Genomic DNA, 288,358 nt, shown 5'->3' with positions numbered 1-288,358 from the left:
TAAATTTCAGAGTTTAAAATGAGCCAATCATAGGAGGCACACACCTGTGATGGTAGCTACTCATGAGGTTCAAATATGAGAAGCACAGTTGAAAGCCAGTCCAGGTAGGAGAATTCATATACTCAACTCTAAATAGCTAGTTAAAACAAAACAGCATCAAAAGAATAGCCACAAGTTTTGCTATGGCTCATGACTTAGTGTGTTAATCATGATTAAACAACAGCAGAACAGCACCTGGGCTAATTTGTAGACCCAAGATCACCATACACAAGGAAATAAAAATACAAATAAAAGAGTATAAGAATTGCTAGGAATATGGCTTAGTGATAGAGTGCTTGCCTAGCATGTTTGAATCCCTGGGTTTGTTTCCTCAGTAGCTCATAAGTAGAAAAAGCTGAAAGTGGCACTGTGGCTCAAGTAGTAGAGTTCTTTCCTTGAGTAAAGTAAGTTCAGGACAGTACCCACGCCCTGAGGTCAAGCCCCAGGACTAGGAAAAAGAAGAAAAAATGTTGTGAGAAAATCCAATTAAAATTTCAAAATGAGCCCTGAATTTTTGGTGGTTGCTAGTGACTCAGAACGCTGAAATCTGAAGTTTGTTGTTCATAGCCAGCCTGGGCAGAGATGTACATAAGTCTCCAATTAACCAACAAAAAAAAGCCAGATATGAAGCTGTGGTTGTAGTTGTAAAACACCACCCTTGAGCGAAAAAAAACTATGAAAGAGTGCCCTTGCTCAGAGATCCAGCCTTAAGATCACAATAAAAAAATTAAATGGTTAGACGCAGAGAACCTGGCACTCTTGTCTCATGTCTGTAATTCTAGAAATACAGGAGGCTGAAATATAAGATCCAGTGTAAAGTCAAACCCAGTCAAGAAATTCCAGGAGACTGTTTTGCATGTGGTGGCCACAATGGGGATAGGTTTTGTTTATTGAATGGAGATAAGTGTTTCAGGGACTTTCCTGCTCAGGCTGCTTTCAAACTATGATGGACAGATTTCAGCCTCCTGAATCAGGCAAAGCCTTGCATGAGTTTAGTTCCAGGACCAATACACACACAAAGAATGAAATAAATGAAAAGAAGGATAGAAGAGAAGAAAGACACAATAACAGAGGTTTCAGTGAACCAAATATTGGTGGTTCATATCTGTAATTCTAGATACTCAGGCTGAAATTTGAGGATACTGTTTAACACTCAGCTCAGGTATGTGAGTTTATAAAATCTTGCTGACTCTGTCTCTGTCTCTGTCTTTCTCTGTCTGTCTCTGTCTCTCTCTGTCTCTGTCTCTCTCTCTGTGTGTAAATCCTGGAGCTTGACCTTGCACTATTTTGCTCAATGATATACTACTCTAAGATTTTTAGTGGATAATTGGATAAAAGATTGTTAAGAACTTTTCTCAATTTTCAGCCTCCTGAATCTAGCCTAGCTCTACATGATTTTCTTCTCTTCAATTAACCTCTCCCCAAAAGCCATATGTTATGGTTAGTCCAATGTGTGCCCTGAGATGAGCTTCAATTTCTACTCACAGGACAAGAAAAAATGAAAAAAAGAAAAGAATGTGGAAACAAGCACATATTAAATTTTTAAATGACCCAAATGTTGCTAGTCATGTGTGTAATCCTAATTATACAAGAGGATGACATCTGATGATTGCAGTGTCAAGTCAACCTGGGCAGGAACATGCTTGAGCCTCTTATCTCCAGCTACAAAGCACAAAACCTTGAGCTGTGGCTGAGGTGGTAATAGCACCAGCCTTAAGTGTGAAAGCTAAGATATAGGCCCCAGAGTCAGAGGTCAAGCCACAGGACAAATAAAATTTTCAAAGGAGAGAGGATGAATAAAGGCTGAAATCTGAGTATCATGGTTCAAAACTAGCCCATAAAAGAAAGTCCATGAGGCTTTCTTTGTGTGTGCATCTGTGTGCTGTTTTGTTCAGGATAGAGCTCCACCTCTTCCAGCTTTTCATTGATTAATTGGAGCTAGGATTCTCTTGGACTTTCCTGCCCTGGTTGGCTTTGAACCATGATCTTCAGATTTCAGCCAACTGTTTCATGCTCGGCTTGGCATACGAGTCTTATCTCCTATTAACTGCCAAGAATTAAAAAAAAAACTGGAGTTCAGCTGTGACTCAAGTGGCAAACTGGGCAATCACTTTCTAGGATATCACCCAGGGCCTTAGTTCAAGCACCAAGACAAAACAAGTATAGCCAAAAGCTATAATTTGGCTCATGTTGTAAGCCGCTAGTCTTGAAGAAAAAACTCTGGCATTGCATCCAGGCCTTGATTTGTAGCCCCAGGACTACACATATACAGAAATAAAAAACAAGGACATTTTTAAAAAGAAAAAGTGGAAAAAAGAAAATATTAACATTTTTAAATGAGCAATGGGTTTGTGGTTCATCTGTATAATCGGAGCACCTAAGGAAGTTGAAATCTGAGGATCATGGTTTGAAGCCACACTAACAAGAAAAGTACATTAGAATCTTAGGTCCAATAAGCCAGAAAAAACTAGAAGTGGAGCTGTGGTTGAAGATGTAAAACATCATCGTTGTGTTAAACGGCTCAGAAATAGATGGGCGCTGGTCGCTCTAGCCTGTAATCCTAGCTACTCAAGAGGCTGAGATATGAAGATCATGGTTTAAAGCCATCCTGGGAAGGAAAGTCCATGAGACTCTTATCTCCATTTAACCACCAGAGAACTAGAAGTGGCACAGTGGCTGAAATGGTACAGCATTGGCCTTAAGCTGAAGAATTCAAAGACAGTATTCAGGTCCAGAGTTCAACCCCTACCCTCCTTAAAAATAGGTAAGAAACAGCAATGAGGCTCAGAGATCGGGTCTACTGACCACAATAAAAAAGCATTGTGGTTGAAGACAATACCAGATTAAATATATTAAAATAAGTCAGAGGCTGGTTGATCAGGCCTGTAAACCTAGTTACCCAAGAGGCAAATTCTAAGGGCGGCAGTCAAAGCCAGTCATAGCTGTGTGTAATAACCAGTAATTGTGTAATTACCAGCACTAGGGCTTGAACTTGCCCAATTTTTCTCAAGGCTAGGGTTCTACCACCCCCAGCTTTTTGGTGATTAAATAGAGATAAGAATCCCAGACTCAGGCTCGGAAGTTGGCTTAGTCGTAGAGAGTTTGCCTTGATGCGTGAGGCCCTGGGTTTGTTTCCTCAGAACCACATAAGCAGAAAAAGCCAGAAATGGTTTTGCATCTCAAGCGATAGAGTGCTAAACTTAAGCTGGAATGCTGAGGGACAGCGCCAGAGTTCAGGTCCCACAACCAATAGAAAAAAAGTAAAGGAACCCCAGACTTTGCTGCTCAGACTGGCTTCAAACCAAGATCCTCAGATTTCAGCCTCCTTAGTTTGCTGGGATTTGCATGAGACTATTCAAAAAAGAAAGACGCTGTAATTTTAGCTGTGGCTCAATTGGCAGAACGGAGCAAAATCTCAAACATTGGCCAGTCCCTAGTTGGAGAAAAAAGAAACACAAATATTTTCAAAAATAATAAATTGTAATACAGAAAAAATGTTTAATATGATACAAAGGAAAACTATGTTTCTTTTACATGCAGCAAGCCAAAACAAACTACAAAGTTTCCAAATGACATAGTGAGAGTAAGGGGAAAAAGAAAATTTTATAAATTCATGTAAATATTAAATACAAACTGAAATGACTAAAATCTACTGTGATCTCTCACTCAGATCTCTCACTTGTAATTGTTCACAAACAATTGCCCTCCATTTTCAGCATATAGTATGGGGATTTAGAAATGACCTCTCTATGCAGCCTTGACTAAATAGGGATATTCCTACTTTAGCGTCTTGAGTTATAACTGCATGCATTGCCCTCATTTTAATACACAAATTATCCTTTAAAACTCAACATCAATATTGAAATGATGGATTATGTGTAAAAGCATGAAGAAACATCAGAGATCCACCAGAAATCCTCTGAGGAATACAATCATAACAATAGAAGAGCACCTAACACTCAAGGTAGGTAAAAGAAGGAAGACTTAGGGTTTTTATTTTTATTTTTTTTCGTATGCAGGGGGTTGAAAGCAGGGCCTTATGCTTGCTAGGCAGGTATAAAATTCAGTTACATTAATTATATCCATACTACTTTGTAACCATTACCTCGGTTTGTGAACTTTCTTTTCAATACTGATGGAATCCACACAATCATTGAGTAATAATCACCCCAAATGACATGCCCCAGAAAATTTTAACCTTCAATTTTCTCTTATGAAATAGTTTAGTCAATATATTTCATTTCAAATAGATTATTTTTGTGTCCATCCATGACAGACATATATTAAATGCAGCCTTTTTTGGATGAGTCATATTTTATGCATACCTTATATTTTATAAACCTATTCATCTGATAGACACTCCAGGTATTTCCAACTCCTATTGTGAACATTGCTGAAGTTATCATTGGCATATGAGCTATTAGTTTTTGTTTTCATTTCTTCTGGGTATGCAATGAGTAATGGAGTTGCTGGGTCATGTGGCAATGCTATCCTATGTAAGAATAATGTGTCAAATTCTACCATAATTGCTATATCACTTTTCATCAACACAAAAATGTACAAATGCTCAATAAAATGTACAAAAATATTTCAAATCTTCTACAGCTGTGCCCTAAAGGATCATTTTTTACTTAAACTTGGTTTTATTTAGGTCATGCAGGCCTAGAAGTATGTAGCATTGTCTAGAGCTGAAGTTATACCAAATGCCCCTGACTTAGCCTCCAAAAATATTTATTCTGGTAATCATTTTTTTCTAGAGATAAATTTTAGTTATTATATGCATGGTAACTCTTTTAAAATAACACTTTGAATTTTAAAATGACATAAAACTGTAACCATTCTTTGTACCATCTTTATAATAAGAAAAATTATATTTACAAAAAATATAAAAAGACAAACGGGTTTGAACTATCTAAGGTAGATGTTAGCTTCCCAGCAGAAAAATACATTACAATCACAGTCTGATAATGAACGAAGCAAAGTAATACAATAAGAGCTCATCTCAAGTAAAATGAAAAGTAAAGACTGTGGGCAGGGTTCAAGGGGTAATGCACTTGCTTGCCAAGCACCAGCTTCTGAATCAAAACCCCAGTACTGCCAAGGGATAAAATAAAGTGTTAAAACATATGGAAAGGTGCAGATAATAATATGATGTATGACATGGTGGTACACACCAGTAATCCAAACACTTGGGAGACTAAGCAGTAGAATTTTGAAATTAAGATCAGTCTTGGCTACATAATGAGACTGCATGTTAAAGAATAACATAGAATAAAATAAATCAAACTACATTTTAAAGAAAAAGGTTTAGTTCAATTGTAATTAAAGCAGTTTTGCATGTGCAAGGAACTGATACAATGCACAAAAATTACATGATTTATTAACTACAATGGCAGTTTATCAGTGCAGTACTTGGTGCCCCTTGGCTGGGATCCCTCTTGAGGCAACATAAGGCAGTTGTTGCACCTGTCTTCTGGGCTGGACTGAGGGCGTTCCTGGGCAAACAGTATTTTGATCCCCATTCATGGATACCACTTACAACTCTTTTATTTTTAGTAGACCCCCTAGAAATCTCTCCCAATAACAGCCTTCTGGTATTCAAGTTAGGTTGTCTTTGATATCTCTAGGGCTCTCCTCCCCTTTGTCTGGAACTGCTCTGTTCCTGGGCCCACAATCAGCAGTTTGTTCTGAAAAGAGTGGTAGCTATTTTGCTAGCCACCTCTATCCTCCTCTATCTCCTCCTCAAATTAGTCTTTGGTATCAGTATGAGTCTGTTCAGAGGGTAGTGCCAGCCTGGGCTGGCTTTGAACTCTGATCCTCAGATTTCAGTCTCCTGAATAGCTAGGATTACAGGCCTGAGACACCTGTAACCGGCCATCATTTCTTTCTTCCAGGAACATTTCAGGGGAATGGAATAGCACAGCTGCACATACATTCATTAACAACTGACCAGGGGTGAACCAGATGCTTACAACAAATCCACTGACCTTGATATTGCCTTTGGTGTCCAAGAGGATGTTGTTAGTCTTAAGGTCTCGGTGTGTGATTTTATTTTGGTGTGAACAGCACTTAAATTTTGTGTGACGAGCCTCCTGGCTTCATCCTCATATAGGTGGCAGGATTTTAAGATCCACTCCAGGAGGTATCACCTAGTGGCCAGTTCCATGATGAAATACACAAACCCTTCCTTCTTCATAACCTGGTACAACCTGATGATGTGTTTTTGCCATACCTTCTTAAAAATGTCCACCTCATTCTTTAGCAGATGATGAGGACTCTAACTTCCAGAGTATTTTAAATGCCACATCCTTGTCGGTGAGGTGGGGATGGGCCACTTTCTCTTGTCCATAGGGACCTTTGTCATGAGCTCTTTTATCTGGTATTGGTTGATGATCTCCTTCTTCAAGGAGCTTGAGGATGATACTTTGTGTTCTTCCATCATTCTGCTTTGATGAAAGGTAGCAAATCTTGCTAAAATAAACTAAATAAAATAATGTAAAAGCCAGAAAATGTAAAAAGAAATACCAAAATCCAAATGACAACCAGACCCTGTAACCAAAACATTCATTTAGCTTTGATTCAGTCAAGCGTGTCCACAAGCAAGAACTCCCAACTCTATTAACTGGCATAGTTTGGAACACAGTGGCTTCCTATATATCCTGCATGACATCACACAATGGAGAAATCAGAACCAGGCATAGTGATATCATGGAGGAAATGGACCAATCAGAGTCTGAGGTCAGAGAAAAAGTGGACCAATCATAGCCTGCCAGCCTTGACACTAACTCTTAAGCCTCAAAGGACTCCAGGTGCGCTTGAGGTTGCTCTGGTCATTAGCATGGCATTTCTGAAACCACTAGAACAGTGGTCAAAATCCTCTGATTTTCTAGAGAACTACTGCATCTTACTTCTTCTAAATTGCTTCTCTGGAGACACTAGCTAATAGCCTCCATTCTTGATGGCCACTTTATCCTATATCTTTTTCCAGCAATGGCACTGCACAAAGGCCTCCCTCCTTGTCAATGTCAGCTGTGTCCTACAACTTCCTTTAAAGGGACAAGTACCAGGCTGGCTTTGAGCCACCATCCTCACAATTCACCTTCCTGAGTAGTTAGGATTATAGGCCTGGGCCATTGGTAGGTACTTAGCTCATCTCTTACATTTGGAGGAAGTGTATTTGTTAGAAAGGTAGGTTTTAGATATGTCCTTTTAGCACTTTAAATTTGATACCCTTGCTGTCTACCAATTAATCTAGTTTCTGATGAGAAATTTGTCATAATATCATTGAAGATCACTTGTGTGTGATAAGTTGTGTCTCTGCGCTTTGGGAGGTTTTCTGTCTTTGTTTAATTAGAATGTGTCTTAGTGTGGAACTGTATAATTATGTTAATTGACTTTTTGATCGGGTAGATTCCTGCATAGAAGGGTTCATGCTTTCAATGAAAATTGGGAAGGTATTGGTTATTATTCCTTCAATTATTCTGTATTTCTTTTTTTCCTCTTTTTATATTAAAGATATAAACATTATAAATATAAATATAAATGTTTATATAATACATATAAACATTATACATTATACATACATTACATATTCACATTGTATATGGAATACACATATATGCCTACATATTTATATCATACATACATTTATAAATATATATTTATTTTCACATAGCTCCCAGTTTTGTGATTATTTATGGTAGGAAGTTTAGGCTGATCGTAGCTACTCCATCTGAGTTAGAGTAAGCAGATTTCCTGATTTCCTGCCTCTCTCAAGTTTCTGAGCACAGGGCCATTGCTTATGTTCTAGTGTATGCTGTTACCTTTTGCAATGTCATGTTCTGCTTCAATGGCCACCAGGCCTGGACCTGGAAGAGGGGCTGCTCCAAAATCAGCCTGCATGGGTGCACCTGCCTGCCTCTGTCTTGATGTCAGAGTCCCTGAACCTACAGGGGTCGCCTTAACGGATGCCACTGTGCCAGGTCTGATGAAAGATGACTGTGGGCGGCACAAGCACAGCCTCTTTTTTTTGCCCATTGGAGGTCTGCGGTGGAGCTTGGGGGTGTTCCCCTGTTGGTGGCTATGCTTGGAGCAAAGCTGACGGCTGCAGAAGCCTCACTGTAGCCTGGCTTCTGGGGCACAACAGATGCCACAGTTTTCTCTGGGCACTTTTCAGAATAAATGGGCAGGTCCAGTAGGAGAAGCTGAGCTTAGGAGGACCCTAAACACAGGGTGGGCAATGGAGTTGGGAGGGGCAGAATTTTCCAGGTTGGCAGGGGGCAGATGATGAGCCTATATTAGTAGTCTGCTGGCTTCCAAAAGAAAAGCTAGATTTACTTGCTACCCAGAAATATCCCTCTGAAACTGGTTGCACCAGAGAGTCCCATGCTATTGGGAGGAAACTGCTTAAGACTGCAGTAGATGGACCAGGATCATTTGGTGTTGTTTGTGAGCAATTAAATGCTTTCTCTGGCAGAGGGAATGTGAAGGTTCCCTAACACTGCAGATCCAGGGAAGCCAGAGCCCAAGCAGACACCAGGGTTGGTGAGCTGCACACTTTGCAGAGTCCCCAACCTACTGGCACAAGAACCTGCCTAGCATCTCCTCAACCATAGAACTTGGAGACAGCAGCTCTCCCAAATTGGACATGAGATGTCCAGCTGGCAAGAGGTTGTTGTGGTCAGTGTGGGTCTGGGAAGAGTGGCAGGCCTGCTTCTGGAGATAGCAGATGTCCCTTTCAAGGCATCTAGGGGAAGGGGAGCCCCTGGAAATGGGCTCATGGAAAGGCTGGTCTGTCCTGCTCAAAGAGAACACCTCCAGATTGTTTGACTGTTTGGTTTGGTGGGGCAGTTCACCCCTTGGAGGCAGTGATATTAGGAGACAGTGATGATGAAGTTGTCACAAAATTAAACCAATAGCTGAGGGAGCAAAAGAGTAAGTTTTGCTGAACTGCCCATGGCAGGTGGAGTTGAGGTCATGGCTGCTTCTGTCTTGAATGATCTAGAGGCTTTGTCACCATGAGACAAATGACTGGATGCTGGCACGAAGCCCAGTGGTTTTAGGAAATTTATCAGAGAGCCCTATTTGGCTTGTAGGTCAATAAATAAGGCTAATACTGTGTGTAGAGTTAGGGCTTTAGAGCTGGGCATCACAGCTTGATCATTTTGAAGGGCTGTAGACACCTCCTGGAAGCTGGTGGAGCTTTAGGAGGTCTGAGTACATTATGAGATTAAATGTGGTCCTCTGAGCTTCATGCTTGGTTTGCAACAGGGCTGAGCCCTCCCTCCCTGCTGTCCTGGTACCCGCAGGGTTTGGGCTGGTTTCTTGGCAGGTAGAAAAGTTTAGTGTTTCTTTTATTCCATGAGCCTCACTCTGAAGGGCTGTGTAGGCAGGGAGGATTGTTTCATTGGGAGGTCTTTCTTTGAATAAGGCAATCTACATAACTCAGAGCACATCTTGGTTTTCTCTCTGAATGTTTAGTTTCTGTGGAATACCGGTGCCTGAAAGGCCTAACAGTTCAATGTTCCAGAGGCTTTCTCGGTTTCTAGACATATCCATGGTTTGTTCTTTTTCATCATACAAAGACAGCTCTAACTTCCTCCTTTAGTCATGTTCTACTGAGCCCTTTGGCACTGGCATAAATTAGGAAAGACAGGCAGGGCTGTGATGTTGCTAAGGAAAGCAGATAGGGATGCCTTGTTGCTGAAAAAAAGTATGCAGGCCTGTCTTGTTACATAGTTTCATTTTATTCCACAATGTTGGTAAATAAAGCCTCCAGATTGGAACTCAGGAGATGCCCATGATCATTGCTCCATTCCTCTTCCCTGCTCTTACCATACTGCCTTTCTATTTAAATTCATTTTTAATTTTTGTCAGAAGCAAAGAGGCAATTTAAAATTCTCATGTAATTTTTATTCATGAATTACTAAAATACATGAAGAACATGTTAATTCAAGCAATATAAAATGGCAGATGGCATGAATTTGATCTTTTTCCCTCTACTATTTCACTTTTGCTCTACCCTGGGCTGATCACTGCTACTAGTTAGTTATGTATCCCTGTATCTAAAACAAATGTGCACAAAGGACAGGCTTGCCCATAGCTACCCATGGTCCCCCAAACTACTATCTTAATAGGAGGCCAAATTTTCATTCACACTATGGAGATTCAAACTTCTATACTCAGGTTCACAGACCTGAGCCAATTCTGTGCTGGAACCACATGACTGAAGGTGGTAGCTCATTGTTCACTAAGGAAGGAGTCTGTAGTAGCTGGAAATCTGCCCTCTGCCTTTCCGACTAAGTCACAGTATCAGGTATGAAGACTAAGGAGTTACACAGGCCTTCTAGAGTTTAATAGACTTTGGGTTTTAACTTTTGTATTTCCAAGTTTCGCTGCAGATCAAATATTGGGCTTGCACAGCAGCAGCCCAAGAGGAAGTGATGTCCAGAACTTGTGTAAGTGTTACAGATTATTTGAATGTTTTTACTGAAATTTCTTTTTTCCTACAATACACACCTGTGGCCAAATGTGGGCTTTCTTACAGCTAGATGACCGATGGCACAACACTGGATCTAGCTTATACCTAGTTCTGCAGCCTTGTTCTGGAATATGGGCTGTTTCAGTCTTAGATTTAGAACTCCACTTTTTCTCCCCTTCTCTTTCTCCTCCCTCTCTGTCCTTCAGCAAAAAATTCAAATAATCATTTGTTGAAAAAAATGCTTGGAAAATTGTCATAATATTAAACAGTAGTGTCCACCCTTCAAGCCTGACAATTGTGTTAAAATAGGTGAAGAACAAACATAATAAAAAGTAAGTGCACATACAGATGTGCACACCCAAACCCACAACTACCCCAGATAGACACTTACATACAAACACAGAAACACTCAAAAAGACCACAGGACATTTAAACCTTGTTTCTTAATAATTTAAAAACACCAAAACATTTGATGCAGTCAAAAAATCACTAGTGCACCCACACACGCACATCACACACACACACAGAGCCAATACTGGAGCTTCAACGCAGGATGTGGTTAATGTCCCTGAGATTTTGAAATGAAAGCTACCACTTTACTCATTTGCACCACAGCTCTACTTGTGTCTTTTTAGTGGCCAATTGGAGATGAAAAACACATGGACTTTTCTGCAAAAGTTGACTTCAAACCACAATACTCACATCTCAGTCTCCAGAATGATTGAACAATTTATATTCTCACCAGCAGTGATAGAGTTCCCTTTTGGCCACACCCATAACAGCATTATTTACTAATCACTTTTACATGTTTTTATTAGCCTTCCTTACTGCAGTGAAGTGGAATTACAGTGTTGAATGGTTTACATTTCCTTTATGTTCAGAGATGTTGAACATTTCTTTATGTGTCGATTGGCCAATCGTACTTACTCTGAGAAGTCTGTCTTTAGGTCACTACCTCATTTATTAATTGGGATGTTGAGGATTTATTGGGGGTAATCTTTTGTGCTCTATTTATATTTTTCCTATTAGGTCCTTGTCTGATGAATAGCTCACAAAATTCTTTACCCATTCTGTGGGTTTTGTATTTAGCTTATGTTCTTTGCCAGACAGAAACTTGTAAGTTTCATGCAATGCCATTTATCCAGTTTTTCTTTGATTTCTTGTGATTCTGGATCTTTAGTTAGAAACTTTGGAGCTGTGTTTTAGGAGCCATGGTGTTTCCTCTGCCACTTCTTGTAATATTTTCATGGTTTCTGACCTATATGGCTTGGCATATGTGGACACCATTTATTTGATCTGCTCACAATTCTTTGGTTCACAGAGACAGCAAAGTGGTACCCTTTCTAAGTAAGATGAGTTGGCTCATGGTTGTTTAGAAGGGGGATGGCTACTCAGAAGTGTGAATACGGAAATCATAGGTGGTAGGCTCAGGTATAATTATTTTAATTGCATTTTTAATTGTAAGTACAATGAATACTAATCAGTGACATTTTTCATCAACTTCCCCATCCCTGAAACTCAACTCCTTCCCCTCCATTTTCCTAGTTTCATTGGGTATGAGTTGAAAATTGTGATTTCATTCATCTCCTTCCGCTTTTCAAGTGTCAGTTTCCTCATATACATTTTATTGTACTGTTAGATTTTCTAAAGGATTACACCATTTAAATTCTTTCCAACATATATTGTATTTCATGAAATATATATATATATATATATATATATATATATATATATATATATGTGCATACAACACTATATATGTTTACATATAGACCGAGCTTCCACATATGAGAGAAAACATACATCCTGACTTCACAAAATTTTTTCCAGGTCCACCCATTTCTTTATAAATGATGCAATATTCTAATGGATGAGAAAAATTACTCTGTGTTCATTTCCCTAACATCACCTTATCTGACCTTTTCTGCTTGTCTCAGACATAAACTAGTTGTTGCAAATAAGGGAAACCATGGGACCTATGTTTCTTTGGGCCTGGCTACTTCACTTAATATAATTTTTTCCAAGCCTTTCTATTTCCTAACAAATGGGGCAATGTCATTCTTTCTGATGGAGGCATAGAATTCCATTGTGTATATATTCCGCATTTTCTTGATCCATTCATCTACTGAGGGGCATCTGGTTTGGTTCCATATCTTAGCTATAGTAAATAGTGCTGCAATAAACATAGTCGTGCTGTAGCTTTAGTGTGGCCTTATTTGTAAACATTTGGGTGCCCAAAAGTATGATTGCTGGGTCATAGGGGAGCTCTATGTGGAGTATTTTGAGGAACCTCCATAATACTTTCCAAAGTGGTTGAACAAGTTTACACTCCCACCAACACTAAGGTATGTGTTCAAATGTATTTTTCTTTCAATTGATTGTTTCTAACACATTTATAAGATTATTTCTTTGTTGCTTTGTCGGTCCCTCCCCCACAGTACAACACCTGCTTTCACTTTATTTGATGTCGGTATAATTTGTGGAGGGGGAAGGGAAAAACAAATCGTTTAAATAGGGATACAGTTGGACCCATTGCAACAATGAGATGTACAAGTCATTATGTCAAAAAATCAACTTTATAACTTGTGGTGGGGGGGCAGTAGCGGGGAGGATTGGGTGGGAGGGCGGGGAGAGGATGGGAAGGGATGGGAAGGGGAAACAAAGGAGGAGGCTACAATGCTTGATAACTAATGTACTCATTATTTGCCCATGGAATTGTAACCCCTCTGTACGGTATTATCACAATAAAAAAATAAAAATAAATTAAATTAAATTAAAAATAAATAAATAAATCCAAAAAATACCATATTTTCTTGATCCATTCATCTATTGAATGCATTTGTGCTATATCTATACCTTGACAATGAACATAGTTGTGTAGGTGGCCTTACTTTATCCTGATATTTAGTCTTTTGCATAAATGTTCAAGAAAGGTAGTACTGGACCACAAGGTAGATCTAGTTGTTTTGTGAGGTTTTTTTTTCAGTGTAGTTGAAAAAGTTTACATTCCCACCAACAATGGTTTTTGATCATTCTAAAGTGAGATGAAAAATGAGCAGCAAGTCAAGTGGCTGTGTATTGTTGTTGTTGTTGTTGTTTTGTTTGGTCTTGGGACCTGAACTCTAAGCCTAGGTACTGAAGTTCAACTCTTCAGCTCCTGGATAGAACATTACCACTTGAGCTACAGAACAACTTCCAGCTTTGTCTGCGTATGTGGTGCTGAGAATCACTCCAGGGCCTCATGATTGCAAGGCCAGCACTCTACCAGAGAGTCACCTTCCCAGCTCATCTCAAGTGTTTTTGTTTGCATTTACTTTATAGCCAGAGATGTTGAACATTTTAATGTGACTACTGGCCAATTGTATTTCCTTCGAGTAGTCTCTAAATAGCTTATTTGCCCATTTTTTAATTGGGTTGTTAATTCTTTGCTAGTATAATTCATTGAGCTCTTTGTATATTCTGAAGTAGACCTGGCAAAGATCTGTCCTTCCATAGGCTCTCTTTAGTTTGCTAATGATATCCTTTGACATGCAGAAACTTCTTAGTTTGGTACAATACCATTTATGAATTCTCTCTTTGAGTCCAGGCATTATTGATTGTGAACTCTATATTACTGTTCAGTGGGAGCCAAAGTTAGCAAGTCTTATACTTTCGGAACAATCCTTTCTATATTTCAATCCTAGTGATGGACAGGTATGGTTACGCCAGTTTTACAGGTAGAAAGGTCAAAATCTAACATTTTTTCAAATTCTTTAAGCCACACATCTAGTCAAAGCATAGTCTAGAACCTATATTATTCTTGTATAGTCTCAAGATAGGTTTTCTCAGTTGTTTAAGGATAGAGGTGGACCTGTTGCAACAATGAGAAGTACAAGTTGTCATGTCCAAAACGAGCTTTACAACGTCGGTGCGGGGGGGGGGAGGGGGGAAGGAGAAGGATTGGGATTGGGGGGGGAGGCTGGAAAGGGATGTGAAGGGTAAACAAAGGAGGAGGCTGCAATGCTTGGTAAGAAATGTACACATTATCCTGTCCATGTAATTGTAACTCCTCTGTACAGTATGTTCACAAATAAAATAAAATAAAATTTAAAAAAGATAGGTTTTCCTAGTGACTTTCTTTATATTTCTTCCTTAACTCTGAAAATCTGTGTACAATATGGTGGCTAATGACCACATGAGAATGCTGAGCACTGTAAATTGTGGTGTTGTATTGGTTTTGCTGTAAGGATAATGTGCACCATGGACTTGGAACACTACATAGAAAACAATGGGGAAACTACATCTTTGTTTGTTTTGCAAGTCCTGGGGCTTCAGCTCAGAGCTTGGACACTGTCCCTGAGGGTCTTTTGCTCAAAGCTAGTGATCACTCTACCACTTAAGCCATACCGCTAATTCCAGCTTTTTCTGTTTAATTGGCACTGAGGAATCAAACTCAGGCCTTCATGCATTCTAGGCAAGCACATTACCAATAAGCCACATTCCAGCTCTTCGGTTTTTTCACGAGTTTCCCACTTTCTTGAGCAGGCTGGCTTTGGACTGTGATCCTCAGATCTCAGCTTCCTGAATACCTTTGATTACAATCATGAGTTACTGGTGCCTGGCAAATGGTGATTTTTAACCTACTTTTAATTTTCCTCATTGATGGAACAGCTCAGTAGATAACATGAAAAAAGCAGAAAGGCAGACGGAAAAGCAACAGTAGTAGATACTAGAAAAGTAGTACAAAAATTGGCAAAATAAAGTAAAGGGTTGCAATTAAATTTATAGCAATAGACCAATGTTGCTTTTTTATTTTACAAACATATAGTACTTTTACATTCCATTAACAGGGAAATGAGGGGACATACAAACTGTTTACAACATTTAAACTTTTCTGTATACTATACGTATCCAACACAATTTATTGTTAAAAAATGCCAACAAGTTCAGGTGTGAAAATATATGCTTGTAATCTCAACTCTTAGGAGCTAAACTGCGAGGATTGAAAGTTGTTATATAGATTATAGAAAAACTATGTCTCTGAAATAAAAGAAATAAAAAATAAAAGGGGAAAAAACAAGTCTGACCAAATATTTCCTGGGAAATTTTGTCAAGGAAAATAATTTTTTTCCCTATTGTTAGGTGTCAAACCTGGAAAATTACCCATTGTATACAAGTCCTTTACTACTTGAGTAATGCCCCAAACCTTTTTGTTTAAATGGTGTTTTTCAGTTTGTTTGGTTAGCAGTCTTTCTTTCTTTCTTTCTTTCTTTCTTTCTTTCTTTCTTTCTTTCTTTCTTTCTTTCTTTCTTTCTTTCTTTCTTTCTTTCTATCTATCTTTCTTTCTTGTTCTTTCTCTCCTTCTTTCTCTCTTTTTCTTTCTTTCTTTCTTTCTTTCTTTCTTTCTTTCTTTCTTTCTTTCTTTCTTTCTTTCTTTCTTCCTTTTTTTCCTTCCTTCCTTCCATCCTTCCTTTCTTTCTTTGTGGGGATAGGCCACCTCACACAATGTATCTATTTGACTGCTCCAGAAATTTTTAAAAAGCAAGAAACACTTCCTAATTAACTTCATAAGCTGCATGACAAAATTAGTATGCATTTATAGTAATTTTACTTATGTAGAGAAAGGCAAAAAATCCTAAACAAAAGAGAATATGTTTGAGAAGTAAAATGGAGTTTACATTTAATTTTTTTCCATTTTTTCCTCTGTGTGTGTTTTCCTGAAGATTTAACACAGGCTTCACACATGGTAATCAAGTTATTCTACCACCAAGCTGCAACCCCACTTACATAGTTACGATTTAGAAAATCTAATGCAATTTATCACACTGAGTAAAGAAGAAATCTCATATCATCTCAATAGATGCTGACACAGAAGCATTAAATAATATTTTTAATATTACTGAAAACTCTGAAACAAGGAAAATAGCTTTAGCTTATGTAGAATATCTATGAAGCAACTACGATATTCTTTAAAAATAGCTGAGGTATTTCTGATGCAATTAAGAGAGAAATTTGTTATCAATGATGGAATTTGACAACACATTTGATATTTTAACTGAAAAGGAGAAAGGAGAAGCAGAAGTAGAAGCAGAAGCAGAAGCAGAAGAAGAAGAAGAAGCAGAAGAAGATGCAGAAGAAGAAGAAGAAGAAGAAGAAGAAGAAGAAGAAGAAGAAGAAGAAGAAGAAGAAGAAGAAGAAGAAGAAGAAGAAGAAGAAGAAGAAGAGAAGAAGAGGAAGGACGAGGAGGAGGAGGAGGAGGAGGGGGAGGAGGAGAAGGAGGAGAAAGAGATTGCAATGGAAGGAAAGTACTGTAATTTGTGAGCAAGATGGAATGGTAGTCTACATAAAAATACAAAAATGTTTACAGGTTTACATATTTCAGTATGTTAGTTTAATATGAAGTCAAACAATAAAGAAATAAAAAATCTTGTAAATCTCAAACAAACTTTACAATTTAGGTGGTGGTGGGGGAGTGTAGTTGTGGAGATGGGAGGGAAGGGATGGTAGGGATAAAACAAAGGAGGAGGCAAAAGAAATGTACTCATTACCTTGCTCATGGCACTGTAATCCCTCTCTACATTATTTTAACAATAAAAAAACTTATTTAAAAATAAAAAATAAAAAAGTCTATGCAGGAAATTTGTAACTTAGTGGTAGAGTATTTGCCTATTAGCTGTGAAGGGTCCTTGTTAATCAGCTGCAAAATGCATAACAGACCAGAAATTTTAAAAAAAATTATACATAAAGGACAATAAAGCACATGCTTTGGGACAAGTAAGTGGTTTTCTTCCAAAAAAGGAGTTGCAGCAGATGATTTTGGTGATATATACTTGGAATCCAAACATCCGTTCTTTGGCGTTTCAAGTGTTCAAGGCCAGTCAGCTAAAAAACAAGAGGAGGATGGACATGACAGAAGAAATAATAGAGATCTGAAACAAATTAAACTTCATCTGGATGGTGGGAAGAAGTCTGTCAGCTGTATTTTTTTCTTTTAGAAAGTTTCTAGCCTTTCCACCATGTGAGTACGCAACAAGAGAGCACATTAAAGCTCTGGTAAAGTTGACCTCTCTAGATCTTGTCCTTCGGAATTTCTGTTGAGTACAAATAACTTGCTCTAGGCTATTGGGACCTGGTCTTAAGGAATTTTGCTATAGAATCACAATGGAATTCAAATACACAGCTATACCTATTTCTCTAAAGGAAGACTGATGAATTTGGCACTAGGAGAGTCCAATTTTCTGGGCAGGGGTTCTACCACATATTTTCCCTACTGCAGCCCTTGTTCTTCACTTTGAACATATAAACACACTGTCTTAGATTTCAAGGATTCTGATATACACTCTTTGATAAGAAACTATCATGAGAAATGATGATTCTCTCTATTCTCTCACACCTATAGATGTTAATAACCCACTTCATGGAGATGTATGGCACAAGGCATTTTGCTACAGTATCAGATGATTCTGAAGTGATACCACTATTCTTTTTGACAACAGTCATTCTAGATTTAAAGAAAAAAATCATTGAATATCTTGAGTAAATTGAGAGGTCTTTAAAAGCCAAAAGTTAGAGCAACTTTTCAGATTATGGTTGCCATGAAGTATCCTACTGGATTTAAATTCCAAGTGATGAAACAGCCACTTTCATGACACACATAAGTATAAAACTTTGTTGGTCTTAATTTCTTCGCATTTTAATGGAAATGACAAAAGTGCCAACTTATTGACTTTATAAGGAGATAGCATTACATAATTAAATTGTCAAAATTCACTGAGTTGAATAGAGAACATGCTTAATTTGTATTAAAGTACTAATGTATTGCCATTAATACATGGATGTGTTTTATTAGTAAATATTGAAAAGGAAAACAAGTATTTCTACAGGGGATTCATCCTGGCAATAGTCACTATACAGTAGGCTGTTACTCCCTGCCTTCTTTCAACCACATGCAGTTGTTGAGTGTGATATTGTTTTATTTCTACTCAAGAGCTATGGGATTCATCTTGGATTCCATTTAGAAAACACCAAAGTGCATATGGATATTATAACTTTTTAAAGACCAGAAATGATCTATTGTATGGTGCCAACAATAAATAAACTCCATAACAAATAAAGACTTTAAGCATATGTTAAGCAGTTGTTCAAAGGAGTTATAATTCAACAAATAGGGACACCTGCTGTGCCTTAACTACTTCGTTGAGTTTTCTCGTTCTTGTCAAGTTAAAAAAATATGGATCCACTCTAGGGAAAATTTCCAATTAGACTCTTTGTCATGTGCCCCCTGCACCTAGAAATATATGAGAATCCACTTTGTTTTTAGATTGTTGGAGCAAATTCCAAGACATGCACAAATGGAGAATGGAATCCAATGGTTGGTGTATATTTGACTCTTGCACATGGCCAGGGTTCTAGCAGAAGCAGACATGAGGACATGGATAATACTCAAGGACAAAATCTTTGGTAGCAAACACTAGGACCCGGAAGCCACCAAGAACAGAACGCACTTTCTGATGGACTTGAAGTTCCTGCAACACTACCATGGTAGCAGCAGTGGCATCACTCTGTGTACCTCGCATCCATGTGGAAACCTTGTCAACAGTCCTCCAGTCGGTTCATGCCAAGCTGTGATTGGTCCATGCCAGCCATTCTGAGTGGTCTCTAAGGTCCATTACAGTGCTGGGTGTTCCTCTTAACCTACTAGATTCAGTCCTATGTTGACAATTTTGAGTGTTTTTTTTTTTGGAGGGGGGCTAAGTTTTGTTGGGGTTTGGGTATTTTCTTTTCGTTATTGCTCTGGTTTTTTTTATTTTCTGAGCTAAGTTTAGGTAGATTTACTCCTTGCCATCCTAGCAAAAAGATATGAGAACACAGTGAATTATCCTCCAGATCTTAAGAGAAGGAGATTTTCACTGAACAAGACAGTATGAAGGAGATCATTGGCTATGCACGAGGAGATTTTCCCTGAACAATACAGTGTGAAGGAGGAGATCATTGGCTATGGTAGCTATGGATATGTAAAGTTGGCCTAGCACCACCTCATAGACACTAAGATGGTAGTGAAAATAATCCTGAAGGGAGAGTTCAATAATTGTCAGATCAAAAATGAGATGGACAGGTTGCGAAGGTAGCTCAGTGTTAGATGTTGCCTTTCATGCATGAGGCCCTGAGTTCAATTCCTCAGCACCACATGAACAGAAAAAGCCAGAAGTGATGCTGTGTCTCAAGTGGTAGAGCGCTAGCCTTTAACTGAAGAGCTCAGTGACAGTGCCCAGGCCCAAATTTCAAGCCCCAGAACCGACAAAACGTTTGAAATGAGATGGACATTATTATGATTTTCACATCACCCACACATGATCAGGTCATTCCAGGTGAGGGAGAAGGAAGAGCACCAATACCTGGCAGTGGAACTTGCCATCCAGAGACCTCCTGCGAGAAATGTGAAAATCATACCACCTATTCAAGAATGAAGTTAGAAGATTGTTTAGACAGATTGTGAGGACTATGCATTACTTTAACGAATATAGAAATGAACATTGAGACATTAAACCCAATAACATCGTGTTGGATGATAAAGGCAATGTGAAGGTCAATGACTTTGGTATGAGCGTAAGGATTTCCCAAGGGTAAGTTGCTGAAGGACATACATGGTACCTTAATTTTGTCCCTATAAAATATTCCTGCATGAAAATTATAATGGCTGTGAAGTAGACATCTTGTTCTTGGGAGTCTCATTCATACTCTATGGGGATGGCAAATTTTCTATTTGAATATATGAATTTTATCCAGATACAGATAATTGTCTTGGAGGTCACATGCATTTCTACATTCATCTGTACCCAAAAGAACAAAATATCATCTTGAAACTGTAAACTGCCTACCCAAACAGAGGCCCAGTATAGAACAAAAAATGGACATTGGGGGCTGTGAAGGTAGCTCAGTTGTAGAGTGCTTGCCTTGCATGCATGAAACCCTGGGTTTGATTCCTCAGTGCCACATGAGCAAAATAAGCTGGAAGTGGTGCTGTGGCTCAAGAGGTAGAGCACTAGCCTTGAGCTGAATAGCTGAGGGACAGTGTCCAGGCCCAGATTTCAGGCCCCACAGCCAAAAATCAATGGACATTGGCTCAAATAATTTGAGGAATGTTTCCTATGTCCTAATGAGCCATTATGTAATGCACTAACCCTTATTATTCTTGCACTCATGTGTGACATGAGGTACAGCCTGCCTGATATAAACAAAATGATATTGGACAGGATATTAAATGAAATCATGGTCATCTATTTTTTTATTAAATAAGTGTCAAAATAAAATGACAACAGAATTAAATCAGTGCCTTCTTTTGTTTCAGTGTTCCCATCTCCTGCAGATATATAGTATGTACATATGTATATATCTCACAAAAATATTACATATTAAATATATTATATATAATTATATGTTAATAAATATACATAATTTTGGAGATGCAGTTTCATCCAATTCTCTGCTTTTGCTTCAAGCCAGCATTCTCCTCATCTGAGCCTCCTTCGGAGCTAAGATTATAGAACAGGACCATGCAAAATATTTCCTAATAAATGCAGCAGAGAGTCTGTCTTTAACTTCCAAGAAATACTAAAAACTTGAAGATAGTAGAATGATGAATGTAACATAAAACACTAAACTCAGTGTAAAATTTCCAAAATTTATTTTATACAAAAATTACGGGAGGTGTTCCTGGAAGATGGCTGAGGAGAAGCTGGAGGTTATACAAGTTCTCACATAGAAAGCAGTTTTAGTGTTCCAGTGAACAGTACTAAGCCAGAGAATCACACCAAGTGTGCCATCACAGGACAGAGAATTAGGCGAGAGAGGAAAAATCAAGGCAAAGAGACAGATCTGAGCACTTGCCTGCAGCCACAGTTGCAGCAGCAGCAGCAGCGGTGGCTGTTGCCGCCATACCGGCAACACAGAGAGTCCCGAACAAAGGCACCAGATGTGGCAGGTGAACAGATTCAACTCAACACCAGCAAGAACTGACAAGGTGTAGACACCTTCATCATGCAGTTCACAGACCAGAGATGACCCAGGCACCAAGACTCTAGCATGAGTAGAAGCCTGACATCCTCACTCCTCAGGGAGCAAAAGAAGGAAGGCCACCCCTCTCCCGCCACTACAGGAGATCTCCATTTTTGATACTGACAAAGGCCTGGCTGAGGAGCTAGCACAAACACAGGCCTTGTAAGAAAACAAGAGTCATTTAGCAGGTCAAAGGAATATAACCTGACCTGAGAGGCTCAGCTACATCAAGGGAAAAGTCACTCAGCCCAGGCCGCCAGCCCCAGGAGTAGCTTTCCTCACCAGGTAAACAGAGCTAGAGGATGCCCCTCCCTTAAGCAGCCTTGACAATCAATTGAAATTCAGTAAATAAAAACTCTGAGAATGGTTCCAAGCTGGGCTCTGTGAGTTTCTAAGAAGCTAGATACTCAGGGAAAAGCTGTTGTTTTCTGAAAGGCCTCCACTCTACCCAGAACCTAGCCTCATCACAGCATCTCCAAACTAGAGGAAATGGCCATCTCCCTCTTTTGTGATACTCAAAGCAGATCTCCCTCCCATTGAACTAGCCTGGGAGGAGGATCACAAAATCCTGGGTAAAGCAGATCATTTTTCTGCCTGCTCAAACAAACTGACTTGAGAAACCATCCAAGCCACAGGAAAATCAAACACCACAAGCAGACCAGAGACTCCAACAAGACACTGGTTATGGACACAAGTGAGATACAAGATCTTCCTATCCACGCAAAAAAATCAAAGAACTCTTTTTTTGTAACTTTTATAAAAAATTTTCCAATTTTTTTTTAATTTTTAACATTAAAAAATTTTTCTATTAACTTTTTTCTTCCTCTTATAATTTTTTTTCTTTTTTCAAATTGTATTTTGTTTAGCTCTACTGGCCTTTTGATCCTTTTTCTTTCTCATTCTTTTCACCTTTTCTTCTCTTTCGTTCTTTTTTGCTTGACTTAATTGCTGTTCTACTCATCCTCAGATATACCCGCAGTCGATTATTAGACCTTAACCCCATTGTGAACACAATTAATCCAGAAATTTATTACTCAATTTAAAACCTCTTAGACTTAAATTCCTTAGTATCAAGACTATCTTTTATACCTATATAATATTTTAAGCATTTTTATTTTTAAGTTATTCACATCTCCTTTCTCTACCTCCCCTTCACTTATTCTATTCATGTTGTTCTCTGAATATTACATTCTCATTTTGCATAATTTTAAAGTGTTGTACTTTTATTTATAACTTTTGTTTTTCTATTTTTTCTTCTCTTTTTTTCTTTTTCTTTATTCCTTTTTCTCTCTCTCTACTATCATTCTATCCAACCTATTTCCCGCTTTGAGATTAGGATTTAGTTAACTCTCCCTCTGCCTTTCCACCTCCCTCTATTCCTATTTTTACCCACATCTCTCGCTAAACCTAATAATTTCTGTTTGCCAAATTCTTCTTTGCGGTTTTTAGCCCATTAATACATAGTTGCTTGATGTTGAATAGATATATCTGTTGAACTAGATTGTATCTGCAGACTTTTGATTGTGCAACTACAGACTCTGGTTGATGCTTGCCTTAAAATATTTTTCTAGCACAAAATGTGTTACTTTTCTAGCACAAAATGTGTTACTTTCATCCTAAATGGGCAGAGCAACCTGGAAAAACACAAGAAAAATGGCAAGTTCAGGTATCTCAACTCCCACTCATGAAAATCAGGGGACAGAGCAGATAATGAATAATCCAGAGAAGAGTTCCCAAAAGCTCTACAAGCACTACTGGGAAACATGGTAAATGAAAATATTGAAAACCTGCAAAGGACTCCATATGCGCATGATAAGGAGAGAGAGAAGGCAAAAAAGGTCAATGCAGGAGTATCATGAGCGTGAGGAAGTTACTTAAAGACTGATACAGGAATTGCGTGAGCAACTTGAGAAGTAAAAGAGAAATAAAGGAATGGCATGAGCAGGTTGAGATCAGTCGAAGAGAAAGTCAGGAATGGTGTGAGCAGGCTGAAAACACTCAAAGAGAACTACAGGAATTGTGTGAATGTGAGGAAGCTAATCAGAGTAATAGAGGAATTGAGAGAGCAAGATGAGAATACAGAAGGATCACCAAATACATTCATGGAATCCATAAACAGAAAGCTGAAAGGAATCAGAGAGACCACAAAGGGAATGCTGAATGGAACACAACAGAAGAAATGGGAGTCCAAGAAAACCATAACCAATCAACTTAGTGATTTGAGAATCAACACTGAACATCAAATTAAGGAATGAAAGAAGTTCATACAAGATCTAAAACAAAGTTCAAACAAAGAATTTGAAGCCGTCAAGGATGACCAACTAGGAGGAAAAGAAATAAAAAAACAAAGTAGTGATACTTGACAGCAGGTTAGACCATGAAGAAGATTGAATCTCGGGGATTGAATACAGCCTAGATATTATAGAGAAAGACCAAGCAACCATACAAGGCAACTCCATGAAATATGATACATCTACTCAACACTTGAAAGACACCATCAGAAGGCCTAATCTGAGGATAATGGTTGTAGAGGAACACCTAGAGAGAGAAGTTAATGGTCTAGGAAATTTGTTTAACAGGATCCTAGCAGTGAACTTCGCAAACATGCAAAAAGATAGGCCTGTTCAGATACAAGAAGCTTTTAGAACTCCAAACAAACCAGACCAGAAAAGGACATGCACCGTCACATTACAATCCAAACTGGATCAATTCAGACCAAGGAAAAGATCCTTAAAGCTGTCAAGGAGAAAAGATCAATCACCTACAAAGGGAAACCAATTAGAAACACTTCAGATTAATCAGAGAAGACAATTAAAACAAGAAGAGCCTGGAATGATGTATGCCAAGCCCTAAAAACAAACAACTATTAACCAAGAATTCTGTGCCCAGCTAACCATTCCTGCATAACCACAGGTCAAATAAAATCTTCCATAGCAAACAAAAGTTGAAACAATATACCTCCACCAAACGAACCGTACAAAATATTCTTAAATATGTCCTACACATAGAAAACCAACAAGACCACAATAAAGGACAAGAAACCACAACCAAACTGAGAATCCAACAATCATAGGAAGAACCCAGTTGTTGCAGCCCCCAAGAAGGTGGATATAATGTCAGGAACTCCCAAATACCTCTAAGTACTATCTCTCAACATTAACGGACTTAACTCTCTAATTAAGCGACATAGACTGTCTAGTTGGATTAAAAAGCAAGATCCTTCTATCTGCTGCCTTCAGGAGTCACATCTTGCCCATAAAAACAAACACATTTTCAATGTTAAAGGCTGGAACAAAATCTACCAACCAAATGGCCCCCATAAACAGGCAGGAGTTGCAATCCTAATATCAAATAAAATGGACTTCAAATTAAAATTAGTGAGAAGAGATAAAGAAGGTCGCTCCATACTAATTAAGTGATCTCTCCTTCAGGAGGATATTACAATTCTAAATATCTATTCATCAAACAATGGAGCACCTAAATTTATGCAAGAAACACTACTTTCCCTCAAATCCCACATGGATCCAAAGACATTAATTGTTGGGGATTTTAACACACCACTTTCCCCACTAAATAGATCAACTTAGAAAAAACTCAACAGAGAAACCACAGAGCTAAACAACCGCATTAATCAATTAGATTTAACAGACATTTACCAAATATTTCACCCCACAGCGTCAGAATACACGTTTTTCTCAGCAGCACATGGAACATTTTCTAAAATAGACCATATTTTAGGACACAAAGCAAACTTGTCCAAATTCAGAAACATTGAAGCTATACCTTGCATTTTCTCAGACCACAATGGAATAAATTAGAATTCAACACTAAAAGCCACCAAAAAAATTCCTGTAACACGTGAAGGCTGAACAACACACTCTTGAAAGACCAGTGGGTCATGGAAGAGATTAGAAATGAAATTCAAATGTTCGTGCCATTCAACAAAAATGAACACATAATATACCATCTCCTCTGGGACACAGCAAAGGCAGTACTCTGAGGCCAGTTTTATAACTCTGAGTTCCTATATTGACAAATTGGAGAGATCTGCAACCAACAATTTAATGAGACATCTGAGCCTCCTTGATAAAGAACAGCAAGAGAAACCCCTATCCAGTAGATGTAAAGAAATAGTTAAAATTAAATGAATTAGAATAAAAAAAAACATAAAAAGAATCAACAAAATTAAGAGTTGGTTCTTCGAAAACATTAAAAAAAAATTGACAGACCCTTAGAAATCTTATCAGAAAAAGAAGAGAACACACCTAAATAAATAAACTCAGAGATGAGAATGCAAACATCACAACAGAAACAACTAAGATTCAAAACATTATAAGGGAATACTTCTCAAAACTTTATGCTAATGTTTGAAAACTTGGCAGAAATGGACGTTTCCTAGCAAATATTGACATTCCAAAACTAAACCAAGATGAGTTAAACCAGCTTAACAGGCCCATATCAAGCATTGAAATAGAAACAGCAATAAGAGACTTCCCATGTAAGAAAAGCCCAGGACCAGTTGCTTTTACAGCAGAATTCTACAAGGCCATCAAAGCAGAGCTCACACCAATACTCCTCCAACTCTTCAATGAAATTGGAAGAGAAAGTTCAGTACCAAACACATTCTATGAAGCTATCAAAACCAGGCAGGAGCTCATCAAAGAAACAGAAATGTAGACCCATTTCTTTGAGGAATATTGATGCAAAACTTCTCTACAAACTTTTGGCTAATCAACTTCAACAATTCTTCCAAAAAATTATACACCGTGATCAAACAGAATTGATTTCTGGGATGCAATGCTGGTTCAATATATGCAAATCAATTAATATAATTCATCACATCAACAGGAGCAAGGATAAGAACCACATAGTTACCTCAATAAATGCAGCAAAAGCATTTGACAACAACCAACACCCTTTATGATGAAGGTAATTGAAAAATTAGGAATCCATGGAACATTCCTCAATAAAATAAAGGCTGTCTATGACAAACCTACAGCCAGCATTATACTTAATGGTGAAAAACTTAAGCCATTTCCTCTTAACTCAGAAACGAGACAAGGATGTCCACTCTCTCCACTTCTTTTCAATCTAGTATTAGAATGCCTAACTACACCAATAAGTCAATATGCAAACATAAAGGGGATCCAAATAGGGAAAGAAAAGTAAAACTCTCCCTCTTTGTAGATGACATGATCTTCTATTTCAATAATCCCATAGACCTAACTCCCAAATTACTCAAGCTGATTCAAAACTTTGGCAATGTAGCAGGGTATAAAATTAACCCTCAAAAATCAATGCATTCCAACAATGAAAAAAGGGTAGCTGAAATTAGGAAAGCAGCTTCATTCCTAATAGACCCAGAAAAAAATAAAATACCCAGGAATTAAGTTATCCAAAGTAGTGAAGGACCTCGAAGATGGAAAATTTAAAAACTTGAAAAAGGAAATCAAAACAGAACTTAGAAAGTGTCAAAAACTCCCGTACTCCTGGATTAGAAAGATCAATATCGTGAAAATGGCAATACTTCCCAAGGCTATCTACAAATTCAATGCAAAACCTATCAATATTCCACAATCATTCTTCAAGATAATAGAATAGGCAATGCAATAATTCATATGGAACAATAAAAGACCTCGAATAGCAAAAAGGCTCCTCAACAGAAAGAACAGTGCTGGCAGAATATCAATACCAAATTTCAAACTCTACTATAAAGCCATAGTAATCAAAACAGCTTGGTACTGGCACAAGAACAGACCTCAGGACCAATGGAATAGAATTGAAAACCCAGAAATGAACCTACAGACCTATAGCCATCTAATCTTCGATCAAGGAACTAAAAAAAATATAATCGAAGAAAGACAGCGTCTTCAGTAAATGGTGCTGGCAAACTTGGTTAACTACTTGTAGAAAACTAAAGCAATATCCATATATATCACCCTGTACCAGAATCAACTCCAAACGGACCAAAGACCTCGGAGTCAAAACAGACACTTCAAACATTATAAGATGGAATCGGAGAAACTATGGGTCTCCTGGGGACAGGTCGAAATTTTCTTAATAGAAACCTAGAAACCCATCGAATCAAAGAAAGGTTGGACAAATGGGATTGCATGAAATTGCAGAGCTTCTACATGGCAAAGGATATAGCAATATCAATAGAAACCCCACAGATTTGGAGAAGATCTTCACTAGCCTGACAAGGGTCTCACATCTAAAATATACCTGGAACTCAAAAAATTAAATCTCCCAACAACAAATTTTCAAAAAAAAATTGCCCAATAAATAAGTGGGATAAGACTTATAGAGAAACTTCTCTGAAGGGGAAAGAAGGATGGCCAATAGACACATGAAGAAATGCTCAAGCTCTCTAGCCATAAAAGAAATGCAAATCAAAACAACATTGAGATACCACCTCACCCCAGTTAGAATGGCTATAATCAAGAACTGTAACAACAACAGATGCTGGAGGGGATGTGGACAGAAGGAAACTTTACTGCATTGTTGGTGGGAGGGTTAACTTGTTCAATCACTTTGGAAAGTAATATGGAGGTTCTACAAAAGACTCCACATAGAGCTACCCTATGACCCAGCATTCCCACTTTGGGGCATTTAACCAAATATGCAAACAAGACCATACCAAAGCTACCAGCACAACTATGATTATTGCAGCATTATTTACCACAGCTAAGAAATGGAACCAACCCAGATGCCCCTCAGTAGATGAATGCATCAAGAAAATGTAGTATATATACACAATGGAATTCTATGCCTCCATCAAAAAGAATGACATTGCCCCATTAGTTAGGAAATGGAAAGACATGTAAAAATTATATTAAGGGAATTAAGCCAGGCACAAAGATACATAGGTCCCATGGTTTCCCTTATTTGCAATAACTAGTACATGTCTGAGTCAAGCAGAAAACGTCAGATAAGTTGATGTTAGGGAAATGAACCATAAGATATGTATTCAAATGTTTTTTTTCTTTCATGCTATTGTCTCTAACACATTTATAAGACTATTTCTTCATTGCTTTTTATGTCCTTCTCCCACGGTATAACACCCGCTTTCACTGTATTTGATGTTGGTATAATTTGTGGAGGGAGAGGGGAAAAACATATCGTTTACATAGGTATACAGGTGAACCCATTACAACAATGAGACGTACAAGCAGTTATGTGGAAGATGAACTTTACAAATTTGTTAGGCTGTGGGGGAAGGAGGATTGGGGGGCCAGAGGATAGGATGGGAAGGGGAAACAAAGGACGAGGCTACAATGCTTGATAAGAAATGTACTCATTATCTTGCCCATGTAATTGTAACCCCTATGTACAGTATTTTCACAATAAAAAACATACTGCAAAAAAATTAGGGGCAGTGTTATTCGATTTTCCATGAAAAAAGATTAATAAAAAATTAAAGACAGATATAGATCCCACTTGGAAATGTGAAAGTAAGTGGACTGCCCATATGTTCACGTCCTAATACTGGCCCACAACCATACATTAAATTAGTTTTTGTAAGTCTTTTATTGTAAAAATACTGTACAGAGGTGTTACAGTTAAATGAGCAAGGTCATGAGTACATTTCCTGTCAAGCATTGTAGCCTCCTCCTTTGTTTTTCCCCTACCTTCCCTTCCCTTCCACCTACACAACAACTCAACTCACCTCCAAATATGCAGAGATCGTTTTTAATCTCGTGTCTTGTATATCACATTTTTACAATGGGTTAACCTGTATGCCTATTTAAACATTTTCTGTTTTCCCTTACCCTCCCCAAATTATAGAAATGTATATACAAGATGCAGGGCACCAGAATCAAATACAGTGAAAACAGGGATTGTACCTTCTGGGAGGATCATATAAAGTAACCAGAAATCACATGGTACCGTATAAATACATTAGAAACAACAACAAGAAAGGAAAAACCACTTGTGTCCCTATCTTGGTGTTCATTTCACTTAACTTCATCTTATCTGGTCACTTGTACATAGCTTTTGACCTTTTCTGCTTGTCCTAGGCATATACTAGCTATGGCAAATAAGGGAAACCATGGGACCTATGTTTCTTTGGGCATGCCTTACTTGACTTAATATAATTTTTCCAAGTATTTCCATTTCCTAACAAATTGGACGATATCATTCTTTCTGATAGAGACATAGAATTCCATTATAGATAGATAGATAGATAGATAGATAGATAGATAGATAGATAGATAGATAGATAGAGATAGATAGATAGATAGATAGATATAGATATAGATACATCTCTCTTTATATATATATATATATATATATATATATATATATATATATATATATATATATATATATATATTTATAATCACCTTTCTTGATCCATTCATCTACTTAGGGCCTTCTGGGTTGGTTCCATATTTTATCTATGGTAAATAATACTACAATAAACAGCGTTTTGTTGGTAGCTTTAGTATGGCCTTGTTAGTGATCATTTGTGTAAATGCCTGAAAGTCGGATTGCTGGGTCATAGGGGAACTCTATGTGGAGTCTTTTGAGGAACCTTCATACTGCTTTATAAAGTGGCTGAACAAGTTTTGTTAGTGATCATTTGTGTAAATGCCTGAAGGTCGGATTGCTGGGTCATAGGGGAACTCTATGTGGAGTCTTTTGAGGAACCTCCATACTGCTTAATAAAGTGGCTGAACAAGTTTTACACTCCCACCAACAATGCAGTAGAGTTCCCTTTTGGCCACATCGCCTACAGCATCTGTTGCTATTAAATTTCTTATTTATAGCCATTCTCACCGGGGAAAGTTGAATCTCAATGTGGTTTTGATTTGCATTACTTTTATGGCTAGAGAAGATGAGCATTTCTTCATGTCTGTATTGGCCATTGTTATTTCCTCTTCTGAGAAGTTTCTCTTTAAGTCTTTAGCCCACTTATTTTATCAGGCAGTTCTTTCTTTGATACTTTTTTGTTGGAGGATTTAGTTTTTTGAGTTCCAAGGGCATTTTAGATATGAGACCCTTGTCTGTTGTATGGCTAGTGAAGATCTTCTCCTAACCCATGGGCTTTTTTTTATTGATTTTGCTAGCTATGTCCTATGTCATGCAGAAGCTCTGCACTTTCATGCAATCCCATTTGTGCAACCGTTCTTTGATTTGTTGTGTTTCTAGTTCTCTATTAAGAAAATTTCTGCCTATGCCAAGGAGACCTAGGGTTTCTCCTATTCCATCCAGTAATGTTATTAGGGTATCTGCTTTGACTCTGAGGTTGATCATTAATTTTGTAGGCCAAACTTGGGTTTTTTCCATCTTTTGTGTTCATAGGAGTGTCTGTATTTTGTGAAAACAGGCTGCTCTACAAGGTATCATTCCGGGTTATGTAGTAGTTATTACATGGCTCCTTGTAAGTATTGTGTAATGACATTGAGCTTTCTAATGATTTACCTACATAAATCTATTAATGTTAATTGTCATGAAGAATGTCAAACCTCCATTTTTGTGCCCATCTCCATCGTTGCTCTCCCTATTGTCTAGCAGTTTATATCACAGTCAGTATAACTGAAGCTGGCACATGGAACAGACATGGACTCTATGGATCCTGGCTGTTAATGGTCCCAAGTACAGCAAATATCAGAATCAATGAGATCAAAGCAGTTGTCCCAGGTGCCTAATTGTATGAATGTCCTTGGCTTCCAATAGACTCACCTGCCTCTGTCAGAAGCGTGGTAATGGTTTATCACCATGAAAGCTTACACGGAAGCTTAATTTCTCAGTGTAGCCATGTCAGGAGGTGGAACTTTTAAGAGAGATTTCAGTCATAAATGGATTAATACAATCTCATCAACTCTGTAGGGACTAACATTATCACTGTTAACAGTTTTTGAAAGCAACCTATGCCCCTTACTCCCTGTCATTCTAGCACATGCTATGATGCCAAGATCTTCTGTGATATGATTCACCAAGGGGACCTTGTCCCAGGTGCTACCATGCAATTTAGACTTTCCAGCCACTACTATTGTGATTGAAATAGACCTTTTATTCCTTATGAAGTGTACAGCTTCAAAGGATTTTGTTAAACCATAACAATATGGACTAAGATGCTATTCTTTTTATCTTTTTCATGGAACTGATGATTAAACTGAGGGCCTTACACTTACTAGGCAAATATGGTACCAGTTGAGCCAGCATGCCCCCAATCAATTTTTTTTTCAGCTTGCTTTTCATATATGGTCTTGTGCTGACTTCACTCAAGCCACCCTAAGTACCCCATCCTCCTATAACTCTACCTCCCAATATCTGGGATTACAGGCCTGTGACACCACAGTTTGCCTGTTAGAATATGCTATTCTTTTGGGGAAAGAGATACAGACCCTTGAGATGCCTATGTGGGTTTTGTGTGTGTGTGTGTGTGTGTGTGTGTGTGTGTGTGTGTGTGTGTGTGTGTGTGTGTGTGTGTGTGTATTCAGGAGAATTGTTCTTGGTGATTTACTTAGTACTGAGGGAGAGTCTTCCTGAAGAATCTGTATTCTTCGTTCCTTTCACTGAAAAAGAAATGCTTCTCTGCGTGCAAGTGTCTCTCAACTGTAATCCTAGCTCTTCAGAATGCTGAGATTTGGGGATAACATTGTTAAACCAGGTGATCCAGGAAAAGTCCATGACACTCTTATCTCCATTTAATCACCAAAAAAGTTAAAAATGGAGCTGTGGCTTAAGTAATAGAGCAATATGCTTGAGGAAAAATATACGAATAGCACCTAGACTCTTATTAAGGCTCAGGACCAGCACCCGTACAAAATCTCCAGATCACACTTATGCCATTACAAGTCGCCATTATGTCTAATGGATTATTTCTACAGGACAGTTGCAATGTAAAAAAAATCTTTTATTTCTTTATAAGATATGTTCTTTCTGGACCAGCTTTATGCCCCATTTTTCTTGCTGGAATGATGTCTTGATTTTGAAGTAGAGGAAATATTCAGTGCGGAATCCCTCCCTTATCCATTATTAACATGTTCTCTCTTTTATTTTTTGGCAGTCTTTGGCAATGAACTCAGGTCCTGGGCACTGTCACTGAGCTTCTTCTTTGCACAAGGCTAGCACCATATGCACAGCGTAACTTCTGGCTTTTTCTGTTTATGTGGTACTGAGTAATTAAACTCAGGGCTTCATTCATTCTAGGCAAGCGCTCTACACTAAACCACATTCCCAGCCACATGTTCTCTTTCTAAAATGTGTGTAACATGTTTACCTCTGTCCCATCTCTGAAGCCACTACTCTTGAATATATCCTCAGTTTAACTACTAACTACTTTTCATTCCCTATAACTGCCTAATTATTTTCCATTGGACCCATGGAACTATCTTTCATTTTCTTAAATTTCACACTTCATTGTCTAAATTCAAACAATACCTCAATGTTACCAGTGTCTGAAATTGAGGACACTTAGAATAATAAAAATATTTTGCTACTTTTTTTGGCCGTGGGCTTGAACTCTGGACCTTGGGCACTGTCCTTCAGCTCTTCAGCTCAAGGCAAGTCCTCTACCACTTGAGCCACAATGCCACTTCCAGTTTTCTGAGTTTATTGCAGATAATAATCTCTCAGCCTTTCCTGCCCGGGCTGGCTTTGAACCGGGAGCATCAGATCTCATCCTCCTGAATAGCTAGGATTACAGGAATGAGCCCCCAGTGGCCAGCTAATAAATAGCTTTTCATATGTATCAGGTGATACACAACAACTCAGACCCTTGGGGAATCTTTTATCTTCCAGTCTGGGCAGGATATAACCCCACAATAGACTCTGGTAGGTAGCAAAATTAAAGAGATTCTACAAATATAATTAGTTCCCACAAGAGTTGGGTATGAGTTACTTCCAAGGAGTGAGTGCAAATTAAGGCTTTTCTAGAAGTCAGTGAAGCCAACAGAATGAATCCAACAGTAAGGAGAATATGTTTGTCAAGAAAGTATGGGGGTGTCTAGGAGCTGACAACAGTGGTTGTATGATAGGTGACCAGAGAGCAGAAACCACTGTCTCACAACCTCAGGACCTAAACCCAACCAGGCATCCCTTAAGCTTGGAAGAGATCCCCACATTCCATTAGAGACAATAGCCTGGTGACCCCCTGTTAGAAACTGAGCAGTTGCTATAGACAAACCACACCCAAACTACCATCCCAAATTTCTAACCTACAATATTTGGTATTCAATGGATTAACAAAGAAATTTCTAGTAATTTGCCACATAATATGACAGAATAAATGCATCTCTCAGAGCACTGGTGCCTCACACCTGTAATCCCAGTTACATAGGTGACTGAGATCTGAGTATCCAGATTCAGAGGGATTTCAAGCATCAATATCTGTGATATTCATATTGCCAATAAATAACAAAAACCTGGAAATGGTGGTATGGCTTATGTAGTAGGGCAACAGCCTTAAGGGAAAAGATAATTAAAAGCACAAGACACTAAGTTGAAACTCCAATACCAGCACATACACACACACACAAAAAAAAAAAACACAAAAATAGAATAGAAAAATGAAAACATTTGTTGAAGACCACCTGGTATTTTCTCTGCTCTGGGTAAAACTCTAATTTTTCTCAAACTTTTTCCTTATGCTTGAAGTAATTTATTAAAATTCTATAACACCACCATAAAGATATCTAATTACACAACTACACAAATGTGTAGGCCACAGCCATTTCTATATATCATATTGTAATTGTTACTGCAAACAAAGTACCTTTCCTACTAATTTAATCTAATTAATTGGAAAAACAGGATTTGTATCTTAGTTGAAATTAAACTTAAACTTTTTAACTCATCAAAAGGAGTATGTGGGTGCTGTCACTGAGAGAAGCATAGAGCTGTTTGACATCAGGGGAGTTCCTCTGATAAAGCAAGGTCTATCATAAAGTCATGTAGATAATTGTTTATCTTTGCTCTTTATCATTCTTGGTGTTACACCTTTTGAGTTCTTGATTATTTATTTGGCAACTCACCCTTTAGTATATGTCTTCCAGTAAAAAATACATTTTGCCATACAACAGATGTTTATCCTTTAGATGAGGAATGCATCTTGTTGTTTCTCATGGTTTATTTAGAAGCAATGAGGAAGTGCTTGCATGTTTCTAAATATCTTGTTTCTTTCTGATTTCCTGTCTGCCATTCCTCAAGGCTTATTTTTCCTAATTGATGGTGCCTCCAATCTATACAAATTGCTATTAAGACATCATACTATTGCATTCAATGTATAAATTGTTTTTGATGGAAATTAATACCTACTTGATGCTGTGTGTTGCTGTTCACAATTGAGCCATGGTTTTCCTTTTAGCTCTATTTATATTATTTTTGTAAGGGTTAATTTTCTTCATAATGTATGATGTATTTTGTGTTAGATAGTTCTTAGTGTGTTTTATTGGATTGTATTGGTATGAACAACACTGGGGATTGAACTCATACCTCGTTTATGGGAAGAAACACTCTACCACCTAAGTGACGATCAGCTATGGCAATTTTTTTGTTTTTTGTTTATTTGTTTTTCTTGGTCATGGGGCTTGAACTCTGGGCCTGCGTGATATCCCTCAGCTCTTCAACTCAAGGCTAGTGCTCTACCATTTTAGCTACAGTGCCACTTCCAGTATTCTGCGTGGTTATTTGGAGATAAGTGTTTCATGGGCTTTTCCTTCCCAGCCTGGAGTTGAACCACAGTCCTCAGATCTTAGCCTCCTGAGTAGGTTGGATTACATGTGTGAGCGACTGCCACCCGGCTATGGTAGTTTTTTCTTTTAACAATTGAAATGATTAATTTTTGTCCTAATTTAATTTAATATTTTTATCTGTTTTTTTTCATCCCATGGAATTGAGTATAGGACCCTTTATATGTATGTATGTGAGTGCTTCTATGTACATATGTGCCAATACTGAGGCTTGAATTTCCTTAACTTTTTCCAAGCAAGGTTGACCCTACACCACTTGAGCCAGACCTTCAGGTTTTTTGCTGCTTAATTGAAGGCAAGAATCACTGATTTGCTACTTTGAAGGATTAATTTTTGGATGGCAGTTCGGAGCCAGACTGTGCAGTCTCCTTATCTCTTCCCTCTAATAAATTACTCAGGAAACGCTTCAAGTGTCACTGTGGCTCAAGAGGTAGAGCACTGCCCTTAATGAAAAGCAACTCATATACTGTGCCTAGGCCTGAATTTAAACCCTGGGGACAGCGCGTTAAAAAAAAAAATAACATACTCTGAATTGTTTGACCAGTCTAGCTTTAAACCATGATCCTATAGATCTCAGGTCTGAAATAGCTGGGATTACAGGTTTGAGCCTTTAGTTATAATAATAGCTTTCTATTATTTTCAATCATTATTATTGACAGTTGCTTTAAAAAACACATATTGCTAAAAGTAGCTCATGTTAATAATCCTTGATATTATGGAGGGTGAGACATAAGAACCTCAGTTTGAAGTTGGGCCCAATGACAGAATGTCCGAGTCTTATCACCAACTAACAACCAAAAGGTTGGATGTAGAACTGTGGCCCAAGTTTTAGAGTCATAGCCTTTATCAGAAAAAGCTTAAGGACAGTGCTCATGCAATAAGTGCAAGTCTCAAGATCAGCACAAAAAAATAAAATAAACAGAACCCAAAATAATCCCAGGTATGGCTAGTGATAGTTTGCCTAATATCCTGAATTTTATAGCCACCACAAAGAAAAATAGACAAACCAACAAATTACGTATCCACAGCCAGATGAAACTTTTCCTGATATATCTGCACTAATTATATTTTTAAAAAGTCTTACACTCTTTCATTTAGAAAGTTAACCTAAAAATAACGCCAGTTGAATAGAAATTGTATGTGATGACTACTTCAGCAACAAAATATTTTTTAGTTTTTTTTAAAAAGGACGTCACCTATTTGTCACCATATATATATATATAAATTATTAAAATTTCAACTAAATATTAACTTCACTATCCTCTAAATTGAAGTGTTTACCTATATTTTATATCAGAGTGAGTTGTATAAACATTAGGGAGTTAACTGAGGCAATGAAAAGGGGTGCAGGAAGAAATGTTCCTTTCAGAGCAACTTGGTTTGAGGCTGGCCACCAAGGTACGTCTTCAAGAGGCCAAGGCTGTTTCTCTTTCCTAAGGTGCCTTTCCTTGATTGGTCCTCTTCCTCTTGAGTCTAATAAAAGGAAGTGCTTATATGTGGGAGAACAACAGCAGCTTGAGTTGAAGATTTTCCTTAAATCCTCTTTCTTGTGTTTAAATGCAGGAACTAGAAAATTCACCGGCTGCATGAACTCTAACTTTGAAAGAACTTCCAAGTATGAAGACTAACCTGAGCCAGCACATTGTGGAGGAGGACATGGTGGTGGCAAAGAACAGATAGAACTTTTTCACAGAACATGCACATTCTTCTCCTGTGTGTAAGTCAGTAAGTCTGCATATAGGAAACTTCAATGTCCCAAAATTCCAATGTAAGAAAGGAGCTTTAATTTTGTTAAAGTTCCTTTTCAGTGGGATCCATGCTTCTCCACTGTTCCTTTAGATTCTGCAGTTTTAGAAGGCAGTAGCATGCTTAACAGAAACAACCACTTGCTTCCACAGCACTGGATGCTGCAAGTCTGTACACATTTATGGAAAGTGTTAAAACATACTTCATCAGGGAGGAGAACAATGAGAGGGATGGTATTCTAATGGGGTTCAACTATTATTGTTTAGATGGTGACAAGTGTTGTCTGTATGTTGAGAAGCCTCTCTCCTTGCTTGAGCAACACCTCATCTGAGCCTAACAGCTGGGATCGTATTGGGCTCCTCTACATAAACATATAATCAGCTACTTTTTAGAAGTTCTGGGTTTTATAAACTATTAGAAGCTATCAGATTAACTGCTTGAACTCAAGAGGGTACGGGTACTTAGCTGTTCACTTCTACTCAGGATAGTCCGGGTTAGTGTATTAGACAGTTTATATAAGTGATAAAATCAAAGCAAATGGAAGGCTTCAAGTAGTCTTAAAGATCTTTAAGAACATAAAATTCAGTGGAAAGTGGCACTGTGGTTCAAAGTGGTAGATCACAGGCCTTGAACAAAATATTCTCAGGGACAGTGCCCAGGCCCTGAGTTCAAACCCTACCATCGCCAAAAAAAAAAAATTGCTTGTCTCATTTTGAAATGTCAATTTAAGCTTGTTATTTAAATTTTATACAAAAAGAAAGTTTTTGGTCTCCTAGGAAAGTTCTCCAAAAATTAATGTAGAGCAGAAGAGAAGAATGTAGAACCATTGTGAGATTAATTAGGAATTCAGAGCTATGAAAGACTAGAGTTTTAAAAGCTGAAATAAATACATGTCAGAGTGATGGAAACAAACTTAGCTTTCTAGGGATAGACTTTCAAGTCTTTTCAACACATTTGGATGGTTAGATGATGCTACATTTTTTAATTTTGCCTCACTCTGTCTTGGCGAGGTTTTTGTGGGTAAGAAGAAAATCCATTTTTCTTACCTATTTATGAACTGCACGATAAAACTTTAGCAAAGGACCTTCTGTGGCCACTTTTTAACTGGAAGTATTATAAGTTTTTTAAGACCTCAGAATCCTTTTGTACTGTTAGCCAGGCTGTTTTGAACTATTTACTTTCAAATTTATTAGCATAATACATTTATCATTGTAGGGAGGAGAATCCTATGCTGAATAAAGTCTACTTGCTGGGGTTGTTCGTAAGCAATGAGCCATTGGGTATTTCTGGCTTAGCCTGTGTAGAGTAGACTGGATTGAGGTGACATTTCCATGATTTATAAGTAAAATCACCCTGCTCTACTAGAAGTGTGGGATCAAAAGAGTGATGGGCATTGGTTTAAGATTTCTTTTATTTTGCTATGTATAAATCCTCCATCATATATTTGGCTTTAATCTTCCTAATATGTTGTATTTTAAATATTTGGTTTTAGTATGATGTGAATTATAGTTTTTAAATTAAATAAGCAGGACATGTGACCTGAATGAGATAAGAATTTAATTAATTTTTTGGTGGGGTCCAGTCTTGGGGCCAGAACTCTGGGCCTGGTCGCTGTCCCTCAGCTCTTCAGCTCAAGGCTTGCACTCTACCAGTTGAGCCACAGCGCCACTTCTGGCTTTTTTTCTTTTTTATGTGGTGCTGAGGAATCGAACCCAGGGCCTCATGCATGCAAGGAAAGCGCTCTACCACTGAGGCACTTTCCCAGCCGTAGAATTTGATTAATTTTAAAAGGGAAAATATTATCAGAATTAAATCGTCACTCAAAAATCAATATTGAAAGGACATAAAGCAGAAGAATTTATGTGGTGCTTTATATATTCAGCCTTTCTTGCTTATAAGGTTTGCTGTGACCTGTTAGTAACAGATTTGCAATGGGTAAAAGTCTAGTTGTTCAAAAAAAGTTGTTACTTCAGCAAAGTTATGACAATGTATGAGAATGTTGAACCCTAGGTTTTTAAGAGGAAGAAACACAGATGTAAGACCTCAAAGATGCAGACTAAAATGAATGAAATTCACAGTCCATTAAAAGGAGTGTTTGCTATCTTCAACAGCCAAATGCATTTTTCTTTGCATGTGACTATCAGCAAAGATAAGATTGTAGACAGACTCAGTTCGTGGTTCTTATTCAATGAAGAGAATAAGGAGCTGTGTGGATGGCTGGTGTAGATGGACAACAGTTCTACAGACAGCAGACAGCATCATTGAAGAAAGGCTTGAGAAGTTTCAGAAGGTGAGCCAACAGTGTCCAGGCAGGTGTAGTTTGAACACCCTTCTCACTGTTGAGAATCACATGTTACAGGCATGTTTCCTATAAGGGTTGAAGAGAACAGTTGCTTTGTTGGCATTGGCAAGTCAGATAGGAGGACTTGCGTGGGTCTCCTGAAGTATCTTGGTGTCTCAGACCAGTGAATGTTATTGCACAAGAACAGAGGTCATCTACAATGAAGTTGATGATTTCAGATAGTCATTAGGCCTCAGATGAAATGCAGCTCAGTAATACATGTAACAAGAGTGGTATTCATATAGTTAAATGAAACTGAGTTATATACACTTGTGAGTTCCCAAGGAAATTAGAATGGAAGATATCCATGAGAGAAATCAGTGGGGCTGTTACATCAAGAAAGTAAGAACAAACCATAATTTGAATATGTTTAGTGAGCCTTTCTTGACTTTCCAACCTTTCCCTGTGAAATTGCATTAACTATCACGTATGATGAGAATTTCTCATTCATAAAACTCTTTAGGAGTCACGCCATGTTTGTGGCTAAGGAATAAATGCTTTTGAAGGCTGGGCACTAATGGCTCAATCTGTAATCTTAGCAACTCAGAAGTCTGATTACTGAAGATTGAAGTTCAAATCTAGTCCAGAGAAAATCTCCCTTTAGTCCTCAAAACCATGGAAATGTAGCTTTAGCTCAAGTTATAGAGCACCTTCCTTAACAGATAAAGCTAAAACACCATGCCCAGGTCTTGAATTGAAGTTCTCAGAGTGGAACAAATAAAAGTAAAAAAGAGAGATGCAGTAATAATGGAGCTTTATGTTTTCATAACTTACCAGGACCATATGGAGGTCATACCCGTGTTAAGTTAAAAGAAGGCCCAGCTGAAGCAAATGGGTGAACAGTTGAAAAGGGCCAGCAGCAAGGCAAGAGTGTTCAAGATGGATGGCAAGCTTAGCAACATCAAGGACATTCATCTTCAAGAAAGCACATCTCTCTAATTACATATTCACCTTTCATTATTCTCCTCATCGCTATGAACATCCTCTAAGATTGGCTACACTTATCCACGAGAGTCAGCCGACCACAGCATACGATTTATGACATTTCCTGCATAAAGTTGCTTGTTCTCATTGTCATCAGCCTTTCAGCAGCTTCAGTGAAGAGCATGTTCTCCCACTTTGCCTGTAGTCAATAGTACCCTCTTCTATTTCCCTGCAAAGAAACTGTGGCTAGCAGGCTTGAGAATTGTTACATTCAGAGGTTCTTCAGTTTTGCATTTTTTCTTTCATTTCTTGGTAGGTGAGTTGGAATAAAAAAAACAAATAAGCAATTTGTTTTAGTTTAAAGGAAAAATATTTATTTGAAAACACAAGTTATCATTATTTGAAATTATTTTTAATTTAAATATAATAGGGATGGTTTTAGTGCTGCATGCCTTCAAACCTAACTATTTAGAAAGCTGAAAGCTGGGGCTGGGAAGGTGGCTCAGTGGTAGAGTGCTTGCCTTGCATGCATGAGGCCCTGGGTTCGATTCTTCAGCACCACATAAGCAAAAAGAAAAAAGCCAGAAGTGGTGTTTTGGCTCAGTGGTAGAGCGCTAGCCTTGAGCTGAAGAGCTGAGGGATAGCGCCCAGGCCCAGAGTTCAGGTCCCACGACCAGACCCCCCCCCCAAAAAAAAAGAAAGCTGAAAGCTGAGGATCATATTTTCAAGACAAAGTAAAATTTACCATGAGACTCTTATCTTCAGCTAAGAACCAAAAGCTACAGGGGGAGCTGTGGCTCAAATGGAAGAATGCCAACCTTGAGCAAAAAGCAAAACCAAAAGAAACTAAGCCCTGAATTTAATTCCTACTACTAGCACAAAAATATGTATGTGTGTATATATATGCATATATTCATATATGTGTGTCATATCTATATAAATTGTATATGCATATGCATGTATATATAATTATATAATAAATTTTTAGCAAGTGTCAAGAATATGCAAGCAAACATTTAGTCTTGCTCCTAAAAACAGATTCATATGTAAATATGAACCCCTTGAATTTATAGGAGCCAACAAATATAGAAACGTAAACCACCAGACTAGAAATTGATAGAATGGATTTTGTTATAGAATAGAGTGTATGCACAAGATTAGGCATATGATAGTAAGTCATTTCCCAAAACATTGAAAGCAAAAGCGTAATAGTACAAGAAATCATATTTAGAAATGGACTATGCCACTCAATGGACAGGTAGATCAGGAAAATAAAACTGTGCATTTTCCCTTCTACATTTGATTCATATCCCCTCACTAAATTATCTATGATTGGTTCAGTTGCTGCCATAATACCTCTCTGGTGGCTCCACTGTGATTCACTTTATTCTACTGAACCAGAAATGGAGGAGAGACGGACCACAGCACATTTGCTCGTTTCTCAATGAGCAGTGATTGGCAGGGGAGTTTTAAAATGCTACCCATGTTCTTGGTTGCCTAGTACCACCTTGGATTCCAGATTAAATCCTGGTAAACAGATACAGAAGTTACATGTAGTTTATTGTTCCAGATTCACAGCTAAAGAGGCAGATGGGAAATTGGAAGGGTTTGGTGTGAAAGCCACAGGTTTATGCAAAGCAGAAATCAAAGGATGTGGAGATGAAGCAAGCTATCTTGGAGGAAAAGGAGAGACATTTGAAGGTGATGAGCACCTCGACAGTGAAGACAGAGCAAGTGCTCTTGACCATTTCAAATGAGCTCCCAGAATGCCAGGGTAAGAAGTGAGAGCTTCCCAGAGCACTGCTGCTGAGCACTCCTCAGATCCTTTGCTATCATTATAATTGATTTTAGAGAGGAGCAGTGAGGTTTGTAAAAGTTGATTGCAGCTTACTATGTGGAGCCTGTTCTGCAGCATTGTGGAGTGTGGTCCCTCAGGATGCTTAGGGCAAAGATCCTATAGCTCATGTCAAAGAATGCAATCTACTTGGAGTAGACATTTATGGATGGCACATGCCTCATACCAACATGCTGACAATGAGCTGGTAGCAGTAGTTCTCTAAAGATCTAACAGCAAAAACCGGAGAGGGAATTCCTGAGCTCTACACCACAACAGTCTACCATGCCAATTGCTTCTATCCTAGTACTGGCTACCCAGTTTGCACACCCATGACCTTGTTACCCTGATTGTGCCACATCCTAATCCCTCACAATTTTTAGTCTTTCACTTTGTCTTTGTATTCCTGTCCCTGATAAACTGTCTGGATACCTATATTAGGTACCCCAATCCCTTCTAAACTCTTTCTGCAACCCAATATCCTGCCAATGCAACTCAGTGATTAGTCACAATTCCCCTTTCCTTGGTATCCTAATCTCTGCTACTCTGTTCTGCTACCCATAATTCATAACACCATGGTTCCAACCACCTGATCCCTGACACTCCTGTTGCTGATACCCCCTTCCCTAACCAAACAAGGGAAGAATGGGAACAGCCAGTTGAAAAGGGTACTGCTGTCCTCTTGCAGACACATTGGGACAAGTTATTCCTCATGTATTTAACATGAGGGACTAACTGGAGGTGGAAATGAAAGAGGTTACTCAGAGGTGACTAAAATCTAGGGACAATGACGTATCACTGGTTGATAGGAAAAGAAGGGCCCAAAGAGAAAGTTAATGAAAAAAGAAAATTTTACAAAAAATATTGGAAATTATACAATAGGTTTAGCTTATTCTTTTCTAGTAGTGATCTGAATTATTTTTTGACATAGATATAGCACTGTTTTGCAGTTTAAAAATTATATGAAAATGCACATTTATGTGGTGCTTGTTCATAGAATATTTGCATATAATCACGTTAATGATATTCAATATTTTATGTTCTATAATATTTTCATGAGTCTGCCTTTGTCAATATGAATTGAGCTTTCTATCAATAAATGGAATTTCATTGTCTAACATTAGAAGATTACTGATGCTAGTACCGAAATGAAAGCTAGAACAGGAAAATTGAATAAAGCTACATGTTTGAAGGGAGGGTCAGTGGTAAGTGCTATGATGAAAGAGAAATTCTTTACCATGTAATCTGCGAAGAATAGAATGTGTTTTGTTGAATTATACTGTATTTAATCTTCTTAGAAAGCAGAACATTATATTTATTCTTGCTTTATGGAAACTCTTGAATGAATGGTTTACAAAAATTATCAATATCAATTTGGAAATTCACTGATGTGAGTTATCAGATTATCATTATACTCAAAGCTGTCTTGAGATGCAGGCAGTCTGGATTCCTTTTCTATGAAATTAATGGAATAATCTTACTTTGGAAGGGATGAACAGTCCTTGACACTTGTTCCAAAACAAGAAAGATACTGAAGAAAAAAAAAGAGTAAGGAGACCCAAGGCTGCTGAAATGAGCACATATCCCATTTGGACTTAAAAGGGTTTTTGTGCAAACAATAAGAATTTCATCTTAATAAAATATTCCAAAATGTAGGTGCTATGTGATACCTTTTAAATGTAATATTTAATGCTGTTTGATTACTTGGAGACAAAATTTTACAGAAAACCTTAAATTCCAAAAAAACTGCAATGCTCCAATAAACACCTAGAATAAATATATTTTAAAAATTCAGACGGATTGTAGGAAGATGGCAGCACACTCACAGGTAGCCCCACTAAGTGTCTCTTACCAAAAGAGCCACACTTTACATCAAGAGATCCACTCCAATCAAACTTTAAATACCTAAAGGCTTTTTCTACTACAAAAGGTCTATCCAGCAGGCAAATAAATACAAGGCAAAAGAGAAGCAGTAAATGGGGCTCCTCCAGAGCAGCTGCACCACGTAACTCCACGCCATGCTGCCCTGGGACTTTCTGTATACTTTAAACGGAGGAACACCCAAAAGCTGAAGAAAGTGCTCAATACTAGACCCGCAGAAATTTAGGAGGGAATCTGGTGAAATGTTGGAAAATGCCCTCACAAACCCTCCCTCCCCCCAGAGTGGCTATAGGGAAGGAGTGAATTAAGCAAAATGACCACCATTACAATTGCCATAAATTGGCACCACCAGCTAAGCACCCAAATCAGCTTGTACCTGCAGCACTGGCAGGATCCCCGTGAGCCCCCCCCACACCAACTCCGCACAAGGTCCCCAGCAAACCACAGCTGCAGGCAATCAATTGCTATATGCTCTGCTGTCAATTGCCCTGCTGGCAACTGCCCTGCTGACTGTACACTTTTCTGGGACCGGCTCTCTCCCTGCTGCCACCCTGCGCAGACCCCAGGCTCTCATAGCTGCTGCACCACGAAGCTGTTGCAGGCATCTCTGCTGACACACCTAGTAGCCACAAGCCTAAACCTCCAAGGCTGCCCAACACCACGCACCATCTCCTACCACATCTGCTGCAGACCAGCATGGACTGCCTCAGTCCACACTAGCCTGCTGCACCAACCTCCACCCAGTCCTCCCAGTGCCAAGAATCCCCACGCTGCAACAGAGGAGACCCTTCAGAATCAGCAGAGCCACCCTCCCCCCACACACACACCTGGACCTGCTAATACCCAGACCCTCTGACTGAGAACTGGCCAACTCCATCTTACCCACCACAGCACAGGCTCTGTGGTCCAACACACTGCCAGCTACAGACCTTGTGTGTAACACAATGGGGTCCACTCCCTGGGGGTGGCAATTCCCTGTAGAATCCCAAAGCCCCCTGACACAAGCCCCCTTCCAAAAGGGAAGGATCACATCAAAACAGAACACAGAAAAAAGCTCTGTTCCTAAGGTTCTTGGGGCTATCTTGGAAAGCCTGGGAACCCAACTCCAGGTCTATGATAGCAGTCTACAAACCTGAAACCCAAAAAAAACCCTCCCTGCCAATGGGCCTGAAAGAGGGACTCTATATAGCAGGCACCCTCCTCCATCAAAAGACCATCTGCTTCCAACTGTAGAGAGTTGCGAGAGGCCGCACCTGGAAGATGGCTCCAGCTTCCGCCCTCCGCCTTCCCAATGGCGAGTGCTCTCGTGGTAAACAACTCCTTATATGGCTAAGGCAAAGAATCTGGCTTGCTTCCGCGCACCTGAACCTATTGGTGGTTCCCACGTGGCGTATCAGTGTTGGCTACCCAGCGGGTACTTAAGGCTGTGGGGAATTCTCCCCGGGGTTGGGGTCAAAAGATTACTCAAAGGTCCTGAATAAACTGCAGAGAGAAGAGTCCGGTGTCGCGACTTCCTTGCTGGTCGAGGCGGTAGCGACACGTGGTGGCCCGTACGGTGAACTCAGCCATAACCCCAATGAGGACTCAGAACTCTCTGCGGTCAGGGTGGTGCACCGGTAAGTTCCCAGGTAAAAGGGGAATCCGCGACAAAAGCGGGGGTAAGTCCCCAGGTAAAAGGGGAATCCGTGACAAGAGCAGGGAGTAAGTTCCCAGGTAAAAGGGGAATCTGCGACAAGAGTGGGGGGGATTTTTGCTCTTCTCCATAGATAAAGAGAGAGCAAGAACCCGGGGCTAGTCAATAGAGTAGCCAAAAGTGAAAGTAAAAGTTTGTTTACCAGCTTTAAATGTTTAAAACATGGGCACTTCTTCTTCGCACCCAATTTTTTTGGCTCTCAATGAGCTACTGCACTCAAAAAAGTTAAAAATAAAAAAGAGTACTTTAGAGAGATTTTTGAATGAATGTGACATCCTTGCCCCGTGGTTCGCTGTCTCCGGAAGCCTCACGGTGGCCTCTTGGGAGAAACTAGGGAGGGACCTAGATTTTGCCTCTGAACAAGGAACGCTTAAGAGCGGAGTGAGACCAATATGGAAACTGATAAGAGGCTGTCTCGAGGACCAGCGTTGCAGTGAGGCGGTAGAGAATGGTCAGGCCGCCTTAGAAATGCTGCAGGAAGAAAGATCGGAAAGGGCAGACAGCGAAAAGGAGGAGAGCAGGGGGGGGTTATACCCCGATTTTGCCGAACTAGAGACCTCTGAGTCTACAGACTCAGAGGAACTACAATCACTCATAGAACAAATAGAAAAAACAAAGATAAGAAAGAGGAGGAAAGGGAAGGAGAGAGAGGACCCAGATAAAGACGAATGCACGCCCTTCGTGCACCGCCCCACACCTTCGGCCCCTCCGCTCTATGCGGAGGACCCCGGAAGTGGCAGCCCCGGCTGTTCTTTCAGCCCAGGCATGTGGAAAGCAGTCAGAACCGAGTTACATCTAGCCTGTCCAATATTTCAGGATCCACAGGGACAGCGGTATCATGAACCCTTAGATTTTAAGGTTATAAAATTTTAGCTGAGTCTGTGCGGACATATGGAACCACAGCCTCCTTTACTGTAGCCCAGGTGGAGGCCCTAAAGAGACATTGCATGACACCCGGTGATTGGAGTGGGCTCGCACGAGCTTGTTTGAGCCCAGGTCAGTATTTAGATTGGAAGGCCTTTTTGATTGAATTTGCTAGTGAAGAGGCTGCAGCCATTCAGGCTGTGGGGAACCCAGCTTGGGACAGAGATATGATGCTTGGACAGGGGAGATTCGCCAATCAGCAGATAGGCTACTGGGTTCAAGTTTATGAACAAATCAATAAAATTGGCATAAAGGCATGGAAGGCCTTACCAAATAAAGGCGAGGTGAGTGGCAATCTCACCAAAATCCTGCAGGGCTCTATGGAGCCGTTTTCCGACTTTGTTGCCCGTATGGTTTAGGCTGCTGGCAGAATTTTTGGTGACCCAGATGCAGCCATGCCATTAATTAAGCAGCTTGTTTACGAGCAGTGCACTAAGGAATGCAGAGCCACCATAACCCCATATAAGAATAGGGGACTAGAAGCATGGATAAGAGTTTGCAGAGAGCTGGGTGGACCACTAACTAATGCTGGATTAGCTGCTGCTGTGGTGCAATTAACCCAGAAGAATGGGGCTGGGAAGGTGGCTCAGTGGTAGAGCGCTTACCTTGCATGCCTCAGCACCACATAAGCAAAAAGAAAAAAGCCAGAAGTGGCACTGTGGCTCAAGTGGTAGAGCACTAGCCTTGAGCTGAAGAGCTGAGGGACAGCACCCAGGCCCAGAGTTCAGGCCCAGGAAAAAACCTATTTAAAAAACGCTGCAAATTTGTCTAAACAGTTGTCTAGTTATCTTTTAGGTAATTGAACTGGGGAGTTCGACAGCCTGATGGAACAGCTCAGGGTTGCCATCGTCATGGTGAACTCGACCCGAGTGGATGCCGGATTGGCCGAGGGCTTATCTTCATGGATCTCCGCTGCTATGAATCATCTTAAGGAATGGGCGGGTTTAGGAGCCCTGACAGGCCTTCTGGTGTTAGCCTCCTTGGTATGCCTGTGGTGCATTTGCCAAATTAGAGGTTCTCAGCGTCGCAGTGCAGCCATGATTATAAAAAACCTTACAGCCATTGGAGCAGGTCAGTCCCCCCAAGCGTGGCTTTCCACCCTAAAACAATGAACACAGATTGCAAAGCCAAAGTACTGCAGTCGAGAGGCATGAGTTTTGCCCTCGAGGAGAGCATGTTTGATTGCACACGGGTTCGATTCGCCTTTTCCCGTCCTTGTGAAAAACGAATCAATGGACAGGCTGAGTCATCCCTAGAGAAGGTACCCTCTGGGAGAAGGCTTGTATGCAGTCCTTGCATTGGACAACAGGGATCAGACCTCTGTTCTCATCTGTGTTCTTTAAACAAAAAATGGGGAACTGTAGAGAGCTGCGAGAGGCCGCACCTGGAAGATGGCGCCGGCTTCCGCCCTCCGCCTTCCCAATGGCGAGTGCTCTCATGGTAAACAACTCCTTATATGGCTAAGGCAAAGAATCTGGCTTGCTTCTGCGCACCTGAACCTATTGGTGGTTCCCACGTGGCGTATCAGTGTTGGCTACCCAGCGGGTACTTAAGGCTGTGGGGAATTCTCCCCGGGGTTGGGGTCAGAAGATTACTCAAAGGTCCTGAATAAACTGCAGAGAGAAGAGTCCGGTGTCGCGTCTTCCTTGCTGGTCGAGGCGGTAGCGACATCCAACCAAGTCACAAGGAAAGTGGACTACAGCAAGGCATACAAGGTTCCACCTGGAAGCTGCTCTAAGGATTACAGGGAGAATAAAGCTCCCACAAATAACCCGAAAACCCCATTCTTTAGTATTTTATTCTTGGTCGGGATTTTTGCTTTGTTAATTTTTATGTCTGATCATTTGTTGTTCATTTGTTCTATGTATAACTTATTTGTATTGTAATTTAGGATTTGCTATTTCACTTAAAGCTTCTATTTTTCATTATTAGTTGGTTTCTTCTTCCACTTTCAAATTTTCTAATTTGTATTTTTTTCTTCTTTCTTTTCTTCTCACTCCCTCCTTCTCCTCTCTCTCCACGTTATACTATTACTCCATCAGAATTACCCTGTCTAGTTCTATATACAAAGTAAGGCCTCCATTTATGTATGTAAAAAATAATTACAGGAGTTAACTTAGATTAAGCAACTCTCCAATAATATCTAAATGATCTTTTTCTAATCTCAGCAAGTCTCCCAAATACACTTATACATAAGTTATTTTTCTTATCTTTATCTCGATCTCTAAGCTACTCCCTACATAACCTTTCTTTGATTTCTTTTCAACCTCTTACACTCAGTAACAAGATATTTATTCTCCTACTGCTACATATACCCCCAATCTGTTCTTTGCCCTCTACTATCATTATAATCAAGTTCTCTTCAGAACTTAAGTTCATATCTCTCCAATCACACCCTTCACATCCCTATCTGATCGAGCCCATTGATCCCTAATGACTTATACCTGACCCAACTACAGTTGGGTCTATGACTACAAAATTGATTCCATTTGACTACTTTCAGTACAAGGGGCCCCTCTTAACTCTAAGGAGAAGACTAATTAGCCAAACTTAGATTGTCTCAAAAGTTACAACTATATGTAATGTCGATGCCAAAGCCACAATATTCCCTCCAAGCAAAGAAAAAGAGAGCTAAATAGGAAAACGTCTACCCATAACTTTGAAACTCTAAGATCTACACATCTACATGACACCAGGTTGGCTTCTCTCATAAATGACTGTCCTACTGTGGTACCAGTGCGGTTCTTGTCTCCAAATGGGTAGAACTAACTGAAGAAACACAAGAAAATAGCCAATCAACAAACCCCAACACCATCTTCACATAAGCAAGCTAGAGAGCAGTCCCAGAATTACCTAGAGGATAAAGTTAAAGATATATTAAAAGTATGGCTGATAAACCTGCTGAATGAAAAATTGGACACCTTACACAGAGTTATCAGAACGAAATGAGGCCAACTAGAAGCTAATAGGTGATTTCATGGCCTCCACAAATAAAAAGATAGAGGAACTCCAGCAGAGGGAAAAAGAATCAAATGAAAAGTTAGAAACCCAGATTAAAGAGTGGAAAGAAAAGTAGGATAAACAAATCCAGGAGGTAAGGCAATCTATTCAAGACTTGAAAGCAAACTTTAATAAGGAACTGGCCACCATTAAGAAAGACCAGCAAGAAGAAACGGAGTTAAACACCAAAGTTAAAAGCCTTCAACATAGAATGGAGGAGGCCGAAGAAAGAATATTGGTGGCTGAAGACAGTTTAGACTCCATAGAGAAACAAAACTAAGAAGCATGACAGATCACTGCAGGAAATACAAGATACATTCAGAGTGCCTAATCTGAGAATAATAGAAATACAAGAGGGCCTGCAGAGTGAAGCCAATGGATGAGGAAATGAATTTAGCAGAATCCTAGCAGAGAATTTCCCAAATATACAATAGGACAGGCCCATCCAGATACCAGAAGCTTTTAGTAACCCAAATATACCAGAACAGAAAGTTCATCCCACCGACACATTATAAGCTGTACCAGCTCAATAGCCACAACAGAAAGAATTCTTAAAGTTGCCAGGGAGAAAAGATCAACCACATGTAATGGAGACCCAATGAGAATTACCTCAGAATTCTCAGCAGACACTATAAAAAGCAAGGATGGCCTGGAAAGAGGTATGTCATGCCCTAAAGACAAATAACTACCAACCAAGAATAATCTACCCAGCTAAGCTCTCATTCACAGGACAAAGCCAAATAAAAACCTTCAACAACAAGGAAATTCTGAAGCAATATATTGCTACCAAACCAGCTCTTCAAAAAGGCCTCAAAGACGTTCTACCTGTAGAAAACCAACAAGAACAGAATACAGGCAATGATGCAGTCCACAAACAGAAATATGTAATCACAACAAGAACAGCCAAGCCACAGATTCCCACCCCCCCCAAAATAAATAAAAACGTAGGGAAAGACAAGCACTTCTCAGTCCTAACCCTCAGTATTAATGGCCTTAACCCTACAATTAAGCGACATAGATTGTCCAATTGGATAACAAGACAAGTTCCTTCTATCTGCTGTCTTCAAGAGACACATCTTGCCCACAAAAAATAAGGAGGAGTCTACAATGCTTGATAAGAAATGTACTCGTTATCTTGCCCATGTAATTGTAACCCTTCTGTACAGAATTTTCACAAAAAAATTATAAAAGTTAAAAAAAACAAAAAATAAACATTCTGAAAGTGAAAGGCTGGAATTTAAAAAAAAAATATCAAACAAATGGACCCAATAAACAGGCAAGCCTTTAAATCGAATATTAAATAAATAGACTTCAGGTTAAAATAAATGAGAAGTGATAAAGGTTACTACATACTAATTAAGGGATCTCTCCTTCAGGAGGATATTATGATTCTAAATATCTACTCACCAAATAACGGAGCAACGAAATTTAACCAAGAAAACATACTTTCAATCAACTCTCACATCGATCCAAAGATATTAATTGTTGGGGTATTTAACACACCACAATCCCCACTTAAAATCTGCATAGATTAATGAAACTTAACAGACATGTACCAAATATTTCACACAGCAGCCTCAGATTACACCTTCTTCTCAGAAGCACATGGGACATTCTCCTAAATAGTTCACATTCTAGGCCACAAAGCAAATCTGTCCAAATTCAGAAAGATTGAAATTATGCCCTGCACTCTCTCAGACCACAAGGGAATAAAATTAGAATTCAACACCAAAATCCATCAAAGCAAATACTGAAACACATGGAGGCTGAACAACACACTGTTGAACGACTAGTGGGTCAAGGAAGAGATTAGAAAGGAAATGCAAATGTTCACGATATTAACATAAATAAACACAAATTACCAGCTCCTCTGGGACATAGAAAAGGCAGTAGTCAGAGGGAAGTTTATAGCTCTGAGTTCCTACATTAACAAATTGGAGTGATCTGAAACTAACAATTTAATGAGGCACCTAAAGCTCCTTGAAAAAGAACAACAAGCTAATCCTCAATCCAGTAGACACAAACATATAATTAAAATTAAATCCAAATTAACTGAATTAGAGTAAAAAAAACTATAGAAAGAACTGACAAAACAGAGTGAGTTATTAAAAAATTAATAAAATTAAAATTTACAGACCCTTTGCAAATATTATGAGCAAAAAGGAGTACACACCCAAATAAACTCAGAAATGAGAATGGAAACATCACTACAGAAACGGCCAAGATTCACAATATATTAAGGGGATACTTCTCAAACCTTTATGATAGTAAGTTTGAAAATAAGAAATGTATGAACAAATTTCTAGCAAATATTGACGTGCCCAAACTAACTCAAGATGATTTAAACAATCATAACAGACCCATATCAAGCATTGAAATAGAAGCAGCAATAAAAAACCTCCCACCAAAGAAAAGCCCCGGACTGAACGGATTTACAACTGGATTTGACAAGGCCTTCAAAGCAGAACTCACACCAATACTCCGCCATATTTTCAATGAAATTGAAAGCAAAACTTCTCTACCACACTATTTTAATGAATTCAGCACAAAACCTCATCCCCAAACCAGGCAGGGTCTCATCAAAAAGAGAACTACCGACCCATTTCTTTGATGAACATTGATGCAAAACTTGTCAAAAAACTTGGCCAATCGACTTCAACAACTCATTAAAATAATCATACACCACAATCAAACAGGATTATTTCAGGGATGTAAAGCTGGTTCAATATACACAAAACAATTAATAAAATCCACCACATCAACAAGAGCAAGGATAAGAACCACATATTATCCCAATAGATGCAGCAAAAGCTTTGACTAGATCCAATAATCTATGATGCTGGCTCTGGATAAATTAGGAATCCATGGAACATTCCTCCATATGATAAAGGATGTCTATAACACACCTACAGCCAGCATTATACTTAATGGTGAAAAGTTAAAACAATTTCCTCTAAATTCAGGAAAAAGACAAGGATGTCTATTCCCTCCTCTCTTCTTCAACCTAGTATTAGAATGCCTAGCTAGGGCAATAAGACAAGATGCTGACTTAAAGGGGATCCAAATAGGGAAAAATGAAGTAAAACTCTCCCTCTTTGCAGATGACATGATCTTGTATTTAAACCCCATAATGTCAACTCTCAATTACTTGATCGGAAACTTTGGCAAAGTAGCAGAGTATAAAATTAACACTCAGAAATCAATAGCTTTCCTGTATCCCAATAATGAGAGGAGCATGGCTGAAATTAGGAAAGCAACCCCTTTTTTAATATCCCCACAAAAGAAAACACTTAGGGGTTAACTTAACAAAAGAGGTAAGAGGACCTGTATGATGAAAACTTTAATAATCTGAAAAAGGAAAGTAAAGGAGAACTAAGAAAGTGGAAAAACCTTCCATTCTCCAGGATTGGGAGGATAAACATCTTGAAAATGGCTATACTACCATAGTTTATCTACAAATTCAATGTGATACCTATCAATATCTCAACTTCAGTCATCAATGAAATAGAAGAATTGATCCAAAAAATCATATGGAACAATAAAAGCCCCATAATAGCAAAAACAAGCCTTAGTTGAAAAAGCAGCACTGGAGGAATATCAATTTCAAATTTCAAACTCAACTACAAAGCCATAGTAATCAAAACAGCTTAGTACTGGCACAAGAACTAACCTAAGGATCAAGGGAGTAAAACTGAAGACCCAGAAATGAACCCACAGGCCTATAACCACTTAATCTTTCATGAGGGTGCTAAAGATATTGAATGGAAAGGAAAAAAACAGCGTTTTCAGTAAATGGTGTTGGCAAAATTGGGTAAATTCATGTAGAAAACTAAATCTGTATATATCACCCTGAACCAGAATCAACTCCAATTTGATCAAAGACCTCGAAATAAAGACAGATTCCATAAAAACATTACAGAAAGGAATAAGAGAAACTCTAGGGCTCCTAGGCACAGGCCGAAATTTTCTTAATAGAGATCCAGAAGCACAACAAATCAAAGAATGTTTGGGCAAATGGGATTGCATGAAAGTGCAGAGCTTCTGCAAGGCTAAGAACATAGCTAGCAAGATTAACAGAAAGCCCACGGACTGGGAGAAAATCTTCACTAGCCAAACAATGGACAAGGGTCTCATATCTAAAATATACTTAGAACTCAAAAAACTAAATCCCCAACAACAAATCCTCAAAGAAACAATTGCCTGATTAAAAAATGGGCTAAAGACTTAGAGACTTCTCTGAAGAGGAAATAAGAATGGCCAATAGATATATGACAAAATGCTCAGCTTCTCTAGCCATAAAAGAATGCAAATCAAGACAACACTGAGATTCCATTTCACCCCAGTTAGAATGGCTATAATCAAGAAATATAGTAACCACAGATGCTGGAGGTGATGTGCCAAAAGGGAACACTGCTGAATTGTTGGTGAGAGTGTAAACTGTTCAACCACTCTGGAAAGCAGTATGGAGATTCCTCAAAAGACTCCACAGATAGCTCCATTATGACCCAGCAATCCCACTTTTAGGCATTTACCCAAATGATCACAAATAATGTCATACCAAAGCTACCAGCACAATCATGTTTATTGCAGCATTATTTACCATAGCTAAGTTATGGAAAAAACCCAGATGCCCCTCAGTAGATGAATGGATCAAGAAAATGTGGTATATATACACAATGGATTGTTATGCCTCCATCAGAAAGAATGACATTGCCTCATTTGTTAGGAACGGGAGAGACTTGGAAAAAGTTATAGTTGAAGTAAGCCAGCCCAAGGAAACATAGGTCCCATGGTCTCCCTTTTTTGCAAAGACTAGTACATGTCTATGACAAACATAAGTCAAAGTCTATATACATATGACCACATGAGATAATGTTAAGCAAAATGTACCACGACAGGGACACTGTTTTTTTTTCTTTCTTGCTAGTGCTAGTGTTTTTAATGTACTTATAATGAACAATGTGAATGTTTGTTTCTCTTGTATGTACTTCCCCAACAGTATAAACCCTGTTTTACTGGATTTGATGCCAGTGTTCTGCAACTTGTATGTATATTTTTGTAATATGGAGACTGGAAGGAACACTTAAATGAAGATACAGGCTGACCCATTGTGAAGACAAGATGCACAGGACACTATGTTGAAAACGAACTTTACAATGTGAGTGGGGTCAGGAGGTATTGGGGAGGTCGGGAGGGAAGTGATGGTAGAGGGAAAACAAAGGAGGAGGTAACAAATCTTGCTATGAAATGTACTCACTACCCTATTCATGAAAGTGTAGCCCCGGTGTACAACATTTTTACTATATATACATATATATATATATATATATATATATATATATATACATACATACATATATATTTATTTAAAGAAAACAAACTTTACAACTTTGGCTACAGAGTGGGTGTATTTGGTGAGGTGGGAGGGAGGCGATTGTAAGGGGAAAACAGAGGAGGAGGCAACAATGCTCAATAGGAAATGTACTCATTACCTTGTTCATGTAACTGTAACTCCTGTGTACAGCAATTTTAAAATTAAAAACGTATGGTTCAAAGCAAGCCCTAGCAGGAAAGTCTGTCAAACTCTTATCTGCAACTAATCACCCGAAAACAGGAAGTGGAACTGTGGCTCAAGTGGTAGAGAGCTAGCCTCGAGCTGAGGAGCTCAGGATGTGTTAACCCCCATGCCCAGAGTTCAAGCGCAATGACCAATAAAAAGAAAAAAAAAAAAAACTAAAGCATCAAACAACCTGAAGATGTTGTCCAGAATAATGAGTGGAGCATTATGCAGTTACATGACTTAGTCACTTACTACCCAGTTTACAAGGAGAGATGATGGGTGATTTTTGTGTGTACCAAAACCTGCAAAATTATTTTGCTCTTTCCCAAGCAGAGAGGAAGGGGGGAATGGAGTTGGGTAGAAGGTGTTTGGTGGCCTAGCCTTTTGGTTCAGTGATTGTTTTCTGTAGTCAAATTCAGAGAAATTCGTTTTGTAATCTTACTTGCATGGAGAACAAAGTCTTGCCATGGAAGTGGTCTTTATAATGTCATTAGCCAGGTCCCGTCGCAACCACCATTGGGTAATCCAAGTCTCACTTCAGGACCAAGATGCCTTGACGACAACTGATCCACTGGGCAGGTGGACGTAACCACAGCCAGAAAAGTCAGAAAGTGCCATGCTGAGTGCAGCACTGGAGATCTAGACCGCGCAGAGATTTTTTTTTTTGTGATTCTCATTTTGTATTACCACTTTGAGTCTGTACAATAAACCATGGATTTTATCTTTCTTCCCTCTCTTTGGATAAAGCTAATAAACACTCTGCCTCTAGTGAGGCACTTAACTCTTAGGTCTGGCCAATCATTTCCAGGATAGGGAATTACTATGGAAGTAGTGTATTTCGATCTTACGAGAAAACAGCCTTTTTTCCCTCTTAAATTTATTTATTGATAGGAATTTTTAGGGGCAATCTGTTTGGATTTTTAGATGAAAGGCTTGTAGGAAACTATGTTCATAATCTAGATCCTCCTCACCTCAACACCTAAAATACAAATTTCACAACACTTTTACAAGAAACAATTCAAAAACCATACACTGGAATGCTCAAATACAGAACGTTTTACACAGCCCAGAATGTAACTCTGCTGTCTGAAGGTGGGGCTCTTTTTGTATAAAGTAACAAACCAATCCAAAAGAGCAGCCACGAATACCAGACATGAGTGTCAATGGCTGCTACTCCCCAGACAAGAAGCATGGAAGGACAGCCGGAGCCCATGAGAGCAGTACACAGAGGAAAGTTTCCATGCCAGCCTCGGCACAAAAGTTGGCATCACTCTGCCTAAGCCTGCCTTTCTTATCTTCTCCCCACAGCCAAGCAGTGTCATCTCCTGCTCTACGTAGGATAAATACTGTACAAGTGAATCAGGAGTGTGTCTTTTATTCACTCTGCACTCCGGGGCAGGTGGCCCCACCACAGTGTGTGTATGCACTCCCAGGGCTGAATAGTCAGGGCCCAGGCCCATGGGGCAGGTGGGCACTAGATGTGTCAGTGGCATCTGCCATTCATACAGTGGCCACTGGGTGCTGCCCTAGCCCAACAGCAGGTACAACTTGATCTCCAACAGTCCCCAGGCCTGGGGCTTTAGAATGCTGGAGGTGGGTGGGCTGCAACTAGGTTCCTTACTAGCTCAGCATGCCAGATAATGCAACTGCTGCCTGAATTACTAATTATTTTATGGAGCAGTTTTAATCAAAGTGATACACATTACTGTATGATATTTAATGTTATATCATTTAGTCTGTAGTATCCAAAAGACATTGAAGAAGATACTAGCAAGAATGGACTTTATTGTTTGTATTTATAAGACCATAATGGCAAATTGAAATAAAAGTAAAATAAAATTGTTTTCCAAAAACACATTATTAAGTCTAACAAGTTGAAAAATTGCAAATGAAGTAACTGCAAATGAAGTTTGATAAAATGCACAAACTATATTACTTTAGTTACATTCAAAAGTAAAAAAAAAAGAATGACAGAAAAAATACCTATTGGATATAAAATATTACAATTGTTTAACAGGTTGAAGTGATATAGGTTATGTATTTTGTTGAAATAAAATATAATATTTTTCTCTTAGTACTATTTATCTCAGTGAAGGAAAACATTATAAATTGTAAATTATATATGTCGTGTTGCTTCTGGTCCCATAAAAGGGAGTGACATTTCCAATGGGAGTCCTGGGAAGTCACTCTCACCCAGCCCATGTAGACCAATCAGAGGTCTTTGTGGTGACCCTGAGGAGGTGTTGGGCACCACATTTCTGCTGCAGCAAGTGCAGCACCCATTGTGGTGGGCTGCAGCCAACAAGACTCCATCCGTGACCAAACCAAACAACACAGCCTCAGGGGCCAAAGCCAGGAGGAGAGGCAGGGCAGACCCCAAGTGCTGCTTTCCATCTGGGTGGCCTACACTCCCAAGGTCAGAACCATTCCCCTGCTTTGGATCCCAGCGGGAGAAGGTGAGCCTATTGCCTACAGACAGTGTGTCCCTAGAATGGCACCCACAGCCAGGCTCACGTGGACCAGGAAGATGATGGAGGGAAAGTGGCAAAGAAAGGTGAGGGGCTTCAGGTCCCCAGTGCTGTGGTGAGTGTGCTGTAAGTCCAGGCTCCTCTGGTGATGATGGACATATGCTGGGATGGCCATGTAGCGGACCAGAAAATGGAGGTCTGTGGAGATGTTGAAGTGGCTCCAGGAATCTGAGCTGCTGCAGCTGTCACAAGCCCACTTGGAGAGGGACCAGCACAGGGCTCCAGTCCCCCGACTGGCATAAAGACTGGTGAGATAGACCCAGGCTGGGCTGCTCAGCCACCAGGGTGCTGTCTGTCTGCCCTGACTTTCTTCTCCCTTGGACTGTTCAGTATGCACCCAAGGGGGCAGGTGGTGACCTCAGAATGGAGTCTCCCTGGGATGACACTCACACCCAGGACCACTGCAGACCAGTACCAGCACAGCTGGAGGAGGAGAGGGTGGCAGTGGACTCGACTCCAACCCCATGGTTGCCGTCTCCTGGATGAAATCAGGGAAGCAAGGCTGGGAGGGGAGGCAGTCAGGGTGGGAAGTATGGGTAGGCTAAGACCCCCGCCAGCCTCTGCAGTTCCACTCAGGCTCATCTGGCAGTGCTGTGGAGCATGTGCACACAGCCTCTCAATGTGCATACACCCCAAGACAGGGGGCCCCACTTCCCAACAGGTGACCTGAAGACGGAACCCACTCCCACAGGAACTAGTAAAATGGAAGTTCACATGGTGACACAGAAGGGGATTCAGGGCACAGCCTTGGTGTAGCACTGAACAGCTGGCAAAAAAAGGAAAATCATCCCCTAAATATTTATATCAGTGCTAACTTATACTTTTAAAACAGTTTTAGGGCTCGGAAGGTGGCTCAGTGGTAGAGTGCTTGCCTTGCATTCATGAGGTCCTGGGTTCGATAACTCAGCACCACATAAGAAAAAAGAAAAAAGCCAGAAGTGGCACTGTGGCTCAAGTGGTAGAGCGCTCGTCTTGAGCTGAAGAGCTGAGGGACAGCACCCAGGCCCAAAGTTCAGGCCCCATGACCGGACCAAAAACAAAACAAAACAAAACAAATAAAAAACAGTTTTACTTTCCTCTTTTCCTATAAGTTTTCTTCAGACCCTCTGAATTAACCAGAAATCTCCAGGATTTCTTCATGCACAGTAACACAAATGAATGTAGCTTCTATTTTTTTTAATTAAGGAAGGTTTCATTTAGTTCTTTCCCATATATGATACATGAAAAAGAAATCCTGAGGTGAATCTGTAAAACAGCAAAGTCCAGATGTCTTCTGAACTCCTCAATGCAGAAATGTGGAGCAGTGCATGCCTTCAGAATAAAGTGATCTAGCATCAGGTACTTACCCACATTGTCATTGGGCTGGCTGTCTCTCTGATTAAAAAATAATCCTGCCACACACATGCATATAACTTATGAAGAATGTTTTCCAACATTCTTCTTGTTATATTGCACTTATCTTTCTCCTCCTGTCTCCTGTCCTCCTCTTTCCCCTGGTCAATTTTCCTATTCCTTCCCACATTGTCCCCTCTTCTTTCTCCCTTTTTCCTCCTCCTCCTCTTTCTCCAGTTCTTCCTTTCTCCTCTGTTTCCTTTTCCTTCTTCTCACCCCTTCATTGCCCTTTTTATTTTCTTTTTCTCCTTCCCTTTCACTTTCTTCTACTTCTTCTTTATGGTCCTGGGGCTTGGAATCAGGGCCTTGTACTCACAAAGCAGATGCTATGCTGCTTACGATAAGCCTCCAGTCTGGGTTTCATTTAAATGACACTTATTTGTGATTATTTTAAGTACCACACCCAGCATAGCTTTTAATTCAGGATAAAATTCATTTTACATATTCTATATAATAACTATATGCTACTCACATGTTGTGGCTAATGGGTTTTGATTATGCTCTGGGCTTCAGATAAATTCTTCAGAAACAATGTGTTTGAAGGCACTCTAATTGTGATTCTGTGTAACTCCCAATTAATGAACTGGTTACTTTCCATCTTGCAAAAGTGACTTCCATATTACTCCTAATTCAATGAACTGTCATTTTGTGGCAGCACTCACAGTAATAGTGGGGGATCAGAAAATTAAATCGACTGGAAAACCCCTGGCTATTTAGTAAGAAGCCAGAAAAAGACTTGTGGCTCAGTGGTTTAGCGACATCCTTGCACAGAATAATCAGTTGAAAGGACCTAGGCTTGAATTGAAGATCTATAGGGGGTGGATACACACAGACACACACACACACACACACACACACACACACACACACACACACAACACACACACACACACACACACAATTCTCAGCTAGAGCAAGTAGAGTATCTGTTTCTCAGTAACATGTCTGAGTTTCTTTCCTATGTGTTTGGATATTTTGAAAGCTACATCATCAACTTCCTTAATTTCAATAAATAACGGTGTATTCACTACTATTTCTTCCTGGTTGGAAAATATTTTAAGACACATTTTCGTGTTGAAAGTTGAGTTTGCTCCCAATATGCTGACTCTCTTGGATTGTAAGAAAATTAATAATTCTGCCTTTAATTCATTAGCTCATAAGTTAAGTTATATGCTTCACCTAGGAGTTAAATTGATGCTCAGTGGGAAGTGTTTGAAGTCACTTGTCTGAAGTTTTAAAGTGGAGTAAAAATTGCAAAGAAACCCGAGGTAGTGAAAGCGAGAGACAGATGAAAAGAAATCGAAAATGAACTTCAGACTCCTCTTCAGACCAATTATATTACAAAGGCCTGGCCTTGAACTGAGTTTGTAAAGCTTCTGCTCATTAGCAGGCACTCTTCACACTGAGCCACACATCTAAGCCCTAAAGACTTTCATTAGAGAGAGGCATTCCTGGATCTTGAACTCAGGGTCTGGCCTCTATCCTTGAGCTTCTATTGTTCAAGCATTTTAGCACTTGAGACACAACTGCACTTCTGTCATTTGGTAGGTAATTCAAGCTAAGAGTCTCAAAAACTTTCCTTCCAGGCTGGCTTCAAACTGGGACCCTCAGATCTCATCTTCTGAATTGCTAGATTTTTAGGTATGCACCACATCTACCAAAAGCCAGGAGTTTCAATGAGGCTCTTATTTCCAATAAAATTCTCTAACACACACACACACACACACACACACACACACACACACAAGAAAAAATTTGAGCTACTGCACAAGTGTTATAAAGAGTGAAAACCTGTAGCAAAAACACGCTGGGACAGTGGCCAGGCCCTAAGTTCAAGTGCTAGAAGCAACAGAAAAATGAATAAATTCATTAATTAAAATTTAACAATGTCAAACCAAAAAATAAAAGGCAAAAATTAGTTGGAAGAAAAGAGGCATTAAGGGGATAGAGAGGCCTGGCTAATTTAGTAGAACCATGGAGTGAAAGCATTAGTTGGCCTTTGGGAGTCCTGGTCTTGGACTTAAAAATATAGAAAAAAGAAAAGCAAGTAAGGCTTCTACAATGAGCCTGGCAGTAGTAGCTCACATCTGCAATCCTAGCTACTAAAAATCAGCAATCTGAGGATCACAGTCTGTCCAGGAGGGAATTCCTTCTTCCTTCTTGCAACCAGCAGACAGGCAGCATCAGCCCTGTGCCTGTACCACAACTGGACCCCTCTGCCTACATAGCTCCAGAAACCAGAAACACACCCAACTGGACCCAACAGCAAAATCCAATGCTTCTTCAACTGGATTCAGAGCCCAGAGGCACTTCCTGCGTTTAGTTACACCATGGTTTTGCTGCTCCAGAACAACTAATGATACAGACCCTTGCTTCATAACTCCACTCTACCTTACCTCGCTGGCTACCTTGGTTTAGGAGCCTGGCACACCCTTCTAGGAGCAGAGACTTCAGCCCCGCTATTTTCTGAAAACACATTCAGATAATTTTTATTTTCTAGTTACCCCAACTAAATGGAATTAAAATCTGTGTTCAGAATCTGCTTCTACTTCCTTTTTCTGGATAGCCACCATTTTCTACTGGTATATTTTGGTCAGTAAATAATCTTTACATAAATAATGCATTCTTAATTATGACTTCAACAATGAAGGCTCAATTTAACTGATCATATCCTCCCAAGATTCCCGTTATCCTACCATTTCCTTGACAGTCATGAAACAGAGAGAGTTGAATGAAAATACACGACTCCACAATTAACAAGACACTTCATCCCCAGTCTTACATATATTTTGCTGATAGAGACCCCTGAGAGAGGATGCAAAGCCTTTAAGAAGTGCAGAAAGGAGACAGAGGGAGAAGAAAAGCAAGAGGGAAAAGAGGGAGAGAGTACACCAAGCCAATAGGGATAGGTTTACCTCAGGCAGAGGTTTGGCAGGTTTTCAGTGGATTCCTTCCACGAATTCAAAATTTGGTAACAGTACGCTAGGGAAATCGACATCCCAGTAAGTCCTAATGAGCCATATTTAGGTTTGACCATGAGATCAAGGATTGGAAAGGGTCTTCCTGAATGGAGAAAAGAATATGATAGGAAGGATCATGAAAAACTTTGCCCTAAAATACAGCACATGTTTTAATGAAATAAGTTGAAATAATGTAGGTAAGACATTTAGATATTGTATTTTGATAAGGGATATTTGTTTATAATGACACATGTATTACTCTGTATATGAAATACATTTTCTCAATGCTATAAAAGTATCAAATAAAATATTAGAATCATATGGATGTCTAGAACCAATTATTAATATCACATACTCTAACAAAGCTTTCCTAGGAGGTTTCTCCAGTTTATCATGAATTTTGTTGATCCTTGATTTATTTTCCAGAAGAGTAAGTTTTTGAGAGTCTGAGTAAATTCCGAGTGGTGCTACTGCATTTGTTTCATATTAAGAATTGATAATATTACTCTCCACCTCTCAAGGAAGAGAAAGAGATAGAGAGAGACAGAGAGACAGAGAGAGAGAGAGAGAGAGAGAGAGAGAGAGAGAGAGAGAGAGAGAGAGAGAGAGAGAGAGAGAGATGCAGTCATTAATGCATTTTCTCTGGGTGATAGACAATATTTAATCATTGTAAAGGATCTTTCCTACAACTATATGTAAATGATTACTTTATAACTGAGAAAAGTGAGCTACAAAAGATGGAACATTTTTCTTTTTGAACATAGTTTTGGTGATAAATCACCAACTGTAAGAATAAATCTACATAGCTGTACTCATTAAGACATTAATGAGATTAATACTTTATTTTCTTGCTTTTTGTACATGTCCTGAGGTTGATATCAGGATCTGGGTAATGTTTTTGAGTGTTTTATAATCACTCAATTTTTAATGTTATTATGGAGGTGATGTAAGGAGGGGTTACAGTTGCACAATCAGGTAATGGGTGAATTTTTTTAGGTTAATGACAAACATTCTCTCCCTGATCTTTTTTTTTTGGTCAAAATTAGCACTCTACCACACTTGGGCCACAGCTCTACTTCTTCTCTTTTGTTGTTTCATTTGAGATAAAAGTCTCACAGACTTTTCTGGCTGAGCATGTTTGAACTATTAGCCTCCCATGTAGGAAGGATTACAAGTGTTAGCACTTGGTACCTGGAATATTATTCTTTAAAGTGACATAAAACTATACTAAAATACATAATTTTCTGGAAATGTAGTCTATGATTCAAGTAGCAGAGGTAGTCCTTCTAGAAATGTTTCTGAATGAGGATGGCCAGAGAGATTTAACTCCTTCTCTAATGTAAGCCTTTCTTTTCATTGATCTGTATTTCTTTCGAGTGTTTAGGATTGGTATTTACTTCAGCTGACCTTTAAAGAAACAGAAAATCTAGGATTAAATCATAATAATAAATTGCAGAGAATCTGCAAGGCAAAGAACATAGCTAGCAAGATCAATAGAAATCCCACGGATTGGGATAAGATCTTCACTAGCTTACAACGGACAAAGGTCTCATATCGAAAAAATACCGGGAACAAAAAAATTGAATCCCCCAACAACAAATCCTCAAAGAAACAACTGCCTAATGAATAAGTGGGCTAAAGACTTAAACAGAGACTTCTCTGAAGAGGAGGGAAGGATAGCCTTTAGACACATGAAGAAATGCTGAACCTTTCTAGCCATAAATCAGCAGTGAGATACCACCTCACCCCAGTTAGAATGGCTATGATCAAGAACTCTAATAACAACAGATGCTGGAGGGAATGTGGACAGGAGGGAACCTTACTTCATTGTTGGTGGGAGTGTAAACTTGTTCAACCATTTTGGAAAGTAGTATTGATGCTCCTCAAAAGACTCAACATAGAGCTCCCCTAAGACCCAGCAGTCCCATTTTTGGGCACTTACCCAAATGATCACAAACAAGACTATACTAAAGCTACCAGCATAACTATGTCTATTGCAGCATTACTTACCATAGCTAAGATATGGAACCAACCCAGATGCTCCTCAGTGGTGAATGGATCAAGAAAATGTGGTATATATACACAATGGAATTCTATGCCTCCATCAGAAAGAATGACATTGCCCCATTTGTTAGGAAATGGAAAGACTTGGAAAAATTATATTAAGTGAAATAAGCCAGGCACAAAAAACATAGGTCCCATGGTTTCCCTTATTTGCAACAACTAGTTTATGTCTGAGACAAGCAGAAAAGTTCAGATAATTTGATGTTAGGTGAAATGAACCCCAAGATAAGTATTCAACTGTTTATTTTTCTTTCATGCGATTATTTCTAACATTTTTATAAGATGATTTCTTTGTTGCTTTGTATTTCCCTCACCCACATATAATCTCTGCTTTCACTGTAGTTGATGTTGGTATAATTTGTGGAGGAGAAGGGAAAACACAAATCATTTAAATAGTGATACAGGTGGACCAATTGGAACAATGAGATGTACAAGTCATTATGTTTAAAAACAAACTTTACAACTTTGGCGGGGAGGAGGGAGGCGGGGGGGGAGTTATGAAGGAATGGGAAGGGGAAAGAAAGGAGGAGGCAACAATGCTTGATAAGAAATGTGCTCATTACCTTGCCCATGTAATTGTAACCCCCCCATACGATATTTTCACAATAAAAAATAATAATTTAAATGGCAGTTTATCTAGAACTTCACTATAAAACTGATTACATTTCTTCTCATTAAATGTTTGGAAGAACAGCTCATTGTTTCTCATATTCATTGCCAGGGAAGAAGCGGGGAGTGTACACAAAAGGAATTTTCAGTACTTCAGCCAGCAGTTCTCCAGAGGGAACCAGGGAGTCTGCTAGCAGGACATCAAATTTTCTTGTTTAAAACCATGTCTTTACAAAAGATTTCAAAAACAACAGAAAATTCTACAGAAATGCTTTGCGATATTGAATAAAATTTCCAGAATAAGTATTTTGGGAACTCATCTGTGCATTCATTGACCCATTGTTTGAAATTACTTTCAAGTCCTTCATATTCAAAGACATTTGGAAAATCTCAAATTTAAAAGGGGATGATTTTCTGGAATCCACATGAATGGCAGCAGAGAATGTCCAGACAGTGATCTCGTGGCCTCTCTGCATGAGCTCATGCAGGATCATCTTTGCATTGACCCAAAGGCTGTACCAATGTGACATTAACTAGAATTCTCTGTCCTATTAAGGCGAACATAAAGAGAAAATGAACATGATTCATTAGCTACCTTTTATGCTTAAGAACACCTTGGGAAGAACACCTTGAATTCTATTTTTATTTGAAATATGGCTAGGTAAACTGACTGAATTTTTAATTTTATATAATTTTGCTTAATTTAAGTATTGTCATTCACAGGTTTGTGTCGGGCTACTCAACTGAGTAGAACAACTATGGCCTCTGATGAATTCACTAGAATACCTCCAAAGTCATCTAGGAATACAAGCCATGGAAATCATTCAGCTTTTCACTAGTCACAGTAAGAAACAATAAAATAGGAAAATAAATAAAACTTACAATAAAAAACACCAAAGGAGCTTTAATCAAAATTCAGCATAATTTATCTAGTATTTAAACGTTAATCTTCAGATTTCATCATTCTGAGTAGCTAGGATTACAGATGTGAACTACTTTCAGGTGTTTGTTAGTTTTTTTTTTTAATACCAAGACAGCAGTGTATTTTATATTAGACTCATCTCCTGCCTGCACTCAGCTGTCACTTGGACCTAAGTACTATTATAATGTATGGGGTACCTTTAGACCTACTTTGTAGTTGCTAGGAACTACAAGGAGTAGAGAAATCAGCTAGAACTCACCATAACAAAATAAAAGAGGAAGCTGTGTGCAGATGGATCACACATGTAAACATTACTACTCATGAGTCTGTGATCTGAGGACTGCAGTTCAAAGCCAGCCCAGTTAGCAAAGCTTATGAGATTATTTTTTGTTTCTTTTTTTATTGTAAAAATAACATACAGAGGGGTTAAAATTACATGGCAAGGTAATGAGTACATTTCTTATCAAGCATTTTTCGGTCCTCCTTTATTTCCCTTTACCATCCCTTCCCAACCACTCTACCCCAGTACACCTCTCACCCACTGCCGAAATTGTAAAGTTTGTTTTTCGACATAAGGACCTGTACATCTCATTGTTGCAATGGGTCCACCTGGACCCCTATTTAAAAAAATGTTTTTTATCCCTTCCCCTCCACTAAGTACACCAGTATCAAATACAGTGAAAACAGTGGTTATACTGTGGGGGAGGGACATACAAAGCAACAAAGAAATCATCTTATAAATATGTTAGGAACAATCACAAGAAAGAAAAAAACATTTAAATTCTTATTTTGGGGTTCATTTCACCTAATATCAACTTAACTGACTGTTTCTGCTTGTCTCAGACATATACTAGTTATTGCAAATAAGGGAAGGGTTGGACCTAGTGTTTCTTTGGGTCTGGCTTATTTCACTTAATATAATTGTTTCCAAGTTTTTCCATTTCCTAACAAATGTGACAATGTCATTCTTTCTGATGGAGGCATAGAATTCGTTTATGTTTATATACCACATTTTCTTGATGAATTCATCTACTGAGGGGCATCTGGGTTGGTTCTATTTCTTAGCTATGGCAAATAATGCTGTAATAAACTTAGTTGTGCTGGTAGATGTAGTATGGTCTGGTTTGTTTTCACTGGGATTAATGCCCAAAAGTGGGATTGCTGGGTCATAGGGGAGCTCTATGTGAAGTCTTTTCATGAACCTCCATACTGCTTTCCAACGTGGTTGAACAAGTTTACACTCCCACCAACAATGAAGTAAGGTTCCCTTCCGTCCACATCCCCTCCAGCATCTATTGTTATTAGAGTTCTTGATTATAGCCATTCTAACTGGGGTGAGGTGGTATCTCAATGCTGTTTTGATTTGCATTTCTTTTATGGCTAGGTAGGTGAGCAATTCTTCATGTGTCTGTTGGCCATCCTTCTTACTTCTTCAGAGAATTTCTTTTTAAGATTTAACCCACTTATTAATTGGGCAGTTGTTTCTTTAAGGATTTATTGTTGGAGGATTTAATTTTTTGAGTTCCAATTATATTTTAGATATGAGACCCCTGTCCGTTGTATGGCTAGTGAAGATCTTCTCCCAATTCTTGGGCTTTCTTTTGATCTTGCTAGCTAAGTCCTTTGACAAACAGAAGCTCTGCAATTTCATGCAATCCCATTTGTCCAAACTTTCTTTGATTTGTTGTGTTTCTGGGTCTCTATTAGAATATTTCAGCCTGTGCGAAGGAGACCTTGGTCGTTTTCTATTCCATCCTGCAATGTTTCATTGTCTACTTTGACTCCTAGGTCTTTGACCATTTGGAGTTGATTCTTGTGCAGGGTGACATACAGGGATCTAGCTTTAGTTTTCTACAAGTGATTAACCAATTATGCTAGCACCGTTTACTGAAGAGGCTGTCTTGCATTCTATTTTTTTTAGCTCCCTTATTGAAGATTAGATGGCTATAGCTCTGTGGGTTTATTTCTGGGTTTTCACTTCTATTTCATTGGTCCTGAGGTTTGTTCTTGTGCCAGTACCAAGCTGTTTTGATTACTATGGCTTTGTAGTAGAGTTTGAAATTTGTTATTGATATTCCTTCAGCACTGTTCTATTAGGATCGTTTTTGCTATTCAGGGTCTTTTATTGTTCTATATGAATTTTTGGATTGCCTCTATTTCCTTGAAAAATGAGGTAGGAATTTTGATAGGTATCATATTGAATTTGTAGATAGCTTTAGGAAGTATTGCCATTTTCATGATGTTGACACTTCCAATCCAGGAGTATGGGAGATTTTTACACTTTCTAAGTTCTGTTTTAATTTCCTTTTACAGGTTTTTAAAGTTTCCATTATATAGGTCCTTCAATTCTTTGGTTAAATGAATTCCTAAGTATTTTATTTTTTGTGGAGCTACTACTAATGGAGTTGATTTCCTGATTTCAACCACGCTTTGCTCATTGTTGGCATACATACAGAATAGCCATTAATTTTTGACAGTTAATTTTATACACTGCTAGATTGCCAAAGTTTTGAATCAGCTCGACTAATTTGGGAATGGAGTCTGTGGGATTTAAGTATGGATCATGTCATCTGCAAAGAGGGAGAGTTTTACTTCATCGTTCACTATTTGGATCTCTTTTATTTTGCCATCTGGTTTTATTGCTGTAGCTCGGCATTCTAATACTAAATTGTAGAGAAGTGGAGAGAGTGGAATTCCTTGTCTCGTTCCTGAGTTAAGAGGAAATGGCTTTAGTTTTTCACCATTAAGAATAATGCTGGCTGCAGGTTTGTCATATACAGCACTTATTGTATTGAGGAATGTTCCCTCTATTCTTATTTTTTTCCAGAACCTTCATTATAAAGGGGTGTTGGATCTTGTCAAATGCTTTTTCTGCATCTGTTGAGATTACCATGTGGCTCTTATCCTTGCTCCTGTTGATGTGATGAATTATATTATTTGATTTGCATATATTGAACCAGGTTAGCATCCCTGAAATGAATCCTGTTTGATCGTGTTATATGATTTTTTGGATGAATTGTTGAAGTTGATTGGGCCAAATTTTGTTGAGAAGTTTTGCATCAATGTTCATCAAAGAAATGGGTCTATAGTTCTCTTTCTTTGATGAGTCCCTGCCTGGTTTTGGGATGAGGGTTATGATGGCTTCATAGAATGTGTTCGGTAGTGAACTTCCTCTTTCAATTTCATTGAGGAGTTTGAGGAGTATTGATGTGAGCTCTGCTTTGAAGGCCTTGTAGAATTCTGCTGTAAATCCATCTAGTCCTGGGCTTTTCTTGGATGGGAGGTGTCTTATTGCTGTTTATATTGCAATGCTTGGCATGGGCCTGTTAACATGGTTGACCTCATCTTGTTCAGTTTCGTCATGTCAATATTTGTTAGGAAATCGTCCATTTCTACCATGTTCTCAAACTTATTAGCATGAAGGTTTGAGAAGTATTCCCTTATAATGTTCTGAATCTTGGTTGATTCTGTGGTGATGTTTCCATTCTCTTCTCTGAGTTTATTTATTTGAGTGTACTCTTTTCTTTTTCCAGTAACATGTGCTAAAGCTCTCTCAATTTTGTTATTTTTTCAAAGAATCAACCTTTTTTATTCTTTCTATGGTTTATTGGGATTCTAATTTGTTTAATTCTAATTTAATTTAATTATTTATTTCTGTCTACTGGATTGGGGTTTATATTACTGGTCTTTTTCAAGGAGGTTCAGATGTTTCATTAAATTGTTGGTTTCAGATCTCTCCAATTTGTTGATGTAGGAACTCAGAGCAATAAACTTGCCTCAATATTGTCTTTGCTGTGTCCCAGAGGAGCTGGTAAATTGTGTGTTAATTTGTGTTGAATATCATGAACATTTGAATTTCCTTTCTAATCTCTTCCATGACCCACTGGTGATTCAACAGTGTGTTGTTCAGCCTCCAAGTGTTACAGGACTTTCTTTAGTGGCTTTTGATGTTGAGTTCTAATTTTATTCCTTGTGGTCTGAGAGAATGCAAGGTATATCTTCAATGTTTCTGAATTTTGACGTTTGTTTGTGACCTAAAATCTGATTTATTTTGAAAAATGTTCCATATGCTGCTGAGAAAAACGTGTATTCTGATGTTGCTGGGTGAAATATTCTGTAGATGTTTGTTAAATCTAGTGGATGTACGCAGTTGTTTAGATCTGTGTTTTCTCTTTTGAGTTTTTGCAGAGTTGATCTATCTAGTGGGGATAGTGGTGTTAATGTCGTTGGATGTTTGTGAGATTTGAGGGAAAATAGTGTTTCATGGATAAATTTTGGAGCTGTGATGTTTGGCAAACAGATATTTAGGATTGTAATACCCTCCTTAGAGATTCCTTAATTAGTATGGAGCTACCTTCCTTATCTGTTCGCACTAATTTGAATTTGAAGTCTATTTAATCTGATATTAGGATAGCAACTCCCGCCTGTTTATGGGGACTTGTTAGATTTTGTTCCATCATTTCACTTTCAAATTGTGTTTGTTTTTATGGGCATGGTGTGACACCTGAAGGCAGCAGATAGAAGGATCTTGCTTTTTAATCCAATTAGACAGTCTATATCACTTAAATGGAAATAAATCAGTTACTATTGAGAGTTAGGACTGAGAGGTGTTTAGGAATTCCTGCTATGTTATCCACCTTCTTGGTGCTTACAGGAACTGGATTCTTCCTATGGTTCTTGGATTCTGTTTGCATGCGGTTTCTTGGCCTTTATTGTGGTCTTGTTGGTTTTCTGTGTTTAGGCCATCTTTAATTAACTTTTGTAGAGCTGGGTTGGTGGAGATATATTGTTTCTGTTTTTCTTTGCTATGGAATATTTTTGTTTGACCTTCGGTTATGAAGGAGTTTAGCTGGGTACAGTATTCTTGGTTGATAGTTGTTTATCTTTGGGTAAGGGCATACATCATGCCATACTCTTCTTGCTTTACTTGTCGCTTCTGAGATATCTGAGGTGATTCTAATTGGTTTCCCTTTTTAGGTGATTGATCTTTTCTCCTTGACAGCTTTAAGGATCCTTTCTTTGGTCTCAATTGATTCTGTGGAGATTATGATTTGATGGTGGGATGTTCTGTTCTGGTCTGGTCTATTTGGGGTTCTAAAATCATCTTGTATCTGGATAGGCTTATCTTTTTGCATGTTCAGGAAGTTCTCTGCTAGGACCCTGTTAAACAAATTTCCTAGACCATTAACTTCTGTCTGTAGGTGCTCCTCTACAGCCATTATCCTCAAATTAGGCCTTCTGATTGTGCCTTCCAAAAGTTGAATAGATCTATCATATATCTTGTATTTGTCTTGGATAGGCAAGGTTTTTTCTCTATAATATCTAGGCTGTCTTCAATCCCTGAGATTCAATCTTCTGCATGGTCTAATCTACTGTCAAGTTTTTCAGTTGTTTTATTTCTTTTCCTTCTAATTGGTATTCTTTCATGGCTTCAAATTCTTTGTTGTGTCTTTGTATTAGATCTTTTATGAACTTCTTTACTTCCTTAATTTGGTATTCAGTATTTATTCTCAAATCACTTAGTTGATTGGTTTGGTTTCCTTGGGTTCCCCTTCCTTCTCTCAGGCTCCATTGAGCATTTCCTTTGTGGTCACCCTGACTTCTTTCAGCTGTTTATGGATTCCATGAATTCTTGTGTTGTTCTTTGTCTATTGTCATCCTGCCCTCACAATTCCTGTATTACTCTTTGATTAGCTTCCTCACATTCAATCAATTCCTGTGATTCTCTTTGACTGTTCTCAGCCTGCTCACACATACCTGTCTTTTTTTTTTTTACTGTTCTCAGCCTGATCACGCAATTTCTTTATTTCTCTTTATTTCTCTTCTCAACCTGTTCACACAAATACTGTTTCAATCTTTAAGTAGCCTCCTCACACTCTCGAGATTCTTGTATTAATCATGGGTTTGCCTTCTCTCTCTCCCTATCATGCTCAAACTGAGTCCTTTTCAGATTTTCAATCTTTTCATTCATGTTTTCCAGCATTGCTCATAAAACTTTTTGGGAACTCTCCTAGGGATTATTCATTGACTGTTCTGTGACCTGATTATCATGAGTGGGAGTTGAGCTACCCTGACTTGCCATTTTTCTTGTGTTTTTACAGCTTGTTCTGCCCATTTAGTATGAAAGTAACACCAATTTTGTGCTAGAACGATATTTTAAGGCAAGCATCAACCAAAGACCTGTAGTTGTTCAGTCAACATGGCGGCAGATACATTCTAGTTCAACAGATACAATCTATTCAACATTAAAAAACTATGAATTAATGGGCTAAGAACAGCAAAGAAGAATTTGACAAACCAGAAATTATTAGGTTAAGAGAGAATATGTGGAAAAATAAAAAGAGAATGAATTTAACCAAATCCTAATCTTAGAGATGGAAATGGATTGGACAGAATGATACGAGAGAGATTTTTTTAAAAAGGAAAAAATGGAGAAACAAAAATTTAAATTTAAAATGTGAAATACTTAATAATTATGTAAGTTAAAGAATATTATTGAGAGAAGAAAAGGATAACATGGGAGGAGATAGGGAAAACTAAAAAATAAAAGTTCTTAAAATTATTTACTTGAGAGTTCTGGGAAGATGGTGGAGAAGAAGCTGGAGGTTAAACAAGCTCTCACATAGAAAGCAGTTTTAGTGTTTCAGTGAACAGTCCTAAGCCAGAGAATCACATCAAGTGTGCCATCACAATACAGAGAGTTAGGCCAGAGAGGGAAAATACAGGCAAAGAGACAGATCTGAGCACTTGCAAGCAGCCTTGGCTGCGGAGGCAGCTGCCATACCTGCTACACAGGGTCCGGGACAAAGGCACCAGATGCGGCCGATGAGCAGATTCTACACAATACCAGCAAGAATCGACAAGGAGCGGACATCTTCATCCTGCAGTTCGCAGACCAGAGAAGACCCAAGAAACAAGATTCGACGTGAGTAGAAGCCAGACATCCTCACTCCTTTTCAGGGAGTAGAGGAGGGAAGGCCACCCCTCCCCACCTCACTACCTGAGATCTCCATCTTTGGAGGCCCAGCTGAGCTGCTAGCTCCAGCTCAGGCCTTTGAAGAAAACTAGAGTCATTTAGCAGGTCACAAGAACCTAACCTGACCTGCCAGACTCAGCTCCACCCAGGGAAAAGCCACCCAGCTCAGGGGGCCAGACACAGGAGTGGCTCTCTTCAATGGGATAACACTACAAGCAGATCAGAGAATCCCACAAAGGCTGGTTACGGACACAGGGAAATACAGGATCTTCCCACCCCTCCCAAAAAAATCAAAGAACTTTTTTTTTCTGTTTTTTTTGTACCTTTTATGAATTATTTTTTCTAATTTTTTAATTTTTACCTTTTCTTTAAAAAATTTGTTTTCTAGTACCTTTTTTTTCTTTCTTCCTCATATAATTTTTATTTTAGGGGTATATGTGTATGGACGTTTTTCTTTTTTTTTTCTTTTTAAAAGAATTTTTTTTTTGTTTAGCTCTACTGAACTTCTAATCTTTTTTTGCTATCTTTCTCATTCTTTTCACTTTTTTTCTCTTTCGTTCTTCTTCGTGTGACTTAATTCCTATTCTGCACATCCTCAGATATACCCAATGTCGAATATTAGAACTTATACCCTATTGTGTACACACTTAATCCAGAAATTTATTACTCAATTCAAAACCTCTTAGACTTAAATTCCTTAATAGTAGTACTACCTCTTGATACCTATATAATATTTTAACCATTTTTATTTTTTTAGTTTTCCACCTCATCTTTATATCCCTCCTCTTCACTCATTATATCCACGTTCTTCTCTGAATATTTTGAGTATATATCTACATAATTTTTAACCATTGCTATTTTCAATTTTTAATTTTTGTTTTTCTATTTTTTCGTGCCTCTTTTTTTCTCTTTCTTTTCTTCTTTTTTTTCCTCTTTCTATTTTCATCCTATCAAACCTATTTCCTGCTTTGAGATTAGGACTTAGTCAAGTTAACTCTCCCTGAGCCTTCCCACATCTCTCTATTCCTATTTTTACCAACATCTTTCCCTAAACCTAATAATTTCTGGTTTACCAAATACTTCTTTGCCATTCGTGGCCCACTAATATATAGTTGTTTGATGTTGAATAGATATATCTGTCGAACTAGATTGTATCTGCAGACTTTTATCTGTGCAAATACATACTTTGGTGATGCTTGCCTTAAGATAATGTTCTACCACAAAATTGGTGTTACTTTCATCCCAAATGGGCAGAGTAAGCAGGAGAAAAACAAGAAAAATGGCAAGTTCAGGTATCTCAACTCCCACTCATGATAATCAGGGGACAGAAGAAATAATGAATAATCCATAGGAGAGATCACAAATAGCTCTACAAACACTGCTGTTAAACATGATAAGTGAAAGATTGAAAACATACAAAGGACCCTGTATGACTGTGATAGGGAGAGAGAGGAGGCAAACCAATGTTATATAGGAACATGATAAGCGCAAGGAAGCAACTCAAAAACAGATACAGGAATTGCGTGGGCAGCTTGAGAACACTCAAAGAGAAAGGCAGGATTGGCATGAGCAGGCTGAGAACACTCAAAGAGAACTCAACGTGAAGAGGGTAAGCAAAGAGTAATACAGGAACTGAGAGATCAGGATGAGAATACACAAAGATCACTAAAGGCATTCATGGAATCCATTAACAAAGAGCTGAAGGAAGTCAGGGAGACCACAAAAGGAATGCTGAATGGCACCCAACAGAAGGAATGGGACTCCAAGGAAACCATAACCAATCAACTAAGTGATTTGAGAATAAACACTGAACACCAAAGAAAAGAAGTCCATACACGATCTAAAACAAAATTTCAACAAAGAATTTGAAACCATCAAAGCTGACCAATTAGAAGGAAAAGAAATAAAAAAAAAAAAAAAAAAAAAAAAACAAAGTAGAAAGTCGTGACAGCAGGTTAGACCACGCAGAAGATCGAATCTCGGGGATTGAAGACAGCCTAGATATTACAGAGAAAGAACATACAACCATCCAAGAAAAGTCCAAGAAATATGATAGATCGATTCAACACTAGGAAGACACCATCAGAAGGCCTAATCTGAGGATAATGGGTGTAGAGGAACACCTAGAAACAGAAGTTAGTAGTCTAGGATTTTTTTTTTTTTTAGACTTTGAATAGAATTTGATTTTCTTTTTCTTATTTTTTGTTGTACATTTTTTAATTTTAATTTTTTTGTGACCATACTGTACAGAGGGGTTACAATTACATGGGCAAGATAATGAGTACATTTCTTATGAAGCATTGCAGCCTCCTCCTTTGTTTACCCTTACCATCCCTTCCCAGCCTCCCCCCTCTCACCCACCCAAGCCTCCCAAACCCAGCACCAAAGTTGTAAAGTTCGTTTTCGACATGACAACTTGTACTTCTCATAGTAGCAACGGGTCCACCTGTACCCTTAAACGACTTGTTTTTCCCCATCTCCACAAATTATACCGACATTAAATATGCTGAAAGCAGGGGTATACTTTGGGGGAGGGATATAAAAAGTTACAAAGAAATAATCTAATATATGAGTTAGAAACAAATGCATGAAAGAAAAAAAAAAACATTTAAATACATATCTAAGGGTTCATTTTCCTAACATCATATTATCTGACCTTTCCTGCATGACTCATACACATACTAGATATTGCAAATAAGGGAACCCATGGGACCTATGTTTTTTGGGCTTGGCTTACTGCACTTCATATATTTTTTTCCAAACCTTTCCATTTCCTAACAAATGGGAATATCTCATTCTTTCTGGTGGAAGCATAGAATTCCATTGGGTATACATACCACATTTTCTTGATCCACTCATCTATTGAGGGGCATCAGGTTGGTTCGATATCTTAACTATAGTAAATAATGCTGCAATAAACATAGTCGAGTTGGTAGCTTTAGTGTGGTCTTGTTTGTAAACATTTAGATAAATGCCCAAAAGTGGGATTGCTGGTTCATAGGGGAACTGTATGTGAAGTCTTTCAGAACCTCCATACTACTTTCCGAAGTGGTTGAACAAGTTTACACTCCCACCACGAATGGAGTAAGGTTCCCTTCTGTCCACATGCCCTCCAGCATCTGTTGTTGCTAGAGTTCTTGATTTTTGCCATTCCAACATGGGTGAGGTGGTATCTCAACGTTGTTTTGATTTTGATTTCTTTTATGGCTAGGGAGGTTGAGCATTTCTTCATATGTCTGTTGGCCATCGTTCTTTCCTCTTCAGAGAAGTTTCTCTTCAAGTCTTTACCCACTTATTTATTGGGCAGTTGTTTCTTTGAGGATTTCTTGTTAGGGGATTTAATTTTTTGAGTTCCAAGTATATTTTAGATATGAGACCCTTGTCTGTTGTATGGCTAGTGAAGATTGTCTCCCAATCCGTGGGCTTTCTATTGATCTTGCTAGCTATGTCCTTTGCCATGCAGAAGATCTGCAACTTCATGCAATCCCATTTGTCCAACCTGTCTTTGATTTGTTGTGTTTCCAGGTCCATATTAAGAAAATTTTGGCCTGAGCCAAGGAGACCTAGGGTTTCTCCTCTTCCGTCCTCTAAGGTTTTCAGAGTGTCTGCTTTGACTCTGAGGGCTTTGATCCATTTGGAGTTGATTATGGTGCAGGGTGATATATAAGGATCTAGCTTTAGTTTTCTACAAGTAGTTAACCAATTTTGCCAATACCATTTACTGAAGAGGCTGTCTTTCTTCCATTCTATTATTTTAGCTCCCTTATCGAAGATTAGTTAGCTATAGGTCTGTAGGTTCATTTCAAGGTTTTCAATTCTATTCCATTGGTCCTGAGGTCTGTTCTTATGTCAATACCAAGCTGTTTTGATTACCATGGCTTTATAGTAGAGTTTGAAATTTGGTATTGATATTCCACCAGCAGTGTTCTTTCCATTGAGGAGCGTTTTTGCTATTCGGAGTCTTTTATTATTCCATATAGAATTTTGGATTGCCTCTTCTATTTCCTTGAAGAATGAGGTTGGGATTTTGATAGGTATCGCATTGAATTTTTAGATAGCCTTGGAAAGTATTGCCATTTTCACGATGTTAGTATTTCCAGGCAAGGAGAATGTGAGTTTTTTGCCATTTTCTAAGTTCTGTTTTGATTTCATTTTTCTAGATTTTAAAGTTTTCAGCATAGAGGTCCTTCACTTCTTTGGTTAAGTTAATTCCTTCGTATTTAATTTTTGAGGGGCTATTAAAAATGGAGTTACTTTCCTAATTTCAGCCACACTTTTCTCATTGTTGGCATACAGAAAAGCCATTGATTTTGGGGGTTAGTTTTATGCCCTGCTACTTTGCCAAAGTTTTATATCAGCTTGAGTAATATGGGAGTGGAGTCTATGGGATTCTTTAAATTCAAGGTCATGTCATCTGCAAAAAGGGAGTTTTATTTCTTCTTTCCCTAATTGGATCCCCTTTATATTTGCATCTTGTCATATTGCTGTATCTAGGCATTCTAATACTATATTGAAGAGAAGTGGAGAGAGTGGACATCCTTGTCTTGTTCCTGAGTTATGTGGAAATGGCTTTACTTTTTCACCATTAAGTATAACGCTGGCTGTAGGTTTGTAATATACATCCTTTATTGTATTGAGGAATGTTCCATGGATTCCTAATTTTTCCAAAACTTCATCATAAAAGGGTGTTGGATCTTGTTGATTGCTTTTTCTGCATCTATTGAGATAACCATGTGGTTCTTATCCTTGCTCCTGTTGATGTGATGAATTATATTAATTGATTTGCGTATATTGAACCAGCTTTGCATCCCTGAAATGAATCCTATTTGATCGTGGTGGATGATTTTTTGGATGAATTGTTGAAGTCGATTGGCCAAAATTTTTGTTGAGAAGTTTTGCATCAATGTTCATCAAAGTAATGTGTCTATAGTTCTCTTTCTTTGATGAGTTCCTGCCTGGTTTTGGGATGAGGGTTGTGATGGCTTCATAGAATGTGTTCGGTAATGAACTTTCTCTTTCTATTTCATTGAAGATTTGGAGGAGTATTGGTGTGAGCTCTTCTTTGACGGCCTTGTAGAATTCCGCTGTTAAACCATCTGGTCCTGGACTTTTCTTAGCTGGGATGTCTCTTATGGCTGTTTCTATTTCAATGGTTGATATGGGCCTGTTAATCTGGTTTTACTCATCTTGATTTAGTTTGGCATGACAATATTTGCTAGGAAAAGGTACATTTCTGCCAAATTCTAAAATTTATTAGCAAAAAGTTTTGAGAAGTATTCCCTTATAATGTTCTGAATCTTGGTTGTTTCCGTGGTGATGTTTCGATTCTCATCTCTGAGTTTATTTATTTGGTTGTCTTCTCTTCTTTTTCTGATAAGATTTGCTAAGGGTCTGTCAATTTTGATAATTTTTTCAAAGAACCAACTCTTTGTTTTGCTGATTCTTTCTATTTTTTTTTTATTTGGATTCTAAGTGATTTCATTCTGATTTAATTTTAATTATTTCTTTCTGTCTACTGGATTGTGGTTCATCTTGCTGCTCTTTTTCAAGGAGGTTCAGAAATCTCATTAAACTCTTGGTGTCAGATCTCTCCAATTTGTTGATGTAGGAGCTCAGAGCTATAAACTTGCCTCTGAGTACTGCCTTTGCTGTGTCCCAGTGGAGCTGGTAATTTGTGTGTTCATTTTTGTTGAATAGCATGAACATTTGAATTTCCTATCTAATCTCTTCCATGACCAACTCGTGATTCAGCAGTGTGTTGTTCACCCTCCATGTGTTACCGGACTTTCTTTGATGGCTTTTAGTGTTGAGTTCTAATTTTATTCCCTTGTGGTCAGAGAGAATGCAAGGTATAACTTCAATGTTTCTGAATTTAGACAAGTTTGCTTTGTGTCCTAAAATGTGGTCTATTTTAGAAAATGTTCCATGTGCTGCTGAGAATAACGTGTATTCTGATGCTGCTGGGAGAAATATTCGGTAGATGTATGTTAAATTTTGTTGATCTATGCAGCTGTTTAAATCTGTAGTTTCTCTGTTGAGTTTTTGCCGAGTTGATCTATCTAGTGGGGAGAGTGGTGTGTTAAAATCCCCAACAATTAATGTCTTTGAATCTTTGTGGCATTTGAGGGAGGCTAGTGTTTCTTGGATAAATTTGATTTCTCCATTATTTGGTGAATAGATATTTAGAATTGTGATATGCTCCTGAATGAGAGATCCCTTAATTAGTATGTACCGACCTTCTTTATCTCTTCTCACGAATTTTAATTTGAAGTTTATTTTATCTGATGTTAGGATTGCAACTCCCGCCTGTTTTTGGGAACCATTTGCTTGGTAGATTTTGTTCCAGCCTTTAACATTGAAAATGTGTTTGTTTTTACGGGCAATTTTTCACTCCTGAAGGCAGCAGATAGTAGGATCTTGTTTTTTAATCCAACTAGATAGTCTATGGTGCTTAATTGGAGAGTTAAGTCCATTAATCTTAGATAGAACAGTGAGGTATTTGGGAGTTCCTAGCATGTTATGCACCCTCTTTTTTGGGGTGCGATAGATAACTGGGTTCTTCCTATGATTCTTGGATTCTCAGTTTCGGTGCAGTTTCTTGGCCTTATTGTGGTCTTGTTGGTTTTCTATGTGTAGGACATCTTTAAGAATATTTTGTAGGGATGGTTTGGTGGAGATGTATTGTTTCAATTTTTCTTTGCTGTGGAAGGTTTTTATTTGACCTTCAATTATGAAGGAGGGTTTAGTTGGGTACAGTATTCTTGGTTGATATTTGTTTGTTTTTAGGGCTTGGCATACATCATTCCAGGCTCTTCTTGCTTTGATTGTCTCTGCTGAGAAATCTGAGGTGATTCTAATTGGTTTCCCTTTATAGGTGATTAATCTTTTCTCTTTGACAGTTTTAAGGATCTTTTCCTTGGTCTGAGTTGATCCTGTGTGGATTATAATGTGATGGTGGGATATCCTATTCTGATTTGGTCTATTTGGTGTTCTAAAAGCTTCTTGTATATGAATAGGACTAACTTTTTCCATTTTGGGGAAGTTATCTGCTAGGATCCTGTTAAACAAATTTCCTAGACCATTAACTTCTGTTTCTACGTGCTCCTCTACACCCATTATCCTTTGATTAGGCCTTCTGATGGTGCCTTCCAAGTGTTGGATAGATCTATCTTATTTCTTGGACTTGTCTTTGATGGTTGTATGTTCTTTCTCTATAATATCTAGGCTGTCTTCAATCCCTGAGATTCGATCTTCTGCATGTTCTTACCTGCTGTCAAGACTTTCTACTTTGTTTTTTTATGTCTTTTCCTTCTAATTGGTCAGCTTTGATAGCTTCAAATTCTTTGTTGAAGCTTTGTTTTAGATCTTGTATGAACTTCTTCACTTCTTTAACTTGGTGTTCAGTGTTTATTCTCAAATCACTTAGTTGATTTCTTATGGTTTCCTTGGACTCCTATTCCTTCTGTTGAGTTTCATTCAGCATTCCCTTTGTGGTCTCCCTGACTTCCTTCAGCTCCTTGTTAGTGGATCCCATGAATACCTTTAGTGATCTTTTTGTATTCTCATCCTGCTCTCTTCATTCCTGTATTACTCTTTGCTTAGCTTCCTCCCGTTCGTGCCATTCCTGTTGTTCTCATTGAGTATTCTCAGCCTGTTCACACCATTCCTGCTTTTCTCTTTGAGTATTCTCAAGCTACTCACTCAAATCCTATATCAGTTTTTGACTACTTCCTCACGCTCATGACATTCCTGTATAAACCTTTGGATTGCCTCCTCTCTCTCCCTCTCACGGTCATACAGAGTCCTTTGTAGGTTTTCAATCTTTTCCTGCAGTGACCTATTGTTTGCCTCCTCTCTCTCCTTCTCACGCTCATACAGAGTATTTTGTAAGTTTTCAATTTTTTCCTGCATTGACCCTTTGTTTGGCTCCTCTGTCTCCCTATCACGCTCATAAAAAGTCTTTTGTATGTTTTCAATCTTTTCATTTATCTTGTTTGTCAGAAGTTTTTGTAGAGCTATTTGGGAACTCTCCTCTGGATTATTCATTATATGTTCTGTCCACTGATTATCCTAAGTGGGAGTTAAGATACCTGTACTTGCCATTTTTCCTGTCTTTTTCCAGCTTACTCTGCCCATTTGGAATGAAAATAACACCAGTTTTTTGCTAGAACTCTATCTTAAGGCAATCATCAAACAAAGTTTGAATTTGCACAGTCAATAGTCTGCAGATAAAATCTAGTTCAACAGATACATCTATTCAATGTCAAACAACTATATATTAATGGGCTACGAGCCGCAAAGAAGAATTTGGAAAACCATAAATTATTAGGGTTAGGGAGAGATGTGGGTAATAAATAGGAATAGAGTAATGTAGGAAGGCACAGGGAGAGTTAACTTAACTAAGTCCTAATATCAAAGCAGGTTGGATAGGATGAAAGTAGAGAGAGAGAGAGAAAAACAGGAAAGAGAAAGGGAAGAGAAAAGAGACCAGAAAAAATAGAAAGGTAAAAATTAATAATATTATGCGTACAAGAACAAGCTATTCAGAGAAGAATGTGAATATAATGAGAGAAGGGGAGGGATATAAAGAGATGTGAAAATTTTAAAAATAAAAATACTTAAAATATTATATAGTTACAAAGAGGTAGTACTGCTATTAAGGAATTTAAGTCTCAGAGATTTTGAATTGAGTAATAAATTTGTGGATTAAGTGTGTACACAATGGGAGATAGGGTCTAATAGTCTACTACGGGTTTATCTGAGGATGTGCAGAACAAATATTAAGTCCCTTAAAGAAGAACAAAAGAGAGGAACAGGTGAGAAGGATACGGAAGAAAGAAAAAAAAAAGATTAGAAGTTCAGTCGAGCTAAGCAAAAAACAAAAAGAAAAAAATTTTAAAGAAAGAAAAACGCACACATGCATGTATCCCTAAAATGAAGATTATAAGGAGAAAAAAAGTTACTAGAAAACAATTTTTTTTCAAAAAAGGTAAAAATTAAAAATTATAAAAAGTTTTAGAAAAGAAAAAAATTTTTTTGTAAAAGGTATTTAAAAAAGAAGAAGAAGACAAATTTTTTTTGATTTTTTTTTGGGAGGGTTGGGAAAAATTCTGTATCTCCCTTGTGTCTGTAATCAGACTCTGGTTGGAATCTCTGGTCCTGTATCTTGGTTGGTTTCTTAAGTCAGTTTGTTTGGACTGGCAGAAAAATGCTCTGCTTTACCCAGGATTTTGCAATCCTCCTCCCATGTTCGTTCAATGGGAGGGGGTTCTGCTTTGAGTATCACAAAAGAGGGAGATGGTTTTTTCCTCAAGTTTGACGATGCTGTGATGAGGCTAGTATCTGGGTTGAGTTGAGGCCTTTCAACAAACAGTAGCTTTTCCCGGGGGCTAGTTTTTGAGGAACACACAGAGCCCAGCCTGGAGCCACTCTATTGGCTCTGATTACCCCGTGAAGAAAGCCACTCCTAGGGCTGGCGCCCGAACTGGGTGAATTTTCCCTGGATGGAGCTGAGTCTTGCAGGTCAAGCCATTAAGTTCTTGTGACCTGCCAAATGACTCTTATTATTCCAAGACCTGAGTTGGAGCTAGCAGCTCCGCTGAGCTTTGTCGGTATCCAAGATGGAGATCTCCGGTACTGGGGGGAGAGGGGTGGCCTTCCCTCCTCTGCTCCCTGAGAAGGAGTGAGGACGTCAGGCTTCTACTCACGTGGAGTCTTTGTTCCTGGGTCGTTTCTTGTCTGCGAATTGCAGGATGAGGATATCTGCTCCTTGTCAGTTCTTGCTGGTGTTGAGAAGACTCTTCACGTCTGCTGGCCCGCCCACCTGCCGCTGCATCTGGCTCTTTTGTCCCGGACTCTCTGTGTTTCAGGTATGGCGATATGACTGCCGCCACTGCCACTACCGCCGCAGCAGCAGCTGCTGGCGAGAGCTCAGATCTGTCACCTTGCCTGGGTTTTCCCTCTCTGGCCCAACTCTCTGTCATGTGATGGCACACTTGGTGTGATTCTCTGGCTTAGGACTGTTCACTGGAACTCTAAAACTGCTTGCTATGTGAGAGCTTGTTTAGCCTCCAGGTTCTCCTCTTCCATCTTCTTGGAACTCTCTGGTCTAGAAATTTTGTTTAACAGGATCCTATCAGAGAACTTGCCAAATATGCAAAAAGATAGGCCTATTCAGATACAAGAATCTTTTAGAATTCCAAATAGACCAGACCAGAACAGGACATCCCACAGTCAAATTATAATCCACACAGGATCAATTTAGAACAAGGAAAAAATCCTTAATCTGTCAAGGAGAAAAAGATTAAACACCTATAAAGGGAAACCAATTAGAAACACCTCAGATTTCTCAGCAGAGACAATTGAAGCAAGAAGAGCCTGGAATGATGTATGCCATGCCCTAAAGTCAAACAACTATCAGACAAGAATACTGTACCAGGCTAAACTCTCCTTCATAATTGAAGGTCAAATAAAAACCTTCCTTTGCAAAGAAAAGTTGAAACTATATATCTCCCCCAAACCAGCCCTTCTAAAGATTCTTAAAGATGTCCTACACATAGAAAACCAACAAGACCACAAGAAAGGCCAAGAAACTGCACCCAAACCGAGAATCCCAGAACCATAGAAAGAATCCATTGGTGGAGCCCCCAAGAACGTGGATTAAATGGCAGGAAATCCCAAATACCTTTCCCTCCTATATCTCAACATTAATAGATTTAAACCTCCAATTAAGTGACATAGACTGTCTAGTTGGACTAAAAATCAAAATCCTTTATTTGTTGCCTTGAGGAGTCACAACTTGCCCATAAAAAAAACACATTTTCAATGTTAAAGGCTGGAGCAAAATCCACCAAGCAAACAGCCCCCAAAGACAGGCTGGAATCGCAATCCTAATATCAGATAAAATTGAGTTCAAATTAAAATCAGTGAGAAGAGATAAAGAAGGTCACTACATACCAATTAAGGGATCGCTCCTTCAGGAGCATATCACAATTCTAAATGTCTATTCGCCAAACAATGGAGCACCCAAATTTATCCAAGAAACACTACTTTCCCTCAAATCCAACATAGATCCAAAGACATTAATTGTTGGGGATTTTAACACACCACTCTCCCCATTAGATAGATCAACTGGGCTAAAACTCAACAGAGAAACCGCAGATCTAAACAGCTGCATAGATCAACTAGATTTAACAGACATCTACCAAATATTTCACCCAGCAGCATCAGAATACACGATTTCTCAGCAGAACATGGAACATTTTGCAAAATAGGCCACATTTTAGGCCACAAAGCAAACCTGTCCATATTCAGAAACATTGAAGTAATACCTTGCATTCTCTCAGACCACAAGGGAATAAAATTAGAACTCAAGCAAAAGCCACCAAAGAAATTCCTGTAACACATGGAGGCTGAACAACACACTCCTGAATCATGAGTGGTCATGGAAGAGATTAGAAAGGAAACTCTAATGTTCATGATATTGAACAAAATTGAGTATACAAATTACCAGCTCCTCTGGGCCACAGCAAAGGCAGTACTCAGGGGCAAGTTTATACCTCTGAGCTCTTAAATCAACAAATTGGAGAGATCTGAAACCAACAGTTTAATGAGATTTCTGAACCTCCTTGAAAAAGTGCAGGAAGATAAACCCCAATCCATTAGACAGAAAGAAATCATAAAAATTAAATCAGAATTAACCAAATTAGAATCCAAAAAAACTATAGAATGAATCAACAAAAAAAAGAGTTGTTTCTATGAAAAAATTAACAAAATTGACAGACCCTTAGCAAATCTTATCAGAAAAAGAAGAGAACACACCTAAATAAATAAACTAAGAGATTAGGAGGGAAACATCACCACAGAAACAACCAAGATTCAAAACATTATAAGGGAATACTTCTCAAAACATTATACTAATAGGTTTGGGAACTTGGCAGAAATGGACCTTTTCTAGGCAAATATTGACATGATGTAAAACTCTTAACAAGCCCATACCAAGCATTGATATAGAAACATCAATAAGAGATCTCCCATCTAAGAAAAGTCCAGGACCAGATGGTTTTACAGCAGAATTCTACAAGGCCTTCTATGCAGAGCTCTCACCAATACTCTTCCAAATCCTCAATGAAATTGGAAAGGAAAGATCACTACCGAACACATTCTATGAAGCTATCATAACTCTCATCCCCAAACCAGGGAGGGACTCATCAAAGAAAGAGAACTCTAGACACATTTCTTTGATGAACATTGATGCAAAACTTCTCAACAAAAATTTTGGCCAATCGACTTCAACCATTCATCCAAAAAATCATACACACGATCAAACAGGATTCATTTCAGGGATGCAAAGCTGGTTCAATATACGCAAATCAATTAATATAATTCATCACATCAACAGGAGCAAGAATAAGAACCACGTGGTTATCTCAATGGATGCAGAAAAAGCATTTGACAAGATACAATACCCCTTTATGATGAAGGTTTTGGAAAAATTAGGAATCCATGGAACATTCCTCAATACAATAAAGGCGGAATATGACAAACCTACAGCCAGCATTATACTCAATGGTGAAAAACTAAAGCCATTCCTTCTTAACTCAGGAACAAGACAAGGATGTCCACTCTCTCCACTTCGCTTCAATCTAGTACTAGAATGCCTAGGTATAGCAATAAGACAAGATGCAAACATAAAGGGGATCCAAATAGGGAAAGAAGAAGTAAAACTCTCCCTGTTTGCAGATGACATGATCTTGTATTCAAAGAATCACACAGACTCCACTCCCAAATTACTCAAGCTGATTCAAAACTTTGACAAAGTAGCAGGGTATAAAATAACCCTCAAAAATCAATGGATTTTCTGTATGCCAACAATGAGAAACTGTGGTTGAAATTAGAAAAGCAAGTCCATTCTTAATAGCCCCCAAAAAAACATACCTAGGAATTAATTTAACCAGAGAAATGAAGGAACTCTATGATGAAAACTTCAAAAACTTGAATATGGAAATCAAAACAGAACTTAGAGAGTGGCAAAAACTCCCGTGCTCTTGGTTTGGAAAGATCAACATCATGAAAATGGCACTACTTCCCAAGGCTACCTACAAATTCAATGCGATACCTATCAAAATTCCAACCTCATTCTTCAAGGAAATAGAAGAGGCAATCCAAAAATTCATATGGAACAATAAAAGACCATAAATAGCAAAAGCGACCGTCAACAGAAAGAACACTGCTGGAGGAATATCAATACCAAATTTCAAACTCTATTATGAAGCCATAGTAATCAAAACAGCTTTGTACTGGCACAAGATCAGACATTAGGTCCAATGGAATAGAATTGAAAACCCAGAAATGAACCTGCAGACCTATAGCCATCCAATCTTCGATAAGGGAGCTAAAAAATATAATCGAAGAAAGACAGCGTCTTCAGTAAATGGTACTGGCAAAATTGGCTAACTACTTCTAGAAAACGAAAGCTAGATCCTTATGTATCACCATGCAACAGTATCAACTTCAAATGGGTCAAAGACCTAGGAGTCAATGAAGACACTCTGAAAACATTACAGGATGGAATTGGAGAAACCCTAGGTATCCTTGGCACAGGCTGAAATTTTCTTACTAGAGACCCAGAAACACAACAAATCAAAATAATTTGGACAAGTGGGATTGCATGAAGTTGCAGAGCTTCTGCATGGCAAAGGACATAGCTAGCAAGATCAATTGAAAGCCTTCGGATTGTAAGAAGATTTTCACTAGCCCTACAACAGAGAAGGGTCTCATATCGAAAATATTCTTGGAACTCAAAAAATTAAATCCCCCAACAAAAAATCTTCAAAGAAACAACTGCCCAATAAAGAAGTGGGCTAAAGACTTAAAGAGAAACTTCTCTGAAGAGGAAAGAAGGGTGGCCAATAGACACATGAAGAAATACTCAAACTCTCTACCCATAAAAGAAATGCAAATTAAAACAACATTAAGATACCCCCTCACCCCAGTAAGAATGGCAAAAATCAAGAACTCTAATAACAACAGATGCGGGAGGAGATGTGCACAGAAGAGTACCTTACTTCATTGTTGGTGGGAGTTTAAACTTGTTCAACTACTTTGGAAAGTAGTATGGAGTTTCCTCAAAAGACTTTTGGGCATTTACCCAAATGTTTACAAACAAGATCAAACTAAAGCTACCAACCAGCACGACTATGCTTATTGCAGCATTATTTACTATAGCTAAGATATGGAACCAATCCTGATGCCCCTCAGTAGATGAGTGGATCAAGAAAATGTGGTATATATACACAATGGAATTCTATGCTTCCACCAGAAAGAATGACATTGCCCCATTTGTTAGGAAATGGAAAGACTTGGAAAAAATTATATTAAGTGAAGTAAGCCAAGCCCAAAGAAACATAAGTCCCATGGTTTCCCTTATTTGCAATATCTAGTATATGTCTAGATCAAGCAGAAAAGGTCTGATAAGGTGATGTTAGTGAAATGGACCCTAAGATATGTATTCACATGTTTTCTTTCTTTCATGTGATAGTTTCTAACGCATTTATAAGATTATTCCTTGGATGCTTTATATTTCCCTGCCCCACAGTATAACCCCTGCTTTCACTGTATTTGATGTCTGTATAATTTGTGGAGGGGAAGGGGAAAAACAAGTCGTTTACATAAGGATACAGGTGGACCCGTTGCAACAATTCAAAATGATCTTTACAACATTGTTGGGGGAGAGCAGGGAGGATGGGAGGGTGGATAGCAAGGGATTGGAAGGGGAAACAAAGGAGGAGGCTACACTGCTTAATAAGAAATGTACTCATTATCTTGCCCATGTAATTGTAACCCCTCTGTACAGTATTTTCACAACAAAAATAAATAAAAGTTTAAAAATTATTATAATAAAAAAGTAAAATGTATTCCACAGACACCTGTATCTGTTTTGGGGAATATCTAGTGAATTCACTTGCCTATTTATTGATAAGATTATTCTTCTTAGGGTATTTCATTTTTTTTTAGTCTGTGCATTACAGATATTAGGATTTCTTCTGTTACTCAAAAGGCAGGAGTTCAGACATATTTTATTTAATCTTAACAAAAGATGACTTGTGAGCTTCAAATTATTTAATAAATGATTGATTAAAAAAAAGATCAGAAGGCTGTGGCTCACACAGGAGAGTGCCTGTCAACAAAGGTAAGTTCTGAACTCAGAGTTCAGTGTCTACAAAAAAGAGATATATTTTATTATTTTAAAACATAAAAGCTAATCAGGTATACTATCTCAAAATATGTAATGCTAAATGTTTCTTTATTGTGCATGATAAAACTATTGCAAATTTTAGCACACACTAACAATTTTTTTATTTTTTCCTTGGTAAGCATTCAAGGCAGCAAAACTGAAAAAAATGCAACTTTGGCCAAGTGCTGGTGGCTCACTTCTATTTCTAGCTACTCAGGAGGCTGAGATCTGAGGATTGCAGTTTGAAGTCTGCCTGGACAGGAAATTCTGTGCGGATTATCTCTAAATAGGCACCAGAAAAATAGAAGGAGTGCTGTGGCTCAAGTGGTAGAGTGTTTCCTTGACCTGAATAGCTGAGGGGTTGCCCCCAGGCCGAGTTCAAGCCCCATGACCAACAAAAATCAAAACAAAACAAAACAGGAAATCCAACTTTGTATAAAGAAGAAGAATCTCCAAGTTTTTATTTAAGGTTTTGCAGTTTGTGGCAAATGTTTTCATTGGGTAGAAAGCAGAGAGCTTATATCTGTCATTATGATAAACTTGCTACTATGTAGTTGCTTTTGTCCAATTTATAATTTCATTCATCTAACCTTGTTGAGGATGAAAAAGCCATCAAGGACAAGACATACTATTTGGCAAAACTGGTAAATTGAAATGACTATTAATTTCTAGTTTGGCTAAGAAGCTGTGATTTTCCTTCCCTCCCCAGGATTTGAACAATGAGAAAAATTGTCTTGATTTTTCCCAAATGTGAAGAAGACAGCTCATATTCAGATAATTAGAAGATAATGAAAAGAATGTTTAGGACACAAAATATATTTAATTTTGAAACTTCCGCTCAAAAAATCTTCCAAGAAACTTAGAAAACTTTGCTTATAAAGATTTATATCAAAGAGCTCACTGCAGGTGCCTTATACTTATAATTTCCTACTCAGAAGGATGAGATCTGGGATTGAGATTGAAGACAGAGTGGGAAAGCAATAATTGCATGGATGTTCCCTGCTTTTAGATCATATGTCTCTTCCTCCCATCCTCAATGTGAAGCTGTCTCCCCACATCACCATCCTTCTGATTCACTGACTTCATCATTGTTATTTCTGGTTTTCTCCTTCAGCATGAAATTTGCATGGAACAGGCCATTTGCAGCTGTATTCACATCTGTTTCTCCAGTTGCCTGCATCAGTGCCTGGTCCTTAGTGCTTGTGTGGAGATGAATCTGCTCTGCTCATGTAATCTCAGAATTCATTTAAGAAAGCTCATCAAGTTGTGGTCTTGTGGTTAGTAGTCATTTCTTCTAATTATTTTTTCCTCGTGTATCTAAGTCCACATAAGGGTGAGATAAGTGGTTGACACCTATCCGTTGTGATGGCAAAGTTGGTTATAATAACATCGAAGTTTATTGTGAAGCTGTAGGAAGACCCATCTACCAAAGCACCCAAAATGGCATGTTCCCATGTCCAGGAATACATTTAACAGCTCTGCAATCAAACCATCATTCACTCTCTGCTGGGTTCAGACTCAGCATTTCTCTTTCCTATTTAAAATAAAGAAAAATTTAAGACATGCCTTTTTTCATATGTCTTTGAATTATTGAATTGTATCTCCAAACAAAAATACAAGAATGCCACTAGTGGAATGTAAATATAAGGCAAGGGGAAAAAAGCATAAAAGTTCCTAAGGAAAACATCAAAAGTGGCAGCTGTACAAAATTTGGTTCTTAAATCCAGGATAGTCTTCACACACCAGTAATCCTAGTATAATACAAGCTAATGAAAGTTTTCTTTTTGTGCCAATCCAGGGGCTTGAACTTGCAGCCAGAGCTCTGAGTTCTTTTGCTCAAGGCAAGCAATTTACTACTTGAGTCATACCTCCACTTCTAGTATATTTGGTAGTGTAGTGGAAATAAGAATTTCCCAGACTTTTCTGCTAGTGCTGGCTTCAAACTGTGATCCTTGATGTCAGCCTCCTGAGTCGGATTACAGGTATGAGCCACCAGTACCAAGCTAAGTTATTTTTGTGAGATATAAAAATTTACTTATACAAGATATATAAAGGAACATAAACAAATGAAACATTAGAACAACAGAACTAAAACAACTTATATGAAAGACATAAAAGGATGAATACCAAGGTCCCAAGTTCAAGCCTCAGGACCAGCACAAAAGATATAAAGAAGTATAGAAGAAGAGAAGGAATAGCCAGTGACAGAGTTTTAAATTAATCAATCACTGATGGCTTACACATGTTGTATTAACTACATAGGAGGCTAAAGTCAGAAAATAGCATTTAAAGGCAAGCCCAAGCAGGAAAATCCATTGGCCATTTTTCTGTGTGTGCCAGTCATGGGGATTGAATTTGTTTTACTTTACTCAAGGCTGGAGTTCTATCAATCTCAGCTTATTGGGGAAATCACTACCAGATAATTGGATATAAAGAGTATCATGGAATTTCCTATGCAAGCTGGCTTCGAACTGTGATCCTCAGATTTCAGCTTCCTCAGACATTATGTGCTTTGCATGAGACTCTTACTTCCAATGAACCACCATAAAGAAGAAAAAAAACTGGAGTTTGAGCTGTGGCTCCAATGGCAGAAATGAGACAATGACTTCTGGGACAGCACACACACCTGGAGATCAAGCTGCAGAACCAGCACATACAAGAATAAAATAAATAAATGAAAAGAAAGGTGGAAGAAGGAAAGGGAGAGACAATTTCAGAGGTTAAAATGAGCAAAACTGAGGTAGCTTACACTTGTTATTGTACTTACTCAAGAGTCTCACATCTGAGGATCAGTGTTCAAGGCCAGCCAAAGCAGGGAAGTTCATGGACTCAACTCTAATTAGCCAACTACAGGGTTTTTTTTTAAAAAAACCCAAATTGTGCTGTGGCTCATGTATTAGAGGGCTAGTATTAATAATGTACTGGGACAGGGCTGGGAAGGTAACTCAGTGGGGGAGTGCTTGCCTTTCATGCATGAGGCCCTGGGTTCAATTCCTCAGCCCCTGAGTTCAATTCCCCAGCAACACATAAGCTGAAAAAGATGGAATTAACGCTGTAGCACAAGTAGTAGGGCTCTAGCCGTAAGCTGGAGAGCTGAGGGACAGCGTCCAGGCCCAGAGTTCAGACCCCACGACCGGCAAAAAGAAAATAAGGATACAGGTGGAACCATTGCAACAATGACATGTATAAGATATTATGTTGAAAAACAAATTTACCACTTTGGTGCACGGGTGTCAGGGGGACGGCTGGGGTGAGGGATGGAAGGGGATAGTAAGAAGAAACAAAGGAGGAGGCAACGATGCTTGATAAGAAATGTACTCATTACCTTGCTCATGAAATTAATTGTAAGCCCTCTGTACGGTATTTTCACAATGAAGAGAAAAAAAATTAAAAAAAAATTAGAGGAAAAAAAAATAACTGGGACAATACCTAGGCTCTGATTTATTGCCCCAAGCACAGCATACCTACGAAAATAAAAAATAGAAATTAAAAGATGTTTTGGAAAAATCCAATTAAATTTTCAAAATGAGCCATGAATTTTTGTTTACTGTCTGTAATCCTAGATACAAAGATAGATGAAATTTGAGGGTTATGGTGTCTCATCATCAAATCACCATCAAAACAAACAAACAATAAAACAGAAGTGAAGCACCAGCCTTGAGTGAGACAGCTATGAAACAGTGCCCTGGCTCAGAGATCCAGCCTCAGGATCACAAAAATGATAATAAGAAGAGAACCTGGGGCTGGTGATTCAGGCCTGTAATTCTAGAACCTCAGGAGGCAGAAATATGGGGATCCAGTGTAAAGGCCAACCCAAGCAGGAAATTCCAGAAGTCAGTTGTTTGTGGGACATCTTGGGGCTGGAACTCTATTAGTCCCAGGTTTTTAGCACTTAATTGGAGGTAAGGATCTTAGACTTTCCTGCTCAGGATGGCTTTGAACCATGATGGTCAGACTTCAGCCTCCTGAAACAGGCCAAGCCTTGCATGAGTTCTAACTCCAGGACCAGCACACACAAACAATGAAATGATTAAATGTAAAGAAGGGTAGAAGAAGAGAAGAACCAATAACTGAGGCTTCAATGAGCCAATCAGCCAATCATTGGTGGCTCATAACTGCAATTCTAGTTACTCAGGAAGCTAAAATCTGGGGATCATATTTAAAGACGTGACCAAGTAGGAAAGTTCACACACACACACACACACACACACACACACACACACACACACACACACACACACACGTGTGTGTGTGTGTGTGTGTGTGTGTGTGTGTGTGTCTGTGTGTGAGTCCTTTTGCTTGAACTTGTACTGTTTTTCTCAAGGTTCTACTAATCTCAGCTTTTTAGTGGCTATAATTGGAGATATCATGGACTTTCATCCCCAGACTGGCACAAACTTTGATCCTCAGTTTGCAACCTCATGAATCTGGTTTGGCTCTACATGATACTCATTTCTAATTAAACAACAAAACAGAAAAAAAAAACCTGGAATTTAGTTGTAGTTCAACTGGCAGAACTGGGAAAAAGCACCCAGACCCTGAGTTCTAGCCTCAGGAGAAACAGAGAAGAAGTAAAATAAAAGGAGGATAGAAATACAAAAGGAAGAGTCACTGACAGTGGTTGAAATGAATCTAAAATTTGTTTCTCACACATGTTATAAGAAGTACTGAGGAGGATGAAATCTAAGGATCACAGTTCATGACCAGTCCAGGCAGGAGAGTCCATGAGACTCATATATCTAATTTGCACCAAAAATAAGCTACAAGGCTGGACGAGGCACTATCGTTCAAGTAGTACAGCTCTCACCTGGAGTAACAGAAGTTCAGGGACAGTGCCCAAGGCCTGAGTACAAGCCCCAGGACTAGGAAAAAAAGAAAAACAGTGTGAGAAAATCCAATTAAAGTTTCAAAATGAGCCATGCATGCGTTTTTGCTCAATATGTGTAATCTTACTGACTCACAAACCTGAAATCTGAAGGTTGTTGTTCACAGCCAGCCTAGACAGGGAAATGCATAAGTCTCCAAATAAGCAGCAAAAAACGCCAGAAAATAAAGCTATGGTTGTAGTTATAAAGCACCATCCTTGAGAGAAAAACCCATGAAACAGTGTCCTGGCTTAGAGATCCAGCCTCAGGATCACAATAAGAAAATTAAATGGTTGGAGGTAGAGAAATTAGCACTGTTGCTCATGTCTGTAATTCTAGAAATGCAAGAGGCTGAAATATAAGATCCTGTGTAAAGGCAAACCTAATCAAGAAATTCCAGGAGACTGTTTTGTGTGTGGTGCCACACTGGGGATAGGTTTTTGTTGGTTGATTGGAGATGAGAGTTTCATGGACTTTCCTGCTCAGGCCACTTTCAAACCATGATGGCCAGATTTCAGCCTCGTGAATCAGGACAGGCCTTGCATGAGTTCGAGCTCCAAGACGAACACACACAAAAAGAATGAAATAAATGAAAAGAAGGGTGGAAGAAGAGAAAAAAGAGCAAGTAACAGAGGTTTCAATGAGCCAATCATTGGTGGCTCATATCTTTCATTCTACATACTCAGGGTGAAATTTGAGGATACCATTTAAAGCTCAGCTCAGGTATAGGTGTTCATAAGACGTGTGTGTGTGTGTGTGTGTGTGTGTGTGTGCACGTGTGTGTGTGTGTGTGCATGCATGTGTGTGTGTGTGTGTGTGTGTTTGTGCCAGTCCTGGTGCTTGAAATTGCAATATTTAGTTCAATGATCGACTACTCTCAGATTGTAGTGGTTAATTGGAGAAAAGAGTGTCATGGACTCTCCTCAGTTTTCAGCCTCCTGAATCTGGCCTACCTCTACATGATTCTCTTCTCTCCATTTAACCTCCCCCAAAAGCCTAATGTTATGGTTGGTCCCATGTATGTCCTGAGCATCTGAGCTTCAATTTCTACTCCCAGGAGAAGCAAAAATGAAAAAAGAAACGAAGGAGGAAGCAAGCACATATTAAAGTTTTAAAATGACCCAAGTGTTGCTGGTTATGTTTGTAATCTTCACTACACAAGAGGCTGATAACTGAGGACTGCAGTGTCAAGTCAGCCTGGGAAGGAACACGCTTGAGATTCTTATCTCCAGCTACACTGCACAAAGCCTTGATCTGTTGCTGAGGTGTACAGCCTTGAGTGTAAAACCTAAGATATAGGCCCCAGAGTCAGAGGTCAAGCCACAGGACCAATAAAATTTTCAGGAAGAGGATGAAGAGATATTGAAATCTGAGAATCATTGTTCAAAGCTAGCCCATGCAAGAAATTCCATGCAAGAAAGTCTCTGTGTTTGCATCTGTATGCCATCCTGAGGCTTGAACTTATGTTGTTTTGTTCGAGGATAGAGCTCTACTACTCCCAGCGTTTCAGTGATTGATTGGAGCTAGGAGTCTCATGGGCTTTTCTGCCCTAGTTCACTTTGAACCATGATCCTCAGATTTCAGCCAAATGATTCATGCTGGGCTTTGCATAAGACTCATCTCCTATTAACTATCAAGAATTGAAAAACAAAACCTGGAAGTGAGCTGTGACCCAAATACAAACTGGGCAATCACTTTCTAGAACAGCACCCAGAGCTTTAGTTGAAGCATTAAGACAAAACAAGTATAACCACAAGTTATACTTCGGCTCATGTGGTAAGCCACTAGTCTTGAAGAGAAAGCTCTGGCATTGTATCCAGGCCCTGATTTGTAGCCCCAGTACTAGTACATAAACAAAAATTTTTAAAAAAGAAAAATTTTTAAAGATGAAAGGGGAAAATATTAATATTTTCAAATGACCAATGGGTTTGTGGTTCATGTGTATAATCGGAGCACCTCAGAAGCTGAAATCTGAAGATCATGGTTTGAAGCCAGTCTATCCAGAAAAGTACATTACAAGTTTATGACCAATAAGCAAAAAAAAAGCTAGAAGTGGAGCTGTGGTTGAAGTTGTATAACATCATCTTTGTGTCAAAAAACTCAGAAACATAAGGGCACTGGTGGATCTAGCCTGTAATCCTAGCTACTCAGGAAGCTGAGATATGAAGATCATGGTTCAAAGCCAGCCTGGGTAGGAAAGTCCATGAGACTCTTATCTCCAATAAACCACCAGAAAACTGGGAAATGTTCTATGGCTTAAGCGGTAGAGTGCTTGCCTTGAGCTGAATAGCACAGAGACAGCACCCAAGCCCTGAGGTTAAGCCCCATAAACTACAAAAAGAAAAAAAATTAAAATAAGTCAGTGGTTGGTTGCTCATGCCTGTAAATCCTAACTACCCAGGAAACTAAAATCTAAGGGCTGCATTGCAAAGCCAGCCCAAGGAAGAAAGAGACTTGTTTGTGTAATTACCAGTACTAGGGCATGAACTTGCCCTGTTTTACTCAAGGCTAGAGTTCAACTACCACATTTTTTGGTCATTAATTGGAGATAAAAATCTCAGACTTTGCTGCTCAGACTGGCTTCAAACCAAGATCCTCAGTTTTCAGCCTCCTTATTTGTGCTGGGCATTGCATGAGAGTTTTCAAATGAATGAAGCTGGAACTTGAGCTGTGGCTCAATTGGCAGAACTGGGAAAAACCTCTGAGACAGTGGCCAGTCACTACATTATAGTAGTTGTAATATATAAAAAAAAACATGTTAATGTTATACAAAGGAATAATATGCTTCTTTTTAAATGTGGCAAATGAGAAGATAGTACAAAGTTTCAAAATGACATACTGAGTGTATAGGAAAAAGGAAAAAAGTTAAAATTCATGTAAATATTAAATACAAGCTGAAATGACCAAATTAAATGTGATCAGAAACATCTCTCACTTATCTCTCACTTGTAATTGCTTACAATAATTGTCCCGTCAGTTTCAGCATCTACCATGGGGATTTAGGCATGACCTCTCTATGCATCCTTGATTGTGTAAAGATCTTCCTGCTTTAGCCTCTTGAGATAGAACTGCAGGCATTGCCCTCATTTTAATATACGATGTTTCCTTTAGAACTCAAAATTAATGTTTAAATAATGGATTATCTGTAAAGCATGACTAAACATCAGAGATCCACCAGAGATCCTCTGAGGAATACAATCAAAACAGTACAAAAGCACCTACCACTCAAGGTAGGTAACAGAAGGAAGATTTAGCATTCTTTGGATATGCTAGGGGTTGAACACAGGGCCTCATGCTTGATAGGTAGGTATAAAATTCAGTGAGATTAATTATATCCACACTGCTTTGTAACAATTACCTCTATTTGTGAACTATCTTTTTGATACTGATGGAATCCACACAATCATAGAGTAATAATCACCCCAATGACCTGCCCCAGAAATTCTAATCTTCCATTTTCTCTTATGAAATGGATTAGTCAATATGTTTCACATAAATAGTAGATTATTTTTGTGTCCATACAAGACAGACATATATTAATTTCAGCCTTTTTGTCATAATCCATTTATGTATGCCTCATATTTTATAAACCTGTTCATCTGATAGACACGCCAGGTATTTCCAACTTCTGACTACTGTGAACTTTGTTGTTATCCTTAGCATATGAGCTATTGGTTTCTTTCGTTTCAGTTATTTTAGTTATGCAATGAGAAATGGAATTGCTGCCTAATGTGGTAATGCTATGTTAGGTTAGAAGAATGTGTAAAATTCTACCATAATTGATATATCACTTTTCATCAGCACAGAAATGTACAAATGGTCAATAACATGTACAAGAGTGTTTCAAATCTTTCAAAGCTGTGCCCTAACGGATCATTTTGTTTTTTTTTTACTTTGTACTTGTTTACATTTATGCCATGCAGGCCTGGAACTATGTAACATCGTCTAGAGCTGAAGTTAGAACAATACCAAATGCCATTGACCCAGTCTCCAAAAACATTTATTCTGGTAGTCATTTTTTTCTAGAGATAAATTTTAGTTATCATATGCATTTTTACTCTTTTAAAATAAGGTTTTCAATTTTAAAAAGACATATAAATGTAACATCTCTGTGTAGCTTCATTTTTAATAAGATAAAAAGTTAATTTTTATTTTATTTTAGTTTTTGTCAGTCGTGGGTCTTGAATTCTGGGCTTGTGCACTGTCCCTGTGCTCTTCATCTCAAGGCGAGTGTTCTACTGCTTGAACTACAGTGCCACTTCCGGTTCTAGTGGTTTATTGGAGATGAGTCTCATGGTTGTTTCTGCCCTGCTGTCTTTGAACTCTGATCCTCAGATCTCAGCCTCCTGAGTAGCTAGGACTACAGATGTGAGCCACCGGCGCTCGGTTGAAAAATTATACTTACAGAAAATATAAAAGGACAAAAAAGCTTCCCAGCAGGAAAAACCTTACAATCACAGTCTGATAATGACCCAAGCAAAATAATACAATAAGAACTCATCTAAAGTAAAATGAAGAGCAGGGATGGGGGCAGGGGTCAAGGGGTAGAGCACTTGCTTGCCCAACACCAGCCTCTGAATCAAAACCACAGTACTGCCAAGGGATAACATAAAGTATTAAAACTTAAGGAAAGGTGCAGATAATAGTATGATGGATGACATAGATGTACACACCGGTTATCCCAACACTTGGAGACTAGGGAGTAGAATTATGAAGTTAAGATCAGACTTGGCTACATAATGAGACTGCATCTTAAAGAATAACATAGAATAAAATTAAACAAACTATATTTTTAAAGACTAGGATGTAGTTCAAGTGTAATTCAAGTAGTTTTGTATGCGCAAGGAACTGATACAACACACAAAAATTACATGCTTTGATAACTACGATATTCGATTTACACTGCAGTAAAGGTACCCCTTTGCTGGAATCCCTCCTGAGGAAAATAAGGCAGTTGATGCACCTGTATTCTTGGCTGCATTAAGGGTGTTGCTGGGCAAACAGTGTTTGATCTCCATTCTTGGATCCCACTTACAACTCTTTTTTTAGTAGACCACCTACAAATCTCTCCTATCTCAATAGCAGGGTCTTCTGGGTTTCAAGTGAATTTATCTTTGATATCTCTGAGGGCTTTCCTCCCCTTTGTCTGAACTGCTCTGTTCCTGGGCCCACATTCAGCAGCTTGTTCTGAGAAGAGTGGTAGCTATTTTGCTAGCCACCTGTATCCACTGCCATCTCCTCCTCAAATTAGTCTTTGGTATCAGTATGAGTCTGCTCAGTTGGTAGACCAAGGCTGGGCGGGTTTTGAACTGTCATCCTCATATCTCAGCCTCCTGAATAGTTAGAATTACAGGAGTGAGCCACCAGCATCCAGCCATCATTTCTTTCATCCAGGAAAATTTAGGGGGTGGAATAAATAGCACAGCAGCATATACATTCAGTAGCAATTGCACCAGGGAGAACCAGATGCTCAGAACAAACGACTGACCTTGATATTGTCTTTGGTATCCAACAGTATGTTGTTGGACTTAAGGTCTTGGTGTGTGATTCTGTTCTGGTGTGGGCAGTGAACAGCACTTACAATTTATGTGAAGAGCCTCTTGGTTTCATCCTAATATACACTGCAGTATTTTCAGATCCATGCCAGGACGTATCTCCTACTGGCCAGTTCCATGATAAGATACAAATACTCTTCCTTCTCCATCACCTGGTACAATTTGATAATGTGTTTGTGCCATACCATTTTAAAATGTCCACCTCATTCTTTAACTGATGACTGGGGGAATTCTCCCTTCAGGAGTATTTTAACTGCCACTTCCATGTGTGTGAGTCGAGTATGGGCCAGCCTCACTTGTCCATTGGTACCATGGTCGATGAGCTCTTTCACCTGGTTTTGTTGGATGATCTCCTCCTTGAAGGATCTGGAGTATGATTCTTTGTATTCTTCCATCCTTATGCTATGATGGCAGGTAGCAAGTCTACCTAAAATTAACTAAATAAAATAATGGAAAACCCAGAAAAAAAAAAAAAAGAAATACCAAAATCCAAACGACAACTCACCTTCCCAACCAAAAAGTCACGAATTTAGGTTTGAATCAGTCCAGCGGGTCACCAATCAAGAGCTCCTGAGGTGGTATCTAATATAAGTTGGAGCACAGTGGTTTCCTATATATCCTGCATGATCTCTCAAAATGGAGCTATATCAGATCGGCATAGTGACATCATAGAGGAAATGGACCAATCAGAGTCTGGGCCAGTGAGGTCAGAGAAAAAGTGGACCAATCACACTTTGCCAGCATTGATACTTTAGCTCATAGGCTTCAAAGACTGTTGCTAAGGAATCCATGTGAGCTTGAGGTTGCTCTTGTCATTATTATGCCATTCCTGAAACCACTACGACAGTGGTCAAAGTTCTCTGACCTTCTAGAAAACTCCTGAGTCTCATAAATTGCTTCTGTGGAGACACTAGCCAATAGCCTCCATTCTTGATGGACACCTTATCCTACATCTTGTTCCAGCAATGACATGGCAAAAAGGCCTCCGTCATTTTCAAGGACAGCTGTCCTACAACTTGCTTCTGAGGTGACAAGGTCCAGGCTGGCTTTGAGCCACAATCTTCACAATTCACCTTCCTGAGTAGTTAGGATTATATGCCTGAGCCATCGTTAGGTACTTAGCTCATCTCTCACATTTGGAGAAAGTATATATATTTGTTAGAAAGGTTGATATTAGATATGTCCTCTTAGCACCTTAATTTTTTTGCCCTTGCTGTCTAACAGTTAATCTATTGATTAATGAGAAATTTGTCATAATATCAATTAAGATCACTTGTGTGTGTGATGAGTTGTGTGTGTGTCTGTGCTTTGGGAGGTTTTCTGTCTTTGTTTAATTAGAATGTGTCTTAGTGTGGACCTGTGCACTTATGTTAATTGACTTCTTTAAGCTGCTAGAACCCTGCATAGAAGGGTTCATGCTTTCAATCAAATTTGGGAAGGTTTTGGTCATTATTCTTTCAAATACTATGTATTTCTTTTTTCTCCCTGTACATTATACATATATACATTATACATTATACATACATTACATATTCACATTGTATATGTGAATATATATATATGTCTACATTTTTATATTATATATACATTTATATACATATATTTATTTTTCATATAACTTCCATTTCTTTGATTGTTTATGGTAGCAAGTGTAGTTTGATCTCAATTACTCCATCAGAGTTAGAGTTAGAAGTTTTCCTTTTTATTTCTTGCTGAAAATATGCATTTCTCAGCAAGGATATTGAAACCAGTACAGAATCAGAGCTAGCCTAGAGTTCTCTCTCTCTCTATCTGTCTCTCTCTGTCTCTGTCTCTGTCTCTCTCTCTCTCTCTGATTTCCTGCCTCTGACAAGTGTCTGAGCACAGGACCATTGCTTACCAAGTTCTTCTACTGTGCACTGTGATGAACTAGTGTGTGCACTGTCAAGCTCTGCTTCAAAGGCAACCACACCTGCACCTGAAAAAGATCTGCTCCAAATCAGCCTGCATGGGTGTGTCTGCCTCTGTCTTGATGTCAGAGCTCCCATAGCTACTGGGGTGGCCTTAGTAGATGCCATTGTGCCAGGACTGTGACTGCTGACTTTGGGAGACTTAAGCACAGCCTCGTTTTTTACCCAATTTAGAGGTATGCGTTGGATCCTGTGGGCACTACCCTATTTGTGACTGTGCTAGGAGCAAGGCTAGGGGCTGCAGAAACCTCACTGTGGCCTGACTTCTGGGGCACAACAAATGCCATAGGCTTCTCTGGGCTCTTTTCAGAATATGTGGGCAAGTTCAGTGAGCAGAAACTGAGCTCAGGGGCCCCTTAAACACAGGGTAGGCAATGGAGCTGGGAGGAGCAGGGATTTCCAGGTTAGCCCTGAGTTCAAACCTCAGTACCATAAAAAAGAAGAGAACCAGTTATAATTGGAAAACTTATTAAAAGTAGTATTTTAAAAAATGTGTATAGTTATTTGGGCTTGAACTCTGGGCATTAACATTTTCCCTTAGCGAAAAATTTCACATAAGACTAAACATTGTTTTTTGGAGGAATACAGGTTGACCCAGTGTAACAATAAGATATACAAAACACTAAGTTGAAAATGAACTTTAGAACTTTGGTGGGGTTTGGAGTTGGGGAGGGTAGTTGTGGAGGTGGGAGGGAAGAGATGTTAGGGGGAAACAAAGGAGAAGGCAACAATGCTCAATAGGAAATGTACTCAGTACCTTGCTCATGTAACTGTAACCCTTCTGACCTGCATTTTTACAACAAAAAAGGACAGAAAAGGGATTAAATTTATACTATTGAGCCTCATCTCCACTTCTAGCTTTTCTTGTGTGTGTGTGTGTGTGTGTGTGTGTGTGTGTGTGTGTGTGTGTGTGTGTGTGTGTGTGTGTGTGTGTGTCTGTCTGTCTGTCTGTCTGGGTCTGGGTCTGGGTCTGGGTCTGGGTCTGGGTCTCTGTGTGTTTGTGTGTGCATGCAAGTATTAGACTTGAACTCCAGGACTGGGCACTGTCCTTGAGCTCTTTTATTTAAGGGTAGCCCTGTACCGCTTGGCCCAAGACTCTCCTACTGGGTTTTTGTGGTGAATGAGATAAAAGTTTCATGGACTGTTCTTGCTTTGAACCAAGATCCTGTCCTCTCAGACTCCTGAATGGCTAAGGTTATGGGTGTGAATCATCAGTATATTGTAGGAGAATTGTTCTTAAGCAGCAATAATGTGGATTGCTAGCCTTCTGAAATTTGTTGGCATGCTTTTTATTCTTAGAAAGGAATTCCTTTACTGAGAGGCCATTGGTTACCCTGGAAGCTAGGAAGGCAGAGGAAATGGAATCCCCTATCTCCAAAGGCAGGACCTTTTGCGTGATGGTTGTAAGACCCTCATCTTCCTTTATTAGAGCAGATATTTATGCTAGCCTGAAGGTAACACTGTTTTCTTCATCAGCTTCGTCTTGGTTGCATTAAATAAGAAAATTACTTGATAACTCTCACCAAACTTCACCAGAGAAAGGGGGGAATGAAGCTATAAAGTGAGGCATTAGACCTGACAGGAATATACCAGAAGGGGCAAGGAGAAATGAAAGCTCATAAATATTGATTTTTATTTAAACAAATTAGGGAGAATACATGAATATATGTTAGTACTGGCCAACTGTTCTCAAAGCTTTCTAATAAACTCGCATTTAAAGGAAGTATTTTCCTGATGCAGGACTCCTCACATTACCTGTGTAGATTCTCTAATCCCTTCACTGATCTCCCAAGACAAGACACTTTCCCTTCAGCTCAGAGCAGTGCATCTAAGATAATATCCATCTACTACTGGGCAGTGGAAGACCAGTCTAACAGCTGGTGAAGTGTAGACAAGCTGCTCTGATCCTGTTTCCACCCAATTCTAGACTTTGCTGTATAGAGTTCATAGATCAGAGGAGATGCTTGAGAATATTTCTGGATCTACAAGTGTGGTGTGTGTGTGTGTGTGTGTGTGTGTGTGTGTGTGTGTGTGTGTGTGTGTATGTGTATGTATATATGATAGTATTCATATGCCACCATGGGGCTTCCTTCTTCTTTGGGCTTCACAGGTGGAGTTAACTCCTTCTTCCCCAAGTCTGTTCAAAAGATTTGACTTTGAGTGCCTGAGATTCAGCAGAGGAGGAAATGATTCCTGAATTCTCAACTGTTAGATCAGATGGGTCCTTCTACATACTCTGATTTATACTAATGCTAGTGTTAATACTAACCCATGAATGGTAGTAATATCAGCTGGCACTTTTTGTGTATTTTGGTACTAGTTAGTTTTTTTCATGTATGTTAAGCAAACAATTCTCATAAGAATATTATGACATAGTGTTAAGTATAACGTGCTGTACACACACACACACACACACACACACACACACACACACACACACACACACACACACACACACAAACACACCTATTTGGCAGCAGTCTTCATTATGTAAAGTGGACCATGAACTGTAGAGAAGTTCAATGGAAGCCTATCAGGGAACAGATCCTATAGCCAGCACCCTGGATGAGGGACTCATAGGGGTTTGGCCAACAAGTTGGAGACAAGATGATGTAGATCCCGTGCCAGGGTTGGCTACCTTCCTGATCTGGAGGGACCCAGTGTTTGCTATCCAACACTGTCCCTCACGACCTTGCCTGTCCCCACCCCAATCCCACCTAATCTTTGGCACAGGAAGAAAAGTTTTTCCTTTTGGCCACACGTTGTTCTGACACATAAGATAGGCTCAATAGAATTTCCAGAGGATAGCAGGAGGATATATAGAAGATACATTAACTGAGGCCAGAAAGTGCAAGGTATTACTGTAGGTCTTACAATTGGTTAATAGTGGGGATTATTGACTCCCTGATCTTTCCCCAAGGAAGTGGAGCCTCTGATCTAGGATTCTCACAATCCTCTCTTAGATAAATAATCTAGTAGCATCAGAAACAAAGAGGTAATTAAAAATCTATATTTAATATTAATTTTTATTCTTGAATTAGTAAAATACATGTGTAACCTGTCAATTCAAGAATCATAAAAAGGCAGATGGTGTGAGCTTGACCTCTGTCCCTCTACTGTGGCTCTCTTGCTCCACCCTGGGGTGACCACTGCTACTAGTTAGTTATGAATTCCTGCAGCTAAACTAAATGTGCACAAAGGACAGGCTATTAAAAGGAGACATTTTATCCACAGCTTACAGAGATCCCCCAAACTGCTAGCTTAGAACAAGGCCAAATTTCTATTTACACTATGAAAATTCAATCTTCTACACTCAGGTTCACAGCCCTGAGCCAAGTCTGTGCTGGTACCACATGACTGAAGGTGATAGCTCATAATTCACAAAGGAAGAAGTCTTCAATAGTTGGAAGTCTGCCCTCTGCCTTTCCCAATAGGTCCCAGTATCAGGTATGAGGACTAAAGTGTTACAAAGGCCTGTTAGAAATTACTAGTTATGCATATGTAAAGTTGACCTAACAACACCTCATTAACCTCAAGGTGATAGTGAAGAGAGAGTTCAACAATTGTCAGATCAAAATTGAGATGGATATTAAGACTTCCCATCACACACACACATGATCAGGTAGTACCAGGTGAGGGAGAAGGATGAGCACCAATACTTGGTAATTGAACTGGCCACCCAGAGACCTCTTTAAATTAATGTGAAAATCATTCCATCTATTCAAGAATGAAGTTAGGATATTGTTCAAACAGACTATGAATAATCTGCATTACTTTAATGAAAACAGAAGTGCACACTGAGACCTTAAACCCAATAACATCATGTTGGATGACAAATCCAATGTGAAGGTCAATGACTTTGGCGTGAGCATAAGCATTACCCAAGGGTGGTTGCTGAAGGCCATATTTGGTACCTTGATTTTGTCCATATAAAATATTCCTGCATGAAAATTACAATGACTACACGGTAGACATCCCATGCTTGGGAATCATCTTTTGTATTTTATACAGACGGCAAATTTCCCACTTGAATATATGAATTTTAGCCGGATACAGGTAATTGTCATGGAGGTCACCTACATTGCTCCATTCACCTGTCTCCAATAGCAAAAAATATCACCTTGAAACTGTAAACTGAAGACCCAGAGCAGAGGCACACTATAGAACAAACAATGGAGATTGGCTCAACCAAGTTGAGGAATATATCCTATTTCCTGATGAGCAACTATGTAATGAGTTGAACCCAATTTCCTGCCTGTCATCTGAATTTCAATTGTCCTATGTTGACAAACCATCAATACTGAAGAGAAGTGCTACTCTTCCTTCCATTCGCTGCTTCCTGCAGAAGAACCCCTGTTACAGCGTGATCACACACCATGAATCTATGGTTTCCTTTAGTTCTTCTTTCTTCATGAGGAGCAATGAGAGATGCTGGTAAGAGGAAAAAGTCCTTCCCTCTCGGTAGCTGAACAATAAGATCATAAATTCTATCTCAATTAAGAGACAGGATTGAAGGTAGCTACCAGTATTTGAAGAATACGATGCTGTGTGCAGACATAAAAATAACCTTCACAGATTACAAAGAAAGTTTTTCTGGAGAAAGGGTTCAGAGCCCTTCTATAACAAAACAGCAGTACCCAGGTTTTCAATTCATTTTCAAGCTGGGGAATTCCAGCTTGAATCCTTGTCTACAGACTTGGACACTTCACATAAAAATCATTCATTATTTTGGATGACATAGAAAATACCCCTTGTCCAGGTAGGTGTTTTAGTACTCTAAATTGTGGAGACAAAAGGTCTAGAATAGGTCAAAAAATTTAGGGTTTTCCTTTTTGGTTAAGGATTTACATTTTCAGACTACAACTTACTTAATATTTAAAGAAAGGATGGCTATAGGAGTAAATTGTGGTTTTCAAGTTTACTTATTGAATCTTTCAGTTATTGAATCTGGCTTAATTTGTGAGATACACACACACACATGCACACACACACACACACACACACACACACACACACACATATATAATATGTAGTATGTATATATATCACAATGATATTACATATTAAATACAATATATACCAATTATATTTGTAAAAATATACATAATTTTGGAGAAGATGTTTCATGAAATTCTCTGCCTTTGCTTTAAGACAGCATTCTCTTCATCTCAGCTTCCTTAGAAGCTAGGATTATAGACTGGGGCTAGTGAAAAGATTTCCTTTTAAATGCTACAGAAGACCTGTCTTTAACTTCCCACGAGCACTAGAAATTGAAGATAATAGAATGACCAAGGTAATTAAAACATTTCAGTCAGTGGAAAACTTTCAAAATTTATTTTAGACAAAAATTAGGGAACAATGTTATTAGATCTATCCTTGAAAAAAAAGATTAATAAAAAATTAAAGACAGATATAGATCCCAGTTTCAAATGTGGACGAAGAAGGCTTATAATTTCAAGGCCTAGAATTGGTCCATAACCATTCATTAAATAAAAATTAATTTTGTAGGCAGGAACTTGTTTGTTTATCTTTTGTGTTCAGAGGAATGTCTGCATTATGTGTAAACAGACCGCTCTACAAGGTATCTTTCTGGGTCATACAGTAGTTATTACATAGCTGTATGTAGACATACAGCTTTCTAATGACTTTCCTACATACACCAACTAATGTTAATTAAGTGTCATGTAGAATAACAAACCTCAATTTTGTGACCATATCCATTCTTATTCTCCCTATTGTCCAGTAGTTTGTATCACAGTCAGTATAACTGAAGCTGGCACATGGAACAGATATGGACTCGATGGATCCTGGCTGTGATATGGCCCCAAATATAGCAAATACCAGAATCAATGTCCAAGCTGCTGTCCAAGGTGCCTAGTTGTATGAATGTCCTCGGCTTCCAATGGTCTCACCTATCTCTGCCAGCGGCCTGTTAATGGCCTGACATCAAAACTTACACTGAAGTTTAACTTCTCAATGTAGCAGTGTCAGGAGGTAGTACCTTTAATAGAGGATTACATCATAAATGGATTAATGCCATCTTGTTAACTCTCAAGGAACTAACAGGATCACTGTTAACAGTTAGAAAAAACACCCTAGGTCCCTTACTCACTCTCTTTCTAGCACATGCCATGATTCCAAGATCCTACATGATGTGATGCACTTAGGGGCCTTGTCCCATGTACTACCATGCTATATAGGGTTTCCAGCCACCACTATTTTGAGTGAAATATTTTTATTCCTTATGAAGTATACAACTTCAAGGTTTTTGTTAAATCATGACAAAATGGACTGAGATGCTATACTTTTTGCTTTTTCCATAGTACTAAGGATTAAACTGAGGGCCTTTCACTTACTGGGCCGATATTTACTGCTTGAGCATTGCATGGCTCCAACCCTTTTTTTCTTTTACAGTTTGCTTTTCATATAGGGCCTTGTGCTAACATCACTGAAGCCAGCCTCACAACCTAATCCTCCTAAACCTTTGCTTCTCAGTAGCTGGGATTACAGGCCTGTGACACCACACTTTGCCACTTAGAAGGCACTACTCTTTTGGAGAAACATAATACAGACCACTGAGATGTATGTGTGTGTGTTCATAGAAATTGGTCATGGTGATTTATTCAGGACTGAGGGTGAATCTCCTGAATAATCCATATTCTTAAGTCCTTTCACTCAAAAAAATTGCTTCTCTGGGTGCTAGTGAGTCACAGCTGTAATCCTAGCTGTTCGGATTGCTGAGGTTTGAGAATCATATTTTGAAGCCAGGTGAGCCACGAAAAGTCCATGACAATCTTATCTTCATTTAACTACCAAAAAATCAGAAGTGGAACTTTGGCTTAACTAATAGAGTACTAGCCTTGAGGAAAAAAATAGGAATAGCAACTAGGCTCTGATCAAGTTTCAGGACCAGCACCAATACAAAATCTCCAGATAGCACTTGTGCTAATACAATGAAATCTTGTGCTATTGCAAGACACAATTATACTTAATGGATTATCTCTACAGGACAGTTGCACTAAAAATTTCTAGTATTACTTCATAAGCTATATTCTTTCTGAATCATCTTTTTGGCCCATTGTTTCTCTGAGAATGATGTCTTGATTTTGGAATAGAGGAGGAAAAATTCAGTGATGAATTTGGCTTCTGAATTCCTCCCTCGTCCATTATTGACCTGTTCTCTCTTTTTATTTTTTTGGCAGTCCTGGTGCATGAACTCAGGGCCTGGGCACTTCCACTGAGCTTCTTTTTTGCTCAAGGCTAGCACCCTCCTACTTGAGCCACAGCACCACTTTCTCATTATGTGGTACTGAATAATTGAACCCTGGGCTGTACGCATGCTGTGCAAGCACTCTACAATTAAGTCATAATCCCAGCCACATGTTTTCTTTTAAAAATACGTCTAACCGGTTTATTTCTGGCCATCTCTGAAGCCACTGCCAGTGCTATTGATTCATTTGTTTAACTTCTAACTGCCTTTCGTTCACTGTAACTGGCAAATTATTTTCTACTCCATTCAAAGATTTAGGCTGGGAAGGTGGCTCAGTGGTAGAGTGCTTGCCTTGCATGCCTGAGGCCCTGGGTTCGATTCCTCAGCACCACATAAGCAAAAAGAAAAAAAAAGATTTCTCTTTCGTTTTCTTAAACTGCACACTTCATCAGCTAAACTCAAACAATGCTACCAGTGACTGAAATTGAGGACACTTACAATAATAAATAGCTAAAAATAAATAGCTAATAATCTACCTTAGTCAATGCACAACAATCCAGATGCTGGGGAAGTCTTTTATTTTCTACTCTGAGTAGCATCTAACCCCACAATATGCTCTAATAGATAATAAAATTAAAGTTTACAGATGTAATTATTTCGCCCAAGAGTTGGTTATGCACTCACTTCTAAGGAGTGAGTGCAAATTAAGGCCTTTATAGGAGGCAGTAACACAAACTGAGTGAATGAAACATTAAGGAGGGTATGTTTGTCAAGGAACTATTGGGGTATCTAGGAGCTGACAACAGTGGATGTATGATAGGTGACCAGACAGAAGAAACCACAATCTTACAGCTAGAGGACCTAAACCCTACCAGGCATCCTTTAAGCTTGGAAGAGGTCCCCATATTTCATGAGAGACTATATCCTGGTGCCCCCCTGCTAGAAACTGAGCAACTAATATAGACAAGCAACACCCAAACTATTTGCCCAAACGTGAAGCCTACAATAGTTTGTATTCAGTGAACAAACATTAAATTTCTAGTAATTTACCACACAACATGACAAAAGCATCTCTCAATGCTGATGGCTCACACCTGTAATCCCAGCTACATAGGAGTCTGAGATCTGAGGATCTAGGTTCAAAGGGATCTCAAGCAGCAATGTCTGTGATACTCATATCGCCAATAAATAGAAAAAATGGAAATGGTGGTATGGCACACTAGCCTAAGTGGAAGCCCAAGTACCAGCACACACACACACACACACACACACACACACACACACACACACACACACACACACACACACACACACACACACACACACAAATTGAAAAATGAAAACATTGAAAATGACCTAGTATTTTCTTTGTTGTGTGTGAAACTCTAACATGTCTTAAACTTTTTCCTTGTGCTTGAAGAAATTTATTAAAATTCTATAACACTATCATAAAGATAGCTAAGTACACAACTACACAAATGTGTTGACCACACACTTTTTTTGGGGGGAGGGGGTCTGGTTGTGGGGCTTGAACTCTGGGCCTGAGCGCTGTCCCTCAGCTCTTCAGCTCAAGGCTAGCACGCTACCACTTGAGCCACAGTGCCACTTCCTGCTTTTTTCTTTTTGCTTATGTAGTGCTGAGGAATCGAACCCAGGGCCTTATGCATACAAGGCAAGTGCTCTACCACTGAGCTAACTTCCCAGACCCTGACCACACACTTTTTATAAATAATATTACAATTGTTACTGCAAACAGAGGACCTTTCCAATCAATTTAATCTAATTATTGGCAGAAACTGGATCTCATATCTTGGTATTTCTCACAATACTTACCTTAGTTGATATTAAACATAAAGTTCTTAATTAATCAAAAGGAAAAACTTATACTATATCTTCAGGTACAATCCTTTCTGTCATTTGTCCTACAAATGAAATTAATTTATTGCAGCACTTAAAATATTTTATGAAATTTAGTATAAGATTCTGATTAAAACTGAAAAATTTGAAGTGTTCTCAATTTCTGCTTCATTTAGACAAAGTACTTAAAGATGTCTCTGGTTTTCCATACGGATATCATATCCAAAAATCCATCTATACCATAGAAATTAGTTCACTATAGGCTATCTATAAATTCACATAGATGTTTCTCAATTCTCTGGAGCAAAAGAACCATAAATTTTGCCCTACATCTATACATATTCTATGAAAACTTCTAGAACATTCCATTTTTCTCAGAAAAATGAAGGCTGCCAACAAACTCACTAATAGTGAGAGAAGAAAAAAGAGCAAGCTTGTGATGCCTGACATTTCACAAAAGCCTTATTCGCCTGTGGGTACACTCTCAAAGTCATACAATGTTCAGGTTTACCTGGTAAGAAAAGGAATTCAGCCCACAGAGAGAGAAAGACACTTGGCAGGAGGAAGATAGACTGAAGAATTACCTGAATGCATATCTTCTCATGTTTCCATCCATTTGCTTTGTGGAGTTTTCCTGGAGTCCCATTGCTCACTAAATCAGACCTGTCATCCCAGCAGAATCACTGAACCCCCAGGACTCAGGTAACACCATTGAGCTGTCTCCCTGGGGAAAAGTCACCAACTGAATGAAAAAGAAAACAGTGGATTTCACGACCATAACACACACACACACACACACACACACACACACCGTGTGTGTGTGTGTGTGTGTGTGTGTGTGTGTGTGTGTGTTCGTAGTGGTACTTAAACCCAGTACTTGGGCACTATCCTTTAGGTACTACCCTTTAACTTATTTGCTCAAGGCCGGTCTCTACTACTTGAACCACACTCCACTTTTGGCTTTTTAGTCATGAATTGAAGACAAGAGTATCATCATGTTTCCTGCCCAGGCAGGATTTGAACCTTGATCCTTAGATCTCAGCGACCTGAGTAGCCAGAATTACAGGCATGATAGATTAATGCCTGGCATTTGTGACAGACCAAGGTATTGACTTCAAGCCCCAATACGAGCAAAAAAACCAAAAGTAAAACCAAATTTTATAGCATATAAATATACTGATATCATATTAAAACAATATAATGAATTGTGGAGACCTTGGTGAAGGATATCAGAGAATAATTATCATTATTAGTTTTTCTGCTTTAAAAAACCTAAAATTATTTTTGTAAAATGTAAAATAACTACAGAAAACCCTGGTACCAAGGTGTATGTTTCAAATGAGACAGCTGTTCAGAACAAAGTGAAAATGCAGAGGAAAACTAAGAATTTTAGGATTCAGTGTTTACTACATTAGAAAATATACTTGATAATGTCTACCTTCAAACTATTTCAAGTTGGCTACACTAATGACACAAAAACTATTCTCCTTCTAATTAGTACTACAGATTTTAAAAAACAGGTCTACGTTATTCTCCTTATCAAGGAATGCTCTGAATATTTGATTCACTTTTCCCAAAATGACACTAAAGAAATTCAGTCTTTCAATAATTCCAATTAAAAAAATAACTACAATTTTTTATCTTAGCACTTAAATAATTATATCATGTATCTTCTTTGGGTGAGGAGTATCAGAACAACTTTTAACTTGTTCTTTTACCTTTGCTGTTGGGAAGGTGTATTTTCACAAAAGAAGACAGGGAAACACTCAGTAGATCAACTGATTTAAATGTAAGTGGCTAAAGCTACCAGTACAACTACGTTTATTGCAGTATTGTATACCATAGCTAAGATATGGAACCAACCCAGTTGTCCCTCAGTAGATGAATCTATCAAGATAATGTGATATATAGATACAGATATATAGATACATCTATATATCTATGTCTATATATAGATGTATCTATATATCTATATCTATATATAATGGAATTTTATGAATCCATCATGATATTGCCCCATTCGTTAGGACATGGAAAGACATGGAAAATTATTATATTAAGTGAAGTAAACCTGGCACTAAGGAATATAATCCCATGTTATCCCTTATTTGCAATAGCTAATATTTGTCTAGGACAATTAGGAGAGGTCAAAAGCTATGTACATAAGACCAGATAAGATGATGTCAAGAAAATGAGTCCCAAGATAGGGGCACACATGGTTTTTACTGTCTTGCTTTTTATTTCCAATTTTTTTATTGTGATTAAGTGGTTACATAATTTCCCTAATTTCACAGTATTGTGGGATAGTGAAGCTTAGTTAAAGTCACAAACACATTCTAACTTTCATAGGACAAATTGTCTACCATGGTGTATAACATTTATGAGTTCTATGAGCTTTGCAATACAGTTATTTCTTCCACATTGGGGGATACGTATATTTCTTTTGTTTTGCATAACATCAGCTTTTCACTCTTTCCCACTTGCTCCCTCCCTCCCATCTCTGCCATTGAGTGGCTTAGTTCATTTTGGTCAATGTCCAGTGTCGTTGATGTGTCCTACTATTGTGTTTTTCCGTGATTCCCTCTAGTTCTGTCGTCCTCCTAGTTTCCCATCGTTGTGCACATATATACTATACATGTAATCAGCAGCATGGGGGTTATTTAGTAGTGATTCGACCAGATGAGTGAAAGTCCTTTGTTTCTGAAGCCCTGTTAATTTTGTCATATCACCTAACATTTTGGATTTAACATCCACTTACCAGAGACACCATGTGCCGTTTTTTTTCTTTGCACTTGGGTTACGTCGCTCCATATGATTAATTCTAACTCCATCCATTACCCTGCAAATGCCATTATTTTGTCATTTCTTATGGTTACATAATATTCCATTGTGTATATATACCACAATTTTTGGATCCATTCATTTGTGTTGGGACATCTGAGTTGTTTTCATATCCTGGCTACTGTGAACAGTGCTGCAATAAACATGGAGTTGTATGTGTCCTTGTATACTGGTTCCTGTTGTTCAGGATAGATGCCTAGAAGTGGTATGACTGAGTCATAAGGTAGGTCAATATTTAGCTTTCTGAGGACCCTCCAGACTGCTTTCCAAAGTGGTTGTATAAGTGTACATTCCCACAAGCAGTGCAATAGTGTTCCTCTTTCTCCACATCCCCTCCAGCATTTGTCATTTCGCTGACATGCAGATGGTGGCCATTCTGACTGGGTAAAGTGGTATCTCAGGGTTGTCTTTATTTGCATTTCCTTCACCACCAGGGATGATGAACATTTCCTCATGTGTTTCTTTGCCATTTTTATCTCTTCTTCTGAGAAGTCTGTCTTTAATTCCTTTGCCCATGTAGTAATTGGTTTGTTGGGTGGGGGAAGGATTTGTTTCTTGAGTTCCAGGTATATACTTGATATTAACCCCTTGTTTGATATACTGCTGTAAATATTTTCCCCAATTAGTTGGTTGTCTTTCTAGCTTGGTTACTATAGCTTTAGCTGTGCAAAAACTTTTTATTTTAAGGTAATCCCATTTGTCGAGTCTCTCTCCAAATTATTGTGACCCTAGGACTTTGTTCAGGAAGTTCCTTCCTGTGCCTATAAGTTCAAGTGTCTCTCCTACTCTGTCCTGCAATAGTTTCAGAGATTCAGGTTTGATGTTAAGGTCTTTAACCCATTTTGAGTTGATGTTGGTGCATGGTGATAGGTGGGGTCCAGTTTGAGTCTTCTGCATGTGGCCGCCCAGTTTTCACAGCACCAGTGGTTGAAGAGGCTGTGTTTCCTCCACTGTATGTCTATGGCTCCTTTGTCAAATATCACCTGACTGGAGGTATGTAGTTTTATTTCTGGATCTACTATTCTATTCCATTGGCCTTTTGGTCTGGTTTTGTCCCAGTACCATGCTGTCTTTGTTATTGGCTCCACAGTAGAGTTTGAAGTTTGGCATTGAGATCCCTCCCACGTTGTTTATTTTCCCTAGAATTGTTATGGATATTCTAGTCTTTTGTTGTTCCATATGAATTTTTGGACTGTTTTCCGTATTTCAGAAATGTACGTCATTGGGATTTTAATAGGAATTGCATTGGGTTTGTATATTAATTTTGGCAGTATTGCCATTTTCAGTAAATTAAGTCTGCCTATCCAAGAGCATGGAAGGCCTTTCTATTTTCTAGTGTCTTCTGTAATTTCTTTCTTTAACTTTTTATAGTTTTCATTAAATAGTTCTTTTACATCTTTGCTTAGGTTAATCCCAAAATATTTTATTTTGGGGGATGTTACAGTGAATGGGGTTGCTTCCTTTGTTTCCCTCTCTGCTTGTACTTTGTCAGTGCACAGGAAGGAGACTGATTTTAGTGGGTTGATTTTGTATCCTGCTACCTTGCCGAAGTGATTTATAATTTCTAAGAGTTTGGGGAAGGAGTTTTTGGAATTCTGAAGCTATAGTATCATGTCATCTGCAAAAAAGGATAGTTTAACTTCTTCTTTGCCTATACAGATCCCTTTAATGTCTTTTTCTTGCCTTATTGCCCTGGCTAAGGGGTTTGAGGAATATATTGAAGAGGAGTGGAGACAGTGGGCATCCTTGCCTTGTTCCTGATTTTAGGAGACTTGGTTGTAGTTTTTCCCCATTAAGTATAATATTGGATATTGGTCTGTCGTATAGTTTTTATTGTTTTAAGAAATGTTCCTTCTATTCCTATTTTCTCCAGAGCTTTTTACAGGAATGAATGTCATATTTTATCAAAAGCCTTTTCTGCATCTGTGGATATAATCAAGTGATTCTTAACCTTGGCTCTGTTGATGTGCTGGATAACACTTATTGATTTACGTATGTTAAAACTTCCCTGCATCTCTGGAATGAAACCTACCTGGTCGTAGTGTATGATTATTTTTATGTGTTTTTGGATTCTGTTAGCTAGAATTTTGTTCAGAATCTTTGTGTCTGTGTTCATCAAGGTAATTGGTCTGTAATTCTCTTTTTTGGTTGGGTCTTTTCCTGGTGTGGGGATGAGCGTGATATTGGCATCATCGAATGAGTTTGGGATAGCTCCCTCATTCTCTGTTTCTCTGAAGAGCTTGAGGAGTATGGGTATTAGTCCTTTTTTAAAGGTCTTATAGAATTCTGTTGTGAATCCACCTGGTCCTGGGCTTTTCCTTGTTGGAAGACATCTTATTGCTTCCTGTATCTCCTTGTAAGATATTGGCTTACTTATTTCCTTCTTTGCTCAGTTTGGGCAACTTGTATTTCCCTAGAAATGCATCCATTTCTGCCAGGTTTTCTTTCTTTTTTGAGTATAACTTTTGAAAATAGTTCTTTATAATTGTTTGGATATCTTGGGTTCTTGTTGTGATTTTTCCTGTGGCATTCCTAATCCTATTAATTTGGGTTTCCTTCCTTCTTTTCTTAATTAATCTTGCCAGTGGTCTGTCCATGTGATTTTTTTCAAAGAACCAGCTTTTTGTTTTATTAATTTTACCTATGATTTTCCTATTTTCTATTTCATTAACTTCCGCTCTTAGTTTGACTACCGGGCTCCATCTAGTAACTTTAGGTTCCATTTTTTCATGTTTTTCTAGCTGTTTTAATTGCAACACGAGATTATTTACTTTGTCTGTCTCTATTTTCTTGATGTGGACACTGAGGGCAATAAATTTACCCCCTCAGGACTACTTTTGTTGTGTTCCACAAGTTTCTTTGTGATGTGTCTTCATTTTCATTGAATTGTAGGAACTTTTTAAGTTATTCTTTTATTTCTTCTGTTATCCAGGTGTTGGTTAGAAGTGTGCTGTTCAATTTCCATGTATTTGAGTAATTTCTGTGGTTTGCTTTGTTAATGAGATCTAGCTTGATTCCACTGTGGTCAGATAGGATACAGGGGATTATGTCAATCCCTTCTATTTGTTTAAGTTCCTTGCATGAACTATGTTATGGTCTATCTTGGAGAAAGTTCCATGAGCTGCTGAGAAGAATGTTTACTGTATTGTTTTAGCGTGAAAAACTCGGTAGATGTCAGTTAGTTCCTCTAGAAGTATGGCCTCACTTAATTCGGTAGCTTCTTTGACAATCCTCTGGTTGGTAGACCTATCCTTTGCTGAGAGTGAGGTGCTGAAGTCTCCTAGTATTATCGTATTGGGATCTATTTTAGTCTGTAAGTTTGAGAGCATTTGCTTAACATATTTGGGTGCTCCAATGTTTGGGTAATATACTTTGGTAATGGTAATATCCTCCTCTTGGATTGTTCCCTGCATTAATATGTTGTCCGTCCTTGTCTTTTTGTATTGATTTTAATGAAAAGTTTATTTGTCCGACATCAGGATCGCTACCTCTGCTTTCTTACTGGGGGCATTTGATAAGTAGATCCTTTCCCAGCACTTCACTCTGAGTTTGTTTGTATGTTTGGCTGACAAGTGGGTCTCCTGAAGGCAACAGATGGATAGGGCATGTTTTCTGATCCAATCTGCAGTTCTTTATCTTTTGATTGGTGAATTAAGACCGTTAATATTAAGAGATAGTATAGAGACATCCATTGTGGTCCCTATCATTCCCTGTTTTCCTAAGTTTTTCTTCTTTCCTTTCCTCCTGTGCTTGCTCAGTTGGACTTCTATTAATGCCTGTCTTGTTCAGGTGCCCATTCCTGGTTGCTTTCTTCAGGTTGTGTTCCCCCTCTTAGCATTTCTGGTAATGCTGTCTTAATATTTATGTATTCATTTAGTTTTTCTTTAGTATTAAAAATTTCAGTTCTCCATCGAATGTGAATGCTAGCTTTGCTAAGTATATCAGTCTGAGTTGGCAGTTATTGGTTCTAAGGGCCCGTATGGTACTTTCCCAGGCTTTTCTTGCATTCAATGTCTGTGTGGAAATATTTTTTCCCGTTGTAGTATAACTCCATTTTTGCTGCATGCAAGATTGTTTCCTTATTATTCAGATGTATCATTTTTACCAAAATGTGCCTAGAAGTGTTTCTCCTGGAATCTTGCTTGTTAGGTGTTCTATATGCTGTTATGTAAGTAAGAGGATCTTTTTTAAGGTGGGGGAAAATTTCACTGATAACCTTGTTGAATATGTGCTGCATTCCCTTGCCTTGATATTCTTCACCTTCCTCCACTCCAATTATATGAAGGTTAAGTTTCTTGGCAGTATCCGATTTCTCTTGGATTTCCCTTTGGCATAATTTACATGATTTTTCCATATCTGTGATTTTTAGGTCCAGTTGTTGCATTCTGTATTTGACATTCTACATTCCATTTCGTTCACTGTGTTAACTATGGCTTCCATTGTGGTTTGCATGGAAGAAATGGACTCATTTATGGATTCGATGTTGGTTCTCAAAGTACTAATTTCATCTCTTAGTGAGGTGTGTGCTGCCTCTATTTTTGTACTAATTTCACCTATTAGTGAGGTGTGTACTGCCTTTATTTTTGCATGCACATCCTGTTTGATAGACGGCATCTCTTTTGATATTTCATCCCTGTGTTCTTTGAATTTCTGGTCTATTTCTCACTTTAATTCTTGAGTCATTGCCTCCAGCATCTCTTGGATGTAGCTTTTGTCTTCCATTCCTGCTTTGCTCCTACTCAGGCTCTTCCCTGGGTGGCTGCTAGCTTTTGGGTGTGGCTTGCTATCCTGGGTGTTGATAAACCTTGTAATTTTTCTCTGCAATTTTCGTATAGGGATTCAGGGATTATTGGAGACTAATCTGAAATTTTATTTTGGTCAATAGGTGTCTATCTTTGCTTGGCTTCTGTTTCTGTGCTGGTAGAGAGAGTCTGTACCTGGTCTTGATTCTGTTGGGAGCTGAGCTGGTGGTCTGACCCACATCGGGTTCTCGCCTCTCTGCTGTAGATCACTGTCAGTTCCCACCTTTAGACGGGTTGAGCAGCCTAGATTACTCCTGTTTACTCCTAGAGGTGCTCTTGGCGAGATCTAATGTGCTGGATGTACTATTTCAGTTGCTGGAGTCTGTTATGGGCTCCTGATGTTTGTTTGTTTGTTTGTTTGTTTTGACAATTGTGGGTCTGAACTCTGGTCCTGGGCACTGTTACTTAGCTATTCAGCTCACGGCTGGAGCCCTACCTTTGAGCCACAGCCCCACTTCTAGCTCTTTCGGCTTATGTTGTGCTGAGGAATCAGATCCAGGGCATCAAGCACACAAGAAAATCTCTCTATCGCTAAGCCACTTTACCAGCCTGAGCTCCTGCTGGCAACCTGAGTTGTCAAATTCCTGGCCCAGGATATATGGGTCAGGTTCTGACCGGGCATGGGCTTCTTGTTCTGTTGCCCTGGAAACCCAGATCTTTTGCTGTCACAAGCATGTTTCCTAGGGGGTGCAGTTCCCTGTTTTCCCCCCTCTGATGAGGCATATGCTCAGCTTCTGACTTCAGTTGGGAGGTGTTGGCTGTGTTTCTCAAGCACTAGGTCCCAAGGCCTGGTCCTGGTCCCCTGGTTGGGGCACGCCAGTTAGACCTCTGCTGCTGTGCATCCCACCTGGGTTACACAGTCTGGAGTATACAGTTCAAGTTTCTTCCACTGTTGGTTGTTGTGACCCAGCGGCACTGTTCTTAGCTTGGGTGTTTAAGCTCCCTTCCAGGGGCAATCTTGCTCCAGCCTGGAGGGCTGGGTGGACCCAACAGGCTGGTGGAGCTCTCGAACAGTTCCCAGTTGTAGTGGGTCCGGTAGTCCGGGTGTTGGGGTGGGGGTTTGGGTCAGGGTCTGGGAGTTTCCACCAGCTCTGACCTCTCTTGAGGGCTATACTGTCCCCTGCAGGATATTCACCATGGCACTAGTTGTTGTTTTTGTGTGATGTAGGTTGCGGGTTGCTGCTCTAATCAGAGTTCAGTTGAGGTGGTTGTAGGCTGGGCTGGGCGGTGGTGGCTCTGCATTTTTTCTCCTCTGTCTCTGCCTTTGTTGATGTTCAGGCCAGTGCTGCAGGATGAGCCTCCAATTTCCAGCTGAGGGGTGGCGGAGGGATCTCCATGCAGGTTCTGAGCACTTGGGTTTGTCTCTGTGCTCTCCCAATGAGCACCAGTACCTTGCAAGTCTTCTGCTCTAGTGTGGGCAACCCTTGTAGTGCTGGGCTTCCCACCGAGTGGCTTAGGTGGCATGGAGCCACTCTGCCAGGACAGTGAGAGGAGGGGGTGGGATCTTTGTGCAGGCTCCCAGCTCGGAGGTTTCTCTGTACATCATGATCAGCGTGTCCTACACTGGTACCTCAGGCTTCTTCTGAGTGGGAGATCTGAAGATGACCCCCTGTGTCTCAAGGGACTCCAGCAGCCCCCGCCGGGCTGGGGTGGCCGTGGCTTGGTGTATTGCCCTGTAGATAGTAAAGGTTGGGGTAGGGCTCTTCGTGCTTCTGTGTCCTGAAATTCTTCCTTTTCATTCTTTCTTTTTTGTTTTTTTTTCCCCCATCTCCTGTTTTTCTGTGGGTATTTGTCTTTTTGCTGTTGTTGGTCTCTTGGGGAATTAAGCATTGGAAATCAAACTCTCTTTTTGGTTGGAGAGAGCTGTGGCATTTTCCTACTGCTCTGTTGCCATCTGGGTCCCCCTTCTTGCTATGGTTTTAAAAGTATTTATAATGTATTATGTGATTTTGTGTTTCTTTGGTATGTTCTTCCTCCATGGTATAACCCCTATTTTCACTTCATTGATTCTGGTGCCCTGCACCTTGTATATAGATTTTTCTAATTTGGGGAGGGGAAGGGAAAAAAATGTTTAAATAAGGATACAGGTTGGCTCATTGTAACAATGAGATGTACAAGACAGTATGTTGACAAAGAACTTTACAACTTTGTGCATGGGGGAGGGGAGGCAAGAGTTAGATAGGTGGAGAGGGAAGGGTTGGTGGGGAAAAAATAAAAGAGGGGTTAACCATACTTGATAGGAAATGTAGTTATTGCCGTACTCATGTAACTGTAACCCCTCTATACAGTATCTTTACAATAAAAATATACTAATAAGAGGAAAACAATAAATGTAAGTGGCTAACTTATTCAGACGGCTGAGATCTGAGGATCATTGTTTAAAACCAGCTCAGGCAGGAAAGAGAGAGACTCTTATCTCCAACAGAAAACTAAAAATCTGGAAGATGTGACTCAAGTGGGAAGGTGCTAAACTTGAGTCAACCAAAAAAGGGGATGGGGACAGAGGAAAGCATTTAGGACCTAACTTCAAACCCAACGACCACCACACATATACACAAGCAAATTTAACTAACAATTCATGTATACATCATGTGAACTGCCTAATTGGAAATGTGCATAAGAATTTAAAAAACATTTCTATTTTGAAGACATATATAATTTGTGGAGGGAAAAACAAATTATTTAAAGAGGGATAGGAGCAGGGGAGGAAGATGAGGGAGATGGGAAGGGATGGTAAGGAGAAACAAAAGAGGAGGCAAAAATGCTTGATAAGAAATTTACTCATTAGCTTACCTATGTAATTTTAAACACGGTGTACGGCATTTTCACAATAAAAATTCATTTTAATAAGATTTTTATTGTAAAAATACTGTACAGAGGGGTTACAGTTACATGAGCAAGGTACTGAATACATTTATTATCAAGTATTGTTGCCTCCTCCCTTGTTTGTCCCCTACCATCACTTTCCACCCACCTCCAAACTATACTCCCACTCCCCCCCCACTTAAATTGTCAAGTTCATTTTTCAACATAATGTCTTGTACATCTCATTGTTACATGGGTCAAACTGTATCCCTACTTAAGGATTTTGTTTATTCCCTTCCTCTCCCCAAATTAGAGAAGTGTATATACAAGATGCAGGTCACTGACATCAAATAGTGAAAATAGGGGTTATACCATAGGGGAAGTACATACAAAGAAGCAAAACAAAAATCACATGGTACATTATAAATACATTAGAAACAATAGCAAACCCCCCCCCACACACACACCCGTGTCCCTATCTTGAGGTTCATTTCACTTAATACGTCTTATGTGGCTATAAGGAATACATTTTTAAAAAAGAAAGAAATTAACACTTTATTTTATATTTGCAGAATCCATTATTATTTGGGAACATGTCATAGTGTTTGAAAACTAAGCAAATAAAGGTTGATCACAATATACATATACCTCCTTCAACTGCACACTTGTCATTTTCCCTGGGATTTTAAGAACCAGATAATGTGGTTTTCATCCTAATGCAAACCAAATGACCTCACTAGTCACAAACACATCAAGATAACAAACAAGTAATGTGTAAGAACTGTTTATTTTTAAATCCTTGCAGAATGGTCTAATTTTCGATTTCAGTGTAATTTCCCTTTCAGTACAATATGTAATTGGGAATTACAGAATTCCAACCTGTAAATCTCTCTCTCTCTCTCTCTCTCTCTCTCTCTCTCTCTCTCTCTCTCTCTCTCTCTCTCTCTCTCTCTCCCTCTCTTTTTCTGTCTCTCTCATCTCTCTCTCATTCTCTCTCTCACTCTCTCTCTATCTGTATTTATGATTGTTCCCATTAATATTAAGGCATTAATTATTTATATAGTTTTGTTTTGTAAGGTAAACTTGGTTATATAAGAGATCCAAATGAATTTTGTTATTTTTTTGATTAACAAGGACTTCAATTTTGGAAAAATATTTGGTACATTACATATATTTATACCCAAGTAACTACTGCTGCTTACAAGTATTCTGTAGTTTTCCCCAACATTTTCAATCATGGTTAGAAATTGTACATAGTTGCCTAGCACCAGTGGGTCACGCCTATAATCATAGCTACTGATGAGGCTGAGATCTAAACATTCTGGTCCAAAACGAGCCCATGCAGGAAAGTCCATGAGACTCTTATCTGCAAATAACCACCTGAAATCCAGAAGTAGCACTGTGACTCAAGTGGTAGTGCACCAGGCTTCAGCTGAATTGCTGAGGACAGCACCTAGGCCCAGAGTTCAAGCCCAGACCAAAAAAACCAAGCACAAAAACAAAAACTTTTTTAACATGGTCAAAACACAGATAAAAATTCTGGGAATATATTGGCTGGCATATTTCATTCTTACTTAAGCAAAAGTTCTTTGTGGTTGGATTTAGAAACTCTATTAGAAGATCATTTTTGCCATAGCCTCATTCTGGTTCAAGTTAAAGTGTGTGGCCAAAAAAGGAGGTTTTGTGGTCAAGTTATGAAAATTTGTCTTAAATCATCACTGTAACTGAACACTGATCTCTGTTGTGAAGTTCTTCACATCACTCGATAAAGTAATCTAAGATGACACTGACATTCACTTACAGCCTTTCAACAAATCTAAGCAGTCAGACTGAGCATGGTGGATATTGCTAATATGGGATGTAGCATGCGAGATGCAAAAGGAGGAACATGAAGGGAGGCTTCAGACCACAGCAACTCAATTGCGTTGAACTCATGGCCCTGATGAATTCATGTTGAAGACCTAACCACTAAGTTTCCAAGGTTATGCTGTAAGACAATCCCTCTTATCATGTTCTACCAATATATTTGTTTCTAGACTATAACTGTATCTAACTAGAATAATCAAAACCTAAAAATCTGAAACATTCCAATATACTGGAATAAACATTTCTTTCCATCCTACACTCAGATATAGGGAGAATTCAAAAAGATGTTCTTGGGCTGGGTTATAGGTCAGTGAGTGTACTTGCCTAGCTAATGAAATATCCGGGGTTCAATCCTCATTAATACAAAAGAAGAATAAAAATCAGATAGGAGGAAAAGCCCAGAAAGTGGAAAGTAATTCAAGTAAAACTCCTGAAACAAGGACAGACTCCCCTGGTATCTGTCAGGAAAAAGTAGAAGAAGAAAGGCCACCCCCTCCACCTGCCATAGCTACCAAGTGTGTTAGAACTAGACCAATCAAACCTCAGGCAATCAAAACTGAAGAAACAAAACCATAAAGGCTGTGGTTTGCTGCAGGATATTGAGGGAGGGGAAGCGAGAATTGGGAAAAGGAAGATTGGTAATGCCACCAGCCACATAGGTAAAATGGTCAGTGACATGTTGTGTAGAACTTGGAGAGATGCATATGGGAAACAGGAGGAATTACATTGACATACAGTTGCTGTACCAGTTAAAACGATCCTTTGCAAGCTAACACCTCAGTTGATGGACATATATCGTCAGCCAGAATGTATATAGAAATATGCACATATTTCTCAAATGCACACAACTCTGATCCAAAAGTAGGAAGAAAGTAATACTACAGAAGATAAAAAGTTCAAACTGAACCATGTGTTGGTCCCAGCTAATACATAAGGTGGCTCAGTGGTAGAGTGCTTGCCTTGCATGCATGAGGCCCTGGGTTCGATTCCTCAGCACCACATAAGCAAAAAGAAAAAAAGCCAGAAGTGGCGCTGTAGCTGAAGTGGTAGAGTGCTAGCCCTGAGCTGAAGAGCTGAGGGACAGTGCCCAGGCCCAGAGTTCAGGTCCCACGACCGGACCCAAAAAAAAGAAAAGGATGCTAATACTTTACCTCCCTTCCTTTCATTCTTTTTTTATATATTTATGATGATTATGGCTTGGAAGTGACCTAAATATAACTGGTGCTGGGTAGAGGAGCCTTAATTTTTATTTTGGAAGCTTGATATTTTTATAACATGGTAATTGGATGGAACACAATCAAAAACCATAGTAACTGATCTCCCCTTCCTGGATGAATAAGCAAATGATTAAATATTAATGACAGCATCCTTGAACATATCCAAATGTACACTGCCTGGTCGCATTGGCATCTCCTTCTATGGAGCTCTCACCATTCAAACACAATAGATTTGGTAAAATATTGTTAGGTTGAGTCTTACTTGCCTTCATTCAGTCATCTTTGTATGTATCCAGTGGTTGTGGGATAAATTTTTTGCTTTGTTGTTTGTTTGTTTTTCCTTTCCTGCTCCTGCACTTCCATTTTCAGATGATTTATTGATGACGTTCAGTAAGAGACAGAGTATTAAAACTGTCCCACTGATGGAAGGAAATATTCGTGTGAATGCACATACACAAGCACAAAACCCTTAATCCTCCTTTTGGTTCTTTCAGGGGAGGAACCAAAGGTCCCCTTCCCTTTTGGTGGGCTCCCACTTGTCTTGAAAGGAGGCATCTGGCCATGATACCTGCACCTGGGCGGACAGGGACCAAGAAGATGTTCTAGGAGGTGAAGAACAATAGGCCCTTGGACAGGGAATGTTTGTAGCACTTAGAAGCTGTGTTCAAGCCCCAGTACTGAAAGAAGAAAGAAAAGGAAGGGGGAAAATGTGGAAAAAAGAAGGAACTATTGTTTGAGTGCATTTATATATTATCTATACCTCATGGATAACCGTGATATGAATCTGTTACCCTAGATGAGGCCCATTCTAACCACCCATCTTCACAATAAACCTCTTCTCCAGTGCCAGAGTGTTTTGCCACTGCCAGGTGAATAGTTAGATGGAGTTCCTTTCCTGTAGTCAGGTTGTGGGAAATGGTAACTCTAACCGACTGGGATTACCCATGACATAGCAGAGATGAGCATAGCACACAGCACATGGAGAGAGCCATACTGGACAGTCCTGTTTCCAGTTTAGGGGGCCCAACCCCTCTTCTTGCTCCTCTTTCCATTCTGCTAGGTTCCTGTCTCATACCTCTCCCCATCATCCCACCTCCCGCCTCCATCCACTGGCCCATGGTCACCCCATGTTTCCCCCAACCCACCACCATTCTATGAGCCCTACTCCCCCTTTGTGGACCAGACAACTTATTGAAGCCAGATATCCACTCAGGGCCGCATCCAGTCTCCTGATCCACCCTTCTCACTGCCACAACTTTTACCTCCACTCCCACCTTCCTGGCCCCACCCCTTCGAGCCACCACCCCTTCTGGCCTCACTGCTTTCCCCTAACTGCCTGGTCCAGCCCCTCCCTTGGGAACATATGCTTAGGATGGGGAATGTGCACATTCCCAGCACTCACTACCCAATGCTAGGTGCCACAATATTCTGAACATAAACTATGGCTGCCACAGAGAAGGAAGTCCCAGGTCATAATCTGCCCATCCTCCCTGCCTGGCTAAGGCCTGGACAGCCTCAGGGCTCTCTGGTTTACCTGAGTTTGCTGGCAGTTGCAGGACTGGATATGAAGATCTTGCCTCCATCTCCTCAACCGGTGTTGCATCTTCCTGAGGGATCTTCAGCTTCAACACCTAGATCTCCATCTTTCTACTCAGTGTGGGCCCAGCTACAGACAATATCCCATGATGACCCTGATTTGAGGTAAAGGAGCCCCCTCTCCTAAACCCCTCTCTCCTAAACCCCTCTCTTTCCAGTTTCTTCTATGCTTCCCTGTGGGAGCCTCCCATCTCAGGCCATTTTCAACTGAAGTGGGCCATCTCCTCTTCCTGGAACCCAATATCCCCTGCCAGGCTCCCCTTTCCCACCAACATCTGGCCCACCACAATCCCTTGCTCCTCATCACACGGGACACCCATACCCCATTCCCTGGCCCTGTAGTGACCCTCGAACTTTCATTGGGTTAGGGATGTGTGGACCCAGCTGCCAGAGACAACCCTAGAGGACCCAGTTCCAATGTAATGGTTCCCCACTCCCACCAGTCTCCTCCTCCCCACACCTGTTGGTCTAAACCTCACCCTAAACCCGGCTCCACCCCTCTCAGTGTAGGAAAATTCATGGGTGAGAGGATGTAGCTCCTCCATAGAAGGAAGATAGGAGCTTAGAGTTCAACCCCATCCCCTTCTGGTTAGCCCCCAGTAGTCACGGTTGCTATGAAGCAACTGCTGCGCCTCCAGCAGTTGGAGCTGAGGAAGATGCCACCTCTCCCAACTGGTGCTGCATCTGTTAGAGGGACGTGGTTCCCCAGGCCCTCTTTGGCTTCACCAGCCAGCTGATCTCCACTTTCAAGGTCACTGTGGAATCAACTGCTGGAGCAATCAGCAAAGACCCAGAGTCAATGTAAGTGAGTGCCACCTCTCACTCCCCTCCATTACCCTTTTCTCCATTCTCTCCTCTGTTCCTCAACAGGAGCCATCCCTGGGACATGGCTCTTAAATATTAAGTGGGCTGAACCTGTCTTCTTCTTCTCCTTTCTATTGCCAAGTTGTCCACCTGTGTCCTTCTTCCTCACTAAACCTCTGCTATCCCCACCCACACCCCATATTTCCCCTTCCCACAATCAATTGTTTCCTCTGCCCACCCCAAACCATGCTTCCTCACTCCAGTTGCTTCCTTAACCTTTGCTTTCCTCACTCCATCCTCCATCCCTTGCTTCCTCTGCCACCCATTCCCATCCTTCCCCCATTCCTTCCCCTGCTGAGTGAGAGGATGTGCATGGCATGCACATATGAAGATGATGCAATTGGACTGAACCAAGGCAAAATAATCATTGGAGAAAGAAAGCAGGGGTTCAGAGTCTTTCCTGTCTACCATTCCACTTTGTAACATGCTTGTTGTTCAGTTCCACTGCATCTGCTGGTACTGGAGCTAATATTGCTGACTCTTCAATGTCAACATGGGGGACCTCCACTTTCCTCGTGAGTGTGGGCCCATCTCCAGGAGCCATCCCTGGACAGCCATGAATTTAGGTAAGTGGGGCGTAACTCCTCCCAGCTGATCCCCTTTCCCTGACCACCTTCAACCCCATTCACCTTAGTCTCCAGTGTCCCACTCTCTCTTCTCCTCCCTGTTGACTTCCTGGTTCAACCCCTCCTGTGAGAACATGTTCAGGAGAGGGAATGTGTGTGTGTGTGTGTGTGTGTGTGTGTGTGTGTGTGTGTGTGTATGTGTGTGTGTGTGTGTGTGTGTGTGTGTGTTTGTGTCCACACACAACACACATAAGTGGTGCCAAACTGGTCTGAACCCAGTTGTGGTGGTTGCAGACTCAGAGATATATTCATATTAATATTACTGAGATTTGCATTACAATATAAGCAATATAGGTATTTTAAGGAATTGGTCATTCAATGCCCTAGATTCCTAATGAATGAAGAATGGGGTTTGCCCTGCCTCCCCTCCCAGCAAGGGTTGTAGAGCTTCAGGATTACTTGTTTTCTCTATGTTCACTGGCATTTATGGGGCTTGAGGTGCAGCCCTTGCCTCCTTCTTTCAACAGGTTTTATGCCTGCCACAGCAGCTGGGGAAGCCTGAGTGATCTTCAGCTATACCACATGACCTTCCTGCTAAGTGTGGGCCCAGCTGTTGGAGCCATCCTCAGAGGACATCACGAGGTAAGTGAGACCCCTGTTCTTCATTCCTTGCTTTTCCATTTTCAACTCTGACCCCTGAGGCAGCCATTCCAGGACAGCCCTATTTTGAGATAATTTGGTCCCACCACCTCTTCCCAGGTTCTATACCATCTGCCACTCCTCCCTTCCAACAAGTTGAGCTGAACATATGCTATAGCAGGTGCCAGAGAAAGAAGGTTGAGGATGAGAGCTGCCCCATCTCCTCTCTTGGCTATGGCCTCTTTAGCTGGGGATCCCGGGGGGGTTGTGTATTCAGAATATGTTCCTGGCTGCTTCAGGCGAATTCACAGTACCCTGAATACAGTATCCTCAAACTTGACATTCAAGTCAAACTCTATGAATTTATGATACTATTCCAAATTACTAAAATTTATTGGATCTAGAAACCAAAAAATCCAACTTGTTATTTTAGTAGCAATTGACATCATGAAAGTAGAATATTGATCAGGAATAGAGGTAAGAAAACAAGACAATGTGGGAAAATGTAGAATACTGGATGTGCGTTAGAGATACAAAAATCATATCCTAGCCAGGAGCTGGTGGCTCACGCCAGTAATCCTAGCTACTCAGGAGGCTGAGATGTGAGGATTGCGGTTCAAAGCCAGCCCGGGCAGGAGAGACCGTGAGACTCCTATCTCCAATAAACCACCAGAAAACCGGAAGTGGCGCTGTAGCTCAAGTGGTAGAGCGCTCGCCTTGAGCTGAAGAGCTGAGGGACTGCGCCCAAGCCCAGAGTTCAAGCCCCACGACTGACAAAAAAAAAAAAATCATATCCTATAGGCTCATTTATTGAAAACTTGTCATCCTATATTGAAAGCTCAATTTACATATATAGTTACAGTTACTTTTCTTACCTATCACTTCTGATCACAAATCCTTTTATGAATTTTTATAGTACTTTTGAATAAATCACATTTTATTGTTAAAATACCTTACAGAGGGGTTACTATTACATGGGCAGGATAATGTGTACATTTCTTATCAAGTATTGCAGCCTCTTCCTTTGTTTACCCTTCACATCCCTTCCCAGCCTCCCCTCCCACCCCCCCACCCATACCTCCCCCCTCTGCCCACCCACACCAACGTTGTAAAGCTCATTTTCTTTTTTTAAAATTTATTTTATTTTATTTGTGAACATTCTGTACAGAGGGGATACAATTACATGGGCAGGATAATGAGTACATTTCTTACCAAGCATTGCCGCCTCCTCTTTGTTTATCCTTCACATCCCTTCCCAGACTCCCCCCTCCCCCCCCCTCCAGTCCCAATCCTCCCAACCCTCACCTCACATCAACATGGTAAAGCTCGTTTTCGACATGACAACTTGTATTTCTCATTGTTGCAACAGGTCCACCTGTATCCTTAAACGAATTGTTTTCCCCATCTCCTCCACAAGTTATACTGACATCAAATATAGTGAAAGCAGGGGTTATATTGTGGGGGAGGGACATACAAAGCAACAAAGAAAAAATATTATAAATGCGTTAGAAACACATGCATGAAAGAAAAAAAACATTAAAATAAATATCTAAGGGTTTATTTTCCTAACATCACATTATCTGACCTTTTTCGCTTGACTCATACATATACTAGATATTGCAAATAAGGGAAACGATGGGGCCTGTGTTTCTTTGGGCCTGTCTTATTTCCCTTAATATAATTTTTTCCAAGTCTTTCCATTTCCTAACAAATGGGGCAATGTCATTCTTTCTTATGGAGGCATAGAATTCCATTGTGTATATATACCACATTTTCTTGATCCATTCATCTACTGAGGGGCATCTTGGTTGGTTCCAGATCTTAGCTATGGTAAATAATGCTGCAATAAACATAGTTGTGCTGGAAGCTTTAGTGTGGTCTTGTTGGTAAACATTTGGTTAAATGCCCAAAAGTGGGATTGCTGGGTCATAGGGGAGTTCTATGTGGAGTCTTTTGAGGAACCTCCATACTGCTTTCCAAAGTGGTTGAACAAGTTTACATTCCCACCAACAATGAAGTAAGGTTCCCTTCTGTCCAAATCCCCTCCAGCATCTGTGGTTGTTAGAGTTGTTGATTTTTGCCATTCGAACTGGAGTGAGGTGGTATCTCAATGTTGTTTTGATTTGCAATTCTTTTATGGCAAGGGAGGTTGAGCATTTCTTCATGTGTCTATTGGCCATCCTTCTTTCTTCTTCATAGAAGTTTCTCTTTAAGTCTTTCACCCACTTGTTTATTTGGCAGTTGTTTCTTTGAGGATTTGTTGTTGGGGGATTTAATATTTTGATTTCCAATTATATTTTAGATATGAGACCCTTGTCCATTGTATGGCTAGTAAAGATCTTCTCCCAATCCATGGGCTTTCTATTGATCATGCTATCTATGTCCTTTGCCAGGCAGAAGCTCTGCAACTTTATGCAATCCCATTTGTCCAACCTTTCTTTGATTTGTTGTGTTTCTGGGTCACTATTCAGAAATTTTCGGACTGAGCCAAGGAGACCTAGGTTTTCTCCTATTCCATCCTGTAATGTTTTCAGAGTGTCTGCTTTGCCTTGGAGGTCTTTGATCCATTTGGAGTTGATTCTGGTGCAGGGTGATATATAAGGATCTAGCTTTAGGTTTTTTTTTTTATTTAATTTTATTTTATTTGAGAACATACTGTACAGAGGGGCTACAATTACATGGGCAGGATAATGCATACATTTCTTACCAAGCATTGCAGCCTCCTCCTTTGTTTACCCTTCATCTCCCTTCCCAGCCTCCCCCCTCCCCCCACCCAATTATACCCCCCTCCCCCACCCCCACACCGACATTGTAAAGCTGCTTTTGACATGATATTTTGTTTGCTACAAGTAGTTAACCAATTTTGCCAGCACCATTTACTGAAGAGGCTGTCTTTGTTCCACTCTATTGTTTTAGCTCCCTTATCGAAGATTAGATGGCTATAGGTCTGTAGGTTCATTTCTGGGTTTTCAATTTTTTTCCATTGGTACTGAGGTGTGTGCTTATGCCAATACCAAGCGGTTTTGATTACCATGGCTTTATAGTAGAGTTTGAAATTTGGTATTGATATTTCTCCAGCAGTGTTCTTTCCATTGAGGAGCGTTTTTGCTATTCGGAGTCCTTTTTTGTTCCATATGAATTTTTGGATTGCCTCTTCTATTTCCTTGAATAATGAGGTTGGAATTTTGATAGTTATCACGTTGAATTTGTAGATAGCCTTGAGAAGTATTGCCATTTTCACGATGTTAATCTTTCCAATCCAGGAGCATGGGAGTTTTGCCATTTTTTAAGTTCTGTGTTGATTTCCTTTTTCAAGATTTTAGTTTTCATCATAGAGGTCCTTCACTCCTTTGGTTAAGTTAATTCCTAGGTATTTTATTTTTTGTGGGGCTATTACTAATGGAGTTGCTTTCCTAATTTCAGCCACACTTTTCTCATCGTTGGCATACAGAAAGGCCATTGATTTTGGGGGGTTAATTTTATACCCTGCTAGTTTGCCAAAGTTTTGAATCAGCTTCAGTAATTTGTGCGTGGAGTCTATGGGATTCTTTAGATACAAATCATGTCGTCTGCAAAGACGGAGAGTTTTATTTCTTCTTTCCCTATTTGGATCCCCTTTATGTCTGCATCTTGTCTTATTGCTGTAGCTAGGCATTCTAATACTAGATTGAAGAGAAGAGGAGAGAGTGGACATCCTTGTCTTGTTCCTGGGTTCAGAGGAAATGGCTTAAGTTTTTCACCATTAAGTATAATGCTGGCTGTAGGTTTGTCCTAGACAGCCTTTATTGTATTGAGGAATGTTCGATGGATTCCTAATTTTTCCAAAACCTTCATCATAAAGGAGTGTTGGATCTTGTCGAATGCTTTTTCTGCATCTATTGAGATAACCATGTGGTTCTTATTCTTGCTCCTGTTGATGTGATGAATAATATTAATTGATTTGGGTATATTGAACCAGGTTTGCATCCCTGAAATGAATCCTGTTTGATCATGGTGTATGATTTTCTGGATGAATTGTTGAAGTCGGTTGGCCAAAATTTTGTTGAGAAGTTTTGCATCAATGTTCATCAAAGAAATGGGTCTATAGTTCTCTTTCTTTGATGAGTCCCTGCCTGGTTTTGGGATGAGGGTTATGAAGGCTTCATAGAATGTGTTCGGTAGTGATCTTTCTATTTCAATTTCATTGAAGAGTTGGAGGAGTATTGGTGTGAGCTCTTCTTTGATGGCCTTGTAGAATTCCGCTGTAAAACCATCTGGTCCAGGACTTTTCTTAGCTGGGAGGACTCTTATGGCTGTTTCTATTTCAAAGCTTGATATGGGCCTGTTAACCTGGTTTAACTCATCTTGGTTTAGTTTTGGCATGTCAATATTTGCTAGGAAAAGGTCCATTTCTGTCAAGTTCTCAAACTTATTAGCATAAAATTTTGAGAAGTATTCCCTCATAATATTTTGAATCTTGGTTGTTTCCGTGGTAATGTTTCCCATTCTCATCTCTGAGTTTATTTATTTGGGTGTGTTCTCTTCTTTTTCTAATAAGGTTTGCTAAGGGTTTGTCAATTTTGTTAATTTTTTCGAAGAACCTACTCTTTGTTTTGTTGATTCTTTCTATAGCTTTTTTGGATTCTAATTAATTTAATTCTGATTTAATTTTAATTATTTCTTCCCGTCTACTGGATTGGGGTTTATCTTGCTGCTCTTTTTCAAGGAGGTTTAGATGTCTCATTAAATTGTTGGTTTCAGTTGTCTCTAATTTGTTGATGTAGGAACTCAGAGCTATAAACTTGCCTCTGAGTACTGCCTTTGCTGTGTCCCAGAGGAGCTGGTAATTTGTGTGCTCATTTTTTTGAATAGCATGAACATTTGAATTTCCTATCTAATCTCTTCCATGACCAACTCATGATTCAGCAGTGTGTTGTTCAGCCTCCATGTGATACCAGACTATCTTTGGTGGCTTTTGGTGTTGAGTTCTAATTTTATTCCCTTGTGGTCAGAGAGAATGCAAGATATAACTTCAATGTTTCTGAATTTGGACAAGTTTGCTCTGTGGCTTAAATATGGTCTATTTTAGACAATGTTCCATGTGCTGCTGAGAATAACGTGTATTCTGATGCTGCTGGGTGAAATGTTCGGTAGATATCTGTTAAATCTTGTTGATCTTTGCAGCTGTTTAGATCTGTAGTTTCTCTGTTGAGTTTTGCCAAGTTGATCTATCTAGTGGGGAGAGTGGTGTGTTAAAATCCCCAACAATTAATGTCTTTGTAGTAATATTAGATTTGAGGGAAAGTAGTGTTTCTTGGATAAATTTGGTTGCTCCATTGTTTGGCGAGTAGATATTTAGAATTGTAATATCCTCCTGAAAGAGAGATCCCTTAATTAATATGTAGCGACCTTCTTTATCTCTTCTCACGAGTTTTAATTTGAAGTCTATTTTATCTGATATTAGGATTGCAACTCCCGCCTGTTTATGGGGGCAGTTTGCTTCGTAGATTTTGTTCCAACCTTTAACATTGAAAATGTGTTTGTTTTTACGGGCAAGATGTGACTCCTGAAGGCAGCAGATAGAAGGATCTTGATTTCTAATCCAACTAGACAGTATATGTCGCTTACTTGGATAAAGTCAGTTAATATTGAGAGATAGGACTGAGAAGTTTTTGGGAGATCCTGCCATTTAATCCACCTTCATGGGGGCTAGAGGTACTGGGTTCTTGCTATAGTTCTTGGATTCTCAGTTTGGGTGCAGTTTCTTGGCCTTTATTGTGGTCTTGTTGGTTTCTATGTGTAGGACATCTTTACGAATATTTTGTAGGGATGGTTTGGTGGAGATATACTGTTTCAATTTTTCTTTGCTATGAAAGGATTTTATTTAGCCTTCAGTTATGAAGGAGAGTTTAGCTGGGTACAGTATTCTTGGTTGACAGTTTTTGTCTTTAGGACATGGCATACATCATTCCAGGCTCTCATTGCTTTGATAGTCGCTGCTGAGAAATCTGAGGTTATTCTGATGGATTTCCCTGTACAGATGATTGGTCTTTTCTCCTTGACAGTTTAAAGATCTTTTCCTTTGTCTGAATTGATCCTGTTTGGATTATAATGTGATGGTGGGATGTCCTATTCTGGTTTGGTCTATTTGGTGTTCTAAAAGCTTCTCATATCTGAATAGGCCTATTTTTTTTGCATGTTTGGGAAGTTCTCTACTAGGTCCCTGTTAAACAAATTTCCTAGATCATTAACTCCTATTTCTAGGTGCTCGTCTACACCCATTATCCTCAGATTAGGTCTTCTGTGGTGTCTTCCAAGTCTTGAATAGATCTATCATATTTCTTGGACTTGTCTTGGATTGTTGTATGTTCTTTCTCCACAATATCTAGGCTGTCTTCAATCCCCGAGGTTCTATCTTCTGCATGGTCTAACCTGCGGTAAAGACTTTCTAGTTGTTTTTTATCTCATTTCCCCAATTTTTCAGTTTTGATGCCTTCAAATTCTTTGTTGAAGCTTTGTTCTAGACTTGTATGAGCTTTTTTACTTCCTTAATTTGGTGTTCAGTGTTTATTCTCAAATAATTTAGTTGATTGGTTATGATTTCGTTGGACTCCCATTCCTTCTTTTGCTTGCCATTCAGCATTCCCTTTGTGGTCTCCATGACTTCCTTCAGCTCTTTGTTAATGGATTCCTGAATGCCTTTAGAGATCTTTGTGTATTCTTGTCCTGTTCTCTCAATTCCTGTATTATTCTTTGCTTAGCTTCCTCACATTCATGCCATTCTTGTATTTCTCTTTCAGTGTTCTCAGCGTGCTCATGCCATTCCTGCCTTTCTTTTGGAGTGGTCTCCAGCTTGTCATTCAATTTCTGTATCGGTTTTTGAGTAGCTTCCTCAGGCTCATGATATTCCCGCATTAACCTTTGGTTTGCCTCCTCTCTCTCCCTATCACGCTCATACAGAATCTTTTGTATGTTTTCAATCTTTTCATTTACCATTGTTGCCAGCAGTGTTTGTAGAGCTCTCTGGGAACTCTCCTCTGGATTATTCATTATCTGTTCTGTCCCCTGATTATCATGACTTGGAGTTGAGATATGCGGACTTTCCATTTTTTTGTGTGTTTTTCCAGCTCACTCTGCTCATTTAGGATGAAAGTAACACCAGTTTTGTGCTAGAACGCTATCTTAAGGCACGCATCAATCAAAGTCTGTACTTGCACAGTCCAAAGTCTGCAGATACAATCTAGTTCATCAGATATATGTATTCAACATCAAACAATTATATATTAATGGGCTACAAACCCCAAAGAAGTATTTGGCATATGAGAAATTATTATGTTGAGGAGAGATGTAGGTAAAAATAGGAATAAAAAGATGTAGGAAGGCACAGGGATAGTTTACTTAACTAAGTCCTAATCTCAAAGTGGGAAATAGTTTGGATAGGATGAAAGCAGAGAGAGAGAAAAAAAGAAGAAAGAGAAAGAGAAAAAAGAGGCAAGAAAAAATAGAAAAGCAAAAATTAAAAAATAAAAATTGTAGTGCTTAAAAATTATGCAGAATTAAAACAAAATACGCAGAGTAGAAGTGGATACAATGAGTGAAGGGGAGGGAAATAATGGAAACATGAAAAATTAAAAATAAAAATACTGAAATTATTATACAGGTATAAAGATTCATAGTGCTATTAAGGAATTTAAGTCTAAGAGGTTTTGAATTGAGTAATAAATTTCTGGATTAAGTGTGTACACAATGGGGGATAAGGTCTAATAATTGACTATGGGTATATCTGAGGATGTGCAGAACAGCAATTAAGTCACACAAAGAAGAATGAAGAGAAGAAAAGGTGAAAACATTGAGGAAGAAAGAAAAAAAGATCAAATATTCAGGAGAGCTAAACAAAAAACAAAAAAAAATAAACTTTTAAAAAGAAAGAAAAAAAACGCACACACACATATACTCCCCAAATAAAAATTATAAGAGGAAGAAAAAATGTTACTAGAAAACAATTTTTTTTGGTCCAGTTGTGGGGCCTGAACTGTGGGTCTGGGCGCTGTCCCTCAGCTCTTCAGCTCAAGGCTAGCGCTCTACCATTTGAGCCACAGCGCCACTTCTGGCTTTTTTTCTTTTTGCTTATGTGGTGCTGGGGAATCGAACCCAGGGCCTCATGCATGCAAGGCAAGCACTCTACCACTGAGCCACCTTCCCAGCCCTAGAAAACAATTTTTTAAAAAGGTAAAAATTAAGAATTAAATAAATTTTAGAAAAAATTTTTTTATTAAAAGGTACCCCAAAAAAAGAAAAAAAAAAGTTCTTTAATTTTATTGGAGGGTTGTGAAGATCCTGTATCTCCCTTGTGTCTATAACCAGCCACTTGTTGGAGTCTCTGGTCTGCTTGTGGTGTTTGATTTTCCTGTGGCTTGGTTGGTTTCTTAAGTCAGTTTGAGTAGGCAGAAAAATGCTCTGCTTTACCCAGATTTTGTGATCCTCCTCCCAGGCTAGTTCAATGGGAGGGAGATCTGCTTTGAGTATCACAAAAGAGGGAGATGGCTCTTTCCTCAAGTTTGGAGATGCTGTGATGATTCTAAATTCTGGGTGGTGTTGAGGCCTTTCAGCCATCAGTAGCTTTTCCCTGAGGGGTTAGTGAGAGACTCACAAAGCCCAGCCTGGAGCCATTCTCAGGGTTCCTGTTTACTGAACTTCAATTGATTGTCAAGGCTGCTAAAGGGAGGGGCAGCCTCTGGCTCTGTTTACCAAGTGAAGAAAGCCACTCCTGGAATTGGCATCCAGAGCTGGGTGACTTTTCCCTGGGTGGAGCTGAGTCTGGCCGGTCAGTTTAGGTTCTTGTGACCTGCTAAATGACGCTAGTTTTCTTCCAAGGCCTGAGTTAGAGCTAGCAGCTCAGCCTGGCCTGTGTCAGTATCAAAGATGGAGATGTCTGGTAGTGGGGGGGTGGCCTTTCCTCCTCTGCTCCCTGAGAAGGAGTGAGGATTTAAGGCTTCTACCCACGTGGAGTCTTGGTTCCTGGGTTGTCTCTGGTCTGTGAACTGAAGGATGAAATGTTTGCTCCTTGTCGCTTCTTGCTGATATTGCGTAGAATCTGCTCGCCTGCCGCATCTGACTCCTTTGTCCTGGACTCTCTGTGTTGCAGGTATGGCAGCTATGGCCATTTTCACCACCACTGCAGCCGCAGTAGCATCTGCTGGCAAGTGCTCAGATCTATCTCCTTGCCTGGATTTTCCCTCTCTGTCCTGTGATGGCACACTTGGTGTGATTCTCTGGCTTAGGACTGTTCACTGGAACACTAAAACTGCTTTGTATACGAGAGCTTGTTTAGCCTCCAGCTTCTCCTCTGCCATCTTCCCGGAACTCCCTTTCAAATTAAACTTTTTCAATCACTCTGTAATGCAGTATGGAGAGTACTCAAAAGACTAAACATAAATCTCCCCTATGACTCATTAATTCCCCTCGTGGGCAGTAATCCAATAAATAACAAACAAGCTCACATTAAAGCTACCACATAACCATGTTCAGGGCCCAGGGAAAGATTTCAAGGAATGGGAAAAATGTTAACCCTGTTGGTATTTGTTTCCGCAAATATGAACCTTTTGACATCAGATACCACATCATTCTATTGGCAGTAGTTAGTTTAGGACTTAAATGTAGCGGGTGATAAAAGGGCTTTTTTTTTGAATGTTAGGAAAATATGTAGGCAGTCCATGAGAAGGGGGATTTTTTGTTGTTGTTGTTGGTCTTTAACTATGGGAGTGGGACCTGTTCCTAAGCTCTTCAACTGAAGGTCAGTTCTCCACCTCTTGAGCCACAGTGCCACTTCTGGTTTTCTGGTGGTTCAATGGAGATAACAGTCTCAGGTGCCCCAGCTGTCTTTGAACAGCAGTCCTCAGATCTCAGCTTCCGGAGTAGCTAGGATTACAGCTGTGAGCGTCTGGCACCAGGCTAAGAAATGGGGGATTTTTATATAAAAAGTGAATCCACCTCTTCTCCTGTGTCTAAAGGTCAGATATCAGTATTAGAACACGTCACCCTCAATTCATTTCATCATACATTTGTAAATTTTCTCTTTTCCTTCATGTGGGAATACTTCAGTAAATATCAACTCAGATGTGGGACTGGATCAATTGTATGGGAATTGCTAGCAAATAAATCAAGAACTACTAAATAAAATCAAATGAGCCCCTCATTTGGAAAAATTTTTTTTTCTCTTTTTATTACAAGTCTGTGCTTGATTACTTCGTAACGTGATATTGAACCTCCTAACAGAGTGATGACATTTTATTTCTCTTCAGTAATTGGCCTTCTCCCACATGTGGTCAAATATTTAAGAATCCAAAGATTTCCATTGATAATTCATTAAGCTGTCCTCTAAGAAAATGTGCATTTCTGGAATTTGGTCTGCTGTCTTATTCTTACATGCACAGGCTTTCTATGATTTATTGTTCTACAAGGAATTCTATTTTCCAATCTTTGTGTGACAAATTTAATCTCTCTAATCAGTATTTCTGACCCTCTCTCTAGAGTCTCATTTCAGTCTGACTCATAAAAATATGTTTTTATCAGTTAAATGGCTCTCATCTTCTGTTATTTGCCTGACTTCATGTAGGCTGTGATAGCAGCTCTGACTGGCTGTGCTTACTGGAGTATATTTTTTAGAGGTCTAGGATTACTATTCAAGGTAGTAGCTTCACTGGGTCCCAATGATCCCCTGGCCTATACTCAATAGGTTTTTCTCCTAAAGAAACAAAAACAGCAGACTAAATTCCTGTTTTCATTGCTTCAAAATGAGCCAATCTGGCATCCTTGCAAAACCATGAATAATCCTCTCTAACAATGGTCTATCAAGATGGCTTTTCAAAGTTGACTGTGAAAAATGTTCATTTTCAAGTCACTACCATAAAACAGATCACATCTCTGGGAGCAGAAGTTTGGAAGGAAGGATTACCTTCCTTTTTTCTCTTAAGATAGATCAAATCATAATATTCTTCAGTTGTGGTCAGCGTGGAGCACATTTTCCCAAGAATATACTGTATTGTAAAAGAGGACCAACTATCAAAATAAAGGAGGAAATACTTGTCTAGAGTCTGATTTATCTTGCTTATATTTGTTGTTATTTTCATTATTTCAAACACATGGATAATTTGTACTTGGGATTAGACAGATTTATCTTGCTTATATCTGTTGTTTTTTTCATTACTTCAAACACATGGATAATTTATACTTGGGATTAGACAAGTGACAATGGATTAATGTAATAAACATTCATTACTTTCATATATCCAATATAATACACTTAACACCTTATGGAAAATTAAATCCAACTATTGAAACAATGTCAGAAATATAAAATAAGCCTCAATATGTATTATCTGGCACACTCAGAAATTCAGTCTCTCTACAAATATTTATTTGGCACAAAATAAAAATTTAATGAATATGTTCTATAAGCATCATATGAAATACTGTATATAATTTTATGGATGTCTCCTAGACAGGAATTTAACATGCATGTAGTAATCAAATTTCCACAATTTAAGCTAGACAAGAGGAGTCATACCCTCATACACTGCCTGGAGAATGTGTGGTGTGAATTTTACCACAGTGTTGAGCCTTTTCACCTAATACCAAGAGTCATATGCAATAATTTATTATTTGATGTTATGATGAGTGCTAAGTGTAGAATAAACTGAATTATTAAATTAATTCACAAAAATGAAATGATGATTTATTATTGAAATAATGATATGTTTGTTTAAATTCTAATGCTTCTCAATTTTACAATTCATGAAATATATTATTAAAATTAGTTTCACTTTCTTCTTTTCTATATCTACTAAAATTAAAATTATATGTTAAACATTCAATATTAAATCAGTAATAATAACATTATTAAAATAATATATTATTAAACTGTGATTTGAATTATAGTTCTAACAAATTGTGATGTAAAAAATACTACTATGGGTAATATTTTTTAAACTTACCAGCTTATTTGCTTCCTGTGTCATTTGTTATTCTTGGTCCAATTCATCTCTTCACCTTAATTGTTTATTTTTCTATTTTATCTCTATTGTTTTACTGAGTTTGCATTTTGTTTTCCCTGTTTAGTGACTGACATGAGGGTGAAAATGTGTATGCTAGTTTATCACTTCCTATGTTACAGTGAAACCACTGTACTCCACAGCTGTTCTACTTTTCTCTGTATAGTACAATATTTTCCCCACTCTCATCTCCTGTATTGCTGCTCTCATGTATTTTATTTTTATTTAAATTTTATTATCAAGTTAATGTACAGAGGGGTTAGATTTACATAAGTAAGTTAGTGAATTCATTTTTTTCTAACTTGTTACCACTTCCCCCATGTTACTCCCTCTTCCTTCCTAACATCCCCCAAGATTATTTCCAAAATATTGCGAGTATCTCGTTTGCATAGGTTCCCCCTTTGTCCTTTGTCTCACTATTTTGTTTATTCACCTTTCCCTTTCCTAGTTCAGATCAACATATTTACAATAACCAGGGTATCAAAATCAAATACAGTGACTACAGGGGATAAACATTGGTGGGGAAAACACAAAAGATAAAAAGAAATCACATACTACATTAAGAACAACAACAAAAACATGTCTTTGAGTTCATTTCACTTGGAATCACCTTATAAGATCATATGTAGGGCTGGGAAGGTGGCTCAGTGGTAAGAATGCTTGCCTTGCATGCATGAGGCCCTGGGTTCGATTCCTCAGCACCACATAAGCAGAAAAAAGCCGGAAGTGGCACTGTGTCTCAAGTGGTAGAACGCTAACCTTGAGCTGAAGAGCTCAGGGACGGTGCCCAGACCAAGAGTTCAGGCCCCACGACCGACCAAAAAAAAAAAAAAAAAAAAGATCATATGTAAGTAGATGAGCTATTCTGCTCATCTACTAAGATTATCCTTGATGTACACAATAATGCTTCCCTATTACCCACTAATACCACTTCTGGGCATTTACCCACGTGACAACAAACAAGGCCACACTAAAGCTACCAGCACAATTGTGTTTATCACAGTATTATTTACCATAGCTAAGATATGATATCAACCCAGATGCACCTCAGTAGATGAATGAAGAAAATGTCACTCTCTCATACACACACACTTACACATGCATGTGGAATACTATGCTTCCATCAGAAAGAATGATACCACCTCATTTGTAAGGAAATGGAAGATCTTGGAAAAATATTAAGTGAAGTAAGCCAGACTTAAAGAAACATAGGTCTCAGGTTTTCCCTTATTTGTAATAATTAGTTTATTTCAAGAATAATCTCATGTATTTTACTTTGACATTTTGTTCTATGTTGAGCATAGAACATTATTGCTATATTGTTTGATATTATTTCTGCAAACAGGCAGGTATATTTAAAGAATTACATTAATCTCATCCATTACTGAAGGAAGAACAACTTTAAAGAGCAAACCCTACTCAGAAGAACAACTCCTATTTATTTAGCTTCATTCGGAAGAACAACTCCTACTTACTTAGCTTCATTCCTTTGTAAGGCCACTGTAGTCCCCTGTAACCTCATCTTGTACATTACAACTCTGTACTTGGTTATCCTTCATATCTACTATCTTCTACATTGTGATCTAAATGCCCTAGTGATTCCAGTTTGCTTTACTTTAAAAAAAAAATTCTCTCTTAATGTTTGAGGTTGGTGTGTTTGCGTGTGTGTAGTATTACAAAGATCGGAAGACAAAATTTTTGTTCATTTAGATTACATCTTTCTGGTCATTGTAAATTGTGGCTAATGGGAGAAGTATCTTGCTATTTTAAGGATGAAACAGAACATGTATTTGTGCATGTACCAGAGTTGCTTTAATTGTGTGAATTTGAACACTTAACTTCGAAGTATATCTTGGCTGCTGTTGTGAATAATGTGAATAACAATGAACTACAAATATATTTACGAGTTACCCAGAGAGAAACAATCACATGATTGGTGAGTCAGATGATATTGCAACTTTGCATTTTTTTAGAAAATGCATACTAATTTCTACAACGAGAATACGAGCCTGTATTTTGACCAAGAGTGTATAGAATTTTCTTTTCTCCATACTCTCACCAACATTACCTTTTGAGTTTTATGAAAGTGCATGTTTCTAATAGGTGAAGTAACCCAGACTGGCTTTAGACTCAATTCCTCTTAGTCCAACCTCCTAAATGCTTGGAATTACAAACCTTTACCACCACACCTGGTTCTTTTGGGGTTTTTTTGTAAGAGTTATAATAGTTATGAAGTAGTATCATAGTAATTTTCAATTGCATTTCTCTAATGACTTCTGTTCACTAAGCCAGCATAGAAATGGTATTAAACACAACTTTGTAAACCCACTGTGATTTTCAGGGGTTTTTGGAAAACAGGCCTATTCAGAACTTTTGTCCATTTTTATTCATGTTACTTGTTAATCTCATGTTTAAGCTCTCTATACAAAATCAATAATTAATTCAAGGTAGTAGAAAGGAAAAAATTAAGCAACTCCTAACATTTTAAAATTTTCAATATCATGATATTGCTTAGATCACTTGAGACTATAAAACTCAATTTAGTTTGACCTTTTACAAGGCTATATTTATTTTATTTTATGTTTATTGCTCTTTCCAAAGCCTGCATGTCTGATTTCCATTGGTTTCCTTCAGTTTCAAGTAGTTCAGATTTCAAACTGAAGAATAAATGGAAGGAAGCAAACAAAAAAACACTGTTCCTCTCATCCGATGATGCCTCTTCAAGCATGAGGTAAGTTCATCCTTCTAAGTCCCTATGATAGGGTATCAAAAGGAGAATTCATTCTTCTAGGTCTCCCTATCTTTGCAATGTAACTTAAATGATGTAAAACACAATATACTGCTCAGATAAGTTTACGTTTTATCAGTTTTGCACATTTTCATATGCGCTTCAGCTCAGTGCACAACATTTCTTCATTATTCTGTCCCTGATATTTTTACAATAGCAAGACAAGATAACCAGTTTGAATTACAGCATGAGAAGTTATCCACCTGGCTTCCTTGAAAGCAGATCACAGTCAATTGATAACATTAGTTCTGCTTTCTCTCTACATGTAATGGTTTCTGTAATACATATGGAATTATATTTAGTATTAAAAATTGCTGACCACACTCAAAGCTTATTCATAGAAACTTAAGTATTTCACCAGTGTCATGCCTCTTAATTCTTAAGATAATATTTGCTGTAATGCTAATGTTATTACCATTATAATGTTGGGAAAAATTGTAATTAAAGGCACTAAGTGCACGGTCCAAAGACACACAATGAGGAAGGAAATCAGTCAAAGTTTCAAAAAGTCTTTCAGCAATACAAAAAAGGTAGGTAAAATCTCTCCATTCTCTTACACACTCAATTCAATATACATATTGTCCAAGAAATAATACCATAGCAATTGTTGCCAAGGGTGTTTGTTTTCTGCCACATTTTGTCTTCAACACAGACTGTGTTGGTGACATTGGGTTATCATGCACAGAGATGAGCTTATAAATTGAGGTCCAAAGAGAGCCAAATTTCTTCTGTTCCACATTTCCAATTTCCTTTTTAAAAAGTAGTAAAATTTTTAAATATCATCACGTACTGTCTTTTAAGAATCCAAAAACGAAATAAATTCACATATAATCACTCCAAAATGCTTTAAATGTAGATGATAAAACAAGCACTCATGAAGTAAATTTTCTTCTACATTTAATATGTTTCTGAAAGCCTTGTGCTGGTTGGTCACTCTTGTAATCCTGACTACTCAGGATATGTACTCAGAAGGCTGAGTTCTGTGGATAACATTTGGAAACCAATCAGAGCAAAAAATCATGACATTATTTTTCAAAAATTTTAATGAACTAGAAAAGAGCATGAATGGAGATGTAGCTAATATACTAGCTCACCAAACTAGAGGGGAAAGGCCTAGCAAGACCTTAAAGCCCTAAGTTCAAACTCTGAGCACGCCAACATGCAGGCACACACACATGCACACACACTCACACACTTATTCACATCAGTGTTTTGCATTAATTTCTTAGTTAATGATATTATATGGGTATAATAGGGGAAATAAACTTTTCCATCTCAGAACATTTTTATATGTATTTTATTGTTAAAATACCATACAGAGGGGTTTCAGTTACATGAGCAAGGTAATGAGTCCATTTCCTCTCAGGCATTGTTACCTTCTCCTTTGTTTTTTCCCCCACCATCCCTTCCTCACACCTCTACAAGTACACTCCCCTTCATTCCCCCCAACCCCACCTAAATTGTAAAGTTCAACTTTCAACATAGTGTCTTGTGCATCTCATTGTCACAATGGGTCGACCAGTATTCCTAGTTAACCATTTTGTTTCTTCTTTCCCCTCCCCAATTAGCTAAGTGTATATACAAGATTCAGGTGCACCAAAATCAAATACAGTGAAAACAGAGGTTATACTGTGGGCGAGGAACATATAAAGAAACAATAAAATACATTGTACATTATAAATACATTTGAAATAATAGCAAGCAAGAAAAAAACCCACTTGTGTACTTACTTTGCGGGTCATTTCATTTAACATCATCTTATCTGGTCATATGCCCATAGCTTTTGACCTTTTCTGCTTATCTCAGACATATATTATTTATTGCAAATAAGGGAAACCATGGGGCCTATGTTTCTTTGGACTTGGCTTACTTCACTAATATAATTTTTTCCAAGCCTTTCCATTTCCTAACAAATTGGGCAATGTCATTCTTTCAGATGGAGGTATAGAATTCCTATTCTCACACACACACACACACACACACACACACACACACACACACACACACAATGGAAATCAATCAATCTATCTATCTATCTATTTATCTATCTATAACATTTTCTTGATCAATTCATGTACTGAGAGGCATCAATGTTGGTTCCATATTTTAGCTATGGTAAATAATGCTGCAATAAATATAGTAGTGCTAGTAGTTTTAGTATGGTCTTGTTTGTGATCATTTGGGTAAATGCCCAGAAGAAGTATTTGTTGGGTCATAGGGGAGCGCTATGTGGAATCTTTTGAGGAACCTTCATACTCCTTTCCGAAGTAGCTGAACAAGTTTACACTCCCACCCAAGAATGCAGTAGGGTTCGAATGCAGTAGGGTTCCTTTCTGGCCACATCCACTCCATCGTCTGTTGTAAAAATATGGAACACTTCATGAATTTGCTTGTCATCTTTGCACAGGGGCCATGGTACTCTTCTCTGTATCATTTCAATTTTAGTGTATGTGCTGCCGAATTGAGCACAGAACATTTTTTATATAGAAAGTGTAATTGATTTTCTTAAACTAAACAATTCAACAAAAAGTAAGTTCTAAAGAATTGTTGTGAAATTTTAAAACCATGTGTTTCTTATATAAGCACACATTTATGAATAAAGTCAAGATTGGCATGTCAAAAACAATATAATTCCAGATATTTGTTGTTCAAGAGATGTGTAAGAGGAGGAATTCAATTATTCTATACAAGGCACCTCTCATAATGAACATTGAAGCAAGTGTTAAGGTTTGTTAAAAGTTTTAATGTTTTAAATATTTTTAATTTTGGGAATTTGCTTATATATATGCCAAAAATAAGACTGTATGACAGGTCATAAAACTTTTCCATAAAGTATTTAAGATTTATTGTAGCAGCATATACTACTAAGTGTGTACATTTCAGAGTTTATAGAAATTTTACTAATGAGAATTTGCAAATTCTTTGTGTAAAGAAGCAGAGTGAAGAGTTAAGACTTTGTTAATTCCACAGTTTCTGTTAAAACTTTAGGGCTTCCTTACTTTATAGGTTAGCGAGGAACAAATGATGATATAAGCCATATACAGATGAGATGAGCCATAAATAATAATCTTAGTGGGAAGCTTTAAAGACTACTCATAGCCTATAAAACTCTTATTGAACATCATAATCTTAGGCAGTTTTAAATGTACAGGATTATGAAAAAATAGTAAAACCTAATATGTAGTATACTTCAAATACTGGAAACACTGGTAATTGTTTCATTTTTCATTTTATTAATCATTAATATTTAATGATTGGTTTTGTTTATTGTAGCATTGTTTTCCTTGTTTTAATATAATACAACTTTTTGTAAGTCGTCATTAGGAGGTACTTTGAGAATGTTACTGGGATGGCCACACCATTTTTTATAGGTGCATATGAATTTACAAAGAGCAAAATTAAGAACAAAATACTCATTAAAAATTTTCTCAAGTAGAGTCTGAATCAGGAGTGTTAAGTGTCCACAGCTAAAATCTTAGCCCTAGGCTGAAGCAGCCGTCTTACAGAGTTGAGGACACAAAAGTGAGAGACAGTGATTTTTTGTGTTTTGATTTTGTTTTTGTTGGTCGTGGGGCTTGAAATCTTGGGCCTGGGTGCTTTCCCTTAGCTCTTTAGCTCAAGGCTAGTGCTACCACTTGAGCCACAGGACCACCTTTGTCTTATTGTACTGATGTGGTACTGAGGAATCAAACCCAGGGCCTCATTCATTCTAGGCACGCACTCTACCACTGAAACCCCTTCCCACTTCCTGAGAAAGTGTATTTTAAAAAGTCATCTAAACAACATTTGCTTTCTGCTTTGGCTTATATAATGATATACATGAATATCTTTTTATATTTTTGTGAATTGTCATACTTCTAAATTTATATTAATTTCAGCCACTTTATCCTTTTCAAAGTCATTAAATATCTCTAAGAATTTGTTTCTGTAAAGACTGTTTTTGCATTTATAATTTCTTCTGAGTCACTTTTATTTTTTTCAAAATCACTTTATATTTTATATTGACGGGTTTTCACACATCAAATGCCTTCAAATGTATATATGTATTAAGGTTTGTATCCTGTCAATAAATGTGTAGAACACAATTATACCACTGACAAAAGATAATTTGCACTTCATTTATGTGCTTTTGGCCTTGGAGAGTGACTTTAGGTGTGTCAACACAAGTAGAATCAGCATGAAACAAGCCAGCATTTCTTCATTTAAGATATAAGGAAAGGATACAGGTTGATCCATTGTAACAATAGGATGTACAAGACACTCTATCAGAGGGGGATGGAGGGAGGAGTTGAGGTGGTGTAAAGGGAAGGGATGGTAGAGGAAAAACAGGAGGGGTTAACAATGCTCAATAAGAAATGTTCTCATTTCCTTACTTGTGTAACTGTAACCCCTCTGTACAGTATCTTTACAATAAAAGTATATATTAAAAAGATACAAGGAAAATTTCTGTACTTATGGGAAGTTATATTTGTCATTCAGTATCAGCAAGGTATTGTTTTTAGGATGACAGGCATATTAAAATTTTGGATACTCAAATTCTCTACAAAAATAAATATATTATTTACATTAGAAACTGCCCACAATCTAGTGCAGTGTAATTGCTATGAGAAATTTTACCGCATTCTAGGTTTGTAATGGAAAGTAAATGTATATGCAATATCAACAGATATGAATTTTTACAGATAATTTTTGTCTGCATTTTGTGGATGGAATTGGGAAAGCAATTTTAAAAAGCACAAATTTCATCACCAAGAGCTGTCCGCAAACTGTAACAAGTTTCTAATACAGCAAAATTGAATGGTTTGGAACTCCAAGAAGTACTTGAATTGACACATTATCAGAAAGTGTAACCAGGCAAGCACTTTTGTTTTTAAATTTTTGGGGGGGGTCCGGTCGTGGGCCTGAACTTTGGGCCTGGGAGCTGTCCCTCAGCTCTTCAGCTCAAGGTTAGCACTCTACCACTTGAGCCACAGAGCCACTTCTGGTTTTTTTTCCTGCTTATGTGGTGTTGAGGCATCGAACCCAGGGCCTCATGCATGCAAGGCAATCGCTCTACCACTAAGCCACATTCCCAGCCCCTAGGCCAGCACTTTTAAGAAATGCAGCTACTAGATTTCTCATTGAGTGCTTTCATAACACTTTGTGAAATACAAGTCAGAACCTCATTGGAGACTAGACAGTTTTCCCTCACCTTTCTGTCAAGCTCAGTTATTATCAATCAACATATAGCTAATCTTGAATAATCCTCTAATAAGAAAATGTTGATGGAGTGTTTATATGCAGAAAAGCTCGGAACGCTAACTTTTTCCAATTGGCCTGAATTGTTGACCCCCACCCTATTATCCCAAGTCCATAAGGACTCCAGGCATAATTCCAGGTATGTGTGAACTCCTTTGATGTGCAGGTAGGGCAATCCACCTAGGCCCAGTTGTAAACATCCCATCTCAGACCCAACTGAAAGTCCTCCATCTTTCTTGACCTAGGGGCTTTTCATTAACCTCTACCTCCTTGATCAGATCTCCTGTAAAACACTGATCCTGTGCCAGCTACCTCACACAACCTCAATCTTGCTGGAAGGGCTGTGCCCCTGGCTGTTCCTCAATAAAGAGTCCTTTCTGTTGGTGATCAAGTCAGGCCTATTCCTTTTCCATTCTCCTCCATTTTCCTAACATATGGTGCTGACACCCAGGAGATTAAAAGCACCAGGAGTAAGTAGGTGCCCTCTGCCAAGGGGCCACCCACCTCCTTGCCACCTCTCACGGAGCCTTTCTGCTACCTTCCTCCTCCTTCCAAGGCTTTTCTTCATCAGAAGCACAGAGCCCTCTGAGCTTACTTTGGGCTAAACAGACACCTGAAAAACCTCCCAGCCTTTGCTTTTGTAAGCAGTACAAGCAGTGGATGGCCACGCTGCTGTGGCTTGAGGTATTATTGCCCCCCTGTGTAAGCTCAGAAAAGGCCTTATCTCTCCCCCTATTCTCTATCCTTTACCCTGTCCCTGGATTCTGATCTCCAGGCAGGAGGCTCTTCACTGTTTGACTGACTTCACCCAATACCTAAAAGCCTTCAGGACAAGGTAACTAGCCCGGTCTGTGGTGTAGGCACCTGACATGGACCCCAGGAGGGCAGGACTCCCTCCCTTCCTTCTTGTCTGTGGGGTACAGAGACTCCAGAAGTCTCTTCTTTCCTTATACCCTGATACCCTTTAATTAGGACCTTTGGGGATGCCCTCTCTTAATTATTGGGATCCATCCGTCTGGCTTCCCAAAGCCCCAGCGGTGCCTGGAGCATCAGGACAGGCTCCATAGTCCTACCAAAATTTCCAAATTGTCTCCCAAAGACACCCCATTGGCATGCCTGCTGTCTAAACTTAAGACTTTGGGCTGACTGATTTACAGTCATAAAAAAACAAAACTGACTTGTTTTTATTCCAAAATCTGGTCTCATTACCATGGCACTGCTGACCTAAATTCAGAACCTTAGGTTTTACTCTTGCTGATTTAAACAATTCTCCAATGAAACTGGGAGGAGTCTGAGGTCCCCTAAACCTAAGCCCTCCTCAAGCTCTGCTCCAGAAAATCCTCACTTTGCTTGTTCTGTTCGGTCCACCAAGTCCTTCTCTGACCTCCACTCCAGAGGGCTCCCTCTCCACTCTCCTGCCTTGCTCACCAAGCCCTTCTCTGCCAGGAGCCACCCAACGTTTCCTCTAAAAAAGTAACTCCTTATCTTGTAGCAACTCAATCTGTCTCTCTCCCCCTCTCCATTTCCCTCTATCTCTCTTTTCTTTGATGACCTCCATCACAAAAGAACCTTTTCTCCTTCCTTGCTCTTCTAACTACACTCTTGGTATTTGCAGTTGGTCCATATTCTCTAGGCTAAAACTGTGTCTGTTTCAAGCAAACTCCTTTTGCTGACCCCAGTCTCTGTGCCTGCCTGTCTGCATGCTTTTGTAGCTGACACAAGGTGGGGGTGGGCATAGGCCTCCAAAGGTAAAACAACAAGCTATGAGTCCTGTTAAAAATCCTTCTAAACAAACCCCTCCATACTTATACATTTCTCAACCCTCTTATATGGCTAATACACCTTCTTCCTTTCCAGACCATAATTAAATGGTCCTCTGGTCTGGACATTTCGTTAATCTGTTTTTGACTGAGGCTGGCTGACAAACACACTGAGGACAGCCTCTGTCTTTTGCTGCTCTCTCCCTTTACCACCCTGAAATCCCATAATAGAAACAAGCCAATTCTTCTTCTCTTAGGGACTTAGACAATAATACAGTCCTTTCCTATTTCCTGAGTCCACTCACTTCAAAATCTAGATTCTTAATTTCTCCTCTAAGTGGCTACCGAAGAAAAATCCCTCCCTCTCACCTCTTCCAATAACTTTATCCAATTATTCAAACTACCTTTTCAGTAACTTCATTATGCCACATCCTCCCTTTAAATATATGCAGGTTAAAAGTGCTATCTTTTCCCCTTACAAACCTGTTCAACCACCTCCTCCCCCAATTCTCTCTACATGCCTTGGAAGCTGAACCTAGCAAGAGACAAAGACCACATGATGGGTTTTTCTTCAACCCCCACACTTCCACCAACTTATCTCCTCTCTACTCTTCACTGTTCTAATGGTTAAAATGTTCAATTTAAAATACTAAACCACCTCATCACCAAATTGATTTAAAGGGTTCCTTCTCTTGTTGTCAATGTTTGTTTAAAGGTGGAAATTCTGTTTGTCAAAATTTGCCTTGCATTTTGTTTGGTATTGCCTTGAACACATGGTTTTTTATCATATTGGTCAAAACAATACCACTTTGCCATTGGAATTCCAAAAAATCTTATGGCCGATTTTCATTTTTTTAAAAACCTACGTGCCTTAAAACGTTTGTTTAAGTGTGTGTTTGTGTGTGAGAGAGAGAGAGAGACAGAGACAGAGACAGAGACAGAGACAGAGACAGACAGAGAGAGAGACAGAGAGCACGTTCAACATAATCTCATTATAATACATAAAAACTGTGTAAAAATTATCTTCTTATAATTCTTGGTAGTGATATTTCTCAACAAATGTGCTGTTTGTTATAAGAAAACATCTTTTTCAAGGGTAGTAGTAAAAGTAGTGAGACCCAGTTCAGCTCCTAGCCAGCTGTGAGGATAAACACCGGTAAGGAGGTAAGAATTTTCTAAAAATGTTTGTTCCACATATTTGTTTCTGTCAGAAAATTTGAGTATGTGGAAGATGGTATGAATATGCCTTAAAAGACAGTTTATGAGTAAAAGTTTGTATGTAATTGTTGGCTGTGATTTACATTAAAACTATCATGTCATTCTCTATGTCCATCTAAAGTCAAGTGTCTTAACCAATCTTTGTATAAATTTGTAAGCAACAAACAGGAGATCTGACAATTCATCCGAGGGACAGATTCTGGCCAAGATCTTGCTTGGACTATCCTACCTCCACCATGGTAGATTGGACTTCTGACTGACTCCATCACACACAGCTGATTCTTGGTAAAAGACTGCTTTAGATTTACAAAAACTAAGACTCCTGGAAAACTCTCTGGAAACCTTTCCAAGCCTGACCTGAGAAAGCCAGCTGCATTGTTATGGTGTTAAAACATGTGTAGGCCAGGACAGCCTCTTGTAAAATTGGTTATCAGGTTTTCCAGGCATCCAAGCTGTGCTCAAACTCTCATCCCATCAATTGAGTTTTGTCATTGTAGAGTTCTGGCAAGTATTTGTTGATCAATTCTTGACAGGATGCATGTAAGCTCTACTTGTTCCTATTAATTTCTGGTTGCTTTAATTGGAAATAATAAAAGATTTTTGTGGCAAATATTGCAGTTCAAAGCCAGCCTGGGCAGAAAAATCCCTCTGAGACTCTATAATCAGCAAAGAGCCAGGCTGGAAGCAGGCTCAAAAATTAACGATCCAAAGGCTAAAAGTGAGCTTGTGACTCAAAGTGCTAGCTTTGAGCTGAAGTGCTCAGGGAATTCCCTCAGGCCTTGAGTTCAAAGCCTATATCTAAGCCACAAGCACCTACACGTCCAGGACAAGGTGGAAAAGAATAAGAGGAGATGATGTCACATCAGCCACTTCGTGCCTACCTTTTCAAAATTAACCAGAGCCAAGCGGTCAATAGACACAAGTTGAGAAGCTTGTCCATCTACTGTCTGTATCTGTCTAACTTCTAACTGGACAGGAATTTACATTCTTGCCTTTGTTACCTGCTATTGATAGGAAATGATCAAGGTCTCACACCAGGCCCTTAACTTCTCCAATCCAGGCCGAACTTCTGACTGGTTATGGGCTCATGATACAAATGGAACATTTATGGCTTGTGCCCAGGGTTTGTTTTACTGTGTCACTCATATGAACTAGTCCTGCCACCTTGTCAGCCTTTTGACTGATCTCATCATTTTCAAGTTACTCTCTAACAGGATAACAGTCCTCACTCAGGATCTGGGACCAAGTCAAGGCCATCCTATTACTGTAGGCAACCAGAGGCTTTGCTGACACTGCCCTGGATCCAACACAGACCTGAAAGACCCCAGCCCCAGTGACTCCTTTAAACCCTCATGCCAGCAGGAAATAGCCAGAAAAGACCATGATGCCCCTCCACATTTTATACTCCTTCAGGTTTACAAATGATGGGAATCTGCTTTGTTCTCATAACTCCATGATACTCCCACTCATCACAATTCTTTTTATGTCTCAAAGACCCTATATGAAGAACTTGCCTCTCACCTCTTGGCCCTAACATTCTATCAAGATGGAATATGATGAATTGACCCCGACCCTAAATCCCGGGTATTTGTGAACTCCTTTGAATTACAGGAAGGGCAATCCACCTAAGCCCAGCTGTACACATCCCATTGTGGTCCCAACTGAAAGGCCCCCACCTTTCTTGACCTAGGAACTTCATTAACCTCTACCTCCTTGCTCAGATCTTTTATAAAAACCCTGATCCTGTCCCAGCTCCCTCACACAACCTCCAAACCCACTGGAAAGGCTGTGCCCCTCACTGTTCATCAATAAACAGTCCTTGTTTGTTGATGATCAAGTCCATCCTATTCCTTTTCCACTCGCCTCCATTTTCCTAACAAGGACCATCTGTATTCTATGGCCCAGAAGAGAGAAAATTAGGTAAGCATATATGTAATTTTGATTCTACCCACATCAGTTATCTATCCAGACCTGTATCAAAGTGAGAGGATTTTAAAAGAATTTAGTGAGTTAAAATTTAAAATTAAATGTAGAATGAAATTAGTTCAAATGCATTACTTTAAGATATTTAGAAACAACTGAGCAACCTAAAGGTCAATAAGACTTTTTTATTGGAAGGGAAGGAATAGTGTTATTTGGTTCTGTATATTCTAAGTAATTTGCAAAACGAATTTACAAAATAAAATTTACATTTGCAGCAGATTTGACACATTAATTTTTGTATATTGAAAGGAGCACAAGCCTCAAGAATATGTCGATGCAATCCTCTAATTTATCTCTAAATGCTTATGCTTCTGGTCTCAATATTAAAACTTCAAAAACTTAATTTTTAGCTAGTTGTGCAAAGGGATTTCGTTTCATCATGTCAGTGTTGAAGAGAGTGTACATGTGCATTTCAATGTACAATGCATCTGGATCATTTTCACACTTTCCATTTTTCTTCCTTCACTTACCCCAATCCCATTTTCCCTTCAAGTTTCCTATTTATATTCTCACATATGTACATTGAGGGTTATGACTGTATTAGTCAAACATTTCCATCTCCATTCTTCTGCCCTATTCCCATTAAGCCCAGCTCTCCCTTTTAAAACTTGTTTCAACTTCAGGATATTTTGTTAAATTTCTCTCCCTTTGGCATTTGGCTTTGGGCTTGCCACATTCTCTTCCATGTTTGACCTACATAACTGAAGATATTTCTCCACATTTCTAATCTCTGAATGGCTGAGATAGGTCTCTTTTACTATAACCATTCTGTCCTAAATTCAGAATTGTATTCCTTCTTTAGTAGTCTGCTCATCACAGGGAAAGCTGTAGAACTCAAGGCAAATAGGGTGGAAAAGTGTAGTAGTGGAGGTCATTAGACATTGATGAAGTAAACTATATAACTCATGTGTATAGATGCAAGGGAATAACTGGGAGAGAATGAGGGAATGGAAGACAGTGTATGAAAGGAAATATACTCATTAACTGACTCACATAATTGGAAACTCTCTGTATATCACCTCTGTTATAACAATTAAAGTCATTTGAAAAAAATTCCTCCATGCAATGTGCTAGCCTAAACTACTTCCTTTGAAGAAAATCTACAGCAGTTAGAACAACAGTTAAATTTATTAGAAAGAAAATACAATATTTAATTTGAAACCGTATCACATCAAATGAGGTTAGGCCAAAAAAAGAAAATAGAGTCAGGAAAATCTTTTTGTTGCTATTAACTGTCTGCAGAGAACTCTGAAGTTGAGCTAAAAGTGGAAATGCTATGAGGTGGCAAGTCCACCCTGACATCTCAGAATGCTGAGAGCTGGCCACAGAAGGGTTAAAACAGACAATTCTTGAGAGAGTTAAGAGACTGGAGTGTCACACTCCTTCCTTAGTGCTGGAAATGCTGAATTTTCAGTGCTGTTGACCTTGAAGGCAAAGGTGATGTGTATATCAGGTCTAGACATTGTCTGGTTGCAGTCTCCTCTCTCAAAACAAGGGAAAAAAGTGTTTCTCACAAACTCTGTTTCGGCTCTGATGGTAATATTAATATAGATGCTTTATTTATTTTCTTGGTCATGACGCTTGAACTCTAGGCCTCAGTACTGTTCCTGAGATCTTCAATTCAAGGCTATTGTTTTACCAATTGAGCCATAGCACCACTTCAGTTTTCTGGTGATTAATTTGAGATGAGTATCTCAATGACTTTCCTGATCCTGCTGGCTTTGAACTGCAATCCTCATATCTTTGCCTCCTGATTAGCTAGGATTATGGGTGTGAGTAACTCGTACCTAGCTAGATGCTTTATTTTTTTCATGTATCCATGGTTACTTGCTCTATGTAAATTCAAGAAAAAATGTTTGATTGTAGAGACTCAAGGCCCAAGTGCTACTTAGCCTTGGGAACCCAGGTTTCACTATATCTCTCTTTTATATTTATTTTTTTTGCTTTTTCTGCTTTTTTATTGTGAAAATGCTGTACAGAGGGGTTATAATTATATGGGCAAGATAATGTGTACACTCTTATAAAGCATTGTAGCCTCTTCATTTGTTTCCCCTTCCCATCCTCCCTCCGCCCCCCCAACCAAACCTCCTCCCAGCCCAAAAAAGTTGTAAAATTCTTTTTCGACATAATGACTTGTGCATCTCATTGTTGCAATAGGTACACTTGTATCCCTATTTAAACGATTTGTTTTTTCCCTTCCCCTACACAAATTATACCAACATCAAATACAGTGAAAGTAGGGGTTATATCATGGGGGAGGGACATACAAAGCAACAAAGAAATAATCTAATAAATGTGTTAGAAACAATTGCATGAAAGAAAAAAAACATTTGAATACATATCTTAAGGTTCATTTCCCTAACATCAACTTATCTGGCCTTTTCTGCTTGACTCAGACATATACTATATATTGCAAATAAGGGAAACCATAGGACCTATGTTTCTTTGGGCCTGGCTTACTTCACTTAATATAATTTTTTCCAAGTCTTTCCATTTCCTAACAAATGGGGCAATGTCATTCTTTCTGATGGCGGCATAGAATTCCATTGTGTATATATACAACATTTTCTTGATCCATTCATCTACTGAGGGGCATCTGGGTTGGTTCCCTATTTTAGCTATGGTAAATAATGCTGCAATAAACATAGTCGTGCTGGTACCTTTAGTGTGGTTTTGTTTGTGAACATTTTGGTAAATACCCAAAAGTGGGATTGGTGCTCAAAAGACTCCACATAGAGCTCCCCTATGACCCAGCAATCTCTTTTTCTTTATATATGTGTTTGTCTGATTTTCTTTGGCTCCAGATTAATATATAACTATGTCGGATTATGGTTAACAACAATTTTCCTCTACAATGGTAAGAGAAATGTCCATTTTAAGAGACATATCAGCAAAGGAAATTGATCAATAAGAAAAACTGGTTCCCAAATAGAGCATTTGAAGAAAAAACGAAGAGATAATTGGAGAGAAGAGGAAATGAGAGAAAGAGACAGAGAGAAAAAGAAACAAATTAGAAAGAAGGACGTAAAGAAATCTAATAAGCAGGAAACAGAATGAACAGAGAAAACCATAGAAAAATAGTCTTGTAAAGATACCTTAGAATCAGACAGACAGATTTCTAGAAAGGCCACAGATTATATTATCAAACATAGGCTAAGAATCAGGTAAGCTAAGGACCATGGAACAATCCAAAAACTATGTAAGGACAGTAATTTAAGTACACACACCTTTCTCAGTCCCCTACCACATCCAAAATTGTATGGGATCACATTATTTAAGCAACTCTTGTAAAACTTCATTAAGATAGTTCAGTGTTGCTCATGAGGATGTGATCTCTGACAAGCTGCTAGTGAATCTTCACCTTCCAGAAGTCACCTACTTGGTGTCATTGAATCACATAACAAATGTTACCACCTTTTCTCATATCAGAATAACAAGACACAAATGGAAACAGATCTGCACTCAACTTAGAATATAAGATTTTATAATTACTTAATCTACAAGTCATCTTTATCTGATTTAGAAACATGTTCCTAAAGCTGAAATTGTTTTTGTCCTTTTCAAGCCTGGACACCCTTAGGGACATAAAATGCAATGTAAAAACATGAGAAATAAAAAAAAAAAACACCTCACCAGAGATCCTTTCATTCTTTCTTGATGTTGACAATGATCAGAAGATTCTGGAAGCATGGCTGGGAGATTGGCAAATGAGGTAGTCAGGAAAGAACCTCTGTGATTTAGCCCCAGATTTTCCTGTTGAAAATATTCTAAATGAGCTGGAAAATCATAAAGCCTTCTGGGGAAAAGAATTTTTTCTGTGTCAAGTAGAGCATTAAACTCTTCTCTAAAGGTGAATCCACAATCTATTAGTTGGTAGATAGGATAAAAGCAATTAATTTCTAGGTTAATATACATATAGGATTTTTAAAAATAATGTTCCCACAAAATAAATGAATAATTGAAAGAAAAAACACATCCCAACTTTAGTACAATTAGTTATTACTGAAATACACTTAGGGATGTATGAAGTACATTTTATTAATGCAAAACTATCCTAAGGACTCAATTTAGAATTTGTGCTCTACCTCATTCATCAACAAAATTAATAACCATAGAACAATGTATGTGAATATTCCATATCTGTTCACCAAACTCATACAGGAAAAATGCATCTAATAGATATTTCTTGTTATAATTTCAATTATGGTTGTCAAGTATACAAATATTTTTCTGTATACAAATACTCAGAACAACCTTGTGCAATGCTGCGCAATTTGCCATTTAACCTGCTTTGTCCAAATGGACATCAGTAAAAAAGATATAAACACCAGTTTGAGAAGTCCCTCACTTTCCTAAACATTGATATGAAAAACTATGGCGATCTTGCTGGATATACACGATTTAATAAAGACACACCTTAAAATACTAGTAATCGGAGTGACACAATGCCAATTAGCCACCTACATCCAAGGAAGGAGAACACTAAAGTCTAATATGTTACTTAAACAATACTAGCACAAAATACTAAGGTGAGGACACCCCAGAATCTAGATACATAAAATTAAAACAAATAAATAGCTTTGTCATTTTATATTTTCAGTTGTTTTATTACACAGGAAAAGCTATTATCCACAATTCTGTATATTTTAAAATACAATATTGTGGAATGGAAACTCATAATATAAAATTAAATGAACTTTACATTGACATTTACCAAAACTGAAAATCTACTCTGTACACATCAGTTAGGTTGTTTGTGTTAGGAAAGACAATATGAATCATTTAAAAGCAATGTTTACACATTAATATTGGGTTTTTCTACATCACCACGATGTTTCTTCAAAAAATTTAGAAAGAGGGCTGGGAAAGTGGCTCAGTTTTAGAGTGCTGGCCTTGCATGCATGAGGCCTTGGGTTTGATTCCTTAGCGCCACATTAGCAGAAAAAGCCAGAAGTGGTACTGTGTCTCAAGTGGTAGAGCACTAGCCTAGAACTGAACAGCTGAGAGATAGCCCCCTGACCCACAATTCTGGCCCAATACTGGCAAAAAAGAAAATAAAAACAGAAAAATAATTTAAAGGAATTTATTGTAAGCTGTGTCCATATTCATAATGCTTGAGGTCAGGAGTATTATAGATTTCAAGGTGGGATATTTTATTTTTGTTTTGTGATTTGGACTATTTTCATATATACTAGTGATTGAACATACCTCCTTAAAATTTCAAAATTTTCTATTTCAGATTATTTTATTAAAATATAATCTTTATTTAAAAGATGGCATTGTAACTGGGCTATGGTTGCTTAATCCAAGTTACCCAAATGTCTGAGACCTTAGGATCATAGATTGAAGACAGCTGTGGGAGGAATGTCTGGGAGACTCTGATCTCCAATAAATTACCAAAAATAGTTGTCAGTAGAGATGTGACTTAACTGGTAGAGCATTAGCATTTGGCAAAAGAAGCTCATGGTCAGTGTCCAGGCATTAAATTTAAGAAGGAGGACTAGCACAGAAAAAGTGGCATTGGATTGTATTAAAATATATTTTACCAATTGTTTCAGAATACGTGTTTAGGAAGTCTCATTTTAAATGGTGTAAAGCAGGCTCATTATTATACTGGAGAAATTGGCATTTGTCCATAACAAATAAACCAAGTGGAGTGTAACCCTGTTAGTAACAATTTAAAAGTTGCAAACACAAAAGGAAGTGCAGAAGATAAAAATTGGTTGAACATGTTTCTATAAGATATTTGAAAGGAGTGCTTATGCTTCACTGACTTCAATTCCCAAAAGGAATTTCCAAAGTGAAATACTTCTTTGAGCAGATTGTGACAAGAAGGATAACATTAGGTAAAACTTCAGAATATGTAAAACACATACAACCTTGAGCAAAATACATTACTTCAAATTTTCTTCAGTAACTTTTTATAAGACCAGAGATCCCTGACCAACACCTCCAGAACAGGCAGGAAAAACCAACATAATAGATCTAGCATTAATTCTCGGGTCTTCATCTGGCCCACAAAAGATGGACGGAGTCCAAGGAAAGGTAACTGTGGCCGCTAGCCCATTCCCCAGCCTCCCTTAGCAGCGGGGAGTCAACTCAAGCAGGAAAACTCATTTATTAACACAGTACAAGTAGTTTTTAAAGCAAAAATGAGCAGCTGGCATTGGAGGGGAGGAAGAGGAACCAATCACTGTCAAGGTCATACCCTATCATGCACCTAAGCTTCCATGGGCTGGTTATGCACAGAAAATACAGCAAATTGGGCTCTGCCCACTCAATTCCTTCTCAGCACCATCTTTGCTACCCATGTGCTCTACAGATTCTGCCTTTTTTGTTTTAATGGCAGACCCACCTCCCAGTTAGTTATCTTTTCCCCTCCTTTGTCAAGGTTATTTTAACTGGATTACATTGATAAGGATAGCATTGGCCACTCAGGAGGTTCAAGGCAAGTCTGGGGGTCGAGGTTTGCCAGACAAGGATAGGGAGGGCCCTTGTTCATGATCCAAGAGCCCGTCCTAGTTATCTCACATCCTTACCTAGAACAATAATAAACATCAGTCTCACCACCGTTAGAAATGCCTGAAGCAGTTCAATTAATTCCTGGGCACATATAAAAGTCAGTATCTTGTAAGGTTGTTCTCTTCAGAACATAGGAGCAGCCTGGGTATTGGGAGTTCCACACATGCAGCATGGTGAATCCTCGTGGGCTCCCACACTCAGGCCATTCTACTATATTCCAGAAAAACACGGAACATTTAAAACAAACTGAAGACATAGCAAACCAATCCTGGGCACATGGTGTCTTTAAAATGAGCCAGTTCCTTGTACATGCCTTTAACCGAGCACAGGGTCAAGATGACCTTTGAGCTTTACTGTCAGCTCCCAATGGCTCCCAACATCTCCCCTGTCTTTGTTTAAAGAAGCGAACCCCCCTGTATTAGGTTGGGTGGATCACATTGTCTGCCTTACCCGTCATCGGGAACTTCTTCAGAGTGAAGCGGAAGGCCCTGTCTTACGTTGGTCAGACTGACACCCCCTCTTACCCATCTCTGGCTGTGATTCCTCTCGGGGGAAATTCATTCACTTGGAGCTTGATCTTATGTAAATGTTTGGCTAAGCTCATAAGAGTTTTGCAGTGCACGTATCATGCAAGGAAAGCATAGAAAAACCATCAGCAAATGCATTACCAGGCCAAGCAATGTCTTTAGCAGTCCTTTAACATTAGTCAAGGATGGAATAGCAGTCTGCCTCTTCAGAATCCAGAGGTGGGGCCTGTTCTAATCTGGCTATTTGCCTGTGGGGTTGAAAAAGATCTAAAGACAAGATATTTGATGATTTCTGCATTGCCACCACTAATCACTGCCCAGGTCACCCTTTGAGGTTGATGCAGATTCCGTAGGGCCATATCCCAGACTGGGAGGGTCAGGAGAGCCAACAGCTGGAGTATCACCATCTGCAATTGTTAGAGAACACAAGAGATTCTCAAGGTCTTGTTGCCCTTGGGGATGGTTAGTAATTATCTTTCTGGCTTTCCTCTTTTAAATACAAGCCTTGGCCACCATAGCCCTTTTTCTTTCCTTGTTAGTTAGTTTATCCTTGGGTATCCTCCTGTACAGAGGAAATGGGTAAAAACTTAAGGTTCCTGGCAGGGATCCAAATGGGGACTGTCTCCCCTTTGGGAAAAACACATCCAAATCTCCTGCCCATGGCGTGGTCAGGACCTCTCCATTGTTGTGTCAGGGGGTCCTTCCACCTGACTTTCAGATGGGGCTTAGGGTTTAGTTGTTCCCAGTGCTTCTGAAATCTGGATTCAGTTGCCCCTTTTGAAAAATTGAAAATATTAATGGTAAACAAATCTATCTGTATCTGTATATGGGGGCTAACTCCCCTTATTTGTTTTAATAATTGATCCTTAAGACACTGGTGATTTCTTTCTATAATTGCTTGGCCTTGGGGAATATAGGAAATTCCTGTAGTATGATTAATATGCCATTTGTCAAAAAATCTGACATTGCTTTACTAACAAAACAGTGTCCATTATCGGTTTTAACTTGTGCTGGTAGACCCAAGGTGGCAAAGCATTGAAGAAAATGTGCTTATGAATATTTAGTTATTTCTCCTGTATGTGCTGTGGCCCAGCATGCTCCTAAGTAGGTATCTATAGAGACAAATGTATATTTAAACTTACCAAAGGCTAGGAAATGAGTAACATCCCTTTGCCAGAGGACATTAGGTTTAAGGCCTCTGGGATTTAACCCTGGTGGTTGTAATGAGGATACTTTTAAGAAGGGCTGGCATGTTGTACAGGTATGTACTATCCGTTTTATGTCCTTTACAGGAATCTGAGGAAATCTATGCTGAAAACCTCTCCAATTAATGTGGGTTAAATCATGCAAACAGGTAGCCTCTTGTAACTTTAATGGTTGTGGGCCAGTAGCTAACTGGTCTACCAAATTATTGCCTAGGGATAAAAACCCAGGAAATTTTGAATGCTCTCTCAAATGTTGAATATGAATAGGGGCTCCCCGCTCTTCTAATAGGCTCATAAGGGTAACCATAAGAGGGGAAATAGGGTTTTCATCCAGCTTAATGTGTGCCTGGGGAATACGAGGGAGCAAGTTAATCATATATAGGCTATCAGAATACAAATTAAAGGGCTTTTGAATGTCCTGAGGGCCATCATTATGGCTAGCATTTCTTTATATTGTGCTGACCCTTAAGAAGGCTGAAATCTTTGTTGGCTAGGGGTCTTTTGTTGTTCCTCAAAGTCTGCATACAGAGAGCCTGCTTTTCCTTCATCAGTAAAAACATGGAGGGTGCCACGAATAGATATAGGAGAAAATAGAGATGGTATTTTGAGGGGAAGTCGACATAACATGACAGTCCATTTGGATGGCCCATAATGGCAGTCAATTTGGCCTAGAAACCCCTCCAAGGAGAGAGCAAGACGAGCATTGGCTCGAGCGAGCCACTCAACATCTGCCATCTGAAAAGGAAAAACAATGAAGTGAGGGTCAAGGTCATAATGCCTTTGGGCTTGGGTCCTTCCCTTGACAATAGCATCTGCAAGTTGGTCTGCCTGAGAGTACACCTGAGGTGTGCCCCCAAGGAGAGTGTGAACGCACTCTAATGGCTCCCCTGTTTGAGTTAAAACTGCAGAAATCAATGTAACACCTGCAAACAACCAAAGGGAAAATGGGCTCAAAAATAAAATACCTCATTAGGGAACATTTATCCAGGGCTTTTTGGAACTGCAAAAATATTGCCCAATGGATATCTGTAATTGTAATAACTTCTTGGGGCGGCCTGTCTTTTAGTAGAGCAAATAAGGGCACAAGACTATCTTTAGGGACAGGAACCCATGGTAACAGCCAATTGATTTCCCCTAAAAGACTCTGAAGTTGGGTTAAGGTTAGAGAGGCTAGAATATCCAGCAAAGGCTTAAGGGGTCTGGCCTGAGTCAAGGTAAAGTGGGTTCCAAGCACCTTAACAGGAGGTAACTTTTGAATTTCAGTGAGGGCTATGGTAAACTCCCTCCCCTTTTAAATATGGCAAGAACCTGGGCCAGAAGGCCCTCCAGGCGGCTCAGGTCTTGGTTTCCAAGAATTATATCATCCATGTAGGCATAGGCAAGGGAGGTATCTGAACCCAGAACAGGCCCTAAAAGTGTGGCCAAGTATTGTTGGCAAAAGGCTGGGCTATTGGACATTCCCTGTGGCAGCACCATTTATTTGAACCTCTGATCAGGCTGGAAAAATTTAAGAGAAGGGATGGAAAAAGAAAACTTCTTGCAGTCATCTGGAAGCACGGGGACAGAAAAAAAAAAAGCAATCTTTAATATCAATCACAACCAATGTCTATTCTGAAGGTATAGCAGGAGTCCAGGGCATGCCTCTTGGGAGCGTTCCTCCTAGCTCCATCCTTTCATTTACCTTAAGTAGATCTTGGAGCATATGGCAAGCCCTGGAGACTTTTTGAATAACAAATACAGGTGTGTTCCAAGGATTCATAGAAGGGGCTATATGCCCAAAGTTTACTTGTTCTTCCACCAAAGGGTGGATGGCTACAAGTTTAGGTTTGGTCAATGGCCACTGTTCCACCCAGACAGGGCTTCCAGGCTTCCAACTGATGGGAGGTACTCGGGGAACAGTGGCCTTTAGGATTGGGGGTGCACCCAAGCAGTTCCCCTATGTTCTTCTCTGTAATTATGAAATTTAAAAAATCCTTTTTCTTAACTCCCTCTAGATCCTGTTTAAGCCTTTGTGCTTCTTCCCCATCCAGGATATCATCATAGGAAGCTTGATGGTCCATAATGAGCACAGCATTCATTTGTCTTAGCATGTCTTGCCCTAGTAAATTGGCAGTGAGGCTGTTTGCTACTAAAGGGCATATCTTTCCCTGTTCTACATCTGGGTTAGTCCATTTCATAAGGGCAACCATCTCTTTGGACTGGGAGTTGCCCCCTACCCCCAAAATAGGGGGCCCAGGTACAAGCTTCCAATCCAAGGGCACTTCCTCCTCCCTGAGTATGGTTTGATTTCCCCCCGTGTCAATTAAGCAGTGAAACCTCTTTCCTCCTATGAGAATACTTATTTTAGGGCTTAGTCCTTCCACTAGGGGGAAGGACTTGGGTCGTCCTGCTGCGAGGCTGCCTGTGCCTCGCAGCAGAGGGGGTTACTCCTTGAGTAAACAGGGCTAGAGGATGCCCCTGCCCTAGTTTAAAGGCTTCTCATCTAAATCAAACTTGGATCAACAATCCTTTTTCAAAAGGTATCCCTTCCTGCACCTGGGGCAGCGTGTAGGGGGCGGTTTGGTCCCCCCCCCGGGCCGGTTGGAGGGGGATTGTTGTAAACAGTCCCTCTTAAATTGCCCCTCCTGCCCATAAGAGACCCCTCCCAGATGGTCTTTGGGTCCCTTGGCCCTGGGCTGCCAGCGCCTGGGTAATAGCCTCAGTCATTTCAGATGTCTGAGCATGTAAAGCTAAAGCTAATGATTGGGACTGGTGCTGTTGCTGTCCACATTCTGGGAGGCCACCACCCATCTGCTCAGGGAACTCTTTCTCAATCCTGCGCAGGACATGCGGTGGTCTGCATTCATCCCTTCCCAGACCAGCAGCTTTACAAACTGATCTCAGAGGTTCCCTGCTGGTAGCTTGCAGTGAATGCTCTGTTGGACTCATTCTATAAACTCAGCTAGAGGCTCACCAGGTTTTTGCCTCACTCCTGCTATGGGGGTCTCAGTGGGCCCATCATCCAGTTTGTACCATCTGGCAAGTCCTGCCTGCCTCACCTGGTCACAGTATGGGCCAGGTATTGTGGCCTGTTGGACACCAGTGGAGTACCCTTCTCCAGTCCCTGTTAACATGGCATAAGTAAAAGGTATTGCGGGTTGAGGCTGCCAGTTATTCTCCACTCGCACTCTACATTCCTCCTTAAAGAAAGCACACCATTAAATCAACTGAGAACTGGTGAGAACAGCTTTGGCTACATCCAGCCAGTCCTTATGGACACATGGGTGATAAGCAATGTCCTGTAACAGGGTCTGGGCCCAAGGAGAGTTCGGGTCATCCTCCACCACTGCCTTGTAGAGCTCTTTAAGATCCTTAGCTTCCCATGGATATCATTCCAAGGGCCTGTTTGCTCCTGGTGCCAGATTGACCAGATACACTTGGGGATGTAAATCCTGTGGCCTAGGCTCCAGGCCCCCAGGTGGCCCTTCCTTTCCAGGGTAGGCCTCTGAGTAGGTTACTTCCCCAGCCCTCAGCTCCTACATGGATCATTGGTAGGAGTCCAAGTCTTGCAGGTCCCTCTCGCATGTCCTGTAGGGTGTCTTACCCTATTCCCCCCCACCCAATCGGGGGAATAGGGAGGGAGCCTACGACTATCAGGGGGACCTGAGTCAGAGGGGGTAACTTTCACCCTCGTTTTGACTTCCACTGTGCATGTCTCAGTGCATTCTCCCTCCAATTTGACCCATTCCTTTTCCTTCTCACATCCCAAGTCCTACTTTACTCCTTCTAGGCCTAATGTTGCCTCCTCCTCCTTCTTCTGTGAGATGGCATTACCCATAGTAAGGGTTTCACTTACCCTGAGAGACTGTTTTGCCTTGACCGGTGTCTTTTCCTTTTGTGCCCTACTTGTGGCGCCAGATGTTGGGTATTCGTCTGTCCCACAAAAGACGGACGGGGTCCAAGGAATGTTAAGTCCCCCACTAGCTGGTTCTCCAGCCTCCCTTAGCTCGGGAGACAATCAGACACAGCAAGGAGTCAACTCAAGTGAGGAAACCTCGTTTATTAACACAGAGCAAGCAGTTTTTAAAGCAAAAAAGACCAGGTGGCATGGGAGGGGAGGAAGAGAAACCAATCACTGTCAAGGTCATACCCTATCATGCACCTAAGCTTCCACAGGCTGGTTACGCACAGAACATAAAGCAAATTGGGCTCTGCCCACCAACTCCCTCTCAGTGCCATCTTTGCTGCCCATGTGCTCTACAATTAGTAATTCTATATATGGCACGATCAGGATTAGTTTGAGAGATCACATTCCAGAAATGATAGTGAGAATAGGATTAAGGATTAGTAAATAGGCAGATACTATCATTTGTGACCATTACTCCTGTACACCAAACCACAGCCTCATGTTCCCGCTGATAGTCTCTGGCTTATTCTTAAACCCAGTTCTCCTCCACTCCTAAAAGTTGGTCTAAATCTTCCAGCAACACGAAATGATTGAGAACGTTAGAGGAATTTTGTGTTTGGGAAGTAAAACCAATTTTTGCTTAAGGTAAGAAAAGCTAAAAATATTTCCCCCTTCCTGTGACTTTCTGCATCTTCTCATTAGGATTTGTCAGAATTGACGAGGTCTGTCCTTTGAGGAGGTTAATTCCTTTTCATGGGGTGCCCCCTTCCAACACTGGTAGGCTTCATTGCTACAAATACAGAAAAAGCACACACTACCATAATATGTACAACTGTCTGTAGTCACAAGGTCGTGTACAATCATGTATGTACTCAATCAAGGAGCACTAAGAAGGCAAACAAGGCAGGAGCAGAAAAGACACACCTGTAGGAGAAACAACACAGAATACCAAAATAAAATTGCAATATAAGAAGACTCCAGGCAGACACATAATTCACAACATCACTAGAATTGTTACCATGCTCATGTTACAGCTGGGCAAAGTGAATAAATTCACATGGGTTAACAACAGAATCTCTTGGTCATGGAGTTTAAACAAAGCTCTTGGCTCTCTTAGTCTGGAGAACCATTCAACTTACTCTCAGAACTTCAAGAGTCATTTTCAGTTGTCTGCATGCACATAGTCTACTGGCAATGCAAACTCATGAACTGCAAATCATTAACCCCAGAAAGGAGTAACACATGGAGTGTAGACTCAGGTCCTACACCCATCTTAGGGTTCTCACCTCACATTATTTCCAGAGCCTGAGATTCCTTCAAGTTACAGTTGTCAAGGTCCACTGAAGACTGGCTGGGCACCTGCCTCGCTACTCCAACTATGAAGGGCAAAACTGTACTTCATAGCATTTCCAGCAGCAACGAGGGAAAGAAACGAATTTACAGAGTGAAAACAATGGTGGGTGAAGAGGCGCACATTAAGTAGGTTCTGCCACCCCATACTTCCAAAAAAAAATCCCAACCCTTTCAAAGCATCTGTGCTTCAATGGACACTACAATTCCCACAATGTGATAGGCTACCCTAGAGGAAGTTGGTCTTACATAGGTTGGACCAGTGTCAGACTCTAAGTCTGAGGAGTTCCTTGATGCATAGGGAAATTTATCTCCTAACTGTGTCAGCTAACATGAGTTTCTACTTTAAAATCACAATTTGCCTCTTGAAACATTGTGAGACCAATCAGATAATGGAAATATATTGGGGAGAATTACATAATTTCACATTTTAATTCTTAGTTATGATAATGTAATTGTGGTTATGAGATTACATTGCTTTTGCTTCTGTTTTTGCTTACCAGGTATGATTTGCTGACTGTAAATTGCTCTGTTTTTTTTCCTTAAAATTTAGAATATCTTCCATCGCATCTTCAAAAGGTTTACTGACACTAAACTGATTCCTTGACCAATTTCACCTGTTCTAATATATACATATATATATATATATATATATATATATATATATATATATATTGAACTCAGTTATTGAACATAATAATTTTAGTTAATTCTTGTAATTTTCTAAATAAAAAATAAGGTGAGGTTTGGGAGCCAGTGGTTGCTGCCTGTAATCTTCGCTGCTCAGGAGGCTGATTTCTGAGGATTGTAGTTGGAAGCCAGTCCCTGCAAAGAAGTATATGAGACTCCTGAGACTCTTACTCCCGTTACCCATAAAAAAAACCAGGGGTGGAGCTGCAGTTCAAGGGGTAGAAATCTAGCTTTGAGTAGAAAGCTCAGGGACAGAACACAATCCCTGGGTTCTAGGTCCAGGATGACATAAATAAAAGATAATGTTATCTTCACAAAAGATAATTACACTCTTTCCTATCTACACAGAAATGGACATTTCTATTGTCAAATTGATTTTCCTTGCAACTCCATTTCCTTCAACTTACAAATGGTAACAGTAGATAAGGATATCTTGTTGCTGATTTTAGGAGATTGGTATAGGAATTTTCACCATTAGGTAGGATATTGGTTATCAACTGTTCTTTTTGAAAAACAGATATTTTCATTAACATATTTTCAGTACATAGGGTAGCCTCGTGGTCACAGTTTAATGCAAGAATATAATTTATTTCATTGACCTCAATCAATCATACTTCCTCATCCACTCTCCTTCCTAATATAATTTTAACCTACTTCATTATATTGTTTTTGTAAATGCTTTTAAAGAATTTTGAATGAAGAGAATAAACATGGTCAACATTGTTACTTGTATGAGAATAAAATAATGAAACATGTCCAAACTATTTTACATCATGATGAAGGGAGGGAGATGTACCAAATAGAATACATTATAAGCATATATGAAAATGTCATATACGAAATCCTACATATATAACTGTTAACACTTTCTTTTGTTCCTGTTTGAAGTGTCTTTTACCTTTTTTTTCCCCCTCTGGAGTTGTTCTCTACCACTTAATTCCATTATTTTGATCACTTTATTAGAGATTATTTTGGATTTTACTATCCAGCTTGATTTTAATCCCTGGTCTTCAGATCCTATCCTACTGACAAGCTAGTATTACAAGCATGAGCCACCAGCATATGAGTCTACATGAACTTTATAAATGTACATTTTAAACCATTTTCTCTCCCTCTGCCACTGGGGTTATCTTCCAATAGCTCTATTTCCTGTTTAGTAGTAGTAGCAGTAGTAGTAGTAGTAGTAGTAGTAGTACTAGTAGTAGTACTAGTAGTAGTAGTATAGTCCTTAAAATCTGTCTATTAAATCTGAAATCGGGCTTCTCTCCCAATAGATATGCTTTTCCATTGTGGTCACACTTACTGACTATTTGCATATCTGATCATTGTTAATCAAATAGAATGTGTAAAGTAACAAAGAATAACAACTGTGGACAGAACTCATTTATTTCTCTGGTTCCACTAAGTTAGACTATTATAGAAAAGTTTACTTTTCTATAGAGCTGTTCCAAGGACCAAACATGAGTATGTCCACAGGCTTTTCAGGGTTTGCCTAGCAAGGTGCTGCTTCTTTGGCCTTCAGCACACTGAGAAGTTCCACTAATATTAGCTTACTGTTGTCTTGTTTATGAGAGAAATATGGGAGCCTAAGATGAGAGATACTTGTTCCCAACCTTGTAAGGCAGAAATATGTACAATTATAACTAAACGGACGAGAGGCCTCTGTGCCTCTCTCCAACTGCTCTGTGGAATTTCTGTCCTTTGAAGAGGGAGGATATACGTGTTGTGTTTTAAAAAATTATGTTCTTTAAACATAAACATAAAAGCTCTCTAAAAACTCAGATATCTTACTAACCTTTAGTATTTTCTTCATTTGCTGTCTATCCTTAGGTTACTTCCAGACTATAATTGGTAGTTGTTATATTTTTTAAACATTGGGGTATGCTGCATGCATTTTATCACAATCACCACTACTAAACCACTGCTGCACTCTTTCTTTCTACCCTAACTCAGATGTGCAGGTTTGAGTCACTCCAGGGACAACAAGTCTGAGTAGAACATGTCTGATTTTGGAATTTCATATGCCAGAGAACGTATAATGGTCCCTTAACTTTTGCTATTGTGAGATAAGCTCCATGGCCTATTTCTTAAATGTGTTTTTCGGTCCTCTAATCCTACAATACTACATGACACTGAATGGAAGATTTCTTCATATTGGATGAGAAAATATTTGAAATGATATTGCTTAAGTGGAAACTTACAGGGTCTAGTGGAAATGGAGATAGGACTGATAAAATGGTTTTCTAAGGTCCCAATGGAATAATCTGTTTTATATTCAATTTTTTTCCAATTAAAGTACACACACACACACAATAGTCTAAAAGTGAAAAAAAACAAGAATGATAAATGTTCCTTGGGTTGTGAGAGAACAAGGAAGGTAAATTTGGAGGTAAATTAAGTTAGCAACTGTGATGGTTAATCTTGAGGATAAACTTAATTGAGATTGATTTGATTGTGTTTAGATGCACCCACCTAACTCTGGGTGTGTTTGGGGGGTTTCCAAGCAGACTAACTGAAGCAGATACGCCTCCTGCACATGGGTGGCACAGTCCCATAAGCTGGCTTTCCATATGGAATTAAAGAGGAGAAAAGAGAATCCCCCCATGGAAGCACTCCTTCTCCCTCTCTTACTCCTTCCCCTTCTCCATGTCCACCATATTCTGCTCTGCCATGACTGCCTGAAATCTATGACACTGAGCAAAATAAATTCCTAAGATATTTCTGTCAAGTATTTTGTCATAGCAAAAAAAATTCATGATTAACACACAACCGAATTTTCCACTTCTACTTCTTGATTGATTGATTGATTGATTGATTGATTGAGCCCTGCCTAGAACTGGAGCTCAGTTGTAAGCACTGTCCCTGAGCCTAATTTGCTCAGTCAAGGGTAGTGCTCTACCCCTTGAGGAACAATGCCATTTCTAGCTTTTTCTAAGTACTTTATTAGAATTAAGAGTCTCATACACTTTCCTGGCCAGACTGGGTTAATCCACCATCCACAAATCTTAGCCTCCTAAGTAGCTAGGATTACAGGCTTGAGCTGCTTGTGCCTGACCACATTCCACCCCCTCTTCCTTCTTCTTGGTTCTTCCTCCTCTCCCCTCACAACCTTCCTCCTCTACACCATGCTAAATAAGTATAGGCTTTACCACTGAACTGGACAACCAGCCATAGGCTGCCATCTTTACTCAATGAAATAAAGAGTTGACGTCAATGGGTTGCTGACTGTATGCTAGGCACCAACCCACCTTTTTCTTTGTGAACTTGGTAATAAACCTATGAGATAGGTAATCATTATCTTAGTCTTAAAAACCAGGACACTGGAAGAGAACTAATGATTTGCCAGGGCCAGCATCACAAAACTTAAATCCTGGTCAAACAAACATTTCAATCCAATTTCAGTAGTGAAGATCAGACTCAGACCCAGGCACTCTCCTCACTAGACAGCCATGTACTTAGTCACACCTCTGGGCATTCTTGATTCCTTGTTACAGGAATGTGAGGGTAGGGGATAAGAAAAGCCACACACTAATGGAGTATTATTTGAAGGTGAGTTTTGCAATTGGAAAGTCCAGGAGAAAAGTCCCAGCTCCAGCATTTACTAACGTTTGACATCACATACAAGTAATTTCAAATTGTTTCCTGTGTTTCTGTATCTGGAAAATGGAGATAATCAGAACCCCTTCATTCATGAAGGAGCAATTCACAGCAATGTGTAATTGGCTCAGCTGCAATCCTAAGTACTAAAGAGGCTGAGATCAGAGGATCAAGGTTCAAGGCAGTCTGAGCAGTAAAGTCTGTGAAACTTTATTTCCAATTAATCACCAGAAAACCAAAAGTAGTGTAATAATTCAAACTGGTAGAATGCTAGCCTTAAGCAGAAGAACTGAGGTACAGTGCTTGGGCCCTAAGTTCTAGCCTGACAACCAAAACCAACAACAACAAAGAGCAAGTTCCAATCATTTGTTTAACATAGTACATTGAGGCTGAAATCTGAGGATTGAAGTTCAAAGCCAGCCTAGGCAGCTAAATCTGAGAGTTTTATCTCCAATTAACGTACAAAAGCCAGAAGTACAGATGTGGCTGAAATGATAGAGCACCAGTGACAGACAGCCACTCACTGCTTTTTCTTCAACCTGGCATAAGTCCAGCACAAATGGCCCAACAGCAGATGTTTGTTGGTGAGAAACTGAATGAGTGAACACTAAAAGAGGCCTCGCCTCCTCCTATCTTTTCATGTCCAGGCCCCCTCTGACTGCACTGTTATCTGTTCTCTCATCCTGGGAAAATAACCAGAGCATAAAATGTGTCATATGAACCAGTTATAATTGTACACTTCAGTAGATTTAAGTTTATTCACATTTTCATGCAACCTCACTGATACCAACCTCTAGAACTTTCTCAGAATCCAACCTGAAATTAAGCACTTATTAAACAGCACCATCCATCAATCCATTTCCCCAGTCTCAGGAAACCTACCATTCTACTTCCTTTCTCACAATTTGACTGTTGCAGATCTCCTGTGAGTGGAGTCATGATATTCTAATGATAGTGATGGTCATGGTGTGTATGTCTATGTGCGTGTGTGTGTGTGTGTGTGTGTGTGTGTGTTTGTGTGTGTGTGTGTGTTCATGCTCATGCACACCCCAGTGTTATTGCTTGTACTCAGGTCCTGGGCAATATCCCTGGCATCTTTTGCCATTTCTACCATAAATTCACATTAGTTTTCTAAGGTAGTTAATTGGAAATGAGTCTCATAAAACTTCAATCCTCAGCTCTAAACTTCTTGAATAGCTAGAATTACAGCCTTGAGCCAACAACACATGGCTAGAGATGGTCTATTTTAACACATTATTTCTGCTAGCATGTAGTGCTTCATTTTTTAGTCAAACATTAGTGTAAATATTGCTATGAAAATATTTTTGAAGGTGATTACCACTTTAATCACATGGGTAAATATAAACAAATAGATTTAAATAATTTTTAACGTTGAGTAAAGATTTATTACGGGCTGGGAATGTGGCTTAGTGTTAGAGTGCTTGCCTAGCATGCATGAAGCCCTGGGTTTGATTCCTCACTACCACATGAACAAAAAGCTAGAAGTGACGCTGTGGCTCAAGTGGTAGAGCACTGTCCTGGAGCCAAAGAAGCTCATTGACAGTGACCAGGCCCTGAGTTCACCCTCCAGGACTGCCAAAAACCAAAACCAAAACAAAGCAAAGCAAAAATGATGATTGCCCTTCCTAAATAGAATGGACTTTATCCAATGATTTGATGAATTTCAGAATTTGAGCATACTCAAATTCTGCCACTTAGCTGCAGTATAGAAATTCTGAGTCTCCATCTACAGGCTGAATGATGCAAAATTTTTCTCTTGCTTGAGCTATCAGGCCTGATATCCCCCAATCAGCATATACACATGTATGTATACTTTCATGCATGTGTATATATGTGTGGACACATTATATATACATATACATATACGTATACATATACATATACACACAAGTTTATAGTGGGGAGGGGTTGAAATTAAAGTGTAGACACTTTCCCCTAGCTTATTCTGCTTGAGACTAGTACTTTACCACTTGAGCCACACCTTCGGGTCTGGGTTTTTTTTTGGTGTGTGGGAGATAGTCTTAGGTGATGGTTATGAGCCATTTTTATTGTTGTTGTTTGGTGCCAGTACTAGAGCTTGAACTCAAGATCTGGGCACTATCCCTTAGCTCTTTCACTCAAAAGTAGCACTCTACAACTTGTCCTACAGCTCCATTGCAGGCATTTTAGTGGTTAATCAGAGATCATGGCTGTAAATCGTGATCCTCAGACCTCAGCCTACTAAGTAACTAAGATTACAAGCAAGAGATACCAGCACCTGCCTCAGATAGTATTCTTATCGTCATACTATTTTGATTTTGAGCTGTGTGGCTCTAGTCAGTGGCTCTATCTCTCTGAATACCATTTTCTGATATGTGAAATGAAGATTAAGTAAGCACATTAATAATAATAAATACTCTATCGGGAGGGTATGGACATTTGATGGAGTAAAAATAAAATAAATGTAACCTTCATCTCTCAATACAACAGTTGTTAGTAATCAATATTTATTATTTGTCATTATTATTTGGCCCGACCTTGATTTGAGAATCCTTATAAGGTACAGGACACAGAGAGAAGTCCCAAGGCAGCCTCATCCTTGCCCCTATCTCACTGGCTCCCTTTGAGGTCACAAGAGGCCCCCAGCAATGAAAAATGTCCTAGCTCTACATGTTATGAGTTGCTCCCAGATTTGATTTTGACTTTAATCATTGGTGCTCTGGCTGTGATTTTAAGGAAAATGGCTAAATACTATTGGTGCCAATGGGGACATAGCAGCCCATTCTATCTATACTCGGTCTTTGAAGGTTCCCCCAGAAAATAGAACGAGAGAGGGGGGGGTGGTCCACAAAGTTGTTTAGTCTACTAATCACGGTTCTGGCAGTCTGTGCTGGACTAGGACTGGCAAATGGGGTAGAGAGACCCACCTATAGCCATTGAGGGAGTTTCCTTTCTTTTCCTGGTGATTTAGGTGATTTTTACATCTTTCCAGGCTACCAGAAGATAATAGGATTGGAGAAGGATCAGAGTGGGCATGTCACAGAAAGGATCAGATTCCAGGGAATGGATACCCATGTCTTCCTCTTCTTGCTATGAGAGGTCCTTGATGTCCTTGGTTTCCTAGTCTTTACAAGTGAAGCAAAGGCTAGCTCTTCCTTCCCACAGCCCAGGGAGCATTCAATAGGCCTGAACTAAAGCGCAGGATGGGCCCTGTAGGGGGAATCTCATCTTTAGCACCAGCCAAGGATGTGTTGTTAAAAAACTGTGCCTCCTGGTTCTCTGTAGGTTCCCAGATACCTAGCAGATTTTATTTCACTCAACTCTTGAACTAGTTCATTCCTTCCCTCCCTTTTTTCCTCCCTTTCCCCTTCTATCCTCTCCCTCTCTTTTTTGTCAGTCTTTGTTATTGAATACAGGGTCTGTCCCTGAGCTTTTTGCTCAAAGCTAGCTCTCTACTATTTTGAGATACAGTTCCACTACTGGTTTTCTTGCTAGGATTACATAACTGAGCCACTAATTCCATAATTCTTCCCTCCCTCCTTCTTTCTCCTCCTGCCCCCACTCCTTTTCTTTTTTCTTTCTCTTTCTTTCATTTTGTGTTTGTCCTAGGGACTGCACTGAGTACCTGGGCACTGTTTTTGAGCTCTTCATTCAAGGCTAAAATTCTACCACTTGGACCACAGTCCCACTTCTAGAGTCTTACAGTCTTTCCTGCCCATGCTGACTTTGAACCACAGTCCTCAGATCTCAGCCTCTTCACCAGCTAGGATTAAAGGTGTGAGTCACCAACACCTGGCTTAGTTGTCCTTCTCAAGAACTTTCATCTCAGGCAGAGCAGGAATTGCTGTACTGAAACACCAGCCAGACACTGTAATATGGACAATATATGTCTCAACTGGCCTAGGATCAAACATTATTGAAACTAATTCATACTGAGGAAAACTAGGTAAGACAGGTTTACCCATAAGGGTGAAGAATCCATGCCTGATACCAATGGTTCACATGTAGACTCCTAGTTACTGAGAAGGCTGTGATCTAAGGACCATGATTCAAAGCCAGCCTGGGCATAAAAGTCTGTGAGACTCTTATCTCAAATGAAAAACTAACGACCAAGAAATGGAGCTGTGGCTCAAGTGGTATAGTGTGCCAAACTTGAGAATAAAAGCTAAGGGACAGCACCCAGACTCAAAGTTCAAACCCTAGGATTGGTGTGTGCATGCACGCACGCACGTGCACATACACACACACACACACACACACACACACACACACACACACACACACACACACACACCACAGAATGCATGTAGTCTGTCTTTTGGGCCACAGGTTTTTTTTCCAATGAAAGGTACTGAGGCAGGGGATTGGATTTAGGGTCTGGTGTCACTGATTGTCCAGGAATTTTCTTCCTCTGTAATATGGAAATAAGGATAACTGAGGGATATGGTTGTTCGGAGCATTAGACGAGCTAATAATAAGTGGTATATGTGTGTTTGTGTGTGTGTGTGTGTGTGTGTGTGTGTGTGTGTGTGTGTGTCTGTGTCTGTGTGTGTGTGTACCATTCCTAGGGCTGTCCCTGAGCTTTTTTGCTCAAGGCAGGCACACTACCACTTGGGACACTGGTCCAATTCCAGATTTTTTGATGTTTAATTGGAGTGCTGGCATTGAACCACAACCATCAGGTTGCTAGCCTCCTGAGTAGCTAGGATTACACATATAAACCACTGGCTTCAAACTATAATAAGGTTTTCATGAAGGGGAGTTGGTGATATTCTTCAGTTACTATTTCATGGTGACCTCCTCTGAGGCCCCCAAAATGCAACCAGATGGGGCTCTGCCTTCAAGGATCCAGGATGAGTCAAAACCAGCCAAGTAACGCTGCATTAACAAACAGCCCAGCAGTATTTCTACTCACAACATGAGTTTAAGTTGAGTCAGTAGGAGCTTCTTTTCTTCCTGTGAAGGACACTCTGCTCTGACAAACTTCTAAGATCACTGGCAAAGGAAATCAACTTAAGCTTCACTCTGATGTAGTTTCTACATATGTTGTAATCATGTGATTGTACCTAACCTTTTTTTTTTTTTTTTTTGGTTGATTGTGGGGCTTGATCTCTGGGCCTGAGCGCTGTCCCTCAGCTCTTCAGCTCAAGGCGAGCACTCTACCACTTGAGCTACAGTGCCACTTCCGGTTTTCTGGTGGTTTATTGGAGATAGGAGTCTCACGGTTTCTCCTGCCCGGGCTAGCTTTGAACCGCGATCCTCAGATCTCAGCCTCCTGAGTAGCTAGGATTACAGGCGTGAGCCACCAGCGCCCGGCTAGATTGTACCTAACCTTGAAATGAATAGAAATGTTTAAGTCTATCATGTTGCATGTGTCCCATGGTGTAGGAAGGCAGGCGTGTATGTCAGCAACTACTCACAAGTGTTTTAGTCCCATAGAAGATAAGTTCCTTTATCATTTTTTAAAATTTTTAACCTGGTAGTGCAGAGTGGGACTTGAACTCAGGGGCTGGACCCTGTCCCTTCGCTATTTTTACTCAAGGCTAGGATTTTACCACTTGAGCCACAGCTCGATTTCTGGTATTTTGGGTGGTTAATTGGTTAGCATTCTCACATATTTACCTGCTCAGGCTGGCTTGAACCATAATCCCCAGCTTCTAGCCTCCTGAGTAGCTAGTATTACAAATATCAGCCAACAGTGCCCAGCTGACACTTATAAGTCTTTTGTTTATTGGCCTAGGAAGGTGGCTCCATGATAGAGTGCTTGCTTCTCATGCATGAGAAGCATATCCATATCGTGGAGTTCCTTTCAATGTGTATACTATTTTAGATAAATATGAAGAGGCACTTAAACACCTTATCTTTTATGTAGGTAAGAGTTGTGTTTTTCTGGGAAGAAAGTCTTTAACTTACCTTATGTAATGGTATGTGTGAGTCGTCACCAAATGGTTTCTACATCTTTGTCATTCTCCTGAAATTTGCCTTGGGTTCTTAGCAATGTTCAATGATCAGGCCATGTCAACAGACACATTTGGCATTTGTCAAAAATGACAAATCCAAGGGAGGTACTGGTGGCTCACAGCTATGATTCAGTCATGAGGTTTGAGATGAGAGGATTGCACTTCCAAGCCAGCCTGGGTAAGCAAATCTGAGTCTCTTATCATTAATTAACAAGGAAAAAGAGAAAAACAAAACATGGAAGGAGCCCGGCACCAGTGGCTCATGCCTGTAATTCTAACTACTCAGGAGGCTGAGATCAAAGGACCACGGTACAAAGCCAGCCAGGGCAGGAAAATCCATGAGACTCTAATCTCCAATAAATCAGGAGAAAACCAGAAGTGGCACTGTGGATCAAGCAGTGAAGTGCTCGCTTTGAGCTGAAGAGCACAGGGACAGTGCCCAAGCTGAGAGTTCAAGCCCCATGCCCAACCAAAAAAACAGAAAACTGAAAAAACAAAACAAAAATATCCACAAAGAGAGATGTGGCTCACGAAAAAGAGCACCAATTGTGAGCAAAAACCAGCCAATCAATAATATGAGCTTGGTTTAAGGATTTAGCTCAGGGAGGAGCATTTCCCTGGCAAGTACAAGGTCCTGAGTTCCATCCTGCCTACTCAGGATGAAGAGATCTCAGAATCTTGTTTCTAAAGCATCCCTTGCAGGAAAGTCTGTACGACATTTTATTTTTGGTTTTTTTTTTTGGGGGGGTCCAGTCGAGAGGCCTGAACTCTGGGTCTGGGCGCTGTCCCTCAGCTCTTCAGCTCAGGGCTAGCGCTCTACCACTTGAGCCACAGTGCCACTTCCGGCTTTTTTCCTTTTTTTTTGCTTATGTGGTGCTGAGGAATCAAACCCAGGGCCTCAGGCATGCAAGGCAAACGCTCTACCACTGAGCCACCTTCCCAGCCCACTCTACAACTCTTAACTCCGATGAATCATCAAAATGCCAGAAGTAGAGCTGTGGATCACGTGGTAGAGCACTGGCCAAGAATGAAAACTAAAAGACAGAACACAGGCCCTTAGTTTAAGACCAAAGATCTGAACACATACCTACACACACACAGACACACAGACACACACAGACACACAGACACACACACACACACACACACACACACACACACACACACACACAAAGAAATATTGATAATTTAGTCCAAATGCACATAAACATATTCAGGTACATGAGTACGTTTCAAAGAGGCAGAAACAAATATGATCACAGTTTGGAATATAAAAAAATGCCACGTGCCATCGGTTCATAGCAGGGAAGGAAGGCATGTGTCATTTCACCCTTAGGGAACTCCTCTAGGGGATATTTTGGGCAATCTCTCCACCAGGATATGTCTGTACTACTGGAGAGTCAAAGGTGGCAAGTTCCTCAAGAACCAGAAATTCACATTTCACCCCATCCAAGGGACCTACATTTCCAAGAGGATCTTTGCACTCACTCCCCAAGGAATCAACAATACCTAAAAAACAGATAGGATGGATAACAGTGAATTGGGAGAAGGAGCGGGGAATCCTGGGCTCCCTGTGCAAATGGTTAAATGGGAAAGGGACTGACCTGAGTAGAGACACAAGGATAAGTAGGTGGAGGTGAGGCAGGAAAGCAGAGATGATGAGGGCACTAGTCCTACAGGAGGCATCACATCCTGGGACACAGGCATGTGCAGACAGGGTACTCCCCAGAAAGAGAATGCTGGATGAGGTCAGGGGACAGGAGAGGGCAACAGAAAGAACTGATTGTAAAGTATGAAAAGTAGAAATAAGGGTCCCATACTGGGGCACCAAGGGACCTGGGTTCTATTCTGACTCTACTGAGTGGACAAATCCCTATGCTCACAACCTCAATTGACCCCACCTGGGAGAAAAGTAGGAAGAAGCACAGACTGCTCAGGTGCTGCCACTGAGGACACCTACCAGATGAGGAGGAAGGAGAAGGAGTCACAGGTTTGGAGTAAACCCACACCAGGGTGGGAGACTGGGGTGCAACATTCTGTCTACACCATACCTAGGCACTCAGCTGTCTGGCTCCCGGCCCCTCAGGGTTCCATCAGGCTGCAGCCTACAGTGCAGAGCCCACAGCCCCACATTGGGCAGGAAGACCAGAGCCACCAGTAATGGAGCCACCGCCTGCACAAAGCACTTCTGCTTCTGCTTCTTCAGAGCCAGTCAGCCCACAGTTCAAGCAGCCTTGCTCCAAGCCCTGGCATGTCCAAATGGTGGTAGCAGCAACAACTCAGCAAAAGGGAGTTGCCCAGGCCCAACCCCTATCCATCCCCCCTTCACGTCTGCTGTTCATAGGCTAGCAAACCAGATGCTACCACTTAGTCACCACAGCAGGGGGTAGTCGCTGCCACCAATCCCAAAGTTGGGCACTATGGAGTCCTCAGACTCAATATTCCCCCTTCTACACTTGTTAGAGAATGACTCTATCTGTCGACCTTGGCCTTCTTCTGGAGAGTTCTAGTCTATCCAGGTGAGATCTGTGGGTCTGATATCAGATATCCCCCTCCTCAACCAAAATGGTGCATCCTGCTACTCCATAGCTCCCTCACCTTCCCACCCAAGTGTGGTGAGAAAGAGCTAGAAATGAGTTGTTGAGCTATAAGTGGTACCTGCTTGGTGCTAGTGAGCATGTAAATTTTGGTAGTTGAAGTGTACCCCAGAGATCGATTCCTCCTCACAACGCCCTCTGAGGGTGTGAGCTATCCTGGGGGAGTCGAGCTTGTCAGGCTTTGCAGATACTGCTGGAGCCCTGGCATTGCTTTATGCTCAAGGCTAACACTTTATCATTTTGAGACACAGCTTTGCTTGTGGGGTTTTGTTGCTGGTGCTGCTGTTGCTGTTGTTGTTGTTTGTAGATAATTGGAGATAAGAATCTCAGGGACTTTCCTGCCCAAGCTGGCTTCCAATCTTGATCCTCAGCTATCAGCCTTCTGAAGAGCTTGGATAAAAGCTGTGAGCCATTGGTGCCTGGTTAATCTCTTTTGTTAAATTTGATAATTTTTGCTTTTTTCTGATTTCATAGTCTATCAAAATATGTGTGGAATACCTTTTTCTGCATACTGTCACTGTGATCCTTGATTCTTTACTGGGGGCTGTCCGCAGAAGTGCCGTCAACCCTTATGAACTCTATGAGGGGACTCTATGGCAGCTGAGTGTCCAGGGCAAAGTTGGCAGAGGAGGCAGTGGCACCCGCGGGGATTTGGCAGAGTAAGGGAAGACACAGAAGAAAATGAGCACTGCTTATATGGGCAGCCTGAGTGGGCAGCCCCGGGGGTTGATGGTGTGGGTGCCCCTAGGCAGCTGAGGATGGCCTGGAGGCAGCGGTGCTTCTGCTGCAGCTCCGTGGCTTCCATCACTGCCATTGCCTCTGCAGAGCAGGTGCATTGGCTCTGCCTTGAGCCTGGGGTTATAGGGCAGCTGCTGGCCGGCCAGGACTTGCTTCCGGGCATCTGGCTCATCCTGCGGCTGCCTGAAATTCATGTAGGCCTGGTGGAGGAGGTAGGGCATGAGCACAGTCACTGGCTGTCTCCCTGAGGCCCTTGACCTGGTGGAGAAACCAGTCCAGGGGTGCTCAGCTGCTGGAGCTCAGCTGGCAGTGTGGGACTCAGGCTGCTGATGAGCAGCATCTGGTGCTCACAGATGCTGAGCAGGGTCCATGGGCCAGTCCACAGGAGACGTCAGCAGGGGCGAGGCATGGAACAGTGGGCCAAGGCTCCTGGGTCCCTGAGGCTTCGCCGTCCCAGTCTCTGCTGCTGCTGGCCCTGAGCCCAAGGAGCACCCACTGCTAGTTGGAGGTTCACAGCATGTTAGCTGCCCTGCCGGCGCGGGGCTTCCCAATGACTCAAGCCTGAGATGGATGCTTGGCACCAGAGGCCTCAGGTGCAGCCTGCCACCCTTTCAACTGCAGCAGCATTGTGTACCACAACAAGCTGTACTGACTTGGCCTCACTCTGCAGCTTCGGTGCTGGAAAGGCTGTGCCCCACAGACCCTCATAGCAGCTGAATTGAAGCCCAGGAGGCAGTGTCCTTGGTGCCCCATCTTGGAAAAAGGACCCAGCGTGGTGGTGGCGGCTGGGCTGGAGTGGCCTTGCAAATGATTTAAGTACACTTTATTTGGGAGTTTACTGTCTTCTTAGTGTGTGTAAAGCATTAGTTTTGTTAGGTGACTAGTTGGACATGTCTACATTCTGACCAGGTTGGTCTAATTGAACATTTTTTATTAATTTACTTTATTAGTATTATAAAGAACATGTACAGAGGGATTACAATTAAATGAGTCAGGTAATAAATACATTTCTGTTTGTACAGTGTCTTCTGTTCCCTCACTCTTTCCCAGCACCTTCCTTCCATTAATTAAACATTTAGGGAATTCCCTGAAGGAAATATAGACTAATGTAAAATAAAATCTTACGTCAGTAGAGACTTAACCCAATCACATTTATTTTTTTGTAGAATAGACAAATCTATTTTCTGCAATGATGAAACAGCCATGAAGTATCCTTGGAGACTGGAGGGAAGTTGCTGAGCTACCTAACCTGGGCACTAAGGAGAAGATCAATTGGCCTAAAAAGATGCCTGAAAGAAGACAGAGCTGCAGATACGTGAGATGATTAAGCAGGTCCAAGCATTATAGAGGTGACATTAACTTACTTCTCTGCACACCATACTTAGTTTTATTTGCTGTATAAAAGAAAGGAAAGTTTAGAAAATTCATTATTGTGAATTTTCCAATGAAAAGGCAAGCCTTACGAACATTTATGTTTTTCTCATTAATAATACAGAATGGAAAAAGGTTCAATGTTGAGTATATAAATACTTTAAGTACTGTGAAGATACTCTTTGATGAGTCATGAAATTTAGTCCATGGAGCACAAATCTAACTTTTTTTTTGAATTTTAATTTTTTGTGAACATACTGTACAGAGGGGTTACAATTACATGGGCAAGATAATGAGTACATTTCTTATCAAGCATTACAGCCTCCTCCTTTGTTTACCCTTCACATCCCTTCCCAGCCTCCCTCCGCCCGCCCAACCATTCCCCCCCTGCCCCTCCACACCAAAGTTGTAAAGTTTGTTTTTGACATGACAACTTGTACTTCTCATAGTTGCATATGGTCAAACTGTATCCTTAAACGACTCGTTTTTCCCCATCTCCTCCACAAATTATAACGACATCAAATACAGTGAAAGCAGAGGTTATACTGTGGGGGAGAGACATACAAAGCTACAAAGAAATAATCTTATAAATGCATTAGAAACAAATGCATTAAAGAAAAAACATTTAAATACATATCTAAGGGTTCGTTTTCCTAACATCATATTATCTGAACTTTTCTGCTTGAAATACATATACTAGATATTGCAAACAAGGGAAACCATGGGACCTGTTTCTTTGGGCCTGGCTTACTTCACTTATAATTTTTTCCAAGCCTTTCCATTTCCTAACAAATGGGGAAATGTCAGTCTTTCTGATGGAAGCATAGAATTCCATTGTGTATATATACCACATTATATTGATCCATTCATATACTGATGGGCATCTGGGTTGGTTCAATATCTTAGCTATGATAAATAATGCCGCAATAAACATAGTTGTGCTGGTAGCTTTAGTGTGGTCTTGTTTATAAACATTTGGGTAAAGGCCCAAAAGTGGGAATGGTGGGTCATAGGGGAGGTCTATGTGAAGTCTTTTGAGGAACCTCCATACTACTTTCCAAAGTGGTTGAACAAGTTTACACTCCCACAAACAATGAAGTAAGGATCTCTTCTGCCCACATCTTCTACAGCATCTGTTGTTGTTAGAATGCATGATTATAGCCATTCTAAATGGCGTGAGGTGGTATCTCAATGTTGTTTTGATTTGCATTTCTTTTATGGCTAGGAACGTTGAGCATTTCTTCATGTGTCTATTGGCCATCCTTCTTTCTTCAGAGAAGTTTCTCTTCAAGTCTTTAGCCCACTTATTTATTGGGCAGTTGTTTCTTTGAGGATTTGTTGTTGGGGGATTTAATTTTTTGAGTTCCACGTATATTTTAGATATGAGACCCTTGTCCATTGTATGGCTAGTAAAGATCTTCTCCCAATCTGTGGGCTTTCTATTGATCTTGCTAGCTATGTCGTTTGCCATGCAGAAGCTCTGCAACTTCATGCAATCCCATTTGTCCAACTTTTATTTGTTTGTTGTGTTTCCAGGTCTCTATACAGAAAATTTCAGACTGAGCCAAGAAGACCTAGGGTTTCTCATATTCCATCATGTAATGTTTTCAGAGTGTCTGCTTTGACTTCGAGGGCTTTAATCCATTTGGAGTTGATTCTGGTGCAGGGTGATATATAAGGATCTAGCTTTAGTTTTCTACATGTAGTTAACCAATTTTGCCAGCACCATTTACTGAAGAGGCTGTCTTTCCTCCATTCTATTGTTTTAGCTCCCTTATCAAAGATTAAATGGCGATAGGTCTGTGGGTTCATTTCTGGGTTTTCAATTCTATTCCATTGGTCCTGGGGTCTGTTCTTGTCGCTACCGCCTCAACCAGCAAGGAAGACGCGACACCGAACTCTTCTTTCTGCAGTTTATTCAGGACCTTTTAGTAATCTTCTGACCCCCAACCCCGGGGAGAATTCCCCAAAGCCTTAAGTACCCGCTGGGTAGCCAACCCTGATACGCCACGTGGGAACCACCAATAGGTTCAGGTGCGCGGAAGCAAGCCAGATTCTTTGCCTTAGCCATATAAGGAGTTGTTTACCATAGAGAGCACTCGCCATCGGGAAGGCGGAGGGTGTAAGCCGGCGCCATCTTCCAGGTGCGGCCTCTCGCAGCTCTCTACAGTTCCCCCTTTTTTGTTTAAAGAACACAGATGAGAACAGAGGTCTGATCCCTGTTGTCCAATGCAAGGACTGCATACAAGCCTTCTCCCAGAGGGTACCTTCTCTAGGGATGACTCAGCCTGTCCATTGATTCGTTTTTCACAAGGACGGGAAAAGGCGAATCGAACCCGTGTGCAATCAAACATGCTCTCCTCGAGGGCAAAACTCATGCCTCTCGACTGCAGTACTTTGGCTTTGCAATCTGTGTTCATTGTTTTAGGGTGGCAAGCCACACTTGGGGGGACTGACCTGCTCCAATGACTGTAAAGGCTTGGATAATCATGGCTGCACTGCGACGCTGAGAACCTCTAATTTGGCAAATGCACCACAGGCATACCAAGGAGGCTAACACCAGAAGGCCTGTCAGGGCTCCTAAACCCGCCCATTCCTTAAGATGATTCATAGCAGCGGAGATCCATGAAGATAAGCCCTCCGCCAATCCGGCATCCACTCAGGTCAAGTTCACCATGACGATGGCAACCCTGAGCTGTTCCATCAGGCTGTCGAACTCCCCAGTTCAATTACCTAAAAGATAACTAGACAACGGTTTAGACAAATTTGCAGAGTTTTTTAAATAGGTTTTTTCCTGGGCCTGAACTCTGGGCCTGGGCACTGTCCCTCAGCTCTTCAGCTCAAGGCCAGCACTCTACCACTTGAGCCACAGCACCACTTCCGGCTTTTTTCTTTTTGCTTATGTGGTGCTGAGGAATCGAACCCAGGGCCTCATGCATGCAAGGCAAGTGCTCTACCAATGAGCCACCTTCCCAGCCCTGCTTCTTCTGGGTTAATTGCACCACAGCAGCAGCTAATCCAGCATTAGTTAGTGGTCCACCTAGCTCTCTGCAAATTTTCATCCATGCTTCTAGTCCCCTATTCCTATATGGGGTTATGGCGGCTCTGCATTCCTTAGTGCACTGCTCATAAACAAGCTGTTTAATTAATGGCATGGCTGCGTCTGGGTCACCAAAAATTCTGCCAGCGGCCTCAACCATACGGGCAACAAAGTCCGAAAACGGCTCCATAGAGCCCTGCAGGATTTTGGTGAGATTGCCACTCACCTCGCCTTTATTTGGTAAGGCCTTCCATGCCTTTATGCCAATTTTATTGATTTGTTCATAAACTTGAACCCAGTAGCCTATCTGCTGATTGGCGAATCTCCCCTGTCCAAGCAGCATATCTCTGTCCCAAGCTGGGTTTCCCCCAGCCTGATTGGCCACAGCCTCTTCACTAGCAAATTCAATCAAAAAGGCCTTCCAATCTAAATACTGACCTGGGCTCAAACAAGCTCGTGCGAGCCCACTCCAATCACCGGGTGTCATGCAATGTCTGTTTAGGGCCTCCACCTGGGCTACAGTAAAGGAGGCTGTGATTCCGTATGTCCACACAGACTCAGCTAAAATTTTATAACCTTAAAATCTAAGGGTTCATGATACCGCTGTCCCTGTGGATCCTGAAATATTGGCACGCTAGATGTGACTCGGTTCTGACCGCTTTCCACACGCCTGGGCTGAAAGAACAGCTGGGGCTGCCACTTCCTGAGTCCTCCGCATAGAGCGGAGGGGCCGAAGGTGTGGGGCGGTGCATGGAGGGCGTGCATTCATCTTTATCTGGGTCCTCTCTCTCCTTCCCTTTCCTCCTCTTTCTTATCTTTGTTTTTTTCTATTTGTTCTATGAGTGATTGTAGTTCCTCTGAGTCTGTAGACTCAGAGGTCTCTAGTTCGGCAAAATCGGGCTATAACCCACCTCTGCTCTCCTCCTTTTCTTTCTTTTTTTTTTTTTTTAATTTTATTTTATTTTATTTGAGAACATACTGTACAGAGGGGCTACAATTACATGGGCAGGATAATGCATACATTTCTTACCAAGCATTGCAGCCTCCTCCTTTGTTTACCCTTCACCTCCCTTCCCAGCCTCCCCCCTCCCCCCACCCAATTATACCCCCCTCCCCCCCCCACACCGACATTGTAAAGCTGGTTTTGACATGACATTTTGTACTTCTCATTGTTGCAACAGGTCCACCTTTATCCTTAAACGACTTGTTTGTCCCCATCTCCTCCACATGTTATACTGACATCAAATATAGTTAAAGCGGGGGTTACACTGTGGGAGAGGGACATACAAAGCAACAAAGAAATAATCTTATAAATGCATTAGAAACACATGCATGAAAGAAACGAAAACATTAAAATACATATTTAAGGGTTCATTTTCCTAACATCAAATTATCTGACCTTTTCCGCTTGACTCATACCTATACTAGATATTGCAAATAAGGAAAACCATGGGCTCTCCTCCTTTTCGCTGTCTGCCCTTTCCGATCTTTCTTCCTGCAGCATTTCTAGGGCGGCCAGACCATTCTCTACCGCCTCACTGCAACGCTGGTCCTTGAGACAGCCTCTTATCAGTTTCCATATTGGTCTCACTCCGCTCTTAAGCATTCCTTGTTCAGAGGCAAAATCTAGGTCCCTCCCTAGTTTCTCCCAAGAGGCCACCGTGAGGCTTCCGGAGACAGCGAACCACGGGGCAACGATGTCACATTCATTCAAAAATCTCTCTAAAGTACTCTTTTTTATTTTTAACTTTTTTGAGTGCAGTAGCTCATTGAGAACCAAAAAAAATTGGGTGCGAAGAAGAAGCGCCCATGTTTTAAACATTTAAAGCTGGTAAACAAACTTTTACTTTAACTTTTGGCTACTCTACTGACTAGCCCCGGGTTCTTGCTCTCTCTTTATCTACAGAGAAGAGCAAAAATCCCCCCGCTCTTGTCGCGGATTCCCCCTTTACCTGGGAACTTACCCCTGTGCTTGTCGTGCATTCCCCCTTTTACCTGGGAACTTACCGGTGCACCACCCTGACCACAGAGAGTTCTGAGTCCTCGTTGGGGTTATGGCTGAGTTCCCCGTACGGGCCACCACGTGTCGCTACTGCCTTGACCAGCAAGGAAGATGCAACACCGAACTCGTCTCTCTGCAGTTTATTCAGGACCTTTTAGTAATCTTCTGACCCCCAACCCCGGGGAGAATTCCCCACAGCCTTAAGTACCCACTGGGTAGCCAACCCTGATACGCCACGTGGGAACCACCAATAGGTTCAGGTGCGTGGAAGCAAGCCAGATTCTTTCCTTAGCCATATAAGGAGTTGTTTACCACAGAGAGCACTCGCCATCGGGAAGGCGGAGGGCTTAAGCCGGCACCATCTTCCAGGTGCGGCCTCTCGCAGCTCTCTACATGTTCTTATGCCAATACCAAGCTGTTTTGATTACTATGGCTTTATAGTAGAGTTTGAAATTTGATATTGATATTCCTCCAGCAGTGTTCTTTCTGTTGAGGAGAGTTTTTGCTATTCGAGTCTTTTGTTGTTCCATATGAATTTTTGGATTGCCTCTTCCATTTCCTTGAAGAATTAGGTTGGAATTTTTATAGGTATTGCGTTGAATTTGTAGATAGCCTTGGGAAGTATTGCCATTTTCATGATGTTAATCTTTACAATCCAGGAGCTTTGGAAGTTTTGCCATTTTCTAAGTTCTCTTTTGATTTCCCTATTCATGAATTTAAAGTGTTCATCATAGAGGTCCTTCACTTCTTTGGTTAAGTTAATTCAAAGGTATTTTATTTTTTGAGGGGTATTTCAGATGGAGTTACTTTCCTAGTTTCGGCAACACTTTTCTCATTGTTGGCATACAGACAATTCATTGATTTTGGGGGGTGAATTTTATACCCTGCTACTTTGCCAAAGTTTTGAATCAGCTTGAATAATTTGGGAGTGGATTCTATGGGATTCTTTAAATAAAAGATCATGTAATCTGCAAAGAGGGAGTGATTTATTTCTTCTTTCCCTATTTGGATCCCCTTTATGTCTGCATCTTGTCTTATTGCTGTAGCTAGGCATTCTAATACTAGATTGAAGTGAAGTGGAGAGAGTGGGCATCCTTGTCTTGTTCCTGAGTTCAGAGGAAATGGCTTTAGTTTTTCACCATTAAGTATATTGCTGGCTGTAGGTTTGTCAGATACAGCCTTTATTGTATTGAGTAATGTTCCATGGATTCCTAATTTTTCCAAAACCTTCATCATAAAGGAGTGTTGGATCTTGTCGAATGCTTTTTCTGCATCTATTGAGATACCCATGTATTTCTTATTCTTGCCGCTGTTGATGTGATGAATAATATTAATTGATTTGCGTATATTGAACCAGCTTTGCATCCCTGAAATGAATCCTGTTTGATCGTGGTGTATGATTTTTTGGATGAATTGTTGAAGTCGATTGGCCAAAATTTTGTTGAGAAGTTTTGCATCAATATTCATCAAAGAAATGGGTCTATAGTTCTCTTTCTTTGATGAGTGCCTGCCTGGTTTTGGGATGAGGGATATGATTGCTTCATAGAATGTGTTCGGTAGTGAGCTTTCTATTTCAATTTCATTTAAGAGTTGGAGGAGTATTGGTGTAAGCTCTGCTTTGAAGGCCTTGTAAAATTTCGCTGTAAAACCATCTGGTCCTGGACTTTTCTTAGCTGGGAGGTCTCTTAATGCTGTTTCTATTTCAATGCTTGATATGGGCCTGTTAAGATGGTTTAACTCATCTTGGTTTAGTTTTGGCATGTCAATATTTGCTAGGAAAAGGTCCATTTCTGTCAAGTTCTCAAACTTATTAGCATAAAGTTTTGAGATGTATTCCCTCATAATGTTCTGAGTCTTGGTTGTTTCCGTGGTGATGTTTCCAATCTCATCTCTGAGTGTGTTCTCTTCTTTTACTGATAAGATTTGCTAAGGGTCTGTCAATTTTGTTGAGTTTTTCGAAGAACCAACTCTTTTTTTTTGTTGATTCTTTCTATACTTTTTTTGGATTCTAATGCATTTAATTGTGATTTAATTTTAATTATTTCTTTCCATCTACTGGATTGTGGTTTATGTTTCTGCTCTTTTTCAAGGAGGTTCAGATGTCTCATTAAATTTTTGGTTTCATATCTCTCCAATTTGTTGATGTAGGAGCTCAGAGCTATAAACTTGCCTCTGAGTACTGCCTTTGCTGTGTCCCAGAGGAGCTGGTAATTTGTGTGTTCACTTTTGTTGAATAGCATGGACATTTGAATTTCCTTTCTAATCTCTTCCATGACCCACTCATGATTCAGCATTGTGTTTTCCAGCCTCCATATGATACCGGACTTTCTTTGTTGGCTTTTGGTTTTGAGTTCTAATTTTATTCCTTTGTGGTCAGAGAGAATGCAAGGTATAATTTCAATGTTTCTGAATTTAGACTAGTTTGCTTTGTGGCCTAAAATGTGGTCTATTTTACAAAATGTTCCATGTGCTGCTGAGAAAAACGTGTATTCTGATGCTGCTGGGTGAAATGTTCGGTAGATGTCTGTTAAGTCTAGTTCATCTCTGCAGCTGTTTTGATCTGCGGTCTCTCTGTTGAGTTTTTGCCGAGTTGATCTATCTAGTGGGGTGAATGGTGTGTTAAAATCCCCAACAATTAATATCTTTGGATCTATATGGGATTTGAGGGAAAGTAGTGTTTCTTTGATTAATTTGGGTGCTCCATTGTTTGGCGAATAGATATTTAGAATTGCAATATCCTCCTGAAGGAGAGATCCTTTAATTAGTTTGTAGCGACCTTATTTATCTCTTCTCACGAGTTTTAATTTGAAGTCTATTTTATCTGATTAGGATTGCAACTCCTGTCTGTTTATGAGAGCCGTTTGCTTGGTAGATTTTGTTCCAGCTTTTAACATTGAAAATGTGTTTGTTTTTATGGGCAAGATGTGACTCTTGCAGGCAGCAGATAGAAGGGTCTTGTTTTTTAATCCAACTAGACACTCTATCTCGCTTAATTGGAGAGTTCAGTCCGTTAACGTTAAGAGATAGGACTGAGAGGTATTTGGGAGTTCCTGCCATGTTATCCACCTTCTTGGGGGCTGCAAAAACTGGGTTCTTCCTATGGTTATTGGCTTCTCAGTTTGGGTGCGGTTTCTTGGCCTTTATTGTGGTTTTGTTGGTTTTCTATGTGTAGGACTTCTTTAAGAATCTTTTGTAGGGCTGGTTTGGTGGAGATGTATTGTTTCAATTTTTCTGTGGTATGGAAGGTTTTTATTTGGCCTTCAGTTATGAAGGAGAGTTTAGCTGGGTACAGTATTCTTGGTTGATAGTTGTTTGTTTTTAGGGCATGGCATATTTCATTCCAGGCTCTTCTTGCTTTGATTGTCTCTGCTGAGAATTCTGAGGTGATTCTAATTGGTTTCCCTTTGTAGGTGATTAACCTTTTCTCCCTGACAACTTTAAGGATCTTTTCCTTGGTCTGAGTTGATCCTGTGTGGATTATTATGTGACGGGGGGATGTCCTATTGTGGTCTGGTCTATTTGGGGTTCTAAATGCTTCTTGTATCTGAATAGGCCTATCTTTTTGTATGTTTGGGAAGTTCTCTGCTAGGATCCTGTTAAAGAAATTCCCTAGACCATTAACTTCTGTTTCTACGTGCTCCTCTACACCCATTATCCTTATATTAGGCTTTCTGATGGTGTCTTCCAAGTGTTGGATAGATCTATCATATTTCTTGGACTTGTCTTGGATGGTTGCATGTTCTTTCTCTATATTATCTAGGCTATCTTCAATCCCCAAGATTTGATCTTCTGCATGGTCTAACCTGCTGTCAAGACTTTCTACTTTGTTTTTTATTTCTTTTCCTTCTAGTTGGTCAGCTTTTATCGCTTCAAATTCTTTGTTGAAGTTTGTTTTAGATCTTGTATGAACTTCTTTACTTCCTTAATTTGGTGTTCAGTATTTGTTCTCCAATCACTTAGTTGATTGGTTATGGTTTCCTTGGACTCCCATTCCTTCTGTTGGGTTCCATTCAGCATTCACTTTGTGGTCTCCCTAATTTCCTTCAGCTCTTTCTTAATGGATTCCATGAATGCCTTTAGTGATCTTTGTGTATTCTCATCCTGGTCTCTCAACTCCTGTTTTCTCTTTGGTTAGCTTCCTCCCGTTCATGCCATTCTTGTAGTTCTCTTTGAGTGTTCTCAGCCTGTGCATGCCATTTCTGCCTTTCTCTTTAAGTATTCTCAAGCTGCTCATGCAAATCCTGTATCAGTTTTTGAGTAGCTTCCTCACTCTCATGATATTCCTGTATAAACCTTTGGATTGCCTCCTCTCTCTCCCTCTCACACTCATAGAGTCCTTTGTAGGTTTTCAATCTTTTTCTGCATTGACCTATTGTTTGCCTCCTCTCTCTCCCTATCACACTCATACGGAGCCTTTTTTAGGTTTTCAATCTTTTCTTGCATTGACCTTTTGTTTGCCCTCTCTCTCTCCCTATCATGCTCATACAGAGTTCTTTGTATGTTCTCAATCTTTTCATTTATCATGTTTGCCAGCAGTTTTTGTAGAGCTATTTGGGAACTCTCCTCTGGATTATTCATTATCTGTTCTGTCCCCTGATTATCATGAGTGGGTGTGGAAATACTCGAACTTGCCATTTTTCTTGTGGTTTTCCGGCTTACTCTGCCCATTTGGGATGAAAGTAACACCAACTTTGTGCTAGAACAGTAACTTAAGGCAAGCATCAACCAAAGTCTGAATTTGCACAGTCAATAGTTTGCAGATACAATATAGTTCAACAGATACCTCTATTCAACATCAAACAACTATATATTAATGGGCTATGAACCGCAAAGAAGAATTTGGTAAACCAGAAATTATTAGGGCTAGGGAGAGATGTTGTTACAAAATAGGAATAGAGTGATGTGGGAAGCTATAGCGAGAGTTACCTTAACTAAGTCCTAGTCTCAAAGCTGGAAATTGATTGGATAGGATGAAAGTAGAGAGAGAGAAAACAAGAAGAAAGAGAAAGAATAAAAAAGACCAGAAAAAATAGAAAAATAAAAATGAATAATATGCAGAATCGAGAACAAATTATTCAAAGAACGTGAATATAATGAGAGCAGGGTAGGGATATAAAGGAGATGTGAAATCTTAAAAAATACTAAAATATTATATAGGTATAAAGAGGTAGTACTGCTTTTAAGGAATTTAAATCTCAGAAGTTTTGAATTGAGTAATAAATTTGTGGATTAAGTGTGTACACAATGAGGGATAGATAGCTTCTAATAATCAATTACGGGTTTATCTGAGGATGTGCAGAACAACAATTAAGTCCCATAAAGAAGAACAAAAGAGAGGAAAAGGTGATAAGGATGAGGACGAAAGAAAAAAAAGATCAGAAGTTCAGTGAAGCTAAGCAAAAAACAAAAGAATTTAAAAAAAAAAAGAAAGAAATACGCACACACGCATGTATCCCAAAAATAAAGATTATAAGGGGGAAAAATTACTAGAAAAAAAATTTTCATAAAGAGGTAAAAATTAAAATTTAAAAAGTTTTAGAAAAGAAAAAAAAATTTTGTAAAAGTATTAAAAAAAAAAGAAGAGGACAAGAAAAGTTATTTGATTTTTTTGGAAGGGTTGGGAAAAATCCTGTATCTCCCTTGTGTCTGTAATCAGCCTCTGGTTGGAATCTCTGGTCTGCTTGTGGTCCTGTGGCTTGGTTGGTTTCTTAAGTCAGTTTTTTTGGACAGGCAGAAAAATGCTCTGCTTTACCCAGGATGTTGCGATCCTCCTCCCAGGTTAGTTCAATGGTAGGGAGATCTGCTTTGATTATCACAAAAGAGGAAGATGGCTTTTTCCTCAAGTTTGGAGATGCTGTGATGAGGCTAGGTTCTGGGTTGAGTTGAGGCCTTTCAGCAAACAGTAGTTTTTCCTGGGGGCTAGTTTGTGAGAAACTCACAGAGCCCAGCCTGGAGCCACTCTCGGGGTTTCTTTTTACTGATGTCGAGGCTGCTAAAGGGAGGGGCAGCCTCTGGCTCTTATTACACAGTGAAGAAAGCCACTACTAGGGCTGGTGCCTGAACTGAGTGACTTTTCCCTGGGTGGAGCTGAGTCTGGCAGGTCACACCGCCATTAAGTTCTTGTGACCTGCTAAATGAGGCTAGTTTTATTCCAAGGCCTGAGTTGGAGCTAGCAGCTCTGCTGAGCTTTATCAGTATCCAAGATGGGGGGGGTGGCCTTCCCTCTTCTGCTCCCTGAGAAGGAGTGAGGATGTTAGGCTTCTACTCAAGCCGAGTCTTGGTTCCTGGGTTGTCTCTGGTCTGCGAACTGCAGCATGAAGATGTCTGCTCCTTGTCGGTTCTTGCTGGTGTTGAGTAAAATCCGCTCGCCTGCCGCATCTGGCTCTTTCGTCCCAGCCTCTCTCTGTTTCAGGAATGGAGGTACTGCCACTGCTGCCGCTGCCGCCGCTGCTGCCGCAGTGGCAGCTGCTTTCAAGAGCTCCGATCTGTCGCCTTCCCTGGATTTTCCCTCTCTGGCCTAACTCTCTGTCCTCTGATGGCACACTTGGTATGATTCTCTGGCTTAGGACTGTTCACTGGAACTCTAAAACTGTTGTCTATGTGAGAGCTTGTTTTGCCTCCAGCTTCTCCTCCACCATCTTTCCATCACTCCCAAATCTAACTTTATATGTTTTACAGTCCTGGGATATAATACATGAAGTGATGCTGAAATTTTCTGCTATCATTAGAAAAGATACCTTTCCACACAGTGAAATCCTACATGATTTAACACTAATTAAGAAGTAAAATGTTTTATTCTGTGTCATTAGTAGAAAAATGATTGTTTTTTTGGCTCAAAATGGCAAATTTTTCTCAATGATTATGAACTATTTTGAACCTAATAAAGCGGTTTTGAATTTGAGTTCTTTTTTTTTCCTGCCAGTTCTTCTGGGACATGAACTAAGTGACTGGGTTCTGCCCTGTAGCTTTGGACCTCTTGGCTAGCATTCTACATCTTGAGTCACAGCTACGGGTTTTTTTTTTTTGCCAGTTGCTTTTTACTGGTTGAGATAAGAGACTCATGGAGTTTTTTGCACCATCTGGCGTCAAACCATAATCCTCCAATGTCAGCCTCCTGAGTGGCTTGGATTACAAGTGTGAACCATAAGTGTGTAACTTATGTTATGCTTTTTCATGGTAAATTTTCTCAAATGAGCCCAGAAAATGTATCAATTTGTGATTCTATGAATGAGTGAATTCATTTATTTCTTCTGTGAAGTAAGTCACAAATTAAATAAGATTAAAGAATTTTTATTTTCAGACCTGAGAACAAATTCAGGGACTGGCAGTTGTCAGGCAAGTGCTCTTCCATTTAGCAAAATCCCCAATACCAAAATTAAGATTCCTAACATTCAATAACACAAGATTCAGAGACTCAGTGGAAACTAGTTTGTTGACCACTGAATAGAATGAAAACAAATCACAAGATGAAAGGTCATGAAGGCTGGGAAAATGTAGGCTCCGATAAATAGCTCTGCACCTCTTCTCCCTGCTTCCTGTATTCACCTATTTTTAACCAGTCTTGGGGATTGAACTCAGGGTCTGGTCATTTTCCTGAGCTTCGTTTACTTAAGGCTAGCACTCTTCCACTTGAGCCACAATGTACTTCTAGCCTTTTCTGTTTATATCTTACTGAGGAATCAAACTCAGGGCTTCATGGCTGCTAGGCAAGCAATCTCCCACCAAGCCACGTTCTCAGGCCTCACTTTTTGTTCTTGAGACAAGATATTCAACTACAACACAGGCTGGCCTATGTCCATGTTTTTAGTATTAATTGACTTAGGAGAATATGCAGGGTACAACTTTCCTGTATCAATGTCGGCCACCTAATTGTTTCTTGGTGTAGGCCTTTAAGTTGGGTAGTGTATGATTTCACTTCTTCAGTGTCACAGTGGGTAGAATACTAATAGAGATAGAAATATATTTTCTAAAAAAATTCCTTAGTGATGTTTGAGGTCTAAAAATGTCATAGCATTAATTAAATCTTAACAAATGTAATTGACATTACAAAGGTAATATATGGAGGATTTATGGTTATTTTTGACTGATTGATTTAGAATGATCCCTTACCTATGGAGGAAGTCACATTCCAGAGACCCTTGACATAGATGATAATCCTAGAAATAGCAATAAGTGAAGACTAATTATCACAAGAAACTGCATTTATTTTTTGTGCTGGTCCTAGGGCATTAATCAAGGCCTAAGTACTGTCCCAGATTTGTTTTTAATTTTAACTAAGACTATTGCCTGATGAGTTTAGCACATAAGAACAAATATACTCATGAGGGTGAGATATAAAGACCTCTGATTGAGCCCTGCTTGGCCTAGAAAATGAATGGGACACTTCTCTCCCGAAAAGAGATGGAAGTGGTTCTGTACTTCAAGGGGTAGATCAACAGCCTTGAGAGAAGAAGCAAAAGCATCTTGCCAATTAACAGTGTTCAAGTCTAAGTATTGTTATATGTACACCAGAGTGTGTGTATAACACACATACACACACACACACAGACACACACACACACACACAGACACACACAGACACACAGACACACACACACACACACACACACACACACACACACACACACACACACACACACACACACACAAAGAAAAAAAGAAAAGGAAAAAAACCCTAATAAGGTAATTAAGACACCTAATGTGATAAAGAGGAGAGAGCTTGAGGATTAATTTTTGTATTATTAGATTATTAAGCCACAATCTACAGGTGATTTAAAGTATACAGATATAGCTGGGACACCAGAGTTTCATTCTTGTTAATGTGTGTTTGTATGCATGTGTGAGCTCATATACCCCATACCAGTGCTTGAATTCAAGCCCTTATTCACTTCATTAGCTTTTTCTCTCAAGGATGATGCTTCCCCACTAAAGCTACATCTCCAATCTGGCATGCCTGTAACTCTAGCTACTTAGGAGTCTGAGACATGGGAGATTGTAGTTTGAAGCTCCATAAAGTAGAAAAGTCTGTAAGAGTCTATCTCCAATTAAACAGAAAAAATAATGAGTCCAGAGGCCTGTCTCAGTAATTTTTCTGAGGTAACCTTTAGTCAGTCCTTCCTTACATTTCTCAGTGCTTATGTAACATACGGAGTCATATAGCTACAAAATATACTCAACCTTTAGACACATATGAGCATGCATATATTTTCATAATATGTACATCAAGAGAAAATATACATGTTTTTGTTTCTATGATCAGTCCACACATCTCCTAGAAGGTGGTGCGTTCATCTTGTACCCATTGCTGTGCATATGGTATTACTCTAGGAAGACGAAATAGTAGAAAGAGGCAGCATATGTACCATATAATTATCAGAATATCTTTCTTGTTGTAGGACTCTAGGTATGTACACATGCACTGTGTAAATATATTAAACTCATTTACTTGCACTGTTTGACAAGTGTTAGACAGCTGGCCCTGATTTTAGCAGTTACTTTGAACGAATATCATGGGTTCCCTAAGTTGTGTTAGAATGCAGTGCTAGACTCTGAAAACATTAAGGATGGAATAGGAGAAACCCTAGGTCACCTTGGCATGAGCTGAAATTTTCTTTTCTTTTTTTTTTCACTTTGACAGATTTATTCATTTTAAATTTGTTTTAAAAGCATTCACGTTAATTCTTTGAATATAAGCTATTCAGTTTTATTATTTTATTGTGAACATATTGTACAGAGGGGTTACAATTATATGGGCAAGAAAATGAGTACATTTCTCATCAAGCCTTGCAGCCTCTTCCTTTGTTTACCCTTCACATCCCTTCCCTGCTTCCCCCGTCCCTCCCACGCAATCGTTCCCCCCCCACCAAAGTTGTAAAGCTCGTTTTCTATATGACAACTTATACTTATTGTTGCAACGGATCCACCTGTATCCTTAAATGACTTGTTTTTCCCCTTCTCCTCCACAAATTATACCAACATCAAATATAGTGAAAGCAGGGGTTATACTGTGGGGGAGGGACATACAAAGCACCAAAGAAATAATCTTATAAATGCATTAGAAACAAATGCATCAAAGAAAAAAAACATTTAATTACATATCTAAGGGTTCATTTTCCTAACATCACATTATCTGAACCTTTTCTGCTTGACTAATACATATACTAAATATTGCAAATGAGGAAAACCATGGGACCTATATTTCTTTGGGCTTGGCTTACTTCACTTAATATAATTTTTTCCAAGCCTTTCCATTTCCTAACAAACGGGGCAATGTTATTCTTTCTGATGGAGGCAGAGAATTCCATTGTGTATATATACCACATTATCTTGATCCATTCATCTACTGAGAGGCATCTGGGTTGGTTCCATATCTTAGCTATGGTAAATAATGCTGCAATAAACATAGTTGTGCTGGTAGCTTTAGTGTGGTCTTGTTTGTAAATATTTGGGTAAAGGCCCAAAAGTGGGATTGCTGGGTCATAGGGGAGTTCTATGTGAAGTCTTTTGAGGAACCTCCATACTGCTTTCCAAAGTGGTTGAACAAGTTTACACTCCCACCAACAATGAAGTAAGGTTCCCTTCTGTCCACATCCCCTCCAGCATCTCCGAAAGTTTCTTAATAAAGACCCAGAAACACAACAAAGCAAAGAAAGGTTGGACAAATGGGATTGCATGAAATTGCAGAGCTTCTGCATGGCAAAGGACATAGCTAGAAAGAGCAAGATAAAGCCCACGGATTGGGAGAATATCTTCACTAGCTGTACAACGGACAATGGTCTCATATCTAAAATATATCTTGATCTAAAAAAATTAAATATCACAATAAGAAATCTTCAAAGAAACAACTGCCCAATAAACAAGTGGGCTAAAGACTTAAACAGAAACTTCTCTGAAGAGGATAGAAGGATGGCCAATAGACACATGAAGAAATGCTCAACCTCCCTAGCCATAAAAGAAATGCAAATCCAAACAACATTGAGATACCACCTCACTCCAGTTAGAATGGCTAAAACCAAGAACTTTAATAACAACAGATGCTGGAGCAGATGTCGACAGAAGTGAACCTTACTGCATTGTTGGTGGGAGTGTAAACTTGTTCAACCACTTTGGAAAGCAGTATGGAGGTTCCGCCACATAGAGCTCCCCTATTTCCCAGCAATCCCACTTTTGGGCATTTACCCAAATGCTGACACACAAGACCACACTAAAGCTACCAGCACGACTATGTTTATTGCAGCATTATTTACTATGGGTAAGATATGCAACCAACCCAGCTGCCTGTCAGTAGATGAGTGGATCAAGTAAATGTGGCATATATACACAGTGGAATTCTCTGTCTCCGTTACAAAGAATGGCATTGCCGCATTTGTTAGGAAATGGAAAGGCTTGGACAAATTATCTTAAGTGAAGTAAGCCAAGCCCAAAGGAACATAGGTCCCATGGTTTCCATTATTTGCAATATCTAGTATATGACTGAGTCAAGCAGAAAAGTTCAGATAAGGTGATGTTAGGGAAATGAATCCTAAGATATGTATTCAAATGTTTTTTTTCTCTTTCATGTGATTGTTTCTAATACATTTATAAGATTATTTCTTTGTTGCTTTGTATGTCCTTCCCCCACAGTATAAACCCTGCTTTCACTGTATTTCATGTCGGTATATTTTGTGGAGGGGAAGGGGAAAAACAAATCGTTTTAATAGGGATACAGGTGGACCCATTGCAGCAATGAGATGTACAAGTCGTTATGTCGAAAACAAAACTTACAAATTTGGTGCGGCGGGGGGTGGCGGGGAGGATTGGGTGGGGGGCATGGGGAAGGATGGGAAAGGATGTGAAGGGGAAACAAAGGAGGAGGCTACAATGCTTGATAAGAAATGTACTCATTATCACACACATAAAAAAAAGAATGCAGTGTTAGAATGCCTCTCATACATACCTACATACCTGGAAGAACTAGTACTTACTTATTGATTGTGAATGGGACTTTTTTTGCCAGTTGTGGGGATTGAACTCACGGTTGAGCACTGTCCCTTAATTTCTTTTTTTTTTTTTTTTTTGCTCAAGTTTAGTGTTCTACCACTTTTGCCGCCTTTTCTGTTTAGGTTGTACTGATGAATCAAACCCAGGGCTTCATGCATGCTAGGCAAGCATTCTACCACTAAGCTAAAATTCCAGCTGAGAAGGGGATCTTGATAATTGTTCCCTATGCAACCTTGAACTCTGCTTTCCAAGTAACTATTTTATAGGTTTGAGACACTACACTAATTGTAATTTTCAAATTTTTATATATTTCATTTTCCCCCTTTTTATTGGTAGTTCTGTGCCTAAAAGTGGTTCATCCCATGTATAAGAACTGTGTTTAAGGGAAAATTGGTTTCAAGAATTATTCTGGGGTATTTTTGTTTCTGTTTTGTGCTGTAATGAAAGATTTATTCCTGGATGGTAGAAATCTCTCATGGTGGGTAGTGAGTAAGCTGTGGAGCATTGATGGGGTGATGTGTGTTACTTGTTTTGTCCTTTTAGATTTTCATTTAGATGTGTTATTCCTCAAAGTAATTCCTTTACTATAGCAAGATTGTCCTTTTATTTTTGAGACATATTTTAGCCCAGGCTGATCTTGAACCCATGATGTTCTAGTTCAACTTCTTGAGTGGTAGGATTCCAAATGTGTAGCATCACACATAGCATGGATGCTCTGTAATTAGTACACACTTCTACTCAACTGCCAGTAGTTTGATGCCGTGCCCAGTGTTTACAAAGTATTGTTCTATATTGGAAGATATCTGTAGAAAGAATATCCTGCTCTAGATAAGTGCGTTATTTAGAAGTGCAGTGAGATGCATTGTAAACTAATTACACCATTTTCCAGGCCAGGACAAGAAGACTGTTAGGAAGTACACAGGTAAAGAATAGTGTGAAATATTATCTTGGGCTTTGAGTACAGTGATACAGAAGAGGACTTATACAGGTAGAGTCCTGTGAGGATTCTGGAAGTGGAACAGGTGTTTTCTAGGTAGATCAAATGTGAGGATGTCCAAGAGGAGGGACCAGAATTTTCTGAACCTTGAAGGGGCATAGCAGCAGAGTACTGGATGGATAGAAGCAGAGTGGAAAACAGAATACTCTTTGGGTGTTTGTATGTGTACTAATTTGTTGATGGCACAAAGCCTTAACCCCTGCCAGCAGCAGAGGAAGCTGCCCAGCTCAATCCCATGTGTGTGCTGGAGTGTGTGAGGCTACTGAGGGAGGAAGATGTGGAAACTCAGTCCACACTTGAGCCTGGGTCATTCTATAAATTCACTGTGGAAGAGTGTACCTAGATTTGTCACATATGAAATTAAACTTGTTAGGGAAGAACTGAACTGATAGCCCTTTTAATAATACTTATGTTGTGCATAGGTTCTTGTAGGTTTTTCCTGGGCAACACCCCAGAAAACTAGCTCTGCTAGTTATGCCTCCCATATAAACTGGAATGACAGATTCATGCCATTACACCTAGCCAATACTGAGTGAGATGGTTACTTGGTTAAAAAGTATTTCCTTGAATGGTCTTGCACCATAATACTCTCATTGTGTCTTTACAATACCACTAAAGAAAAGTTTAACGAATGTCTCCTTGTCCTCAAGTTAATCATGATTCTACCAAGGATTTGCCTTCTCAAAGCAGGATAACACCTCATAGAGAGAAGTGTTATGTCAGGACAAAAGTACCACCAATGACTAATCAGCAGGCAGTTAGAAAGAATATGAGCCTGGCTCTCTTGGCTGGGAGATCTTGTTCTTTGTAACAGAATTAGGCTTTACTTTTCTTTTTTTAAGGTCCGTTAGCAAAAGATCAATACAAAAATAAATAATTTGCATTGAGCCTCCTATATAGAAGATTCTAATGACAATATCTCCTCATGGGTTTTGAGAACCCAGTCTTTGGTGTGACAAGCTTGGTGGGCTTGGAGAATTGTTTTCTGTACTCACAAAAGCAGAATCTGTTTCCCATGTTCCCTTGTAAGACTGTTACACTTGTATGGGATTTTAGAAGACAAAAATATGTTTGAAATACTAACTTTCGCAGCCAGTTGATTTACCAGTTTCTATTTTGGCTTCTTTTTTCAATGTTATGATAATTTCTTAGTAAGCAAGTGTATAACAATGGTACCCAAGGAACTTGAAATACAATAATAATTTTCCACTCTCTACTTTATAATTGTATTCTTTCACTATCTTATATTCAATCAACAATTATCTGATAGCCTTCAATGGCTTTGTCAAAGACCCCAGTACCTTAAACTTTGCCAAGTCTGTGTCAGCTCCATTCTTCATGTTACCTGACTTCGCTGTGGCAGGTGGCTCCCAGTTATCTCATCTCCTTTCCCTGCTCAAAATTTTTGGCTATTTCTTCCCTTATCACCCCAGATTCTTTGTCCTGGTTAAGAGGTCTTCTGGCACATTTGGACATGTTGGAGGCTTCCTTGATTTCTCACTTCCCTCCATCTGCTCTCACACCAGCAATCTTTCTGGCCACGTGGCATTATATGATAATTGCAGGTTGCCAGATTCCCATTGTGTATTCCCTGCCAGGTCTTTCCCTTCTAATTCACACCATACATTAAGATGGGTGAAATGTTTTCATTTGCAAGTAAATGGATAGAAATGGAGACTATCAGGCTGAGTGAAGTAAACAGGTTAAGAAGGATAAAGGTCACATGTTTTCTATAATATGTAAATGCACAATCTAAAATATAAGCATGTGTAAACACATAGAGAATCATATATAAATTCATGTATAGAATCTGTCTGTACGTTTAGGAATTTATAAGAGGATTAGTAGGATTGGGGAAGGATAAATAAATTTATTTGTCATCTGTGCATGGCAATGTTGACAAAAGGAAACTCACCGAAATCTATTGAATATTGATGAGTAGGCTAGTTGGGGAAAGAGAGACTGAGGTCATCAATATCATTAAGATTACTCAATAAGAGTTTGTAAACTTTTATGGTGAAATCTCTTAAATACTATTTTCATGCAATTTAAATAAAATGAGAGATAGGAATGCAAAATAGCTACTATCATAGGTGCGTGTTTTAATGGAAGTGAGAAGGACAAACAGACTACAAAAGTAGGCAAACATGTTCAAAATACATAGTTTTTAAATAGGTGTAAAAAATAAACAACAAGGCATGTTGACATTGACTTGAGAAAGGCTGAAGATGTGTGAGAGTGATGGAGAGATGAGTCTCATAAAGATACATTGTTTGAATATACAAAAATGTCATAATCAAATCCCTTGGAAAAAGTGAGAAAAAATTACTACAGATATATGTGCTATTTTTCTTATCTCATACGCTAGTAAGTCTTTTTTAATTTTTCATACGCTAGTAAGTCTTTTTTAATTTTTAAAGTAACAGACCTTAGTTGTATATAACTGTCATAATTGAAATCTAGGGTTTAAATTATTCTCCCCACTCTATCTGCACAATCATATATGCCGTTCCCAAAAGAATACCATTGCCAGATATATATTGCCAGAACCTTTCCCATGCATATACAAACATCAAGTGTCCATGAGTATAACATACTCACATAAGATTTTACCGATTATATCATATATAGGTTTCTTCTCACTTGACCGAGCAACCCGCGGTGTTCACTATATATGAAACATTGTACTTAATTAATCAGCCTGTACATGATCAGTGGAAATTTCAATGGTTTTAATTTATTTTAGACACATCTCATTACTGCTAATGTCTTTCCACTAGTGAAGTGTAAGAATATCATTGGAGCATAAGGAAATTGGCTATAGTTTCCCATTCCCTACCCTTCCCCACCATTCTAATTTGTGATAGAGACTGCCAAAGAAGTATGGCTATAAATTCTTTTTAAAAATGTAGGACCTTCTGCCAAGGAAATAGTCCCCTTTAAGAGAATGTGAAATTCAGTGGGACTTAACATTTGTGAACATTAAATGTTGACACATGACTGAGTTTTCTAATACATAATTAACTTTGTGTGTGTGTGTGTGTGTGTGTGTGTGTGTGTGTGTGAGTGAATTCAGAGCCTGAGTGCTGTCCTGGAGACTTTGTACTTGAACCACAGCTCCATTTCCTATTTGTGGTGTTTCACTTGAGATTAGTGTCTCAGAGACTTTCCTGCTTGTTCTGACATGGATCCTCACAACTCAGGCTCCTGAGTAATTAGGATTAGAAGCTTGAGCCACAGATGGCTGGTCATTATAATCCTCTGGTTCTCAGAATGACACTTCTCTATTTTTTGCTGTTAAAACTGGCAGTTGGCACTTCATTGGCCTGGTTAGGGTAGGAGCATCTTCAGGGATTGTGGTCGCGGCCTTAGAATTGAATGTAAGTAATACCTTCCCCAGTAGCTAACATCCGTCCTCATCACTGTCTAAATAAAATTTATAAATTGAGAAATTGGCTTTCAAACTTGAATTTCTATTTGACATATTGTATTATTATTAGACAAATAATGGACTCCATTATATTTTCATGTTTTTATACTACATATTTTGATAATATTCACTTTCATTACCCTCTTTTGCCTGTCTCTTCCCAGGTTTTTACATTTTTCCCTCTCTCTCCCTCCATCTCTTACCCTCCCTCTCTACGTCTCTCCCCCCCCTCTCTTTCTCTCTCATTCTCTGTCTACCTCTCTGCTAGTATTTGCTTTTCACTTTTTGCCTTCATTCCACCTTTTAAACAAAGCCTCAAGTTCTAGCTTTCTCCTGGTTAATTGGAATTAAGATTTTTAGCCAGGCATCGGTGGCTCTTGCATGTAATACTAGCTACTCAATTTGCTGAGATCTAAGGATCCGGCTTCAAAGCCAGCCCAGACAGGCAATTCCATGAGACTCTCATTTCTAATTAATCACCAGAAAAGCAGAAATAGCTTTGTGGCTCAAGTGGTAGAGTCCTTGCCTTGAGCTGAAGAGATGGTGGGTAGTGCCCAGGCCCACAATTGAAACCCCATGACCGACCAAAAAGATAAATAAAACAATTCCTTAGATTTTTCTGTCAAACCATGGTCATAAATTAAATGTATTCATGTAGATAATATAGGAATTTAATGTTGTTGGCTTATTAACAACTATTTAAATTATTTTTGACAAATATAATGAACCATGCTTTATGAATCTCTTCTTATTCTGAAATACTACAAAAATAGTAGAGTTTTCGGACCCTTCCTAACCTAATAGGAAGCCCTATTTTATATCAGAAGTATATATCAACCATTTCTTTCTCCTGTGTTCACCTTAATTTACATCTATTCCTTTATTATTTTTATTTGTCAATTATCTTTAAGTAGTTGTAGAAAAGAGGTGCCATGTGACAAAGCAGTTTATGAATACAGTGTCTATTAATCCATGCCACCCCTACAATATTCCCACCCCCCTCTGACACACCCCTTCCCTTATTTTTCGTAGTTTTGAAGAATATGAAATGAATTCCTTTTTAGAAAATTAATTTAGTTTATAGTTATGATAAAGAGGTAGTGTAGAGGGAATACAATTGCATGAGTCAGAAGAGAACATTTCCTTTCATGAAGCATCTTCTGTTTACTCACTGTCTCCCAATGAGCTCAACTACATTCTGCCCCTTCCTCCCTTCATTTATCTACCTTTTCCCTACCCTCTTCTTTGAGGTAGCCAATTTCTGCTAATATTCTCAGGCTTTGACCTAGTCTTTCTAAAGTTTATAGAATTTGGGCAACATTGGCAGCAGTGATGGTGCAGCAGGAAAGCTCCCACAATGAAGCCCACAATCACATGCAAGGTAAGGGCGGACAGGACACAGCACACCAGAAGTACTGGACCCTCTTCTTCAGATAAATGTCCCAGAGCAAGCCCTCTGAGGCCCAGGAGCTCCTGTGCTCATGAGCATACTGCTATTCTTCCCTCATGGCCAGCACAACAGCACAGCAGCACTGTACATGCTGGTGTTTGAGTCCCCAAAGAAGGCAGAAGTGTATGTGATGTCTGGCTAGGGTTTTGATTGATGGACCCCACTTCTCCACAGCCCTGAAGTGTTCCCGTTTGGGTTCCTGGAAACAGTTACACTCCTGGCTCCATCCGCTTTGGGCACTGACCCTATGGAAAGAGAGAACTCCTGGGAATCTTGATATTACTTCCTACCCTCCACAGACGGTGTGAGCTGCACCAACATCCTGGTGGAGGACTCCTGGTTGAGGAAGCCCACAGCTTCCAAGGCAAGTGGACATGCTTATGGCCCAGGCAGCGCTGCAGTTTCTCTATTGGAAAAACAAAAGCTCGACTGTGGTCTTCATCATGTATGCACAGAAGCATCATCCATCAAGCACGGGTCAGCCTCTGTATAATCCCTGCTCCACTTCATCTGGTTTCTGCTGCTGACCATGGATGGTGGCAAACTGACCATATTCATGTTGCTATGCTAGCAGTGCCAGCCCTCCCTATTCAGGCACCCAATTCATGACAAGTACCTTGACAGGACAGGACAGAATAGGACAATTCTACCTCAGGGTGTATCCCAAGCTTTTGTCTTCCTATGGAGGTGCTCAACCACCTCCTGGCCTCCCTTACTCGTCACCTAAAATGTTCTTTCTTACTTATGCTCTATGTATTAAAAACTTATTCAAAGACAAGTTAACTGTTCATGGCTTTCATACTCACTGCTCTAAATCCTGAGATGTCTACAGTAATGTCATTCTGCTTTGAGTAAAAACCCTCCAAATGGATTTTATGGAAGCTTCCAACTGTTATAAAAAAAACAAGGACTGAGTAAATGAAGAATCAAGTACTTAATGATTAGACAACTCAATGTCCTGAAAAAAATTGCCCTTCATTGCTCAGGACATGGAATATAATTCCAGACAAAATTCAGCCAGGTATATTTTTAAAGAACCTTTAATAGGGCAACTACTCTTTCTTCACTTTCTAAAGAAGTATTTTGTAGAATCAAAATGATCTCTTCAAAGTTTTAGGAAAAATCAATAATAAATTTATTAATTCCTAGAGTTTTCTTGATTGGAATGCATTTAAATGTAAAATAATGAAATATGCATAGATTCCATTTGTCTCTTTCTTCCTTAAGTAGGCTTGATAAGTTTCATCTTTGAATAAATCATCTGAAGTTATTTATTACTTCACTTTTTAATTTTACAACTGTAGGATTTCTGATAAAGTACTCATTTGTTTTGGTTATTGGCAACTGGTTTCTTCTCTGCTTTGTTATTATGTATTTTGATCAGTCTTTTTAAATATATGTCCATTTATTGATCTATTCAGACACAGCTTCTATTTTCCTTGATTTGTCTCTGCTGTGTTCAAAAGCAGGGTTTTTAAGCCACTTAACAAAGTGATTCTTAAATATCCATAGAGGAGCAAAAGAAGAAGAGAAGAGAATAGAGGAATAAAAGAGTATCAGTTTAAGCTTGAAATCCTAGCTACTCAGTAGGCAAAGAGCTGAGGATTTTGTTTCAAAGCCAGCCATGGGAGGAAAACCTGTGAGACTCCTATCTCCAAGTAAAAACCCAAAATGCTGGAAATGGAGTTTGTGGCTCAAGTAGCAGAGCCCTAGGCTAGAATTATTGATGTGAATTCCCAGTGTCCTGGTAAGTTGTGCTTTTTTTAGCAGTATAAATGTGTGCAGTTTTTAAGCCCTTAATATAACCCACTTCATGTAGTATAAAGATACACATGCTCTGATAAGTCTGTATGGTAATCACTGAAATTTAAAATTCGGTCTTCCCGAATTTTCCAGTTTTCATATGGTCATTTCTCATTTAGAAGCAAATTATTTCAGATTTTATTTAAAGTCTGAGACTGGGACTTGTCTTTGGTGTTTGATGCTGTTGCTCTTCAGCTAGTACTATATCAACTAAGCTATGCGTGTAACTCATAATTTCAGATTTTTCAAAATGCCAGAGAAGGTAATAGTGATAATGCTATTAAGTCCTTCACCCATCTAGATACCCACATTTGGTTTGTTTGGGTTCCTAGTTTATCAGTATATTTATATGTCATAACTTTTGGTTTTGATTTTGTGCTGTTCCTGGAGCTTGAAATCAGTACCTTGCCCTCTCCTTGAAACTGGACATTGTTAGCACACATAATTATCCTAGCTACTCAGAGAGCTGATATCTGTGAATCCAGGTTTTAATCCAGCCCAAGAAGGAAAGATGAGTTTTTTAAATCTCTAAGTAATCTCCAAAATGAATTTGGAAGGGAATCTGTGGTTCAAGGGCAAAACACCGCCCTTGAGGGAAAACACGTGAGTGAGAAGGTAAGGTCCCGAGTTTAAACCTCAATATCAGCATTCAACAACGTTGTTTTCCTTGAGCTTGATATTAAATTGCTCAGAAAATAATCAGCACTACTATTACAAACATCAATTATATTTATTGATGTTATTCCATTATTTTCCTAAATTTTACTTACACATTAATATCCAGTAATGGAAAGATAAGATTACTGTTTCACAAGTATTTATGGCACTTGAATATATGGATGAGAGGGGCATACAAGGAGTTTGGATTGAAAATAGATATTTACAAGCTCTTCACATGAGTAAATGATAGCTGAAGAAGCTGTGAGCATGTATGAAATAAGCTAAAGAAACCAGAAAGGAAAGACAAGGCATGATTCCGGAAAGCAAACAATTTTGGAAGGATAGAACACAAGGAAAGTATGTAGCTTTTGGTAAGAACTTTGTAACCCATCTACAAAGTGAGCACATTTGATTCCTTATTTCTAGTAGAAGGCATTTCAGTTAACTTTATTTTACAAAGTTAAACATGATTAACATTTAATTTTAACTGATCTCTCAGTTAAGCAATTAGTCTAGCCAGGCGCCAGTAGCTCATGCCTATAATTCTACCTATTCAGAGGGCTGAGATCTCCAGATCCTAGTTCAAAGCCAGGTTGGACAAGAAAGTCAGTGAGACACTTCTCTTCAATTAACCAGGAGAAAATTACAAGTGTCACTGTGGCTCAACATGGCAGCACTATTCTTGAGTAATAAATCTCAGAATTTGAACCCAGGCCCTGAGTTCAAGATCTCTGAAATTATTCTTAAAATAACTTGTTCTTAGTAATTATTTAACTTGTCTAGAAGAATGTTTTAAACTTTGGGATTTTTTATTTCATGTTGACAGCATGGTTTTTTAAGATATGCAGAGAAAAAATATTTATAGTCAGAATTGGTTTGGTTTCCTTTGTATTACAGATTGCTTCTACACCCAAAGATCAGGTGGAAAGCAGATGGCCAAATCCTGGCTCTTGGCAATGGAAATGGATTTGTGTTTCTATTATCAAAGAAACAAACTTATGAAATGATAGTCTTTATATATAACACCTTAATAGTAACTTTAAAATTATCATTACTATTATTATTAATATTATTAGTTTTTGTTAGTTGTGGGGCTTGAACTGTGGGTCTGCACGTTGTCCCTCAGCTCTTGAGCTCATGGCTAGTGCTCTACCACTTGAACAAGATTACACTTCACATTTTCTGAACGTTTAATTGGAGATAAGAGTCTCATGGACCCATAGTTCTCAGCGTCCCTAGTAGCTAGGATTACAAGTGTGAGCCACTGGCTCCTAACAGTAAGATTATTTGGAAAAAGACAAAAACCCATGATTGTACCTTTACAATATCACAATCTGACAATTGTATCTGTAACGTTAGTTGTATGAAGTAACCATAGGCAGCAATCAGTTGTAGATCTCACCATGTCCTGTCCAATGCTAGATATTATTTCATTAATTTATTTTACTTTTTCCTAACAAAGTTCATTATGAATGTCCAACAACACAATTTGCTATTGAGCACAAAGAACTCTTCAGCATATTTATTCCAACAAACAGCATTTTGCACTTGTTCTTTAAAAAAAAACTTTGCCAGTCCTAGGGCTTGAAATCAGGGCCTGGGCAATCTCTCTGAGCTTCTTTTGCTCAAGGCTAGCACACTACCAATTGAGCCACAGCACCACTTCCAGTTTTTCTGTTTATGTCATACTGAGGAATCAAATCAAGTGCTTCATGAAGGCTAGGCAACCATTCTAAAACTAACCACATTCCCAGTCATTGGGAATTATTTTGTTGTTGTTGTTTTAAGATAGGGTTTTTCTATGTGTCCTGTTGACCTAAAACTTGGGGTGGTCTCAAGCTAACTTCTAAATTAGCCTCTCTATTTAAATGATTTATTGTTTCCCATCCCCTCCACAAACTATATCAACATCAAATACAGTGAAAACAGCGGTTATAACTTTGGCCGGGGGGTGGTGGCAGGGGGCGGGGAGCAATGGGAGGGATGGGAAATGGGAAGGGATGGGAAGGGGAAACAAAGGAGGCGGCAACAATGCTTGATAAGAAATATACACATTATCTTGTCCATTTAATTGTAACTCCTCTATATTGTATTTTCACAATAAAAAAAGTCAGCCTCTCAATTTCAGAGATATCAGACATGCACCAACATATTCAGCTCAGGATTCTTTGTAAGAGAATTCTTTCAGAAATAAAGTTATTCTGTCTTCCTTGGACTGGATGTCTTTTTGCATTCGGCACTGGTAATCACATTTCTTGTACTGGTGTGTTTCTCCTGCTAGATCAATAGAAATATTTCAGGCTCCCAACTGGAAACGGAGCTGTGTCACCAGCAACATCACAATCTTGTGAAAAGTAGCAGCTGGCATCATGTGTATGGCAGCCAGCTGGACCTTAACTATCTGATATCTTTGTTCTCCAACAATTCAATCATTTCTATGCACAGTCTGAAAACAGTCATAAGTAATTTTTTATTTATTCCATCCTCTTCCCAGCTACTTGCCATTCTGAGCTATGTATGTTTTAAATTCTGTTAAACATTAATTACTATTTCCTGCCATTTTCAAAAGTAACATATATGTCTTAATTTAAAATTCATTCAAACATGACAAAAACGTTAACATAGTTGTTGTACACCATTGGTTCATGTTTTAACTCTTAGCTACTGTAGAGGCCAAAAATGGAGGATCCTGGTTTAAAGCGGCCTATGCAAAATAATCTGCAATATTTCTCCAATTAAGAAACTAAAATCTGGGTTGGGAAGGTGGCTCAGTGGTAGAGCGCTTTCCTTGCAGGCATGAGGCCCTGGATTCAATTCCTCAGCACCACATAAGCAAAAAGAAAGAAGCCAGAAGTGGTGCTGTGGCACACGTTGTAGAGAGCTAGTCTTGAGCTGAAGAGGTGAGAGTGTGCAGGCCCAGAATTCAGGCCCCACTACCGGAACCCGCAAAAAGAAAGAAAGAAAGAAAGAAAGAAAGAAAGAAAGAAAGAAAGAAAGAAAGAAAGAAAGAAAGAAAGAAAGAAAGAAAGAAAGAAAGAAAGAAACCAAAATCTAAGCTGGTGCCGGGGACTCAATCCTATAACCCTTGCTACTCAGGAGGCTGAGATCTGAGGATCACAATTAAAGCTAGCCTGAACAGGAAAGTCTGCGAGACTATCTCCAATAAATCACTACAAAACTGGAAGTGGCACTGTGGCTCAAGCAGTAGAGTGCTCGCCTTGAGCTGAAGAGCTGAGAGATAGCACCCAAGACCATAGTTCAAGCCCCATGACCCACAAATAAAAAGAAAGAAATCAAAATCCAGAAGTGGAAATGTGGCTTAAGTAGTAGAATGGCAGCTTTGAGCAAAAAGACTAAGTAAGAGTAATATGTGTACTTCAGACTCCATTATTTACTCATGGAACACACACACACACACACACACACACACACACACACACACACACAAAATCTACATTTTCTTAGACTTCCATTCTTGAGCAGTATTCCATGCCATTAACTTAATGCATATTTTCTCCAAATCCTTATGGTAGGGAATAAAGTACTTTTGTACATATGATAATGCAACTTTTGAATTTTTGGTTTTGAACTTTTTTTGTACTTATGTGAGAACACAGCATTTTTTGAACACTAAATAGAAATCACTGTTGTTGGTAAATAGGTGGGTGACAGATTGACAGATGCAGATAATACCACTTGAAAATTTTCTTCTTTAAATTTAAATATATAATATATAATACATATACACACATATGTATGTATTTAAAATTTCTGCCAAGATTTTATTTCCATTATAATGATCTATTTGTTCCATTATATAAATTTAACATATTGTATATTTCACAGGAGATTAATATTTATAAAATTTTCTTTCTTTGCGAGACTAAGTCCTACAGTGTAGACCAGACTTACCTCAAATCTTTATTCTTCTCTGTTTCAGGTTCCTGAGTAATGGCTGGAATTACCATGTGGTAGCATAGTACCATATCCACCTATATTATTTATATTTTGTATACTTGAAAATTAGTGTGAACAGCTTTAAGCCATAGTATCATCATGAATTTGAATGAATTTAATTCTGAGTGAATTCAAGTATGTTAGACATACCTGTAATCCCAGTACCCAGGAGGATTTAAGTTAAAGAGCAGCCTGAGCTACCCAGCAAGTCCTTGTCCACAAAGCCAACAATTTGTGTGTGTGTGTGTGTGTGTGTGTGTGTGTGTGTGTGTGTGTGTGCGGGCCCTAGGGCTTGAACTCAGGGCCTGGGCACTGTTCCTGAGGTTTTTTTTTTTTTTTTTTTTTTTTTTTTGGGTCCGGTCGTGGGGCCGGAACTCTGGGCCTGGGCGCTGTCCCTCAGATCTTCAGCTCAAGGCTAGCACTCTACCACTTGAGCCACAGCGCAACTTCCGGCTTTTTTCTGTTTGCTTATGTGGTGCTGAGGAATCGAACCCAGGGCCTCAGGCATGCAAGGCAAGCGCTCTACCACTGAGCCACCTTCTCAGCCCTGTTCCTGAGGTTTATGCTCAAGTCTAGCACTCTACCACTTGAACCAAAGCTCCACCTCCAGCCTTTTTAGAAGTCATTGGAGATGAGTCTCATCCACTTTCTGTCCAGGCTGACTTAGAAACAAGATCCTCAGTTGTCAGCCTCTTTTTTAAGTAGGATTACAGGTGTGAGCCTGTAGTAGTTGTTGTATAACTGTTAAGTAATATGGTAAACATCATGCCATTTTATACTCCCCCCCCCAGCAGTGTTTGAGTGTTGCACACACAACTAACACACAACCTGCTCCATGTTTGATGACATCCAGGTCTCATAATCCTGTGAGATAAGTATTGTTATGCTCACTTTACCTATGAAGAATTTGAAGTCCAGAGACTTTAGTTAACTTTCCATCCACAGCTAGTATACAGTGCAGCCTGTATTCAAATTCAACTATGTTTTTTTTTTTTTTTAATTTCAGAAATCATGGCGTCAGCATGTGTTCTAGTCAACATGTATTCTAGCTTGTACTGCTCTTTACAGGTACTGTTCTCTGCCTGATAGATTAAATTTCTCCTGTATGTATGACTTATTCCTCACTCTTTAACTGTTTACACCCCCTCTCATAAGCTAGGGAAATAAAAGTGATGAGAAGAACCATTTTTGAAGAGGAAATTGATAATGGGATTTGAACTTGCTATTACATATTAGTCTGAACTTATTCCATGTGAGTTATGCCTCCAGCACTATTTCTGTTTTTTTTCTTTTATATTGTTATTATAAAGATGATTTAAACAGAGGTTATAGTCATATAATTTAGGTATGAGTATATTTCTTTTTGGAAATATCAGCCCATTCCTTGCTCTCTCAGTTTTTCTCTCCCACTGGTTTGTTTTTTTAATTAACTTCCTTATTATTATTATTTTATTAATATTATGTAGAGAGCTTTGTTACATAAGTGAGGTAATGACTACATTTCTTTTGTCTTTATTTTTGTTATAGTCAGTCATGAGGCTTGAACCCAGGGCATGGGCACTGTCCCTGAGCCCTTTCGCTGAAGAATCGCACTCATTTTGAGCCACAGATCTATTTCCATGAGTGCATTTCTTTGTGGACAATATCACCCTTTCCTTTCGTCTCTTCCAGTTTTCCTCTACTTCCCTGTCAACGTCTAGTGCGTTGGGGTCCCTGGATAAGGGTCGTGAAATCAAAAGGACATAGGGGATGCAGAGTGCAAAGAACAATTGCCACTGCATGCTGTGATTTATTATTAGTGGGTATTTAAAGACAAGCAAGCATGATCTTTGCCAAGATTTGGTCAGAAGACATTCATACAAAAAATTTCAACAGATACATTTTTATTTGACCTATGAGACAATATCTTGATATATTATTATCTAAACTATTTTAGAACAAGCTCAAACCACTTCTCCAATCTCAGGAAAATGCTTGACCAGCTGTTCATCTATGCTTAAGCAGCCAGAAGATCTACTTCCTCAGCTCCCAGGAGTCTATGATATGTGTTTTGAGATAGGGAGAGAAAACATTTTCCTTCTCTGCCCGGCATACCAAGAGCTTTCCTAATCCCAAACACAGTCCTCAGATAATCCTGAGGCTGAAGCCTGCATCATTCTGCCCCCTCAACATAGACCCTGAGTCTTCACACTTCCCCACCAACAAGTTGCATAGTGCACTTTCAACATAGTCTCAACTGAGTACCACTGTTCCATATGTTCATCTTTTGTGCCTCCATTTCTATGCCCCCTTTACCTTCCCAAAGAGAAATAAATGAAAAAAAAATGACAAACATGTCTAAGACAAGCAAAAAGGTGAGATAAGTTGATGTTAGGTGAAATGAACCTGAAGATAAGGATTCAAATGTTTTTGCTTTCATGCAATTGATTCTAACATACTTATAAGATGATTTCTTTGTTGCTTTGTATGTGCCTCCCTCACGGTATAAACCCTGCTTTCACTGTATATGATGTAGGTATAATTTGTGGAGGGGAAGGGAAAAAACAATTGTTTAAATAGGTGTACAGGTGGGCCCATTCCAACAATGAGATGTACAAATCGTTATGTCGAAAAACGAAATTTACAACTTTGGCCAGTGGGGGGGAGGCTTACGGAGAGGGGAGGCTGGTGGGAAGGGGTGGGAAGAGGAAACAAAGGAGGGGGCAAAAACGAAAGAAAATAAAGAAAATTATTATCTTGTTTCTGTTTCCTGGTCACTGGTTATTTTTGAGGTAGATTGTGTGTGTGTGTGTGTGTGTGTGTGTGTGTGTGTGTGTGTGTGTGTGTGTGTGTGTGTGTGTGTGTGTGTGTGTGTGTGTGTGTATACTGGGACTTGAACTCAAGGAGCTGACCTTTAGCTTTTTTTAGTCAAGGCTGACACTCTACAACTTGAACCAAACTTCCACTTCTGGAATTTGAACTGTTAATTGGAGATTAAAGTTTCACAGATTTTCCTACCTGGGGTAACTTAAATCCACTTTCCTCAGGTCAAATCCTTCTAAATAGCTAGAGTTACAGCTAGATGTGAGTCACTGGTAGTGCTTGGCCTAGCTTCTTTTTATTAAGAAGTTGAAATGTAAAAGAAATTTGCAATAGTAGAACAAAAGAAATCAATATAACTTACGCAGCTTCATTAAGTTTTAATAATTTGTCATATTTGATATGTACAGAACAACATTTTTGTAAATGCCCCTGAAATTTTGTTTTTATCTGGGTTTTTTCCTCATCATCAACTTGATTTTATAACTTTTAAACTAATAAATATTGATGAGAATATGCCCAGAGGGCATTGTATTTTGTTGGCTTTCATTAGGAAATGGTGCAAGCTAACACATGTCATGATAAATTTTTGTACTGGAACCTCATGATACATTCACATTCTTAGTCAGAAGGCATCAGAGCCTGTTACGAATCATCTAAACCTGACAAAACCCAGACTGAGGTCGTGTGACCATTTTCCTCTATGTCATTGTCTTAGAGAGCAATTCTGAATCTCCAGTGACCTTGACAGAGTCCTCCTGGACCCTCTCAGAACACAGCCAAGATAATCATTCAAGCATGATGGGAGACTGGTGTCTGCTTCCTATGAGGAACAGCACAGGAACTGTTAGTTCCTTAAACTGTCCTCTGTACTGACGATTCCTCATTGAGCATGGAAACCTAAGAATTAAGGATACATTAAACTCTCTCTTCCTTCTGCAGGTTGTGGACCAGTTTTCCTTCTGCTGCTGTCATCTTCTGTGGAAAGAAATGATCTAGAAGCCATTTTGCTTATTCTAGGCCCTTAGTTTAAGTCTGGGATTTATATTTAGACAAAAAGATATGTAGTGATAAAAAAGTGAATTAATATTTTTTCTATTCTATTTATTACTCAAATATATTTTCAAATTATACCAATAATTCTTTTTTTGTGTGTGAAAATACCGTACAGAGGGGTTACAATTACATGGGCAATGTAATGAGTATATTTCTTATCAAGCACGGTAGCCTCCTCCTTTAATTCCCCCTGCCATCCCTTCCCATCTCCCACTCACTGCCCCTCCCCCCAGCCAAAGTTGTAAAGTTCTCATTTCAACATAACTAATTCTACATCTCATTGTTGTAATGGGTCCACCTGTATCCCTATTTAAATTATTTGGTTTTTTTCCTTTCCCTTCCCCAAATTATACCAACATCAAATAGAATGAAAGTAGGGGTTCAAACGTGAGGGAGGAACATACGAAACAACAAATAAATCATGTTATAAATATGATAGAAACAATAGCAAGAAATAAAAACCATTTGAACACTTATCTTGGGGTTCATTTCACCTAACATCAACTTATCTGAGCTATTGTGCTTGTCTCAGAAATATACTAGTTATTGCAAATAAGGGAAACCATGGGATCTAGGTTTCTTTGGGCCTGGCTTATTTCACTTAATATAATTTTGTTCAAGTCGTTTCATTTCCTAACAAATGGGGCAATGCCTTTCTTTCTGAAGGAGGCATAGAATTCTATTGTGTATATATACCATATTTTCTTGACCATTCATCTACTGTGGGCATCTTGGTTGGTTCCATTTCTTAGCTATGGTAAATAATGTTGCAATAAACATAGTTGTGTTGGTAGTTTTAGTATGGTCTTGTTTGTGGTCATTTCGTTAAGTGACTAAAAGTGGGATTGCTGGGTCTTAGGGGAGCTCTATGTGGAGTCTTTTGAGGAACCTCCATACTACTTTGCAAGATGGTTGAACAAGTTTACACTCCCACCAATAATGCAGTAAGGTTCCCTTCTGTCCACATCCCCTCCAGCATCTGTTGTTATTAGAGTTCTTGATTATAGCCATTCTATCTGGAGTGAGGTGGTATCTCAATGTTGTTTTGACTTGCATTTCTTTTATGGCTAGGGAGGTTGAGCATTTCTTCATGTGTCTACTGGCCATCCTTCTTTCCTCTTCAGAGAAGTTTCTCTTTAAGAACTACACTGTAATTTTTTAGAAAAGCTAACTCACAGCCCAACAAAATAAGCACCCAGAATTGAGTATTCATATGTGGGAGTTGAATCAAGTGCTGAAAGGCACATTAATGAGCACATGAAGGGTGGAGAAATACAGTTATAAAATTAAATTCATAATTAAAATGAATGAATATGTCATTTTAAAATGCATTTAATTTTACATGCATTTAGTTTTATAACTAATCTTTACATGCCTCTTGCTTTTTGTACTTTTAGGTTATCTTTCAATCGCTCTTATGTAGGCAATGCATGGACCATGTCACTGGTACCTATCCCTCTTATGTTGCTGAGATTAATGGTATGAGTATTCATGCTTCACTTGTTTTTGAGATTGGTATGCATACATTTTTGGCGAGGCTATGTTCACATTGTGATGCCGCAGATCTCTGACTTCTAACAAATATTGATCATAGATGTGAGATAGCATATCAGGCAATTCAATGTCTTTTATCTCATTTTCAAGAAATAAAGTATGTTTTCAAAAATTACATTCAAAATGACAAACAGCAAAATAACTCCTTACATTATCTGATTAGTGAAACTATATTTTCACACTTACTTACCCTATATTTTAACAGGAACAAACCTATTTTAATATTTATGCCAGTGATTAAACTCAAATTGTAGGCATGCAACAGTGCCTGACATCTGTAATCGTAGTTATTTGAATGCTGAGACCTGAGCATAGTGGTTCAAACCCAGCCTGAGCAGGAAAGTCTGTGAGTCTTTTGTCACCAAATCATCACAGAAAAAAACAAAAATGTCACTGTCGCTCAAGTGCCTTGAGCCAAAGCATCCTAGTTCAAGCCAAAGTTCAAGCCATAGGAATGTCAAAAAAGAGATTAAAATCAAATTGCCTTCAATCACTCATTTAGACAATCTGTAGTGAGGGCAGGCTACTGGAGTTCACATCATTAACTGAAGAGATAGAATTTGAGATGATCACTGTTCAGCATCAGTCAGCAAGGAAAGTAATAAGATCTGAACATCGAAAACCAGGCATGTTGGAATGCACTTTTGATCCCTCAAATTCGCCGACAGAGGTGAGGAATTTAGACTCTGTTTGGCCCTCAGCAAAACTGATAACCTATGAGCAAAGTAAATCAAAAAAGGAATGTTGTTTAGCAAACAAAATAATTTCATAGTCATGTGCTAAAGAAGGAAAGGAAAAAGAACGAAGAAAGAGTAAAGAAAGGAGGGAGGGAGGAAAATAAGAGGGAGAGAAAAAAGAAAGGGAGAAAGCGAAGTATAAATAAAAATCTCAGCATGTGTTAGATGTTAATAATGACACTAAATCTTTTTAGCTATTATGCCATCATTTATTTATTTGGCAGAAACATTTTGTGTGAAGCCTACATAAACCCCAAACTGGACTTAGACATCTAATAGCTATCTCATTTTTATGTTTCCTGTTTGCAACACTGCTATTTTATCCTATTGATTAGTGTGAATTATATGACCAATATAAAATCACATTTGGAATAAAACAGTTACTAGGTGAGACCTTCCTGGATAAGGTTGTGTGGGGATCCTGGTGGGGCCCTGTCAGGTTCAAGGGAGAAGCTGGTACTTACAAAGGTTCTGTGGTGTAACTGGGCAGGGCTTTGAGGGTAGAGGTCAGTATGGGTAGGGCTATGAGACAGCAGGAGGGGACCGGAAAGACTATACTTGTTCGGGGTGGGGTTTCCAGGGGAACAGGGCATGGCTTTAGGAAGAAGGCCGACAGGTGGCCTGTTTTTCAGTATAAGAAGGCAGGGCAAAAGGGGAGCTTGTTATTTGTAGACAGGACTTTGAAATGGAAGAACAAGGCTACAGGGGAGGAGGGTTTCTGGTGGAGCACTGAGAGCCTTCACGGGATAGGCAGGGTGGGGTTTCCCGTGGAGCAGGGAGGGGAATTGAGGGAAGAGGCTGACAGAAGGCAGTGTTTCTGGTGGAGGAAGGCAGGGCTATCAGTGAGAGGCTTTTTGGGGGTGTGGCTTTGAGAGGGAAGGGCGGTGCTCAGAAGGAGTGGGCTAGTAAGGGGTAGGGTTTCTAGTAGAGCATGGTAGGACTTTGAGGCATGTGGTAAGGTGGAAGTGATGTTTCTATGGAGCAGGATGTGGTAGTAGTTGACAAGCCTTATTAGGAGGGCTTTGTGTAAACAGGGAGAGAATCCAATGGACTAGACTAGTGAGGATGAGGTTTTCAGTAAATCCAGCCACAACTTGCAGACAGGGAGTACAGTTGGGTGGGTATTTCAGTATTGCAAGGCAGTACCAAACCTACTGTGGCTGGGTTTCCAGTAGGGCAAGGCAACCTTAAAAGAAGGGAATAGGGAGGGACAGGGATTTCCAATTGAGCCTGACGAGGATTCCAGAGGGAAGCCAATTGGTGCAGTGGTTTCAGGTGGAGCAATTTGGGTGTTGAGAGATGGGATAGAGTGATGGGTGTTTTCTGATGGAGCAGGGCAGGGCTTGAAGCATTGGGGCAAGCTGGAGGTGGGGCTTTGGGAAGGAGTGGAAGGGTTTCAAGGGTACAGGATAATTATAGGCAGGACATCTGATAGAGCAGAGTGTGGATCCGAGGGAGGAGCCCAGAAGGCAGGTTTATCTGGGGAGCAAGGCAGGGCATAGAGGGAGTGGATGTGGGAGGTGGGGAGGCATGTGGTGGAGCAGGAGTTTTCCAGGGAGGTGGTGAGCTGTGCGAGAAACTTCAGGTTTAGCAAGGCAGAGTTTCAAGAGCAGGTATAGGGAGGTGGAACGTTTTTGGAGTAGCATGGTAGGCTTTGTGGGAGGAGGTAGGTTCAGTATTGGGCTTTGAGAAGTAGGATAGTAATAGAGGGGGTTTCTGATGAAACTGGGAGGAACTCTAGGGGGAAGCCTGGTTGGGGACAGGGTGTGAAAGGAAAAGAGGGGCTTGGAGGGACAATTATATGGGAGGGGCCGGACTGGGAGGGGCTAGGGTAGTTAGGGGGTTGTATCCAGTGGATAAGGGAGGGATTCTTGGTGAACTAAGGCAGTACATAAAGGGAGGAGATAGGGATGTGGACTGGTTTCTGGTAGTGCCGAACAGACTTCTAGGAAGGGGTGGAGTGGAAGAGGGATTTCCCTGTAGCAGAGCAGGACTTTCAGGAAGGGGTCAGGTTGCAGTCAGGGCTTTGAGAATTCATAGAAGGACTACCAGAGAGTAGGTTAGTTAAGGGTGGGCTTTCTAAGGAAGAAGATGACTGGAAGGGCGTTTCCAGTGGATCAAGTCAAGTTTCCTGGGAGGGGAGGATAGGAAACTGGTAATACATTGAAAGTGAAGAGAAGGGCGAGAAAAAAATAGTTAGTACTAATAAATGCAACATAAGACTACCATTTTCTGTCAGTGTAGAATTAAATTACTTTTATGTATGAGAGAGATACTGGATAAACTAACCAAGTAATTCCTTCCTAGTGAACTTTTTCTAATAAAACCACAGATCACATCAGGCTCAGGGGAACAAAGTAGATTAAGACATATGAAGCACTGGACTTGATTCCCCACCACCACCTTTGGAACACAAAAACTATAAACTGTCTCATTTAGTCATAATGGACACTCTATTGTCCTCAAATTATGAATTAATAGAATTTTTCCTCTGAATATTTTAGAAATACTAAAATCAATTAAATAATAATGATTTAACTTTATGCTTCTATATTGAACCTAAACTAAAACTAAATACTTAGCAAAATATAAAATATACAGAATGTTCAATCTTCCAGCATTAATTTTAATCTAAAAGAATTTAAAACTAGAAAATTGTCATATGGTGAGATTGCAGTATGGTTTTCTTTTCAATCATCCAAATGGTGACTTGAGCAATTATCATTGGATGCACCAATACTTAAAACGTATCCAAGAATATAAAGCACTACTATGCAGACCCTGAAGAAACTCAGAGGGCACCATAAAATGATTTTGGAATAAAATTAATGACTGCTTCCACTAGGAATTGATCTTCATGAGGCCCACAAATATTTTCCAGAAGAAAGGTCTATATTGAAAAATAATGGAAAGAAATCAGGCAAGCAGACCATGATGTAAAGATTATCCAATGAACAACATCTACTGAGGCATGATTGAGACCCTTCATTTACCTAGGGTACAGTACTGAGCTATGTTCTTCCCTGAAGGCAAATAACAGGCAAAGCAGCGAAAATACAGTAATCATTATCAAGATATTAAATGTACAGAATGAACTCAATGAATGTATTGCTAGAAAGTAAAGATATATTTATGAAATAAAGACTAAATTTAATATTCCCAATATCTGGCCCTCTGCTCTGAGAGGGGTACAGGCCAAGTCACAAGGAGAATGGAGTGAAGTAAAATAGTATATATCAGTAGTTCCCAAATACAGTGATGAAAGCAACAGGGGAGAAAATCAACATGACCATCATAGGATTTACAACAATGAAAATCAAAGGAGAATTACAAAGGATGCCCTTGCATATTTGGCAGAACAGTGAACTCATATATGGTCAGAAAAGTGTCTGGCAGTGACTTCTAAAACATGTGGAGTGATTACAGGAAACTACCTGGTACCCACATAGTGCCACAAGAAGAGATGAACTTATGAATTACAGGATATTGAATAATCATAAAGGTCTTGCTTCAGTAGTATAGAGATAAACTTTAATAAACTGTTGTGAAAAAACTAACACATTATAAACCAAGACAAGGAAAATTATATGTATATATATATATGACTCTACTGTGTGAAACAATAGAATTCAAGAAATCAAATTAAGTAATGTACATACCAAGTAATAAAAGTAATGCAGAAGAATAGCATAATTAAGGTAATCTTTCAACAATACGTATTTTATTTGAAGAGTGCTGTTTATGAATAATTTGTTTTCCTTACAGATTTTGAATGAACAAAAACAACAGCAAGAAACAAAACAAAACAAAAACACTTGATAATAAAGGTGGATGCCAGTATCCCATCAATATTCCTATATAAACAGGAGGCTAAGATTGAAAGATCAAGGTTCACAGCCTTTTGCAGTAGCAATCCATGAAACATTTATGTTCACTTGTGCAGACAAAGGCAGAGTGAAACCTTGGCTCAAATAGTATAGCTTCAGTCATGAGTGAAAAAAACAAGCAAGAGTTTGAGGTTTGGAGTCTAATCTCATTACTACACACACACACACACACACACACACACACACACACACACACACACACACACAGATTTGAGGCTTGGAGTCTCTCTTTACTACAGAGAATAGAGGGAGGGGGAAGGAGAGAGAGAAGGAAAGGAAGTGGGAGAGGGAGAGAGAGGCAGAGGGAGAGAAAGGGAATATTAAGCTTATAAAGTGAATCTATTCTATAAAAATATCATTTTCAAAATAATACATCTGTAAGAATACATGTGAGGATTTCTACAGTTGAGTCATGAGACCTGGAAAGGGATAAGAGATCGAAAAGCCATCTCAAACAGCACTCAGAAGAATGAAAGCTATGCCCTGGAAGGGTCAAACAGTCAAGTGAAGACAGACACATAATTTTTTGCCTTAAATTTATTTAAGTTAGAGCTGTTAGGACACTAAAATATTAAGGCCTTGGAGATAATATTGTTGTCTGTGTTACGGTTGATATGATTATTGCTCCCTTCTGCACCCTAACAGTAAGGGAGTTACATACACAGTGACAACTATGTATACAAACAATACCTCATGTTAATGACTAGATTATGCCATAGTTTGTGCACATACCTGTAACCACTGACCAAAACCCTGTAATAAAATGAATATAAAGCATATTAAGAAGGATTTTGGGATCCAGAACAATGAGCCTTCTGATCCCCAGGTGTCTTCTTTCCTATCCCTCTCTGTGATTTCTCAGTTCTTTGTCCAGGTATCCCATCATCTGTGCTGTTCTATTGTTGCAGTTAGTGACAGTACTGATATTCAGAACACCTCAAAACAAACTGTGGAAACACACTTTCCCAACTTTTCTTTTTCCAAAGAAGATCCTCAACAGTAATGGTATGAACACCTCTAAACAAACTGTTGATACACTTTTTCCCAAAGAAGATACATAAAATTATATGAGCATCTGGAAAGACACCAAAGCAGTCATCCTGTGATACACTAGCAAGGAAGTACATTTCTGGAGTATTGTTACTTCTGCTAATATAAGAGATGGATAAGTGTCCCTTTTATACATTTGGTATGTGGTTTTGCATAAATTTTCACAAACATATATACATTGTGAAATAATATGATTTATTTCATAGGTCACAAACTGACTGGAGTGAATGACCCTAAAGTCTTATCTCAGTTGCCTGAATCAGACTTAGATTAATCTGAATTGGTTAATTATTAATATTTCTCCATGAAACTCAACAACATAGAATGAAGTTTGAGGGTCGGGTCATCCCATACCTCTAAGGTTTTTATGTGTATTAGAGTAATACACACCTACCCTGCTCACTGCTCACACTCATTGCACACAGAAGTGTTATAATTGTCTTCAGATCAGAAATATGCTAGAGCCTAAAGTAAAATGAGATGAACTGTACATTCTCAATGCAAGAGGGAGGATCACCCCTGCAATTTTTCTCAGTGGAGAATACTTCCTATACCTTTTACTGACTTAGCTTTGACTCTGTACACTACCATTATTAGGGAGGGTCACACTGAATATGCAGCAACAATACTGCAGCAACCTTAGCTGCCTTTGAATTGTACCTCCAATGTTGAGATCAAGGTCAATCCTGCAATTTAATCACATATTTAATGACATCTGATCATTTCAAGCCCTGGTTTAAAATCCAGCTATCAATGCTCTTACCAGTGTGAAAGGTCTCACTCATTTAGGTTTTTTGTTTATCTTCCTGTATTTCAGATACTGATTAGATGTTGGTTTTTGAGATCGAGCTTTTAGTTTGCATTTGATTTTTGGAGGTGTTAGTGATTCCAGTTGAACTGCATATATTGTAATGTAAATAATTTGATGTTTTGACATATGAATTTAATTTTGGCAATTGAGGAAGTGAATACACATCGCTCACAAAAGTTTCTTTATATGTGTTAGTATTGCTTTATTGTGAACTTCCTTAAAAGCAGTCATAGCAGCACATATCCTTAATCCCATCTCTTCTGTCACTGAGACAAGGCTTGAAACGTCTAGATCATTTGTCACTTCATAGTGAGAACCTTTCTACAAAGAAGGGGGAGAGAATAGCAAAAAGAGCAAATTAACCTACCATCAGTTTTGTTATATATTCCTTACACTTTGTCATTAAGACCACCATAATAGTACTTTTTATTATTCCTTACAATGCTCTTTCCCTGTTCTGAGCTATCCTTTATGGGTCTAAAAGAAATTAGAAATATACTTCAGGAAAGTATTAAGCATATAATATGCAATGTTTGCCTAAATTGTCTTGTTATTGGAAAGACACTTATATTTTTTTATTCTGGTAACAAAGATTATAAACTAAGTTACAATTGTATTCCAGATGGAACACAGACTAGAAACATGAAGGGCAGCACTAAAGAATGCTACTGGTACCACTAATATAGTAAATAAATTTAGGCAAAACTCCTTTAGAATAAAAGCCACAGGACAGCCCCAACATTACTTTCATTGTTTCATGTGAAGAATAGAACATTTTTTTTAGTAAAGACAAATTTTCACAGATATTACCGTCAATTGGGTAAATATTTCTGAAGGCCTTCAGAAAGAATGCTGTGACCATGGTGAGAGAAGCAGATTTATCTGGGACTTATTCAAAACACCATTCCAAGCACTGCACCTGCACTAGAGTAGTTTTAGTGCTCATGACAGTTCTGCAATTTAGGAAAGGAATTCAATATATCACTCAAAAAGACCTAGCCAACAAGGCCAAGCAAATTTCCCAAGTACCTAAGACTGACCATAATTCAAATCCAATTTTCCACAAGGCATATCTGAGGCAATTTTGTAAATGTCACATTCATTACCTTTTAAGAACTATGGAGTAGATGAAGCCACATTATCTTCTTCATTATGGTTATAATGGCAACAAAATTGCTACAGAATATAAATATTTTTAAATGAAAAGGGTATGGGTAATGACTTTGTATCAAATGATCTTTGTATCAAATAAAGATCGGTTTAATTTCTAAAGATATAGCTGAATGAACATCATACAGCTTTCAATGTTTGTGGAAGTAATTGGTGTAATAGTTTAAGGAGTAACAAATCCATGTCAACGACACCTATGCTTATGAACACAGGCTTTTATCATTAAGTACCTTGAATGCACATGGAATAGTTTGTTAGTGATATATAATCCAAAAGGAATATTTTTTGTGAATATGTACTTTGTTGTACTAAAAAAATCTATTCACTGTTCTAAAACATGTATTAATTTAATGGATAGTATTGTTATTACTATAATGTATGTATAATATATGTAATGTTATTATAATATATAAATGATATATGTATAGTATAATTACTGATATTCTATTACTACTATAAATTATATATGTATAAAATTTGTTTTATTATTATACTGTGAAGGATACAAGGAATGACTTTATTTAAATAAACATATTTGTATGTTTTAGGTGCATAAGTTATTTTTGTGCCAGTACTGAGGTTTGAACTATGGCCTGGTGTTTTCCTTGAGCCTTTTGCTCAGTGCTAGCAGTTTACAACTTGAACCCCAGGAAAACTTCATACTTTTTTCTTGGCTAATTGTCTGTATGAGTCTCAGAGTTATTTTCTGTTTGGGCTAGCTTCAAACAGCTATCTTCAGATCTCTACCTACTAAGTAGCTGTGATTATCCGTGGCATGTTCTTAAGTCATTATTATTGAGTGTTCAATAATATTTTGATATTTCATGTCTAAACCAATTCAGAATAAACAACTACTTATTGGGTAAAACTTTATTGGAACAGAAACTGTAAGGACTTACTTTAAAATCAGTTTTCAAAGGTATTGCTAGTATAATTCTTTGTCTTACAAGCAGAAAAATTACATAAACATCTCTATCTTAACCGTCTCATTTTCAACAGTATACAAACTACAATATAAACATTCATCTTCCAGAAATCACACCTCTCTAATTACATATTCACCTTTGATTATTCTCCACATGATTATGAACATCCTCTAAGATAGGCTAAACTTATCCACTAGTGTCAGCCTACCACAGCAAACACATTGTAGTACTTACTGAATAAATTTGCTTGTCCTCATCCTTATCAGATTTGCAGCTACTTCAGTAAAGAGTATTTTCTGCTGTTTTGCTTGTAGAAAACATCATCCTGTTCTATTTCCCAGCAAAGAAACTGTGGTTGGCAAGCTTGAGAACTGTTAGATTCAGAGGTTCTTTAGTTTTGAATTTTTCCTTTTCTTTCTTGGTAGGTAAGTTGGAATAAGAAAAAAAATTAAGCAGTGTAATTTAGTTTAAATGAAAAGACATTTATTTGAAAATGTATATGTCTGAGTCAAGCAGAAAAGTTCAGATAAGTTGATGTTAGGAAAATGAACCCTAAGATATGTATTCAAATGTTTTTTTCTTTCAGGTGATTGTTTCTAACACATTTATAAGATTATTTTTTTCTTGCTTTGTATGTCCCTCCCTCATGGTATAACCCCTGCTTTCACTGTATTTGAGGTTGGTATAATTTGTGGAGGGGAAGGGAAAAAACAAATCGTTTAAATAGGTATACAGGTGGATTCATTGCAACAATGAGATGTACAAGTAGTTATGTGGAAAAACGAACTTTACAACTTTGATGGGTGGGGAGACTAGGATTGGGGGAAGGGTGAGGGGAGGATGGGAAGGGATGGGAAAGGGAAACAAAGGAGGAGGCTACAATGCATGATTGGAAATGTACTTATTATCTTGCCCATGTAATTGTAACACCCTCTGTACAGTATTTTCACAATAAAAATGAAAAAGAAAGAAAAGAAAGAAAATACTACAAGTTATTGTTATTTAAATTAATTTTTAATTCAAATAGAATAGGGTTGGTTTTAGTGGTGCTTGACTTACTATTTAGAAGGCTGAAAGTTGAGGATCATAGTTTCAAGACAGACACGCTAAAATGGACCATGGTACTCACAGACAAGGTGAAATGGACTATGGTACCCTTACCTTCAACTAAGAACCAAAAAGCTAAAGGTGGATCTTTGGCTCAAATGGAGGAATGCCAACCTTGAGCAAAAAAGAAAAGCAAAAGGACCTGAAATTAAGTCCTAGCACTAGCACATAGATAATATATATATATATATATATATACATATATATATATATGTACACACACTATATGTATATATATGTATGTCAATATGTAAATTATATATGTATATGTATGTATATATAATTATATAATAAATTATTTGCAAGTGTCAACTATATACAAGCAAGCATTTAGTCTTGCTCTTAAAAACAGAATCATACACAATTATGAATCCCTGTGATTTATAGGAGCCAACATATATAGAAATGTAAATGACTAGATTAGGAAATTAATAGAATGATTTTTGTTATAGAATAGACTGTATGCACAAGATTAGGCAAATGATACTAAGTCTTTTTCCAAGAAATCGCATTTAGATATGGACTATGCCACTCAGTAAACAGGTTGATCAGGAAAATATGATAGCTATATGCATATAAATATGCATATGTGTGTATAAACATGCACAGTGGAATTTTATTTATCCATTATAAAGAATGATAATACATCATTTGCAAAGAAAGGAAAGAAATTGGGGGAAATCATGTTAAGTGAAATATGGGAAGAAAGTCAAACCCAGGGAGATATGCTTTCTGTTATATAGGAAGGTAGACATGATCAGGATCAATACAATATGCACACTTTGGGGTGGAATCCAAGTATACACCTAGTTATGAACTGAAATATGGTTGGTTCAGAGAAGAATTTAAATAATGTAATTCCTTAGACTAGCTAACTAACCTTCCAACAAAATAAACACCAGGAATCAAGTACTCAGTGGTAGGGCTGGGATCAAGGTAGGGAGAAATAGATATATGAAGCAATAAAGTGGGGATAAATGCAATGATCTAACTTAATGCATATCCCATAAAATGAAGAAATTGAGGAAAAGTTGGTAGTGAGAGCATTGGGGAAAATTATGAAAGAGGTGACATTGATCAAGATCCAGTGTACTCATGTACTCATGTATTGAATGTCAACTCCTATGTACATGTTGAAATCAAAATAAACTTTAAAAGCCAAATATTCGGTATGCTTATGGAAATATTACAGTGATGGTGGTTCTCTGAATAAATAACCAAGAACGAAGAGTTCAAGAAAGTAAGTAGCAGAAAGGAAATCATGTTCAGCTGGGGAAGAAGTTTAAGATGGGGCAGATTAATGAAAACAGGAAGGGATAGCAAATACAATCATAATATTAATGATACATATGTAAAAATGGAACCAGGTAACTTGGAGGATGGGTAGTGTTGGGAAAGATGGGGTAGATCAATGTAACACTAATCAAGATGCATTATACTAATAAACTCATTGAATTGAAACCTCTTTGCACAACAACTTTATGATAAATACAAATGACTGAAAACAAACACAAGAATTGAATTTGTATTCCATTTCTTATAGCACAAGTAATATATAGTAAGCTATAATTTGGACAAAATACAAAATTAATAAACTACATGACAAAATAGGAAACTGGAAATATGGGTAACATTGCCTTTGGAAATATACATGCCTTATACATTTCAAAAATATCAATATTCTGATTACTTCGATTTTCTTTTGAAAATAAAGTGATCTATAAACTTTGACACACTATTATCATAATGTTTAATGATACATAATTTAGCTAGATTTCCTAAGAAAACCATTTTTATTTATCTTATATTATAAAATATAAGGAACTGTTATGACACCACTATACTGTAACACAGATACTGAAGGTTCGCTCTTAAATCGCTCCACAGGAGACTGTTACATATAAGCTGCTACAAGTTTCAAAATCCCAAATATAAGTTAAATTACTTAGAAGGAAATGGTAGGAGGACAATTATTATCGTTCACAATCAATATCAGCCTTGGACATCCTGAAAGAGAGTAAGTCAGAGACAAATGTGTTTGTTTCACCAGGCCTCTACTTCCAAACTAGAAGTGTTGGAAAGACCCATCATGGCAACCTACTACTAAAAGCCAGACCACTAGATAGTCAGATCCTCTAAGACTCCTACATGGAAGACTATCTCTGACCCGCATGCTCTTCTTTTCACCAAAGAAACAGTGCATTTAGTAATTTATGTTTTTTGAATTTAGATAATGAATGAACATTTTTCATACAAATCAAGTTTGAAATACCTTTGATCTATTTTCCCATGCTTAAAACTAGCAATACAATAAATAATAGTAGCCACAACTTGGAACTTTTCTGCATCAATGGAAAAACAATCTTGAAAAAATGGATTCTGGGAAGAACCGATTAAATCCAGGGATACATCTATTTTACACACAATTGTTCAAGTGGAAGGAAGGCCAACATAGTTTCATTAAAGTAAGAATTAGTCAAAGGTCTGCACATCCACACTTAAAAAATATTATATTTGTTTTAAACTTGCTGATTGTACTCTAGGTAGACTTTGTAGACTTGGTTATTGTTGACAGACAAAATCTACTTGAGTGAGACATAGGAACCTTAAGCAAGACTTCCTGATAAAGCACATGGTGAGTTAGAAGAGGAAACCATAGTCAAAAAATGAAACTTACTTTTTGTTGGTCACAGCGCATGAACTCAGGGACTGAGTACTGTCCTTCAGCTCTTGGTTCAAAGCTAGCCCTCTCCAACTTTGGTACAGAGTACCACTTCTGATTTTTTGTTGGGTAACTAGAGAGAAATCTCATAGACCTTCTTCTCAGGCTAGCTTAGAACCCCCATCCTCAGATCTCTGTCTCCTGCATATGTAGGATTGTAGTTATAAGCCATCAGTATCCACCACCCCCAAACGGAAACGTTTGAGATTCTAATAAATTCAATTTTCAGTGGAAACCTCAAAAAGTATGGCAAGGAAAGACCTCCTAGAATTGTTCTTGCTACTAAAGAATTGAAGCTACAGAGTGAGCAACCAGGAAGTTGTCTGTTAATATAGATGCAAGTCTAGAAGGGTGCCATTAATTTCAGTTATTTTTTTCAATATGATGATCTTCAGTACAAACCAGAACTTGTTGTCACAATGCATCTACCTCTTGGCATGAGCTGAGCCTGGACCTATTCTACCTCAAATGCAAGAGATGCAAAAGAATAGCTCACAGTTTTGGAATGAGTTTCATCAATGTACACCAAATATGCATATACTTCAGTCGAATTGACCATGCAGATGAATCTGTTTTTCTAACCTTCTTCCATCTTCTATCATTCAACAGCTTTTGATGAATCTCATTTTGTACCTCTTTATTCAACTTCTCAAGATAATTTCTTATTAAGCTTCTAAAATTGTCTTTTCCCCCAATTGTTGCCTTCTTAACATTGCCTCAAATTATAAACTATATATGATTGTCCTGTATGTGTTCACTGATATATTTAAATTTTGGTATACCATCCACATATTATAGGATATCTTTAACCTGCTATAACTGCTCTGAAAATCATTATGGAGGTTCCTCACCAAAGCAAAAACACAATGCCATAAAACCAAGTGAAATTAGGATTGTGTATATCCAAAAATATTTTTGAAATGAAATAGTAGAAGCATTCACTTCTCTTATATCCCAGTATATGTTTATAGCTATGAATATTACATTTTCTTTATTCCCTCTTTCTGGTACACCTAGGTGGACTGCAGAGATTGATTGTTATGAATGTTCCTGCCATGAACATGGATATTCATGTTGAATCATATTCCTTCAATATGTATCCAAGTTGTTGTAAAGGTCATTAAAATATGTGTCTTTTTTGGCATTGTGTAAACTTCCATTCTGAGCTGCTTATGGGTTGCACTAGTTTATAATGCCACACAACTAAATATTCCTGATTTATTTCAACCTCTCCAGCATTTGTTTTTATTTGTTTGAGTTGTGATAAGTATTCTGATGTGTAATATGGAATCTCAGTGACTTTTTGATACATATTTCCTTTGTGGATAAGAATTTCAAATATTTCATTTATTTATTAAACATTTACATTTGTAATACATTCCTAATCAGTGACTTTCTTTTTTTTTTTGTTATTTGATCAATTTTTAAGTTTTAGAATTTGTGATTTTTTTCCCATTCCAACTATTCACCTTAGTAAAAAAAAATTATCACTACAGTGCACAATTCACTAAAATCAAGCGATTGTACATTTATAACACTGTTTTTTTTTTTTACAACCAGGCAATTATTTCAATAAAGACGCCCAACTTCTTTCACTAGAAAGATAGATTGAAAGGATAGTATCTCATATTAGCCCTAAGCTAATCTCAGAATTACCAGTCACAGGGATGGCCCCAAGAGTTGGGCTAAGTAAAATGCACTTACACAGTAAAAACAGCATTTCAAGTGATCAAAGGGCTTCATAAATTTTTTAAAAGGCACCACCTTCAACAAGCAAATGGTGCAGTTCACAAGCAGACCATAGGAATCTGAACATCCAAAAGATCAAAGGATAAAAGTATACAGAAGGGGGGCTGAGAAGGTGGCTCAGTGGTAGAGCGCTTGCCTTGCATGCCTGAGGCCCTGGGTTCGATTCCTCAGCACCACATAAGAAAAAAGAAAAAAGCCGGAAGTGGCGCTGTGGCTCAAGTGGTAGAAGGCTAGCCTTGAGCTGAAGACCTGTGGGACAGTGCCCAGGCCCAGAGTTCAGGCCCCACAACCGGACCCAAAAAAAAAAAAATTATAAAGAAAGACAACTTTAGAACGTTGACTCAGAATTGGGGGGGGGGGGACAACCACTAGATACCAAAACTCAATGCTGAAGGGAAGAAGTGTTTTACCCCAAACCTCAGCTGTGTTTGATTCTCTCACATTACACAGACACAGACACACACACACACACACACACACACACACACACACACACACACACACACACACACACACACACACACCTCGTGTACACAAAGAACCCTAGGGGCAGTTGTTTCTGGGACAGTGAAGCTTTTTTATTCTTCCTTTTAAATAATCAAATGTGATGTTGTGGTTGGCTTCACAGCCACCCCACACCTGAGCAGGAGGGAAAGGATTCCTGAGACTGCAGGATGGCCTTGTGTACCCCTGGCTTCCTGTGTAAGATTGTAGTTCGTGGACCCCTAGGCCAAGCTGAACAGCGGGTACAGTTTGGCTGGAGGATGACACCCCAGAGCTCTGCATGTATGCATGGGAAGCCCTGTGAGCATGTCTGGGATGGCCTTTCAGCAGTGTGGAGAAGTTGACACCTGTAGTTGGACATGGCAGCAGGCAGGAGAATAGCAGGAATCCTAAAGACAGGAGAGGCACAGGAGTGAATGCGCTTTTCCATGGAGAAACCTAGACTACACGAATGAAGTTCCCAGCCCACACAAGACGGCCACCGCTCAGGTCCCCAGATGCCCTATCTGGTCTTGTCCACAAAGCCTGGTCCTGATCTAGAGCTGGAACCTCCCCGGCTGTCCTGGGCTCAGTGCCGCAGGAGCAGTGAACTCCAGATGTGCTTCCTACGCCCAGTCATTGCAACTCAATGATTATATTCACAATTCTTCTTTCCCTGGTATCCTAGTTTCTGCTACTCTGTTCTATTACCCATAATTCATAGTACCATGGCTCCCGCCACCTGATTCCCTGACACCCCTGACACTGATACTCCATTCCCTAAGTAAAAAAGGGCAGAGTGGGCACAGCCAGTCGACTTTGGTACTCCTGGCATCTTGCAGGCACATTGGGAGCAATTATTCCTCAGGTATTTAACATGAGCTACTAACTGCAGGTGGAAAGGGAAAAGGTTATACGGAGGTGACTAAAATGTAGAGTCATCAACATATCATCGGTTGCTAGGAAAAGAAGGCCTTAAGGTAAAAGTTAATGAGAAGAGAAAATTTTACAAAGAATATTGGGGATGATGAAATAGGTTTAGCTTAGTCTCATACTAGTGATCTGATTTATTTTATGACACAGATATGTAACTTTTGCATTTTAAAAATTGATGAAGATGCATATATGTGGTACTTATATTAATTTATGGAATAGTTGCATATAATTAATGCTATTCAATATTTTATGTTCTATGATAGTTAACTCATGAGTCTACCATTGTCAATATGAATTGAGCTATTAACAAATGGAATTTCACTGTCAAATACTACAAGGAGATTACTGGTGCTAGTACCGAAATGAAAGCTAGTAAAACTGAATAAAGCTACAAGTTTGAAAGGAGGGGGTAGTGTTAAGGACTTCTTCACCATGGAATCTGGGAAGACTAGAATGTGTTTTCTTGAAATACTTGTTTTTTTAACCTTGTTAGAAATCAGAACATTATTATTTATTATTGCTTTTTGGGACCTTTTTAGTGAATGGTTTACAAAAAATTATCAACATGAATTTGAAAATTCACTGATGTGAATTATCAGATGAACATTATATGCAAAGCTGCCCTGAGATGCAGGCAAGCTGGATTCCTTTTCTATTAAATTAATGAAATAAGCTTAGTTTTGAATGGATGGACAGTCCATGACATTTGTTCCCAAACAAGAAAAGATACAGGAGAAAATAAAAGAGAAAGGAGACCCAAGCCTCCTGAAATTAGCGGAAATATATAGAAATATAATTTAAAAAATCATGGTTCAAAGTAAACCATGGCAGGAAAATCTGTGAGACTCTTATCTCCAATTAACCACCAGAAAGGAGGAAGTGTTGCTGTGGCTCAAGTGGTAGATGCTTCCGCTTGATCTGAGGAGTTCAGCAACATGTTAACACTCAGGCACAGAGTTCAAGCCCCACAAATGACAAAAAGGAATTTTAAAAAATTAAAGCATCAAACAACCTGAAGATGTTGTCCAGAGTAAAGAGTGTGGCCTTATGCATTTATATGACTTAGTCACTTGCAACCTAATTTATCAGGTGAGGGTTGGTGATTTGTGTGAGTGCCAAAACCTGTAAAACTATTTTGCACTTTACCAAGGAAGGAGGGATTGGAGGAAGGGGAAAGGTGTTTGGCGGTCATTCCTTTTGGTTCAGTGGTTGTTTTCTGGAGTCAAATTCAGAGAAATTTCCCTGCTAATCCTATTTGCATGGGGAACTAAGGAGCTATGCCCTGGAAGTGGACTTTGTCCTGTCCTTCGCCTGGTTCCAACTCCCACTGGGTAATCGAAGTCCCTCTTCAGGACCAAGATGCCTTGAAGACAACTTATCCACCGGGCAGGTGGACCTAACCACAGCCAGAAAGGCAAAATGTGCCATATCAAGGGCAACACATGAGATCAACACATGAGACCAGAGATTTTTTGTCATTCTCATTTTGTATTACCACTTTGATTCTACAAAATAATGTGTTGATTTTAACACCTCTCACCTCTCCCCCCGCATTGGTAAAGCTCACAAAAATCCTTCTTCTAGCTCCCAGGACACTTAACTCTTAGGTTTGTCCAATCGTTTCCATGATAGAGAATGACTTAATTGTATTTTGAACACATAAAGCATGCATATAAAACTAGCACATTTTGATCTTAGGAGAAAATAGCCTGTTCCCCTCACAAATTTATTGACTGTTAGGCAGTTTTAGAGGGGAATCTGTTTTCCTTTTTAGATAAAAGGCTTGTAGGAAACTATGTTCATAATCTGGCTGCTCCTCCCCACACTTCAACACCTAAAATACAAATTTCACAAGAATTTACAAGAAAGAATACAAAAACCAAACACTGGGAATGCTCAGAAACAGAATGTTTTCAAAACCCAGAATATAACTTTGTTGTCTGAGGGAGGGGCTCTCTTTATATCAATTAACCAACACAAAAGAGGAGCCATTAGTACCTGACATGAGTGTCAATGGTTGCTATTCCAAGGACAAGGAGCTGGACAGACTGATCCGGTGGGAGGTTGCAGGGAAGAAATCTTCCACAGTGACTTGGGTACACAAGTTGGAGTTACCACCTCTGTGCCTGTCTTTCTTCTTGCAGCACAACAGAGTTTTCCCCTGCTCCAAGAAGGCTATCTATGTACAAGCAGATCTAGAGAAAGGCTTTGGTTCAGTAGGCCCCATCATGCAATGCATGATGACCCTTCCCAAGGAAGGGTCATTCAAGCCCTGGGCCTACAGGCCGGTGCTAGAGTACTTCAGTGGGCACCGTGCCATGTACGCCTATGCCCAGGTAGAGCTTCCAGTGACTGCGGCTGGCTCTGTGCTGTGGCACCATCCTAGCCCACCAGCATGTCTTCTTCTCCCACAGTCCCCTGGTATTGCAGAAGGTGGGCGAGCTGCAGTTAGGCTTCTACTTCACCAGAGGCCCCAGCATGCCTAGTGGGCATGAAGAGGCTGCCATCTAAACTACTAATTTTATGGAGCAGTTGTAAATAAGGTTATACACATTAGTGTATGCACAATGTTATATCCTGAGTCTGTAGTTTCCAAAGGACATTGAACTCTATACTAGCAAAAATAGGTTTTATTGTTTGTATTTATAAGGCCATAATGGCAAACTGAAATAAAAGTACAATAATGTTGTTATCCAAAAACACAGTATTAAATATCAGAATTTGAAAAAAGTTGCATGTAAGTAGTGCAAATGTAGTTATACTAGAATGATAAAATATGCACAAAGTATATTACTTTAGTTACATTCAAAAATAAAAAATAAGGAATTACAGAAAGAATACCAACTGTATACAAAATATTAACATGGTTTTAAAGGTTGAAATAATATAGTTAATATATATTGTTGTAATAAAACATAATATTTCTATGTTCTGGTTCTGTTTATATCACTGAAGGAAAACATTAGAAAATAGAAAGTATATGTGGCACATATTACTTCCGGTCCCAAGAAGGGGAGTGGAACTTCTGAATGTGTGTCCTTGGAATGTCCCCATGACCAGCCCACGAAGACCCATCAGAGGTCCGTGTGGTGACCTTGCAGGGGCTCCAGGGTACCACAAGGATACTGCATTGTATCTCTAAAGCCTTCACCTTTGTACTACACTGAGATTTAGGGAGTAAGAGGGTAATGGGGCTTAGAAAAAGAGTTGTGGTATTCTAAGAGAATATCTAAAACACCCGTCCACAAATCCACATTTTCAGTAAGGTACCTTTCTACCTGAATATAGGAAAAAAACAGTGAACCAAAGAAAGTGGTCCCTAGAACTAAGCAAAAGTTACTAACCAGATATGACTGAGGCAAGCAAATTTCACCTAACACATAAATATGCAAAATCTGCACTGTTTATACGAATACACTTGGAAACAAAATGCAATAGAAGATAGATACCTTGTATTAATACTTACTCAGCTAGGCCACGGTGGCTCATAACTACAGTCCTATATAGGAAAATTGAGCTTTTGTGAATAACAAGTATACGAGATTCCATTTCACAAATAACCAGGAAAAGATTAGCTGGGCCGGCACTGGTGATACATACCCGTAATCCTACTTACTCAGGAGGCTGAGATCTGAGGATCGTGGTTCAAAGCCAGCCCAGGGAGGAACGTATGTTAGACTCATCTCCAAATAACCAGTAAAAAAACCGGAAGTGGCACTGTGGCTCAAGTGGTAGAGCACTCGCCTTGACTTGAAGAGCTCAGGAACAGCGCCTAGGCCCAGAGGTCAAGCCCCATGACCAACAAAAAGCTAGGTTGGAAGCACGACTTAAGTGGTAGAGTGACAAGCAAGCAAGCTGAATCCTTGAGTTCAAACCCTGGTACAAGCTAACAAGGAAGGAAACATATTCCCAACATTTTCTTTTCATGAAGGGAAGGAATGAGGTGGTTGTTCCATCAATCTTATCTAGGGAAATCATCAGTGATCCTTCTGGCAATCCCCAAGATGACAGAACCGATATCTTCTCTTTTTAAGAGAAGTTCTCTCTCTCTCTCTCTCTCTCTCTCTCTCTCTCTCTCTCTCTCTCTCTCTCTCTCTCTCTCTCTCTCTCTCTCTCTCTCTCTCTCTCTCTTTCTCTCTCTCTCTCTGTGTGTGTCCATTGTGGGCTTGAATTCAGAGGCTGGGAGCTGACCCTGAGTATTTTTGCTCAAACTAGTGCTCTACCAATTTGAACCAAATTGCCACTTTCAGTTCTGGTGGTTACTTCAAGATAAGCATCTCATGGACTTTTCCTGCCTGGGCTTGTCTTTGAATCTCAATCCTCAGATCTCAGCCTCCTGAGGAGCTAGGATTATAGCCCTGAGCAACCTGTGCCCAGCTAAGGGAAGTCCCTAACAGGATGATCATCTGAATGCCAATGAACGATTCCTACCATTCTCTGTCTGATGTACTGTTAGACTCAAATTTTGTCTGAGTACTTACTAATAAGTTGTTTAACCCCTGTGCTTCCATGTAAGAAAGTTAACAGTTAACTGCTCAGAGCAACCCAGAGTTCAGTGAATTAATACACAGAAGTTCTATAAAGAGAAGATGTTGGCACACAGTAATACTTAGGAAATGTTATTTTTTATAACAAAATACAAGTAGTGACAGTTATCCTCACATATTATTGAACATATGGGACAAGGAACATTTCAACTTCCTCGAAGGAAGCAACATCAAAAAAGAAGAGCAACTGTGATTGTCAGTAAAAAGAAAACAGTATCCATCTAGAATTTATATAACTGAGAAGTGCACATTATATATTATTGAAAGCAGCAATGTTAATCAGTATTAGGCAAGACTGAGATCAGCCAGTGTCACTGTCATTTGATATAGTTTTTCCAACTTTCAAAAGCTTGACAAGGGAGTACAGAATCAAGGATTTCTCAGCATGGTTGTCCAACATGGCTGCTCTATAGGGCAGCACCAGGAGTTCAACTAGATGCTTAGTAACAGCTATAGTCAGCAGAGATTTGTTGACTAGACCTCATGGAGATTGCCATCTCTCAGATAGATCACACAATCATTAGTCTTTTATGAATGCTACAGTATCTACATAAATATGAAGGTTAGGATGATGTTATAATTCATTCTGTTACTCACCCTTATATCACCCAACTATATATAAATGTTCATTGGTTCAGAAAGAATATTATGTGTTCCCAGAGGTATCCAGTTCACATAATTTCCCAACATTCATATAAATTTATATCTCTTTAGACAACTCATGGCTTAATTCATCATATTAAATATTAATCCTATTTTTCCAACATATTTTGTAGTTTTTGTTAAGAAAAATAGAAAAAGAGATAGGAGCAGGTTGGACTCTCCATCTTTTTAAAAATATTTACAATATTTAATATACAAAAAGTAATAAGAAATAAAGATTAATTTTATAGTTGTTTTCCTTACTCTGATGTCTTTGTTTTTAATGGTTTCCTTTGTACAATTTAAATCTATTGTGTTATCCTATTTATTTAGGTCTGATACTTAAAAATGTTGTTTCTTCTTTCCTTGTATATAATTCAGTGACAGTGAACTCAGTTTTTCTCAGGTTTTCATGAGTTTTAGCCTTTAAAATTTTTCAGAAGTTTAATTTAGAAGTAAAATAGAAAGATCCTTGATAGAAGTCAGTACTATATTTTCATGTTTAGTCATTCTCAGAAAGAAAGTCGTCAATGAAAATATGTATTATGCAAAGTTATGATATGCTTGAGTGTCAAATTTCTGTACAAACTGGGGAGATGTTTAGGTTATTATGAAAACTGACATGTGCCATGCATTCACTTGATTTCAATCTCCTCCCACTCCAATCAGTGCCAAATTAAAACATCCTTTCTCTCCCACATCATCTGAATATTTCATATTTCTGATTTTATATCAAAACATACAAGTAAAAAAAGTGAAATGAGAACATCATGTGTAATAAATAAAAGGATATCTGCTAATCATTTAGGTAATATAACCAATTTCCAACCTTAAAACAAAATTGTTTCTTATAGTGGCATGCAAAATTCAATATATTCTGGCCAGATACAATGTATTGAGGCTTATGTTTGTTTTTTTTGTAATACTCAGGGACTTTTGCATGCTAGACAAGAGTTCTACCACCATGCCATACCACCAGCCCACAGGGAATAACCCTTGCTTTCATTGTATTTGATGTTGGTATGAATTGTGTAAGAGAAGGCAAAAACAACCCATTTAAATAGGGATACAGGTGGACCCATTGCAACAATGATATATACAAGCCATTATGTTCAAAACTAACTTTACAACTTTGGCCGGGAAGAGGGGCAAGATGGGAAGGGATAGGAAGGGGAAACAAAGGAGGAGGCAACAATGCTTGATAAGAAATGTACTCATTACATTTCCCATGTAATTGTAACCACTCTATGATATTTTCACAATAAAATCTTTAAAAAAGAAAAGAAAAAAGAATGTAGTAAATCTTAAAAGCTGATATAAACTTATAACAGCTCTTACAGCCTCACCCACTCCTTGTCGGCTGGTGGTATGGCATGGTGGTGGACTCTCCATCTTGACAGGCTAGGACTACTTACTGAGAATCAATAAGGGGCAACCAAACTTCCTGGAGGAATGGAGGCTACAAGGAGGTGGGGTTGGAGGTGGACTTTTGTGGAGTCTCAGTCAGGGGGCAGAGGTTATCAAGGAGGTTATCAAAAGGCTATTAGGGCTGAGAGATGGGGACATTCAATCAGCTCACAGTGGAATGTTGGAGGCCAGGCTTGGGTCAGACTGCCCTGCCTGCACATCAAGTCCACACATACCTGGGTTTTGCTTGGTGTCCATATGCACCTGGGACAGTAGGGGGGTGGTCAATCTTTCATATTCCATCCTTAGGTATATAAGAAGTTTAGGACAAGACGGGAGAAGTAAGTCCTTAATATAGGTCTTTGGATAGATAAAAGGATTGGGCTGGAAGAAGAGATCAGGAAAGAGTTGTTATACTCTTCTTGGAGATTCTTCATCTGGTCCTATTGGGGATTTATTATCCAAACTGTTCTGTTTGGAATTTATATTCCATTTGGGATTTTCTAACTGAGGTATCACCCTAGTCGTGAACTTCCCTTTGCTTTTCTTTTGTCAGTCATAGGGCTTTAACTCTGGGCCTAGGTGCTGTCTCTCAGCCCTTCAGCTCAAGGCTACTTCTCTACCACTGGAGCCACAGTGCCACTTCCGGTTTTCTGGTGGTTAATTGGAGATAAGAGTTTCATGGACTTTCCTGCCTGAGCTGGCTTTGAATTGTGATCCTCAGATCTGAGCCTCCTAAGTAACTGGGATGACAAGAGTGAGCCATCATTGCCCGGCCTTGGTCTTGCACTTCAGATGGGGTCAGGGATGAAGTACTCCTGAAAACCAGGAAGGACCCGGAGGTGGGAGGGGTGGGAGGTGAGTGATCATGGGAGAAATGTGGAGTTATGAGAACAAAGCAGGTTCCCATCAACTTTGAATAGCAAATTAATTCTTCTGATAATCACCAATCATTGTGGCCTTTTTATTCTTATAAGTCACAGTGATAACATTGTTATTTCTATATCTATATCTATATCTATATCTATATCTATATCTATATCTATATTCACAGTGATATTTCTATAGTGCTAACCAGATGCTAGGCATTATGTGTACATTATCTCCCTTACACATACACACACTCCTTAAAACAACTCTGTAGCATAAGTACTGTATTATTACCATTTTACAGATGAAGAAAACAGAACAACTGAAGAAAGATTAAATAAATTTTCCAGTCTGGTGAGTGGTGGAGCTACAATTTGTACTCAGCACTCTGCGTCCAAGTCTATGCTCTTTAGAGACGCTTCCTTAAAAGTTCTAATGGTTTGAAGGTGAAGATGAGTGGAAGAAGTATAGAGAACAGGAAATCAATACTTGTGAAAGCATGTCAGATGTGAGGATAGTAGGAGAGGACAGGTATATGTCTGAGATTAAAAATAGGAGACATGAGGTGAACCCAGGGTGGAACTGGGGGTCCTATGGAGGCATGACCATGTAGGACTGTGTAGGTCAGGTCAGAAACTAAAAAAGAACAGGAAATCACTGGGGGGAGGTATGCAGTGAGGTAGAGGGAACAGCAGTCTGAATGCCACTTTGGTACACAAGGTGAAAATGCAGGGAGCCATGTGACAGCCAGATGACTGTGCTGTTGGAGGTATGGTACAAATCACACAGAACAGAGGGAAGGATTGAATTTTGGAGAGGGAGTCACAAAGGGAGTTCCATAGGTTATTCCTAGGCTTCTACTTTGTGGAAACAACTGAGGAGGCTCAGAGGCTTGTAATGAAAGTAATTTGCTAAATCCTGGAGATGTGGAGTACAAGGAATATATGGGATCAGGGGAGGTGGCCAGAATTATACTGAAGGAAGGACTCAGAGATAATTCTGGAGATACACCTGACAGTTTAAGGCACAGGATACATAAGATCCCACAAACGGGCTCTAGAAGAAGAGAAGCTGAAAGAGATGGCATTTTAAAAGACCTACAAGGCAAGGATGAGCCTTTAAAGGAGATGTTGAGACACAGAAGGAAAACCAGTACTGTGATATCAGAAGCCAGTTAGAGGACATGTTTAAGAAATCAATAAAGTCCAATGATTCTGAGGACCAAGAAGACTCAGGTTGAAACATCCATTACATCAGGAGACATGGTGACAGCTTCCAGAACACAAAGAGGGCAAGAGTGAAGTGAGGAATGAAGATGGGGTATGTAAATGAAGAAAGAGTACACACAACTCAGAAAGAGGGAATCATGAGAGAATGGAGGCTCAAGAGAAGGGTCAGCAGATTTCTGAGTGCCAAGCACCAGTGGCTCACACCTGTAAGCCTAGCTACTCAGGAGGCTGAGATCTGAGAACCACAGTTCGAAGCCAGCCTGGGTACACAAATCCTTCAGACTCTTATCTCCAATTAACCAGCAAAAATAGCAAAACTGGAGGCATGGCTCTAGCAGTCATGAGCAAAAATCCAAGTGACAACACGAATCTCTGAGTTCAAGTCCCAGAACCAGCATGAGAATGACTGTGTTTAAACTGTTGATTCCAAGACCAGAGCTGGGAGAAATGAGATGAATACAGAAGGGAAAAACCTGACATATGAAGCTTCTATGAAGTAGAGAGAGAAGACCAAAAGCTCTAAGAGCTGTGAGAAGATGGGCTTTTACCAGGAAGGCAGGAACTTAGGAGATGAGTGGCTATAGACAGGTTTGTACCTTTGACAGGGAAAAAACTGTGAAGTTCCCATCTGATGACTCCCACCTTGTTTATGACACAAAGCTGCACAGGGAGAATGAAAGAGGAGGTGTGGGGCGAAAGGGAAAGGGTAGTGTCAGAGTTCTGAGTAGATAAGAAGGACTAAGCTGTAAGGTGGTAAAAGTGAAACCCTGAAACAGATTGCTATGTGGAACTGAGGACTCATTTTAGAATACTGGGGGTCAAGCCTTGCAGAGATTTCAAATGATTACAGTGCCTGCCTGTGGGTACAGGCACGTAGGGCAACTGTGAGAAGTCATCCTGCTGGGGTTTGGCTAAGCGAGATATCATACGAACTCCAAAGGAAAAGTGGACTTAAGGTATAAACCTGCTAGATACGGACCAGGCACCTAAGCAACAAGAAGTAAAGAGAGAAAAGAGGGACTTGGTGATAACAGGAACAGAAAAAAATGAGTTGAACAGCTACTGATGGAAAGAGGTGGGTAAACAACAGAATATTTGAATTTAACCCATTAATTTCATTAAAACCCATTAGAAGTAGACACAAGTGGGTCATGCTTCATGTTAGCTCTTCAGAAGACAGATACAGAGGATTGCGGTTTGAAGCTGGCCCAGGCAAAAAGTCTACTAGACTCCATCTCCAAAATAACCACCAGAAACCAGGAGGTACAGCACTAGCTGTCAGCAAGCTGAGCAAGAGCTCAAGGCTCCAGTTCAAATCCCAGTACCTAAAAAAATCACTCATTAGCAATTGTGTAGATTTTAAGTCAAAGCCCAGCAAAATAAGAACCAGGAAATGGGTGCTAGTAAGAAGGGAAGGGGGAGGGGAGGAGAAGGAAGGGGTTGATGAAGGGGGAAGGTTGGAGAATGCAGGCAAGAATCCAAGCCACAGAATTGAGACATAATAAAGGAAAGGGTGTGTCAAAAGGGTGTGTGTGAAGATGTGACACAAATCAAGATGCAGAGTACACAAAAACAGCTTTGGTAAATTGCAAAACTTTCCATACATAACCTAGAATTAAGATAAGTAAAGGAAGGGGTGGCTTGGAGAATTGGGGGAGAATGCTGAAAAGGTAACATTGATCAAGACGCATTGTATTCATCAACTGCTTTGTACAACTACCTAAAGATAGCAAAAATATTTTTTAAAAGGAAACTGAGAATGACTATGGTCATAATGCAAGACACAATGCTATCTACTGTTAAGACAGAAAAAAATGGGAATGCAAGTTTTAGAACCCAAATAAGATGATTATGCTAAAAAAAATTACTCATTAGATAGCTTGAGCTGGATTGCTCCTTATTAATACATTAAGAAGATGTATGAAAAGATTACAACCTAATGAGGAAAATACGTGAAACACCCTACTTAGTTGGAGACTCTTCATCCAGGACACACAGGGTCTCCTCCACTGAGTCCTCTTCCTTCAAGGCCATTAACTCCACGCCATTGAAAAACAGCAAAAGCCTCTGCAGTCATATGAATGCGTTTACAGTAATGCTTTTACAACCATAAGATTGCAAAAGCAAATTTTAATGGCCCATTTCTTCTTTTTCTAAAAAAATGCTTTATTAAGTTTTAAACTTAAGAGCATTGCACTGAAGCAAAATTTTCCTACTTATGCTTTCTGCATAGCTGAGATTACAGATGTATATCCCCATGTCTGGCTTGTTGATATTCAGTCTTTTCCCCCAGATAACCTCAAACCATGATCCTCCCAAGTTTCTAGAAATTACAAGTGGGGGTCACTGAGCTCAAATTTAGTGTCTTATTTCTTAAGTGTTTGCTTTTCAAGGAGTTATGTGCACATACAGTTGCCACAGTAAAATGAATTTTTCATCCATATAAATTTCCAGAATATGAAAATTAATTTTATCACTAGAAAATTCCATAAAATAAGAATGGGCTATATGCCAGGCAACAGTGGCTCATGCCTATACTCCTAGCTACTCATAAGGCTGAGATTGAGAATCACAGTTCAAAGCCATCCAGGTAGGAAAGTATGTGTGAGTCTTATCTCCAGTTAATCACGAGAAAACTGGAAATGGAGCTGTGGCTCAAAGTGGTAAAGCACTTGCTTTAATGCACTAGCCTACGTCCTGAATTCAAGCCCTACAACCAAGAGAGAGAGAGGGGGAGGGAGAATGACTATAAATAAATCAAAATTCTTATCTTAGAAAATTCCAGCTACTTAAAGGAGTCATAAACTGAGGTGTTCACACCTGTAATCCTAGTACTCAGGAAGCAGAGGACTGCAATTTGAAGCTAGTCCAGGCAGGAAGGTTTGTGAGACTCCAGTTAATCACCACAAAGGAAGTAGAATGGTGGCTCTAGAGGTAAAGCACTGGTCTTAAGCATCCAGGTCCTGAGTTCAAGCACCATGGTCAACATGAGAGACAGAAAGAGAGACAGAGAGAGGGAAACAGAGAGGACATCATAAATATTATTTTTTTGGTCAGTCCTGGAGCTTGAATTCAGGGCCTGAGCACTGCTTCTGAGCTTCTTTTACTAGCACTCTGCCACTTGAGACACAGCACCACTTCTGGTCTTTTCTGTTTATGTGGTACTAAAGAATCCAACACAGGACTTCATGCTAGCTAGGTGAGCACTCTACCACTAAGCCACATTCCCAGCCTCAACCATAAATATTCTTAAACTACAAGTATTAAAAATACTTCCCAAAAATAAGACTATGTTGGGCCTGGAACTACAGTAGAAGACCAACAAAATGCTGTGGCTTAAGTGACAGAGTGTTTGGTATAACAAGCCAAGTTCAATTCCCAACACTGCTGTAAAAAATTTACAGTCACATATGGAATGCAGCATTTTTTACAACCTGGTTCAGAAAAAATTTTTTCAATGATGGCTTTTTAAGGTTTAAAAGTACATATAAATTATATTGCATTAATAAAATACATCTCAACTTAAATATTTTTTGTTCTAAGTATGTAGAAACAACATTCAATTTTTAAAAACACTCACAATTAAAAGAGGTATTCTTAAGGAAGGGACCCAAAGGTGCAATGAATGCCTCTGTGCCAGTGAACATATAAAATAATATTTATCAACAGGAATTTCAGGAAATTGCAACAACTTTTTAATATTTTTTTTCCTCTTGTTGATGAAGATGGTGTTTTTACTTTTTTCTTTTTGGTCTTTGTTTCTTGTTTTTTGCCTGTTTTTCCTTTAACTGTCTTTGGTGGGTAATAGGAGGCAAAGCAATGGAAGAACCAATGGTGAAAAAATGCAGCAGTGGTACTCAGTAGACACTAACAGGAAAATGAACTGTGGTACTATACAATTTGTAGGTAGAGATGGGAGAGGGAAACGGAGATAACAAAGGAAGGGGTGAAATTGCCCCCAAAGAAAAAATTCATTACATGCTTATGAAATGGTAACCCTTCTATACAACTCTTTAATAATTAATAACAGTTGCTGGAAAGGTGGATCAGTATTAGAGTGCTTGCCTTGCATGCATGAGGCCCTGGGTTCAATTCCTCAGCACCACATAAGCAGAAAAAGTTGGAAGTGTTGTTGTGGCTAAAGTGGTAGAGTACAACCCATGAGCTGAAGAGTTGAGGGACAGTGCCTAGGCTAAGGTTATAGGCCCCATGACTGACAAAAAATTTAATAACAATTTTTTAACCTCACAGTTTCTTTTTGCCATGAACTTTGATTAAATTCTACTTTAGTTTTGTTTTTCTTTTGTTGTACGGGTTCCGAGTCTTGAATTCAGGGTCTCTCTCTCTCTCTCTCTCTCTCTCTCTCTCTCTCTCTCTCTCTCTCTCTCTCTCTCTCTCTCTCTCTCTCTCTCTCTCTCTCTCTCTCTCTCTCTCTCTCTCTCTCTCTCTCTCTCTCTCCCCTCGCTCAGCTTTTTCTCTCAAGGCTGGCACTCTATCACTAGAGGTACACTTTCACGTCCAGCTTTTTATTTTTTTTTCTTGTTTAACTAGAGATTCGAATATCTATCTCAGTTTCATTTGCCTGAACTGGTTTCAAACTTTTAATTCTCAGATCTCAACCTCCTGAGTAGCTAGGAGTATAGATGTGAGCAACAGGTCCCTTCCTTTAAAAAAATTATTATATATTAGTTATACAAGGGGAGATTTTGTTGTGACATTTCCACACAATGTTATCCTTCTCCCTCTTCTTAAAACAATTTCAAAAAGTTTCAGTTTTACTTTGACAAAAATCTACTTAACCATATTCATTCTCTTTCCCCTTAGTTAGCCAACCTTCTTGCTAGTTCTCTGCCTCAACCTCTCTCTCTCCCCCCAACTTTCCATTGATCAACATTTTTCATGTTATTTTCATATATAGTTATAATGTATCTCAAAATTATTCACTCTCTTTTTCCCTTTCCCTTCCCCTCTTAAACAGTCCTGTAGACTCAATTTGTAAATCTGCCCATATATACAAAGGTACAATCATGTCTATGAATATATATGCTCTTTAGGCCTAGCTTCTATATCGGAAAAAATCACGTACCTTGTGTTTTTTTTATTTTTATTTTTTAGCTTGGTTCATTATGATGTCCTCTATTATATCCACTTTTCTGAGAGCGACATGATTTCATTTTCCTTCATGGCTGTGTAACATTCCATGGTACATCTATATTACTTCTTTATCAGTTCAAGAAGATTCCAGGTGTCTGATTCCATCATTTGGCTATTGTGCACAGTGCTGTAATAAACATGAGTTATGCTGGCATCTTTCAGGTATATTGATATATTCTACTGACATACGCCTCATAATGGTATAATGGAGTCTTTGGAAGGGTCTCTTTCTAGACTGATATCCATAGTGGTTGCACTAGTTTGCATTCCCACCAAAAGAGTATAAAGATTCCTTTTCTAATTCATCTTTCCACATTTTCTTGGTGGCTGTCATTCCAACTGAAGTAGATTTAATCTTATTGCAGTTTTAATTTACATGTTCTCTATTATAGCTAAGGCTGTTGAACATTTCCTCATGACTTTATTAGCCATCTTTTTCTTCTTCTGAAAACTATGTAATTAGATTATTTCTGGGTTTTTTTGCTGTCTAATTTCAGTCCTTTATATAGGATGGATATCAATCCTTTATTTGTTGAATAGCTGGCAGCCCTAGGAAACTCCAAATTGTCATTACTCAGTCATGTGGGTCTGTCCTTCTGCCAGTGTTTTCAGCATGAACAAGGGATGAACTGCACATCTCTTGGCTTTCACTTCCGCATGGATCCAAAGTTCACATGACAGCACTGACTGCACATTAGCTGATTAAAAACAACAGGAGGGCCTGGGGACTTGCTCAGTGTAAGAGAACTCATCTGGCAAGTGCAAGGATTTAAGTTCAGACCTCAGCTCTGAAAACTACAGAAACAATTAAACAACAATCAAAACCAAAACCACAAAAAGTGAGTCTTACCTGATGGTGGTGGCTTATACTGGTAATCTTAGCTACTTAGGAGGCGGAGATCTGAGGATTGTGGTCCAAAGACAGGCTGGGCAGGAAAATCAGTGAGACTCTTATCTCCAAAAATCCAGAAGTGAAGACAAGGCTCAAGTGGTAGAGTGCTAGCTTTCAGCATAAAAGCTCAGGGTGAACACCCAGGCCCTATGTTCAAGCCCCAGATCCTTCACACATTAAAATGTCTTACTCTAAGACTGATTTATTAACTATCACCACCTAAATTCCTGTCACAAAGAAACCCAAAATGAATGCCATGAGACACGTCTTTCCAACACCACTCCTGGAAGCCCCACAAGTGGCACAGCCACCTCTCCATACATACATATAGATATTATGTGTATATACGTATATATGTATATCTAGATACATACATACAATTGAAGTAAGAAAAAGATCATTGAGAATATGGAATTCCAGATTGAGCAACCACTCAAAAAGTTTCTCTTCAGGTCCTATAGAAGAGAATGGTAGTAAAACTAATGTTACATTTGGCATTATTATTTTATACATTTGTCTTTTAGAACAGATACTCCAAGAAGTATAGTTCTGCCTGGCATTGTGGCACATGTCTGTAATGCTAGCATTTAGGAGGTGGCAGTAGCAAGCTAACAATTTAGAGACCAGGCTGGGACACAGAGAACTCCAGGCCACCCTGGAACTGTCTGTATCCAGAATAATACTAACAACAAATAAAAACAAGATTGCATAAAAAGCTTAGACTCTTTAAAAGAAGAAGAATAGAAGTACAGATGCATCAAGTTTCTAATTTATGGAAAGCTGGTCTTGCACAGTTCCTTGCTCTACATCATCCCTTACCCTACAGTAAATCCTACCACTTGGTCAGCAGACACCATGAAGGTCAACACCCCTGTAAAACCAAATACATACCTACTCTAGCAGAACTGGCAAAGATCGAAAGTATCATTAAACCATAAAGAAATGTCTAACAGGAGGAAGATACAGGAGAAACTTCTCTTGGAGCTGCAACCCACATCTACAAATGACTATAAAGTAAGAAGCAATACCAAGAAGCTAAAAGGACTCTGAAAGGTCTCCAAAAAGTATATAATATGTGGGAATTTAGAAAGCTTATTAAGACATACATAAATATGCCAGGCCATATACTTGTTTGGGCATCAACAAGTATGTAGACATCTGTCACAAACCATTAGCTAATATAAAATACGAAAAGATCCTTAAAAGCAGTTTCAAATCTAAATGCAACAGAGCAAACTTGTTTTAAAAAGTTATCACCTAGAAGCTGGGCACCGGTGACTCAGGCCTGTAATTCTAGCTTCTCAGGAGGCTGAGATCTGAGGATTATGGTTCAAAGGCAGCCCAGGCAAGGAAGTCTGTAAGACTCTTATCTCTAGTAAATCACTGAAAACTGGAAGTGGCACTGTGGCTAGCCTTGAGCTGAAGAGCTGAGGGATAGCACCAAGGCCCAGAGTTCAAGCCCCACAACCAAAAATATAAAGTTATCACCTAGGTACTTACACCAAAAATATTATGTCAGTAAATCAAAGCCCCAAATCAGTCTCTGCTTAAGGATACATAATTATAAAGCATAATTCAGTGATCACAATTCTCAATAAAAGCAAATAAAGGTACATAGATTTACACTACATCGTAGGCTCTCAGAGGACACACATTCACCCCTTACCTGGTCTCTTTACCTAATCCCCAGGTACAAGCTCCATATCTACCTATGCAGTCTTCAGTTCTAATAGCTCTAGAGAAATGAATAGTATTCCTTTAAGCTACTACTGACGCTCTAGTCAATTTCTACATCAGAAAAAGCGATCATAAAAGTTGTCCCAAGATAGCCTTTCTAAAAGTAATAGCATAATAGCATACTGATATGAATTTGGCTAAATATTCATACATAATGAACAGATTCATATATTATTGAAATTTATGTAGAAAATAGCACATATAAAATGACTTACGTTTTATCATTCCCACTGTATGTTTCAAAATCTTGTTTCCCTGTGTGGTCAAATGCATCAAAACCTCTATTCCTGGGACCGCCTCTCCCTCTGCTTCTCATGCCCCCTTTTGGGCTTCCACATCCTTTCAGCGGCCTGTCTCAATCAAACCTGTCCACTGGTCTAGTCAAAGATGACAATGCAATATGATAAGAGAGCCCAAGCCTCTGCCCGTGTTCTGCCTCATCCAGGCTCCTGTATGGTGTGGTACACTACCAGGATCTGGTGGTGTAATCACCTGCCCGCTTTCCCTTCTGCCCATCCTCGTGCTTTCTGAGGACCTACTTTTTTTCTACTAGACTCCAAGATGTAGTTCTAAATGAATACATCTTCTTAATCATTTTAACACGTTGTTTATTAACTTTTTTAAATTTGTATAGGCTTTCCAAAACATTTTCCCTAACAACAAATTACTTATTTAAAAGAGATCCTGGCTGGGCGCCTTTGGCTCACGCCTATAATCCTAGCTATTCAGGAGACCGAGATCTGAGGATCAAAGTTCAAAGTCAGCCCAGGCAGGAAAGTCTAAGAGACATTTTATCTCCAATGAACCACCAGAAAACTGAAAGTAGAGCTGTGGCTTAAAATGGTAGAGCACTAGCCTTGAGCAAAGAAGTTCGCAGAAAGTGCCCAAACCCTGAGTTCAAGCCCCATGACTGACCAAAACAAAAACGGATCCTGAAATCAAGTAATCCGGATTATTAATAGCTTCAATACTTGCACCAGTAAATTATCCTACCATTCTCTCATGGCTAAGAAAAGCCATTCTTACCACAATAAAAAAAAAATATCGAATTTACAATTTTCTTTTTTTGAAAACAAATGCAGAAATATTGATGATTAATCTTACCTTTTTCATATAAAACATTATGCTAAATAAATTCTCTACATTGACTATTCTACCTTCTAACAAAACCCAAACCAATTTTAAAACAGAACATTTTTTTCTGATTTAAAATTCTATTCTTTTCCAATTTTCTTTATTAGCATTTAATGTAATTTTGAGAAAAGAGAAATTATTTTAAACTATCAAAATTCCTTACGTAAATTAGACTAGACATAGAAATACAGAAAAAAAATCATAGCACATTATGAATTGTTAGAATATAGTCCAAAGGCTAATAATTTTTAAAATAATTTTTATTGAGATTCAGTGATTACATAAAATTCACAAATTTCACAGTATTGTGGGATAGTAATACTTAAAGTCATATACACATTTTAACCTTTACAAGGCAAATTGTCATTATCATGGTCTATAAAGTTTGTGAATTCTATAAGTTTTGACAATACAACTATTTCTTCCAAATCGGTTGATATGTACCTTTCTTTCCTTTTGTTTAGTGTAAGCTGCTCCCTCTTTCCCTCTAATCATCTCCCTTCCATTGCTGCCCTTGAATTCCTTAGTTCATTTTCATTCAATGTCCAATGTAGCTGATGTGCCCCTCTGTTATATAGTCTCCTATTTCCCTCTGATTCTGTGTCCTGCTCCTAGCTCCCCTCAGATGTGCACATATATATGGTAAATATATATGGTACATATATATGGTACATATATATGGTATCTATCTATCTATCTATCTATCTACCTATCTATCTATCTATCTATCTATCTATCTATCTATCTATCTATCTATCTATCTATCTACCATATATAAGGTCGAGAACATGGAGTCAGTTAGGAATGATATGACAAATTAAGTAGAGGTCCTTTGTTTCTTGAATCCTGTTTATTTTGTCATATCTCTTTGCATTTTGGATTTAACACTCACATATCAGGAAGCCATGTGCCATTTGTCTCTCTGATCTTGGCTTACCTTGCTTGAAATGATTTATTCTAATTCTATCAATTTCTGGTGAATACCATTATTTTATCCTTTCTAATGCCTGCATATTTCACTGTATGTATGTACTACAAATTTTTGATACATTCATCTGTAATGAGGCAGCTGGGTTGTTTCCATATCTTAGCTATTGTGAACAGTGCTGCAATAAACATGGAGGTGCATGTGTCCTTGTATCCTGGTTCCTGTTGCTCAGGGTAGATGCTTAGGAGTGGTATGGCTGGGTCATATGGGAGGTCTATATTTAGCTTTCTGAGGACCCTTCAGACTGCTTTCCAAAGTGGTTGTGTTAGTGTACATTCCCACTAGCAATGCAAGGGTTCCTCTTTCTCCATATACCCTCCAGCATTTGTCATTGGCTGACATTAGGATGTGTTCCATTCTGACTGGTGTAAGGTGGTATCTCAGTGTTTTGATTTGCATTTCCTTTATGGCCAGGGATGATGAACATTTCATGTGTTTCTTTGCCATTTGTATCTCTTCTTCTGAGAAGTTTCTCTTTAGATGCTTTCCCATTTAATATTTGGTTATATTTGGGAGGATTTAGTTTCTTGAGTTCCCTGTATATAATGGATATTAGGCCTTTCTCTGATCTATTGCTGGTGAATATTTTTTCCCAATTAGTTGGTTATCTTTCTAGTTTGGTTTCTATTTCTTCATCGATGCTGAAATTTTGTTTTAAGATAGTCCCATTCTTCGAGTCTCCAATTTGTTGTGACCCGGGGACTTTGTTCAGGAAGTTCCTGCCTGTGCCTGTAAGTTCAATTGTCTCTCCTACTCTGTCCTGCAGTAGTTTCACAGGTTCAGGTTTGATGGGAAGGTCTTCAATTCATTTTGAGTTGATGCTAGTGCATGGAGACAGGTTGGGGTCCTCTTTTAGTTTTGTGCATGTGGCCACCTTGTTTTCCCTGCACCAATAGTTCTTCCACTGTATGTCTTTGGCTCCTTTGTCAAGTGTCAGATGAATATAGGTATGTGATTTTACTTCTGGATCTTCTAGTCTGTTCCATTGCTCTTTGGGTCTGTTTTTGTGCCAATACTAAGCTGTCTTTGTTATTATGGCTCTGTAGAAGAGCTTGAAATCTGGTATCGTGATTTGTCCTTCATTGTTTCTTTTGCCTATAATTGCTTTGGCTATTCTCGGTTGTTTGTAACACAAATCTTTAAAAAAAAGTCTACACAATACTTGAACAGCAAACACATACATGGGAAACAACATCAGTGAAAATCAGTCCTACATTTATAGAAATCTAGATCAGATAACAACAAAACACCAAAGTCTTCTCAAATATATTAATGATAGAAACCAAGCCTAAAATCATCCCTGTGTATATTGTAATCCTTGAAAACAGTATATATTCCATATACTTTTCCCATTTCCTTTGTTGTTGTTGTTGTTGTTGTTGTTTTGAGTTTTTTTGAGTTTGTTGTTGTTTTTGAGTTTTTTGCATTTTTTGAAACGTAGTCTTCCTAATCTAACCCAGGATACAAACTTGCAATTATCCTGCTTCAGCCTCATAATTACTAGAACAGGTGTGAAGCAGCACACCAGGTCTTCTGTATTTTAAAACTTGATGAAAATTAAATAATCTTGTACCTAAGAAGTTTAATTCTTGACAAACTCCAACACAAAATGCAGAAGATTAACATATGGATCATGAAACCTGAGCTGGGTGTCAGTGGCTCACACGTGTAATCCAGCTACTCAGGAGGCTGAGATCTGAGAATTGTGGTTCAAAGACAACCTGTGCAGGAAAGTTCGTGAGACCCTTATCTCCAATTAACCACCAGAAAACCAGAGAACACTGCCATTTACATTTGGTAGGAGTATCAGAAGTTGTGTCCTCTCAATGGGTCATGTGAGAAATACGTATGCTACAAAAATAACTGGTCTACACTTTATTCCAGATTAAAGAAGATAGAACACTTCGTGAAATTTGAATGCAAATTAAATAATTTAAAGAATCAGATAATAGTGCTATATCAATATTAATTACTTTAATAATTCTCTCATGGTTTTTGGCAAATACATAAAGTATTTAGGGATAAAGGAACACTCACACATCTTATTTCTAAATGACAAAGAGAAAACTATGTAGAAAAGGAGAGAATGGTAAAGGAAATATGTTAAGAAGTTGATATTCAGGGAATCCAAATGAAGGGTATAAGAGAATATTTTATGTAATTCTTGCAATGTTTTTATAAATCAAATTATTTTAAAAGAAATAAAGAAAAGTCACTTCATTGTCTCACATCCCTGTGCCCCTACCATTACATATGTTATTTCACTTCACAGACAGATTTTCATGTCACAAAAATCTATCTTTTTAAGCCTAACATACTTATTAAAAAAAGAAAAACTGACATGTTCAATTATACTTTTTAAAGTTCCATACTTTTTAAAAATGATGGCAACGACGGTTTCTGCATTTGAACAAAAATTTCATTTTTTCCATAGAATAAAAGTCTGAGTAGAGAAAAAATACATAAACCTTTCAAAAATTTAGTTCTGCTCCAAGAAGCTTTACATATAAAAGTGGCCATTACAGAGAAAATTTGAAATAATCACCAAAAATAAAAAATAAAGTGAGCTTTTCCAGAACTTTCTCTAACCTTGTGGCAGATCCACCAGGTTGTGCATTGCTGTTTTATGTGTCCCTTCTAGTTAGTCACCATATGCACACTACTTCAGATGTGCTGCTCTCTGCTACAGGTCCTTTATTTACTTATTTCTAATTGACTCTAGCAGGGATGAGGTACACTTGACCCATGGGCCCTATAAGGCCTGAAAAATCATTTGGTACATGACAGGTTATAAATATCCAAATAGCGCTTGGTGGAAAATGGTTCCTTACTCCAGCCTTATGAAGCCATGTTCTTTGACTAAGACTTTGTTTCGGACAGGGTCCTAAATGAATTTGGATGGCAGGAAGTCAAATCACTTTGAGAAAATTGACTCCCTGAATACAGAACTATCTTACTAACAGGAGGCATAAGCAAAATAATAACTACGTTTGTAGAAGGCTTTGCTCTGACTCAGGAGACATGGTAGAATGCACCAGTCCTATGCATTACTTCACACCAGAGAACTTTCCAGAGTTTGGTATCATGTATCATATTAGACTTTTCTTCACATGTCTCATGATAGCCTACTTAGCTGATCATAGAATTAAGAATCTGTTTCAATCTATTTAAGAGACTGAATTCATAATGCTAAATCAAAACCCTAATTATATCCCTACTCTAAAATTAGCTCCTTAGTGTAAAACTTCAAAGTAAAATTTTAAAGAATCCAATATACTCATCTGTTTTGGTTTTGTTTTGTTTTGCTGTGCTGGGGCTTGATTTAAGGACTGTATGCTTGCTACAAAGGCACTCTACTTGAACCATGCCTCCAGTTCCTTTTGATTATTTATTTGTTTATTTTTTTCTGGTGTCAGTATTGGTCCTTACACTCAGGACCTTGAGCTTTTACTTACCTTTTTTTGTTGTTGTTTACAGCTGCTGCTGTATTAGGCCTCAGTTCTAATCTGGCTAATTGGAGAGAAAATATTATGGATTTTACTGCCTGGGCTGACTTCAAACTGTGATCCTCAGATCTTAGCCTTCTGAGTAGCTAGTACTACAGATGTGAGCCACTAGAGTCCAGCTATTTTGTTACTTTTGTATACTTGCTTTTGATTAGGCCAGCCTGTACCCCATATTTATGCTTCCCACATAGGTGACAGGAATGTATCAGGACACTCAGCTTTTTATAAGTTAAGGTGGTGTCTCGCAAAACAGCTATGTTAACTCGTGTGAAACACTGCACTGTGTGCTTCTCATACTTATGGAAAATATTTTTTTTCCTTTGCAGTGGAATTAGACATTGATACTAGGGCCTTGTATATTCTAAAGAGCTCTCCCAATGCTCTACTGATAAAGTACCTTCCAAGCCCATGGTTAATTTATTATTTATTTATTTTTGTTGTTCATGGGGTTTGAACTCTGGGCCTGGGTGATATCTCTCAGCTCTTCATCTCAAGGCTAGCACTCTACCATTTAAACCATAGCACCACTTCCTGTTTTCTGGTGGTTAATTAGAGATAAGAGTCTCAAGGATTTTCGTGCTTGGGGTTGCCTTTGAACCACGATCCTCATATCTCAGCCTCCTGAGTAACTAGAATTACAGGCATGAGCCAACAGAACCCAGCTCCACATTTAGATTTAATTATACAACTGGCCCTGAATCTTGATATAAGGTCATCTCTGAAATACATGAAGATCTTTCAGGTGTCATCTAAAATAATAATGACTTGTTGCCTAAACTATCAAAATGTTCCTAAGATCTGTAATATGGTACGTTCACAAAGAGTTATGGCTGTTCTGAAAAGTCCTCTGGTTCCCCAACCATCCCAGTTGAGGACTGTACATACATTTCAGCTGAAAATTTCTCAGCTGTAAAGTCGGCCTGCCTCTTGGCCTCAAATGGTCCATATTCCCTGTAGGATCTCTGCTCAGCTCTATTAAGTATCACCTCTTTTCTCCAGCTGTCATTCCAGCCTTGTTGCTCCCCTTTTCTAGGAGTCCACTTCTGGCCTGCCAGCAGAAAACCAAAGCAGAGGGCTAAAACACAACATTCATGAAACACTAGGTACAATTCTATAGGTTCCTTAAGATTTCATTTTTCCAAAAACCAGTTGGAATACCACTGGATAAATGGGAATTTCAGGGGAAAAAGTTGCTGATGTTATTTTCTAGAATTTATTCATTTTAATAAAACCTTATTACTATTATGACTTCACTTACGTTTTAGAGTATACAATAAACCATATAATTATAGGTATCTTTTTCTTTCTTTTTGTTGTTGCTGTGTTTTGAAATAAGGTCATTACATATGTTGAGATTAGCCTGGAACTCACAATCATTCTGTATCAAGACTCCTGAGGGTTAAAATCATAGGCATGCACCACACCTGGTTAATTATAGATGACCTCTATTAACACAATTTAATAAACTAACTACATTTCACATTTCAAAAGCAGCTTTATGAAACCATAGTTCTAAACCTCATCCAGGAAAGTAGAACATAGCAGTACCTTTGATTGTAGTTTAAAGTACAATATTAGATTGTACTTAACATTGTATTTTAAAAAGATTTTCCTTCCCTTGAATGGGATTTATATATTTGCCATATGTCTCTAGTGTGGGCCTCAACTCAGTTTTCAACTCACTCAAGAAGGTATCTTTTTTTGTCCATTTGAGAATCCAGCATCCAGGTGAAACAAGGACAAAGTGCTAACCCTCTTTTGTCTTTTCTCTTCTGCTGCTTTAGAATATGCAATCAAATCCTGTATTTTAAGCCATCTAATAAGTTAGTAAATAAATTTTGAACTTTGTCATTTCTTAAACTGTCTTCCAAAATTGTCTTTTTCCCCTTAGATTTAGAAGGGTCCTCAAATATTATTTATAGCTTTTGCTATACTTCTTTGATTTTCCTTAGGAGTAATTACACCACGCTGATAGTACATATAGAAAAATATTAAAATTTATTCAAATAATGGATGTACATCTCATTAAATTCCTCTCATGTATCCACAATAAAAATACAGGCATAGAGCTGGGAATGTGGCTTAGTGGTTGCCTACCATGCAAGATGCCCTGTACCACATAAACAGAACAAGGCAGAAGTGGCACTGTGGCTCAGTGGTAGAACACTACTCTTGAGCAAAAGCAGTTCAGAGACAGTGCCCAGATCCTGAGTTCAAGCCCCAGGACTGGCAAAAATTACAAAATTTAAAAATACAGGAATTTTTTTCAGTTTTCTCATTATTATTTCCTAACTAAACTTTATACTCTAACACAAATAAGTAAGTACTATCAAGTCTTAAAATAAAAATCCTGTTTGTACATCACGAACATAAAATTATGTAATTACCTTGAATATAAAATGTTTTTGAGTGTCAAATATTGCACAAGGGATTTAAGTTCACTCTATGGCTCTAATATCCTATAATATCAATAACTATTTAAATCTAACTTACATCACTTTATGATATTTTCATAGAGGATTATACTTCTACTGTAGAAACAAATCAGATCAACCAAAATAGAAGGGGTAGTTGAAATCAGGGGGAAAATGTCACTAAGTTGTTAATAAGTTGAGCCAGGCACTGGTGGGTCACACCTGAAACCCAAGCTACTCAGAAGGTCAAGAGCTGAGGATCGTGGTTCAAAGCCAGCCTGGCAGAAAATCCATGAGGCTCTTATCTCCAATTGAGCACCAGAAAAACTGAAATTAGCACTGTGGTTCAAAGCGGTAGAGTGCTAGGCTTGAACAGAAGATCTGAGGGACAAAATCCAGACCCAGAGCTCAAGCTCCACAACAACAAAACAAAACAAAACAAAACAACAAAAAAACAAGTTGAAGGTGAGTACTGGTGGCTTATTCCTGTAGTCCTAGCTACTTGTAAGAATGGAATTTGAGGATCAGAGTTCAAAGCCAACCGAGGCACAAAAGTTATATGATCTCTAAGAAAGCCAGAAGTGAAGCTGTGGCTTCAAGTGGTAGAGCACTAACCATAAGCAAAAGAAAAAGCTAAGGGACAGAGCCCAGGCCTTAAGTTCAATTCCTAGAATTAGCACCAACATAAATAAAGTTAGCAAAGTGAAAAATTAAAATATTTGCTTTAGATTTTCTATTTGCAACCCATAAGCATTTGAGTTTTACCATTATAGTATCTCCATTCAACTACAGAATTACTTCATTGATTATTCTACTTTATTTCTGCTATCTCATTTTTAACTATATCAATTAAACTTGCTTTATAGTAAAGTCATTTCCATCATTTCTGTATGTAAATTGAAGTGTTAAATAGAATTGGCTACTTACTAGGATATTTACCAATATCCTGCAAATACTACATTCTCCCTCTAAATCTCCAAAGACCAAAGCTAATAGTGACAGACATTTTCCCCCCAAATCAGTTGTAAGAGGTCAAAACTGCAATTGAACCCACCTTGCTTTTCCACACTAGAACAGCAGCTTGCATTTCACCAGCCCTTTCCAATAAAAGGCTTGCATTAGCATTTGATCACTGATCTAAACACAAGCTTAGAAAAGGAAAAGAATACAGTAAAATTTCCAGCAAGAGTTCCCATAAAATAGTTGCATTTTGGCTCAAAGGGTTTCTAGGCTCTGAAGAAAGCTGAGGAAAGCGAGCTGAAACAGTCTCTGATGGTTCGAGAATATACTGAGCAAAGGGCCTCTCATAGGTTTCTGTACAGCTTTGGATAGTTTAGTACATTAAAACTTCCAATTCCACGGGGCAAGCATCTAATTCCCACATTCTGGAGGATTAATGTTTCTGGTGTATGTCAAAAAGTGTATTCCCAAATGCTTGACATTTCTCTATGCTAAGCATTCACTCAATCTTCAGACTAAATTTAAAATGTTTCATTTTGCCTAACATCAACTTATCTGACAGTTTCTGTTTGTCTCAGACATATACTAGTTGTTGCAAATAAAGGAAACCATAGGATCTATGTTTCTTTGGGCCTGGCTTACTTCACTTAATATGAGTTTTGGCAAGCATTTCTATTTCCTAACTAATGGGGCAATGTCATTGTTTCTGATGGAGGCATAGACTTCCATTGTGTATACATACCACATTTTCTTGATCGATTCATCTATTGAGGGGCATCTGGATTGGAACCCCAAGATAAGGATTCAAATGTTTCTTCTTTTCTTTTTTATTATGAGAATACCGTACAGAGGAATTACAACATGGGCAAGATAACGAGTACATTTCTTATCAAGCATTGTAGCCTCCTCTTTGTTTCCACTTCCCATCCCTTTCCATACTCCCCCCTCTCCCCACCCGACACTCCCCCCACCCCTCACCAAAGTTGTAAAGTTCGTTTTTTGACATAACGAATTGTACATCTCATTATTGCAATGAGTCTACATGTATCCTTAGTTAAACGATTTGTTTTTTCCCTTCCCCTCCACAAATTATACCAACATCAAATACAGTGAAAGCATGGGTTATACAGACAAGGGACTCATATCTAAAATATACCTAGAACTTAAAAAATTAAATCCCCCAAAACCAAATCTTCAAAGAATCAACTGCCCAATAAATAAGTGGGCTAACGACTTAAAGAGAAACTTCTCTGAAGAGGAAAGGATAGTCAATAGATACATGAAGAAATGTTTTTTTTTTTTTCTCTCCTGCGGTTGTTTCGAACATATTTATAAGATGATTTCTTTGTTGCTTTTTATGTCCCTCCCCTATGGTATAATCCCTGCTTTCACTGTATTTGATGTTGGTATTGAAAGGTTAAAGTTTTGAGGCAGTGACCACTTGTTGCTTGTTTGTAGCAAAGCAACAAATGGGGCTAAACTGCACGGTTGTGTGCCTTTATAAGACCTGAAAATCCTTAGCTCAGGGCTCTCCTCCTGGGCTCCGCTGTGTCGGAGTGGAAGACGAGGCCCAAGCTGCAGCCTGTTTAAATAAAACAGCTGTAGAATCTGACTCTCGGTGAGAGGTCTATTAGGGATCTAGTAGCCGTGGCAAAAACAGGAAAGGAAGGACAGAAAACATGAAATTGAGCGTGAAAAGAGAGACTGGGTAAAGGAAAAGAGGCCAGACTTGTTGGAATCGCCACTATCACATGCTGAGCATACATGGTTCACAGAGGGCAGCAGTTTCATTTGAGATGGAAAAAGATACGAAGGCACAGCAATCATCACGGACACTGAGATAGTGTGGGAAGAAGCAGTCCCCCAGGGAATGTCTGCACAAAGAGCAGAGCTAGTGGCACTAACAAAAGCCCTACAAATGAGAAAATTGAAGAGACTAAACATTTACACAGACAGTCGGTATGCTTTTGCCAACGTGCATGGCCATGGAGCCATTTCCCAAGAGAGGGGGCTGCTGACAGCTGAGGGAAAATCTATTAAAAACAAACAAGAAATTTTAAGCCTCGGCCAGATGGGAACCAGCAAATATTGCCATTATGCACTGCCCTGGCTATCAAAAGGGAACTGATTCTATAACCAAAGGAAATAACTTGGCCGATCAGGCAGCTAAGGAGTTGGCCCTCCAGCCCAGAGCTGACTCTAGTAGACCCAGGGCCACGAGCTTTGCCTCCTGAGCCTCAGTACCCCCAAGAAGACTTGCAGTGGATAAAGAAAATTCCCATGGCCTATAAACCTCTGGACAGAGAAGGAAAACTGGTGAGGGGAAAGTTATCTTGCTAAAAAGATTGGGGAAGGGGATTCTAAAGAGAATCCATTGCGTCCCTCACATGGGAACCCGAAGACTGCAGGAAATGCTCCAACACTCCAAAGTAAAAATCAACTCATCGAGGACATTGTTAAAAATTGTGAAGCCTCATAGCTAGCAAGATCAATAGAAAACCCACGGATTGGGAGAAGATCTTTACTAGCCATACAACTGACAAGGGTCTCATATCTAAAATATACTTGGAACTCAAAAAATTAAACCCCCCAACAACAAATCCTCAAAGAAACAACTGCCCAATAAATAAGTGGGTGAAAGATTTAAAGAGAAACTTCTCTGAAGAAGAAAGAAGGATGGCCAATAGACACATGAAGAAATGTTCAACATCCCTAGCCATGAAAGAAATACAAATCAAAACAACATGGAGATATCACCTCACTCCAGTTAGAATGGCAAAAATCAAGAACTCTAACAACAACAGATGCTGGAGGGGATGTGGACAGAAAGGAACTTTACTTCATTGTTGGTGGGAATGTAAACTTGTTCAACCACTTTGGAAAGCAGTATGGAGGTTCCTCAAAAGACTTCACATAGAACTCCCCTATGACCCAGCAATCCCACTTTTGGGCATTTACCAAAATGTATACAAACAAGACCACACTAAAGCTACCAGGACAACTATGTTTATTGCAGCATTATTTACCATAGCTAAGATATGGAACCTACCCTGATGCCCCTCAGTAGATGATTGGATCAAGAAAATGTGGTATATATACACAATGGAATTCTATGCCTCCATCAGAAAGAATGACATTGCCCCATTTGTTAGAAAATGGAAAAACTTGGAAAAAATTATATTAAGTGAAGTAAGCCAGGCCCAAGAAACATAGGTCCCATGGTTTCCCTTATTTGTAATATCTAGTATATGTATGAGTCAAGCGGAAAAGGTCAGATAATGTGATGTCAGGGAAATGAACCCTTAGATGTGTATTTTAATGTTTTTTTCTTCCATGCATGTGTTTCTAACGCATTTATAAGATTATCTCTTTGTTGCTTTGTATTTCCCTCCCCCACAGTATAACCCCTGCTTTCACTATATTTGATGTCAGTATAACTTGTGGAGGAGATGGGGAAAAACCAGTTGTTTAAGGACACAGGTGGACCTGTTGCAACAATGAGAAGTACAAGTTGTCATGTCCAAAACGAGCTTTACAACGTTGGTGGGGGGGGGGGGAAGGAATAGGATTGGGATGTGGGGGAGGGGGGAGGCTGGGAAGGGATGTGAAGGGTAAACAAAGGAGGAGGCTGCAATGTTTGGTAAGAAATGTATGCATTATCCTGCCCATGTAATTGTAACTCCTCTGTACAGTATGTTCACAAATAAAATAAAATTAAATTTAAAAAAAATTGTGAAGCCTGTCAGCTCACCAATGCCCCCAATCAACTGTTTACAAAAGGAGCTTGCCTCCGTGGAGATAGGCCAGGTGTGTATTGGGATGTAGACTTCACAGAAATTAAAACTGGAAAATTTGGATATAAATATTTGCTAGTTTTTGTAGACACTTTTTCAGGATGGGTTGAAGCCTACCCAACAAACATGAGACTGTGAAAGTCATGGCTAAGAAGATCCTGGAAGAAATCCTAACCAGGTATGTCTTCCCATCCACTGTTGGGACAGATAGTGGATGGGCCTTCGTCTCAAAAAATAAGTCAGGCAATAGGCACAGCACCTGGGATGGATTGGAATTTGCACTGTGCTTATAGACCCCAGGGTTCAGTGCAGGTAGAAAGAATGAATCAGAAAGGAGACCTTAAATAATTTGGCCTTGGAGACTGGTGCAGATTGGGTATCACTCCTTCCTTTTTCCCCTGTTTAGAATAAGAACTTCACCCTATCGGTTTGGCTTTACTCCTTTTGAAATAATGCATGGACCCCCTCCACCCATTATCCCTAGTCTTCAGACTGAATTGCTTGCTGATTTGGATGATACTGAATTTCTGTGTAAGCTTGACTATTTACAGCTGTTGCATAAGAGTATGTGGCCCCAGCTTAGAGCATTATGATTCTGCTTCTTTTCCTACCCCCCATTTGTTTAAACCAGGGGAATGGGTGTTTGTTCGAAGGCACAACTTGAGATCTCTGGAACCACGGTGGAAGGGACCTTACATGGTGCTACTGACTACTCCTCCTGCCCTTGCTGCTTGGATCCACTGCTCCCATGCAAGACCAGCTGAACCCTTTGCCCTGGATGACCGTGGGGAAACATGGTAAGTCTGCAAGCATCCTACCCAACCACTCCGCATACACCTCAAGAAAAGAAAAATAAACTGATTGTTATTGATATTATTGTTTAATATTATGGCTAAGGTCAGAGAGGGACTATACCCGTTCAAGTTCGAGAGGTATTGGAATTTAGTTTTGGCCCAGAGCTACAAGATTGTGTCTCAGGACTATAAGTCAATGGGGGGGAATGAAGGGTTAAAATTTTGAGGCAGTGACCACTTGTTGCTTGTTTGTAGCAGAGCAATAGGTGGTGATAAACCACCTGGGTGTGTACCTTTATAACACCTGCACATCCTTAGCTCAGTGCTCTCCTCCTGAGCGCCAATGTGTCAGAGTGTAAGATGAGGCCCAAGCTGCAGCCTGTTTAAATAAAACAGCTGTAGAGTTCTTCTTGGTGGGGGTCCTGTGACCTTGGCATAACATGTATAATTTTAAAGGGGAAGGAAGAAAACAAATCATTTAAATAGGGATACAGGTGGACCCATTGCAACAATGAGATTTACAAGACATTATGTTGAAAAATGTACTTTACAACTTTGGCAGGGGTGGGGGTGGGGTGGAAAGGGGAAAGGACGGGAATGGGAAACAATGGAGGAGGCAACAAGGCTTCATAAGAAATGTACTCATTATCTTGCCCATGTAATTGTAACCCCTCTGTATGGTTTTTTCACAATAAAATAAATAAATAAAATATTTAAGTAGAGAAAATCATAGACCTTCATAAAAGGGCTTACAGAAATTTGTGTAGAACTTTAACACTCATTACAGATAAATTTAGTACAGTAACTACATAAATGGAAATTAATGAGGTGCTTTCTTCTATTATGCACCTTGAAAAAAACTACAATGTTATTCTACCTATAAAATTACCTCAAGATTTGTAAATATATATCTCAAAAGCCAGATTGCCTAGACTCTAAATGGACAGAAAAGTTGGTAGTGCACTGTCAGGCAGGAAGTGGACTGCATCCCAGATTATATCACTTAAGTTTTGAAAAAAGAAAAAGCACTGTGCATTTATGTAATTAAATTTGTGTATATAAATTCACAGTGCTGACGTCAGGAAAAATAAAGGGTGTTCATTCAATGTCATACATGTTTAAAATTTCCACCACAGGGTAGGACTATAGTTCATTGATAATGTCCTTTGGCCTGGCTTGCTTGAGGCCCCAAGTTTGATCCTCAATACTATAAGAAAAAAATGACAAAAATTTATTTTAAAATTGAAAACTGTGAAAAGTCAGCTTATTAGCAATACTAGCTGCAGTGTCACACTCTTCTAAAGGACACAACATTTTCATTTGTTTAAAAAAATGAAGCTAGACATGAAGTCATGATGGCATGCACTTCTAATCTCAGCTTTGTAGGAAGCATAGGGAGACAGCTGTATCTAAAAATTAGTGAGGCCATCAGTTCAAACTATTACAGCAAAAACTACGTAGATCAGTAAATAAATGGAGAATCCTTGCCTCATTTAATTTTATATTTCTCTAATTTGAGAAAAAAAGTAAGGTAAAAGTGCATTATCTCATTTGATTAAGTAAGGTCATACACTTACTGACATACCGAATAGCATTTGGTTTTCAGCATCTTTATTTTACAGACTTTATTTTACAGACTTCTGATTCTCAAGCAACAAATCTTCTCCACACAGATAAAGGTAGAGTCGCGATTTGCACAAGTCATGGTGCTAGCACTTAAAATTTTCTGACAGGGCATGAACTCACACTTTGTGTGTGTGTCTGCACACATGTATATGTGAGTGTGCACGCATGTCCATGCTCAGGCCTGAGCACTGTCCCTCAAGATTTCTGGCTCAGGGTTGTCACTCCACCACTGAACTGCAGCCCCACCATGGTTAACAGGAGGTAAGAGTCTCCTGAACTTTCCTGCCAGGCTGTCTTTGAACCTTGATTCCGTTTTAGCATCTTGAAGACCTAGGAGAACAGGCGTGAGCTTCTGCTGCCTAGAAAGCAGTGGATGAGTCTTGACCAAGCCAGGAATAGTCAAACAAGCTCTGCTAACGATAACAACTAAACACCTAAGATCACTACTCAGAACATTGACATCTACACACCTAACTGCAGTACTCAGAACAGTGACAACTGCACACCTAATCTCAATACTCAGAACAGTGAAAACCACACTCAAAACTACAATACTCAGAAAACTGAATACAGAACACCAAACCTCAATACTCAGAACAGTGAAAACTACACACATAAGCTCAGTACTCACAACATTGACAACTGCACACCTAAATTCAACATTCAGAAAAGTGATAACTACAAATCTAATCTCAGTAATCAGAACAGTGACAACTGTACAGCTAACATCAATAATTAGAACAGTCAAAACAGTGACAAATGCACACCTAATCTCACTACTCAGAAAAGTGACAACCACACACCTAACCTCAATACTCAGAACAGTGATGACAGCACACCTAACCCCAACACTCAGAACAGTGACAACTACACACCTAACCTCAACACTCAGAACAGTGACAATTGTACACCTAATCTCAACTCAGAACAGACACAGCTACACACCTAATCTCAATACTCAGAAAAGTGATAATTTCACAGCTAACCCCAGTACTCAGAACAGTGAAAAATACACACCCAACCTCAATACTCAGAACAGTGAAAACTACATAGCTAAACTCAATACTCAGAATCGTGACAACCACACTACTAACTTCAATACTCAGAACACTGACAACAGCACACCAAACCTCAATACTCAGAAGTGACAAATATACACATGAACTCACTACTCAAAACAGTGGCAATTACACACCTCATTTCAACACTAAAAACAGTGACAACCAAACACATAACCTCAGTACTCAGAACAGTGACACCTGCACACCTAACATCAATACTCAGAACAGTCAAAACAGTAACAAATGCACATCTAATCTCAATACTCAGACTAGTGACAACTGCACACCTAACTTGAATACTCAGAACAGTGACAACAAAACACCTAAACTCAACACTCAGAATGGTGACAACTACACATCTAACCTCAACACTCAGAGCAGTGACAACTACACTCCTAACCCCAGTACTCTGAACAGTGACAACCACACACCTAACATCAATACTCAGAACAATGACAATAGCACACCTAACCTCAGTACTCAGATCAGTGACAACTGCATATCTCAAACACTCAGAAAAGTGACATCCACACACCTAACTTCAAAACTCAGAACAGTGACAACTGCACACCTAACATCAATATCAGAACAGTCAGAACAATGACAACTGCACACCTAACCTCACTACTCAGAACAGTGACAACTATATACCTAACCTCAGCACTCAGAACTGTGACAACCACACACCTAACTTAAATACACACAAAAGCAACAACTGTACATCTAACTTCAGTCATCAGAATAGTGACAACTACATACCTAAACTCAATACTCAGAACAGTGACAAATACACACCTAACGTCAGTTTTCTGAACAGTGACAACTACCACATAACCTCAGTACTCAGAACAGTGACAACCGCACATCTAACCTCGACTCAGACCAGAGATAACTACCCACCTAATCTCAATCAGAACAGTAACAACTACACACTTAACCTCAACACTCAGAATAGTGACAACTACACATCTAACCTCAGTACTCAGAACAGTGACAACTACACACCTAACTTCATTTCTCAGAAAAGTGACAACCAAGAGTTCCGGGAAGATGGCGGAGGAGAAGCTGGAATCTGAACAAGCTCTCGCATAGAAAGGAGTTTTAGATTTCCAGTGAACAGTCCTAAGCCAGAGAATCACACCAAGTGTGTCATCACAGGACAGAGAGTTAGACAAGAGAGGGGAAGCCAAGGAAACGCATCAGCTGCCACTCCGGCTGCGGGGCCGCGGCGGCGACCACCGCCGCGGAGTCATACCTGAGACACAGAGAGTCGGGGACGAAGGAGTCAGACGCAGCAGACGAGCGAATTCTACTCAACACCAACAAGAACCGACAAGGAGCGAACATCTTCATCCTGCTGTTTGCAGACCAGAGACGACCCAGGATCCAAGACTCGGCGTGAGTACAAGCCCGACATCCTCACTCCTCAGGGAGCAGAGGAGGGAAGGCCACCCCTCCCCCCCCAGCACCGGTGATCTCCATCTTGGATACCGACAAAGCTCGGAGGAGCTGCTAGCTCCAGCTCAGGCCTTGGAATAAAATGAGTCATTTAGCAGGTCACAAGAACTTAACGGTGAAGTGACCTGCCAGACTCAGCTCCATCCAGGGAAAAGTCACCCAGCTCAGGCACCAGCCATCGGAGTGCCTTGCCTCACTGGGTAACCAGAGCCAGAGGCTGCCCCTCCCTCTAGCAGCCACCACAATCAATTGAAAAACAGAAACCCGGAGAATGGCTCCAGGCTGGGCACTGTGAGCTTTATCACAATATAGCCCCAGGGAAAAGCTACTGTTTGTTGAAAGGCCTCAACCCTACCCAGAACCTAGCCTTATCACCACATCCCCCTCTTTTGTGACTCTCAAAGCAGACCACCCTCCCAGAAAAATAACCTGGGAGGGGGATCTCAAAATCTTGGGTAAAGCAGAGCATTTTTCTGCATCTCCCAACCAACCGACTTAAGAAACCAATCAAGCCACAGGACCTCAAGCTGACCAGAGACTCCAACAAGAGACTGGTTGCAGACAAAAGAGAGATACAGGATTCTTCCCACTCCTCCCCCCCCCCAAAAAAAAATTAAAAGACTTTTTTTTCTTTTTTTCTTCTTCTTTTTCTTTTCTTTTTTTTTGCTTTTGCTTGTTTTTTGTTTTTTGTTACCTTATATATATATATATTTTTTTTCCCCCTTCTAAAACTTTATTAATTTTTAATTTTTGCCTCTTCTGAAAAAATAATTGTTTTCCAGTAAATTTTTTTTTCTCATCTTATAATTTTTATTTTAGGAATACGTGAATGAGAGTTTTCCTTTCTTTTCTTGTCTTCTTTCTCTTTTTCTTTCTTTCTTAATTATCTTTTTGTTTTTTATCTAGCTCTACTGATCTTTTCTTCTCCCTTTCCCATCCTTAAAGCTTTTCACATCTCCTCTATGTCCCTCCCCTTCTCTGAACATATTCACATTCCTCTCTAAATAGACGGTCTTTTAACCTCTATAATAACATTAATTTTTACGTTTCTATTCTTTTTCTGGTCTCTCTTTATTCCCCTTTCCGTCTCTTCTTTTTCTCTCTCTCTCTACTTGCATCCTACCCAACTCATTTCCTTCACTGTGATTAGGACATAGTTAACTCTCCCTGTGCCTCCCCACACCAATCTATTCCTATTTTTTACCCACATCTCTCCCTAATCCTAATAATTTCTGGTTTTCCAAATTCTTTTCTGAGGTTCGAAGTCCTTTAACATATAGTCGTTTGATGTTGAATAGATGTATCTGTTGAACTAGATTGTATCTGTAGACTATTGACTGTACAAATGCAAACTTTGGTTGATGGTTGCCTTAAGATAGTGTTCTAGCACAAAACTGGTGCAATCTTTATCTCAAATGGGCCGAGTAAGCCGGAAAAACACAAGAAAAATGGCAAATTCGGGTATCTCAATTCCCAACCTTGATAATCAGGGATTAGAACAGATAAAGAATAATCCAGAGGAGAGTTCCCAAATAGCTCTACAAACACTAATAGCAAACATGATAAATGAGAAGTTTGACAATGTACAAAGGACTCTGTATGAGCGTGATAGGGAGAGAGAGGAGGCATCCCAGAAGTTTATACAGGAATATCATAAGCGTGAGGAAGCTTCTCAAAAACTGATACAGGATTTGCGTGAACAACTGGAGAATACGCAAAGAGAAAGGGAGGAATGGCGTGAGCAGGCAGAGAACACTCAAAGAGAACTGCAGGAATCCCACAGAAGGGAGGAAACTAATCAAAGAGTAATTCACGAATGAAGAGACCAGGTAGAGAATACACGAAGATCACTAAAGGCATTCATGGAATCCATTAACAAAGAGCTGAAGGAAGTCAGGGAGACCACAAAGGGAATGCTGAATGGAACCCAACAGAAGGAATGGGAGTCCAAAGAAACCATAACCAATCAACTTAGAGATTTGAGAACAAACACTGAACACCAAATTAAGGAAGTAAAGAAATTCATACAAGACCTAAAACAGAGCTTCAACAAAGAACTTGAAGCCATCAAAGCTGACCAATTAGAAGGAAAAGAGATAAAAAAAAAAGTAGAGAGTCTTGACAGCAGGTTAGACCATGCAGAAGATCGAATCTCAGGGATTGAAGACAGCCTAGATATTATAGAGAAAGAACATACAACCATCCAAGACAAGTCCAAGAAATATGATAGGTCTATCCAACACCTGGAAGACACCATCAGAAGGCCCAATCTAAGGATAATGGGTGTAGAGGAGCACCTAGAAACAGAAGTTAATGGTCTAGGAAATTTGTTTAACAGGATCCTAGCAGAGAACTTCCCAAACATACAAAAAGATAGGCCTATTCAGATATAAGAAGCTTTTAGAACCCCAAATAGACCAGACCAGAATAGGGCATCCCACCGTCACATTATAATCCACACAGGATCAACCCAGACCAAGGAAAAGATCCTTAAAGCTGTCAAGGAGAAAAGGTTAATCACCTATAAAGGGAAACCAATTAGAATTACCTCAGATTTCTCAGCAGAGACAATCAAAGCAAGAAGAGCCTGGAATGACCTATGCCATGCCCTAAAAACAAACAACTATCAACCAAGAATACTGTACCCAGTTAAACTCTCCTTCATAACTGAAGGCCAAATAAAAACCTTCCATAGCAAAGAAAAATTGAAACAATACATCTCCACCAAAGCAGCCCTGCAAAATATTCTTAAAGATGTCCTACACATAGAAAACCAACAAGAACGCAACAAAGGCCAAGAAACTGCACCCAAACTGAGAATCCAAGAACCTTAGGAAGAACCCAGTTTTCACAGCCCCCAAGAAGGTGGATAACATGGCAGGAACCCCCAAATACCTCTCAGTCCTATCTCTTAACGTTAACGGACTGAACTCTCCAATTAAGCGACATAGACTGTCTAGTTGGATTAAAAAACAAGACCCTTCTATCTGCTGCCTGCAGGAGTCACATCTTGCCCGTAAAAACAAACATATTTTCAAGGTTAAAGGCTGGAACAAAATCTACCAAGCAAACGGCCCTCATAAACAGGCGGGAGTTGCAATCCTAATATCAGATACAATAGACTTCAAACTAAAATTCGTGAGAAGAGATAAAGAAGGTCGCTACATACTAATTAAAGGATCTCTCCTTCAGGAGGATATTACAATTCTAAATATCTATTCGCTAAACAATGGAGCAGCCAAATTTATCAAAAAAACACTACTTTCCCTCAAATCCCATATAGATCCAAAGACATTAATTGTTGGGGATTTTAACACACCACTCTCCCCACTAGATAGATCAACTCGGCAAAAACTCAACAGAGAAACCGCAGATCTAAACAGATGTATAGATCAACTAGACTTAACAGATATTTACCGAACATTTCACCCAGCAGCAACAGAATACACGTTCTTCTCAGCAGAACATGACACGTTTTCTAAAATAGACCACATTTTAGGCCACAAAGCAAACTTGTCTAAATTCAGAAACATTGAAGTTATACCTTGCATTCTCGCTGACCACAAGGGAATAAAATTAGATCTCAATACCAAAAGCCACTAAAGAAAGTCCGGTATCACATGGAGGCTGAACAACACACTGCTGAATCATGAGTGGGTCATGGAAGAGATTAGAAAGGAAATTCAAATGTTCATGCTATTCAACAAAAATGAACACACAAATTACCAGCTCCCCTGCACACAGCAAAGGCAGTACTCAGAGGCAAGTTTATAGCTCTGAGCTCCTACATCAACAAATTGGAGAGATCGGAAACTAACAATTTAATGACACATCTAAACCACCTTGAAAAAGAGCAGCAAGATAAACCCCAATCCAGTAGACGAAAAGAAATAATCAAAATTAAATCAGAATTAAATGAATTAGAATCCAAAAAAACTATAGAAAGAATCAACAAAACAAAGAGTTGGTTCTTCGAAAAACTTAACAAAATTGACAGACCCTTAGCAAACCTTATCAGAAAAAGGAGAGAACACACCCAAATTAATAAACTCAGAGATGAGAATGGAAACATCACCATGGAAACAACCAAGATTCAGAACATTATAAGGGAATACTTCTCAAAACTTTATGCTAATAAGTTTGAGAACTTGACAGAAATGGACGTTTTCCTAGCAAATATTGACATGCCAAAACTAAACCAAAATGAGTTAAACCAGCTTAACAGGCCCATATCAAGCATTGAAATAGAAACAGCAATAAGAGCCCTCCCAGGTAAGAAAAGTCCAGGACCAGATGGTTTTACAGCGGAATTTTACAAGGCCTTCAAAGCAGAGCTCACACCAATACTCCTCCAACTCTTCAATGCAATTGAAAGAGAAAGCTCACTACCGAACACATTCTATGAAGCCATCATAACCCTCATCCCAAAACCAGGCAGGGACTCATCAAAGAAAGAGAACTGTAGACCCATTTCTTTGATGAACATTGATGCAAAACTTCTCAACAAAATTTTGGCCAATCGACTTCAACAATTCATCCAAAAAATCATACACCATGATCAAACAGGATTCATTTCAGGGATGCAAAGCTGGTTCAATATACGCAAATCAATTAATATTATTTATCACATCAACAGGAGCAAGAATAAGAACCACATGGTTATCTCAATAGATGCAGAAAAAGCATTTGACAAGATCCAACACCCCTTTATGATGAAGGTTCTGGAAAAATTAGGAATCCATGGAACATTCCTCAATACAATAAAGGCTGTATATGACAAACCTACAGCCAGCATTATACTCAATGGTGAAAAACTAAAGCCATTTCCTCTTAACTCAGGAACAAGACAAGGATGCCCACTCTCTCCACTTCTCTTCAATCTAGTATTAGAATGCCTAGCGACAGCAATAAGACAAGATGCAGACATAAAGGGGATCCAAATAGGGAAAGAAGAAATAAAACTCTCCCTCTTTGCAGATGACATGATCTTGTATTTAAAGAATCCCATAGATTCCACTCCCAAATTACTCAAGCTGATTCAAAACTTTGGCAAAGTAGCAGGTTATAAAATTAACCCCCAAAAATCAATGGCTTTTCTATATGCCAACAATGAGAAAAGTGTGGCTGAAATTAGGAAAGAAACTCCATTTGTAATAGCCCCACAAAAAATAAAATACCTAGGAATTAACTTAACCAAAGAAGTGAAGGACCTTTATGATGAAAACTTTAAAATCTTGAAAAAGGAAATCAACACAGAACTTAAAAAATGGCAAAACCTCCCATGCTCCTGGATTGGCAAGATTAACATCGTGAAAATGGCAATACTTCCCAAGGCTATCTACAAATTCAACGTGATACCTATCAAAAATTCCACCCTCATTCTTCAAGGAAATAGAGGAGGCAATCCAAAAATTCATATGGAACAATAAAAGACCCCGAATAGCAAAAACGCTCCTCAACGGAAAGAACACTGCTGGAGGAATATCAATACCAAATTTCAAACTCTACTATAAAGCCATAGTAATCAAAACAGCTTGGTATTGGCATAAGAACAGACCTCAGGACCAATGGAATAGAATTGAAAACCCAGAAATGAACCTACAGACCTATAGCCATCTAATCTTCGATAAGGAAGCTAAAACAATAGAATGGAAGAAAGACAGCCTCTTCAGTAAATGGTGCTGGCAAAATTGGTTAACTACATGTAGAAAACTAAAGCTAGATCCTTATATATCACCCTGCACCAGAATCAACTCCAAATGGATCAAAGACCTTGAACTCAAAGCAGACACTCTGAAAACATTACAGGATGGAATAGGAGAAACCCTAGGTCTCCTTGGCTCAGGTCGAAATTTTCTGAATAGAGACCCGGAAGCACAACAAATCAAAGAAAGGTTGGACAAATGGGATGGCATAAAGTTGCAGAGCTTCTGCAGGGCAAATGACATAGCTGGCAAGATCAATAGAAAGCCCACCGATTGGGAGAAGATCTTTACTAGCCATACAACGGACAAGGGTCTCATATCTAAAATATACTTGGAATTCAAAAAATTAAACCACCCAACAACAAATCCTGAAAGAAACAACTGCCCAATAAATAAGTGGGCGAAAGACTTAAAGAGAAGCTTCTCTGAAGAAGAAAGAAGGATGGCCAATAGACACATGAAGAAATGTTCAACATCCCTAGCCATAAAAGAAATGCAAATCAAAACAACATTGAGATATCACCTCACTCCAGTTAGAACAGCAAAAATCAAGAACTCTAACAACAACAGATGCTGGAGGGGATGTGGGCAGAAAGCAACCTTACTTCATTGTTGGTGGGAATGTAAACTTGTTCAACCACTTTGGAAAGCAGTATGGAGGTTCCTCAGAAGACTTCACATAGATCTCCCCTATGATCCAGAAATCCCACTTTTGGGCATTTACCCAAATGTTTACAAACAAGACCACACTAAAGCTACCAGCACAACTATGTTTATTGCAGCATTATTTACCATAGCTAAGATATGGAACCAACCCAGATGCCCCTCAGGAGATGAATGGATCAAGAAAATGTGGTATATATACACAATGGAATTCTATGCTTCCATCAGAAAGAATGACATTGCCCCATTTGTTAGGAAATGGAAAGGTTTGGAAAAAATTATATTAAGTGAAGTAAGCCAGGCCCAAAGAAGCATAGGTCCCATGGTTTCCCTTATTTGCAATATCTAGTATAGGTATGAGTCAAGCGGAAAAGTTCAGATAATGTGATGTTAGGAAAATGAACCCTTAAATATGTATTTTAATGTCTTCGTTTCTTTCATGCATGTGTTTCTAACGCATTTATAAGATTATTTCTTTGTTGCTTTGTATGTCCCTCCCCTACAGTGTACCCCCCGCTTTCACTATATTTGATGTCAGTATAACACGTGGAGGAGATGGGGACAAACAAGTCATTTAAGGATTCAGATGGACCTGTTGCAACAATGAGAAGTACAAAATGTCATGTCAAACCAGCTTTACAATGTCGGTGTGTGGGGGGGAGGGGGGTATAATTGTGTGGGGGGAGGGGGGTAAAATTGGGTGGGGGGAGGGGGGTAAAATTGGGTGGGGTAGAGGGGGGAGGCGGGGAAGGGAAGTGAAGGGTAAACAAAGGAGGAGGCTGCAATTCTTGGTAAGAAATGTATGCATTATCCTGCCCATGTAATTGTAGCCCCTCTGTACAGTATGTTCTCAAATAAAATAAAATGCAATTAAAAAAAATAAAATAAAATAAAAATCAATAAATAAATTGTAACCTAAAAAAAAAAAAAAAAGAAAAGTGACAACCACATACCTAACCTCAATACTCAGAACAGTTACAATTGCACATCTAACCTCAACACCTAGAACAGTGACAACCACACAGCTAACCTTAACAATCAGAAGAGTGACAACCACACACCTCACCTCATGACAACCACTCGCCTCACTCAGCACTCAGGGAAGAAGTGGGAGGCAGGTGCAGATGCCTCAGGCCAGGGCGGGTCAGGTGGAAGTGTTTTCTGAGGTGCCCTTCCTCTTCCTGCACCAGGGCATGGTCTGATGAGGCAGGAGACATCTAGAAGCTTGGAGGTGCCAGGGTTAGGAACGCCTGTCTTAGAGCAGTCAGGGGTGATTCAGGAATGCAAGTGCAGCCAGGCCAGCGCCAGTTAGAGAAAGGCAACCCCACCCCCCGTCCTCTGTGGCCCCCCACCGGCAACCCCCTTCCCTTCATGCTGGTAGCACCAGCCTGCTCCAGACTTGCTTGCTGGCTCGGTGGCACCCCAGGACCACCTGGGGCGCCAGCCAGGCTCCCCGTTTCATAGGCTCCCACCTTCCTGGCCAAGAGCACTCTTGGCACATGAAATGCCTCCAGGGCGCTCACCCTTGCTGCACACAGTGCCTTGGTCTCATGCCGAGGATCTAGGCAGCTGGCCTGGTTGTCCTGCACCCGGTGCCCTTCCTCTCCTCTCCTACCCATGTACCTGATGGCTGAGGGCCTGGGCTGTCCTGCCAAGGCTCACCGGGCACCGGGAGGCTCTTGAGCTCCTTCTGAGACTCCCTGTGGCTGCCGCCAGCTTGCGGCCTGGGAACCTAAGTTCCTGCGTAGCTCCACCAGAGCTGCAGCCACCATGGCGGTCTTGTCTTGCTTGCGGCTATGCAGCTGCTGCTGCTGGCGAGAGCGATTGGCATCGCACAGGATGTGGAACTGGTCCTACTCACCTTCCAGCAGCTGGTAGAAGCGGTTGGCCACGACCCAGCAAAAGCTCTCCTGCATAGAATCGCTGGTGGTTGTCACAGGGCACCAGAGCACCCTTATCCAGCTTTGGTCACTGAAGGTCTAGGCGGGCAGCCCACACAAGCAACGCTCAGCACATCCTGTGGCAATGACCCATTCCGCCTGCCTCCTCCCTCTCTGCTGGGCCCTGTCCAGTCCCTCCAAGCACCTGCCCCTGCCACTGCTGCTACCACTGCCTACCCAACCGCCGTGAGACAGCCAATCAGCACCCAGAGACATTCCCCTTTCCCAACCGGCGAGCCAGAGAGCCCAATCACAGGCCGGTGGCTGTTACTTCACTTGACCTCTTCACCCCACCCCCGGCCCATTGCGGAGAGACGGGGCCAGAGGTGAAACCACAACAGATGGACGCAGGTGACTTGCACTGCCAACCAGGGGGTCAGTCTTGGCTATCCTGTAACCGCATGGAATTGGGGTACTTTCCATGTCTGCCACACTTCTGTTAAGGTTACACATTAACTTAGCCATTCAACAGCCATGTAATTAGCATTTAGTGTGTTGTTGAAGAAGCACCAGCTGCTTCTTGTTATGGACCTTAGACCTTAGTCTGCATACTGAGAAAAAAGAAGGAATCCTTTCTAACTTCCAGTCCAAGGTTCTACCTTGAAGACGTGATTCCTAGTGCAAGGAAATAGCCATGAGGACATGACTCCCAGCACAAGTGCAAGGATCTAACCATGAGGTCGTGACTCCCAGTGCAAGGATTTGACCATGAGGATGTGATTCCCAGTGCAAGTGTCTGACCATGAGGATGTGACTTCTAGTGAAAGGGTCTGACCATGAGAATGTGACTCCTAATGCACGAATGTGACCATGAGGATGTGACTCCAAGTGCTAGTGTCTAGCCATGAGGACGTGACTCCTAGTGCAAGGGTCTGAGCATGAGGACATGACTTCTAGTACAAGAATCTGACCATCAGGATGTGATTCCTAGTGCAAGGGTCTTACCATGAGGGTGCATGGGAAAGCTTTCCTTTGGAAATGAAGGTTAAGGTGAAAGGGAAAAGTGATAAGGGGCAGATGAAGACGTCTTGAGGTGGGATGGAGTGCAAACCTTATTAAGCTCAAAGGAAAGCAGTGTGACTGGGACTAGAAGGATTAGACAAAGACCTAATTTTAGTCTTTCTTCCAGGAGCAGTGCCTTAAACACAACCAATTTATATTTGAAAGGACCACTCTAACTGTGCTGTGAAGAAACTAGAGTGGATTATCCAGGGAAGAACTGATGAGGTCACTTGGACTTAGGATGGTAGCAGTGGATATAAGTAAGAGTGACTAGATCAGCAGGACTTGGGACTTCGTTTGCTATGGATGATAAAGCTGATGTGACGATTCTTTTGCTGGCATGGGCATCTGAAATGGGAATGCTTGTCACAACTAAATACAACACTGGGAAGGGACCATGAGTTTCATCTTGGGCATGTTGAGGTTGGTGATTGGATAGTTTTGTTTGTCATTTCAGACATTCAGTTAAGGCCTGGAGCTCAGAACATATGGGTTTCTTTCAGGAAATCTTTCCCACATATTAGTGGCTGCCCCATCTTACAGACATCACTTTCTCTTACATTTTGGATTTTGTTCAGGTATCAGGTAACTGTGGACCACAGGGGAAACAGGGCCCCTTCCAGCCTCAACCTTCATTAATCTTACATCATTCATTGTAATTCCATTTCTTTGCCAGCAACTGCTGAGGAATAGGTTGCCTTGAATATCTGGCAGAGCAGATTGGAGGGGGAAAATTAAGGGCAAGCTTTTCTTATATGTAAAAAGAAATTGAAGCTGGGTACGGGTGGTATGCCTAGCATCCTAACTACTGAGAAGACTAATATGTCAGGATCGTGGTTCAAAACCATCCTGGGCAGACAAGTCTGGAAAAAACTCTTCTCTCCAACTAACCCTTCATTGCAACTACACATATGGAGAAAGCCTAGATCCTGAATTTTTTGGTACTTCCAACTTAACCCACTTGGGAACCTCCCTACTTCCCTACTTGTCATTAAATAAGTTCACCAATAAAATAAAGTGGAAAAAAGATAATATGGACAGAAGGTGTGTTTCATTTTTTACGTTTTTGTGGTCATGGGACTTGAATGTAGGGCCTGCTTGCTGCCCTGAGCTTTTTTCTCTCATGGTTAGTGCTCTACCAGTTTGAGACATACTGGCACTCCTAGCTTTCTGGTGGTTAATCGGAGATAAGAATCTCATAGACTGGGGTTGGGAAGGTGGCTCAGTGGTAGAGCACTTGCCTTGCATGCCTGAGGCCCTGGGTTCAATTCCTCAGCACCACATAAGCAAAAAGACAAAAGCAGGAAGTGGCACTGTGGCTTAAGTGGTAGAGCACTAGCCTTGAGCTGAAGAGCTGAGGGACAGTGCCCAGGCCCAGAGTTCAGGCCCCATGACCGCACCAAAAAAAAAAAAGAATCTCATATTTCAGCCTTATGATTAGTATTACAGAAGTGAGCCACTGCCTTCTGGTTGGACAAAAGGTTTTGATAAATGCAGTGACATAGTTAACCTCCCAAACACCGTATTAACTAAAAGAAGCCAGAGGTAAAAGGCCATTTATTGTATGATTCCACTGATATAAAATATGTGTAGAACAGGCAAATCCATAGAGACAGAGTAGATTGGTGCTAACAGGAATTAGGAGCAATGTAATGTTGGAGAATTACTCCTTAATAGGTCTTCTGTAAGGTAATAAAAATACTCCAGAAATAATGCAACAGTAACACAAAATTGTGAATTGCTAAATGTCACTGATTTACACATTTCACATTGTGAATATAATAATTTTTAACCACAACTTAAGGAGAAAATGTACTTTGTACCCAGATCAAGATTTGAACCCTGTCCTGCCACCCATTAACTCTGTGATTTTGGACACCTATTTCTGGGCCTTGTTTTCTCATCCATAAAATGGAGACATCACAGTCCCTACCTCCAAGGGCTACTTTGAAGTTGGAATGAGATCATTCATATACAGTGATCAGCACAGTGCCATCACATAATAACTCATCATGAGAAGTCTTTTTATTAAATGTTATTAGTGTCATTCATCATCGATCACATAATTTTCAGTCAGACTTAATAGCAGATAGAGTCATCTTAAATTTTCTTAAGATTTGTTTTTGTTTCTGTTTTGGGGCTTGATCATAGAGCCCGAGCGCTGTCGCTGGACCTCTTTGTGCTCAAGATTAGTGTTCTACCACTTGAGACACAACTCTATTCCCAGTTTTTGAGTGTCTAATTGGAGATAAAAATCTCATGGGGACTTTTCTGCCCATCCAGCATCAAATCTCAATCCTCAGACGTCAGCCTCATGAGTAGCTAAGATTAGAGGTGTGAGCCACCAGCACCCAAATTCTGAAGTTTTCTTTTTTGAATTGTGCTGATACTGGGTCTTCAATTCAGGTCCTCTCATTCTTGCTTTGCTTTTTTTTGTGAAGTTTGACATTCTACCACTTGAACCACAGCTCTACTTTTGGCTTTTTCCTGGTTAATTAGATATAATAGTCTCACGATTTTCTACAGAGGCTGGCTTCTAACCTTGATCTCCGATCTCAGCCTCCTAAGTAGCTAGGACCACAGGTGTGAACACAGGTGTGAACTACCAGAAGATTAATTTTTTGGTCTGTTCTTTTTTGGTTGTGAGAATTGAACCCAGGACACTGTGCTTGCTAGACAATCACTTTGCCACTGAGCTACATCCCATCCTGAAGATTCTTTATGCAACAACATTAATACCTGTACAAGAGACCATACTTTGTGAAGAACGGTAGCAAGCCAATGTTGTCTCTGGTACCTTTAAGCTGTCACTATACCACCATAAAACCATCCACTTGAGAGAAGGGGTTATTGTTTTACTATTCGACTTCTGGAATCAGACAACGTCCCCCAGTTATTCCTATTTTCCTTCCAGCAAGGTTAGCATACAAGTTCTTAGGGCTTGTCCTATGAGCATTGAATCTTAATGTCCAAATCACAAAGGACCATAATAACTGTAAGTAAACCAATCCTATTTGCTTCAGTACTAAGAACTGCTTTAAGATGGCTGAAATGGAGATAAGTTGTCTCTTGCTGATATTATCTGGTCACTGGTTTCTGAATTTACTGTAGACCTTATAATAATAGGTCTCACCTATTTTACTGATCATTTTTCTGCTGGGAGATTGCAATCTTAAATACATTCATGAAATACAATCAGACTGCATTAGCATGAGTTATTTACAACACTGTGTTTGATGTGATCAATTTTGCAAACATCAAATAACTCAAGATGTGAAAATGATCTGTAGTAATTATAAATAAATACACACATCCCCATGAAGTAGAAAAAATATATATAATATTATATATATCCCAGTGGTTATTACAATCAATGGATACACAGTTAAGGTAAACTGTACACAAAATGTAAAATGCTTTGAGTTTCAAAAGTTTCATTATATATAATATAAAATTGCCAAGTACCAGTGGCTCATGCCTATAGTCGTAGCTAATCAGGAGGCTGAGATCTAAGGATTGTAGTTCAAAGCCAGCCCATGGCAGAAAGTCTATGAGACTCTCATTTCCAATCAACCACAAAAAAGGCCCCAAGGGGAGCCATGGCTCAAATCTTAAGCTGAAAAGCTTAGAGACAGTGCCCAACCCTTACATGAAAGCCTTGGTGCCAAAATCTTCAGATACACTTAGAATTTAATTCAATTGAGAGTTCAACTCTCAATAGTTACTCCTTGCAATTACATTTTGGTGAAGCCAAGGAAGGGCAGCTTCAAGCGCCTTGAAAGTCACCTTTCTTTCTGTAATTATTTATTCTCTGGATGAATGAATTTCTTGTTTGTGTGTCTTTGCTCAAGGCAAATATTTTTAATGTGTTACAATTATATAAAGGGCTAGGTGCCTGTGATGTATTCCTGTATCCTAGTTACTCAGGAGGCTAAGATCTGAAGTTTAAGGTTCAAAGCTAGCCCAGGTAGGAATGGCCATGAGATTCTTATCTTCGATTAACCACCAAAAGCCCAAAGTGGAGTTGTGGCTCAAGTGGTAGAGCACTAGTCTTGAGCACAAAATCTCAGGGACAGCACCCAGATCCTGAGTTCAAGCCCCAGGACAGGCAAAAAGAAAAAAAGCATAAAAATTCAACAAATTAATATATGACAAACAAGATACATCACAGGATCAAGTGGATGTGATATTGTTTATTTTTGCTGGCAATTGCAGCTGAATCTTATACAGTGCCTACTAAGTGCCAGTCATACTTCTGAACTGCTCGTGGAATCCATGTATCTCCTTAATGACATGGATGCCTTCATTTCCCCATGTTCTGTGGCATGAGTGTTCTAAGAAGAAGAGCTAGGTTTGTCAGTCCAGGGAGAGTGCACTGAGTCTTCTCTCCTGACCTGGTGTTTTAGTGATAAGCACTGAGCTAAAAGTTGGGGTTTTAGTAGGGCAAGCTCTTCTTAAAGACCTATTTACAATAATAATGGGAACCAGTGCTCAAGCCTGTAATCCTAGCTACTTAGGAGGCTGAGATCTGAGGATTGCTTGTGCAGACAAGTCCATGAAACTCTTATCTCCAATTAACCAGAAAAAGAAGTATGGCTCAAGTGGTAGAACACTGCCTTGAACAAAAAAGCTAAAGCCTCACAACCAACCAAAAATAAAAATAGAAATGAAGGAGGAGGAGGAGGAGGAGAAGGAGGGGCAAGAGCAGCAAGAAGAGGAGGAAGGCCTATGTAAGCAAGGAACAAACAATATTGTTAGCTGGAGGTACTGTTTTTCAGAAACACCTTAAAAGCAGACTTCTGTATAGATCCATAATTCTATCATTAATCCAAATTATATAAAGGAGCTAGTGGGTACAGACAAGATACTTAGATCCTCCAAAATACTGTTTTGCTATCTGAAAACTATACCAGGTCACTGCTAATGCTGGATTGTCTAAGATGCTGAAATATAGCTGCCATTCTACATCTATTTCAAATTTGTGTTCAGAAGTAAGCTAATACCTTTCTCCTCCAAGGATGATTTGTTGACCGGCAGAATTTCAGGCCTACCTTAAGAGCTGCCAAATATGAATTTATACTTTATAACATCCCTAGGAAATTCCAGTGCTCTGTAAAACTTGAGAAGCTTTTAGCTAGAGCAAAAAAATACAAAGTCAGCATTTGGATCTCTCAGAACCATCTTTTGGGAGCCCAATCATCATGTACGGCTGAGATATTTGCGTTGGTCATTTTTGTGTAGTTATATCCATGGTATTAGAGATGTTAGTTCATCATGGTTGAGGGTGGGATAGAGTAGAGCAGCCCACGTCACGAAGGCCACGATGCAGAGAAAGGAGAGGAAACTGGAGACCCTGTATAACCTCAAAGCCTCCACGCTGCCCAACTTCCCCTGTAACCTACTTCCTCCAGGCAGTCCTCCCTCCCAAAGTTTCCATGGTCTCACAAAACAGCAGCACTAGTTGAGCAGTATGCCTTGAAAATATGAGCTGGTGGGGGACATTTCATATTAAGGTATAACATTCTGACCCTGGGCCCTGCAGGCTCATGTTCCTCTCACAAGGCAAATTCTCCAAGACTCTCCAAAGTCTTAACAGTTCCAACAATGGTCAAGAGTCTAAATATAAAGTCTTTTATAAGACTCAGGGAACTTTAGACTCCTGTAAAAAAAAACAGTAAAATCATAAATACTTCTTCTGGATTCTGGTGCTCACATCTGTAATCTTAGCTAATCAGGAGGCTGAGATCTGATGCTGCTTGTGGTTTAAAGGTAGCCTGAGCAGGAAAGTCAGTGAGACTCTTCTCTTCAATTAACCGCCAAAAAGCCAGAAGCAGAGAAGAGTCAAGTGGTAGAATGATAACCTTGAGTATAAAAGCTCAGGGATAGAACCCAAGCCCTGAGTTCAAACCCCAGGACCATTACGTACATGCATACACACACACACACACACACACACACACACACACACACATACACACACACGCACACACACACACACACACACACACACACACAAACAGAAGAATTTTTTGGCTGGGCAATGGATGGATCTGATGTGCAGCAACCAGGCTCAGAAAGATAAGGAGCTCATGTCTTCTCTCATATGCAAATCTTTTTAAACTTCTTTTTTGTTGCCAATACAGGACCTTGAATTCAGGGTGCTGTCCCTAATTTTTTTCACTCAATGCTAGCCCTCTACCACTTGAGCTACAACTCCATTCTTAAGTTTTGGCTGGTTAATTGGAGATAATAATATCACAGACTTTCTTGCCTGACTGGCTTTGAACTACAATCAGACCTCAGCCTTCCAAGTGACTAGAATTATGGCCATAAGCCACTAGTGCCTGGAAGACATGTGGGTCTTACACCTAAAACAAATATATATAAATACATACAGGTCTTACCAAACTTACTATGGTATAAGCTGGCATGACATATATCTAAAACATAAACATATATATGTAGATATATATGTATATATCTACATATATATATATATATATGTCATACCAAATTGACTAGAGTATGGTATAAGCTGTAGTGAGATTCCATACCATAACCCCATCAAAAAGCTAATAGTTTAACAAAAATGACTATCAAGAAACTGAAATGTGTCTTGACTAGAGCAGGTGGATGCTAATGGGAGTGGAAATGAATAGAGAGAAGAATGGTGGGAGAATGTACATATCAGTCTCAATAGATGTATGTGAAAATGGAACTTGGAAACTGAATGAGATAGGTGAGTTTGGGTTTGGGATAGGTGCAGGAACAGAAACTGATGGAGGGAGAATGATTGTTGAAGAAGCGCTATGCACATAAATCAAAACTCTTCTGTAAAACTATTTGAAGGTAGCAATAAGAAACATGGTAAAAATTAGGCAAAATTCATCCAACAGGTCAAAAAAGACCCTGTGGATATTATGAGAGGTACAGGGAGAACATGCCCAACACCAGTGATTAGGGAAATGTGGATCCAAATTAACATTAAATTCATTAAAGTGACAAAATCAGAGAGGACTGATTGTGCTAGATTCTAAGAGGTGATGTGCTTAGAGTTTCCTGGAGGTTTACAGAGCAGAGGCTTGTTTTCCAAATGGCGGTGCAGGGAGATGGTATGCACCTCTAGCTCCCAAGTGCATGCCAACAGCAGAAGGCAGTGACACACACCTATGTGCATACTACATTGCTCACCATAGTCAAAGAAGCCAGAAGCACCCTAAGGACCCCTTGGCAGGTGACTGTACACAGAGAACATCACATGTATGAACAGTGGAGTATTTAAACGCCATGGGCTGTACACAGAATATGTGCCCACACTGGAGTATTGACACATAGTGGGCTATACAGAGAACATGGCATGCACAAACAGTGGATTATTTACACATCATGAGACTCGGAGAACATGGTATATGCACACAGTGGAGTATTGACAAACAGTGGGCTGTACACAGAGACATGGCATGTGCACACAATGGAGTATTGACACACAGTGGGCTGCACACAGAGAGCACAGAGTGCGCACAAGTGGAATATTGACACACAGTGGACTGTACATGGAGAACACAGCATGTGCCCACAGCGGAGAACTTATACACAGTGGACTGTACATGGAGACATGACCTGTTCACACAGTGGAATTACAAACTGTGGACTATACACAGAGAACAGGGTGTGTACACACAGAGGGGTATTGATACACCATGGGGTGTACATGTAGAACACGGCCTGTGCATGCAGTGGAGTATTTACACACAGTGCACTGTACACGGAGAGCGTGGTGTGTCCATGCAGTGGAGTACTGACACACAGTGGGCTGTACATGGAGGACACAGTGTGGGCACACAGGGGAATACTGACACACAGTGAACTGCACACAGAGAACACAGCATGTACACCCAGGGGAGTATTGACACACAGTGGACTGTACACGGAGAACATTACATATACATATAGTGGAGTATTTACATACAATGGACTATACACAGGGAACATGATTTGTGCATGCAGTGGAGTATTTACAAACAGTGGACTATACCCACAGAACATGACGTGTGATTGCAGTAGAGTATTCACACATAGTGGACTACATGGAAAACACAATACATGCATGCAGTGGAGTATTGATTCTGGGAAGAAAGGTAAGAGGCTGACTGTTGGGCCTACAATGGCCGTTCCTGAGAATGGTTGGCACTGAGGACCTCCTGGACTTCTTGGAAATCCTGTCTCCTCAATCCGGCTGCCTGAAACCTCATTCCGGCCCTCAGCCCCTCATCCCAGCTGCCAGGGGACCCCTGTTGGCCCTGGTCACTCATCTCGTGGTGCCTGCAGATCCCACTGGCCAGCCTTGGGCCACTTTCCCTGGGTGGCCCAACACCCTATCTGGACCCCAGATCCTCTGCCCAGGTTGTCTTGAGATGCTGTCTGGTCCTTAGCCCATGACCTCCCTAACACCAGAGCTGGAAGACCTTTGACCCCTTGCCCTGGAGTTTTCCCAGTCTCAGCCAGCTGGCTCTTGGCCTCTTGCCAAGAACATGTCCAGCCCTCAGCCCCTAGACCTGGTCTGCCCAGACACCCTGCCATTTGCATTCCTCCTATTAGAGGCTCAGCATGCTCTGAGCTGTGCACTCCACATTGAAAGGGTTACCTTGGGGCTCAAGGTAGCCCACTGGGAGCTTCTCTCAAGTATGTAGACTCATGAAGGTACTGGTGTGGCCAGGCTGTGGCTGGCAGGCTTCCTGGCCATGTGTAGATGTCTTCTATGAAAGACATTTTGTTTTATTTTGTGAGAAATGAGACAGTGTCTCAATCAAGCCCAGGCCATCCTTGAACTTACATTCCTACTGAGGAAACCACCACACTGTGCTCATTTCTTTGCCACATTATAGGGGCAGTGTGCCTAACTCCCAGTGTGCTGCTGAGGAAATGCCTTGGGCAGTTGGCAGTGGGCAGGAGAAGCCACAAGGTCTCTGAATTGATGAAGTGGATGTGCAGCCTGGCCTGGCACCTTGTTGCAAGACTAGAGGGATCAGATTCCTGGAAGTTGAACATGCACAGTGTTTTGTTCTGGTAAGTTAGCCCAGGCAGGTGTCAGTGATGTGTAGGATAGGAGGACTTTAAATGTGGTTTTCATCCGGTCTTGACAACTGAATGGATTTAGGATTAGAAGGGGGGAGGGGTGACAGAGTTCAGTTGCCTATGACCACATACATGTGCTCATGTGTCTATCCTCTCTGCCCACCCCATTTTTTCTTTGTGCTGTGTATGGGGAACTGATGCTAAAGCTCTTGTTAAATGTGGAATTCAGAGGTAAACAATCATTCTTCTCTTAACTATCTTGAGAACAGGGCTTGCTGTGTGCCTTAGGCTGGACTTTGGTGTAGCTTTCCTCATGCCTCTTCTTCCCAAGTGCTTGGATTATGGGGTGCCTGGCTCATTTATTTTAATTTTTTTGGCAGTACTGGGGTTTGAACCCAGGGCATTGCCTTTGGTATATAGGCATTTCAACCTTAGAACCACACTTCCCACCTTGGCCCTTTTTCCATTATTTTTCTTATAGGTTCTCACTTCCCCCTTCCTTCTACCTATGTCTCCCAGGGAGCTGAGATTACAGAAATGAACTGTCATACTCAAAGGAGTCTAATTTTTAAAATCTTTTGAAGTATTCTGGTGAGAGAAGATTTTAGGATATGATTCTTTGTATTTTACTCTAAGCTTGCTGATTAGCCTAGCTTCTTTTGCCTTCTGATTGTTTTCATTAATTTATCAGAGATAGCAGGAACGAATAACCAGATCCTACAATGGCTACAAGATCTTATACATCTGACCTTACCTCTGCTCTTTCTTCTCTAGTTCTACCTCTAGTTAGCCTGCTTTGAGCTTGAATTATGTTCCAGATTGGCTTTTTCCACTTCTGTTAACACAGAGCTATAAATTAGGCATACAAGTTTTGCTTTGACTTCAGTAGCAATAACAAAAATCACTTTTCTTGCAAAGATTACTTGTGTCAATTTTTCCTTGTTGTAGCAATTTTTAGGATGTAATATCACTTAAGTGTTAATACCGTTCAGTGTGTCAGCAGCAGGGATTCCTTTGCTTTGATCATTGTTCTAATTGTCTATATTGGATTTGGAACATTTCGGGGTTCATATTGTTGAGTCTTGAAGTCTTCCCTTTGTTCTAGAATTTCCTTAATCTACACCTAAGGTTTAGTTTTTGTGAGGCTTGTTGATCATGGATGTGTAGTTGTAAATCAGAAGGAGTGGTGGACTGGCTGTTGTTCACATTAACCACTGCCCTTGTCCTGCATTTGCAGGCATTGATTCTGACTGCCAGAGGCCATACATTTAGTGGGCATTCCTGTGGGGGTTGTGCCACCGGGTTGCTGACCACCTCTTCTGTGCCCCATTCTGTACTTGGACTTGGTGGCACGCTTGTTTTCCTAATTTCTCTTTGGAAACAGACAGTTTTGGCTCAAATAACTGTGAAGATTGTACCTGTGGGCTCAAAGGGGTTTAGGGGAAGAGGTTATCCAAAACTCTGATGTCTGCAACAGTTGATGGGGTGTGGAAGGTTGGCTCTGACCTTTCTTTGCCTTCCAGAATGATGTTAGCCATGGAAGACTTAGGGGGGAAACACTACCATCTTTTCCAGCACGAGGACTTGGAACTTCATTTCTTAGACATTGGAACAACTTTTCCACTTCTGTTCCAGGTTCTCTACAGATGCAGTAGCAGCAGAGCAGGCAGGTGAACTGTGTATGCCCTGTGAGATGTCTGGGTAGATACATGGGCATAGAGAGGCCTGGCAAGTCCTGAATAGCTCAGGTAAGCAGCCCAGAGGGATAGGCTGGTAAGGGTAATGTTTAGGGAGAAACTTGGGCCTAAGAAGGGCTTGTTCCCATACTATGTCATTGAGGCAGCTATCTGTCCTCCAGATCTCATCCTGGTATACTGACATATTTTGGGTGATTGTAGGAGGCCAGGGAATGCTGTAAACCATTGTTATAAAGGTTTCCTCACCCTGATGAGTGCTCTTTTCCTCATGAGTGCTCTTTTCCTGGTTAGTATGTGCTCTCCTCCTGGTGTATATGTTCTCCTAGTGAGTGCTCTCCTCCTGGTTGAGTGTTCACCATTTTACTCCCACTTGTGGACTAGTGGATGCTGATGACATTCTTGGAGAGCCTGGGAGGAGGAGCATCAGTGTGTCTTCCTCTTCTTTTTTTTTAGAAACAAAGGACTTTATTAGTCACAGTAATAGCAGTGGCCCAAGAACCCCCATCTTCTTGTCCTGGTTCTCTGAGACCCAATTCACGCAGCAGGGTAACATGAAGACAGCTGAGTGATCACTGCTCATGCAGTAAGTTGTATGGTGAGAACGGAACCTCAACTTTAGGAAACCTGAACACTTTATAATACAAAATAGTATAGGTGTTCTTTATCCAAAGAGAGACAGTGTCTTCTATAGTGGTTCACAATACAAAAATATTTTAGAAGTTACTTCAGGACTAAAGCAGTCATTGCCTTTTGTAGCAAAACATGGACATTGAGAGCTATGTGAAGAACTGCCTCCTCAACAGATGTTTCAAATAATTTATTGAAAAAAACTAATAAATTATGTGTATCATATATGATACTTTCCCATAAGAAAAATTTTAACTTGATTTTTGAAAATTTCACAAAACTGTAAACATTTTTATTTTTACTTATTTTTCTTTTGCCAGTTTTGGGGCTTGAACATTGGGCCTTGGCACTGTCCCTGAGCTCCTTTTGCTCACAGCTAGCACTTGAGCCACAGCACTACTTCTGGCTTTTTCTATAATTAATTGGAGGTAAGAGTCTCACAAACTTCTCTGCCCTGATTGAGCTGGCTTTGAACCCTGATCCTCAGATCTCAGCTTCCTGAGTAGCTAGTATTACAGGTGTGAGACATCGGTGCCCGGCAAAAGTTTGTATTTTTAAAAAGATGACAAAACAGTGAAACTACCACAGTGTTATATGTGTTTTCTTCATTTTTCTTCTTAGGAAAAAGGCTAAAAATATTTAATATATTTTCTCATGATTTTTCTGCTAAAAGGATATACAAAAGTGGATGAATCTATCTTTTCTTTGTTCAAAATATTTTAACCATTAAAGTCTAATGACATGTTACAATACATATATTTGTATGATGTTCCTATTTCTATAACAGTTTCTCTACACTCTATGAACAGTGCATACATGATTCAGTGTAAATCCTTACAGTGTTTCATTGTTACAGAACTTGAGTTCAAGTCAAATAAGGGAAAGACTAGGTCTAAGTCAGTCCTCACCTGTTTTCACAGCCATACTGGAGCCTGACCAGGTGATGTGCTGTCAGCCCAGCTTAGGAGGCCTAGAGGTAAGTCAAGCCACCCTTTGAATTGCAGATTCACCTTGTTGTTAAACACAGATAGGATATGCAGATATACTGTGATTAAGCCCCTGGGAAATCCTGCCTCTCTTGGTGCCTTTTGTTTTATGTTGGGGTTTTGTCACGACCCAAGCATGAGGTTTTGGTCTTTAAAAGTTTGGTGTAAGCTCTAGTCTAGGCTGCTGGTCTATGAGACAGGAGTCTACCATGTAGACACCGGCCTTTAAATAAAGATTCCTGATTTGAGCTTTCAAAATGTGGCTTCTCTGGATTTGCATCTGAGATACCTTATAACACAAGTGGATGTTAATGAACATGACCAAAGTCTTTGTTTAAAATATTATTATAGCACCAGTAGAATTTGACTAAATGTGAACCAAATTCATAATACGTTCTCTAAAATCCTATTCAACAACTTGAGGTTTGTTATGTTTGTATATCTCCTGCGTATGAGAGAAAATAGGTTAATTCTGTAGCAGGACACCACAAAAAAAAAAGAAAGAAAGAAAGCATCATTTTTTTCCATATGTAACTAAACTATTGTGCTAATATATGTGCTATTGTGCTGTATATGTGCATATAATTCAAAAGTATTGAAGAAAGAATAGCACCTTAGAAACAACCCTAACATAAATAGTATAACAAAAAATTTTAAGTCTAATAATCTCTTTACAACTCTTTTCTTATTTGTTTCCTGGACCTAGCTCATTCACTTACATAAAATTATTTACGGAGCCCTATATTATAAATCAAATGTTTGTATAAACAAAAACCACATTAGATGTTTGGCAAGCAAAAATAAATTAATTTGATTAAATTACCATAGCTAAGATATGGAACCAACCTAGATGCCCCTTAGTAGATGAATGGATCAAGAAAATGTGGTATATATACACAATGGAATTCTATGCCTCCATCAGAAAGAATGACATTTCCCCATTTGAAGGAAATGGAAAGGCTTGGAAAAAATTATATTAAGTGAAGTAAGCCAAGCCCAAAGAAACAAAGGTCCCATGGTTTCCCTTATTTGCAATATCTAGTATATGTATGAGTCAAGCAGGACAGGTCAGATAATGTGATGTTGGGAAAATGAACCCTTAGATAAGTATTTAAATGTTTTTTTTCTTTCATGCATTTGTTTCTAACTCATTTATAAGATTATTTCTTTGTAGCTTTGTATGTCCCTCCCCCACAGTACAACCCCTGCTTCCACTATATTTGATGTCGGTATAATTTGTGGAGGATATGGGGAAAAACAAGTCGGTTAAGGATACAGGTAGACCCGATGCAACTATGAGAAGTACAAATCGTCATGTCAAAAAGAAACTTTACAACTTTGGTGCGGGGGGGGAGGGTTAGGATTGGGTGGGGGGGCGGGGGGAGGCTGGGAAGGGATGTGAAGGGTAAACAAAGGAGGAGGCTGCAATGATTGATAAGAAATGTACTCATTATTTTGCCCATGTAATTGTAACCCCTATGTACAATATGTTCACAAAAAATAAAAATTAAAATTAATAAAAAAAGAAGAATGACCAAAGATTATATTCAGAGAACAACATTTCTTCATTTAAGTTGAGTGGAGGTTAAGTGTTATGTATACATATGTTAATTGTATTACTCTGTATTTGCTGATGCCCAAAAAATTTAATAATATAAAAACAAAACAAAACAAAAAAGCAGTCTGGAGATTCACATTGTGGTTATTCACCAACATTAGACTTTCAACCAAGCAAGGAGAGACATAAGAATCATGAAGCTCTTCTCAGCATGATTTCCTCCTTCAAAACTAACTCCATTATCCTGGGTATCTAAGCACATTCACTTTATTCTGAACAATAAATGGGGTTTGTCTTTTCTGTGGAGTGAAATGTGTGGAACAGCCTTTGCTGAAACATTAAGAATTATTTCTACTATAACCCGATTTTGTCTTCAGAAATAGAGCAATATCCAGTGATTGCATTGTTTGTGGTTATTTTTAAATTGATTAAAGCTTCCACTAATTATGTCACACACAAAAAAACCCCCAAAAAATCATTTAGTGCCAGGTGCCAATGGCTAATGCTTTTAACCCTTGCTACTCTGGAGGCTGAGATCTAAGGATCATGGTTCAAAGCCAGCCTGGGCAGGAACATCTTTGAAACATGTATCTCTAAATAACCAGCAAAAAGCTGGAAGTGAAGCTGTGGCTCAAGTGGTAGAGGCTCGAG

The 288,358-nt window shown here is 39.3% G+C and overlaps 1 long non-coding RNA gene and 1 other non-coding gene across 2 annotated transcripts; both read right to left on the bottom strand.

Moving 5' to 3' along the window:
• Nucleotides 1-143,656: 143,656 nt before the first annotated feature.
• On the bottom strand, nt 143,657-143,763 carry LOC138838712 (U6 spliceosomal RNA). Its single transcript, XR_011375729.1, has one exon. It is a non-coding gene; the product is annotated as a U6 spliceosomal RNA (small nuclear RNA).
• Nucleotides 143,764-253,254: 109,491 nt separating this feature from the next.
• On the bottom strand, nt 253,255-256,635 carry LOC138838701 (uncharacterized). The gene is made up of 2 exons (XR_011375723.1): nt 255,816-256,635; nt 253,255-253,395 (listed from the first exon to the last, which is right to left on the bottom strand). It is a non-coding gene; the product is annotated as an uncharacterized lncRNA (long non-coding RNA).
• Between the last annotated feature and the right edge of the window lie 31,723 nt (nt 256,636-288,358).

Source organism: Dipodomys merriami, unplaced genomic scaffold, assembly GCF_024711535.1.
Source record: "Dipodomys merriami isolate MVZ:Mamm:240054 unplaced genomic scaffold, mDipMer1.0.p SCAF_289, whole genome shotgun sequence".
NCBI lineage: Eukaryota > Metazoa > Chordata > Mammalia > Rodentia > Heteromyidae > Dipodomys > Dipodomys merriami.
The sequence above is the reverse complement of the archived record's forward strand: the minus strand, read 5'-3'. Positions and strand labels throughout refer to the sequence as shown.